The sequence below is a fragment of the Epinephelus fuscoguttatus genome, linkage group LG18 (genome assembly GCF_011397635.1).
Source record: "Epinephelus fuscoguttatus linkage group LG18, E.fuscoguttatus.final_Chr_v1".
Classification (NCBI taxonomy): domain Eukaryota; kingdom Metazoa; phylum Chordata; class Actinopteri; order Perciformes; family Serranidae; genus Epinephelus; species Epinephelus fuscoguttatus.
This window is the reverse complement of record NC_064769.1, coordinates 37,184,520-37,462,797: the sequence shown is the minus strand read 5'-3', so window position 1 is coordinate 37,462,797 and position 278,278 is coordinate 37,184,520. Positions and strand designations below refer to the sequence as shown.

Genomic DNA, 278,278 nt, shown 5'->3' with positions numbered 1-278,278 from the left:
AAAACATATATACAAAACATACACGCATACATATACACATACAATACTATGACAATAAGAATACATAAATATATACATATGAAGAAAGAAAACTCCCCATTAGCCCTACACTTCCGTCACAAATGCCGCGTTCAGGTCACAGAAGTAAGATTATGAGTGAGAGGTGGCCAAACCTTATCCTTAGAGTGTATCTTCTTCTTTCAAGGTGAAGTGTGTCTCTGAGGTCACTCAGCCACATCTTTGCTGTGAGGACTTCTTTCTTTTTCCAGTTCATAAGGGGGAAGTTTCTGTGCAATACTGAGACTATAGGATAGGAAACATTGCTGTGTGTTGCTTAATTTTCTGACATCATCAGACAGTCCTAGAATATTAATGAGTGGCTGTGGTTCCAGCTGAATCTTAAGTATTTTAGATATTGGTTTGAAAATGGTGATCCAGTGGGTCTTAACTTTGGGACAACTGAATAAAACAGTGGCTTGCAAACAATGATGGAGGTGCAATCCCCATTTCTTTCTCCCATTTTGTTGTTGTTACAGTGGGATCAGCTGGGCTGATACATTGTAAGGTGTCCTGTTTTTGGAGAATGTGGTACAACAATACAAGAAGAAAATTAGTACACAGATATATTAACAGGCAGCTGCACAAAGTCAAAGCCTAAGGATTATCTTATTGTGATGGGCAACAAAGACAGAAAAAGATCCTGTATAATAAATACATGTGACTAACAGCATTTGGACTTATAGGAAGGTGGGGGCAGGGGCGTAAATACAGACAGTGCAGGCAGTGTGGTTGCACTGGGGCCCTTGAATTGGGGGGCCCATAGAGAGAGTGAGCCCTCCAACGATGTGCTGGGTGGAGAATGGGCCCTTATGAGCAAGTGCCACCTGGAAAATATGCCTGTGTTTAAAGCAAAAACTCCTTATTAATTAAAAACAGTGTCCTTGAAAAAGACAAACCCATCTCAGTCATGTTTGGGGTTTTTTTTTCATTTTTGTAAAATAGACAATATCATCTACATTATGTGCTTATTCTATAACTATAAATCAATTATTCTACAAATTAACTATTATATAACTTTAAACCAACAATTAAAATTATTAAATTAAATCAATAATTTCTTCTTTTCTTAGGTATTTTTTGCTATATACAGATATGCAGTGATGATTGCTGTGTAATATGTATGTTAATGTTATCCACTGTCAAGTCTCTGATCATGTGACGAGACAGTATGTGCATGATTGTGTTCACTGGGGCCCATTGTAACTGCCTCATGCCACTGGGTGGAGGGTTAAAATGGGAACAACACCTTGACTAAGAACTCCAAAATGTTAGTTCCATCACCTAAGACATTTATTTCCCAGCTCTTTTATTTCCATTTGTTATATTCAAATTACTAAGTCCGACCATCTGGATGGTCGTCTGATCAGATTTCAGCTATCTGATTGGATCAAATCTTGAAAATAAGTTGTTCAAGAGAATAAAAATATCTAAAACTGGATTAGATTATGTAATCCAGTCTTTTTTTATTTAAAGTTTGCCAACTCCTGACATAGATGGATGAGGTCAAATTTCAAATTTGAATTAAAACGTGATTCCTTGAGTTGGAAGAAACACAAACACAAAGTAAAAAGGCACAAACAGTAAAATGTGATTTATCTCAGTTATTGTGTTTAATTTATTTACTGAAAACAAAATGTGAGGAGATACAGAGACAGGAAATGTGTTCAAATGTATGCACACATGACATAAGAGAAGATAAATTGCTTTTACATTATCAGTTTGATTTACCTGCATGCCCACAACCGTTAGACTCAGTTACCTCATTAAACAGTACATGTACAGATTGTGTGTTGACAGTTCAGTGACAGCAGTCGTCTGAACGTCCCTCTGGCTGTTCAGCCCATTTGTACTGTAAATATTATTTTAATGGGAGGCAGAAAATCAGTGTTCACAGTGGATGTGATTGACAGTGTAAACTCTTGTATGAACTACCTTACAGAAGAAAGGTTGATACACACATAACATCACATATTTGATAGATATTGTTGCCTTCACAAACATCTGCAGCTCATATTTGATGAGGTCACCTTGCAACCATGGCGTCTGCAGGCCCTTATAAAGTAAGTTAAATTCGGTCTTGACGCTTTAAAAGTCATTAAATAGTCTTAAATTTGAATTTGCAAGGTCTTTATTGCCACAAGAATTGAATCAATTATTTAATTCACTGATTTTTAAGATTTCTTTTTGTCAAAATGAGTCGAGCTCTTCTGCATGAGGGTCCACATTTCTGATATTACAAATGTTTAAACCTTATACTTTACATTATACTTACACTTCGCAAAATGTTTAACTCACTCTAATAAACATATTCCTACATAAAACCTTCCTCCACACAGGACTACATACATCTAAATTTTACACTCACCTTCAGTGTTTAATAAGAGATAATCTGTCCGTAAATCAGTCTTAAATCTGATTTAAAGTGATCTTGAAAGGGTCTTGAAAGCTGGAGCCTGACCGATATTTCAATTGGCCAAATTTATCAGCCATTGCTGACCTCTTACGGATATGTTGGTATCGGCGTATATGTTGTCCGATATGCACAGATATGAAAAGTTTTCTTTTTATTCAGAACATAATCCAGAAAAACGACGCTTGTTTTTATCATTTTTACATTCCCAATGAAGTTTTAGGGGGCGATCACACAGAAATGAGACGCTAGAGACGCGGACGCTTCAAAGACACTTGAAGTACTGGAAGCGCTTATTCAATGCGTGCTAGCTACTGGCGTCTGACGCTCAAAAAGTTGAAAATATTTTAGCTTTTCAGCATCTATGCGTGTCTAAAAAGACGCCGGAAAAATGCCTGTCTAAAAAGACACTTGAACGCCAGTCGCACTGTATCATAGGAAAACAATGGTTTTACTGGCGTCGTGTTTCTGGCGTTTTATCTCGGTGTGATCACTCCCTAACTCTCTCAGTGTATGCGTCTCTCAGTAATAACATTATGGATGGACGGATAGATATCGGCCGGTGTATCAGCATCAGAAATTTTTAACTCCCTAATATTGGTATCGGCCCTAAAAATCCAGTATTGGTCGGGCTCTATTAAATCAGAGTTCCCACACATTTCCATGGACAAAATTTCAAAACTTTTCCATGAGTTTTCCAGGCCTGGAAAATAATATTGTGAAAGTCCATGACCTTTCCAGGTTCTCTCTGATTGTGGGAACCCTGACATTAGAGCTGCTCATGTCAACAGCCTCATTAAAATGACTAAAACTGAAAAAAAACTGCTGTTACGTTACATAACTAGAAAGTTATCCAAGAAAGATTATCATTACAGACAAGAAAATTCCATGACTTTGTAAAACTTTCAATGGTTTTTATAAATCCTGTGACTTTTCCAGGCCTGGAAAATGTGACTGTGGAATGCCATGACCTTTCCAGGTTCGTCATGACTGTGAGAACCGTGTTGAAAGCATTCCATTTAAGTGTCTGATACCAGTAGACACCCTGCTTGCAACTTGAGATTCTTCATTGTTAACGGCTCATGATTACATTAATTAACCACATTCACAAGGGTTTTGTTACACAAGTACAGAGCACTAAGCTCCTGATTATTATTTTAGGTGGGCCAATTTGTTGTTTAAAATCACAGCAAAACCCCTTCTACATTTTGTTACAGTTATAAACTAGGATAACAGCGATTAAATATGTTGCCTGGCCTTTAACGTGCAGTTTGCATCCATTAGAGTATCCCTTAAGTGTTAGCAGGGGACACAAATATCACCTTCATTCTCTTGTGCCATCCACGGTGGAAATGCCGTTGTCAGCTGACTCCGTCTCATCTTTGTTGTTGCTCCTTCTCAGCAGTTTATTCAGGAGCTTGTTGAAGGTGCCGCTGAAGGCAGGGCTCGAGAAATAATACACGACGGGGTTGAGGACGCTGTTGAAGTAGGTGAAACACACCGACGTGTAGAATGCCAGGTTGGCCTCTTTGAAGTATTTGCACTCGTTGTACCACGCCTTGAGGATCCACACTGCGATGCGCGATATAGTGCTGGGGAAGAAGCAGATGATGAAGATCAACGCCACAGCCATGACGAACTGCACGGCCCGTTTAATCTTCCCGTTCTTGTCCATGGTCCTGACCCTCAGCTGCCATGTGATTCGGATGGTGCAGAAGGCGACGATTGAAGTGGGCAGGAAAAACTGGGTGACGTAGAAAGTGTTGTGCCAGGTGGAGAGGGGACTGAAGCCCATGCAGATGTTGAAGCTCTCACACTGTGTGCGGTTGCTGTTGTAGAAGAAGTGCTCATTAGCGAGGAGGTAGCCGGTGGCGAGGAAAATTAGACCCCAGAGGCCGAGGGAGACCCAGAGAGCGTAGCCCAGGCCCATCCGGTTGATCCGGTGCCTCGGGTGGACGATCTTGAAGTAACGGTCAACAGCCACGGCTGTGAGGAAGAAGATCCCTGCCGCACGGTTGGCTGCCAGCAGAAAGAGCAGGATGCGACACAGGGCGTCGCCGTACAGCCAGTTCTTCCCACGCCTGTAGTAGTCGGCCCTGAAAGGAAGGCAGAACAGCACGATGGAGTCGGCGACGGCCAGGTGAGTCAGGTACACAGCGTTGGGCTTCCAAGTGTCCATGTGAAAGATGAACATCCACAGGGCGACGAAGTTCCCCATCAGTCCAAACATGAACTCCAAGACCAGTATAGGAGGCAAAACCTGGTCCAGGATGGGAGACTCGAAGGCGCAGCACTTGTCTGCAGGAGTGACATTCATCATTTTGCCGCGTCAGTGAAGCACAATACCGACCTGCTGCTCTTCACAGTGTCAACACAGATATGCTGCACCAGGTGACTTCTTTGGGCGAGAATCATATTTGCATTCATGCAAATTCACAAGTGCAGTAAACATCCGTGCGCTATGTGTTATCTTTGGAGAAGTAGTATTGACGCAGAGGAGCAGGGAAACAACTGTAAATGTTATCTGTCTGGGGAGTGTGGCTTCATTATAAAACTATTATGCAGGGCAGGAGGTTTACTCATGGGGACGCAGGAAAAACAAGTAACCTGCGGCCATTAAAGTGACTCATGAAGCAGCAGCCTCACAATCCTTAATGCTTCTGAAAACAGACATGCAACAAACTTCGAAAGGAGAGCGTACAGGCGAAGGAGACTGAAATTTATTAGCCTACAGTTTTGCTTTGAGTGAAGAACATTTGGGAGGGATTCACGTCATACCACACCTTTGGCAAACGAGAGAAAGCAGCTATTAACTAAAAAAAAAAAAAAAAAAAAAGGAAGCCAAGTGAGTGGCCAAGTCCGCAGCTGTTTATGAACAGTAAATAAAATAGGTATAAAATGACTTAATGTGTACATTTGGCCAGGTTGTTGTCGTTGTTACAGGTCACATCCGTTTCAGTAAAAGTGCATATTTGGTCTTCACTTCTTGACTTCACCCAGATCATCGATGCTGTCATCGTCCACCTAAAACGGAGACACACAGAGATCTCAGTATTTGCATTTGATGTATCTTCTTCCTGTGTGCCACAGAGCTCCACTGTTGTCCAAAACCTATTAAAACACCTCAGTGAGCCTCACTGAGTCACATGTTCCTTTATTACGCTGAACACACACTGCAGTTTATTTTAACTCATCCCACATACACCGTCCTGCTGACACAAACACTCACTACAGCACCAAATGTGGATTAATCTGCCACTGAAAACAGTCCCCAACAAAAGCACTATTTCCTCCTGTTTGATAAAAACTACAGAGACCAGCTGATTTAAGAAATGACAAAACCACTTTTATAAATTAAACTTCAGGCTGAGTGGGCTGTTGTCACGCTATTTACCATGCAACAGCAGACATGTGTCCACTGGTAGGAATTTGGCAATACTGTATCTTACGTGCTCTTGTGATGATCTTGCGAATTCTGCTGCCTTGCAAGGCAGCGTGATTTGGGCAGACATGGAAGAGGAGAGTAAAGCTATAAATACAGAAACCTGGAACATTTGAAATTGTTCTCAGGAACGTTAAAGCTTCCACTATAAAAGAATTTTAGAGCTCTGTTTTAAGTCTTTTGGTTTTAACTCCAGGGTTGTCTCATGTGAGGCAGTAGGTTTTTTGGTTTGTATGGAAGTACCAAAAAGAAGAAGAAAATAAAATGTGATGAAAAACAGTATGGTTATTTTAAACAATTTCCTTATTAAATTTATAGAACAATTACTGTATTGACATAAATTCCATATATCATGATAGAAGATTTTGGCCTTTTCAACCACCCCTAAAGGCCCAGACACACCAAACCAACTTCAGAGAACTAGTGGCGACAAACACCGCCGCTACGTCGCCTCACGTTGCCTGCGTCTCGGCCAAAAAGTTGCACGTGATTACAACAAAGACTTCAATCAATGACCAACCAGCACGTACATTCTGTGCCTGCATGCGAGGATATACCCTTCCATACCGGCAGATGGCGGTGGTCTGTAATTTCATTCAAAAATGGAAACTGGAAGACCATCTTTATGCTAGTTAGCACATTAACAACACAATTCAATGTTCCCAGAAAGAACAGAGCATATTTACCGTGCACTACTGAACAATAACACAAACCATCAAAAAAATTTCTGCTACAGAAAAAAAACCTGACCTTTCTTGACTAGTTTTGATTTCACTCCCTTTGATTTTAGCTCTTTGTTTACTTTCCTCACTTCCATTTCTCCTCTTCTGTGCTGAGCTGCCAGTCAGAGTGATTTCATTCTCCAACAGGCTCCGATGTCGCCGATGCCAAATAAATATGCTGCATTGTTGGGGAAAACTAGCACTAATGAGGGCCAACAGTGCGGACACACCGCAGTGATGAGGACAACAGATGTTCACTGATGACCTGACAATGACCAACAGCTGTCATTGTCAGGTCATCGGTGAACGTCTGTTGCCTTAGCTTTTGTAGCATCCAGCAGCATTGGCACTAATCTGCCCTTGTCTGCTTTTTTCCGGCTGATTCAGCACTTTGAATTGATGTCGGAGACAGTGAAGCCTGCCGGTGACAGAAAACACTCAGATTGGCGGCTCAGCTCAGCACATGAGAAACGGATGTGAGGAAAGTAAACAAAGAGCTAAAGTCAAGAGGAAGTGAGACCAAATCAAACTTGTAACGCTAGGTAAGATAATATTTGTGTTATTGTGCTGTTGTTCGCTAGCTCACAGTAAATCTAATTTGTTCTGTCAACATCAGGTTGTGCTGTTAATACGCTAACTGGCTAAATAGCATCTTGTCGGTCTTCTGGTTCCCCTTTTTGCATGATGAATATAGAATTCTGCTCCCTGGTATGGTATGGAGGGGTGTGTCCTCTCACACAGGTACACAACATACTTGCTGGCTGGCTGTTGGCTGTAGCCTTTGCGGTGTGTTTGTGTGCAACATTTTGGCCAAGACACAGGTGAGGCGTGCTCCAGTGTTTTCATGTGGTCGCTCCGAGTGCTTGTGGTTAAAAATCGAGGAACTTTTCAGAAAGGCACTGGTGTCCCCAGTGCCTCTCCTTTTAACGGAACCAATCGTATATTAGATTAGGGAGGGACTTGTCATCCTAGTAACCAAGAAAACTGTGAGGAAGCTTGCTCTGACGGTCTCTATCTCGCCCAGGTTTTATGATATGTATTAGTTGAGGACTCTTCCCTGATTCTTTTTTGTTGTTGTTTTTAAGAGCAGTCACCTATAGTACTGTCATGTGCAAAATATGATGTAAGAAACACAAAATAGAGCTACACCAATGTAAACCACTAATGTTTCATTTTTCTTTCAGCTGATTTGTGTTTATTCTATATACAGCCCATGAAATATATTTGAGCTGCAGGCTGGTATCATCATGTATCATTTAACCATGACATACAGTGTGTCATTTGCACAGACAGTATCTGAAATGAAGTACAGCACCAGTATAGTTGTGCTCTTTTAACTTCTTTCAGCCTGCTCAGTTTGATCTGTCCTGAAATCCATCTTTCTTTCTAAACTTGTTCCAAGTATAAAGTTAAATTTTGAGCCACTTTCTTCTCAGTAATCCAGCCAAATCCCTCCTCTCCTCCTGCCAACCATCTTACATTTTTTAACATCACTGCTCAGCTACAGAGGTTCAAACTCTGTGCAAAATTACTAATTAAAGCCAGCACTGCCTCATGCAGTGAAACTGAAACTGAGAGGCAGAAGACAAACGAGCACATAAATACACAAAGACAAATCACTGAAGACACATTGAGACAGCTCACCTCAGGCCACTTCTCTTGAATGACGTCGATTATGTCATCTGTAAAATCTCCCTGAATGATTATTTCATCCTCCCCTGTAACTGAGGCACCACAAGAGAATTTCTGGGCAAAGAATCGCTGAGCCTCTTTAAGTTCGATGTCTGCAAGAGTCAACACAGAATTGTACGTTAAGAGAATAAAGCTTTAAGAAGAAGAGAATGTAATGTTGAAAACAATAAAAACACACACACACACACACACACACACAAAAATGTCTTACCAAATGTTGCCAGGCCACACACCCGTGTGACGTATTTCTTCTTGGCTCTTGGGATTTTTGCTATCGTGACTTTCTGAGGCACAGTCTTCTTTTTCTGTTTGATCTGGCCTCTTCCACCTTAAGATAAAAAATAAAGCAGATCACAGTCTTTCAGACATCACATTCACATCTGTAATCACTACTAACAGTGTTTGTTTTTGTCACTGACAGGCTCACATTGTTATTCTAAGTGTCTGACAACATTATGAAAGGATCCCTACAGAGATAGAGCTTTGTGTTAAAGGGTCAGATCCTTTTTGTTTAACCAGAAACAGCCCTGAAATCACCATCACCAAACCCACCAGACTCCATTTAAATAAAGGGTCTTTTTTTTTTTTGGCTGGCATAATTTTATTTTCGTGCCTGGTGGAGGCACGAAGGCTCTGGATCCCTCTCACTGATGGCAGGAGGCAGATGAGGTTGTGTGAGGGGTGGCTGGGGTCACACACAATGCTGAGTGCTTTGCTTGTGTCGTGTGTGTTGTCAAATGTCCAGGACTGAGGGGAGTGAGACACCAATGATCTTTCCAGCTGTGTTCACGATGTGCTGCAGGGTCCCGCGGTTGTAGCCAGTGCAGCTCCTGCATCACACTGGTAAGGATGCTCTTAATGGTGCTACAGTAGAGGGAGCACACGATGGGTGGGGGAGCTCTTGCCCTCTTCAGTTTGCAGAGGAAGTGTAGGCACTGCTGAGCCTTCTTCACCAGTGCTGTGGTGTTGGTCGTCCAGGAGAGGTCTTCACAGATGTACACCTGCACCTTCAGATCATTCCTCAACCCTGACCTTTCCTGTCCTTAGGGGTCTTTCTCTGAATTCTACTATACACGTATTAAGTTTCTCAAACGTGCACTATAGAGTACAAGTGAAGACAAATACAAACTCCTTTCTCTAGCTAAGTTGAGTGCCTCCTTCCGAGCCTCGAGCGTGATGTAACCTGCCCCCTTTATCCTAGCAACAGAGAGCTCCACAGATAAAATCTCCATTAGAGTATTCCCACTGCTGAATAAAAGCACTGTGTGGCAGCTTCCACCTAACTGCCAATATCTTTTCAGCAGCAGTGCATGCTGATAACCATAACTGCCTTCGAGTGTGATTAAAGGTCTGCTCTGAATCATCATTGAGCAGCACACATGCTGGAGAGCAGTCAGTCCTAACACTCAGATAGACATTTTGTTATTTGCTCCCAGAATAGGGTTGGGATCCGGATCCGGTTCTTTTTGGAACCGGGTCCAAAGTTCCAGTTCCGGAACCGGTTCCATCACATTTGGAGTAACTGTTCCTGCAAACGGTTCCTAGATTGTAAAAAAACGTCATGTGCATTTCCATTAGAGTGCGGCACGGGCTGCATATTTCTGTCCGAACCCGACCGAGCCCGACATTATCTAATCACTAAAGCACTGAGCCGTTTGTGTCACACAGTTGTCATGGTTACAGGCTATTTAACAGACCAGGCATGCACCGTGGGTGCTCAGCGGAGAGGGAGACCTCCGTGTTTGAGACGGGAGCGGGCGGCGGGAGGTCCGAGGCTTCCAGCGAGGGGAGAGGTAGAAACAAACAGCCAGTGTGTGTGTGTGTGTGTGTGTGTGTGTGTGTGTGTGTTGTGTTCAGGTGTTGTCACGTAAATAACAGTGCCCAAGCATGAATGCATATAAGTATTTTTTATTACATTGCTGTGGTTAATGTGAGGTAATAGTGTTACTGTAGAAATCAGAGAATCACTTTTTGTTGTTATATATTCTCAGGGAGATGATACAAGCTCTAAATCTGACATACACACCACACACAAATGTGTACTTTCATCTAATTGTACTATGCAACAGTTAGAATAAAGTTTTTGTATTTGTATGATTGCATTTGTGTTTATTATATACTTGTTTAAGTATAGCAAGTATAATGAATATAATGTAGGAATCGGTAAGAGGAATCGGACCGTTAAGAAATCGGTAAGGAATTGGAATCCTTAAAATCCTAACGAGTCCCAACCCTATCCCAGAAACTTTAAACTGATGGACACTTCCACATAATATGTATGAAAGTCCTCAGCTTATTCAAATCACATGTGGCACAATTTGGAGCAGTGGATATACGCATCATGTAACGCTATTTTGGTGTTTTAAAAGTTTTAAATATGAAATTCAGGCTTGTTCATTTATAATTTAAGTGTTATGATTTTAGTTTTGGGAAAAACAGGAAACATTCTCCCCAAACTCTGGCCCAGTATATCCATGATTCACTGCATTTCTTATTCCAAATTGCTAAAATACTTGTTGGAGTTTGTGTGTGTTAATAAATAAATTTAAAAAAGGGTCATGTTAGTGTGTATAGAGGCAGAATGTTGTCACATCTAACTGGGTGAATTAAGGGTTAATTTCAACCAAACCAGAGCTGGTGATTGTTGGAACAGCAGAGAGATGAAGCAAGATGGTTTCTGTGAGTTTTATTTTGTTTCTGTCGACTTTGACTGAAGTGTCTTTTTACAATGATGACTGTTTAAATGGAGTCTGGTGGGTTTGGTGATGGTGATTTCAGGGCTGTTTCTGGTTAAACAAAAAGGATCTGACTCCTTAACACAAAGCTCTATCTCTGTAGGGATCCTTTCATAATGTTGTCAGACACTTAGATTAACAATGTGAGCCTGTCAGTGACAAAAACAAACACTGACAGTGGACAAACACTGATGGTGTGAACACGTCCCTGAGGGGTGGTTGGAATATACCAAAGTTACCCTTTAAGGTTTATATCAAGGCATTACATTTTTCTTCCTTTGACTCCCAGAGACAATATCTCAATGAATACCTAACACCATAACATCCTATAATAAGCTTTATAGAGTTGATTGTGGGAAAAAAGTCCCTCCAGCATTTGCCAACATACCTCTCTTCTGTTTCTTCTTCTCCTCCTCCTCGCCTGCAGGGGGAGCTTCTCCAGTGCCGGTTTCCTGCTTGGGAGCATTTGCTGCCGGACCAGTGGTTCAGAAGGACAAAAGGAAAATATCAAAACCAATCCTGCAACAAAGCTTCTTAACTTTTGGATGGCTGCCATCTCTTTGTAGTACCAGGACAGCTTGGCTAGTGACCAGCGTGTGTCCATGACAGTTTATTTTTTTCCTCTTTATGTCTGACGTCGTTGGAGACCTTTAGACCGGAGAAGATTTGACCTCATTATGAGGTCATTTCTCACTCTGGATACCCTGGAGTGAACCTTGTGCTGTCAGTATTGTCGCAGTTTTGAGACTCTGCTGACAGCTGCACACATTCATACATTTGTGTTTTAATTTTTAATAATATACAGTACAGGCCAAAAGTTTGGACACACCTTCTCATTCAATGCCTTTTCTTTATTTTCATGACTATTTACATTGTAGATTCTCACTGAAGGCATCAAAACTATGAATGAACACATGTGGAGTTATGTACTTAACAAAAAAAGGTGAAATAACTGAAAACATGTTTTATATTCTAGTTTCTTCAAAACAGCCACCCTTTGCTCTGATTACTGCTTTGCACACTCTTGGCATTCTCTCCATGAGCTTCAAGAGGTAGTCACCTGAAATGGTTTCCACTTCACAGGTGTGCCTTATCAGGGTTAATTAGTGGAATTTCTTGCTTTATCAATGGGGTTGGGACCATCAGTTGTGTTGTGCAGAAGTCAGGTTAATACACAGCCGACAGCCCTATTGGACAACTGTTAAAATTCATATTATGGCAAGAACCAATCAGCTAACTAAAGAAAAACGAGTGGCCATCATTACTTTAAGAAATGAAGGTCAGTCAGTCGGGAAAATTGCAAAAACTTTAAATGTGTCCCCAAGTGGAGTCGCATAAAAACCATCAAGCGCTACGAAACTGGCACACATGAGGCCCGACCAGGAAAGGAAGACCAAGAGTCACCTCTGCTTCTGAGGATAAGTTCATCCGAGTCACCAGCCTCAGAAATCGCAAGTTAACAGCAGCTCAGATCAGAGACCAGATGAATGCCACACAGAGTTCTAGCAGCAGACCCATCTCTAGAACAACTGTTAAGAGGAGACTGCGCGAATCAGGCCTTCATGGTCAAATAGCTGCTAGGAAACCACTGCTAAGGAGAGGCAACAAGCAGAAGAGATTTGTTTGGGCCAAGAAACACAAGGAATGGACATTAGACCAGTGGAAATCTGTGCTTTGGTCTGATGAGTCCAAATTTGAGATCTTTGGTTCCAACCGCCGTGTCTTTGTGAGGCGCAGAAAAGGTGAGCGGATGAATTCCACATGCCTGGTTCCCACTGTGAAGCATGGAGGAGGAGGTGTGATGGTGTGGGGGTGTTTTGCTGGTGACACTGTTGGGGATTTATTCAAAATTGAAGGCACACTGAACCAGCATGGCTACCACAGCATCCTGCAGCGACATGCCATCCCATCCGGGTTGCGTTTAGTTGGACGCTGATTTATTGTTCAAGAGGACCAGGACCCCAAAGACACCTGCCGGCGGTGTAAGGGCTATTTGACCAAGAAGGAGAGTGATGGAGTGCTGCGGCAGATGACCTGGCCTCCACAGTCACGGACCTGAACCCAATCGAGATGGTTTGGGGTGTGCCGGACCAGTGGTTCAGAAGGACAAAGGAAAATATCAAAACCAATCCTGCAACTCCTTCAAGACTTTTGGATGGCTGCCATTTCAGGTGAGTACCAGACAGCTCATGGAGAGAATGCCAAGCGTGTGTCCATGACAGTAATCAGAGCAAATTTGGCTATTTTGAAGAAACTAGAATATAAAACGGAGAAGATTTGACCTCATTATGAGGTCATTTCTCACTCTGGATACCCTGGAGTGAACCTTGTGCTGTCAGTATTGTCGCAGTTTTGAGACTCTGCTGCCAGCTGCACACATTCATACATTTGTGTTTTAATTTTTAATAATATACATGTTTCTGATTAACGTGTCTCCTTGTTGGAGAGAAACCGTTCACAGTTTCACGGCTTTTCAGTCAGACTCCTCCAAATATTCTATGTATGTATATGAACTTTTTGCAGGGGTCTTTTAAAGTGGCCGTTTTACTCTGTGATTTGTGCTGAAAATAAAATCTGTTTCTCTTTTATTAAAGCTGTTACACTGCGCCTAAAATCACTGTAGGCAAGCAACTAATACAGACTTTGAGTGAGCTGAAAGCGTAGTTCATCAAATATCACAACATCTTCAACCTCTTAACCCCACTGTATTGCATGTGGGTCGGTCATTACAAACTCATGCTGTGCAGCCAAACATACCAAATATGTCTGGCTGAATTTTAGGGTAATGTGTCTATCTAGGAAATTTCTATTTGATGGAATCAAACGTGGACTGCTGGGTTTAATATTTCAGTCTGTGTTAGTATATCTTCAGCATAGAGCTGGAACCAATGATGTTGAGGAGAACAGTATGATTCTGGCAGATAATGTAGAATAATACTTTAAATAAAAGAGATTGTTTTTAGTATCGAACATGAGCCACTGCAAAGGCCTCAGCCTACATGGGGCACACGCTCTCCCAGGTGAGCTAGAGGTCGCCCCCTCAAAAATATGGAACAATACTTACGTAGGAGCCAGAATGTGAATTTAACCATCGTTGTTTATTATTTGTTTAGGCTGCACGTGTTCTTTTGGTCACTTTCACTTCTGGTCATTGTAATTTGCACAGAGGTGGATGTAGTTTCACATTATTTTACCTGTTCATTCACTGGCGTGGCGGCTTTTGGATAAAGAGGGTGAGTTTTTGGCTCTTTTTCTGTTGATCGTCATCACATCACGTGATGTTACCAGATGTAATATTTCACTGAATCTCATTTCCTTTAGTTGTTTAATAAATCATCATAAAGCACATCTATGGACGTGGATTTCTTTGAATGAGTCACAGTTAAACACCTACTCAGCCTCTTGGCAGCTTATTTCATTGATAGCAGTCACTAGAATTTAAGAGGGGGAAGAGAAAAGCTGCATGTTAAGGGGTAAACACATTACACATAACATTATGGGTACCCTTATAATAGGTGATACTGTGACTTTGGGTGGTTTCAGAAGACGTATTCATACAAAAATATACTGTGATAAAGTGAAACATAAGGGATAACATTTCACGTTCATCAGACATTTGTGCCACTTGAATATAGCGCAGCCTTCAAGACCAGGAGGACACAAATAAACTGCACCACATCCAAAACCCCACACTACTTACTCTCATGTAGTCATGCATAATTATATAAATCTACACTGTGCAGCTCTATTTTTAGGTCACACATGTTTGGAGCGCTCTGCATGCAGACTTTGGGGAAACTGAACAAAATGTAATTGGCTACAATCTTAAACGGCACTCACCTACAGTCATCCTGGCAAAGACATCTGGAAAGTTCTTCTCAAGCCATTGCCTACATTTGGCTGGCTCAGGCATATACTCACAGTACTGCAGACACAACAGTGTAGATTCAGTTATACCTTCAAAAACACCTTAAATATACAGTTTAAACTAGTTATATATGTCTGGTATATAGTTTTATGTCAGCTTTATTGCCCATGTTTTTAGCTGTATTTCTGTCTTTCCTGGAAAACGTTATTAAACTGTGTGTAAGTACATTGAAACCAACTTAAAATCAAAACCCACTTCCTTGCATGTAGACATGGTCTTGACCAATAAAGTTGACTGTGAAATCTCAAACGGCATATTTGTGAGTGCTCAGGAGAACAGTGGAATATAATATGTGTTTGATGGTTAAATCTTACCTCAGTAGGCAGGGAGCACACTGCAAACAAACAAACAAACAAACAAAACAAAGATACATTTTTATATTTTGAAAAGGCACCACTGTGGAAACAAACAAGTGAATTTCAAGTTATTTAATCATGCAACTATTACAGACAATGCTCTTTAAATATGTAGAAACGATCATGCATGTCAAAAAATTAGAAATCGGAGACATGTAACAGTGCAGAAGTAAAGATATAGGGATAAAATACAACATATAAAACACAAAATAACATATTTTTGGTGGACAGTAGCTGCAAAATGCATGAACTGAATGTAAACTGGAATGTAGTGGATACATGTGCATAATTAGACGTACTAAATATATATACAGAGATATAAATATACAGTAGTAAAGGGTAAAGTGACGATGTGATATACCGTACCTCCACAGTAAAGTACTTTCAGTGGGTACTTTGAATCAGAGTCGACTGTCCCATGTTCTGATTTGCATTCCAAAGAACCAGATTCCATCTCAGTAGTAGCCATCACTAATTATCTGCATGAAAGACACATAAAAAGACAACAAATTAATGCACAGGGTTCATATAGGTTGGTGTATCCACAGTAAAACCCAAAGAGCAGAGAGAAAATGTCTTCAGATGTGACACAATGTCAGGTGTGAGGGAACCAGCTCCTGCCAGCATGTCATATTATTATACTGTAGGACACCATATTTAATATTCTGTTCAGTTCTGTGTTATTTTGTTGGACTGTACTGTGTATTATGCTGTATTGTACCATATTACCAGGGGTGTAATGATATATCGATGCAGACTGATGCTTTGATTCAAGGATCAACGATCCAATAATACTGATGCAAAGTGAATTCTAAATATTCAAACAGTGCCAGCAGCCGGCTGGGAGACAAAATGGCAAGCGGCCAACATGAACACAATCACCCCTTTTCCACCAACATTTCCAGGAAATTTTATTGCCAGGAATTTATTTACCTGGGGGGAAAGAATTCCTGATAGTGTGGTTTGCGTTTCCACCGCAAAAATGAAAATGAAGTCCGCACACCAGGAACTGCTCCTTCAAATCACTTTAATAGTATAGCACCACATGTAGGAGCAGTTCCTGGTGTGCAGGCTTCATTTTCATTTTTGCACTGATTTACTGGGATGTGCGTGCTATGTTTTACTTGTTTTTGTGTTTCCACCTGAACATTTATTCAAATTAGAGTGATGACACAGATGATTTGGTGTTCAAGTTTAAAAGTATTTTAAGTGTCAAACTAAGTTAGTCTGCACACAGACAGCTGTCATTTGAGGTCATTAGTAACAATTCACTATCAGCTGAGCTAGCGTGCTGTCCTTGTGTAAGACATTATGTGGCATGGCAAGCAGCCAAGAAGAACACAATGAGGATATTTACTGATATCACCTCATATCAGTCGCAGGCACCTGAATTAAAATCATACTGTGGGAGACTTTGTGGTGTCAGTGAATGTCAGATTGTTGCCCAAAGAATCGTGATGAAACATGTGATTTATACCCCTATATATTACACCACTACACCTTATATTATTCCCAACACTATTTCATAATGTACCATATTATACAACTCACCTCACTCAACTCAAATGTATTTATGAAGCGTGCCTGTGGATATTCTCATTCATCCAGGTCATAGTTATCTCAAGGCAACTGAATCCAACGCAACTGGACTTGGTTTTGTCTTAGAAGACGTTTCACCTCTTATCCAAGAGGCTTCATCAGTTCATGCTTGTCTGACTATTCTGGAACTAGTCTGACAAACTGGTGTGGAAGCACCCAGGTATTTAACCTCTGGGGAGGTCTTCACAAGGCCAATGATGTCACTGGTTCGTTAGTGCTCCAATGGTGTGTCAACGACAGTCATTGGAACTCCTGCTGCAACGGTTGTCACTGGAGTCGTTAGAGTCACATGAGGCCATTTGTGAACGACCGTTGTTTTTAGAGGCTAAGCTGTTAAATCTCCTGGGCAAGGATGAAAGGACAGCATTATAGGTGGGGGCTAGGTGGTGTTGCAGACCTTCTCCTCTATTGAGAGATGGCTTTTCCAATTTCACATATATGCTTCTTTTACACCTCTTTCAAACCATCGGTCTTCCCTGTCCAAAATGTGCACATTGCTGTCTTCGAAGGAGTGTGCTTTCTCCCTGAGGTGTAGATAGACAGCTGAGTCTTGCCCTGACGAGTTAACCCTTCTGTGTTGGGCCATGCGTTTGTTTAGTTTCACCAATGTACAAGTCTGGGCATTCCTCACTGCATTGGACAGCGTACACTAGGTTGCTCTTCTGAATGTGTGGTGTACGGTCTTTTGGGTGTACCAGTCTTTGTCTGAGTGTGTTACTGGGTTTGAAATACACAGGGATGCGGTGTTTGCTGAAAATCCTCCTGAGTTTTTCAGATACCCCAGACACATAGGGGATGACAATGTTATTGCGCTTGTTCTTTTCTTCCTCACCCACCTTGTTCTTTCTGGAACAGGCTGCTGATTTCACAAAGGTCCAACTGGGGTAACCACAAGTTTTTAGAGCCTCCCTCAGATGTTCATGCTCTTTCCCTTGGGCCTGAGTGCTGGTAGGTACATTTTCAGCTCTGTGTTGTAGGGTCCTGATAACACCTAGTTTGTGTTCCAGTGGGTGGTGAGAATCGAACAGTAAGTATTGGTCTGTGTGAGTGAGTTTCCTGTATACCCCAATGTGGAGGCCTCTGTCCTCTGTAGTGTGCACGTCACAATCAAAGAAGGGCAAACTATTCTCCTTAACATCTTCTCTTGTGAACTTGATGTTTCCGTCCACTGAATTGATGTGTTCAGTGAAAGCTTGTACCTCTTGAGTTTTGATTTTAACCCATGTGTTATCCACATATCTGAACCAGTGGCTCGGTGCTGTTCCCTCAAAGGAGTTCAATGCTCTGTATTCTACATCCTCCATGTGGAGGATGTAGAATACAGAGCATTGAACTCCTTTGAGGGAAGGAGTACAACACTCCTTCGAAGACAGCAACGTGCATATTTTGGACAGGGAAGACCGATGGTTTGAAAGAGGTGTAAAAGAAGCCATCTATGTGAAATTGGAAAAGCCATCTCTCAGTAGAGGAGAAGGTCTGCGACACCACCTATCCCCCACCTATAATGCTGTCCTTTCATCCTTGCCCAGGAGATTTAACAGCTTAACCTCTAAAAACAATGGTCGTTCACAAATGGCCTCATGTGACTCTAACGACTCCAGTGACAACCGTTGCAGCAGGAGTTCCAACAACTGTCGTTGACACACCATTGGAGCACTAACGAACCAGTGACATCATTGGCCTTGTGAAGACCTCCCCAGAGGTTAAATACCTGGGTGCTTCCACACCAGTTTGTCAAACTAGTTCCAGCCTAGTCAGACAAGCATGAACTGATGAAGCCTCTTGGATAAGAGGTGAAACGCTGTCTAAGACAAAACCAAGTCCAGCTGCGTTCGATTCAATTGCCTTGAGATATTTATGAAGCACATTTAAAAACAACTTACACGGACCAAAGTGCTGTACAAAAGGAATAAGTCACTAAAAACACACACGAGAGGCAACGTGACTGCCAGGTGCACAGCTCATACATTCAGAGACACACATCAGAGAAAGCCACGTCAGGCGGACCTGAATGTTTATGAATAAAAGTAGGTTTTGAGCCTGGATTTAAACGAGTCAGATTGAGGACGGGGAGGCTGTTCCACAGTTTGCAAAGGCACTTTCACCCCTCAGCTTGAACAGCCAGGAGCCCCAGGTCAGCTGACCTGAGGGACATCAGGGTTGAATGAGGTGTTAGGAGGTCTATATTATGTTAATATGCAACACTGACTCTTGCACTATAATAATACAAAGAGAGCATATATATTAACCTGTTTACACAGACTTGATGTCTCTGCTATCAATCACACCGCTGTCACTTAAGCATATCGTTTGTCTCCAAATGTTTCTGCTTCATTCTATTCTTATTTAACTTCATGAAGCCTGTCTCTTATTTATTATATCTGCTACTCTCTATACTCATCTCTGCGTATTTCTCCCCTGCTGCAACAACTATCTTTCCTTGCTATGGGTCAGTAAAGGTGTATCTTATGTTCTCTTATTATCAGGGTGGAGGAAAAATCTACACAGCACAGGTATTGCAATATTTGCCTGGCAATATTGTTTCAATACACAGAGGCCAACTATCTATTTTTCATCATGTGAATTATTCATATTAAAAACACAACTAAAACCTTTGGTGGCCTTCGACAACACTGAAATCAACTGTTTATCAGTTTTTTCGATAAATTTTGCTGCAATATAAACGATTCACAGAAGATGAACAGACAAAAAAACCAGATGCAAACAGATGTCAGTAAAGATTTCCTTTGCAGACATGATTTGTAGTTTTAAAAAAGGTAATTAATCACAATATTTCGCATTAACATTAAAGCAATACTCAGCATATTACACTGTCTATTTATATTTGTCTCATTTGATTATTTTTATTGTTATTATCTTGTTTTTTCATCAGTTTTTTGTATTCTTTATTTTCTTATCTGCTTCAGTGACGGTATTTTATCTTTATTTTATTCTTATTGTTCTTTGTATTTCTTGAAATTGCCTCATTTTATTTGTTTGAATCCTGCATTGTTTTAAATCCAGGATCAACCATGTGAAGCACTTTGTAACTTTGTTTTGAAAAGCACTTTATAAATAAAGGTTATTATCAATATTATTATATTGCAAAATGTTTACAATTGCAATAATATTGTAACATGGCTGAAATATCATGATGATATTGTATCGTAGGGCCTCTGGTGATTCCCACCCCTATCTTATAACAGGTGCATGTTTATTTTTACCTCTCTTTGTTCAGCTCCTTATTTTTAACTGTGTGTCAATTTCTACCTTCCCATAAATTATTCTGTGTCTAAGTACAGTCAGAACAACTTAAAACTAGGGGTGGGAATCACCAGAGGATCCACGATACAGTGTTATCATGATACAATATTATTGTGATTTTAAATATGACACAATATGCTGACCTGTTTCCAACTGTAGATTATGTCCCCAAAAAACTTTGTCAATCTTATAAATTAAGATTTCAGTCTTTCCATCTCACTTCAGTCATTTTTTGCAGCAAGATATGTCTAGCAAAAGCAACTGATTATATCATTCTAGTAGGCTACCTTAAGTTTAATTTGTATTTGTAATATTAATAGTTTACATCATCAAAAATATATATACTTGGCACTGTGTGACGATACAATACGACACTATGCTGTATAGATTTTTCCACCCCTACTTAAAACTGGATTTAAATTACTTGTGTGTGCAGCTGATTCTGATTTTGACATAGTTATATTTAAGTATTTGCAATTTTAACTTCAACTCCAGGACATTTTCCAGGAAAATATTAGACTTTTCACTGCACTAAGTTACATTTATTTAACAGTTATGGTTAGGAGTTTAATTACTGATTCGGATTGTTGATGCAAAATGTGCAAATACAAGAAATTATAGAGACAGATGAGGTGGCTGAGCAGCAGCTAGCTATGTAATATCATGGTACAGAGTTATGTGAACAGAAACAGCTCACATGTCGGTCCCACTGGGGGTTAATTTAATGCACAGCAGCAGCACAGTCATAATTAGTTGGCTAGATAGCACAGGAGAAGTCAGCAGAAGAACTAGCTTTAGCTGGCTAACACATGCGGCTGTTCTGTTAAATAAGACCGCTAGGCTACAATACTTTTGGCAGTGTCTACGATTTAAACACCACGATGGCCGTGGACACTGGTGCCGTGAAGACAAACTGCACCCTGCTGCAAAACATATCCCCGAATTTAGTTAGAGTGGTTTCATTCATCAGGTACCGTCAGCTGTCACCGCCAGCACCAGTTTAGTGGGGCTTTAGCTTAGCATGCTAAGTAAGCTAACGCACCGCTAACTGAACGGGCTCTGCTGAATAAACTGGACAAAGACAGAAGAAACGTCGAGTTACGTACCCCGCGAATTATACTCTTAAAACTGATGTCTGCTCGGTAAATCCGCTGGCATTATTGATGTTAGTTTGACTTCTAGAAAATCATTCTTATTGAATAAGGTTTAGTTGGCGTACTTTGAGCACGCCTAGTAGCGCTTCTTGTTTTAGTTTGTCCGAGTGGCGGATACGCAGCGCTGATGTGCAGCAGCGCCCCCTGGTGCTCGGAGGAAGAACACTGCACTACCCAATGACTGTTGAACAGCCATACAATGACATTTAGGACACATTTAGTGCTGTGGTGCAGAGTGCAGAGGGTGCTGGAGTAAATTACTGCTCTATATAAATGAGGTAGATGGATTTGACAGTATGTACAGCGTAATTATATTGATGGTGATGGTATTATCACAGATTGTATATAAAGATGTAGACTTTGTATGCAGTTTGTGGTATTTACATGTTGAAAAAAACTGTGTATATACAAAAATGTAAAATGTAGAGGTACAGTGAAGTACAGTGGATGTTTGGTGTTGGATCATTACAGAAAAAAATGACATTGTGACAGATGTTAACTGCTCATCAGAGTGATTCAATGAAAATCAGTACAAAAAAAAAAAAACTTTCTCGATAATGTGTCTGCAATGCCTGCAAAAAGTAGGCCTATGCAGAATTTCATTTGACTCTAAGAGCTAAAATAAAATGATATGAGTAAATCATTTCTTTTCAAGTTCATTGAGAAAAGGTTAATATTACAGAGTCAGACATAACTGTATATTATATGAAAGACAAGAGACGGACTGAGATTAGACAAAAAAAAATCTATATAAAATAAAAACCAAAAACCCAATGGCAGCATTTTAAAACCATTCAAGGGACAAATTACCAGCTGGTTAAAATGATACACGGTGGTTACACCTGTCTTATTATTCTGCATTTTGACTGAAATAAATAAATGAAATAAAATTGAAAAAACAACAACTCTTTTACTAAAATTTACTAAGAAGGATGAGAGAGGTTTTTAAGAGGTTTTTCATAAACTGCAATGAATAATCACTGCTTTCAAAATAAACAATAACATTTAGATTGATTTTAACACAGTGACCAGTATTCTGTAAAATATATACATTTCCAAGTCTATCCAAAATTGAACTGAATGCTAAACAGCTAAAATCAAATCTATCAATGTTTCAGGTTTATTTTTGCAAACTACACATATTTCATCCAACTCAGTAAATCTAGACACTTTATAACCAATAACCTTAAATCTGTTTATTTATTTTTTAATAGTGCAAATTTCTGTGTTTCCCTGGCACAAAAGAAGAATAAAAAACAACGAAAAACAAAAGAAACACCAGTATATAAACACCAATACTGGCTATTGATGATTAAGTTAATTTGTACATTTAATTATTATTTTACAATGTCAATGAATTATTATTTTTAATTAATTATTGATGCATTTAATTATTATAAACATGTACATCATGACAAATTAGCATTGGGGGCATTGTGCTTGGACTGTCACTGGTAGAAAGTGTGCAAAATTTCAAAATGAATCTCTCTAATCTTGTTAGAAATACAGAATTTGAAGGGACAAATCCTTCTGCCTTTTAATGTCACATATTTATAAGTCCATAATGATTTCCCTCTTAGAGAGGTTTTCTTTTTAGAAGAAAAATATCGTCTTATATATTTATTTGTACATTTTAAAGTCTTTATTTCTATCCTATTCATGAGTAACAATGGAGAGAAAACACAATGGAGAAAAAAATAGTATGCAACTATTTTGGCAGCGTCGTGTACCCGTAGTGGGTGACGAGCATATTTTAATGCTGACCGGAAGTAAGAAATGAATTACACTTATTAATTAGACGTTCGTGTATCTAGAAAACGATAACTAGTGACTATTCTTCAGTCTATATAAATAAACTTAATTAAGAATTAAATAAAAATATTATTTTAAATACTGCGAGACGTACTTTGGCGTGACGTCACTGCCCGACCCTTGTTTACTTCCGTCGTTCATTCACGTTCAAAAGTTAAACTCTCCGCGAAGCTAACGTCAACTAGCTAGGTATTTTCAGTGTTTTAAATACACTTTAAAGTCAGTCATCAACGTTTAAATGTTTTTAGAGCGCGTTTTAATTTTGAAAAAAGTTGTTTATCTTGTTTTGCTGAGTTTCATTTAACTTTAGAAGTTACTCACAGAGTTGGTCAGTTAATATTAGCGTTAAGTTAGCCTTTCTAACTGAAGGGCTAACGTTAGCATGCGCCCCAAAAGATGTTTAAAACAAGCTCACAACAACAATGACGGTAACATAAGACGGGGAGAAATATCACTAAGGAGTTGGTTGTAATATTAGCACTTTTAGTTATGATGTGATGGACGGAGGAAAAAGACTGTCTCCTCATGGAGGTGCTTCAGCCTGTTTCCCCTGGTCAAACGGTAAACACTCACACCACCAACAATAATGCCATTAAAGTGCTTTGTTTGACATGTATGAGGGAAGTCTCAACCATCCATTGTGACTTTCAGATACTTCAGCTGAGCTCTGGCACAGCACTCCAGTTAAAAAGGTCAGTGAGATTTCATTGAAACCCATTTAAAAAATAAATGTATTCATGTCTGACTGTGATGAGCTGTTGTGGACTGAAACTAACTACACCTACTCAAGTACTGTATTTAAGTGCAAATGTGATGTACTTGTACTTTACTTGACTATTCGCATTGTTTGCATTTTTATATTTCTACTCCATTATATCTCAGAGGCATCCCCATCTCCTCCCACTGCTGTACCAGAGCATTACTCTGCCAATCCTGCTGTGTTGTTCCACCTGCTTTTTAACATGCTGTCAGTTTCTAACAGGGCCAAACTCACCCCTATCACCAATATCGCTGCCAAGATAATTGGTTTCCCCACACCCAACCTCTCAGAGTTAAACATCAGGGCCATTGCACACATTGCGACCCCAATAGCACAGGACATCACACGCCCACTCAATCACCACCTCACCTGACAGCCCTCAGAGCACTGAGGTGCAGAAGGACTCACTTTGGGGAAGACCCTGATCCCTGCAGCCATAGCTGCCTTAAGTAATGGGCCTTGCTGAACAGGCCTGAGTTTGCACTCCTGTCAGTGTTGTTACTGTGTGCTGTGTACTTGCTGTTGCCTGAGAATGTACCATGCTACGGAAGAAGAATCACACCTTGATGACAATGAAATCTGAGCCTTAAGTCTAAATTATTGTACTTTTCCTTCACTACATTCATGGGATAGCTTTAGTTACTTCCTGTCCAGTGAAAACTATGTACCTCCATATGTGGTGATGCTGGATGTTTGTGATACACTGAAGAATATGCTCTCAAAATTCTCCTCCTCCTTAAGCTAAATAAACTCCTTAAAACCGTCTTTAATCAGCTGGAAAATGCATCGTCACAAAGCTGAAAACAGGCTGTTTTTCAGACTTTTTAGAGATATGTGGTTCTCACAGGACAGCCACGCTACAAACATATGATGATCTTATAGAATATGATGCACTGCTGTAGAATAATCTACCCAACAGTATATAAAGGTGTTAAAATGAGCAAAACTGTAAACAGCTACAACAATACCGCAATAACATTCACACTAATGCAGCAGGAATATTAAGCCAAAACATCACATAGAATAGGAAAACACTGACTACATGGAACACTTTATTTTCACAGTGTGGTAGTAGTACTTATAATTAAATAAGAGATTTGAATACTTCTTCCACTACTGTATGTGCACTACTTTTCAGAAAAATGGTGGTGCTTTACTGGACACCAGCCAACCCTCTGTCCTAACCAGCTTCAAGATGGACAGCACAGCAAAACAATGGGCCAAAAATTCCCCTCCCATCCCAGCAGACTCGCTCTGTCCCCCCAGTTCGCAGGATGCTGAGGTGAGATCAAATCTGACCCCGACACAGGACCTCCAAGTTCATTGTTTCCCACACACGGAATTAATTTATGATTACATTATGTCTTACGTCAAATTCAAAATTATTTTTATGTTTAGCATAAAGGACAAAAGAAAACAACAAATTTATATTTTAGAAGCTGGAACCAGTGAATTTTTGGTATTTTTTGCTTGAAAAAACATTTAAATGATTAATCAGTTAATAACTGACAAAAGTTCTATTTCTAACAGGGTAAACAGACTTTGTTATGGTGACATTAGCTTTACACGCCTCTCTCTGTCTGTGCTTTGCCAAAAGTTTCCTGTGAATGACCCGAGTGGCTCCACGATCCAGAGGCAGAGGAGGGAGCTCCAGCTGCTGATGGCTGAGCTGAAGGACAGGGACAGGGAGCTGAACACCATGGCTGCTTCCCATCACAAGCAGCTTCACGCCTGGGAACAAGACCGCCAGAAGGTGCTCAGCTTGGAGCAGAGGTGCGCCCGTTTGGATGGTGAGGACACAGGCAGGATATTTTTAAACAGATCCGGTCCTCCTTTTACTATTTTTTGGCTTTTATCATCAAAAATGCAAATTATGATGAATAATAAATTGTGAATAGATGTTTATTGTTTTTCTGTGTTGTAGAGCTGCAACTAACTATTGTTTTCAGTTGTTTATTAATTTGCTAACATTTTAATCTAAAACCTTTTAGAACATAAAGGAAATTTACCTTTATCACATCCCTGTTGTTAAGCTGGCACCCTCAAATTCCTGTATTCCTTTTGAGAAGCAGCAAACCTTGGGAAAGCAGGGACCAGATAATGTTTGGTATGTACTTGAAAAATGTCTCAAACAATCAGTTGCTATGTTGTTTGTGCAGATGAGTTGCAGAAGCGCAACGAGGTGATCAGAGTCCTGACTAAACGTGTGTGGGTGGTGGAAACCAGGGAGGCGGAGGTCCAGAAGGAGCTCAGCGTGGCCCAGCAGCAGCTCTGTGAGCTGGAACAGAAACATCAGAACATGAGCCAAACATGTCAAGACTTTGAGGTACAATTATAATGTGAATACACTTTTATATTCTCCTTAAAAATAAATCTGCTCACATCATGTCAAAATAAGGCAGAGCAATAGCAGCAGGACTGCTCGCTCAAAGTGGAAATATTGCAGCCTGTTTGCCGCTGTCGTCTGCAGCACTCTCGCTCAATACTGGACCAGTTTCAAAACCTGTTGTTCCCATTAGCTACTTGAACACAAAAACATGGGAAAATAGGATTCAGATTTAAAAATACCAAACTTACCCTTTAAAAGGAACTCATTCTTCTCATTCATACTCAGCTGAAAGCAGTCTTGCTAAGCAGAACTCAGTATGTCTGCTTTAGGTTTAAATGTCTGTGGTGTCTCCCAGGAGAAGAACCAGAGTCTCAACTCCACGGTCATGGCTCTGTCCACTCAAGTCGGCTCTCTGCAGGTCAGGGAGGAAGAACTGAGCTCCATGCTCAAACTCAAGGTACACAGTAGACTGCTTTTCTTTGTAACTTCATTAAATACTTATTAGGATCGTTAAGTTAAGTTGTATCTGTGTATGATTCTTTAAATATTCTGCTAGTTGGTTAATACGATCTGTTTTCCCCATCAGGACAAAGATGTGACCGAGGCCTCTGGTCATGTGGTCGACCTCACAGGGCGCCTTTGGGATCTGGAGACATCACTGGCAGAGAGTTGCTCACGGGAGAGCAAACTCCTGAGAGACTCAGAGGAAAATAAACGCCGCCACAGAGAGGCCAGGCACGAGATCACACATCTTAAAGGTACATGAGTACAACGTCAATCAAACCTCAGTTCCATATGTTTGGGGGTTTTTTGCTTACAAATGCGTAGACACTGTTCTGTTTGATGTGAGCAATGTCTTTGAGTTTGATACAGGGTACACACAATGAAAGCATGACATGAATATAACAATATGGGAACCCTCTTTCCTTTTTTTCTTTTATTTTATTTGTGTATTTTATTACATATAATTTTATTATTTTTTATTAGTGTTTTATTTTTGTCTTTAAAATGTCTGACATGTAAGGGAAGACTTCATTTTGTTTTTGGACAATAATTTATCTCTGTGCTTTTGATATTCCTCTGGATGAGAGCACAGTTGCTTCTCTGTTCTTATGAGGTATTTGAAAATTAATAAAGATATTGTTGGGAAAAAAAATCCTAGACTTTAAATCGATCATCTTAAAACTCTTTTACTGAATCAGGCTACAGTCGCCCTGCTGATTTATTATCCTCATTATCACATGGTATACATCGACCTAAGTGTGCAGACTTAAGGCATCAGATTGCTCCAGAAAAGTGCTGGTCAAGTCTCCCATACCTTTGACGACGTTGCAATTATGAAGCCGCTGCGTCTTTTTGTAACTTTACAAAACACTGAACAACACTGACAAGCACCGCCGCTTTTCAGAGTGACTGGCGCCAGTGATAGAGATGAGAAATAAGACATGGTTTGCTCTGTATTTATTTAATTTTGGGGGATATTTTGAGCCTTTATGGACGTAGAGAGATGACAAGAAAACCTCTCAAGCGACAAGGGTGTCCCTGCTCTTTGCTTACACAGCTACATCCATCATTTTTCATGTCTTTTTCTTTGTCTTGCCTTTTCAGGAGACACTATCAAAAAAATGTGCACCATTATCCCCATTTGAGGAGATTCTGCCTAAAACTCAGCGGGCTTTTTCCCCCGAGTGGCCATTTGGAACAGTTAAAGGCACTGTTTCCTTAGATCTGGCCAAACAAGACTTTGTACCAGTACCTCAGCCTTAAAGTAAAGAAACATAATCAACCATAGGAGATTTACGTCATCTCTAGAGCTGCAACTAATATTATTTTCAATATCAATAAATCTGCCCATTGTTCTCTTGATTAATCATTTTGTCTGATGTCACAGAGGTGCTGTTTAATCTTAATTCCCCATTTTAATTCCAGAGTCTTGTGTTCTCCGACCAGCAGACCAAAAACCAACAACATTTCAGTTTACTTTTATGTATGACAAAAAAAAAAAGCAGCAAATCCTCACACTTGAGAAACTGGAATTAGAGAAATGTTTGGTATTTTTGCTTGAGCACAATTCTCAAAGCAGTTGGCTGTTAATGTTCTGTGTATTAACTAATTCATTAAGCCTCTAATTATTTCAGCCTCACATGTGTTGCTCTCTCCTGTGTCGTATTGTGGTTGTAGAGGAGCTGCAGCAGCAGGTGACACAGAGCAGCACTCAGAGAGAAGAGATCATCCGACTCAAACAGGAGCTCCAGCTGCTGCGCAGAGATCTGGCCCTGTCAGGTACGTTAAACTATCAACTACAAATCCGCTCTGTGGCCAGTCTCTGTTGTGTTTTTAAGAAGCATGTGTGTACAATAAGTGGAATCCAGTTTTATCTCTGCAGTCTTCTTCTCTTGATATTGATCTGTGCAGTAGCTGTTTGCAGACACCAGAATAAAAACAAATGTTCCTGCTGAGATAAGTGCAGCATCTGATGTTTGTCACCAGGGGAGGGAGACAGCTGGAGAGATGAGCTGCTGGATCTGGCTCGCTCCAAACAGGAACGCACCATGTCAGAGCTCCGCTGCCTGCGACAGGTACAGTGTCCAATATGCTGAACCTCACTGAGAGAAAAAAAGGTCATATCCAACAAAAAATCTTTCCCCTAGCCTCACCACATGGCTGAAAAATATAGCAACTAAACAGTTATGAATCAATAGAATATACTGTAATAAAAACACTTCTTCTTCAGTTGAATACGTCTTTCCTCATTCCTGCTACTCACACCGTCGTTGACATCAGAGGTGCCTTTCTGGTTTGGCAGCATACCTCAGACTGCTACTGCAGACTCTTGACTGCGGCTCTGGGTCACTGTCATGTCCAACACTTGTTTAAAGCACACAGTAGGGACAAGATACTGTGTATTATCACTTCTTTAAGTTAATCATGATTTTGGTTTTTAAAAATTAAAATGGAACTTTTATTCATTCACAGAGGAAAAAATCAGTCGTTGCTGCAGAACAAAGACAGAAATAAGTTCAGATAATTTTAAAAAGGAAAGAAAAAATAATAATAGGTATATACAACTAGAATAAAAATAAAAACAAAAATATCTGTTGGTATCTGATATCTTAAAAAAGTACATTAATAAATACACATAATGCTGTTTCTGTGTGTTTTTCCAGGTGTGTGAGAATCAGCGGAACGACCTGCAGCTTCTGCAGCTGAACCTGGAAAGTGCACGGGAATCTCTGCGGGAAAAGACGGGTCAGGCATTACCTGGCAGGTGAATGTGCCAGGAAAACATGGCTAGACCAAAGCAAGAGTTCATGTGGGGCGCCTGGAGCTTCAGAGTTCAAATTATCGGAGCCCCAGCGTTCCCTGATGAGAAACACGGATGAGTTGAGAGCAAGGAGCACACACTCAGGGGGTTTCTATGAATCTGCCTTTTTAATCTAACTTAACTCAGTCCTCTTGAAGTGGTCCAAAAAAGTGGCCCAACAGAAACGGATATGGTTCTGTCTGTCTGTTTATTTTCTCAAGCATTCCACTGCAATGTGATCCAGAGGCCTAAAATACGATGCCTAAGGGCAAATGGAACCTGGAGCCTTTAGTCTTTGTAATGCACAGCTAAAGAGAACCGAGTACTTGAAGCGATCATTTCAGAGTTCTTTTGGAGTGTTCACAGGTGCACTAAAAATGCTGACTCATTGCTCCGAGTCTGCTTGAAGGACTGAAAGTGACTGAGTGTAAAAACACCCTGAGAGTTTTCTCTGAAGCCAGAGATGTTGCCATGCTACTGTCTGAACTGATCTTGAGCTTCACACTTGTTTCCACAGCTCATTTTTACAAAAGTAAAGATACTGACACACAGTTCACAGAGCACGACTCGTAACAGCTGTCTGATCTTAGAAAAGCAAACTCTGGCTCCCTCTGGTCAGGATCAGCTCTCTGAGCAAATTTACCACACCGCCACAAAAGCCACCAAGAAACTGATAAATGAACGTACAGTAAATTTAACAGAGGGAGCTGTGCGATCTCTAAGAACAGGTAATGTAAATGATTTGTTTTGTCCTTGTTTGTATGTCAGTCAGGAGGAGTTACGATGTGTCTGTGCAGACAGCCGGTCACCTTCATCACTCAGAGTGAAGAGCTCAAGACCTCTACATGACTCTGCGTCTCCGCCTGCAGCCAATCTGAAAGCTACAGTCAACGGTGACCTGAGAGGCTTCACGATGACACACTCCATAGATGTAAGAGAGAAGCTGTGCCTCATATCAAGAACAGCTGTGTACATTAAGACATTTTTATTTCTCAATAAGTTGAGATGAAGTACCCAGGATCTGACATTTTATAGTAACATAAAAAAAGTGTAAGGGTCCACATCTTTTTAAGGAATAGTTTGACATTTATTGAGTTTCATGCAGAGTTAGATGCGACTGAGACCACTCTCATGTCTGCAGGTTGAATATGAAGCTACAGTCAGCACCCAGTTAGCTTAGCTTAGCATAGAGACAAGAAACAGGGACACACAGTCAGCCTGGCTCCGTCTAAAAGGTAAAAAAAAAAAAAAGAGAGAGAGAAAGTTTTGAACTCACTTTGTATCTTATTTTTCTTTAGGTTTTTTGTATGAATTAAACAATTGAGATACAATGTGTTAATTACAGGAGGTTGTAGTGTCTTATCCAAGAGAGGTATCAATCTTCTCGTTAAACTCCCGTCAAGAAAGCAAATGAAACTGGGCTCAGGTTATAAAATTCTAACTGATTTTGAAATCTGGTTGCATCACGTAGATGAGGAGAAACTTCTCAGATGTTCTCCTCTGTAACCTCAAACATGCACACACTACAAGATTTGAAAAAATGAGGCATCATACATTATAGGATATTTTTAAGATTACCAGAGGGGGAGCATGAATCACTGCCTCACGTGATCTCATGATCTCTCTTTAGTTTGCTTTTTAAAGAGGACACTGTTAAGTTAAGTAGTTAATGTGGAAGAAAATTCCAGAGTGGACAACAAGTGTCGCACACACTGACTCCAGAAGGCGTTTCTTTTATTTCAGTGACGATGTTTTCGGCCTTTTGGCCTTCTTCAAGATCAACACTCATACCTTATGATTGTTCATTATTAAACCTCATGATTGTTGATCTTGAAGAAGGCCAAAAGGCCGAAGAAAGAAAGAAAACATCATCAAAATAAAAGAAATGCATATGGGACCGGAGTGTGCGACACTTGCTCTCTATAATCAAGTGCCAGTGATCAGCACCTCTGTATTATTCTTGGTGTGCATTACTGTTATATTTTAAAGGGGGAGACACGCTCAACACAGGCTGTCTGTTCTTCAGTGAGCATTAGAGGTGAGATTTTACCTGTCAGTTTTAATATCTGTCAACAGTAGTATGCTTCCTAACGTTAGCTTCAAGGGCTTGAATGTTTACTTTTGCTTGGCAGCTCTGTCTGCTGCTCCGTACTGACGAGATCATAACTGTAATCATCCAGATTTTAAATCCTAAATATCAAACATGTGTGATATTATTAGGGCGGCCCCGATGAGCCTGTGAGCAGTCTGAAAGGGTTAAGGCCGGATCAGTAAACCAGCGGCACAGCGGTGCAGTGATTAGCATTGTTGCCTCACAGCAAGAGGGTGCCTGGTTCGAATCCAGGAGAGTCAGGGAGCCCTTCTGTGCTGAGTTTGCTGGAGCCTATCCCAGCTGACACTGGGTGAGAGGCAGGGTTCACCCTGGACAGGTCGCCAGACTATCACAGGGCTGACACATAGAGACAGACAACCATTCACACTCACATTCACACCTACGGACAATTTAGAGTCACCAATTAACCTGCATGTCTTTGGACTGTGGGAGGAAGCTGGAGCACCTGGAGGAAACCCACACTGACACAGGGAGAACATGCAAACTCCACACAGAAGGGCTCCTCCACCTTGTGCATTGAATCCTTTGTTGAGCAAAAGTGAAGATTTGTTTTAGCTCCACCTTTTAGTACCAGATCTGTGTGCTAGGTACCATAACAGAGGGGGGACCAAACATGGGGACGCTAAGGAACACCGTCACAGTGGATAAGGAAAAAAAAAAGCGTACTGAACTGAACTGCTCAGTGGAAACGGGGCTTTAAAGATTTTTCTCCTTCTCTCTCCAGGGTGATGATCCTCTGTCCAGCTGTTCTCTGCAGCAGCTCTTAGATGAGTCCAGGCAGGTCATCAGTTCAGAGCACAGCAGCTCCAGACCTACTCACAAGTGCCAGACATCCCACCATCATGACCACCACCCATCCACCCCTCCATACAAGGTAGAGGAGTTTCACAATGCTGGGCCTCATCACCCTCTTCTCTCGCTCCGTTTGTATTAACGGGGTGTGGCATCCAGGGTGTAAAACGTTCAGTTAAACTGCTGTTTCTTTTTTAGTTTGGGTGTGTTAAGACATAACAGCTTCATTATTTTCCTCCAACAGGCTGGTGAGACTCCACCCAGAGCCTGCCCTCGACACCAGACAGCCCTGTGGACAGATTGATGCTCACTGAAGCACAGATTTATTTATTTAGTTTTCAAAATCAGTGTTACTACAAAACCTGTGTGCACACAGATAAAGGTTGGACTGCCTCTCAGGAGAATGATGAAGTGTTAAAGTCTCATTCCTGCCATGAATTTGTACCTTTTTATACCTTTAATCTTGTTTTGTTTTTAACTTGGTGCCTCTGAATATTTTTGGAATACAAACCTAAATTCATGTGTATTTTTTATAAGCCTGTGTCAGATGTTTAAAGGCTGTGTTGTGTGGAGTGGGTGAGATGTGAAACCAGTCCTACAGGGCTGTTGAGTGGTGTGTCCTTGTATTGTCTTTCCAGTTTCACTGCCTTCAGATTCACCGGTGACTCAAGAGGAAATGTGGAGAGCTGTTTGTTACTTTGTCATCTGCTTTTGATTAAAAAAAATATTTATAAGTAAACCTATAAATCACTGGTGTTTTATTTCCTGTGATTAAACGCACTGATTTGGCGAGTACGCATTTTTACGCACGAGAGAAACGGCTGTGTTTACCTGTTGGTCACTTTTGTTTTCACAAGACGGCGATGTTTTCACCTAAAGAAGAGAATTAAAGGGGGAATCTTTTTTTGGGGACGTGCGCGCGCCGCGTCTGGCGCACCTTTTATTGTTTTGAAGAGGCACGGGAGCGCAGGTGAGGAGCTGAAACCTGGAGCCGGATCACTGTGTGGATTTATAGTTAGAGGAGCAACATGAGCAAGGCGAAGAATAAAAGTGATAATAAGACGGAAAAAGCTTTGGCTGCGGAGAAGGAGCAGTTTGCTAAACAACAGGTAAGAAATTATGTTTTATTATTTATTAAAATTAAACAGTTTATTGCCTAAATGACGTCATGTATCCCGATTATATGTATGTTTTTATAGCTTGTAAATCAGGCTGAGAGGTTCCTTGTTAGGGAGCATTTGGTGACTTAAAATTAATGTGTTTAAAGTTGAATATTTGAGTGGAAACTTATAATATTTGTTTTAAATTAACTTCAAGACAGTTTTGGCCTCTTGGCTGGGCTAAATCTAACTTAGTGTGTTTTTGTTTTTATCAGGTAATCACATCTATTTCCGCCAGAGGCAGTGTGATGTTGACTTGCAGGACAGTTGAGCTGTTTTAACTCTTTTTAGCTGAGTCTCTCTTATTTTTTGTCTTTCAGCTCCAAAGCATCAGCAAAACTCTCATCTCTGGTGAAACACCACTCAAAGAGAAATATGTCCGCAGTATCCTTTAAAAAGCAACCTATTTAGTGTCAAATTGCTTAAACAGGACAGGTTACAGACATGCTGGCTCCTCTGTGAGGCTGTACTTTGAGCAAAATGCTAATATTAGCATGCTAACTTCAGCTAATTAGCAGTTGGTTGGCATCAGGGTTGGTTAGGACACTCTCCTCTGCCTTGTGTCTCAGTTTATGTTGGAATATTCTATCCAGTAGCAAATTAAAGGTTACAGCTATAAATCAATATGTTTAAATGTCCACAAATGTTTTCTGACATTTGGTATTTTGTGATTAAAGTCATGTTGTGCATTTGTGCCAACCAGCCCCATTAGAGGGTTTGTTAGCATGTTGCTAAAATGCTGTGGTTACAAAAAATGAAGCAACAAACTGAAACAATTTCACATTTAATTCAAACAAGAACCAGAAAAATACAGAAGCATATTGCATTCACTTGACAAATAAAAAAAAATCTGTTTTATTGAGTAATTGTTTCTGTTCTGTTTAAAAAAAAAAAAAAAATCTGTTTTTTGGTGTAATTTTTTTCTGTTTTTCGTGGGTTTTTTTGTTTGTTGAAAAAAAAGTCAAATGCCATCATAATTTGTTTTTGAATTGTTAGAAAATTGTATTTTAATTTTGACTTAAATATTGCTTGCATAAATAATAATAAAAAAAAACAGGTTACATTTTTTATATTGCAGGTAAAATTTCAAATTTGATTTACATTTGAATATTGATAATATTATAAAAATTTAAAAAGTATTAAATGGCAAACAGCTTTTCCATTTTCATTTTTTATATGACCATAGGATGTCAATTCAAAAATGTAAAAATGAAAATGCAAACTGGATAATTGCATTTTAATTTTAATTTTTTTCTCAAATAACTTGGAAAATTACGGAAGCGTATTGCATTCACTTTACAAATTCAAAAAAAAAAATCTGTTTTATTGAGTAATTTTTTTTTCTGTTTTTCTGAGTAATTTCTTTATTTTTCGGTGTAATTTTGTTTCTGTCTTTCGTGGTATTTTTTTTGTTTTGTTTTTTGGGGTAATTTTTTCTGTTTTTCTGAGTATTTTTTTCTGAGTTAAGAGAGCAATAGAACAACAGATGCTTTTGTTCCTTTCTTGAGAGCTTGATATAATTGAAGCAAACATGACCCGCTTGTTTAGTTTAATCCAGTTTTACTTTGTTTTGGGTTTGAGACACTGGGAGACACTCTTGTCTTTAAGTCATATAGATGGTGTTATCATTAGTTTGTCGACTTCACGCAGGCACCGGTCACTTGCAGGTGCCAGGTGGGAGCTTCTCGCGAGATTTTGAAGTATCTCCTCGTTCGGGAAAAAAAATTACCACAAAAAAGAAAAAGAAAAAAATACCCCGAAAAACAGAAAAATAAATAAATTACTTCGAAAAACAGAAAAAATTACTCAGAAAAACAGGGCTTTTTTTATTTGTCAAGTGACTGCAATACACTTCCGTAGAAAACAGTAACTTTTAATACAGTATCTGCACATTTTTAAAATGAAAACACAATTTTAAGCAATTTATCAGTAGGAATGTCTTATAACTCTTGCCACTGACCATTCTAAATAATAATAGTTAATTAATTAAACAACACAATACAGTTACAGCTGTCACTGGTGGTTGGGACTAACTAGTTACATTATATAACTAGTTATGTGTAATTAAATTACAAAATAAATGTAATTATAATCAGTTACAGTCACTGAGAAAAAAATATGGAATTAAATTACAGTTAGCCTACTAGTCAAAATGTTGGTGATCACATATGGGTTACATCCGAATCTCTTTTTTTTGTCTTTTGTAAAAAGTTTATATGTAAATATAACATTCATTCTGTTGTTTTGCATCTTTATGTCATGCAGGAGTGCTCTCCTTTGTCATAGCCTATTTACGGACAGTTTCAGCTGTATTGCTCAGTTTAAAACATTTGTCAGAAAAGTAGTCAAGTTATCAAATTTAATAAGTTATGGTGTTTTCACGCTTGGTCCTTTTCAGCCCCCTAAGCGGACTCAGAGTGGTGACTCAGCATTTTTTGCACATATGCAAACACTTCAAGAGCACTCAGACCTCTCTTAGTTCAGAGGAGTCACTTCAAGTTCGCAGTGCAGTTCACTTCATCTGATTAGTGAAGAGTTTGAATGCAGGCGCCATCCCTGCTGGACAAACAGCCACAGGTCACTAAAAAACAACCGGTTCTGTTGTTTCTTGGTCTTGAACAGTGGTGTGCAGCTTGGCAGGCGCCTCGCCTTGGTGTCACGCCATCCACCATCCCTTCAACCTCCCAATGACACTGTTATGTCACTTTAGAAACATTAATGTGATACATAGGAAACATGCAAATGTAACGTATTTGTGGTTTGCAGAAACGTACAATGGCAACATTTTCTTCTAGCGACTGAGCCGAGGAAAAGTCAGATTAATATCAAATTCATTATCATCTCTTCTCTGGACATCACAGATCTCTGTACAAACTGTCATGACAATCCATCTGATATTTGTAGACATATTTCAGTCTGGGCCAAAGTGATAAACCAACGTTGCCATCATGGCTAAAAATCAGACTCTGTCTTCATCGATCACACTCTAATATGAATATGAACCTGCTAATACATGAGTCTGAAATTGAATTGAGATTATTGCATCAGAGTTTTGGAGTTTCCTTGACAGCACTGAAGATATCATCATGGGATCACATAAGGAGGGTGGAGCCACCACCTTCTGGTCCTACACCCTCAACCTGCCTCTGTCCAGCAACTCCATGATCAGCTGGAAGTTCTGCTACCTGCTGCACAAACTGCTCAGAGACGGACACAGAAACGTGAGCTCACATCTCACTGTCTACTTCACTGTAACCTTTTCCACCCTCCTCTTCAGTCTTGGTGGCGTCTAATCTCTGTCCTCTGTGTTTGACCTGCAGACTGTCAGAGATTCTCACAGACACGTCCGCAACGTTAAAGACATGGGCATTCTCTGGGTGAGTATCAGTGATGGAAGAAGAACTCAGATCTTATAGACAAAGAAAAATACTCTGTTGCAAGTAAAAATCCTGCATTCAAATTCTTAAAAGACGTCATAAACTGTCTCCTGTGGCTGATATCTGATTCTATGTGACATCGTTAGATAGGTAATACCGTCGTTCAAAGTTAGAGCAGCGGGTTACTGTTGTAGCTGCTCCAGGTGGAGACAGTATAAACTACTTAATATAGAGTTACTAGATTAGTCCAGTGGTTCCCAACCCGGGGGTCGGGCTCCTCCAACTGTCACCAGATAAATCTGAGGGGTCGTCACGTGAGTAGTGGGAGAGAGGAGAAGAAGAAGATGCAAAGTTCGGATACACAGATTTATATTAGGTTTGTTTTAGAGTTTGTCGAATAAATGAAAAAGAAATAGGTATCTACACACACACCAATGCTTAAATAACACTGGTACAATTTAAAACACCACACAGATTCCACTACACCAAGGCAAAAACAGACAACATATATCCAGACGTGTCACCGACTTGTGATCCTCCGACGCAACCCTTTTCTCACAGCTTTGTCTTGTGGCCTAAGGTTGCATCTTTCTGGTCGTGCACAGACATTTTTACGGGCAGGTGCTCAAGCAAATAAAAAAGGGCAACCATCTCATAATTATGAATCAAAAGATAAAGTTACGTACAGCAGCAAACCTTTTATTTACTCGCATATAACCAGTATGTCTCATCCTATGTTCCAAGACCGTGGGGTTTATGAAAGCAGCAAAGTGAAGCACCTCTATGAGACAAAGTACAGAGCGTTTTTTTGAGCAAATACACCACATGAACTTATATCTGTTAATGTTTTTTTCCCAGGGAAACTTGCATGATCGCTACGGCCATATTGTTGCCTTATCTGCCAAATTCCTCTGCCTCAAACTGGAATTTCATGCAAAGGTAACACATAAATGTTGCTTTTATGGTTTGCATTACGACATGTGATGAACTCAGAGTGAAAATCACCTCATTACGTTTTAAATTCACAGCACAAAGTGATCCCAGGCAACTTAGAGGCCAGCGATGAGACTTTGGATAGAGAAGCAGGGAATGACATGACCAAGGTGTAAGTGTTTCTACGCCACGACCAAGTGTTCTGTGTTTCTCATTAAATGTGATTCAGTAATGTGGCTTTAATGTGTTGCAGGTTAGACATGACGCAGGAGCTGATGGATTACTTGGAGGCTGGACTGAAGATGGAGGAGACAGGTGAGTTCACAGGAAGCAGACTCTCCACATGTTCAGGTTTGCTTTTTGTTGCATGATACCGAAGCCATCGAAGAAGTGTTTTTGTTTGTAATAAATTAAAGGACGAGGCTGGTGATGTTCTTTGGTATGCCTTTGTGCCGGCGACCACTGTGGCCGGAGGAATTAAGTTTTCGGGTTGTTCATACATACCCGTCTGTCCCATCCTTGTGAACATCACATCTCAAGAACACCTCGAGGAAATCTCCAGAAGGGGAGACATTAGACTCTAATCTTGAAACTGTGCTGACTGTATAGATATTCTGTGTGTGAAGCATCCATGTTTTCACTGACATAGATGGAAACAGACACTGGGCTGATGCACCAGGCATGCAACCACACTAATCCCATGACATGACTAAAACCAAAAATGCTAGACTTAGCACTTAGCAAAAAAGCCCATTGGTTCCTACTGAAGTCATACTCCTTGAAAATGTCTCATGAACATGTCGGTTCATTCTTATAAAGGTTAAATTATTTCCTAAATCAGCTGCTCACGTCATTTTTTAGGAAATGATACTCAAAAAGGAGGAAACAGTGCATTAGTTGGGGAAATAAATCTATATTTGGTGCACTAGTGAGTGTTTGTGGCAGCAGGACGGTGTGAGTGGGATTAAGTCAAAATAAACTACAGTGGGTGTTTTCCAAAATCCAGGAATGATCCTTAAATGGCCAAATTTCAAGGATGCAACATCATCAAATCTCGCTTAAGGTCTGTTTAAACGTCAAGGATTCTTCAGATTCTTCCGAGGACATTTTCCTTCACTCAGAGAATATTCAAGGATGCATGTGTGTATCCTCAGCAGTTATAAAGTACCTCCCCCCCCCTTCCCCCCCCCCCCCCCCGTGCATGATTGGCTGGAAGTGAAGGCGGGGCCTCTTCAATGTAACTTGCGCCAGCGGAGCTCGGCAGGATTTAGATAAATATGTCATTTATTTGGAGTAATATCTCCAGGAGTTTTTATCATACAAGTATAATAAAAATGTCAGCTTTCAAATGTTTCCACTGCCAAGTAATTACTTTTTTAAAATACAGTGATTAAGTTTTTAAATGAATCATTTGCAGGAGTGACGGAGCGCTGAGTGCCACAGAAGTTTCATTTAGCCTACCTGTTTGTTTTTTTAAGTATGATCCTGAAATATATTCTCCCTAAAAGTCACGTGACTCTGAAAATACTGCTGATGTTTGTTCAGACTGTACAACAACATTAGAGACTGTGCTCTGTGGCACAGAGGAAGAAGATACATCAGGCTCTGACACACATGTGTTGCAGGATTTCAAGAAAAAGCTGGATACCATCAGACGTGTCCTTTAATTGCTTTTAATTTTTTTGTCATGTCTAAAGTTCTGCGCCAGCTGGACGCCAACGGGGCCAAATCTACCACTCCAGCTGGGCAGTGCAGGCTGGCTCCTCTGATCCCCCTCATACTGGACTGCAGCTTCCTCTACCACTTCTCTGTCCTGCTGATGTTCAAACTTCACAGCCGTGAGTGACACATACATTTATTTATTTCTTAACTCAGTCAAACCTTCCAGTGTTAGATGAAGCTTTAATGCCCTCTGGTTTACAGGCATTGCTCCAGAGGTTCTTCTCGGACATCGAGAGCGGTTCCGCGTTCTGTTTGACGGGTAGGGTTTAAATATTATGAGGCATGAACACACTTTAGTATCTCTTGATGGGTTTCATCAGTGACAGCTGTGCTTTCTTCTGCAGCCTCACACAGTTCTTCGACAGAGCGAGAGAAATTGAGTTCTTTAAAACTATCATCCAGATCCCAGAGCTCCCCGATGTAAGTAACATTTGATATGAGTGGGTTTATCATCAGTGGTGGAGGAAGTGTTCAGATCCTTCACTGAAGTAAAAGTACAACACCACTCTGTAGAAATACTCTGTCTGACAATGACAATGTTCTCTCACTAAAAGTATGTAAGTCTAATCAGGGAAAATGTACTCAGAGTATAAAAAGTCCCATGTGATTGTTATATATGATCTTATTAGATGATTCTGACTCATGCATTAAGGTAAAAGCAGGATTTTACTGTTGTAGCTGGTTGAGATGGAGCTCATTTTGATCTATTAACTACTGATTGTTGTCATTATGGATTCATCTATTGATTATTTTCTCCATTAATCGATTGATTAATTGGTTTTAAAAATGTTAAAAATGCTGGGAAATGAGCCAGAGCCCAAAGTGACACCTTCACAAGCTTTATTTTGTCCAACCAACAGACCAAACCTCAAAATTATTTGCCTAAAAAGGGACTCAAGGATTATAGTTTAAAAAAAAAATCAAGAGTCCCCACTGTTCATGATGCACATACTACATTTTGTTTTCTCCACAGGCTCCTCCAAACTTCCTCCGTGCCGCTGCCTTGGCTGAATATAAAAAGGCGGTGGTGGTGATTCCTAACGAGGAGCGTCAAGAGGAGGAGGAAGTGGAGCCGCATCCAGAGATTAGAGAAGCACCACAGATGCCACAGGTACGTGCACGTCACAAGATGTTAAATGTTTCCACCTCTATTTCTGGTGTCACAGCTAATATTTTTTGTTTGTTTGTTTTTTCTTCTTGACAGTACTATCTGCTCAACCAGATGGGAGCACCTGATGTTTCAGTTGACCAGAGAGGAGCAGAGAATGAGAGTCTGAAGAGAGAGCTGGAGGTGCTCAAACCAGAGCTACAGCTCATCAAGACTGAGGTAAGATGGACTTTAGTTAAAGTACGTAATAACAAAATGTACTTAAAGGTGAAGTGTGTATGATTTAGTGGGATTTGGTGGAGTCTAGCGGTGAATTACAGATTGTAACAAGCTGAAACTTGCCCGGTTAAAAGTCCATCAGTGTTCCATGTTCAGGAGGTTTTTACCGGGAGCTAAATTACCTGCAGAGGTCTCTTCTTCTCCGAAATACATAGACCAGGTGATTAGAACTGGTAAAAACACTGAATTAATAAACATTACAAATGGGTCCCTATAAAACATCCATGTTTCGGGATTAAAAAGCCACAGGACACACAACAACAGGTCTCTTATAAAAAAAACATGTTTTGGGGCTGAAAAGCCGCTGGAAAAACAGCCTCAGGTCACCTTAAAAAAACACCTTTGGTGCCTAAAAAAACACATGAAACACAGTGATGGGTCCCTAAAAAAATATCCAAGTTTGATGACTAAAAAGCCATAAGAAATACAGACAGGTCCTTAAAAAACACCCATGGTTGGGGGTTAAAAAGCCACAGGAAAAGCAATGATGGGTAACTAAAAAACAACCACATGTTGAGGCTGAAAAGCTAAAAAAAAACCCCACATTTGATCACAAAAAACACCCACGTTTCATGACTAAAAAGCCATAAGAAAACAGAGACAGGTCCCTAAAACACCCATGTTTTTTGCCTGGAAAAACTGCAAGAAACACAGTGATGGGTGCCCAAAGTCCAACCATGTTTTGGGGCTGAAAAGCCGCTGGAAAAACAGCCTCAAGTCGCTAAAAAAAAGAACCACGCTTGGTGCCTAAAAAACCACAAGAAACACAGCAACGGGTCCCTTAAAAACACCCAAGTTTGATGACTAATAAACCATAAAAACACAGAGACAGGTCCCAAAAACCACCTGTGTTTCATGCCTAAAAAACATAAGAAATACAGTGACGGTCACTAAAAACAACCACGTTTGGTACCTAAAAGCCAAAAAAAAAACCACAGCCATGGTTCCCTAAAATTCTCCCAAGTTTGGTACCTAAAAGCCACAAGAAACACAGCCATGGTTCCCTAAAATTCTCCCAAGTTCGGTACCTAAAAGCCACAAGAAACACAGCCATGGTTCCCTAAAATTCTCCCAGGTTTGGTACCTGAAACCCACAAGAAACACAGCCATGGGTCCCTAAAATTCTCCCAGGTTTGGTACCTGAAACCCACAAGAAACACAGCCATGGGTCCCTAAAATTCTCCCAAGTCTGGCACCTAAAAGCCACAAGAAACAAAGCCATGGGTCCCTAAAATTCTCCCAGGTTTGGTGCCTAAAAGCCACAAGAAACACAGCCATGGGTCCCTAAAATTCTCCCAGGTTTGGTACCTGAAACCCACAAGAAACACAACCATGGGTCCCTAAAATTCTCCCAGGTTTGGTACCTGAAACCCACAAGAAACACAGCCATGGGTCCCTAAAATTCTCCCAAGTCTGGCACCTAAAAGCCACAAGAAACACAGCCATGGGTCCCTAAAATTCTCCCAGGTTTGGTACCTGAAACCCACAAGAAACACAGCCATGGGTCCCTAAAATTCTCCCAAGTCTGGCACCTAAAAGCCACAAGAAACAAAGCCATGGGTCCCTAAAATTCTCCCAGGTTTGGTGCCTAAAAGCCACAAGAAACACAGCCATGGGTCCCTAAAATTCTCCCAAGTTTGGTACCTAAAAGCCACAAGAAACACAGCAATGGGTCCCTAAAATTCTCCCAGGTTTGGTACCTGAAACCCACAAGAAACACAACCATGGGTCCCTAAAATTCTCCCAGGTTTGGTACCTGAAACCCACAAGAAACACAGCCATGGGTCCCTAAAATTCTCCCAAGTCTGGCACCTAAAAGCCACAAGAAACACAGCCATGGGTCCCTAAAATTCTCCCAGGTTTGGTACCTGAAACCCACAAGAAACACAACCATGGGTCCCTAAAATTCTCCCAGGTTTGGTACCTGAAACCCACAAGAAACACAGCCATGGGTCCCTAAAATTCTCCCAAGTCTGGCACCTAAAAGCCACAAGAAACACAGCCATGGGTCCCTAAAATTCTCCCAGGTTTGGTGCCTAAAAGCCACAAGAAACACAGCCATGGGTCCCTAAAATTCTCCCAGGTTTGGTACCTGAAACCCACAAGAAACACAGCAATGGGTCCCTAAAATTCTCCCAGGTTTGGTACCTGAAACCCACAAGAAACACAGCCATGGGTCCCTAAAATTCTCCCAGGTTTGGTGCCTAAAAGCCACAAGAAACACAGCCATGGGTCCCTAAAATTCTCCCAGGTTTGGTGCCTAAAAGCCACAAGAAACACAGCCATGGGTCCCTAAAATTCTCCCAAGTTTGGTACCTAAAAGCCACAAGAAACACAGCAATGGGTCCCTAAAATTCTCCCAGGTTTGGTACCTGAAACCCACAAGAAACACAGCCATGGGTCCCTAAAATTCTCCCAGGTTTGGTGCCTAAAAGCCACAAGAAACACAGCAATGGCACCCTAAAAAACACTGGAGTTTGATGACTCAAAAGCCATGAGAAACACAGAGACAAGTCCCTAAAAACACCCAAGTTTGGTGCCTAAAAGCCACAAGAAACACAGCAATGGGTCCCTAAAAACACCCATGTTTCGGGGTCAAAAAAGCAACAGGAAAAGCAACAATGGGAAACTAAAAAACAACCATGTTTTGGCACTGAAAAGCCTCTGGATAAACAGCCTCAGGTCACTAACAAAAAACCCATGTTTGGTGTCTAAAAACACAAGACACAGTGTTAAGTCCCAAAGAAAACCCAGGTTTGATGACTTAAAAGCCAGAAGAAACACAGAGGCAGGTCCCTAAAAAAAAAAAACACCCATGTTTGGTGCCTAAAAAAACACAAGAAACACAGTGATTGGTTCCTATAAACACCCAAGTTTGGTGGCCGAACCTACCTCCTTGTCCCTCCTCTGCTCAGGCTCAGAGGTGTGTAACTGAGTTGAAGGCTCAGGTGAATCGACTGGAGGCCGAGGTCGAGGAGCAGCGCACCCAGAAACAGATGGCCATGGTGGAGAAGGAGCACCTGCAGATGGAAGTGGAAGCTTTACGGTACGCCAACGTTGCCAATGCCGGGGCTCAGATCGGATTCAAGGAGGCAGACCGTGAGTAAACAGACTTGTGTGCAGGTGAAGTACGAGTTGGGCTGAGCCTTACAGTGTCCTCTTTGTCCCATCGTCTCCACACAGACAGAGCTCAGGCAGCAGAGCTTCGCTTCACTCAACTCAAAGAGAGACACGCAGAGCTGATCACCAGTCACGCCGACCTCATGAAGAAGGTAAGCTGCTCCATCGTCATCGATCATCATCGTCAATTGTCATGATGCTTAATTTTTATTTTGAATAAAACCTGGGTGAGAGATATTTTTAGTTAGTCTTTGTTGATTAACTCCGTCAGTTTTTGCCTGTTTTATTTGTTACCTCCACCAATCACGTGTGGACACTCACTAATCAGAGTTGATTTCTCACCTGAGGAGCTGATCTTCAGAGCTGTGACTCACCAGGCAATATATTTTTGTCCATTGTCTTTATAATGACGGGATTGTGAGTGGTTTAGCTCAACCTCAACCACGAGTCTCTCCTGATCCATTGTTTGTCGCACACAAGACACAGCTACAGAGTTCTCTTTGTACATCAGTGGTGAGGAGAGGAGTCGAGCTGCTGTAGGAGCAGAGAAAAGAGCTGCTCTGGGAGCTGGTGTGTACAAGCCGAGAGCAAGTGGAGGAAAATATATTTAATTCCACAGGCGGCAAGGTTGGAAGTATGACAGTGGCATGAAGTGCCGTGGGACAGCGTGACCAGGAGCACTGACACGTGTCTAAGCTGCCTCCAGTATGGGGTCGTACACTGAAAATAATAGGGGTTAGGGATTTGTTGGTTTGTTCGGGCCTTCAGGCAACCATCATCACATCATCCACTGGAAATCTGCAACTTGTAATTTTTATATTTTGTTTTGTAGAGATTAAACAAACAAGATAAAACATGTCAATTAATTAGCTTTACAGGTGCTGGGAGGCTACCGTAGGACAGAGCATGGCTAGCTGTTTCCCTCCATTTCCAGTCTTTATGCTAAGCTAAGCTAACAGCTGCTGGCTGTATCCACACTATACAAACATGAGAGTGATCAGTCTGTTCATCTAACTCTCTGCATTTAAAGTGAGTTTTTGTAGTGACTCTGACATGTTTTCTGTGTGTTTGTGCAGAACGCAGAAACAGTGAAGCTGCTGTCGAGCACAACACAAGGTCAGGACGAATTGCTGAGAAAAACACAGCAGCTGGAAAACGAGCTGGCAAATCTGCGACTGGAGAAAAGAAACACGGTGAGACCTCGTCAGCTTCTGAGCCGTGACCACTGCAGAAAGACACCTCATGATATTATATTTTTAAACTGGAATTACCAGAGTATTGATGAAGTGTCTCCTCTCTCGATCAGATGAATCAGCAGCAGCAGGAGGTCGAGCGCCTGAACAAAGAGCTGCTGGAGCAAAGAGCAGAGCTGGCTCTCCTTCACAATGCGCTGGACAACAAAGAGAAGGTGAGACTGAATGTGAAGTAACAATCAAGCAAACTTTTATTAGTGAACCAAGTATTCCTGTGTCTGTCCTTTCAAATTAAATTACCACATGGTCCAGTCATATAGGCTTGAATTTATTTTGACAAGGTGCAGCTTCTTCTTCAGCTTTTTTTTACTGCGACTGAGCAACCAATAGTTAATTAGATTTTTATTTATTCAAAGTTCCCTCATGGCTTCTTGTGTTTAATCAAATAATTACTTCCATATTTCTGTTGCTTCAGGAGGGATCTCAGGTGAGCAGCAGCCTGGTGGCTCTGCAGGCGGAGCGGGATGTGCTGCTGCGCTCCGCCAGAGAGAGAGACGCAGAGCTCTCCTCGCTGAGACAACAGGCCCAGCAGCAGCAGGGCACCTCGGACCTGGAGAGAGACCGACTCCTCCGAGAGCTGGAGGCTCTGAGAGCTCAGCTACAGCAGCAGGTACGGTCACGTGACAGAGAAATATGCACATGGAGGCACTTTAAAGGCTACATGGGTGTCTTCAACCATCTAATACATAAAGTCAGCAGCGCACAATATGAATTTTGGTCTGCATGTGTGCTTCCTGTCTGTTTTCTGAACAGTCCAAGCCTCTCAGATGGTCTAAAAAAGGTCTGCTTACTTTACCCTGAGTCAAAACTCAACATACAGTTTTTAGGCTCCAAACATGTAAACATATGATGAACAGATCAATAACTCAGGGAGCATTCACAATATCCTGCAGTATAAGAAAAAATAGCAAAAATAGGAAGGTGCTCCAACTCTCAGTCGTTTTGCTGTACTGTAATTTTTATTTACCTGTGTCTGCACTTTAATTAAATTTTGGCCTATTTCTATTTTATTTTATTTTATTTTATTCATTTTATTTTATTTTATTTATTTCATCTATTTTATTTTATTTTATTCATTTTATTTATTTTATTTTATTTTATTTCATGTCATTTCTTTTCTTTTATTTTCTTTTATTTTATTCTATTTAAATTCTATGTATATTTCTTTTATATCTTGTCTGAATACTTTTTTATGTCTTGTGTAAAGCACTTTTAATGCGCTTGTTGCTGATAAAAATAAACTTGCCTTTCCAAAGCTTGCCATCAATGCCGAGCAGAAGTTGGAGATCGACAGGCTGAGACGAGAGCTGGACTCGACACGGGCAGAGTTGAACCGTGCAAACAGCGCCCTGCAGAGCAAAGAAATGGTACGAATATTTCCTCTTTGACGTCGTCTCCAAGTCCCCAGACAAAAAAAAAAAACACTTATAGATGCATGTTTTGCTCCTCAGAGTGGTACCCAGCTGAGCAGCTCACTGGCAGGGCTGCAGGCGGAGAGGGAGGTGTTGCTGCGCACAGTCAGGGACCATGAGGCCGAGCTGAACTCCCTCAGGCAGCAGGCTCAGCTCCACCAGAGCTCCCTGGAGCAGGAGAGGCAGAGGAGCAGCATGGAGCTGGGAAGCCTCCACGCTCAGCTACAGCAACAGGTGCTGCACACACACTTCATGACCTGCACAGTGAGGCTGTTATGCATCTCAGAGTTGTTACTGAAGAGTGTGTGTGTGTGTGTGTGTGTGTGTGTGTGTGTGTTACGTCAGGCCTGTCGTGAAGGAGAGCTGGCCCACAAGCTGCAGGAGGAGCAGTTCTGTCTGCTGCAGTGTGCTGTGGTGGAGGCTGAGGGCATCATACTGGACGCTGTAGCCAAACTGGACGACCCCATACACGTCAGCTGCATCAGCTCACCTGGTAAAACCTCCGTCAGTTCTTCCCATCCAAAAAATCACATTCATCACACTGAATTGACTGAACAGTGGAGCTTTAAAGGTCGACTCCATCTGTGTTCTTTTCTGGATTTTCAAATCGGAACACCCACTTAGCCATCAGCAAAAAGCAGTGACGTAGGTTAGAGCAGCAAGCGTTGATAATAATAACAATACCTGAGAGGGTTAGTTCAGATTTTCTAAAGAAGGGATGTGTGAGGTACTTCTCCGCAGTCAGCGTTATATTTTCACCACTTTACTTTGCAGTCAGACAGCCATTTCCAGCGGGGAACTGAAGCCATTACATCGCTCTCTTCAAAGCCACCAGACTCCTTTGATAAAAACAGTAATGTAACTTCCCAGAACACACAAGTTGCTGGTCTACTGTGTCCACAGCAGTTCATTACTTAGCTTCTGTGCCGGCCAGGGAGTTAGAAGAATAATATGGAACAGGTCACGTGGGACAACGTTTTTAGAAGTGTTTGGGGAAAAAGCATTTTGATGCCAAAACGCATGTACTTCAACCAAAAACTGAATGTTTGGTACGGAAGGGTATTGCATTCACTTGACAAATAAAATAAGCCCTGTTTTTCTGAGTAATTTTTTCTGTTTTTCTGAGTAATATTTTCCCTGTTTTTCGTGGTAATTTTTTTCTGTTTTTGTCAACTGAAATTATGCCCATACACGTTTGTCAGCTAGCGATGGGCCTACGCTAGAAGGATGCAGTGGAAAACATAGCTAGATTATCATACCCTGTGTGTAACTAACTACGTGCCTTACCCTTATTGATCCCGTAGTTGAAAGTGTCTAGGAGCAGGAGCACCGACGCAAAATGCATCCATGAGCAGGAGTCACCATGGATGCAGGGGTCACTTGCAGGTGCCAGGTGGGAGCTTCTCGCCAGATTTTGAAGTATCTCGTCTCCTCGTTCAGGAAAAAAAATTACCACGAAAAACAGAAAATAATTACCACAAAGAAGAGAAACAAATTGCCATGAAAAACAGGGAAAAAATTACCCCCAAAAAACAGAAAAATAAATAAATAACTCCGAAAAAAACAGAAAAAATGACTCAGAAAAACAGGGCTTTTTTTTATTTGTCAAGTGAATGCAATACGCTTCTGTAGTTTGGAATTGAATACATATGGAACACTACTGGGAAGCTACTGAATGGTAAAAAAAATGGGAAAAAATAAATGAATAAATAAATGATTGGACCCACCTAATGGATGCCACCAGTGGTGTCTAGTGGTGAGGTTGCAGCACATAAACTTCTCCTGTGTACCAAGTGCGTAGAAGAACTACAGTGGCTGATGTGAAAACACGAGAGGCCCTGTCTAGAACCAGTGTTTGGTTTGTCTGTTCTGGGCTACTGTAGAACAACATGATGGACTCCATAGATGAGGACCCGCTCATTATGTAAATATAATCGGCTCATTCTAAGGCAGCAAAACCACAACAATTCTTATTGTAAGCTGACTGTAAGCTGCAAGAGGGTTCCTGGTTCAAACCCAGGGTGGAGGAGCCCTTCTGTGTGGAGTCTGCATGTTCTCCCCGTGTCAGCGTGGGTGTCCTCCAGGTGCTCCAGCTTCCTCCCACAGTCCAAAGACATGCAGGTTAATTGGTGACTCTAAATTGTCCGTAGGTGTGAATGTGAGTGTGAATGGTTGTCTGTCTCTATGTGTCAGCCCTGTGATAGTCTGGTGACCTGTCCAGGGTGAACCCTGCCTCTCACCCAGTGTCAGCTGGGATAGGCTCCACCCCCCTGTTTTTCGGAGTCATTTTTTCTGTTTTTCTGAGTAATTTATTTATTTTTCTGTTTTTTTTTGTGTGTAATTTTTTCTGTGGTAATTTTTTTTCCTGTTTTTCTGAGTAATATTTTTCTGTTTTTCGTGGTAATTTTTTTCCTGTTTTTCGGAGTAATATTTTTCTGTTTTTCTGAGTAATATTTTCTGTTTTTCTTGGTAATTTTTTTCCTGTTTTTCTGAGTAATATTTTTCTGTTTTTCTTGGTAATTTTTTTCCTGTTTTTCTGAGTAATATTTTTCTGTTTTTCTTGGTAATTTTTGTTTCTGTTTTTCTGAGTAATATTTTCCTGTTTTTCTGAGTAATATTTTTTGTTTTTCTTGGTAATTTTTTTCCTGTTTTTCTGAGTAATATTTTCTGTTTTTCTTGGTAATTTTTGTTTCTGTTTTTCTGAGTAATATTTTCTGTTTTTCTTGGTAATTTTTGTTTCTGTTTTTCTGAGTAATATTTTTTGTTTTTCTTGGTAATTTTTTTCCTGTTTTTCTGAGTAATATTTTCTGTTTTTCTTGGTAATTTTTGTTTCTGTTTTTCTGAGTAATATTTTCCTGTTTTTCGTGGCAATTTTTTTCCTGTTTTTCTGAGTAATATTTTCTGTTTTTCGTGGTAATTTTTGTTTCTGTTTTTCTGAGTAATATTTTTCTGTTTTTCGTGGTAATTTTTTTCCTGTTTTTCTGAGTAATATTTTTCTGTTTTTCTTGGTAATTTTTGTTTCTGTTTTTCTGAGTAATATTTTTTGTTTTTCTTGGTAATTTTTTTCCTGTTTTTCTGAGTAATATTTTCTGTTTTTCTTGGTAATTTTTGTTTCTGTTTTTCTGAGTAATATTTTCTGTTTTTCTTGGTAATTTTTGTTTCTGTTTTTCTGAGTAATATTTTTTGTTTTTCTTGGTAATTTTTTTCCTGTTTTTCTGAGTAATATTTTCTGTTTTTCTTGGTAATTTTTGTTTCTGTTTTTCTGAGTAATATTTTCCTGTTTTTCGTGGCAATTTTTTTCCTGTTTTTCTGAGTAATATTTTCTGTTTTTCTTGGTAATTTTTGTTTCTGTTTTTCTGAGTAATATTTTTCTGTTTTTCTTGGTAATTTTTTTCCTGTTTTTCTGAGTAATATTTTCTGTTTTTCTTGGTAATTTTTGTTTCTGTTTTTCTGAGTAATATTTTTTGTTTTTCTTGGTAATTTTTTTCCTGTTTTTCTGAGTAATATTTTCTGTTTTTCTTGGTAATTTTTGTTTCTGTTTTTCTGAGTAATATTTTTCTGTTTTTCTTGGTAATTTTTTTCCTGTTTTTCTGAGTAATATTTTCTGTTTTTCTTGGTAATTTTTGTTTCTGTTTTTCTGAGTAATATTTTCTGCTTTTCTTGGTAATTTTTTTCTGTTTTTCTGAGTTATATTTTTTGTTTTTCTTGGTAATTTTTTTCTGTTTTTCTGAGTAATATTTTCTGTTTTTCTTGGTAATTTTTTCTGTTTTTCTGAGTAATATTTTCTGGTTTTCGTGGTAATTTTTTTTCTTTAACAAGGAGACGAGATACTTCAAAATCTCGCGAGAAGCTCCCACCTGGCACCTGCAAGTGACCCCTGCATCCATGGTGACTCCTGCTCATGGATGTATTTTGTAAGGTGCCAGCGTGAAGTCGACAAACTAATGATAACACCATCTGTATGACTTAAAGACAAGAGTGTCTCCCAGTGTCTCAAACCCAAAACAAAGCAAAACTGGATTAAATTAAACAAGCAGGTCATGTTTGCTTCAATTATATCAAGTTCTCAAGAAAGGAATGAAAGCGTCTGTTGTTCTATTGCTCTCTTAACTCAGAAAAACAGAAAATATTACCCCGAAAAAAAAACAAAACACGAAAAACAGAAGAAATTACTCAATAAAACAGATTTTTTTTTTATTTGTCAAGTGAATGCAATACGCTAACGTAATAAACTAATAAAAAACATAGTTGTGAATATTACACACCACTTCAGCCAATAGCTGCCCCCTAAATCCCCCCACCTACAATCTGGACCTTTAAATACTGATTATTCTGTGTGTGTAAAATGTCAGAAAAAGGTACAAAATGCCAGGTGAAGCCTTTTAATGTGTTGTTTTGTCTGAAAGATGAGAGGGAACATCCACAGTAAACACAATACAAGAAAAACTAATTTTACAATGATATGAAATGGAAAAACAGCCAGTCCTCACATTTGAAAAATATCTTTTAACAATTAGCCTTTATGTCCATAATACATAAAACGATAAATACAGTAAGTCTCAAAACCCTTAACTGATAACACTTGACTTAAACCCTCTCAACGGAGCATTTAAAAGCAGCGTTTAATAATATTAAATCACACAGTATAATGTAGCTGCACACAGATGGAAAGACATTCAAAGTGTTTATTTATGGACAGTATTTTCAACAGTTATAAAGTGTTTTACAGTGCTGTCATTCACAATGTGTTCATACAGCAGCCTCCAGTTAAAAATGTCTCACCAGAGGAGTTATTATTGTCACCAAATATGTTGATAAACACTTAAAAATCTCCTTAAATCTGATTACAATGACATTTAAGTGTGTTTTAAACCAGTTTATAACCTGCTTACAAATGCCGTGTGGGAGTCCCTGACACTGAGTCCTACTCAGACCTTGAATAGTAATTTTTCATGCTCTTTCTCTTTGTGTTTCTCAGATTATTTGGTGAATCGAGCTGAAATCACTCTGAGCTCTATCGACAAAATGCAGCAGAGTCACATGGTCTACCTGGGGAACAGGAATGGTGAGTGAGCTGTGTGTTTGTGTGCTCAGGTTCGGAGATAAAGCATGTTTGTGATAAGATAATGAAAGCATGTAACGCTCCTCTACAGCAGTGGAACAAGTATTCAGATGCTTTACTTCAGTTAAAGTACTAATACCACACTGAAAATACTCCTGAACAAGTAAAAGTCCTTATTTAAACCTTACTTCAGTGAAAGTTTGTGAGTATGTATCAGCAAAATGTACTTTAAATACTGTTTCCTGTCAGTGTTTTACGATTATATCTGATGTTTTTGGATTAATATTACTGCTAAAAGAACAATATTCACCTGTGAGATGTAGTGGAGTACAAGTATAAGGTTACATGAAATGAAAATACTCAAGTAAAGCACAAGTACCCTTCAATTTTTGAGTACATTCTTTAGTTACATCCCAGCTCTGCTCCTTATTGTTTCCAGACGCCAGTGGTTTGCTGAGAGCCGTCACACAGTTCTCTCACCTCGCCGCTGACACGATTGTCAACGGAGCTGCGACATCTCACTCTGCCCCCACCGACCAGGCCGACCGTAAGAGACACAAACACACTGTGACTGTCAGAGGGGTGTTTACTACAGTAAATACAGTACACACAAACAGCTAAACACTCCTGTTTCTTCTGTCCGGTGCAGGTTTAACTGACAGCTGTCGGGACTGTGCCAATAACTGTCTCCAGTACCTGAAGGATCTGAAGATCCAGGCCTCTTTACAGAGAGCAGATCCCTCCGCCGTGCGCTACACTGTCCAGCGTATCCTCGCTCTGGGACAGGTGAGACTGATTTGACCTTTATCAGAGTAACAAGAGTCTAGAGCCGTGCCAGCAGCTCTGTGAGGCTGTAATTTCTATGTTTGACTTTGCTGCAAACCAATTTTTGTCTTGTCAGATAAATGCAGTGCAGTATTTGCCTCTCAGATGTGGTGGAGTACAAGTATAAAGTAGTGTAAAATTGAAATACTCAACTAAAGTATAAGCTGGTCAAAACTGTATTTAAGTAAAGTACAGTTACTTCCTATCACTGCCTCTTACAGGCAGTCTTTTGCCGGTTTTGCCTACTTAACCTGTGTGCTTCATGCGCAGGATCTGCGACCGAAAGGCCAGGATGTGCGGAAAGAGGAGCTGGGACACATGGTGGACAAAGAGATGATCGCCACATCGACTGCCATCGAAGAGGCCGTGCTGCGGATGGATGTAAGGACACATCATGACAGATGAACCTCTGAACCACACACACACACACACACACACACACACACACAACTGGTGATACTTAACATCTCTGCTTTAACCTCTGTTTCTCAGGAAATTCTGTCTCAGGCAAAGAGAGAAACATCTGGCATCAAGCTGGAGGTCAACCAGAGGTGAGATGAAAACTGTCTCATCCTTATTTGTTAAAGTTTCAAGCTTCTCTGCTTCATGTTCTCACCTGCAATGTGTTTGTTCCTGTTCCCTCTCAGTATCCTGGGGTCCTGTTCAGACCTGATGAAGGTGAGAAGTCTTTTCCACTTTTGAAATATATTTCTGTTAACCTCTGTGATTCCTCGTCACTCAGTGTTTCTGTTCCTCTCCAGGCTGTTCACATGCTGGTGACAGCTTCTACTGACCTGCAGAAAGACATCGTGGAGGGAGGCAGGGTGAGTTCTGCGTTTATCAGACTTATAATAATTGCACTGAAGGGCCAGTTTGGAGTAAAGAAGTTTCATTTTATTCACTAAAACACGGCTGAACTGTGTGCTCTTATTGTCCAGTTGCCTAAAGTGTTGCATGCAGTGACACATTTGTAATTGTTCTCCTCTTAGGGTGCAGCATCTGTCACAGAGTTTTATGCCAAAAACTCTCGCTGGACAGAAGGACTCATCTCTGCCTCCAAAGCTGTGGGCTGGGGCGCCACGCAGCTGCTGTAAGGATCCAGACACACACTGTATATCATTAGTCACACGTGTTGAATACCAAACTATAAAGTGAACATGTATTTTGCCTCTTTGCCGTCAGGGACTCGGCTGACCGGGTCGTGGGTGAAAGTGGAACATATGAGGAGCTCATCGCTTGTTCACATGAGATCGCTGCGAGCACGGCTCAGCTGGTCGCTGCCTCAAAGGTAAAAAACTCAAGTCAAAACTATTTCCTGTTGGTTTGTGAAGCTCTCTAACTAAGTACATTTACTTTAAGTACTTCAGTATTTTCATTTTATTTGACTTCCATACCTCTAGTATGGAAGTCCAAAGGGGACTTAAATAAAATTATAATTTAAACTTTAATAGAAAAATGCAATTCTGCAATAGCTTTATTATTTCTACGGAAGCTTATTGCATTTTGGTTGTATTTTTTTGTTTGTTTTTCGGAGTAATTTTTTTATTTTTCTGTTTTTTGGTGTAATTTTTTTCTCTTTTTTTGTATTTTTTGTTTTGTTTTTCGGAGTATTTTTTTTATTTTTCTGTTTTTCAGTGTAATTTTTTTCTGTTTTTTTATGGTATTTTTTTGTTTGTTGGAGTAATTTTTTTATTTTTTTGTTTTTTTTGGGATCATTTTTTTTCTTCTATTTTTCGTGGTAATTTTTTTCTGTTTTTTGGGGTAATTTTTTTCTTTTTTTTGTTGTATTTTTTGTTTTGTTTTTCGGAGTATTTTTTTTTTATTTTTCTGTTTTTCAGTGTAATTTTTTTTCTGTTTTTTTGTGGTATTTTTTTGTTTGTTGGAGTAATTTTTTTTATTTTTCTGTTTTTTTGGGGGATCATTTTTTTCTTCTATTTTTCGTGGTAATTTTTTCTGTTTTTCTGGGTATTTTTTCTGAGTTAAGAGAGCAGTAGAACAACATATGCTTTCATTCCTTTCTTGAGAGCTCGATATAATGGAAGCAAACATGACCCACTTGTTTAGTTTATACCAAAAAAGATGACAAGACACTCTTGTCTTTAAGTCATATGGATGGCGTTACCATTAGTTTGTCGACTTTACGCAGGCACCCTAAGACTTTGCGTTTGCTCAGACGAAAAGCCCATTCAGATCTGCTGGACATTGTAGTGTTTTTCCAGAATCAGATGGACACATAACCCAAAGCAAAGTAAAACTGGATTAAACTAAACAAGCGGGTCATGTTTGCTTCTATTACATCGAGCTCTCAAGAAAGGAATGAAAGCGTCTGTTGTTCTATTGCTCTCTTAACTCAGAGAAAAATACTCAGAAAAACCGAAAAAATTACCCCAAAAAACAAAACAAAACAGAAAACACGAAAAACAGAAACAGAATTACACCGAAAAACAGAAAAATAAAAAAATTACTCAGTAAAACAGATTTTTTTTTATTTGTCAAGTGAATGCAATATGCTTCCGTAATTTTCCACGTTATTTGAGTTAAAAAAAAATTAAAATTAAAATGCAATTATCCAGTTTGCATTTTCATATTTTTTTGAACTGGCATCCTATGGTCATATAAAAAATGAAAATGGAAAAGCTGTTTGCCATTTAATTAAAAAAAAACAAAAAAATACTTTTTAAATTTTTATTAATATTATCAATATTCAAATGTCAATCAAATTTGAAATTTTACATGCAATATAAAAATTGTAGCCTGATTTTTTTTTTATTATTTATGCAAGCAATATTTAAGTCAAAATTAAAATACAATTTTCTAACAATTCAAAAATAAATTAAGATGGCATTTGACTTTTTTTTAGACTTAACCTGCTTTACAGTAAAGTAAATCAAATTCAACATTTTAAGTGCAATATAAAAGTTGTAATCTTACTTTTCATGTATGCAAGTAGTATTTAAGTCAAAATGAAAATGCAATTTTCAACAATTTGAAAATGAGGATGGCATTTGACATTTAGTTTTCAAAGACTTAACCTGCTGTACAGTACACAATAAAATAAAATTTTTATTTTAAATTGTCCACTGTACAGTGGGGTACAGCTCTGAAAATTAAATACCAAACAGCTTTTCTATTTAATTTTAATATGGTCATATAACACCCATATGAGTATGTGGAAGATGAAAATTGAAATTGGATCATTGCATTTTATTTTATGGGCTTCCGTACTTCCGTGTTTCAGAGACAAATACTGCTTCTTACTCCTTTGTATTTATTTAATAGCTTTAGTTATATGTTTCTTTTCACATTCAGATTTTACAAATAAACATATGTAATGATAACAGCTTGTGGTCCCTTATAAGAAAGAAGCATCTAGTCGGAGCTTCTTGTCACGTTTCAGACGTCTGAGCAGTTCCACCAAAGATGTTTCCCGTAAACTTCTCGCACTTTTCGTATTAATGACTGTTTGAACTTGAAAGTAGAGCTTAGAAAGAAGCAGAGTTAATCAGCAGGCTAAATTTGAAAAAACAAAACAAAACAAGATAATGAGACGCAGGTGAGGCTGATTGGGGTGAGACAGACAATCAGACACAGGTGATGTCATCAAAAAGAAGAGGAAACACACAGGGACAGGAAGTGAAGTGATCTGAAACAAGAGGAGACGTGAGTTTCAAAGTAAAACAGGAAGCAACATGAATGAATGAAATAAAAAACAACTTAAAAAAACTGTAGCTGTGACAGAATGATTCACCCAAACTACAACATGTATTGTAACACTCACTCACAGTTTGTATTGGGACTATTTCTTCTTTACAAAGTAGTTTAAATGATAACAATCTGTTCCCAGTGAGTGCTGTGGGTCGTCTAGACAAACAGACACATTGTTTGTTAAAGGTCACATTGCTGCTGAATTTTTTAAATACCTTTTAAGTGCTGTGAGCACCACAAACAAAATTCCGTTCACTCTGTTGTGTTGTGCTGGAGACTGAAATCTCTCAGACTAATATCTTAAATATCTGCATAGAGAGCACAAGAGTTAGGTTTTAAAAAAGGTCAGTGTTTTATTTTATTTCATATTGTGTCAGCTGATCCCTTTTATAATATACACAATGTGTTTTGGTGACAAATGCTGAATATAAAACAGACTGTTAATGTGACAGTGACTCCACATGTTCATGTATCTGTGTAATTTCAGGTGAAGGCCGACCGCAACAACAAGAAGCTGCACACACTGAAGCAGGCTTCACGACATGTGAACGACATGGCTGCTGTGGTCGTCACCTCCACCAAACATGGGCAGCAGCAGATCTGTGATCAAGGTGAGTGGTAATGTTAATATAAATCATCCTGAGGGTGATGATGTCTGTTTCATGGCAATACATTTGATAGCTGTTGAGACATTTCCTCATGGATTCATCCTCTGGGGCATGGATGTATCACTCAACAGGCCCAGGGACCGCTTGCACCTTAGGTTTTCTCCTCACGTATGATGACACTTAAGGCTTAATTTCTCCTGAGCTGAGGGACTTAAACAGTTGCACAGAATCCTAAACGTTTTCCTTAATTAAGTAAAACATTAACTCTTCACTGAAAGAGATTTTAGAGCAGTAAGTTTCCATGGAGATTGTTTGCTTGGACTCAAGTTTGTGACGCCTGTTATCGTCTCACAAAGTTGTCTTATAGTTAGATGATGAAGAAAATGTCAGAAGAAAAGAAGACAAGAAAATCAAACTGGTCAGAGGAGGAAAAGATTAAACCTCTGGAGGAATACAATCATAGAAAGAACAAACTACAAAGTAAATTTGATCCCTAAATACCAGAAAACAGAAACGAAAAATGATTTCAGTCAAATCTTAAGCATAAAACCAAAAGCGTGTCCATCAGTTTCTCCTGGTTGCGGAACATTTTTCTCGATATGTGTTAATTTTTTTTCATTTATCACCATAAACTCAGTCATGCTGCAGCTAAGACAGAGTCAAAGGTGCCTTAAGTTTTTTTGCTCCCTTGCTTTGGTTGCTGATGTCTTCTGTGCAATGGTCTAAGGATTCCTAAAGTATGAGACCAAGACAAGGAGAAAACCATACTGAATGAATGAATGAATAAAAATGTTTATTTCGGTCGGGTCATTTGACAAAAATACACAGTTTAACAGAAAATATCAGTATAACTAGAAAATAACCAAACCAAAAAGGCATAGGCTGCAGCTAACGCTTATTTTCGCCTACCCTTCTTACATGATCAGCTTGTTCAGATCAAATCATTCAAAACATTAAACAGAAAATAATACCATATTACACAAAAATCCCAAATATAATTCCAGAATGATATCAGTAACATCAACTACATTTCTCATATTTTTCAAATACCTTACTTTTAAACAAGCGTTTGAATTCATAAATTGACTGGCACATCTTCAATTCGTCGTCAAGAGCATTCCATAAATTTGCACCCCTTACAGAAATACATTGATCTTTTATCTTAGTCCTGGATTTTATTTTCTCAATCATACGTTTCCCTCGGAGCTCATATCTACATTCCCTTTTTTTAAACATACTCAGTATTTTACATGGTAACAGGTTGTTATACGCTTTGTACATTATCAATGCTATTCTGTAGTCCACTAAGTCCATAAATTTGAAAGCCCTTCATTTAATAAATAATCCATTTGATGGTTCTCTGTAATTTGATTTTGTGATAATCCTTACAGCTCTTTTTTGAAGGATAAAAATAGGTTTAGTATGGGTAGAATATGCATTCCCCCATATTTCTAGGCAATACATTATGTAAGGGACAACCACTGAACAATACAGAATATACATAGCACGCTGGTCCAACATATCCTTTACCTTGTATAATATGGCAATTGATTTGGCTAATTTTGATTTAACATAATTAATATGCATTTTCCAATTCAGTTTATGGTCCATAATAACACCTAAAAATTTTGTTTCAAACACTCTTTCCATAGATACTTAAGTGAACATTTTAAGGAAACCGTAAGAAGAAGAATTAAGGGTGTTTTGCGCAATTTTATTTTGAGGAAACCTTCACCATAACTCTAAGGAAAAAGAAAAATTACCTCTGGCCTTCACTTGTAAAATGTCCCTGAAAATGAATAATGACTGACCAGGAAGAGACTCAAAACAAATCAACACAAAACCACAAAAAAGCAGCAAAGCCACCACAGAGTCTGTGTGTCCTGCTCCTGTGTTGGCGAGGTGATGGGGCCTTTTGCATCTCTGTGCCCAGGGACCCTCTGTTTTTTAATCCACCCATGCTCTGGGGAACATGAACATCTTTACGAAATTACATGGAAATTAAATCAGTAGTTGTTGAAATATTTCAGTCTGGACTAAAGTGATGGTGCGACCAACATTTCCATAACTCTGTGATGTCATCACAGGTACGATGGACTTCTCTGGCATGTCTCTGATCAAACTGAAAAAGGAGGAGATGGAAGCTCAGGTGAGTCCATCAATGCATTTATCATCTGGTTTTGTGTAGTAGAGGTAGAGGTGTGCCATATCATCTCATTCAGGATAATATCAGTATAACTTTTGATATGATATTAAACATTCATATAGTGATACTCGCAATATTTCAACTTGTTGACATGTTGACCTCATTCTGTTACACATGGATTTCTCATGTTGTGTTCACACCTGCACGAATTAAATAATTCACTCAAGTGAATTGCAGGTAAAGTCAATGTAAGGACGTGATTAGACGCAAACTCCAGCAGGGCAGCACGATGCACATGACACGAAATATGCAAATTAAACAGCTTGAATGCAGCAAATAGTGTGATTTCACATCATGAGCTTTTTCACGAGAGTTGAAAAATCTGAACTTCAGCGACAGATGCGCACAGCGATAGCCAATCAGCATTGAGATCCTCCGGGGATGTATAATGCCAAGGATTTACCGGCGGAAGTTTACTCAGCGAGTCAGCAATTTCACACGCACATAATGCCAGTCAACACAAATCACCTGTTTATTTATACATATATATATATATATATATCTAATTCATTCTCTCAGGTGAAGGTGCTGCAGCTGGAGACTCAGCTGGACCAGGAGCGAGTCCGTCTGGGGGAGCTGAGGAAGAGGCACTACGATCTGGGCGCCTCTGGGGATCTTCCTGACGCCGAGGATGGAGCCGATAGTTTCCCACCGCCGCCGCCACCCACTCTGCTGGACTCCGCACCAGTACCTCAGTCCTTCTCACAGACACAGCCGTACCTGAACACACTGAGCCTCGCACCAAGCAACCCGTTCGCTCCGGCTCAAACTCAGCCTGCGTCTTACACACCAACAAGCACGTACACACCTTCTCAAACCTACACTCCGTCTCAACCTTCCACCCTTTCTCAAACATACACACCTTCTCAAACATACACCCCATCCACCCTTTCTCAGACATATACACCTCCACAAGTCTACACACCTCCTCAGAGCTACACCCCTCCTCAGAGCTACACACCCTCCTCCCAGCCTTTCATCCCAACCCAGCCGTACACACCATCTCAGCCCTACATACCAACCCCATCCCAAACCTACCTGAACCCTCAGTCTTACTCGCTGTCAGCGCCCACAACACAAAGCTCCTCCCGGCCTCAGTCTCCGTCTCTGTCTCGGGCGACCCCTCAGAACAACACCGAGCCCACCAAACCAGCCTCGAGGAAACCCAATATCTTTACCAAATCTGGAAACCTGCTGAAGAATGCGGTAAGTGCTTGAGACCCGTCTGCTAGAGAAGCATGTTCTCACTCCCAACTCGTCATGTATGGCAGCTTGTTCTTATTTTGCTGTTTCCTGTGAACGTGGAAGCTTATTTTGAAAACACAGTGTTTGCATTTAACAAGCAGACAGCAGGGAAGGTAGAGCGTTGTAGTGGCAGCTGACCAAGCTGACGAGTTGGGAGTGAGAACGTGTCAGCCAGAGCTGGATGATCATCATAAACTGTGTGCCTAATAAGAAGATGATTTCAGAGGATGCTGTATTAATGAGTCTTTTTTTAATTACAGTTCAAACGTGGTGAAACTGGATCAGGAGAGTCCTGAAGCCTGACTGAAGAAGAGTCATTTTACTTAACAATCACTGGAAATATAATGATTTCAATCTAATTTTATCTCTGACTCTGTAAAAACAAAATTAGAGGAGCTTAAACTCAAAATCATTGTCAGTTAAATGTGCAAATTAATATTATCCAGCTTATTTTTGTAATCATACCAAAGCCTATATTATGTTACTGTTTGCTGCTGTATATCAAGTTGATTTATTAAAGGTGATAAAATAATCTGAGGCTGAATGTAGCTGTGTGTTTCCTCTGTGTCCCATAATCCACAGATCATAAGCTCACTGAGTTATGAGTCACGGCGTGAGATAGACTGATGAAGCCACAGTGTGTAAATCTTTAAGTCTCATTCAGGACAAGATGAGTCCACATCACATCAGGGTTAAACTCCTGAAACACTTTGCTGCACAAATGTCTTTTCATTGTATATTCTTCAGCCTTCTTCAGTAGAACAGAGGGACCAAGACGAACAAAGGATGTGGCTCCAGAAGCTTTGTTTCCTTCCTTACTCCCTACTTTCCTTCCTTCTTTACTCTTCACTTCCTTTCTTTCTTTACTCCATCCCCCACTTCTTTACTTCCCTCCTGATATGTATTAAAATATCTTCAGGACAGGTGTTGAATAGCAGGATGATATAAGGCCTACAGGACTTTGCTTTGTCCCTGGCATGGACGGATTATGAGACAGTGGGCACAGATATTCAAAAGTCCCCACCACCTCTCCAACACAGGAGCAAGACACACAGACTTCGTGGTGGTTTTGTATCTCTTTGTGGTCTTCTTTTTGTGGTTTTGTGTCTCCCTGTGGTTGTTTTTTGTCATTTTATAGTCGTTTGTGTCTCTTTGAGGTCATTGTATGTCTCTTTGTAGTCTTTTTGTCTGTCTTCTTGGTTGTTTTGCCCATTTTTAAAGTCTCTTTTTTTGTCTCCTTGAGGTTATTTTGTGTCATCTTATAGTTGTTAGGGTCTTTCTGAGGTAATTGTTTGTTTCTTTGTGTCTCTTTATGGTTGTTTCGCAGTTATTTATCTCTTTGCAATTCTTTTGCATCTCTTTGTGGTCATTTTGAGTCTCTTTCCGGTCAGTACTTGAGTGACATTTTGCAGGCGAAGAGCCCGAAGTCTTCCTGACATTCGGGCTCTTGCGCCTGTGCCCTTTAGGCCTGTTCAGCAGTCCATCCATGGTCAGTGGTGGAGTGTAACTACAAGTACATTTACTCAAGTACTGTATTTCCATTTTATGCAACCTTGTACTGTACAACATCCCAGAGGTGCGTACTGTAATTTCTACTGCACTTCATTTGTCCAACAGCTGTGGTTACCTTGCAGATTACAATGAGTGAAAGCCACGTATCTGCAGATGTGTCGACGTTGGATGTTTGTGATCAGCTGAACTGAAGGATGAAGTGTTTCTTTATGTGTTAAGAAAATTCATGGATCAGCTGGAAAATGCATTATTACAGCTGACAGCAGGACAACAAGACTTCAAGTGAGAACAACTTTAAATGCAGCAGTAACATTAATTCAAAAACATCATATATAAAAGTAAAACACTGACAGGGAACATTTTACTGCACAGTCAATACCTTTAATTGAATGCTTCGAGTCCATTTTGCTTATAAAAACGTAACCAATGTTTTAATTGCAGGGCTTTTACTAGCAGCGGAGTACTCTCACAGTGAGGCACATTAACTGAAGTAAAGGATCTGAATATTAACCAGTGAACGTCTCTTCGTGCTGTATTATATTCTCACAGCGACCTCATCTGTCTGTTATTTCTGTCATGCGCAATACAAACTGCAATCTCACCACCATGGAAGTGGCCACTGTAGACTCCCGGAGGGACCAGAGTGCAGCTGCGTCAAGTTACAACAAGATGAAATGGAAATATACCGGAATTAGATATCATCACCTTCAAAATAAAAGCACTATTCCGCACTGCTCCCTTAAAGTATACCTTTTGAAATCGTGTATTTACCCTCTAAATCCATATTATTTTTATTCACAGTTAATGTTTAAGTTCCATATTTTGAAAGTAAAAATGACAAAGTGCCATAAATACAAATAAATAAATAAAATAAACCACCAGTTACACAGAATAAGTTAAATAAACTGGCTACTTAAAAAACTAATCGATTAAATGTTATTGTAACTTTCCTCAGAATCAGAATCAGAAATACTTTACTGATCCCCGAGGGGAAATTATTTAATAAAAAAATGTAATTATTTACTCGTGGAATTTTACTGTAATGTACACATTTAAGTGCTCTCAGTATAATGTACATTACCTTACTGCGACAATGAAACACACACAAATGTTTGCATTTTAGGAAACTGTACAGATCAGACAATAAAAATAAGTGAACATGAACATTTATAGCCATTTGATTATTAGCCCAGAGATCCAGAAACCAACAAGTGCTCATATGCCGGAAGAACCAACCTGGCCTCATCTGTGTTTAAGAATATACACTATGGTATGTGCACAATCTAAACTGAAGTCATGCGTTTAAGGCTAGATATTGATCCAACATAAGGTCATAATGTAGGACCCACCTAGGGGCTTACCACTGAGGTTATTGAGGTCTCTTTTGTTTTGTTTTGTTTTTTTTGTTCAGGAAATATGGATTAGGTTTCAGCTACTTGCTATATGAGATGAGTCCAGTACTTTTTGGACTACTTATCTATATGCATATTTTGTGTCAATAATCCAAATCTGTAGAGGTCAGAAACCAAGAAGCTTGGGAACCACTGGTTTAATCTAATGCAAAGAGTTGCATTTAAATATAGAATAGAGAAAAATTGTAAAAGATATCTAAGAAAATACAAGTCTATACAAATATGTACAATATATGAAAAAAAAAGAAAGAAACTGTGCAGTTTTTAGAAGTTGTAGTTAAGTACCGAAATGTGCACATCTTGGAACAATGTAAGAAAAACAGTATAAAAATGTGTTAAATTAAAGCTACATAAAGTAGCAATCTAGGCTTGAATAGCATTAAATGGAAATACCATAAATGAAGTACATGTACCTTAAAATTATGCTTCAGTACAGTAAATGTACATGGTAGGTTTATAGCACTGGCGACAAATAATTCCATTAAATCTTGAAAATTTGAATAATACAGAAATTGTTGAACTGATTCATCAAGCTATTTTTATTTTATTTTTATTAATTTATATTTCAACAACTTAGTCATATTCGTTTGCTTCCAGTTTTTTTATATTTTATTTCTGTATCCACAAGGTTAATAGATAATTAAATATCTAAATATCCAATATTATATTTATTGTTATCATTATTAATATTAACATTAATATTATAATACAAAAAATAATATAAAAAAAATACTTGAAGAACAGCGGTAATCTGGTTTTATTTTGAAAGGCCTACCCGGACGTTGTCTATTCCAAAATGGCGGACTTGACGCTGTGGTCAGTCAGGAGCTACAGCGATGGGCCACAGTCGATATTTATCCCAAACAAATCAAACTAACGCCCGGGCTGAGCCGTTAGTGATGGATAAACCATAGTTCCGGTGGTTTATCCGGGTTTACGGTGTATTTGTCGGTAGTTTATGAAGCGAACGCGGTAGAGTTTAGCTAACTTAGCTGAATTGTTCTTCCAGAGGGAGGAAGTTTGTGGTGGCGGAGGAAACATTAGAGGAAACCGGGGAGGGCCGAACTATCCCGTCATGGAGGACTCCGGGTCGGCGGCCCTGGAGAAGAATGTCGCTGACCTCACGGTGATGGACGTGTACGACATCGCCGCGGTGGTGGGGCAGGAGTTTGAGCGGATCATAGACCAGTACGGCTGCGAGGCTCTGTCCAGGCTCATGCCCAAAGTGGTCCGGGTCCTGGAGATCCTGGAGGTGATGGTGAGCCGCAACAGCATCGGGCCGGAGACCGAGGAGCTGCGGCTGGAGCTGGACAAGCTGCGGCTGGAGCGGATAGACCGGCTGGAGAAGGAGAAGAAGCACAGAAAGGTGTCACAGTGCGCAATGACAGGCCCTGTCACTCAGTGGTACACTCATTAAAGCTGTGCATCTAGATTATATCTGCAAATTATATCTAAATCTGATCTGTTAATAAACAAATAAACAAACCAAATGTTACAGGGCCCCTAATAACCTGAGGTAGATAAAGTAACTGTGTTCACATTCTTTACTCAAATTAACAAAATACTCCAAAAATATGACAGTCTTTCATAGGCAATAGCACCAACACCATTATAACGATATTGTATGACAGACCCTCAACAGAGGTAACAGTGCCACGGTAAAGATACTGCATTACAAGTAGAATTCCTTAATTGAAAGTGTTACTTTAGTAAAAGTACCTTCACCATTGTAGAACTACTCCATTACAGGTCCTCTATTCACAATGTTGTTTAGTTAAAGGAAGCAAAACCACTGTAAAACAAGCAAATGTCCTGAACTGAAAATGTAACTTAAGTAAAAGTACCAGTACTGCTGTTAAAATCCTTTATTACAAGTAAAAGAAACTAAAAATACTCCATTACAAGTCCTCAGTTGACAGTCTTACACAGGTAAAAGTACCAGTGCCACTGTTACAATAGTCTATTACAGATAGTATTCCTGAATTGAAAATGTAACTTAAGTAAAAGTATCTGCACCACTGCAAAAGTACTCCATTACAAATCCTCGATTGACAACAATGCCGAGGTGAAAGCACCAGAACCACTGAGAAAAACTCCATCACAGGTTCTCATTTAACACTGTTACAAAGGTAATAGTACCAGTATCACTGTAAAAATACTCTATTACAGGTCCTCAATAGACAGTGTCACAGTACTCGTGTCACTGAAAAATACTGCATTACAAGTAGAAGTCCTCAATTGAAAATGTTACTGAAGTAAAAGTACATGCACCATTGTAAAAATACTTCATTACAGGTCCTCAATTGACAACATTGCTTCGTTAAAAGCACCAGTACCCACTGTTAAAATCCTCCATTACAAGTAAAAGTAACTATAAAATGCCCCATTACAAGTCCTCAGTTGACAAAGTTACATAGGTAAAATATTGTATTACAGGTCCTCAATAGACAGTGCTACAGGTAAAAGTGCCAATGCCACTGAAAAAAGTACTGTATTACAAGTAGAGTTCTTTAATTGAAAACATTACTCAAGTAAAACTACCAGTACCACCTTTAAAATACTCGATTACGAGTCCTCAGTTGACAATGTTACACGGGGAGAAAGTCAGTACCTCTTTAAAAATACTGTCTTTCAAGTAAATGTCCGTCATTGAAAATTTTACTTTAGTAAAAGTACAAATACCACTGAAAAAATATGCCATTATAGGTCCTTAACTGACAGTGTTACTTGTAAAAGTACCAGTACTACTGTAAAAATACTCCATTACAAATAAAATTCAGAAACTGAAAATGTTACTAAAGTAAAACTACCAGTGTCAACTTTGACAATTTTACACAGGCATACTATCAGTACCATTGTAAAAATACTGTATTACAAGTAAAAGTACAAAATTAGAAAAGGTTACTTAAGTAAAAGTACCAGCACCATCTTTAAAATACTCCATTATGAGTCCTCAGTTAACAGTGTTACACAGGTAGAAGTCAGTTCCTCTGTAAAAATACTCCATTACAAGCACAAGAGTAGATTCTAGTTCCTGTTTGTTTGGCTGCAGCTGATGACGGCTGATGGGAGCTGTGTCCCTGACTCAACAGGAAACTCTTCACTCTGCAGTTATATCGGTCAAATGTGTGATTGTTTCCAATTAGTCATCAAAGTCTCTTCAGTAGAAATAAAGATCTCACAGAGATCTGAAACATGAGCTGCAACAATTAATCGATTAATAAATTAGTTGATTGACAGGAAATTAATTGGCAAGTCATCAAGAATTTGTTTATTTAATTTATTTTTTATTTTTATTATTATTATTATTATTGTTATTGTTATATTTTTTAAAAAGCCAAACATTTATTTGTCATATATAATATAAATTAAACAGCTTTGGATTTTTGTACTGCTGGTCAGATGAAATATGCCATAATGAGCAGGTTAATCAGATTGCAGCCTTTGTATTTTGTAAACTGATCGACTATTATTTAAATGTAAAATCTTAATCTGAAAATAAACTTACAGTAAGATGCAGTTGAGTATAAGTATGAAGTGTTATACAATGAAAATATTTAGGTGAAGTATAAGTACATCAGACTTGTAGATCACTGTAAACTCAGTGTTGAGTATCACAGACACACTGTGGGAATACTGAGGTATACAACACACAGTCACAGCTCAGAGTCACTCGCTCCACGCTATAAAAAGTTGATATGTAAGTTTCTCGTGACGGTGAGTGAGCCGCGCTGTTCACTGATTAACTGTGTCTCATGAGTGTGATAAAGTGGATGTCTCTGGAGGTGACGGCTGATTCCACCGTGACTGAGACGGCACAGTCAGCTTATATGATTTCCACATAGACAATGTCACACCTACAGCACAAATACACACCAATAAACACACTCCTACACAGTGTGCAGGATTCAACATTGAAAGGTTTCATTTCTCACATGCTTAAAAGGATGCATGCACACACTGACTAAGCAGGCAGCGTCCAATAAAGAATAATAATTAGATCAAGAGTAGACATTAGAATTGGAAAAATAAATAAAAATTCATAGATGTAAATTTACAGATGTACTAGAGGTGCAACTAATGATGATTTTTATTTACACTGTAGCTGCTCACAGCCCAAGATGACATCATCCGATTTCTTTTCTTGGCAAAGCATCAGTCCAAAACCCAGTGATAGTCAATTTATTATCATTTATTGCAAAATCATCAAATCTCAGATTTGAGAGGCTGTAAACATACAAATTTTAAATTATCATGTCAACTTGAGATTAATTTTCTGTCATGAATTATGTAACGTGAGTATTAAAATACTAAAGTAGCTGTATCGTGTACATTTTCTTATCTGCGATATTGGACGGGGAATCTCTCTTTTATTTTAGTTATTTTCAAAGGCAAAACTTTTGACACAAACTTTCATTAACAAAATGGTTTCAAGTTTCAATTATAGTAATAAAACGTTTGTTCAACCAAAAATAACCCGTCCGTTTTCAGTCCTTTAAGGCAGTGATTCCCAACTTCTGGATCGCGGTCCAAAAATGGGTCACGGGTGTATTCTGAGTGAACCCCAAGTGACTCGTGAACATGTCAAGTTTGTAAAAAAATCATACTTTATTTTGAAGTACAGTAATTTTCCAGCACAGAGGTTTTACTTTGACGTGCTGTAGAGCGAGTGACTAGCGGACAGCTACTTGACAGTGACAGCAAACTAGCTTGACAACATGGCCGAATGCAAGTACGACACTGAATGTGTTAAACTGTGTGGACCTTGAACTGATGACGAAGGAGGAATCTGGACTTGTGGCTGCACCAGTTGGGAACTACTGCTTTAAGGGTCATCCTGACTGTTCATAATATAAATTCTTTAATGCCATGATATATTATGCCGAGACGGTTATCGCACATTGAAAATCTCATACCGTAGCAACCCCAATATGAAAATGTAAGTTGTGCAGATGTCACAGTTGTAATCAGGACAGCAACGTTAAAGCAATCTGGATATCGCTTCAGTGATCAATGATCCAGTATCATCGATGCAAAGGGAGAACATCTATACATATTTTCATCTTCAAGATACACCTTTATTTTGACATTCCCATTGCACACCTGTGTCCCTATTGTTTTGCAAGCACACCTCCTTCACAAACATTTAAACAGAGCCAGCAGCCTAGCGCCTAGCGCCACGCAGACAATGAAGAGCAGCCAAGAAAAAGACAATAAAGATATTTACTGATGGCATTGCATATCGATCGCAGGCCCCTGTGGCAGGCTTCATGGCATCAGCAAATATCATATTGTTTTCCAAAGAATCAATATAATGTTGTATCGTTATGAAAGTTTGTGATATCAAGTCGTGATTCACACCACTCGTAATGTAAACTGCACAATAACATTTTGTAGGGTGGTGCCAAGGATTCATTTTCACAAATTATGTACATAATTTATATTATAGCTAACAGTTTGAAAGTACTGCACAGTATGTAGAGCTAATACACGTTGTTGAGTGACAGAAAATGAACGATTGTCATTCGTGAAGCTTAAATGTTGGTCTTTTTTTATAAAACCAAAAAAGAAAGGGATTTACTTTGGAACTAGGAAATACTTATGTGTTTCCGTTACTTTAAAGAAGTTGTAGATTTTTTGTGCTTGAGATTGTGTAGCATACACAAACAAAAAACAAACATTGTGACCCACATCTAAATAAAGACGACATAAAATATAATACAATACAAAACAAAATGAATTAAACGACAATGAAGGAAAGGTTAGTTGTGGATCAGAAAACCTATTTCGTATGATTCCTTTATTTACTTTCTCTCATCTCTAAAATGAGTGACCAACAATAACTTATTATTATTATTGTTGTTAGTATTATTACATGTGTCCAGTGTTTAGCCTGAGACCATGCTGTGGACTTCTCTCTGTCCCTGCTCTCGCCCGGTCTAGTGTACACTTGGCGTTTTATCAGATCTCTGCATGGTGCTCTAAATGTCTCCACACGTTAGCAGGCATGTAATGTCGTCATGTGTGAGACCGAATCCAATGTTAGAGCACAGTCGAGCTTTTCTCTGCACACAGACGGTGACAAATTAAAGGAAAACTTGAATTAGAACCAGAAGAGAAACATAACGAATGTTGAAGTTTACACACAGGACAGAGAGGTCGCTGGACGGGTTGATGGGAAGTATGTCCAAGAAGTATTTAGATTCTTTCCTCGAGTAAAAGTACTGATACCACACTGTGAAAATACTCAACTAGTTAAAGTCCTGCTTTCGAAACCATACTGAAGTAAAAGTGAGTATCAGCAAAATGTACTTTTAAGTACTAAAAGTGAAAGTATTAAGAGTGCAGTAAAATGTCCTCTGTCAGTGCTTCACTACTATACATTATGTTTTTGGAGTAATATTACAGCTGCATTTACATGTATGTTGCATTTTATTGGTGTAGTGCAGTAAAGGGTACCAGCACCTCATATTTGTACTTGAGAAAAAAACTCTTAGTTACATTCCACCACTGTGAATGAGGTCACTTCAGTATGATCGTATGTAATAGACGTGGTTAATAATGTTTAATGTACTAAAATACTTGTGTTTTCTTGTCTGAGTGCAGGAGCTAGAGCTGGTGGAGGACGTGTGGAGAGGAGAAGCTCAGGACCTCCTCACCCAGATCGCTCAGCTGCAGGAGGAGAACAAGTCCCTCCTCACCAACATGTCCAACAAAGACCCCCTGAGTGAGGAGGACCTGCAGAGGCACGAGGGTGAGGACAGAGAGCAGGGTTCATTACTTAAGAGTTTGTTCCAACAACGTTTAACAGCCCTTGAAATGGGTGCTTTTTGAGGAAACCATGCTTCAAAATGTTCTATAATACAGACAGAATGGTGTCTGCAGGAATAGTTTGATATGTTGGGAAATATGCTTCAGGGCTGCTTAAAATATGTTTTAATCAATTAATCATTTAAGTCATTTTTAAGCCAAAAAAACACAATCACAGCCGACAGATATCTTTCCCTTCAACCGTAAATATCAGTGTGTGGTAAACATGGAGAAGAAGTTGATCATGTTAGTGCAGGGCTACCCAGAGCTTTACATCTGTCCCACACACTTATAAACAGCTGCTGGAAGAAGATCAGCTCTGCACTCAGGATTTTAGGCAAGTAGTCTATGATATGATGCTTGTTAGGTTTATTTAGCAACCTCAGACATGACCTGCTGCTGCGCTCTTGAAAACTCTCACAGAAAAGGCACAAGAGTAACACCCAGCGCCCGACCTCGTGTTTTCCAGGTGGTTAAAGATGTGGCATGTGTATGGTCCCTAATGTAGCATAGAATAGAAATGCTCAAGTGAAGTTCAGGTACCTCAAAATTGTACTCAAGCACGGTACTTGACTAAAGGTATGTAGGTACATTGCACCACTGGATGTAGCCCTTACATACATTTTTGTTTTTTAGATGAGAAAATTGATCCCACCCTCATGTCAGTGCCTTAAATATGAAGCTACAGCCAGCAGCTGGTTAGCTTAGCTTAGCATAAAGACTGGGAACAAGGTCTGTCTCTGTCTCAAGGTAGGAAAATCAGCCTGCCAGCATCTCTGAAGTTCACTTATTAGCACGATTAGTGTCTCACGTACAGACACGAGGGTGGTATCAACCTTCTCGTCTGACTCTCTGAAGGAGAGCGAATCATTTCCCAAAATATTGAACTACTCCTTTAAGTTATAACCTGAAGCTAGAAAGACTTATATTATTTGCTACCTGTTGTTTGTGTTCTGGTTTTGCAGAAAACTTTCACAAACACTCACTGTGTCTCACTCTTTCCACTCTTTCCCTCTGATACACACACACACACACACACACACACACACACAAAGGAGTCCTTCTCTTGTGTCTGACGGCGAGCCAGTCTTGTCTCTGCATCAGAGGCTCTTTCGTGGTTTCACACAGAGGACACAGTCACCCTGACACACTGTGGACAGACCAGTCTCAGTGTACAAGCACACCTGCTAGACTACACACACACACACACACACACACACACACATATGCATGCATGCATGCACACAAATCCGGGTTTCCTCTGTACAGCTGACTTTCTCTCACCATAAAAACAACTTGTCAAGAATATATCTGATAAATATGTGTTTCCTCCTTTCTTGTTTTTGTTTGCTCGTACTCTCCCCCCCTCACTGTCTCGTCTCTGTGGTCTCCAGGTATGACAGAGAGAGAGAGGCAGGTGATGAAGAGGCTTAAAGAAGTGGTGGACAAGCAGAGAGACGAGATTCGAGCCAAGGACCGAGAGCTCACGCTGAAAAACGAGGACATAGAAGCAGTAAGGCGACAAACAGCTGCAGGCTGTGATGTTTTCTGTTAAAGCTGCAAAAACACATCTTTTTTTTTTCAATTCTGATAGGGTCAGTACTCAGAGCCTAGATGATTGGTTGGTTAACGGATTAGTCGATTGACAGAACATTGATCTTTTGGTTCCAATGATTTTAAATTGTTTGGTCATTTTTTTTAAAGCAACAAACATTCTCTGGTCCTGACTTCTCAAATAGGAGTATCTGAATACATAAATCTGTTTCTGATACAGATATTTGTGCGAGTTTAATCAGATACATGTGTGCCATTGATCCTTAAAGGACACAGTGTAGGGATAATCAAAGAACATGGTCTTCCTTGACACCATCAGGTGAAGCTGAGCAAAGGAATTGTCTGTATAACTTTCTCATACACTTTTGTTTTTATATAGATCAACTTTCACAGGATAAAAAAAGTAGAATTTCTCCTCTGCAGAGGGACAATACCAACGCACACCTGCTGTGTTGATTCTGCCTTTGACTCAGGAAAGTTTTTTTTGTTTTAGTTTTTACTCTTTAGTCTTAATTTGTCCCCTCAGTGGAGAATATTTCCCAGGAGTGGCCATGCCTTTGCCTGGGAACCAGACAAATCTGTGAGCTCATGACTTATTTGCTCTGGCAGATTCATCTAGTCCTACTCTGCTTTGGACAGATTTCCAGCTGAGCTAATCACAACTGTTTGTCTAATATGGAGCGTGTTTTAAATGAAGACTGTAAAGAGAAGTGTGGTTGAGGCATTTTTGGAAACAACAGATGGCTGCTGCTGATGTGGAACTTTTTATTGATGGCACTGTTGTGTCAGTATTGAAGCAATGGGATGGGATATTTTTGCTTAAAAAAAGAACAATCAGCTGCACGGTTTTTAAAGGTTTTCTTGAGCAGAAAGATGTTTGCTGCACTTTTGACAGGATTAGGCATTAGTTTAATAAACCAACTTATAATATACCGGCTCATCTCTGCAGGCGGTGGCACAGTGGTGCAGTGGTTAGCGTTGTCGCCTCACAGCAAGAGGGTTCCCAGGGTGGTTTAGCCCTTCTGTGTGGAGTTTATGTTCTCCCTGTGTCAGCGTGGGTTTCCTCCAGGTGCTCCAGCTTCCTCCCACAGTCCAAAGACATGCAGGTTAACTGGTGACTCTAAATTGTCCGTAGGTGTGAATGTGAGTGTGAATGGTTGTCTGTCTCTATGTGTCAGCCCTGTGATAGTCTGGTGACCTGTCCAGGGTGAACCCTGCCTCTCACCCAGTGTCAGCTGGGATAGGTGCCAAGTCCGGCCCTAATGCTCTGTGAATAGCTGGTATTACTGTGCTGTGTTTAACCATCTACACTGGGCGGGCCTGGTCACTGCTCTGTCACAGCCCGCTGATAACCAAAAATCAAAAATAAACCAATTTGCATTTGTGATTGCTCTGGCAGTGTCATGACAGACATATGTGACACTGGAATAAACATTTGGGGCGCAACACCTGGTGTTTATGTATGAAGAAAAATTCCCAAAGCAGCTTTAAAATGTTTGATGAGTTCTATTTAATGGACTTTTTCTGCTGTTTTCACTTCCTCATGTTCAGTGCATATATCCCTATTTACCCACACTGCCCTGTTTCTATCCGTCTGTGTGTTTCTGCAGCTCCAGCAGCAGCAGTCTCGCCTCATGAAAATCAATCATGACCTGCGCCACAAAATCTCCGTGGTGGAGGCTCAAGGGAAAGCACTGATCGAACAGAAGGTGGAACTGGAGGCCGGGGCTCAGGCGCGGGGGCAGGAAGTCAGTGCCCTCCGGCAGGAAGTCGCGCGCTTAAAGGAACGACTTCAAGGAGACCTACCCGCCCAGAACCCTGAGGAACCCCCACCTCAGCCCCCATCACCTGCAGAGGTAACACAGCACAGGAAGCCATTGAAAGAGTTACATATGAGGTCAGAGACAGAATTTAATACTGACATCAGTTTTTTAGGATGTGCCAGAAAACCCCCAGAAGAATGTGTTCTAATAGATTCTAATATTCTGTGAACTTGTTGACTTTAATGAGATCTGTTGGCTGAATATGAGTTCAGTGCATTGAGGGTTAACATAACATGCTCTTTCTCTCTTAGTCTTTATTTATTTTCTTATCTGAAAATGGTCAAACTACCAAAAAATAGTCTTAAAAAGGACAGTTTAGACATCTTGTTTGTTTGCTTTCTTGCCGAGAGCCAGGCTAGCAGTTTCCCCCTCTTTCCAGTCTTTATGCTAAGCTAAGCTAACCTTCTCCTGACTCTAACGTTATATTTACTGTACAAATACAAGCATATCCAGTCCCTGTATCACCAAAGTTAGAGCTGCGTGCGCATACCCAGTGTAAAGTCAAACACTTTCTCGGTCAGTGTTGGCCTCCACCAGGGTGGCCCCTTGTCACCGATCCTGTTTGAGATATTAATGGACAGGATCTTGAGGCGCAGTTTGGAGATCTCAGAATTGCATCTCTGCTTTTTGCAGATGATGTGCTTCTGTTGACTTCATTACATTGTGACCTTCAGCATGACCTGGGGCGGTATGCAGCAGAGTGTGAAGCTGTTGGGATGAGAGTCGGCACCTCCAAATCTGAGGCCAGTGGATTGGCCCCTCTGAGTTGGAAAAGAGTTACTGTAGTCAAGCATGTTGGGGTCGTGTTCACGAGTGAGGGTAGAATGGAGTGTGAGATGGATCAGCGGTTTGGTGCAGCTTCTGTGGTGATGCATGCACTTGCGCCAGTCTGTCGTGGTGAAGAGGGAGCTGAGCTGGAAGGCGAAGCTTTCGATTAACTGGTCCATCTACGTCCCAACCCTCACCTATGGTCATGAGCTCTGGGTAGTGACCGAGACGAATGAGATCACAGATATAAGCGGCTGAAATGAGTTTCCTCTGTAGGGTGTCTGGGCTCAGCCTTAGAGATAGGGGGAGGAGCTCGGACATCAGGAGGGAACTCGAAGTAGAGCCGCTGCTCCTTCACGTCAAAGGGGTCAGTTGAGGTGGTTCAACATCTGATCAGGATCCTCCTGGGCGCCTCCTGTTAGAGGTAGACCCAGAACACACTGGATGGATTACATATCTCATCTGGTCTGGAAATGCCTCAGGGTCCCCCAGGAGGAGCTGGAAAGCGTCGCTAACTCTCAGCAAGAAAGCAAATAAGAGTATTTCCAAAAACATCAAACTGTTTCTTGAAGTTCTAAGTCCTCATACCAATAGGATAACCAATAAACTACAGGTGCATACATCACTAAAAACATCTGACAAGAAGAGGTAATAACTAGGATGCTTTGTAAACAGATATTAAAGTGTCTTTTACTCCACCAGCGTGGTAAAGCTGCTACAGTGGTGTTGGGGGCTGAGGGCTGGTCAGACACACCTGATCCCTCTGAGCTGATGTTGGGTGGGTTTGACCCTCCCCCGCCACACCCCCTGCCCAGTTCCCTCAGCCCAGAGGGACACGAGGACGGGGATGAGGAGGACGAGGCGGTGTTGCTTTGGGTAATACAGAAGTGCTCGTTAGCGAACCAGAGTGTTGTGATTGTCCCGACTCTAACTCCAAACCTGCACTCCCCCTCCCAGAAGATCAACCCTATCAGTAGAAACACAGAATCAGTTGGTAGACTAACATTCGTCTGACCCATGAGGAGTGCTGAACGGCCTTGGCATGGGTGTTAAAGAACTAACAGAGTGTCAGAAGGATTTGTCGTGTCTTGGCCAACTGGGTGAGACGTCCTGGACGACTGCACCGATGACCTTTCTGAATATAGATGACCTCGACAGCTCGGCCTGTAACAGCACTTGAAGTTGTCCCTTAGTGCACCATGATCCTGAGACACTGACAGTAGAAATGCTAGTTTAAAGTCCAACTGAAATTGATTTGTTTTTTCACACTACAGCATAAATATCTGCTCTGTAAATCATCTGTTCTGCTGTGAGAAAAATCACAAACCAAAAGGGAGAAATTCATATTTTATATTTTTTGGTTTCATGATGGCTCCTCCTGTTTTTGCATAATTCATCAGAATGCCGTTAGTTCTGTTTCTACATATATGGAGAACATAGTCCAATCACATAGCTTCATTTTAAACCATGTTACCATAAAGCAGTAATGTCATACTTAATTGTCAAGTTTCCACTCAAAAGGAGCTCAAATTTCAACCACATTTCAAGGCAATTATCAAAAAAGAAATGAATGCTTGTTTCTGTCCACTGCAGTTATGTCATATATTTATTTATGTCATATAGACGGTGGTATTTAACCATTGCAGCAAAAGCACAACTAGGGATGCACAACACTAGATTTTTTGCCAATACCCGATATGCTGATATATAACAACTTATTTGGTCGATACGATATTGGTATATCCACTTTTTCCTCACCTAATTTTAATCTCTTCTGTAGTGGAATTTAACATGCTACTATACATGCATACTCTTACCTTGACGGCCCACCAGCAGATGGAGACATGAAATACAGTACTTTTCAGTGTATATAGTATTGATTCATGGTGCAAAAAAATAAATAAATAAAGTTGGCCGATGCTGATAGTTCATCTTAAAGCCAATATTGACTGAAAACTGATGACGTGCCCATATTATCATGCATCCCTAGTCACATTGAACAGGAAATTTGAGAAATATTTACACATTCAAACCTCTCTATTTTCAGTTGTCTGTAAGAGCTTCTGTAAAGCCTGCTTCTTCTCTTTATAAAGATTCTCAGTAATTCAGTAACATTAATTAACCGTATTGGGTCCTTCAGTTTGAGGGAATTGAGCCCGGAAATTATTGAAAAAGTCCTTGAATTTGATGTTTAAGAAGGTGAGGGAACCCTGGACGTCATCAAAGGAGCTCCAGTCGAAGCTCAAATGGTGGAAAACATGATGGGAATATGACATTTTTGATTGTTTCGTGTAGTAGTGTGAGGAAGGTTACAGTCTCCTCATCACTCCACACAGATCTGATGATTTCAGCTCTTCACTGACCTTAGTTTATGGAGCTCCCCAACAAAAAACCCAAGATCAGAAACTAATTCACATTTGCAAATTGGCTCTTGTGTGCTATGTGTGAACCGTTCAAAGATAAAAACAAAGACGCTTGCCAAGGCATTGCAAACGCATCCCAGATGTTTAGCAGGCTAAATATTTGGACCTGTCAGGGACCTGTGATGACCTACAGCCAATGACAGGGCAAGACAAAAGCTGAGGGTAAACCTGGGGTCACCAGTCATGATAGGAACTTTACTGAATGTGTTGCATTTGCAGCATGGATAACAGTTGTTGCAACTAGAGGAAACAGACTATTTTGTGAACACACGTGCCAGCGACAACAAAAAATCCAGTCCAGTGCAAATCCAGTGCACAGTATTACTCCATTTCCCTTGTCACTTCTCGCAAGTGTTTTTGTGACAAAATAGTAGTTTGGAGGACAGACATACTCATCTGGGATTCCTCCTGATAAAAGAGCTTGTAGTGTGTGATCCCCTGTCGACGGTAAATCGTGTAGTGTAAAAAACGACGACTTCAAGACTCCTACATAAAAGACAGCAAGTCGTGCAGTGTGAGCATTACGGCGATCTGATGACTTTGAAAGTCGTATTGTGCGAATGAGACATTAGTTAAATGCTACGTATGCATTGTCATTTATTCACCAGATCTGTTTCCATTGCATTTTGTCACATTTTGTCAACTTTTCCACCTCAGCCAAGCATAGAAACGTTTTTGGAGTATCTTGATTTTTTTCCCTGCATTTCCAAATGAAAACAGGCTGATGGAAATGCACTTATTAACAGTCAGACAGCAGCAGCCTGCTACACAACACACGAGCCACAGCTCTGAACAACCTGCGTAATGAAGCTTAAGTTGTTGAAAAAGTGACAAATTAACAAATATTTACTGTGGAAAAGGGCTCAGTTTAGAGACCAGACCAGCACATCAAATATACCTGCAAATGTCACTTGAGTCTGCGTCTGTTACGATGCTGGTGTGATCCTTATTCCCTTGCACCTCCAACAGCGTGCTGGTGACCCGTGATGTGTAGCCTATAAGTTTGTTTACTCTGTCTCTCGTTCCCCTGCAGGAGCTCAGCCTGTCAGCTCCTGGTGACACTTTTATTCAATATTTAAAATGTTGACAAGAAATTCAATATAAATGACATTATCTTTGACTGCATAAAGGGAAATCTAAATGTGATTTCAGTTGGACTTGTTTATAGAATACATATTAATAAGTATTATGGTTTGTTTTTTTGCTCAGTGCATGAGTGACCTCTGTGAGCTGCATGTGTTGTTGAAGTGTTTCAGGCGTTTTCTAACAGTGACGGTGAATGTCTCGAGTGTGCTGAGTTTAAAAAAACAAAACAGAGTTGTAGCTTAAAGGGAGGAGGGAAGGGCGAACAAATGTATTGGAACAAGGCCCGATGTCTGACTTAGAGTTCACCGTTTGCCACCAGGAGGCGATGTGCGATGAGGACATGCCTGCTGTGTTCCAATATTTTACAAAGGTATCCTCACTTCCTTCCCGCCTCCGTTCCTTCCTTCCTTCCCTTTCTCTGGTTTTGTTTCCTCCTCGTGATGCATTTGTCTGTCTGCAGGAGGCGCTGTGTGAGGAGGAGGCGGGAAGCCTGGATCCAAAGGACCCCAACCGGCCCCGGTTCACCCTGCAGGAGCTGAGGGACGTCCTCCACGAGAGGAACGAGCTCAAGGCCAAAGTCTTCCTGCTGCAGGAGGAGCTGGCCTACTACAAAAGGTACTCACAGGCACATTAAGTCAATCTGAGGAGATGAAATATCATAATCACATAATTATGTTGTTGATAATTCATCTGTTTTTGCAGTGATGAGATAGAAGATGAGATCGTTAGTCCTTCTCCGTCTCCGTCACCTGAGCTGAGGACTCGCTCCCGTTCTTCTGCCCAGCCAGAGTCAGGAATCAAGCGCCTGTATGTTGTGCGCACACATCACACTCACTCACACATCTGCTTGTGCAAACACTCGCACTGACTACTGTCCTTTACTGTGAGATTAGAAACACTCAGACTGCTTTGCATGTGCTGAGTAAAGGCTTATTAAACAGGTCTCTGCATGCTCAAATAGTTTCAAGGAAATGCAAATGAAATCTTGGCTCAAGCTCAAGAGAGGTAACGTCTCTTCATCAGCTGCACCAAACAGCTGGGACTATTTCAGGCTTTTAACACAAGGTGTATGATAACATTTTAGTACCCTCAATTTTTCTTTCGAACTCATGTTTTATTTCAACTTAAGCATTCACATAGTGCATAGTACCTTTATCCTTGTACAGATTTTTGACGAGTAGAAAAATAGGAAGACAGAAGACATAAAGGAGAAAGTCAAGAGAAGAAGAAAAAAATGTTAATAAAGAAATAGAGTAAACTTAAAAATATAAAGAGGGATATGGATATTGGAGCTCCTTTACTGCATTAACAAACTCATTACAGGGCTCCACCTCTTTATGAAATTTGGTCTTTGCAACCTCTCATACAGTTCCTACAGTTTTTTAATCCAGATGTTGTACGTTGGAGGTTCAGGATTTGTAACAGACACATTTTCACTCTCCCCTCAAACTCTTCAGGGATTTCTCAGAGGAGAGTCACCCTTGGATCTTTGGGGATATTTGATGAATCACTGCTCTCAGGACATTGAACACATCCCTCCAAAAGTTGCTTAACTTGGGGCAGGACTAAAGAATATATATATTGTTTCCAGTTTGTGGGCGACATTTTCTCCAGCACTTGTCTGTTCTTTGTGGGGTCTGGAAATGTCTTGTTATCACTTTCCATTTAAACTCTCACCAGATTTTGGAAGTAGTGACATGTCTGAGTTCATTTCAATCTCCCATTTCTCCTTTATTTGTAAGCTATTGTTTGGGGTATTTGAGAGGAGTACTGAGTGCACTGAAACGACTTTTCTAGCTCCATTCCCAGTTTGTATTTCTGTAAGAAGTACCCTCGATTTCAGGAAAATTTGCTTCAGTGGATATGAAACAAGGTGACTTCCTACTGAGTCATTATTAAAACGTCACCACCCATAAAAGAAACGTATTAGCACCAACTCAAGATAATACCACAGGAATATTTGTGTTTCAGCTGTATCCACTATAAATATCAGAGATTATAACTGGAAACAGCTCATACTGTGCAAACACTCCACTTCCTGTGTTTGTTTGGCATCTAAAACAGCAGCTCAGGAAAATGTGTTGAACTCTGTTGCTGCTCTGATTTATGCCAGAGATCAGAGGTAAAATTTCCAAAAGGAAATAAGTTAGCGAAGAGGAAGAAGACTTTTATTTTAATTGACATTCTGCTGTGATAAGTAATTGCAAAGCTAACATACGATGTGATTAATCAGTCACCTGCTGAGCTGCATCAAGCAGATCTTGTCTCATTGTAGTTTCTAGATTACTGCGGAGTCTTTGGGATGTAATGTTACTGCTTGTTTTCTCTGGAGTTAATAACACCTCATATTACACTTCATAGAACTATAGTAATTTCCTTAGACGTCAGCAGAGGAGCTTTTATTTGAGGTGAGGTGAGGCACCTTCACTACGAGCTACGAGCAATAGGCCCTATAAATGAGTGATCTTAGTTTGAGCAGGTCACGTTTGTAATGGTGGTTGTGGAACTTAATTTGTACGGAGCGTCTGCACATGCTCAGCAAGTCTGCATCGGTGCAGGCTGGCTGTCAGGGGGTTTTATAACTCACTTCCTCTCCTCACTAGTTGGTTTAGGATGGCACTTAGTGGTGGGTCTTCCATTTGGAAGCGGAAACGGAGTGAAACTGATATGGCGAACGTGTAGATGGCGGTTTGGGAAAGGCCCTGTGTGACAGAACAATGAAAGGATCAGTCAGGTGATTGTCAGGGGGTGATTTTAGACAGTTCCTCTAATAACTCTGCAGAAAGTCGTGCCTAACAATCAGTGTGTGTGCTGTTTCTTCTGTTTTTAATTTTCATCAGCATGTGCACAAAAGATGCTTGACTTTTCCTTCCAGCTCTCTCAGACACGCTCAGCACTCTGTGCGCATGCTTGATGGTTTGCATGATGTGGTCACGGGTCAGGTGTAGCACATGACACACACACACACACACACACACACACACTCATTTTATTTTCCCATCGACACTAAACTGAACTACAGCATGACTTTTACTGTACCATGAGGTTTGGGTCAGAGGTCAAAGGCTGATGTGGTCCCTGTCTCCTCCCCCCTCCCCTCCTTCTCCACATATCTCTTCCTGTTTGTGCCTGTGTGTCTTTACCTCTGTGTAACAGGATCTTCACAGCCATTATGCCGATGGTGGCGGCTGGTTTGATCCCAGATGACCCCACTTTACAGCCAATCAGACGTCTCGTATCGCTTGTATGACTCTATATTTGGTTGGCTTCAGAGTCTCCTCAGCTAACAGCCTCCCTGTCCATGCATGTGCCGGCTTTTTGACCCTATTCTTCCACCCTTGTAGTATTCTGATTGGCTGATTGTGGGGCTGTCTTGTTGTAATTGTCCAGTGGGACGATTGTGGATCAAAAAAATCAGCCAGTCAGAATTTACGTGTAGTCTGTCGTCTTGTCTTTTTCCTCACTGACCACAGTAACAACATGTCTGCGCCTCTAAACTCATAAAATAATTCTGTCCATATTTACAAACTAAAGCGCTTTTAGCTTTTTTACAATAGTTACTGATTAAACAACTTGTAACAGAACTCATCATGTTTTATTCTTCCATGCTGCACTGATTCGTTCACACAGAATGAGTTAATTCCAGTTATAATCTTTAAAACTTCTTGTGTTAAGCACATTAACAACAATACAATCAATGTATTAAAACATAATTTAACTTATGTTAATGTAAATGTGCTCTGTGTAACATTTAGCATTTAATTTGATAATTTGAGAATTTTGAAATGACCATTTGTATATCAATTAGATATTAATTATCTCTTTATGTCAACACAATAGCATGCACAAGGGCCTGTCATAATAGCGTGCACAGGGGCCCATTGTAACTTCATTACCCCACTGATACACTTCTAGTGGGGCGCATCACTGACCAGTTATTCATTTGGTGATGAAAGCATCAAATTTAGTACATATATATGTTTACTTTAATATACAGTACGTAGAAGACATCTGGATATCGGGGCATAGCAGATTCACATTCTGATGACCATGGCGGCAAAATCCAATATGGCTGCCATCCGAAAACTGTTTTGGCTCTAACTTTTGAACCTACACATACTGCTTGGTGTCTATTAAATGGTTTGGAAGGCTTATTTTTATGATTGGATGCATCAGGACCCCTAGTTTGCATATTTCCAAGATGGTGGCAACCCACCTCCACCTTTTTTTAAGCTGTATCTGACTTATCAATGTCATTTTTGTTTGTCATTGATGCTGCTCTGTTCTGTTCCCGGGGGGTCTTTGCAGCTGCTCTCCCCGCCTAAAGGTTCATTCTCACTGCAGCGATTTGTGGAATATTCGCGCAGGGCTTTTCTGCGTTCAAATCATATACACAGGCGCGGTACGGACGCGGTGCGGAATTTCGCGTTGCTGTGTTCTAATTCCACGCAGTGTTAATGGGTGTGGGTGAACATGGACGAGAGTAGTAGCAGCAGCAGCGAGCTAGCAAGCTAACGTTTAACAAATGTCAACATCAACTTTCTTTAGCACTTACCACTCTCACCGCAGCCACCAAGCTGGACAATGGACTGCCAGACGTTGTCCTTTAATTCACTGTTCATAGAATCATCCTGTCTTTTATCAAAAAGGACGGGGTGCTGTGAAACAAGGTTTATCAACCTTTCTCCCATACTGTCCTGACTGGCTGGATTTCGGACTCTCCCGGGTCTGCGCGACTATAAACAAACAGTTTCATTGGCCCAGCTGTGTAGTTCTGCTGGCGAATTCCGCGGGAGGTCAAAGTCTGGGCGGAAACTTTTTTCACTGCACGAAAGTTCCGCCCAGGTGTGCAAACTTCCATAAGACCCATGAAATCAACGTTTATATTTTTCTGCGAGAATAATCCGTGCGGATATTCGCCCTCAGTGAGAATGGACTTTTAGGCTCCCATGTAGGCGCATGGAAGGGCAGAGAGGTGTGCTCTCTCTGCCTTTGACTTTCCATATAGACATGTGGAAGGGCAGAGAGGTGTGCTCTCTCTGCCTTTGGCTTTCCATGTAGGCACGTGGAAGGGCAGAGTGGGCTGTGTCTGAAATCATTCACTACTCCCTACTCCCTGCTCACTATATAGGGAATTCCCTATATAGAGGACTATATAGTGAGCTCATTAAAACACTTTCGGACACCAATCCGTCGCGTAGTTAAGTACGTCATTACTGTCATTAAATCCACCCCCGACTGCCGTTTTATCACCTTCATAAATGTCTCGCGCTCACCATAAAAACCAAACTGCCAAAGAAACTGCCAAAACCGATATACTTACTTTCTTTCCTGTCCTTTTCGGTCCTTTTACAAACAACAAAACGTTGCGGAAATGCCAGCAAATGGCACCATAGTTTTGTTCCTTCTTACAAGTATCAAAATAATTTTGATAAGAAGAAAACATTACCAGAGAGAGAAGGCTGAGACGTGCTGCTCTTGCTAGACTAGCAAGACGTCATAGAATTGTAAGTGAAAAGATTATGCTAGGCCTGTACATTTATATTTGAAATAGATACACAAACCATCATTTCTGAATTGTCAATGTAAACTTTCAGTGTCAGACCAGTAGTCAAATGACACCCCCTCCTGAGGAAAGTTAAACATGACAATTTTGTTTTTCACATCACATACAGCAGTGGTGTCTGCCATCTGCTACTGGCGTACACATCATGGTACATATTGCTTGGTTAGTGACCATCGATTGTACGCTACTTTTCACGCTGCATTGTGGGATACTATGAGTCCACTATATAGGGTGCATGAATTTACACTAAACATTCGGACAGCACTACAAAATGGCGAACACACTATTTAGTGCACTATTTAGTGAGTAGGGAGTGATTTCGGACACAGCCATGGTGTGCTCTCTCTGCCTCAGGCTTTCCATGTAGGCACGTGGAAGGGCAGAGAGGTCCCAGGACAGAGCCATACAGCCAAACAGCAAATTACAAATGGAAATAAAGTCTTCTTGCTTTGTCTTTCTTTGACTACAGTAGTCCTGACTGAAATCACGATTTATTTATTTTTTTAAACTCTTTTGGGAAACTTGGTGCATATTAATATTTTTAAGAGTTAGAAACACATTGGAAAACCCGGATTTATGATTCATTTTAAAGTCATATTTTATTTATGATCTCTAATTTGCATATTACCAATATGGCTGCTGTACTACTAATAAATGTGTCTCGTAGATCTCAAGAGCTCACACTTGACACTGCATTTCTTGGGTCCTCAGCGATAGACTCGCAAAGTGTGAAGTCGACTGGCTGAACGGTTGTCGAGAAAACTAAAGGACAGACAGACATAGAGAGACTCCTTTTACTTGAGTTCAATATCACAGTTCATTTGCTAGAAATAATATTTTAACATTTTGAAATGCTATAACCGCTAACACTGCTTTACAAATGACTGATATTCACTGTACACGCTACACACATCATACATCCTCCATCCATCACTAGACATCACATTAAAGCTCCTCTCTGTCTCCTCTCCTCTCTCAGGTTTAGTTTCTTCTCCCGAGACAAGCAGCGGAGCTCACAGCGGGGCGGGCACTTTAACACTGGCCTTGGCACGTGGACGGGGAAGGACGACGTGTACACAGAACAAGCCCAGGAGGCGTTACAGCACATGTAGAGTCACCAGTCACTGGACAAAACTCTTAACACTCCCATGTCCATCACCCCGAGGCCGGCTTGTGAAGCGTCCAATTGCACACCAAAACCACCACTAGTGACTCACACTGCGACTCATAAGCTCGAGGTGAGACAGGAAGAAGAAACTCACCTTGAATGAGGCTCCAGCTTAGATAGAAGTTTATTTAAACCCCTGAGCATCATACTGTATTATCTCCGTGAGTTATGGCACATACAGACTTTAAAGATGTTAGAGAATGTGTTGGAGGAGAGGGTAAACTCAAGTCGTAGGATGGAGAGTGGAAAGTTGGTTAACGATATGTTCAGTGGGTGAAAGTGACGCCACAGATGAAGGCTCGGGACACAGAAGTTTGCTGCAAATCTCCTTTCTAAAACTCCGATTATGAAGTGTTTGCTTTTCCATAAAGACTGAGGGAATTACAGTATATAACAACCCCCATATTTAAAAAAGGCAAACTTGAAAACACACAATCACTGCAGTATTCTTAAAATGAGAGCAACACTTTTGTGTCCCGTTAATTTCTTTAAACTTCCTCTCCTTTGTTGACATGAGCAACTCGTCGGTCCATCACCAGCACTTACAGCAAATTCAAACTTTGTAGCTCCTCATACGTAAAGAGTACGGGGCTGTGCGTATAACATGCTGCATAGAATCACAATATAAAAGATGTGTACAGAAAAATATATTAACAACACTTACAAATTCTTTTTTATTTAAAATATATACGTCATCCCACATGCAGTGAGTACGGAAGATCATTTCAGCTGAGAAAAGAAAAATACATGACGAGTTATTTTGATAAAATAAAAATATTTTATGTAAGTCAAAATTGAGATACTGTGTCAAAACTTTGATTTTATATTAAGAAATAGTGACTCACAATTTTGACTTAGTATCTAAACATTTTAACTTCGTTTTGACTTCATTTCTAAAAAATTTGACCTAACTCATTTTGATCGAATAACTTATATTTTTTTGATTTAGCATCTCAAAGTTTTTGATTTAGCATCTCAAAATTTTGACTTAGTGTCTAAAGATTTGACTTGATAACTCATCATTTTGAAGTAAGTCATAAATTTGACTTGGTCTTCAAACATTTTGACTTAACTGATCATTTTGACTCAGTATCCAAACATTTTGACTTAATAACTCATAGTTTTGACTTTGTATCTAAAGATTTTGATTTAGCAACTCAAAATTTACTTTGACTTAGTACCTAAAAACAATGACTCAATAACTCATAATTTTGATTCAGTATCTAAAAATTTTGACTTAATAACTCATAGTTTTGACTCAGTATCTAAATATTTGGACTTACTCATAATTTTGAGTTAGTATCTAAAAATTTTGACTTAATACTTCAGAATTTTACTTAGTATCTAAACATTTTGACTTAAGAACTAATAATTGGGAATTACTATCTAAAAAATTGGACTTAATAAGTCTTAATTTGACTTAGTATCTACACATTTTTACTTAAAAACTCATAATTTTGAAGTTAGTCATAATTTTGACTGAGAATCTAAAATTTTTTTACTTAATACCTCATAATTTTGACTTCGCATCAGGACATTGATGTAATAATTCATAGTTTTGATTTCAGAATTCATCATTTTTACCAATCTTATCATTGACCTAATAACTCATACTTTGGATTTCACAACTACAAACTTAGATTTAATAACTTTTGACTAAGTATCAAAACATTGACTTAGTAACTCATAATTTTTACTAAATATCTCATAATTTGTACCTACCAAAGTCTGTGTCAAACTATGATGACTTACTGAGATTTTTAATATTAATAATAATAGTAAGTCATCATAATTTTGACCATTGATTTGTTTCATCATACATTTTTTTTTTTTTAATCGTTCCGTCTTGTTTTGGTAGAAATGGTCTTCCATAGAAAATATGTGCTTTTCTTTAACTCATAGGTAATTGTTCGCTCCATGTTAACAGCAATAGATTCAGTTTGTGTGAATTAATCCTACCTATCATTCAGAGCCACAAAGTCTGTTTTTAATCCAACAGTGCCAAAGTATTTATTGTTATAATGCATTAATTCAAACCTACAGTTTTATAATAATAATTCTCTAAGTGCTTTGACAATATTGTTATTATAACTTTCATGTCAATAAAGCAAATTTGAATTGAATTGAATTAATAACAGCAATCCCAGAATCACCAGCTGAACCAAAGCAGGTCATGACACATAAACAGATGTAGTATATTGAAAAACAAAAAAATATATTACTCAGCAGCTTTTAATCTTTAATGTGCTCAGATACCTCGTAACATTTAAACACTCCGAAAACAAAAACAGCAGCGTCAGTATTAAACTCCAGAAACAAGCTGCCTGTGTGAGACGTTACCTCCTGACTTATTTTCTTTTCGTGAGATTTGTGAAAAATAAGTAAAATATAGAGTAAAAACAGCCTTACAACAACATATCTAACTTTTAGTGCACGTCACGTAATAAACTAAATTTAGGTTTGTTAAAAAGCTACTAGAAATCAGTGTACACGCTGACTTGTGCTTTTATGCATCATTTATACAAGGCCTCAAATATAAACAGGTTTCAAAGCTATAACGTTGAATTGCACAGCAGACGTGTAAATTCATAAAGTTAAATATTCCTCAGATTGTGTTCATGAGACGTCTCAGAAGTAAGAAACAACAGAAAGTTGATAAAGCTGAAGTTTGGTTTACATTTTTTATTTTTAAAAAATGCTAATCATTGGTTGCTGCTTCTGCTTTTATGGCTCGGCTTCACGTTTAACGCTGACTGACGTTTTCACCCTCTGAGAGCAGAGTGAATATCTGTGGTGTGATTCGGGAGTGTTTTAATATTAGTGGCACTTCTTTATCTTTATTTATGTTCACCCGGCGAGGTGGAATAAATGAATGTAAACTGACAGGAACGCTCTGATTTATGAGCGTCAGAGCAGCTTCCCCTGTTTGACGTATTACACATGTGACGAAATTATCATGTTATAGATTATACCTTAAAGTCAAAGGGATCTGCACAATTTAGGCATGAAAAATATGGAAGCCCAGAGGAGACTTTATTAAAATGATAATGTAAACTTGAAAATTAAAATGCAATCCCACAATTTTCCACATTTGTCTGCGTTATTTTAGTAAAAATTAAAATCAAAATGCAATAATTCAATTTGCATTTTCATTTTCACATCTGCGTATGGGCATTCTGTGAGTGCATTAAAATGAAAATGAAAAAAAAAGTTTGACATTTAAGTTTTAAAGATTTCACTGCTGTACAGTCAACAATATATAAATGTTAAATTCAATTTTAAAAATTTAAAATGCACTATAAACAATATAACCGGATTTTCTATTTATACGATTCTATTTGTAAATAATTTTTATAACAATTTGAAAATAGTATTGATTATAAAACTAACTGTAAGCATAATTTATTAAGTAATACAGAAAGTAAATGGGTGAAAAACAAACCACAACAATAAAGATAAAAAACAACAATAAAACGGTTCAGAGATGTTGACAGTTATCTGCCCTCAAGACTGCACTAAGGCAAATTAAATTATAAATTAAGAATAAAAGAATAAAATAATCTAATGACAATATAATATAAGAACATTAATAATTAAACATGATGAAAATAAAACAGTGTGCTAAAATTAATACAATAGATAAAAAATGAAAATGGCATTTGACATTTAATTTTCATAAAGTTAACATGCTGTACAGTCAGATACACCTCTGAAAATTACATGTCAAATAGCTTGTTCGTTTTCATTTTAATATGGTCATAGAACACCCAAACAAGAATGTTGCTAATTTAAGATACATATGTAGAGAACTTTAATGCTACTGTAGAGTCACGTTTTTTAATTTTCAAGTTTGACATTATCATTTAAACAACGTCCTTCATGGGCCTCCATACAAACTGAAGCATTAAAAGGGAAATCTGGTCCGAACAAGACGACGTGTCCGAAACACTCTGCAACTCCTCAGCTCATTATTTAAGTCAGTGTTGATCCCCATCTCTCGTGTGTTCCCTGATCCAAATGGGTATTTAAAAGATATAATGAAGGAATCAGTGCTTTATTAAATGAGCTGGCTTTTATTCAAACATGTGTCGTCAATAATAAAACTTCTGTCATGTTTGAGATGTTTGTCTGTTATTTTAAACCCACTTTCTTTTTAGGTGAGTAATTAGATTATGTTTGTTGTTGTTTTTGTTTTATTTTCCATCATAATTGCATTAAACCTCATCTGGAGACCTTTAAGCACTGAACAGGGATCAGTATTAGTTTATCCTAATCCTGTTTGCCTCATGGGACGAGGTACAGTGGAGCTGACATGAGCTCAGCGCCTAATGAGGATAACGACATTTAGTTAGAGCAGAGGGAACAAGGGATACACGGGGAGTAATGTCAGAGACAAAACATATCGACAGCCACAATCAGCAATCTCTTATATTCATTTATATCATATTTACATCTTGTCTGCGTGATCGTGCAGTGCTTTAGTCTTATCATTAAGTGCACTGTGGTCATTATCATGTCTATGAATTATATCACACACTGTGGTTTATAGGAAATGTTAGGCTATAGTGTGTTTTCGGGTTGGAGGCCTGATCCTGGAGGTTATTGTGCTCGATTTTTTAAATTACTTTTAAGAAAACAATCCAAATCAGACATGTAAAATACACACAGAAAGACGTCTGAAGAGAGTGAATATGAACGCACCATCAAAACACATCTAGATTATTCTGTGAGGCACATAATTATAATTATAGATGTGTTTAACAGTCCGTCTGAGGTGGTGACGGTTTAAAAAACTGCTGAAAAGGGAAACCTGTTGTTTTCTAACTTGGTTTAACTCTCTCAAACAAGTTTGTATTGTAAAATCAAAGTGGGGAAACACAGATAGCTGTTTATTTCCAGACATAAACAGTCACATGTAGAAATATTGAGACTGAAAATTCTGTTATCATCCACGAAAACACTCACTGTTTTTTCATCTTTAAAAAATGAGTTCAGGTTTGATTTTTAAAAGGTTTTTTTCTTATTTTTGTTCACTTGTAAACATAAAACATTTGCAGACATGTTGATGTGGAACGTGTTAAACAGTTGTGCATCCAGCAGACGTGGAACAACATCATCATTCAGTTTGTTGTTTCTGACCATCTGATGAGAGTAACTCCAACAATTACTCTCTGTTTATCACTGTGTTTGGACTCTATGACACGTCCAACAGGTCGGAGGCCAGTTGGAGCACATTTGAATATTTATATTATAAATGATAATTACTGCCTCAGCTGCAAGAGAGTGCAAGAATATTTGATTTCTGATACAACTGTGTGTGATTTTTCCCAACCATCATAATTTTGGCAGTTAGACAAGTTTATATATTAAGCCCTGAAATATGTGTTAATGAAGGAACATAAACCTTTTTCTCTCTGAGTTAAATCAGCTAAAATACATTTGATTCATCCGACATTAATATGAACAACACTGTGAAGAGTTGTTAATCCTCCACAGGAATACAGCGATACAGAAAGTGAAGTATACTTTAAGGATTTTATTGTTGTATTAATCCTTGTAGTTAAAGCGGGAAACCGAGCACCCGGAGAAAACGCTGCCACACGTAAGATCATATTCAGTCCTGACAGACAGAAACAAAAGGCGTGTGTCTGTCAGGACTGAATACAAACCTACGTGCTGTCCTGCGGCGTGTCGTGGCCTGAGAACGTGATGTTTCATTCTCTGTTGGCCCTCTCCTTGTACTGGCGGAGGTGTTTCGGTGTCACAAACTTCTTGAACCTCCGCCACAGAGAAACTTCCTGCTGTTGTTCAGGCACATCCTGGGGAGCGTTGTCCTCTCTGCTGTCCCCTGCTGGCTGGAGGTGGTTGGAGAGCGGCTCATAGGTGATCTGAGACATCATCTCTTGCTGCAGAGCATGGTTTTTTCTCTGCTGTGCCCTCGTGGCCTCCCTCTGTGCAGTCAGTTCACAGGTCAGCTCGAGGTTGGAGCTGATCTGTTTCTGCAGCTGCTCCTTCAGCTCCTCAAGCTGAGCTGCAAACACCTCCTCCTTCTCTCTTTGCAGGCAGGTCACCTCCTTCATCTGCTGTTCTAGGGCTTGCTTATCTTCTCTAAGCCTTTCAACCAGCATCAGGTCCTGGGTGAGGGTGTCCTTCAGCTGACCCCTGACCTCCTGCAGTTTTGTCTGCAAGACGTCAGCCTGCTGCTTTTCTGCCTGAAGCTGGTCCGTCAGCTTGGTTATTTCAGCTGACTGGTCCAGCTCAGAGGGAGGTGCAGTGGAGGGCACACTTTTCAGTCTCTCTATCTCCTCCTCACACTTCAACCTCAAGCTGCGCTCCTCTTGCAGCTTCCTCGTTGCCTCCAGCCACTTCTGCCTCTCCAAGTGTCTCGCTCGCTCAGCCATGAATCTCATGTGTCTCTCCTGGTTGAGCGCGTAGTGTGCATGCTGCAGGCGCTGGTGAAGTGGCACAAACACAGGTGGTCCTCTGAACGGCACTGGACCATGAGGTGGAAATGGGGGTCTCCTTTGTGGAGCTCTCCTGACATTGTAAGGGAGCTCCAGAGGGTCACCTGCCTCATTATGTTCCTCCTCTGACTCTGGCTTAGTGTTGAGCTCCAGAGAGTCACCTGCCTCATTATGCTCCTTCACAGTCTCTGACTCTGGCTCAGAGACAGAGACAGACATCTGCATCTCCACCTGTTGGCTTGGTGGTGCCTCAGCCTCTGGCTCAGTGGCGAGCTCCTTGCCTACCTCCTGCTGGTTGGTGGTCTCAAGGCAGCTCCCACTGAGCCTGGCCAACAGCTTCTGTCTCTCCATCCTGAGGGCTCTGACCTCTGTGTCTACCCTCAGGGCCCACGCCTCTGGACTTGAGACCTCGTCCGTTGGGATGTGATCTCTGTTTGCGTCCATCTCTGAGCTGAAAGGTAATTTCAGTAGTCTCTCTGAAGATGTCTGCTGTTACCCAACCGTATGGCTCCAATGATATCCTTGAAGTGTGTGTGTGGATAACAGCTGAATTTGCGGTCCGCCAGGTCTATTTACCAACTTTGATTTTTTGGTGCGTGATGTCACGCTGACATCACAGTACATTTTTGCCATTCATTTCTATGCATGGCCTAAATGTGGGCGGCGTCAAACGTTTGACTCCGCCCACATTGAGGTCTAAGTTCGAAAAAAAACACTTAACTGTTGTAATGCGCATGCGCATGTTCACCGCTCCAGCTTGGATTAGTTGAACAGTACAGACGTCCCGCGGCTCACCGGGACCTGCAGACCAAGGGGAAGGAGTTGACTGAAGAAACGCGAGTCGTCACGCTGCCTACAGACTGTGTGAGTACCTGTAGTGCCGTATTTTAACAAAGCAAACCGGAAATTAGCTCTATTAGTTTGGTTTGATGCCGCTCGCTCCGCCGTTGTGTCAAGCTAGCACGGTGTTAGCATGCTAGCTTGTAGCACCAACAGTAAACATAAACATGCTGCCAGACTGTTTAACTTACACCACGTGTGTGTATTAATGGCTCGCTCATGTGACTGGCTTCATTGTCTGTTGCTGTAGCCTGTAAAATAATTTGTTAGGCAATTTAGCCTCAGAAATAAGCTCAATAAAGGGAGGGGAGGCTACATACAGGGCTTAATAATGTCAAAGTGATGTGGAAACAAGACGTTTGACAAACAGCAACAAACAATACAGAGAATGGTGCTGTGTCATATATGTTTATCCTTAGTCATGTATTTCATACTGCAATCACAGAAATTACAGTTGTGCTCAAAGATATACACTCACCGGCCACTTTATTAGGTACACCTTGCTGGTACCAGGTTGGACCTCCTTTTTAATTCTTGGTGTCACAGATTCAACAAGGTGCTGGAAACATTCCTCAGAGATGTTGGTCCATGTTGACATGATGACATCACACAGTTGATCCATGATGAGAATCTCCCGTTCCAGCACATCCCAAAGGTGCTCTATTGGACTGAGATCTGGTGACTGTGGAGGCCATTGGAGTACAGTGAACTCATTGTCATGTTTGAGATGATGTGAGCTTTGTGACATGGTGCGTTATCCTGCTGGAAGTAGCCATCAGAAGATGGGTACACTGTGGTCATAAAGGGATGGACACGCTCAGCAACAATACTCAGGTAGGCTGTGGTGTTTAAACCATGCTCAGTTGGTACTAAGAAAATCTCCCCCACACCATTACACCACCACCAGCAGCAGCCTGAAGCGTTGATACAAGGCAGGATGGATCCATGCTTCCATCTGAATGTGGTTTTTCCAATCTTCTATTGTCCAGTTTTAGGTGAGCCCGTGGCCGGTGAGTGTCTATCAAAGTCTTGATGGACATTCACCTTCCCTCAGTGAAATCATATTTCCATTACTACCTGTTTTATTTACAGGTTTCCATCACATCAGACTTCTTCCTGCAACCAGAGGGACCCTGCAACACTTATGTATTTTTCTGTTTCATTGTAACTGTGTTTGAAGAGCATTTTTCATGTTTTCTTAAATTGTTGCTTAATAAATACAAATGGACTGTAGCATGTGTCACATGTCTTTTTAGTGGAGGCTGTAAATGTGTTCGTATGATGAAGGATGTAACTTGTATGTGGTTTGGTCCTCCTGGGGGACCCTGAGGTGTTCCCAGACCAGATGAGATATGTAATCCCTCCAGTGTGTTCTGGGTCTGCCCCGGGGCCTCCTACCAGTGGGACGTGCCCAGAACACTTCTAACAGGAGGCGCCAGGAGGATCCTGATCAGATGGTTGAAGCACCTCAGCTGAGCCCTTTGGATGCGAAGAAGTTTAACATGTTTGATCAAATTCTTAATGAGCGATTGATCAATCAGAGAAATTATCATACAGACCAAAAACAGCGAAACAGAGAGTTATTATTCAGTTATACTCATCAGATTATCAGAAACAAGAGTCAAACTGAATGATAATGTTTTTCCACGTCTGCTGGATGCACAACTGTTTAACATGTTGGTGTTGGGATGGACACGCTCAGCAACAATACTCAGGTAGGCTGTGGTGTTTAAACCATGCTCAGTTGGTACTAAGAAAATCTCCCCCACACCATTACACCAGCAGCAGCAGCAGCAGCCTGAAGCGTTGATACAAGGCAGGATGGATCCATGCTTCCATCTGAATGTGGTTTTTCCAATCTTCTATTGTCCAGTTTTGGTGAGAAAACCCGTGTGAATTGTAGCCTCAGTTTCCTGTTGTTAGCTGACAGGAGTGGCACCTGGTGTGGTCTTCTGCTGCTGTAGCCCATCTGCTTCAAGGTTGGACAAGGTGTTGTTGCTTCAGAGATGCTCTTCTGCACACCTTGGTTGGAACCAGTGCTTATTTGACTTCCTGTTGCCTTTCTATCATCTTGAACCAGTCTGGCCATTCTCCTCTGACCTCTGGCATCAACAAGGCATTTTCACACAATTTGTCCCTCCAGCCATTCTCAACTGCCCGTTATGTTAGTGTTACCATAACCCCACACTGTAGGATATTTCGCATGATAAGACAAATAACATTAATGCCACAATGTCTGGCGCCCTTGTGTTTAGGCACAGATGTGGGAAAGGTTCAGTGAAGGTTCCCAAGAGCACAGCTGCCTCCATGATCCTTTAATAGAGGAAGTTGAAACGACCTGGACTCACCCGAAAGCTGGCTGCCCTGCCAAACTGAGATCAGGGAACCAAGGGCCATCATGGTAAGAGAGGTGACCGTGACCCGGATGGTCCCTCTGCATGAGCTCTGGGGTTCCTGTGTGGAGATGGGAGAAACTTCCAGAAGGACAACTATTAGCTTCATGGCAGAGTGGCCAGATGGATGTGGAAGACACATGAAAGCAGATTGAGCAGTGCTTCCTGCCCTGTGTCCTCCAACACAGCTGAGTTAAATGATCAGCTCATTATCAAATAGCTTCAGGCGTTCGAGTCGATCGTTTGAACCAGCTGTGATGGAGCAGTGAGGGATCTAAACTGTGCAGGATAAAAGCTACTCAGGAGGAGAGGTTAGGAAAAGGCTGATCGGAAGGAAACTAGCACAAGAAACAAGATTTTCTGGTCTGGTTTAACAGTTTTGCCTCAGTTTTAAACAACGTGTCAACGCTCACCAAACGTGACAACAATATTCAGGGGAAAGCATGGCGCAAGTTATTTATCATAATCTGGTTTTACTTGACCTATCGACACAATTTAAAACTGGTATATAGTTTGAAGTTTGCACTTTCGACACAAGTTGAAACGGAGACTCAGTGAGGCTGTCTTGCTGCCATGTCATCTTAAATCGGTCATGTGATTTGGACGCACCGGGGTGTCTGTGAACTCTAAGGTCTGAGACCCTGGCAAAAGTTGTCTGAGAGCTAAAATGTCTTGGGGTGCCCAGTCTTTTGCATGGTGCTCCTTTCATTTTTTTCCACTCTAAAATTGTACAAAACAAAAATAAGACACTGATCTTGCTCAAAATGTTGAAGAGTATATTTCATCTTTAACTTCATGCCTTTTGGGGATCAGTTCATGTTCTACTTACTTAACTATTTACAGTAAAATAAATTTTGACCAGGTGTGCCCAATACTTTGCATGCCACTGTATGAATGCACTGTACTGTACACGTTTCTCTCCTGAATAATAATTTACCATATTTTAGCTGGTTAACTTTGTACAAATTACAAAGTGAATGATGCTGTTGTTTTTTTGTGGAAACTGTTTTCCAGTGTAATTAAACATAAAGATCCTGTGAGACATTATAATCTGAAACTCTGTCAAAATAACAAGAAACAATATCTCATTATTTCGAGAAAGTTTCCAATTAAAATGACTTGCAGGATCCTGTTTTGTGCATCTCACTGGTGGAAAAGGGCTTCTACAGTTTGTGGAACAGTTTCGTGCAACTGTGATAACCATTTCTTTCAACACAAGAAAAAAAAAAAAACAGACGGTGACTCCTGTTAATTGCATATTACATCTTTATTCATTGATGCCTTAACCCCAGCATTAAGATTTATTCAACGCTACAACAGCAAAGATCTATTATGTCCTAAAAATGGCCGACAGGTCAGTTTTGCCCCTCTGGTATTATTCCTTTAGTTCTACATCTTAAAAAATGCAATAGTCTGAACTGTAACATGTTTAAGAAAAGGCTCACATGAAAACATCTCACACATAATGCTACTGTTAGAGAGGAGGCAGAGGAGGAGCTGAGAGGGAAGGTCAAAGTGCGCGTTCTCTGAAATGTACTTTACCCATACAGACGTGACTGGGCCCTTTGTATTAACACTGATGATACTGTTTTTAATGGTATTTAAATTAAATATTTGAGAATCCTGGAGTTGAATAGTACACTGAATATTCTGGAAACATTAAGAAGTCCTTTGATGATTTTTGAACACTTAAATGGAAAATCTGTAAAACCTAAATGACTGCAGAGATTTATGGGGAGATGGTTTCTGACATTTTGGTACAGTAGCTTCAGTTTTAGCATAATTTTGAAACAATAAGTTAAGAACTTAATTCAAAGGGCTCAAAGACAGAAACTGACATTTTGGGAAATAAAATTATTTGTTCTCTTGTTGAGAGTTAGATGAGAAGATCGACACCACTCACAAATCTGCCAGATAAATTTAAAGCTACAGTCGGGAGGTAATTAGCTTAACTTAGCATAAAAACTGGAAACAGGAGGAAACAGCTAGCTTAGCGTGATTACTGAAAACTGGAGAAACAACTAGTTTAGCTTAGCATAATGTCTGTTTTAAGCTATTTTAGCTTGGGTTAGCTTAAATACTGGACAAGGCAGAAGCTATCTTAGCTTAGCATAATGGCTGGAAACAGGGCAAAACAGCTATCTTAGCATAAAGACAGAAAACGGGAAACAGCTATCTTAGGTTTGCATTAAGACTGAAAACAGGGGAAACGGCTAGTTTAGCTCAGCACAGCAACTGGAAACAGTTAGCTTAGTTTAGCTAAGCATAAATACTGGAAACAGAAGGAAATAGCTATCTTAGCTTAGCATAATGACTGGTAACGGGGGGAACAGCTATCTAAGCTTAGCATAATTACTGGAAACAGGGAATGTGCGAGCTTGGCTTAGTATTATGACAGGAAATGGGGAAACAACTAGCTTAGCATAATGACTGCAAACAGGGGAACAGCTATCTACGCTTAGCATAATTACTAGAAACAGAGGGAAGCAGCAACCTAAGCTTAGCATAATGACTGGAGACGGATGGGAACAGGTAGCTTAGCTTAGCTTAGCATTGTGATTGGAAATAGGCGGAAACAGCTAGCTTAGCTTGATGTAAATACTGGAAACAGGGAAACAGCTGTCTTAGCCTGGCATAATGACTGGGAACGGGGAAAAAAGCTATCTTAGCTTAGCATAACGACTGGAAACAGGGAGACAGCTAGCCTACTGTAGCATTATGACAGGAAATAGAGGGAACCATCTTTCTTAGCTTAGCATAATTACTGGAAATGGAAACAGCGAGCTTAGCTAAGCATTATGATAGGAAATAGTTGGGCGGGACTAAAATCAGGAGGAAGCTGCTATTTTAGCATACAGACTGAAAAATGGTAAATAGCTAGCTTAGCATAAAGTCCAAAAAAAGGTGAAACAGCTGACTTGTCTTAGCAAAAAGACTAAAAATGGGGAAACCGCTATCTTGCGTTAGCATAAAGACTGGAAACAGGGAAACAGCTGGCCTGGTTGATCATTAAACATCACTAAAGACAAATTATTTGCTCAGTAATTAACACAAGATTAAAGTAAATAAGTGAGCTCAAGACATCATGATTTTTGTTCTTGTTGGTCAGAGCCAGGCTAGCTGTTTCCCCCTTTTTTAGTCTTTATGCTAAGCTAAGCTAACTAACATGTAGCTGTAGCATCATATCTAACAAAAAGATATGAGTGGTCTCGATCTTCTCATGTAATTTTTGTCAAGCAGACACATTTCCCAAAATGTCCCTTTAAGATGGAGCTGTTAACTTCATAATTAAAAAAAAAGTCTATAATAATTTAAGATAATACCAGCAATAAAACAAACAGCACCTGTAAGAGGAGAAATGTGCTGTACAATAAAATAAATAAAAATGTGTTTTAATGAAAACAAAAGAAAAAGTGATGATGCATGTCATATGTACGCTGGTAAGATTTTAATATTGCTACTTCATTCATAGAAGATCAACTGTATTAAAGCCTGTTACTGTATTTTAATTTAAAAAGTTAAAGGATAGTCCTCTGTATTTTTTTTACTATCAATAAATCCAATTTTTTAATACAAGGTATTTCTAAAGATTTTACTCTTGAAAGACGCCTCGTTGGTTTTGGTCTTTTCATAGGATTTGTCGACGGTAACAAAAATATAGACTAAAACAGGCTTATGCTTTAAACAGTCGCATTATTCTGTTTTAATCACTTCCAGGTGAAGAAACAGAAGAGGATTTAACTGTAACCTGCACTGCATGTGGCCATTTATCTATGATATATGAATTTATAATTAGTAATTTGACCAAAGTGGTGTCATTACTCAACCTAAAATACTCTAAATTACACTGAGTGCCACTGTGATTTATGCCATTCCTATTTAAAAAAAACAAAACAAAACAAAACAAAAAAAGCTAATGCAAAGAATTGGAATTTCATAAAATTAAAAAAAAACACGTATACATATTAACGATTCGCTAAAAGAAAAATAACAATACTCATCTGTGGTTTTCTAGATGAGATGAAATCAAACACAAATCAAGATAAATAAGTGGAGTATATTTGACCTTCTGGCTACAATTCATGAAAACACATTTGAAAAAAGCTCCTCAAAATATAAAGTAAAAAAAAAAAAAGCTGTTAAATACTTTGACATGGAACAATAAAGAACAATATTTTGTGAGTGAGAAAAAAGGACGTGTAGAAAACCTGCAAAGATCTACAATATACAGTTGGAGTGTAACAGTTCACCAAACACATGGTCACACCAGGAGGCTGCTGTTGTGTTAGCATTAAACATAAAATGTGTGTGACGTGTGCAGCAGATGCCTTTGTTCGTCTGTTAAAGGGATAGTTAGACATTTTGGGAAATATTTGCTTTCTTGCAGAGAGTTCGACAAGATAGATACCACTCTCATGTCTGTCTGTTACATAGCCAGCAGGCTATTAGCTTAGCTTAGTTTAGCTTAGCATAAAGACTGGAAACAGGGGAACAGTTAGCCTGGCTCTGTCCAAAGATAACAAAATCCACCTGTATTGTCAGACTGGATGGTTCTGCACCAAACTGAGCTACTTTTTATTTTTTTGAGAACAGTTTTGTGATGATTTGAGACTTTTGGTCCTCGTTTCTACAATAAAAAGCTAATGTTGCGTTCACGTGGTGTCAGAATAATCAGAAAAATTAGTTCCTGACTGGGAAAATTCACATTAACGCCCCTTTAAGTCAGAAAAACAACTCAGAGTTGGTCAAAATGTTGGTACATGAGTTGCAGAGTTGACAAAACTTGCAGAAACATGGCGGACAAAAGTAAATACTCAGTTGATGGAAATAAACTTCACATTAATTCACATACTGCATGTCAAATTTTTGCTCACATGCAATATATAATATGGTATTAGGTTGTAATTGTTAGTTGCTGTCTGCGTAGTGTGACCTAGATCTTCAGGGAGGTAAAGCAATATTTTAGTAGTTTTAGGGGACATACTGGTGCAGCAACAAGTCCATGACAAAATCTTTTTGTGACATGAAGCTTCCAACCATTGCCATGTTGTTTAAATGTCTGGAATGGTAAAATACAACATAGCCTCTTTGTAGCATTCATGTTGTTCGCACATTACCACTCATGAACACGCCAAAGTCGAAAATCGCACGTGAATGCAAACTAAGCTCTACACCAATAACTTTGCCTTCCATCTCCTCCAATGACACGACTGAAACTGACACGATGCTGAGATCGACATGAGTGACAACAAGACTGGAACTTGTTTAATAATTAAAATTATTGTTTGGTCATAGCTTTGTGATAAAAGCCTCGTCAAAGTTTACGTCTGTTCAGAGAAGTGAGGACTCTGTGGTTTGGCTAAAACAGAGGCTTAATTTGACCTCTTTCCCTCGTGATTCAGACACAGAAATTTACATAATTCAATTTTGAATAAATGTCATTCACTGGGCCGACTGCCGGCAACTTTTAAGGTGGAACGTTAACTTGTAATGTTACTCAATGCATGAGTTGATGACGTGAATCCATCAGCACACCTTAAATTTCACTGTGACAACTTTGACCATCACTTTAGTTTTTATATGACACACACTTTTAGTAATGACTTTAAAAATATAGATTCATTTGGAGCGGATTATGTGAAGGTCATATATTCTAATCCTCACTTCCTGTGGGCTACAGCAACACTAAACCCCTGAGCTTGCCTGAGAAGGACTAAATGCACAAAGCTGCTATTTCTAAATATCCCATGGAGAGAGACTCTCACTGCAGCCTGTTCTATTTTGTTGTGAAAATGTGGGCGTGCAGCCTCGTTCTGTGGACGATAAACCAGGTGCAGACTTCCATCTGTGTCACCGCTGATGAGGAAATACAGCGAGTGCTGGACGGAGCAGTGAGTGACAACAACCCCGCCCACATTTAAGAGGACTGTCTGAACACACCGAGGGTCTAGGTACCATGTCTGAAGGCTTACTGCTGGTTCCTGAGGTGCTGGACTCAAAGAGTTAATGGGCTCAGCGCTTTCCCAATATAAGTATGTCACAGTGAAATTAAAGTGAAGTGAAAAAAAGCCAAATGGAAGTTTAAATTTCAGCTTCTTTAAGGCAATTTGCCGGTTCACAGCTCTCATAGCTTTGATGTCAATCTTCTTGTCTTGTGAGAAAGTGAAAAAGTTTCCCAAAATGTCGAACTATTCCTTTAAACCACCCTTTGATTTGAAACAGCGAGCCAATAAATATATTTACACAGTGCAGTGATACAGACAGTGAAGAATCTATACTTAAGTGAAAATAAAAGAGAAACTAGATAATCATGTGAGCCAGTCGAGGTTATGGAGAAACTGAAACTCCTTTAATTCTTGAGTCTATTTATATTACTATTTATGTTATAAACTTTAATATACATTGTGTATTTTAACAGCCAGAACAGGATATACTGTGGGCAGAAAAACTTCTACATGATAATCCAAATGTATTAAATATTAAAAAACACATTAAGGTTTTAAAAAAGCATGAAAACAGAGGGAAATTATTAATGTGACTAATTTCTGTATTCTTATGTTATCTTTAAGTCTCTATGTTCAACACTAATACTTTGATCCAGTGTTAAGTCATGTTCTCTTGTAATTAAGACCCAAAAACGCCAACAGAACCATGAGTTTGGTAAACGATTACACCTCCACTAAATGACAGCAGACTGTGTGAGTGCTAATGGCTGAAATCAAATTCTACTTGAACAGAATATAATCTGTAATTTGCATCAAATAGCTCTCGCTGATTCAAAAAAAGGGCTCCGGGGCCTCGTAAGTAGAAGTATTGCTAAGTATCTAAGGACTAATTAAGAAAAACGCAGTATAAAAATGCAGAGCATTAACTACCACCTGCATGCTGTTGAAGCATTGGTCTATAGGTAATACAAAATGTACAAAAGAAATGTGCTGCAAAACAACCAGAATGTTTCATATACACATAAATAAAAGTACAGGTGTCTTCTGACAAGGCAGATAGACGGTAATCGAAATGTGATAAGTACCCCGTAAACCCCGCCCACCCCTGAACACGTAACCCCCTCCCACTTCCTCAGTATCGGAACAAAAGGGTACACATTCTGTTTCTAAGGCAATTTGTACACTAGCTAATGAGAAACACAAGTGTTACTGTACGTTTCCCTTTTCTTTTTTGTTTCTCCACCCCGAGGATCAATATTTGAGCCACGGGTGAGCTGCGATGGAGGCTTTGCTGCGGTCCCCGTAGTCGTAGAGCAACTCCTCGCCCTCGTCGATGTCTCGAGAGGCGACGAGGATGAGGTGAGGGACCCCGTTGATGTCGTGGAGTTTGGTTTGGCAGTTTCCGTTTTTACTGTGATTTATCAACCTACCCATTCGACCAGTCTCTTTTGTGGCGTCCACGCTGTCGGAACAAAAGCAAACACAGTCAGAAAATGCTCAACACACCAGAACAGCTTCTATTCATTAATTCAACAGGACATACAACTGTTTTCCTTCATGAGCTGGATCTAAAAAAGTTACAATTCTTAAAGAGGAATTAGACAACCTTTCCAAGTGGTATTATTGTTGGCGCCACAGTTGCAAATACAACCAGATCGCCTTCCATTTTCCTCCAGTTTCCACAGTTACTCTTGCTGTTCCACTGTCCACCATTTCCACTCTGAGGGCAGTAACTCCAAAGAACTTACACTGATGCTCTTTGGTAACTGGGAACAGCTACTCATAGCTACTGGAGAAAACTGAAGTGCTATCCTCTTCCTGTTGTGGTTGCACAGTGCTTGACGCACTTTCTTTGTGCACTTCCTTTAATTTCCCAGGAGATTGTAATAGTGAAAGTGAGGCCTAGCGCTGATTGTGTCATTATTTCAGGCTATTACACCGTGCAGTCAACATTTGCTTCATAATGATCAGCTGACCCTGTCAAATCTGGAGTGACATCGCTTTTTTGTGCTGCTTTCAGACGCCTTTGGCAAGCATTTGAACTTAAAGGATAACTTTGGTATTTTTCAACCTGGGCCCTATTTCCCCATGTGTATGTGTGCGTATGATTCATAGGTACAACTCGTTCTAAAGTTGGTTCAGTATTGAGGGAGGTGGATGCAGCCGAGAGCCGCGAAACGAGCTAAAACGGTAACGGGGGCAAATGCGTCCCGTATAAGTTTGCACATTCAAAATGTTTTTTTCACCACTGACCGGTTCAGATCACCAGTGCTATCTCTGTAAACAGCATACTAAGCGTTTCCCTTACCTCTGGGCTGTGATGTCATCCCGCGAGAGCTTTGCTTGTTGCTGGAAGAAAACAGAGGAGCCATGCTGAGCGCCGCTCAGAGTGGCGCTGGTTGTCCCGGAGTACAGCTGAGAGTTTTACCGCATCGATTGAAAACAATGGTTCGTGTTTGTGCTTATCCGAATTGCAAGAACAGGATGTTGCGCAACACCCTGTACAGCTTTCACAGGCTGCCTTTGTCGGACGGCGAGATGCTGAAGTCGTGGCTAGTTGTGCTACAAATGGATGCTAACACTCCTCTCCAGACACTGCGCCTTGCAGACCATCGGGTCTGCAGTGCTCACTTCTCCCAAGATCCGAAGAAGAAGAGAAGACATCCAATCCCAAAACTCCTCTTCCTCAAGAAAACGGCTGTCCCACGAGTAGAGAGAGCTACAGACACAGTGGAGGTAATGTTATATAAACAATGTTCGAAACGCTTAGTATGCTATTTACAGAGATAGCACTGGCGATCTGAACCGGTCAGTGGCAAAAAAAAGCACTTTAATGCGCAAACTTATACGGGACACATTTGCCCCTTTACCGTTTCAGCTTGTTTCGCGGCTGCCGGCTGCATCCGCCTCCCTCAATACTGAACCAATTTTAGAATGAGTTGTACCTATGAATCATACGCACACATACACATGGGGAAATAGGGCCCAGGTTGAAAAATACCAAAGTTATCCTTTAACCTTGAAGTTATTATTATTCCATTTTAAAATTATGTTACAGAATCATTATAGTTTTAAATAACAATTTAATCTTTTTTTTTTTTTCATTTTCATCTTTTACTACAGTCATTTCCTCTTCTTACCATGTTTTTAAAAGAAATCAGGCCAATGTGCTTGTGCTGGTGTTTCAAAGGGTTAAAGCAAAAACAAAAAAATTTTAAAACTTGTCTATTTCAACGTCAAGATTTTCATCAAATCAAACCCCATTTTTGACGCCATTCACTATCAGCATTTTTCTGCAACAGCCGTTCAAAGTATTTCCTTTTGGTGGTTTTCATTGTGGCGGAGTCCGCCATTCCTGCATTGGTTTTAAACTGCCATCACAGAAAATCCTGCATGCACGAAACAATCCACCATCATTTTATCTTATTGATAAAACTAGTTCTGACCAGTATTATTTTTAACATTTGGTGAGAATGAACCGAACTGATAAAGGTCTCTGGTGTAAAATCAGTTTGTATTTGTGAGATTTTGTAACCGTCAGACTGAATTCTTTGATATGAACTGTCAATATTTACCAGTTTTTTGTCTGTCTTTTAAATTTCTGGTAAATACTGAACAGCTACAGCATGTTGTCCAGCGATACATTTAACTGTTGTGTTAAATCATAATAAGTGCATCAGTTCCTCATACCAGTAAGTTTTGCAGAGGAACTGGAAGTAGTACATGTAGCAGCCAGTGGCAGGGTTTTGAGCGTATTCAGCCTCCCTCTTCTTGGCGTCGGTGATCTGCAGCAGGTCTCCGTGGTACTCCACCACGTACTCGCCTTTCTGGAAACACCGAGTGGCGAACACCGCTCTCCCCTTTCCTTCTATGTGCTGCACCTACAAAAAACAATTTGAGGAGGTTTTCAATCATGACATAAAACTTTACGTTAACTAAAGCAATTCAGAACAGAGTTGTTTCAGCCTATCTGCATTTATTCTGAACATCTGATGAGATGTTGAACCACTTTTTCTACTTTACATTTATCTACTGAAGATAAAAAAAATAGTAACCAATAGTAAGGACCAATAGATAAATGTATTAAAAAAATAGGAATAAATAGATGAATATAGAAATAAACAAATTTAGAAAAAATAAGAAATAAATAAATAAAATGTACAAATAAATATGTGAATAAATGAATAAATAATGAAACATATAAAAGAATAAATAAATGCCTCAATAAATACAAAAATACATGAGCGCATTTATAAATACTGAAAGTAATAAATAAATAAAAGAAAGTTTATCAAAACAGGACATAAATAAATAAATGTATTAATAAATATGTGAATGAATAAACAAATGTAGTAATACAGAAATAACCAAATAAATAAGGATTAAATAAATGTGAATAAATAAATGTTCTAATAAAGACAGAAATGAATAGCTGCATAAATAAATAAATGTTGAAATAAATATGGAAATAAATACATAAATAAAAACTTAATAAAAATTAAACAGAACATGAATTAAAAAAATTTTTTTTTTTTTCTACATTTTTATTCCTACATTTTTGCACTACTACATTTATTTATTTCTGTATTTCTGTCTCTGCATTTTGATGAGGAAGGAGGTCCTAACCTCTGTATTGATTTCGTTATTTATGTTTTTTATTTTATATTATTTTATTTATGCTTTTAGAATAGAATAGAATAGAATAGAATAGAATAGAATAGAATAGAATAGAATAGAAAGAACTATATTCATCCCCGAAGGGAAATTCTAAAAAACAACGACCACACTTCCCCTCATCATCATCAACAACACAGTGGGTATTAAAAGAGACATAAAATGAAATAAGTTACAATAAGTGCATACATAGAAATAAAAAATCAAATTAAAATTAAATTAAAATTGCAAAAAATATATCAGTGATATATCAATTTCCATATTTATTTCAGCATTAATTTAGTCCTTTATTTCTGTATCTATTTTCTTATTCATTTATTTATTCTTGTACGTATCTGAATTTTTTTTTTATTTTTTATTTTTCTTGTCTATAGCTTGCATTAATTTCAATACTTCTCTCAAAACCAAAACACACAGCAGCAGAACTTCTTTCCTGCTCCACATTTGATTTCTTTTTGTCTCCATTTGGGCCAATATCATGTTCTCTAATCCACATTTATTAATCCCTTTTACACAGAATAAACACATTAGCTTGTTGTTACTTACACTTGTTAACTTCTTCTTGATAAGTCTAGAAAAACGCACAAACATGCGTACCTCCATTCCTTCTTCTATTCCATTTGTGATGAGATCATCGATGAGCTTCTTTTCTTCACACTGGGAACAAAATGAAACATGAGATGATGTTAATGACGAAGTGCAAATCAGATTTCCCTCTCTGACACACACACATATCCAAAACATCCACAACGGACAAACAATGTAAATTAATTGACCTGAATATAAAAGATGAAAAACTACCTATTCCTGCACCCACTCAACAAAAAAACTTTCAGGAAAAAAATATTCTTATATATTCATGCAAATGCAGTGATATCTGCTCAAACTATTGTATGACAAAGATAAATTCATCTTACCTTCAGCTCTGTTTTACTTTTTCTCGAGCTCCGTCTTATCGGATAGTAGTCAGTAACTTTCCGGTTCTGAGAGTTTTTCCCGCCTGCACTGTGGTGTGAAAACAAAACCAACAACTGTGTAAATAACTAACACACACACACACACACACACACACACACACACACACACACACACACACACATCATGTTGTATGATAAGATCTCTGTCTTTAAACACGTGTCAATAATCAGGACGTGCGTACATTCTTCGCGTGGACTTCTTTCCTTTGACCTTGAGGCGCACTCCTCTCCTCTGGATGCTGTGGAGAGCGCCACCGTTGTTGCTGGCGTGGAGGGGAGCGTGTGCCAAGCTGTTACCCAGCGGCAGGGGGAGCTCGGTGGAGGAACGAAGGCAGGTCTGAGTGCAGTGGAGCTGCGGAGGCGACGGCTGTTCATCTGACCAGCAGGGTGAACACTGGCTGTAGCTGCTCTCCATCTCTGGGAAACCAGTCTTTGAGTCTTTTGGTGTCGTGCTGATGGTGTTTGTTCTCCTGCCTGCCAGGAAACAGCGAATCATAAAGCATGTTATTACTGTGTCTGCCTCTTCTCACTGCTCGCTGTGACATAATCTGGTGAGATATGAAAATAAAAAGTGGTGCTTGCTCTCCTGCGGGGTGTTTACACTCTGAAACTGCTCTCCTCAGCTGGAGATCACGCTGTAGAGCTGCAAAGAACACACTCACCCTCTCCCTGCCTCTGAGCATCATTCTGCTGGAAGCATATTGGCGAGCACCGTCCCTCCTGTGTCAGCTTGATTTCATCGTGAACTGGTGATATCGACTTGGTGCAGCTTAAGACAGTGACTGGATGGCTATTGCATACAATCTCCTGTGGACGCACAGAGAAAATGGATTTAGGCCGTAGTTTGTGCTGTGTGCATTTTTTACTGACGCTCTGTCCAACGTTGTATGCTGTAATTTTTTATAGCTGTTCCCCTTTCTATACTGAGTCTGATACCTGAACTTGTGTATTGACAGATAACAAGGAAAAAATCAGATTGATGAAGCAGCAAAATACCACGTTTTCGGCGATCAACGTGAATTTTGTTTGTTATCTTTGCCACATTTGGGCTGTCGTTGTGGAATTGTTTGTGTCATAGGAATGTAGGCTGCGTCCTGTATCACATACTTTATATATATATATCAGTTACCTTGGCGATAAAACAAAATGCCATTCGCTGAGGTCACAAGACACGGAGATCTACCTCTCAAAACTATGGCCTTGCAGACTGTACACATCGCCTTTTTACTGGCGGGACCTTCCTGTGTGTGATACTGCCAAATTGTTGACGGTTATATTATTTACCGCAAATCAATTCTTCTTCACCTATTCTATTAACTCTATTAAGTCCAACTGAACACAGAACCCACAAGAAAACATAACAGTAAAGAGTGTACAAGCTGACAAAACAAACATATAATAAAGAAACATACATAAAATAGTTAAATTCACAAAAGAAAAATAAAGTAAAAAATCAGCACAGAACCAAGAAGCCACTCTACGCTGATCCTCTAGGAGCTGTTACTACAAAAAAATTAGTTAACACTAGAAATAGTACAAACTTCTTCCAAAAAACAGCAGATAAACCAACTAAAACCAAACAATATTCAGTTTACTGTCATGACGGATGAAGAAAAGCAGCAAAGCTTCACATGTGACAAGCTGGAAACTGAATTTTCTGCACTTCTGCTTTAAATATGACTGAACATGATCAAATCATTGCCTGTTGCATTTCTGTCAATCAATTAATCAGGTGTTTGAGCTCTCCTCACACATAAAAACACAAATCCATTAGAGGTTTATCCCGTTTTAAACTGTTTTTAAAAGGCTTTACCAAGAGAGGAAAGGCATTCAGCACATTTATTAAACCTCAAGGTTACACACAAGATGTTTTCTAAAGAGACGCTGTATTTATTAATTAGGAAACTCCAAAGGGAATCCTCTAATGTGTTTTTAGACAGCAGTCTTTAATCAGAAGGCCGATCACCACTGAGGCAGAGCAGTACTTGACTTAACTCAGACAAAACCTTGAATAGTCTTTAAATAAAGCAAATAAAAACAGACAATTATCTTAAATCCGTGCTGCTATTGTGAATAACTGGATAATTACATTTATTTATTTCTCGAGCAGTGATTCAAATAAAACCATCTGGTGGAAAATGTTTCTTTGATGGAAATAATAACAACTCAGAGACCTCCGAAACACGACAAGACACCAGGCACAAACTAAAGGCTGGAAACCACTGGTTTAATCTTTAATAATGTACTTTATAAACTTGTCTCCATTAGGCCTTAGCCTGGAGGGGATCATAAGTCTGGTCCTGTGTGTGAGTGTCAGTATGTGTCTGTCTGCAGTTAATCTCGCAAACTACTGGACCAATCAGCCTAATATTTTGTGTACACGTTTATGGCTGTATGCTCAGGGACCTCTTGTGGTTGTGGTGATTCACAATAGTTCAACAACTCTGTGCGATGTGCTGTGGCGCTGTCAAAAACAGACAAGACGCCTATTGTTGTTAGCTTCTGGGACACTTTTGAAATTTTTTAATAGAATTTTTAAGCACTGCGGAGAGACTATTTTGAATAAGGGGATGGGCACCAAACTTTAAATAGTCGTATTTTGTATTCATTTTACCCGAACAAAGGAATACTTTGCACATCTATTTCCAAAGAGGTGCTCAGGGGAGGGATGAGCAGGACACAACTTGTAGAACAAACTCTGTCTGCACACTGTCTGACTTGCAAAAATAATGATTTCATTGCTGCAACGTTTCAGTGGCTTGACCTTCATCAAACAAACCCTGTATTTTATCACCAATAAGGCATGTTTTCTTTAAAAATAGCAAAACATTATCCATTTATCACAGCCAGAGACTGTAAAGGAAGAAGTAATTGTTGGATTTTGAAATTTCGAATGGTCCTTGGACACATCTTGAGCAGCAAACACTTTTGTCAGATAAAAAAAACATAATCAAACCTGAGCTTAAAATAGTGATATTTCATCAAAATCACTTTAATCTAAATCTAAATCAAAATTTGGCCAGAAATAAACCATTTGCACTACTTAACCAGCATGCAAGACAAGAGTGAAAAACCAAGGCTTTTATCAACTCCAGTATTTCGTCTTTAACTTTTAACTTTCAAGCATCAAAGGGTAGCCTAAGTTTTAAAAATCTACTAACTAAAAACACGCACAGGGGCAGGCATTTATGTTTTCTGGGAGCAGAAAACTAAAACATTTTTGAGGGAAAGAGGTGCATAACCTGACTGTTAAGGTCATGGTACGTAGACCCCATGTCTGCAAAGAGGATCGGCATAATATCATACATAGCAAAGAAGTGTGTTGTGCTCAACTGGAACCAGCAAAGACCCCCAACGTTCAATTTGTTCACACAAATATTGAACGGCACGGTGGTGCAGTGGTTAGCATTGTCACCTCACAACAAGAGGGTGCCTGGTTCAAGCCCCAGGGTGGGGGAGCCCTTCTGTGTGGAGTTTATGTTCTCCCTGTGTCAGCGTGGGTTTCCTCCAGGTGCTCCGGCTTCCTCCCACAGTCCAAAGACATGCAGGTTAACTGGTGACTCTAAATTGTCCGTAGGTGTGAATGTGAGTGTGAATGGTTGTCTGTCTCTATGTGTCAGCCCTGCGATAGTCTGGTGACCTGTCCAGGGTGTACCCTGCCTCTCACCCAGTGTCAGCTGGGACAGGCTCCAGCAGCCTCTAACAGGATGAGCATTTACGGAAAATGAATGTATGAATACTGAACTGGAACAATGCACTCACATGTCACAAAATAAGGGGGAAGTCCTCCTGAGAACATGGGAACCTCTTATGGATCTCTGAAACAAACCATTTCCACTGACCATTATTCTTTTGAATTTATTGATCTTATTTCTTTTTTTGGTTTTGTTTTTATTATTTTCTCCCCATTAGTCATGACTATTATAATTTTATCTAGTCTTGACTGTCTGTGTACTTGTTCAGGGGTGTTTGTAAAATGTTAAAAACAAATAAATAAATTATAGCTGCTGCGCAGCGATGGGTCGGGTCCGGGCATTTTTAGGCAATTCTGAGCAACAAGCAGAAGAACTGGAAGACATTTAGGAATTTAGCAACACAATCTGCATTTTGCATCAGCTGAGGCTTGAACTCACAACCTCAGAGACTAAGAATCAATTTCTGTCTCACTGAGCTAATTAGTCAGTGACAGTAGCTTCACAGACTGACTAAGCCAGACGTGCAGGTTTAGCAGCCGTCCATGCATGGAAAAGCAGATTTCAAACCACTGTAAAAAAATTCAGTTATTAAGACAAAAATCTGAAAATACACATATTGCATCTAGACAGCATGGAGATGTTGGTAATTTGTTTGTAACAGTGATTGATTTGCTCCATAAGTGAAAAACTGATGTTTAACTAGTTGAGCTATGTGCAAAGTGAGAAGCCTCAGATGGTTTCACACTGAAGTATTGACACTGGATCTTTGTGCAAAGTTTGGTTTATTTTCAAGCATGAGAAGGCAGATTTTCTAGCACAACAAAGACTTGAATGCTGCACAGTGATCAGTCACGCTCAGGCAATTTTAAGCAATAAACTGGAGCACATGAAGATGATTACATTACAATGTGGATTCTGCACCAGTTGAGGCTAGAACTCGCAACCTCTGGAACCTAAGACGGTCATCTACCGCTCTGAACTAATTGGCAAGTAGCAACTCAACAGTGGCTTCACAAATTGAGTAAGCCATTCACTGTTGTGTAGGAAAGCAGCCATCCGTGCATGGAAAAGCAGATTTGAAACCGCTATAAAAAATTCAGTTATTAAGACAAAAATCTGAAAATACTCATATTGCATCTGGACAGCACGGAGATGTTGGTAATTTGTTTGTAACAATGATTGATTTGTTCCATAAGTGAAAAACTGATGTTTAAAATTGCCATTTTTACATTGACTCCAATTGTTCACATTAGAGCAAAATTCAAAATGCTGTCAAAAATTCAGTTTGAGATAAAATTCTGAAATTTGCCACACATCATCTACCATGACTCTGGAATTTTGTCTTTTTTTCATGAACATTGAAGATTTATTTAGCAAGAATTTGCATGTATATGTTTACAGTACCGTTTACAGTCAAACATTTTGATGCACTGTAGGCTCAAGTTTTGATAAATCAAAAATCTGTATGGATCATTTTTGTAGGACAGTTTGAAGATGCTCTGTAGCAAGTTTGGTGTCAATTCAGCAAAAATTGTGGGAGGAGATAGGTTTAAGAAGTTTTACAGTTTTTGAAAAAAAAAACCCAAAGTGATGAACTTCATAATTTTTAATAGGTTTAAATGTACAAAAGTTTCTTCAGTATTGGGGCTACAGTTTGGTGAAAGTTGTGAAGTTGTAGCACGTATGGTTGATTTGTTATGAAAGTTTTGAACTTTAGACGCTTGCTGTAGCGCCACCATCAGGACTACTGGCTTGAGTTTACAGCTGAGGATATCTGGCATGAGACTGGACCTTTGTGCAAAGTTTGGTGAGTTTTCACCCATGGGAAGTATGATTTCCTCGGAAGAAGAAGAAGAAGAAGAATACCTAGGATTACAATAGTGTCCTGGCAGGACACTAACAATTGAACAGGTAAAAAATCTAGTAACTAATCTGAGGCAGTGGGAGGGTGATGCATTTTCTGCCAGTCACTCAGGAAGGCTCGAGAAAAACTATTTGTAGCTTCAGGGAGGGTCAAAATGAATAAATAAATAAAAAAAACAAGTCACACCGCAGCCACCTCCCTCCTCTGATAAGTAACGAACAGTCCCTAACTCTGTCAGACAAATGTAGTGCTGTCAAAAGTACCATCTTTGTCTCTGAGATGAGGTGGAGTACAAATATAAAGTCGCACAAAATGGAAATACTCAAGTACTTAGGTGGAGTACTTGAGTAAGTGTCCTGTCCATCAGTGGTGTGGGTGGGGCCCTGAGGAGGGGACCATGCTGGCTCCACACCCACAGCAACTCTCACATCAGTCCATTTAAACCCACAGGCCTCTCAGCTCGTTATCTACCGACCAAATCCATTTCAATTAAACACACTTCAGCTGCTGCTTTCAAACTGTAACACCACCTAAAAATCAGATTAATATAAGTGTATTTCAGCGCCATTAAATGTCTTAGATAGTGTTTAGGTCCTGAGCTAGCACGCACATGTAACCTGAAGCTAATGTTAGCAAAGAACTCTCCAACAAAAAGGCTCGTTTGTAGCGACTGTAACCAACTCACTGGAAGAAACACCAGCTCGTTTTAATATTCATTTTAATGCTACTGAATTAGCCTCGTTTATAACGACAGCACCGTTAATAATCCGGTAATGTCGCCCTCCTGTCGGACACAGTGACACGGTGTTGATGCCTCCCAACAAGCAAACTTACCCCGTTCATGTCCGACTTGTTTTCGTGGCTCCCCGCTCGGCTCTCTCGGTTTCGAGGACAGAAAATAAATGAGTTTCTCCGCCGGTTCAGAGACTAACCTCGCCCTGCTCATGCGGCAGTGTCCCCGCTACACTGCGGCCCCCTTCCACAGTGACCGTGTGCCCGTCTGTTGTTGTTTAAACTGCCAGCAGCTCAACCGATGCAGCCTCCACAGCTCCGCGCCGCCATGTTTCTTCTCCGTGTAGATGAAGGAGACGGAGACGAGGCTGTGTCGCCCCCTGCAGGCCGACGGCGGCACTGCGTCTATAGCCGCTCACTCCCTCTGTCAGCTCAAACACACAAAATATACAGACATTATATATTTTTTTAATTTTAATTTTTCGTTGTATGTTTTATTTCCTCATAGCAATAATTACAAAAATCTTTTTTTAATATAGGGTTGAGAAGTCACTTCATGGTAAGTGCAAAACAGAAAGAAAAAAATCAAAATGATATACTATGTACTGTTATAATACTTGAAATATGTGTGTATACCAACATGTCCTCCTGAGACCCTGTGTCCTCATATGAGGACATCACATTTTTGGGTTTACTCTCATTCTTCTTAACTTAGACCTGTTGTTGTTTTTGAATGATTTGAGCTTTTTGCACGTTATGTACTGCTGTGATTATAATTTATGTTATTATTATTATTATTACTACTATTATTTTAATTACTTATTCATTTATTCTATTCTGCCTATTCTATCAGATTCAAAATACCAACATTGCATTTATACATACTGCACTGAACTATATGTTGATGATTGCAAGACCTTTGCAGGTTTTTCATTCATGATATGTTCACAAATGTGACATTATTATGGAAAAATGTGGTGTTGGGTTTCTTCAAAACCCCAAGAAAAGAAGACAGATATTTTTTAAAATAAATTAGATAAATTATGTTGGCAAAATTATTTTTCGTTTGTGTAAATTTATTAATTTATAAAAACTTTTGTTGTTTTTCTGTAGGATATTGACCATTATGTGAGACCATTTTCTGAACTACAACAACAAAAAGCCTTTAAAGATACTTAATACTTGACTGCTTAAGAATATCTTCGTCTAGTGTGACATATTCCTGCTTCTTTTGTTGTGGTTCTTTTAGTGTGCTGTCTCCTGTATACTGAATCTGTTAACAAGCATTTAACTTGGTCGTACTGGTCATATTTTGTTTTTACTTTTAAAACCTATTTACTTACTTTTAAAAATCTCAAAAATAGCATCATGTATCATAGCAAGGAACTGTGAAATATGGCTATTTATGGTGAGGCTAGGGTCATGCATTTTTCCCCAGTTACTCAGGAAGACTCAAGTAAAATATTTGTAATCCTTGGGAGGGTCATGATTTTAAAGAAGGAAAGAAAGAAAGAAAGAAAGAAAGAAAGAAAGAAAGAAAGAAAGAAAGAAAGAAAGAAAAAGAAAGAAAGGAACAACGTCACACTCTACCTGCCAAATTTTGAACACTTTATTTACTGCTGGGTAGCTTGTGATATCCCACCAGGGGATCAATAAAGTCTTATCTTAACCTATATAAATACATAATGATAAGGCTGAGAGGATGTCCTGCAGAATTACTCATAAACAACACTCTGCCAATCACTACATGCAACATTTAAAACCGATATATAGACAAACTGCATTTTTCTGTGATAAGTATTCAGAGACAATTTTACACCTGCTGTATTTTGGCATTGATAATTTCTTTAAAGACTTTATTATGTGGGAAAATGTGGTGTTTGATTCCTGCAGAAACCTAGCTGCAGCTTCCTAGCTTTTTATTCATAAATTCATGAGTGTAAATTTAGTAATACTGAAAAAATGTTGTTTTTCTGAAGGATAATGAGGAATATATGACACTACTTTCTAAACTGATCAACTTAAAGGCTAAATGTTATTATTACTTTTATTATTTATAATTTGCACTTAATATTTGTAGGTTCCGTGTGACTACATTTCCTATTGTGCACCTTCGACATGAATTAATCTGCACAAAGATGTAAAATTGGACTTGTGGAGTGGGCTACGTGATGAATTGAAACAAAGCACAAATATAAATCAATTCAAAGAACTATACAAAATATATTTTAGCAGATGTATAGATGAGGAGAGGTTGTGCTAGGGGAGTGCATATTTATTTTGTCACACTGGGTGGTACCTGGACTGTAAATAAACTGGGTTTATTAACTGGGTGGTAAATAGATAGTTTATTAGTTAAAAGAAGAAATTTCAGAAAGGGGTAGGGGCATATATGTTTTTTTTTTTGTTCAAAATAACTTTTATATCCACTGATGCATTTAAAGGCATTATTAAGGATGTTGTGATGGAGCCATGTGGTTGTTCTTCTTGAGAGGCCACGTTGTTAAATAGCTTTTCTTTTTTATTGTGAATTTTTGTTTATCATGTTATGTGTTTCAGTATGTTGTGATTTTGCTGCCACCTTGGTCATGTCTGTCTTGTAAAAGAGATATTTGATCTCAGTGGGACTTCCTGGTTAAAAAAAAAAGGTATTATAAATTTAAAAAAAAGTTTATAATTTTTTTGTGTAGTGTAATATACCACTGGCTATTTTTTTATTGTTTTGTTTGTATATTATGCTCTGTATGTGTATGATGTTGTTTTGTTTAATTACATAAAAAAGAAGGAAAAAGGAAGAGAACAACGAAGAAGAAACATTTCTCATCGTCACTTCCTCCCAAGATCTGGCTGGGTCACGTGATGTTGCATTAGCTCGCTGACTCTGCTATGTTTGTCGTTTGTGCTAACGTTTTAGAAATGCCAACTTTTTCGCTTTTGTGGGTTGATTACGGCGGAGGGACGCCCCGCGGCTGCTCGGAGACCCGTTTTCACCGACACCGTCCGAGGAGTTTGACTGCGAAAACGGGCCTTCGCGTCACGTGACCAGCATGCGGCTGAGCGTTTGATAAAAAAAGATGGCGTGAGCTCGGCAGAGCGAAGAGGACAACAAACTGCTGCCGACCAGGAGCCGAGAGTGGTCGCTGAACTGTCAAGTAAGTTGAAATCAGCGTGGGGAGCTGCTTTATTTAACACTAACGTCCCGCTTATTACAAACACTAACTTGTCATGGCGCGGTGACAAATCACGGCGGTATTATGAACGTTATTTCGATTTGAGGCAGTGACAGCTTCGTCTTCGTTTACTCCGCGTTGCTAATGTTAGCTTAGCAACAGCAATGACACAGAGCGCCGTCAACAACATCACAACAATGCGAGGGGGCTGTTAGCTGAACCCCGCCGCCGAGCCCCGCTGCTGCAGGTGGGGAAGGTTTGAGGAAGGACACCTGAGACTTTAGTTCACGGAGGTGTTTTTTACACCCGACATTAGTGAGCTGGCTAACGGCTTTTTATCAGCAGCTCCTCACCAACGTAACGTTAACAAGCTAGCTAAAACAAGCTAGCTTCGGATTGCACCTTATCATCAACCTGTTAATTCTTAATTCTGTCTTTATTTAATTAAACAAAACAACATAACACAGACTTAGCACACTGGGAATAGTTTAGAAATATAACAAAAACAAAAAAAGCAGATGTAGCGTTATATCACAGTACACAAAGATAAATCATACAGATATTAGTGTTTTGTAGCCTGTTTGTTAGTGGAATTGAAAAGTATGGATAGTTTCATTGCTCTATCCTTTAGAGAAACTTAACAAAAAGTTTTTATTGCTTAATTTATAATCATGAATTTAGAAAAGACAACTTTATTATTACATTTGTTTAAAAAATACTTGTTTTCTTTTCTTTCGGGTTTTTAAAGCAGCCAAACACCACATTTTTCCATTATAAATAGATATCTCGATAGATAGAAAAATATCTATCAATAGAACAATAAACCTTACCATACCATGTAAGAATTAGATATATCTATAGATTATACATAGAACATACGAAGGAGAAAAATAGAGTAAATTAGTACACTATAAGTAAGCTAAAATACAAATATTAAATAGTAAATGCACCCATGGGAAACATACTACCAGTACGCACTTAAAACAAGTGTGCTAATATATACAAGTTGTCTGAATTCAGTGAGGAGGAATATATAATGATACAAAGTCTTTTAAGATATGCTCAGTGACAAATCTGCAAAAGTACCTTACTGTTAACAAGTTATATATATGGCTCTCGCAGTTAAACTGTTGAACCCAATGTGAGCTAAAAGTTAAAATAAAATGAGCAAATATTGGGTAATAAATGTGAAATGTTAGTGTGAGGTTACAGCGGATATAACGGTTAAAGCTAACTGATATTTGGGAGCATGTCTCTGTGGTGACTGTTAATATCTTACAACAGCTGTGAGAGTTTGGTCTTAAATTAGCAGTTTTTTCTACAGGGTTTGGCTTTAATGAGGTGCATGTTTGCACTGTCGTGTCACAGAATGAATGTGAAAGTGTCTTTGAGCTCAGTGTGTGTGTGTGTGTGTGTGTGTGTGTGTGTTAGCTTTCTGTTAGCACAGTTAAGCCGTGTCACCCTGGTTCAGCCAGGCCAATTTAGCTCCTGTGTCAGTGCGCCAGGCAGGGTTAGCTTGTGCCAAATTAGCAGCGTTAAACACTTAAATATGTCGGTGCTGTAAATGTCTCGTCATATTGTACATTATAGGTGATTGTTTGAATGAATAATTATTAACCGGAGGAGCTAACGAGGAGGGGGAAGCTCCGGTTGAGTCAGAGGGACCAGGAAGTTGATCGCACCGTTGCAGGGCATTGCAAACACGTGTCTTGTTTTGGGTCACTTTGGAACAAGTCGCGGACCTGACCTGCGCGCAGACGTCGCTGTGAGAAATGGCTAACTCTCCTTCTTCTGGTGTCAATCTCAATTTGTAGTCAATATAAATACATCGAGCTAGTGTTATATTTCAGTGTGTATTTCTTGCTGTTTTTCGGCGTGTTTTCCCGGAGGATTTACGGCGAGGTGAACATTTTAAAGAGGTTTGATCGTTTGCTTACATTGGATTTAAATGACTTGTGCGCTAAACTTAAAAGTCAGAACATCAGTGTTTCTATGCCGACTGTAAAATTGTATTTCTAGTTTCTTTATCGTTTGAAAACTAAGCTTTAAATTTGATTTTGTATCCAGTGTCTGAGCCCATGCCTGTGCTCTCTACATGTGGGTCCCAACATCCCTTATGTGATTCTTGGTTCATGCATTATTTTGGTCACATAACTGTGTTTCCTTGTAAGCTTGCAGTGTTGCATCATTTCTCTCATGGCTGCTACAAGTAGAATTTAAACTATTTTTTACATTATTATTGATGTGCTGATGGCTGTTAGCCAGGTGTGGTTCATCCACTCGGTCAAGGAGAGGTTAGTCTTTTTGGCAATGTTTGATAACATGCTGTGGACAAAAAGTAACTCGATGTGGGGATCTCAGCGTTAAAGCTTAAACTACTCGGGTGATAAATTATGTTTTGAAAAGTTGTGAGTTTGGTGAAGATAGCATCAGATTTTAAACCTCTCTGTTGTAAATGTGCATTTAAATTTGCAACTGAGAGTTATGTCTGGGTGAAGTCATTGTTACATTACATTTTCCAGCCAGACATTTCTTTTTCTTGCTTTGTTGGTGCCAATGTATTTTGTATTGATCACCTAGTCAATTTACCGGACTCTTTCACCTCTAAACATTTTTGTTATGTTATTATTGTTTTTAGTAGTGAACAAATGTCGTCAGCACTGTATGTGAAAGACTTTAACATAAGGACAAATATATTTGTGTTGCAGATGGATCCTGGACAGGATTTACTCCTCGCCGCCCTGAGTGAGAGTGGCATTTGCCCAAATGATATTGGCCTATTTGATGTTGATTCTCAGGATGTTGCACAGCCCTCTACAACCCAGCAAGTAAGATGATCTCTGTTCTTATGAAGGAGGAGTGATTTGTTTATTAATGTTTTCATAACTGAATATTAATGTCCTTATTCCTGCTCCTCCTCCAGTCTATCTCCATCAGTGCCCTGGATGTCGGTGTGGGGACAGAGTCAGTGGAAGTCGTTCGACCTGAGCCTCCAGCTCCAGTCCCTATTGTTACTATCAGGGTGAGATTACAGAACATTAAGATCCCTTAATTAATTATTGAAGATACAATGTTGTTTTGCAGCTGATGTTGTTTTGTTGCACCTTATTAAAAATCCTCTCTTCCCTCCGACAGCACAAACCTCAGCCATCAACCACCACGTTTGTCTTAAATCAGCTGAATCAGTTGCCGTCACTTGGAGCTGCTGTGACCAAACAATCAGTAACAAACCCGATCAAACACACCATAACTGTCACCAAAGTGGTCCATGTTGCTAATTCAGCCCTGCGAGGATCTTCGACACCCTCCTCCACAAGTATTCCTCCTTCAGTGTCCACAGTAGTGCCTTCTAACAGAGATCAGGTATGTTCACGGAAACCATGGATACCGTTGCAGTTCCACCAAGGTCGTAACAACACAGAGAAAAGCATTTCTTTTGTGTCATGAGGCTGACTATATATTTTTTTTCTTCTTTTTTTTTTTTTCAGCAGATTCAGTTGAAAGACCTCCTTCGGACCAGCAATGTGAAGACCACTGGTTTGAAGGGCAACAGTCTGATGGAGCTCATGAAGCTAAAGCCACCACCTAACATCGCACCACCAGTAGCAACAGCAACAGCCACAGGTCATTTAAATGTGCAGTTATATTTTTGTTTTTTACCCGTGAAGGCTGAAAATACAGTGAACTAAACAGTCATGACTTATGGTTTTAATCATCTTCTATTTTTAGAGGCTTTTAAGATGTTTAAAAAGGTTGTAACAGGGTTTGTACGGACATGAAAAACCTGGGAAAGCCATGAAACTTCAAAATCGCAATTTCCAGGTTTGGAGAAGTTTTGGAAAATAATTAAACCCAGGAAGTTTTGTATAAGTCGTGAAAATTTGCTTCTCAAATGCCTGTATATGAGAGCATATTTAATGTTCTGGAAGATCAGTAAATTCAGTCACGCCACTTGGAAGTCATGTTCTCTGTGTGGGTAACATCAGACTCCGACCTGAGTTGCAGCTTGCACTTTGACGAGATGTTAATTTGCACGCTGCCAGAGAAATGCCAAATGAATAATGTGTGGCTTTACTTGGACAAGTGTAAGGCACAGCTTGAGAAAGACCAGGACCCGAGACGTGCAAATGTGGACTGTAGAGAAAAACGTTCAACATTTTTAACATGGGTCAGCTGTGCTAAAGGAGTGACGACCGCTTTTTATATCCATGTATTATTTGGTTTTAAATGTATCTTAACATATTAAAGAAGTCCAAGATGATGTCTTACACTGTTTGTTTTGTCCAATCAAGAGTCAGTAACCTAAAGATACTGACTAAACCATCAGCATTAATCAAAATCTCACTTTTAAGTGTCTGTTGATCAACTTATTGATTAACAGACCAATCATTGAAGCTTTAAATTGTGCTGTCATTAGCAAAAGGATAAGTTGATGGAATCACCAACCTGAGATCAGACACCTCCTAATACTTTGACGTTAACACTTGTCAGTATTTGAATTGTCACAGTAACACCTGCTGTCTCTGTTTGTGTTTCAGGTGAAATAAACAATGGGATCAAGAAGGAAGTTTTGGGCAAAGATGCCGCCAGGAACTGGATTAATGACGACATTAAAGTGCAAACCTTCTCACATTCTCTGGTAAGCATTTTCATATTGATTTTAGAAAGCTGTTGAATGCTGCCAAATGTGTTGGTGTATTTAAGGCCCTATTGGAAAGTTAATATTTATGGTTGTGTCGATTTCTGTGTACAGAAAATCCCCGGGATGAAGGAGGAGGATGAGCCTGAGGAGGAAGAGGAGGAGGAGTTGGGTCATGCAGAGACTTATGCAGAGTACATGCCAATGAAATGTAAGTATAGATGTTGTGTTGGTTTCAAATGTCAGTGCTATATTGCAGAATATTTTTTAAAAACACACGTCTGTGAAAACGGTTAGTCAAGATAATTCAAAGAATACCTAACATTGATGTGTAGCCATTCTTGTCTCGGAGGCCTTCATTTATTGTGCAGTGCACCGTGTCGTCTGTGATCAAACAAAAGACATCCTGCTATTGTTAATCGCTCGATCCACTGACGGGTGGGTTTGTCAATGCAGTAAAGATTGGCCTGCGGCATCCTGATCCTGTGGTGGAGACCAGTTCCCTGTCCAGTGTCAACCCTCCTGATGTGTGGTACAGACTGTCCATCCCAGAAGAAGTCATTGATAATGGCTGCCTGTCTGCTCTGCAGCTGGAGGCCATAACATACGCAGCTCAGGTGAGCAATGATCATTTTAGCAACTAACAAAAATATCCCTCAACAGCCTTTTTTTTTTTTTTTTTTTTTTTAAATCCTAACACAAAATAAAAAGTCACCTTTGGAAATAAAGGTGTCTGCAAACAAATGAATATGTGAACGACAGACAAATAGAAAAGCAAACAACCGTTTTAGAAACACATCTTTATCTTAAGGCCTTTGCACACTGAGTCCTTGCTTTTTCGGATGAGTTTTTTTTAATCTGTCACCCGCAAGAAATCATACACAGAAATCTTGCACACTGATTCAGATGCATTTTATTGTTCTATTCGTTGTGAAAATTCGCAACATGTGACAAAATTAAAGACAAACTTCTTCCTTCAGGGACCTCTTCTGGTTGTGGTGATTCACAACTGTTGCAAAGCTGTTTTTATTGACTGTTTATACCGTTATTAATTGCTGACTCCTCACCCCTCTTCACCGGCTGGTAGGGGCTGCAAGTGATCAACAAAGTGACGTAGCAAAAGCACAGAGCAAAAGGCATTTCTGGAACTCGTCTTGGCTACAAACAACAAGCCCTACTGTCTGTTGCAGGCCACATCTTGACCTCCATCATGGGTCAAAAACTGACTCATTTTGAATCAGAGCATCTGCAGATAAATGACATTTTCAATATGTTATGATCCACTAACGTTAAGCACGCTATGAGATGGAAAAAAAACCCTTTATCTTATGTTATCTTTGCCGCCATTTTAACTGTAAGGAAGCCAGAAGGGACAATTCTACCAGTTGCAGGTGTGATGCGTGGCTGCAATCATCTCTGACGGCTGCCTGTCTGACGGAGATCTACCCTCTACTGAATGCAGTTCTCTGGTTTAAAAACTGTCATTTATTACATTTATCACATATATTCTGCGACTCTACTTATTTAGGTTCTTCTGTAGTGATTTAATTTGGCATGTAACAACAAACTTTCTGTACTTTGAGTAGCCTGAAAAATGTGCCCTATGAATAAAATAATTTTTTTTCTAAATTGTCTTGAAACTAGACTAAATAAGCAATAATCAGTTCACTAAAAAACAACTTAAAGCTGACTTAAAATAAAAATATTTCTATAGAAAGAATGAGTCCAATCAAAATCAGATGCCAAAGTTTAGACCTGCCTTCTCTTTTCTTAAAATACGGTTTTGTGTGTCCATTTTGTTTAGAAAATTAAGGTTGTGCCATTTTAATTGTGCATTTCTTGTGTTTCTGCTCCACAGCAACATGAGACATTCCTCCCCAGCGGTGATCGAGCTGCCTATTTGATTGGAGATGGAGCTGGTGTGGGGAAAGGCCGGACCATCGCGGGGATCATCTATGAGAATTATCTTTTAGGCAGGAAGAGATCACTTTGGTAAATACATCCTGAAATCTTTTACAGTATATATTTTTACACAGGGAATTACAAATTATGATCTTTCCAAGAAATGTTTTGCCAACAGAATGACCTCTTCATATATCTTTTCTTCTGTTGTTCAGGTTTAGTGTCTCAAACGACTTGAAGTATGATGCTGAGAGGGATCTACGGGACATAGGAGCTAAAAACATCCAGGTTCACTCACTGAATAAGGTAAGATACTTCTATGGTGCATACATGAAACTGATGACAAGTGTTTAGTGGCTTCATAATGTCAGATTGTGACTCAATAACACTTTTGCATTTTCAGTTCAAATATGGGAAAATCTCCTCAAAACACAATGGGAGTGTGAAGAAAGGTGTGATATTTGCCACCTACTCGTCCTTGATAGGAGAGAGCCAATCAGGAGGGAAGTACAAGACCAGATTTCAGCAGCTTCTCCACTGGTGTGGGGAGGACTTCGATGGCGTTGTATCCTTCTCAAGTGGACACCAGTTAGTGGAGTAGATGTTAGTTTCATGTGTGAAAAACTGAACTTGAGTGTATCAGAGTAATTTAAACAAGATAATGTGATGGCTTTCCTTAACCAAATGTCCTCAGATTGTGTATGACGAGTGTCACAAAGCCAAAAATGTTTGTCCGATTGGATCGTCCAAACCTACAAAAACTGGGCTTGCAGTGTTGGAGCTGCAGAACAAACTCCCCAATGCTCGGGTTGTGTATGCAAGTGCTACAGGTCAGTAGACATAATCAAATTAAGTTCGCTTTTTTTTTTAAATGGATTGGCAGTGTAAACTTGGGTGGAGGTGATGAATCTGCAGCCTAAGCTGATGTTTTATTTGCTCTGGCAGACACATCAGGTCCTCCTCTGTTTAGACAGTTTTCTAATCAAAATTGTTTATGGGGTGTGTTTCAGGCGATGAATGACAATTTGCGCTGTGTTTGCGCTGTACGAAAAATTAGCGATGACGTCTTTTTTGGCCCATGCACCGTAAGGCTGAGGAGACGACAGCAAACATAAACCTAGCTTGGCAAAGAGGAGGCTGTTGAGATATTTTTGAAAACAAACAAGATGGTTGCAGCTGATATGGGACTTTCTGTTGAAGCAAAACCATCAAAGCTTATCTCTGCACGCAGAGATACATACATACATACATTTGTCTGTCGCTCAGCGTTAGGTCACCTGTTTAGATGCTTTTATTGGTTGTAGGAATATTCACTTGCGTCCAGGAGCGTTGATCTAGAGCAGTTGACGGCATTTTAAGGAACTTCCGTATTCTAGTATTCGCATGAAATTATTACAGAGTGCTCACAAAAAAAACAAACGAAAGAACAGGAATGTAAATTGGCCAACAACAGAAAACAAGTGCAATTTTATTTTTTAAGATTATTTATGTGGGCCTTTTTTTTTTCCTTTTAATGACAGAACAGAGAGTGAAATGGGGAGACGGAGAGAGAGAGTGGGGACTGACACGCAGCAAAGGGCTGCAAGCCATATTCAAACCCATGGCTGCTGCAGCGAGGCAATGCCTCTGTTCATGGGGCGTTGGCACTATCCACTACTCTACCGACGCCCCAAAATTAGTGCAATTTTAAATCAATTTACTGAACAATCAATCAATTTTTTTTTTTTAAATATATTTTTATGGGCATTTTTTGCCTTTTAATTGATAGGATAGTGAAGTGTGAAAGGGCGAGAGAGAGAGAGGGAGTGACATGCAGCAAAGGGCCACAGGCTGGAGTTGAACCCGGGCCGCTGTGGCAACAGCCTTGTACATGGGGCCCCTGCTCTACCACTAAGCCACCGACGCCTCACTAGGCATAAATTCTGAAACTATAAATTCAAAGTTAACATGAGAAAAATAAGCAAACTGTCTCTGCCGTTACATAAGTGAGACACAGTGCTTAAGGACTGTCTCTGAAGTCTCTCTGCCTGGTCAGTTCAACATCTGCTCAGCTTGTAAGAGCTAGCATCCAACTCTGAGCCCTTTAAAAACTCACACCAAAACCAAAATTGCTCGACTCTGATGTGAAACCCGTTAGGGAACATTAGCCGTGTGATGCTATCAGTTAGTGTTCAGGCGGATGTTCACCAAGTGTTCCCACGTGTGGATCTCACACTCCTGCAGCAGTAGTCTCTTGAACAGAGAGAGAGAGACACTGAGTGAAGCAATACACTGAACGCAGCTCTACAATAGAGTGAGATTTCACCCATTTTAAATAGTTAAAAAAATATATAAATAAAAGTGGGAGGTGGGACAGCAGTTACTCTGTACACTGGAACGAATACCGGCATCTCAATTGAGTATTTAAGTACTTATGCCCGTCCTTGGGTGATGTCTGACAGTGTCCTTTTTCCTATTAGGTGCCTCTGAACCACGAAATATGGCCTATATGAATCGTCTGGGCATCTGGGGGCATAAAACACCCTTCAGAGAATTTGGCAACTTTATCCAAGCTGTTGAGCGCAGGTAAGTTTCTCTTTTTGCTAACTGTCTGGAGGCTTGACTGGTGGTGTGCGAAAAAATGTGCTAACATGTTTGTTTTTATAAATGTTTTTGAAACTCATTTTCAGAGGTGTTGGCGCCATGGAGATCGTAGCTATGGACATGAAGCTGAGAGGGATGTACATTGCGAGGCAGTTGAGTTTTACAGGTGTAACTTTTAAGATTGAGGAGGTTCCCCTGACTCAGCAATACATCAACATGTACAACAAATCTGTGAGGCTGGTAAGAACATAAAAGAATCACATTATTGTGTTTTATGTTTTTTGTGCTTGCAGTTAACTTGATTTCATTACGCTTCTCCGCAGTGGGTGGAGGCACGTGAGAAGTTCCAGCAGGCAGCGAACCTGATGGATGCTGAGCAGCGCATGAAGAAGTCCATGTGGGGACAGTTCTGGTCTGCTCACCAGAGGTTCTTCAAATACCTCTGCATCGCCTCCAAAGTCCGCAGAGTGGTGCAGCTGGCCAGAGAGGAGGTGCAAAACGGAAAGGTGAGACTAGTCTTAAAATATAACAGTACTTAAATGAATTAAATTAAGATTTTGGTGAAAACTTAATTGGGAGACCCCAGTACCTGACCACTTCAGGGACTGTGTTAGCTAAAAGATCCTCTGGTCAGCACTGCAACACCAGAGATGCATGCTTTTAATAGGCAACAACTACTTAATGCCCTCTTGAAACAGTCCATGTTGTGCTGCCTGCTCTAACCTTGCACACTTTTCCTCTGCAGTGCGTGGTGATCGGTCTTCAGTCCACTGGAGAAGCCAGAACACTCGAGGCCTTGGAGGAAGGAGGAGGAGAGCTCAACGACTTTGTGTCAACTGCAAAGTACGGGAAGATTTAATATGATCCTCACACAGTTTTATACAGAATAATGTTTGTAAGTGACTGTAATATAAAATGATGTTGTTGTTGTTGTTGTTGTTGTAGAGGTGTGCTGCAATCCCTGATCGAGAAGCACTTTCCAGCTCCTGACAGACAGAAACTTTACAGCCTGTTGGGTATTGACCTCTCAGCTAAGAAGACCCCCTCTCCCAGTGAAACCACAGCAAAACCAGAACCCAAGGGCAAGAAAAGAAAAGGTGATAAAGACTGAAAGCTAATACTGATTTACTGACTCCTGTGGAGGACGAAAAATGACTTAAGTATCAGTAGATAAGTAAACGTAAAAATAAATATAGAAATAAGTAAATGAATGCGTAAATATATAAATAAATAACTGTAGTTGTACAAAAAAAGTAGGAATAAATCTAAGACATTTATTAATGTCTACTTAATTATTAACTTTTATTTATTGATTTATTTATGTATACATTTATTGAATGTATTTATTTATTCCTGTGTGTTTAATACATTATTTATTCTTTTGTTATTTATCCATTTATTTATTTCATTTTCTACTTATGTATTCCTCATATATTTATACATTTATTCATTGCTTTATATATTTATTAATTTATTTATTTTTGTATTTATTTATGTTTATGTATTTGTTAATTTTATATCTATTTTTCCTGTAAATAATTATTCATTTATTAACTTCTGTATTTTTCAAACATTTATTTATTTATTCATTTCTGTATTTATTTATTCTTGTGTTTTGCATTTATTTATTTATATATATATTAATTTCTGTATTTATTCCTGCATATATTTATTCATTTAATTATTTATTTATTTTTCTCTTTATTTATTTATGTATTCATTTCTATATGTATTTATTTATTCTTGTATATATTTAGTCATTTATGTTTTTCCTGTATTTATGCATTTATTTATTTATGTATTCATTTATTTATTTATTTAAACCTTTTTTAATTATTTATTGATGCTTAAGCCTTTTTTCATCCTCCATACGTACCTGCTCAAAAGACTCCCTGAAACAACGAAGATATGGCTTTGTCTTAAATATACCTTGTGTCTCAATTCTTGTGAGCAAAATTATGTGCTGTTCAAACATTTTTAATTCTGAATTTATTTTTCCATCATTATCTGATCGTCCGTCCAGGGTCAGAGGTCAAAAAGCAGCCGAAAAAGAAGCCTCGCCAGCACGGTGGTCTGTCTGGTACCAGCTCGGAGGAGAGTGATTCGGAGGAGTCGGACAAAGAGTCCGGTAAAGAAAGTGACGACAGCTTCAAATCTGTCAGCTCAGGGGACGAAGACGACGATTTCAACCCATTCAGAGACGAGTCTGATGACGACGACGAAGATGGTGAGACTTCTGAGGCAAGTCTTGAAGGTTACATTTTTATGTCCAATCCCGTGCTTACAGTTATTCTTTATCCTGTTTTAGATCCATGGCTCATCAGAAAGGAACCAAAGAAAGGGAAAGAGAAGAAGAAGAAAAAAAAGAGGAGGAAGAGCATCGATCCAGACTCCATTCAAAGTGCCTTGTTAGCCTCTGGGCTGGGCTCCACCAGGCCCGCTTTCACTGCCCCTGTCATCCCCCCCAGCACACCTGCCATAGGTAAGCACATTGCCACACGGCAAAGTTAGTGTTACAGCTTATTCAGCCTTTCCAGGCTTAATGATTGTCTCATTTTTACCTGTTAAGTCAAGGCAGAGAGTCAGGATAGCTGCCTCACAAGTCAGGATGCAGTGGAACACGCCCAGCATATGAAGAAAGGATTGCTGGAAAGACTGGAAGATCTAGCCGAGGATCTACCTCCCAACACTCTGGACGAGCTCATAGATGAACTGGGAGGACCTGAAAACGTAGCTGAGGTATAAACATCTGTGTGACGTCTCTGCAGCCTTTAATAGTGTTGTTGTAGTGTTTTTGTTTAATTGTTCAGTGTTTGGTTCTTATATGAACTCCTCTCACTGTTCCTTCAACTGTGCTTCAGATGACGGGACGCAAAGGTCGTGTGGTCAGTAACGACGACGGCAGCATCACGTATGAATCTCGCTCTGAGCTGGACGTCCCCGTGGAAATCCTCAATCTCACAGAGAAGCAGAGGTTCATGGACGGAGAGAAGGTAAAGTTATTGTAGAGATTTTTTTTTTTAAGTAATGAGAGGTTTTGGTGGTATAACTGAAGCTGCTTTCACACCTATAGTTAAGTTCATTTGGTCCAGATCAAGGGTAAAACAAAAAAAAAACATAACACATGTCTTTTAGTTTTGGCCTGCACTGATTTATTAGGAACACACCAAGGATGTAAACATAAAGTTATACAGACCTCGGACGTGTCATGCTGCACTTTACTGGACCTTATGTGTTTATTTATGTTCTCTGGTGTCACCAAGAAATTATGAGCTTTATTGCTTGAGGCTACAGTTTAATCTCATGTTATAAATAATGACAAACAGGATGAAAAAGAGGTTTCTTATACCGTAATATTATGGGGAGTGGGGTGGTTACTGCATGGTCACTGGGTTCATTCACTTTTTAATGTAAAATTGTCAAAACACATGGAGTAGGACACAAGTAAAACACATCTGTTTTTGCTCCCGTGGGAAAATCCTCACACTCACTTGATGACTCGCATACCTGTAACAATGTCAGGCCGTAGGTTGGGTGTCTGTCGCCCTAGTTTTTGCAAACCGTTGGCACTAGTTGGCCCTCGTCAGCAGCTTTTCATCTTATTCAGCATGTCAAAGTGGTGTTGGAGACTCTGATTGGCAGTTTAGCTCAGTGCATGAGAACAAAATGGAAGCGAGGAAAGTAAACAAAGAGCTAACGTCAAGATGGAGTGAGATAAACTGAACTTGTTCGATAAAGTAAGATTCATTTGTAGCTATTGAGCTCTGCAGCAGAAATGTTTTGTAATTATTTTTGTTATGGTCACCGCTGCACAGTAAATATGCTCTGTGCGTATAACGTCAGGTTGTGTTAATATGCTAACTACCGTCTTGACTCCATCCTGACGGTCTTCCAGTTTCCTTTTTTTTTTTTTTTTAATGTTGAATACAGACTGTTGCCGCCTGCTGGTGTGGAGTTATTTCTTCTCACACAGGTGCTAGTTGGCTGTTGGCTGTAGTCTTTGCGGAGTGTTGTAGTACGACTTTTTGGCTGAGACACAGGTGACGTGAGGCAAGGCAACAGTGAACCCCCGACGCCGTTAGTTCTTTGATGTTGGTTTGATATGTTTGAGCCTTAACCTTTTTAATTCATGCCTGCGACACATACCTACTGTCCAAAAGTCCCGTGGTTGGTCTGCTTTGCTTCCACGTAACAAACTTAAAGCACCAGAGTTCGCTTGCAGCAGTTTCTCAGCTGGTCTCAGTCTGGTTGTTTAGTCCTCACCTGACCAGAGTGTGATTGTGAAAACTGTCAGACTCACCAGCGTTTCAGTGCAAAATCACCTTTAGTTTTCACAGACCTATTTGCTTCACTCAGTCATGCAGCTCGTAATGTCTGTGACTTGGTGCACTGCATGGTATAAACTTGCCTCAGAAATTGGAACCAGAAACAAAGCATTTCATTTTTGTATGTGAAATAAATATTGATTTTCTTTTCTTTTCTACCAGAACATCGCCATCATTTCTGAAGCTGCCAGCTCAGGTATATCCCTGCAGGCCGATCGTCGAGTGAAGAACAAGCGGCGGAGAGTCCACATGACACTAGAGTTACCGTGGAGTGCAGACAGAGCGATACAGCAGTTCGGTCAGTAGATATTAACCTCATGATAAAGCCACAATCAAGCCTAGTGACATCTTTTCAAAACTGCTCTGCCTGTGCCTGATAAATGTGAAATATAAATGTAGTTCAAACTTTGTTTGTTGTCTGTCTGGTCACAGGGAGAACTCACAGGTCAAACCAGGTCACAGCTCCAGAATATGTTTTCCTCATATCAGAGCTTGCAGGAGAGCAGAGATTCGCATCCATCGTTGCCAAAAGACTAGAGAGCCTGGTAAGGACTAAGTCAATGAAAAATCAACAGCGTCGCTCCTCAAAGGAAGTTTAACATTTATGCTAAATACCAACTGCATGTGTTAAATGTTCATGACAGGGTGCTCTCACTCACGGAGACAGAAGAGCGACAGAAACCAGAGATCTCAGCAGGTTTAACTTCGACAACAAAGTAAGCACATCAAGCATCCGTCCCATTGAAGTTCTAATTGTTGTCTGTATTTGCCAGTGACTCACTCATGTTTGTCTTGGCTACAGTACGGCAGAAACGCTCTGGAAATTGTGATGAAGTCGATCGTAAAGCTGGATGCTCCATTAGTGTCTCCACCCTCCAACTTTAAAGGAGATTTCTTCAAAGGTACTTTGACTTCACTGCTGTTTCAAACGATCTGTTGTGTTTGTTGTACAACTGGTTGATGTCTGTATTGATTTCTTTTTCATTTTTTTATATTGATGGTTCTCCTCTGTGGCTGTGAGTAACAACAGTGTTTTCTTTGTGTAGAAATTCAGAGTGGATTGATAGGCGTGGGCCTCATAAATGTGGAGGACAGATCTGGCGCAATGTCACTGGACAAAGGTGATTTTAAATTGAATGACATTGCAGCTATTGTCTCTTTAATTTGGGCATCCCATGCATGTACAGTTTTTACATAAATCTAATGCATTTACTTTGTTACTGCTGCAGATTACAACAACATGGGGAAGTTCCTGAACCGTATTTTGGGCATGGAGGTCCAGCAGCAGAACGCCTTGTTCCAGTACTTCTCCGACACTCTGGCAGCAGTTATTCAGGAAGCCAAGAAGAACGGCAGATATGACATGGGCATTCTCGGTAGGACGGTCATCATTCTTCGTTTTTCTGATTCAGTCGCCGTCACAAATACAGAAGCAAAAGTGGGGCAGGAGGCGTTTTACTCTGTTAAATTATTCAAAGAGCCTTTCCTCTATGTGAAAATCAGTTGAGTCACAATCATGCGTCGGCCCTGGAGGCTGGATTTCAGCGCCTCGTTGGATCTGAAAGGTATCAGTCTCATTCTCCTCATGTCTTCTGTTAGATCTGGGCTCTGGTGACGAGAAGGTGAAGAAGGTGGACTGCAGGAAATTCTTAACACCGGGCTACACCACGTCAGGACATGTGGAACTCTTCACTGTATGTATATATATATATATATTTATCTGCCCTCTCCTCGTATGGATGTGCTTAGATCGCAGTAACATTACCTGACTTTGGATCTGTGTGTCTCTTCACAGGTGAGTGTGGAGCGAGGGATGTCGTGGGAGGAAGCAACGCATGCTTGGGCAGATCAGAATGGACCAGATGATGGTTTTTACGTTCAGGTATGAAAAGACTGAAGCCTTTACAGATTTTATTTTTCATACGATTAATTTACTCATCAATATTAAATTTTTTTAAACTGTTTTTGTCTTGAGTCTGTTAACACAGAAAGCGAATATTATGTAATGTAATTATTTTTGCAAAATGAGGACGATTTTTTTTCTGAGCTTTCCCATTCCACATAAAGGCATCAACCAGTCATGTTACACCTATACTCGGCCTATACTTAAGAGCATTATAAAACCACACAGATGCTCCATAGTCCGAACCAAGACAGCAAACTTTATTACTCCTTTCAATCTTGGCACACCAGATCCACTCCTTCCCTTTTTACCTTTCACAATAAAAGCCCTAGACATACACAGTGCATAACTGTTGACCAGAAGGAACTCAAAGTCACTAACCATGTTGTTAAAAGGAAACTAAATTGAAAAAATGGCTAACAGTAGGATAGGCTGTACAGCAACTTGCCTCACACTGGAATTCTACTGGATGCGTGTCCGTTGTGGAACGGCAGCGCTGGTTATCTGCTGCGTGCTCCGCCGTCCGTCAACACCCACCGTCTGTGTTTGCTGTGCGCAGCGGTGCAGCTCCGCCGGACAGCGGGAGTCACGAGGACCCATGAGATCTCGCGAATTCACACATAATCGCGCGATATAACAAGATGTAGTTTCCACAAAACCAGAGGAGTAGTAGGAAGACATCTGGGCGCACCTCCATGATTAACATCTCCTCGTCCATGGTGTCAACGGGGTGAAACGACGTCTGAAAACCTCTGACCTGTTGACTTCAGGCCTGCCTCCGCCCATTATGACGTTTTCAAGGTGTAGTGCAGGGAAGTATGATCCGCCGTGAACACTGTGTATTTTATTGTGAAAATTAACCAGATTTTTTGTTGTTGTTGTTTCTGTGCGCGACTTCCTGCCCCACACGATCTGCTCTGTGCTGAATTGCTGCGTCGTGCTCCGGCGTCCGGAAAAATAGAAGTCTTGCGTATCTGTTGCGGAGGGCTCCGGAGCGCCGCAGCTGTGATGGAGCCGGAACGCAGCACAGCCGCAGCCAGTGGAAACACAGACATTGACGCAACCAACACACATCTGGTGGACTTTGGGGGTCAGACAGACGGCCTGACACTGCTCTTGGTCAATAGGAGCACGGTAGATGCCACAAAGTGCTGCAACTGTCACAAATAGTCATCACTGCTAGTGTAAATGGTTTTGATTTGTTTAGCAGCTGATGTGACATTTGGACTTACTGGATTTAAGAATAAGATAAAGATTTAAGTAAATCTGCATCATGATGATCAGTGTTGGTAGTTCACAAATGCATCAAGATCACCCTGCTGTGTAAAGGAAGCCTTGTGTACTGCACACCAAGATGGAACAGGACTCTTTGTCCAGCAACAATAACAGAACGACATCTGCTCGCATTGAATGATGTAATAACTTGGCAGAGAATGAGCTCTGCAATAATGCAAATTAATGGGAAGAGCAGTGGAAGCCAGTCATCCATATTTATCATTTAGAAAAGATTCTTTTCTTGGAGAAACAAAACTAAACTGATTTATTTTCATGTTCTTAGATGTGTGACATGAGTGCAGCAGTAGTACTCTACACAACATCTTATTTGATCCAGGTCATGGGAAATTGAGTTTTGTTCTTCAATAAAGTTGAGGGACTTGTGAGAGACAGATTTATAAAAAGTGGTTTAAAAAAAAAAAATTAGCGGAGCAGGGGCAGAGATTTCCTGACGAGTGTGGGTCAAACTCCAAAAACACTGGACCACTACGTTGCCCATAATGCAAGTCAGTGGCATCTTTCATCAGACCCCCCCTGACTGGTAAATGCCCGTGTCTTTTAAACTTGGCGTCCCCTGTTTGCAAAGTAGGAATTCTGTTATTAATTGCACCTTCAGCTTGGAGACAACATTTTATATTTCTCAGACTTGACACATCTCCTCCATGTGCAGCAGAAGACATTATCCAACTGTTCTCACAAGCTGAGTGATAATCCCCAGAACAAGTCAACAGATCTGCATTTATAAAATCAATGGAGGACCCTCTTGTGAGCATAATGTGTATTTTGCTTTCAGATGAGGAACAACAAGAAAACAGCCATCCTGGTGAAAGAGGTGAACACCAAGAAGAGGCTGTTCCTGGTTTACAGGCCGAACACTGGCCGACAGCTCAAACTGGAGACGTACGCAGACATCAAGAAGAAGTTTAAGAAGGTGACACAACAGTTTCTTTTATTAAAGTTACTCACAGAAGAACGCTCGACTCTTTATTTGACAAATCATGATTTGTTTTGTTGTTGTTTTTGCCTTGTTAGGTTTTGTCAGAAGACGCCAAGCAGCACTGGACCGACCAGCACAAGCTGTCAGCAAAGATCTGCTCTCATGCATATTGGTATGTGCTTTAGGTTCAGAGGTTGAAGGTGAACTTCTTACTTCAAAGCCTGATAAATCTTCTTGCCAGTACTGAAGTTTTTATCTTCATTGGTAACATTGATCTGCCAACTGACAATATGTTTGCTTACCTCCACAGGAGAGGGAACTGTAAGAAAGCAGCGGTGGGTCTTCAGTGTGAAATTGGTCTCCGGTGTCGGACGTACTACGTCCTGTGTGGCTCGGTGCTCAGCGTGTGGAACGAGCTAGAGGAAGTGCTCACCCCAGTCAGTGGAACCAATGTCAAGGTGCAGATTGTCCGCCTCAGAACAGAAGATGGACAGAGGATAGTTGGTGAGTTGAAGGACTGTGACTTTTGGGAAATATACTCCCGTGCTTTCTTGGTGAGAGTTAGATGAGAAGATTGATGTTACCTCTAAATTGATATTGTCCTCTTTTGGACATGAGGCCACATTTAACGCCTTCCATCATTCCCTATTCAAGACAACATGTTCGGTTTCCTTGGTGGTCCTAAAAAGTCTGCACTCAATTCAGTTTCCTTAAAAAAGACTTTAGAAGGTATTAAAAAAGTCTTTAATACACTTCAGTCTTAGGTATTTGACACATCTATAAACTAAAAGTGGGATTGCTTTGACAGTAGATTGTCAGCGCAGGAGCCTGCTCCTTCATCTCTTTGGTGGTGTTTCAGTCAGCACCATCAGATCTGGACTTGCAGATGCTGTGGAGTTGAGGAAACTGCATTCTGGATTTTTCCCCAGCCATGCCTTGATGCCCTTTAGGGTTTTTCCACTGGTACTTTTTGCCGTGTTGAGTCAAACCATGGCGCGTTGATGTGTTTCCATTGCCAGTTAAACACATCACATTTAGTCAGATAGGCTACATCATCACTCAGAGACAATTTAGCACCAATATTCAGTGGAGATTAGAGACATCTGTAAATTGCCTCTGCTGCTGTTGTCACACATAGCAGACACTTCATCCATTTCAACTTCCAAACAAAATCTTACAAACAGCCTGAAAATTCATGATGATAAATAGCGAGCTACCAACAACAATAGTAAACAGCACTAGGGTGAAATTTATACTTGTGTGTTGAATTGATGCCGTAGGCTCGTGTAGGCTCTGCATCGGCGTAGTACCTATGCCGTAGCCTGACGTGCACCTCCCCAGAAATGTGACGCAGACCTCCTGTCTGTCTCTGTAAGCTGAAACCATTTCCCTCAGTGGAAACGACGGTGTAACTGCAGAGTGACGCAGACACACCACCACACAAGTGGAAATGTTCACAGCAGCGTAGGCCACGTGCGTAGGGTCTGCCACACAAGTATAAATCCCGCTTAAAGAGGGGGCTGCCTTTAAAGGTCACCAACTCAAGACATGCGTGTCATCATCAGTTAAAGACACACTTTCAAGCAGGTAGACCTGTTGTGGTCCTGCCGTGCTGGGCTGCCGAGTCAAGTCAAGCCGACGTGTATGAAAAAAGGCATTTTGTCCTCCTGTCATTGCCGATTAAGGTTGCTTGAGTATATGAAATTTTCCACAGATTTAAGTGGTGCTTATTCAGATTGAATATGGACACCACTCTCCTATCTGTCTGTTAAATAGCACAGAGACACGTTAACAGCTAGCCTGAAATCCACCTAAAGATCACTAATTAAAATGTTATGTCTTGCTCATTGCTGAGCTTGAGGCGTTTTTGTATCTGGACAAAAAATCGAAGTGAAAAAATGACCTGGTGTGGTTAAATGGTTTTATGGAGGGGTATGTGCGGGACCTGTTCGCAGCTTGTCCTGTCATCACCAAGACATCCTCAGCTTCATATTCACCGTACAGACATGAGTGTGGTATCAATCTTCTTACTGAACTCTCTCAAGAAAGTGAATAAGCGTATATCCCAAAATGTCAAACCCTTCCCTTTTAATTTGTGCTATAAATGTCACCATCATTATTCTTGCAGGCTCATAGTTCATTCTGTCTTTGTTTCCTTCACAGGACTGATCATTCCAGCAAACTGTGTGTCTCCATTATGTAACAAGCTCTCCACGTCGGACCAGTGCCAGCAGCTCGCTGTGCAGGAGCTGCAGAAACGGCAGCAGCTCCACCCCCAAAGTCTCAGTCATGCGCCCAACACATAGTTCGGGGCGGCCCACGTTAAAGCCCATCTCCACCCCTCGAGTTCACATCCCAGTTCTAAAGGGATCTGACCGGTCAGTCCCTGTCTCTGCACGGCAGGCTCCAGGACCGCTGTCCCTTGTCCTGCGCCCTCACGCCCCCCACCCCCATTGTCTCTGAGGGTCGGAGCTGTGATGATTCTCAGATGTAAAGCAGTGGTTGTACAGAGAAAAGATTTCAGGGTTTTTCTTTTTCTTTTTTTTTTTTAATCTCCAGAGACTTGTTTTCACCTAGAGAGATTTTTGACGGGTGATGTTTTGTCCTCTGACATTCAGAGTGAAAAGATTTGTGATATATTGATCGAGGCAGAGTAGAAACCTAGAGGGCACGTTCACCTGTGGCTGTCGACTTATCCACTCCTCACACATGCTTTAAGCTGTTCAGTCCAGACTACCTGGTGTGAGGTGAAGACTTTATCTTGGTTCAGACCAAAGGTGGATGAGACAAAGAGCACCACGTCTTTGAAAAAGGCACTTAATGCTAAACTACAATCCCATATTAGTTATCATCACTCCTCAGACAATATTCAGCACGGTGACAGAGCAGGAATTAGTTGTTTCAAGTATGAAAAGTGATGCAGAACATTATTTATGTGCTGATTTTCTGATGATCACAGGCCAGAGTCCAGTTGTGACGTAATCACAGACAAGTTTGTTCTGTCTTTGTTTTGCACATTCGTCTCAAATTGATCAATCTATCTTTGTTCCTCTTTGTCCGCATCGTAAGTAAAATGATAGGTTCACAGTTTTTTCAAGTCTTAAAACTGAGAACAGCCGTGCATGAAATTATTGTTTTCAGTGCTGTTGTCTCAACATCACAAGTTATTTTGTTCTTGGTGAGAAAGCTCGTTAAGCTTGAAAGCTTGATAATTTATCACAAAAAAACAACTTGCCCTCTTGATCACAGGATAATTGAACAGCAGGCAAGTGAGCCTTTGTTTGCGTTTAATAATCCTGTGATCTTGAACACCAAAGTAGTTTTCTCGTGATGATTTATCTCACTATCTGGAGATAATTGTTGGCAAAAAATGAACCTGTTATCACGAGATAATGAAATAATTACCATGTGATCTTAACACAACGGTGTTAAAACAGTACTTGCAAGCATTAATGTTTTCGGCTTTCCGTCACATTAACATTGGAACAAGATCCTAGCTTTAATCATTCCTCCATTTTATACCGGATGGTAAGAGATTGTTCCTAATGTGCTGTCAGAGTAGGTGATGAGGACAAAATCTGCAGCCCTCTTTGGTGCAAAATATTTTCAAAGTTTATCTGAAATGAATACGAGACTTCTTGGCACAAATTTCCCTCTTTATGTTTAGCTGCAGCGGACAGATGGTAACAGAAAGAGGGGCTTTGGACAGGAAGATGCCCACTATATTTGTCAAACCACGACTCCTGAAGCTTCATATTAACTTCAGATAAACTTTTGAATATGTTTTTGTCAAAAAGAGATCTGTGGAAGCAGTTCCACGGCCTCCAGAGCTGCATAGAGCAGGAGTAGAAGCTCACCGTAGTCCGACAGGGGCAGGTGACCCAGATCAAAATGTTAGAGATTGTCGTCAACATTGCGCAAGTCAGATATGGTGGCCTCCTCCCTGCTAACAGCGTCCAGATTCAGGCAAACAATCAAGATTGACGAGAGCTCATGTAAAGAAGAGCGTTGACAAAGACGTCACATCGAAGTCAGGTAGTCACGTCATAGGTAGGTGTGACTCTGTGACTGAAATCATCTCCATGCTGTAAAGAAGCAGAAGTCTTCAGGAGATCTTTTGACAGCTGGTTAGAACAGGAGGAATGATTAAAGCAGCCAGTGCACCTGACTATTGTTTTAAAACTGACTCGTAAAGTAGTGAACCTGTAACAGCCGACATTATTCAAATGTGCCTTTGCTTCCACAGTCAGGCACCTTTACAAAGCACCAACAGGAGTTACTGGTGAAAGATTTTAGTGTCAGCTGGTCTGGTGATTTCTATTTATAGTGCATGAAAGTGAGAAAATATTTCCCAAAGATAACATAGAAACAGTAGTTTTATTCAGGAGTGAGTCGAGGTTGTGTCATCAGGAAACAGGATTTATTCTCAGACTGGAGTCGACACAGTGTACTTGGCGTTTATAACCAGTGTTCAGACTATTATTAAATGGTTTATAACACACTGTAATGTAGTTAGGAACAGATACAAGGATATTTTCAACTATTATAACCTCCTGTGAAGACATGTTTTATATTATTACTCCCTGTTGTGTAGTTAAAACGGCAGCCTCCAGTTTTGGGTGCCCACAGGAGGAGTTACAGCTGTTGATGCACGGCTACGTTTATAGTGCGTTATAACCATTTATTAAATGTTTATACTTCTGAATGCTCCTTATAAATGCTAAATATGGGTTGCAGGAAGTGTTACTGCTGTTTCAGTTGAGCAGTCGTGTTCACGTTTGAAGAACTCTGCTACTCTACTTTATCTTCTGTAGTTTGTATCGCAGGTTGTATATACGGAAGCCTAGAACGACCGTGCTTGCTTTTATTTATTTTTTTTTAGTGCTGTTATCTGGAGATTACGGGTTAAATGTATGTTAATGCTTGAGGAAACAGAAGGCTGATTTCTCAGAATACTGAATCACAAGAAAACGACTTGCTTCCTTTGATATTGGGCGATAATAATACGGATGACGGCTCCCATCAACACACTCTCACTCTGTCACATATCAACTTTTGGTCATGTACCCTGCGTGAGTTGGTTGTCTGCCTGCCCCAGTCGGACTTTCACCGCCTTAACTTTGGTCTTTGTCCCGCTGCATTTTACCCCATGATGCCGCCGGGCGCTGTTAAAATATAACAGCAACTGGCCGCGTATCATGCCAACGTTAAAGGACGCCTTTTTTTTGTTGGTTTCTGACGCTGCAAGTCACTGCCCAGGCGCCAGATTAACTACTTCAGAGTGAGATACAACTTGCTGTATAATTAATTTACGATCTTGAGGAAACAAGTCATTTTCTTGTGATTTAATTATCTTGAGAAATCAGCTTTTGTTTTCTCAAGAATCAGCATGAATTAACCTGAGAACGCAAGCTTGGTTATCTTCAATCAAACTAAATGATCAACTCGTTATTTTGAAGTAACTGCATTAAAAAACAGATGCAAGCACGGCCTGTCTCAGCCTCCATATGCACCACCTTTGGTCTTTACCTCGTCTTTGTCTCTAGCGTGATGTCAGCGGTACCTGTCTGGACTAACTCTCATTCAAAGGACAATAAATACATTAACAGCAACAATAATACAAGCAGCCAAGGACGTGTGAGAAATGTGAAATCCTTGACAAAGACCATCACGTTTTGATTTTTCCGACAGTCTCCAGCACTGTGCTCTGCTCATGTCTTTTTATTTTGTTGCCTTTTTTTAAATGGACTTCTGCTCAGGGGTTAAACTCATACAAAGACCCTCTTTGAAAAAAAAAACAAAAAACAAAGAAAATGTTCAGAGTTTTACAAAGTATCTGAAATGCATGACCATAACTCAAAATGCTCCTTGGACACCTCTACTTCAGTCATGTTCCTCTGTGGCTCTGTGGTTAGCTGTGTTCACAGCTCGTATCTTCACAGTTCATGTTTAAAAACACGTCTCTCTGATTCCTCTGCTGTCTTGAGCCGAGTCGTGATTAAAATGGACGACTGCTTTCTGTTGAATAGTGTACCTCCTCTGTTGTCCTATATTGCATTATATTAGATCTGCACTGGAAGGGACAGACCAAAGTCTGGATACACAAGCTGTCCTCATAGCTGAAGATAATTATAAAGATAGGATGTGTTTTCTATCGCAGTTTGCTCAGACACATCGCTAACCTGTGGATTAGTTAATGTTATTGACTGTGTATTCTCTTCTGTTCTTGATTGATGCATTTAAAAGCGAGCGAGATCGGGAGGAAGGAGTCTTTGTATCATACCAATGTGCATTTTGTACACTTTGTAAAAGGGTTAAATTCAGTTGGACAGAGGTGGGAGAGGCGTCACTGCAAAGCTCCGCTCTCTGATTGGAGGTCCAACTTGAATGTCCACCATATATAAGCCAACAACTCCTGTTTTTATTTCGTCTTTTCAGATGTATTATATACACGGGACGCTGACTCGGTAACATTCTTTTCGAATGCTGTCACGGCAGATCGGCTCCTCTGAAGTTCAAACACTTGAAGGACTCTCGTTTTGTTTTTCCTTTCATCCTTGCACGAGTTGCACTACTGACAGAGTTGTACAAAAATTCAACATGACCTGTACATGAATGAGTGTGATGCTCAATAAAGCTTGGTATACTTCTACCTCCTGGTGCTGTTTGTTGTTTTATACAGCTGCATCCTGTCGACAGACGTGTGCTGTGATCCCAGTGGAAAATACTGTTGAGAAGGTCGGGATTATTATTATTTAAAAGTAGTTTAATTGGGACAAATCATCTTTTTATCACTGCTGCTTATATGTATCTGTGACGCCTCTTCATTTGGGCTTGTTCTGTGAAACTGGTACCATCTCTAGTTTATTTTTAAAGTTTGTCAGGCTCTTCGGTGACTTCATGTCTAAAACCAGAGGTCAGATTCCTGTTTCACACATAAAAAGTCACTTTGTAATTTGTTATTTTGAATTTCTATGGTTCTCTTGCAGTGGATGAGCAGGAAAAAGAAGCAATAAAAACACTGAAAAAATACACTGAAAGTCCTACAATTAAAAGGTTAGTATAAATAAAAGTATCTACAGTTAAGTGTTATCAGAATGTATTTGTGTTTAATTATCATTTTATTGTTAAAGCTGGCTGAGATTGAGTTAATTTTAACAATTTATGTACAAGTGTTTAGATTATTTTATTCAAATGCATCATATTTTATCATCTTTTCATATGTTATATATGTAAAATCTTAATTTCTAATGTAGCTATAGTTAAAAGTAGTGGAATAACAAGTACATTACATTCAACAAAACAATAACTTCCAGTTGGTCAAGGTCACTAAAAAAAGTACAAATAAAAAACTACAGAATAAAGGAAAAACATTATATACATATACAATATATGTAATGTATAATAATATATCACCTGTAAAGATCAGTTTTTGCAGAACTACTGGTTTAACTTTACCTGGATATATGTATTCATCTGTAAATTTCAAGTTTATTGTTGAAGCAGGTCAAAATTAGAGTTAATTTTAAACATTTTAACTGTTTATACACTAGTGGTTATATTATTCTACAAGAATAGATCATATTTTTTACTTCATTTTATGTATAAAATCCTAATTTCCAATGTTACTGGCTGACAGTTTGGAGTAGTGGAGTAACAAGTATACGCCATATATCTTATTAAATCACCTGCAGAGGCCGAGTAAATACTTCTCCCACTACTGATATCTTAGTAACTCACAGTTGGACAAGACCAGTTAAAAAAAAAAGTACAATTAGTACAAATTAAAGTATATATATATCACCTATGTTTTTGTACTATTGGAACTTTTTTGTGTTGTATCTGTGCTTGTACTTCAGTAGATGATCCTCTTCCACTACTGATATTTTAGCCAATAATAATATTAAATTTAATTTAAAAGGCAATTTCAAAACACCCAAGGTCACCTTACAGAGTAAAAAGCAATGTGGATGCGAGTTGGGCACACACACACACACACACACACACACACTGTGAAATACTACATATTGTGTGTGTATATCACAGTTATCCTGTGCAACTTTTTTTGTTTTTGTAATATTTTTATATTTTTGTATATTTTTATTTTCTATATTTGTAATATTTCATCCTTTTTAACACTCAATCTTTTTTTATTCTGCTTCTGACTCTAAAGCTGCAGTAATGTTTAAATTTCCTTATCTTTTCTCAAATACATGTATTTTCACATCAAAAATCTTGAAACCAAGACAGTTTATTTCCCAAACATGTCCTTAACTCAGAGCCTGTTCACCCACTATCATCTCCTCCTGAGTGGGGGCCATCCCACGGCCCCACTGGGGGTCACAGGTCATGACACTGGGCCAGGATTGGGCCAAACCTGGTGCTTGTGTCCAACCATGTGGTCAAGAGATGGGACACTGAGCTTAAATCACTCCTCATCTGAAGGGAGGAAGAAGACACAGCTACATGCCTCCAGGATAACTGTGGACTCATTTTAATTCTACTTTTCTTTTTGCTTCATGAACAAACAGCCTCTCACACACATATATATTTATATATAGGCTGTAGAGAGAGAGAGGAAACAATGGATGCGCCCCCACAGACAAAGACAGGTATCTGCAAACCGGCTCTCTTTTTCTCTTTTGACTGGAAAAGTGTTTAAATATAACTGAAACAAAACATTTAACTCTCCTAACACAGCTGGATTAGTGTAACCTATAAATAAATACATGTGCACAAAGTTGGCGGTGTTACTTTTTAAACATTGTGTTTGAACGCGCTGTAAAAACGTAAAAGACTTTAAAATGTGGAGTAAAAAGTCTAAAGACACTTCACACGTTCACTTTTTAAACCTCCTCTTTTTAAACAAAGTGCCGTCAAAGTGTTGTTTAAAGTGCACTTTCGGGTTAATGCCGGGTTAAACGTGTGTTAAACCGGGTGAAACCGCGTCTGAAATCCGTCCTTTTCTCGTCGAAATCCCGTTTTAACCGTGTTTTTTTTTCTTGATAACCCGCAATGGATAGTAGCAGTGTTAGAAAGCATAGTGGGTGTCAATATAAAGTGACGGCCATATTTGCCGGTGCCGCTGTTGTAAACAAAAAGTGAGAGACAGACGCTTCACTGAATTTCGGGTCATTTTTATTTCTTTAATTTACAATGTCTTTGGGAATGTCTTATAAACCCAATGTCCATCAGCACATTCCGGGAACTTCTGGGAACCAGGGTAAGGAGAAAAAATGGCGGAAAATCAAAGTATCCGTCCGTTAAATCGAGTGTTAAATTCGGGGTCTCGGAGAATACCTGGAGAAAGACCGTGTCTGTAGTTTTTGTCCAGTTATATATATAGGGTCAGATCCTGGGAGCTAGGCTAATTCATATCCGCCATTATTACTAATGTAAAAGAGCGCCATCCGTGATAACAGTCGGCGGAGAAACGCGGTCGGGATGTGAAACGACACGGCGACGGTTCGTTAAATGTGATTGTCCGTCGTCCCGGGTCGCGGTCCCGCCGGGTGGGTGCCGTTACACGGTGACAAAAATGTATCAGTAGTGTCTTGTTGAGCCAGGCTGCCTTGTTCCGTTTCCTCCATGATGCTCCTCGGTCGGAGCTGCTGATTGATCTGCCTCGCGATGTTTCTGCGACGCTTCGAGGACACCTGGCGGCCGAAGCGGCGAACTGCAGCCGAACAAAGCGGCAGGGGAGCGGCCAGGGTGGAGGACAGACACCCGGCTGGAGCCAGGGCTGGAGAGCGGGAGGATTCATGTGTTTAAATAGAAAGTAGTTTAATTTAAAAGTAACACCACAGTTTATAAATGCAGGAGTTTAGCTTTTAACGAAGCATCAAAAATAATTCTTCAAGAAAATGTAAGTACTCTATATCAGTGATGGAGTTGTGGGATATTTATTTATGTAAAATATTCTTTTGCGGGTAAAACTGGAATTAAGTATTGATGTTTTTACTTTAAAGTTAAAGTAGGGAAACCGGTATTTAATAATACTTTGTTTAAAGTTAAACTCCTGCATTCAAAATCGTACTGTATACGCACTCTCTATCAGGTGGAAGGAACTATTAACGTCTGCAATTTAAAGTTAAAGTAGTAATTGCCACCATTTAAAAATACTCTGTTAAATGTGTAACTCCTGTATTCAAAAGCCAAATTCAACAAAATGTAGAAGTACTCTCTGTCAGTGGTGCAATTAAGTATTAGATAATTTTATTTATGTAGCAGTAGTAATACCTGTTACAAGTAACATACATGCATTCAAAAGCTAACTTTAAAAATACTTTGTTACAAGTAACTAAAACTCCTGTATTCAAACTCTTACTTTAAGAAAATGTAAAAGTATTAAGATATTGTATTTTTAGAAAGGTAGTAATACCTCAATTTAAAAAATACTTTAACTCCTGTATTCAAACTCTTACTTTAAGAAAATGTAAAAGTATTAAGATATTTTATTTACCGAAAGGTAGTAATACCTCAATTTAAAAAATACTTTGTTATAAGTAACTAAAACTCCTGTATTCAAACTCTTACTTTAAGAAAATGCAAAAGTATTAAGATATTTTATTTACAGAAAGGTAGTAATACCTCAGTTTAAAAAATACTTTAACTCCTGTATTCAAACTCTTACTTTAAGAAAATATAAAAGTACTCTGTATCACTGCTGTACTAACATATTTTATTTAAAGTAAAAGGAGTAATACCTCAGTAAAAGTAAAACTCCTGCATTCAGAGTCTTACTTTAAGAAAAGTAACAGTACTCTATCAGTGATGGAAGAAAGTAGTAACGTTTTTAATTTAAAGTAAAAGTAGTAACACTGCAATCTGATAATACTACTAATATGAACATGTATAAGTACTCGCTATCAATGGTAGAGTTAAGTATTGCAATATTTTATTTATGTAAAAGTAGTAATATAACAACAAAAAATAAACTCCATTAAAGGTCAAGCTCCTGCATTCAAAATCTAACCTCAAGAAAAATGTAAAAGTACTTTCTATGAGTGGTGGAACTAGGAAATAGTAACATCTTTTATTCAAAGTAAAAGTAGTAATACCACAATTTAAAAATACTCTCTTAAAAGTAAAACGCGTGCATTCAAAACCTTAAAATAGTAAAACCTCAATTTACACGTAAAGTAAAACTACTGCATTAATAATCTTACTCAAGTAAAAGTACATTAGTACTATCAAGGAAATGTAAAAGTACTCTGTATCAGTGATGGAGTAAAGTAATAGGATATTTTAGTTATGTAAGTTATGTAGTAATACGTCATTTAAAAATACTCTGTTACAAGAAAAAGTATTTTCTATCAGTGGTGGAATGTAACTGAGTACTCTACATTCACTCAAGTACTGTACTTTTCAACAACTTTGAGGTACTTCTACTTTACTCGAGTTTTTACAGTGTAAAAACTCAGAGGGAGATATTTACAGAGGGAAATATTTTACGTTTGACTTCAATACATTTATCTGACACATTAATGTGTCAGTAATTGTAATCCAGTATTATCATACATATTATTCTAAAATGGGCCGTTCTACATGATGAGTACTTTTACTTTTTTGAACCTAGTTTTGATGCAAATACTTTTGTAGGCTACTTTTACTTGAGTACAATTTTGAGTGTGGGGGTTTTACTTTGAAGAAAGTATTTTAACAATGTTATCTTTCTACTTTTACTTTACTGAATACTTCCTGCAGCCCTGCTCACTGTGCAGCCAAACTCTGCTCTGTCGTTATTAGATATAATACTGTCAGATAAAATAAATGCAGTAACATGTAAGGTGCATAGTAGAACTAATGTTCTATAAATCTGGGGGGTTTAATTTACTCTTAAACTATGCATTTTATTTTAATTGCTTGTTGCAGGTTTGTAAAATCGTCATCTGTGAATTAACTGCAGGCACCAACTGAATATAGCTGAGTGTAAAGTACATTGAAGTTTAATGGTGTAGAAACAGACAGCAGAATACAATTTAGTAAAAATTCAGGTAAGGTATGAGTACTTCAGAATTGTACTTAAGTTCAGGACTTGAGTAAATGTACCAAGTTACTAACCACCGCTGACTAGACCCAGTATTTGTATTTTTGGAATTTAGGGGGGAATTTATTCTACAGTTAAGATGTTTTTATTTAAGATGATTCCAGCAATTTAAGACCGAATCTGCCCATTTTTAGGCCAGCAACAGAAATAAATAAACTACAGCTGCAATGATTAATCGACTAGTTGACTGAAAGAAAATTAATCAGCAGCTATTGTTTAATTATCAGTTACTTTTCAAGCGAATTGTAGGAATTCTGCGGTTGCAGTTTCTCAAATGTGATGATTTGCTGTTTTTACTCCTTTATATATAACTGAAATTTGAATATCCTTGAATCTGGGAACGTTTGGTCTCACAAAACAAGCAATTTGAATTCGTTAACTTGGGTTCTGCAGAACTGTGAAGCTTTTTTCCCTCTATTTTCTAAAATTCTGCAACAGAAGAACCTGTGACATACAACAGATATGGCTGTTTTTACTCTTTTATATGTAGTTATAAATTGAGTGTCTTTGGGTTTTGGAACTGTTGATCTCACAAAACAAGCAATTTGAAGGTGTTACCTTGATTTCTGGGGAATTTTAAAGTTTTTTTTCCCAATATCTCCTAAAATTCTGCACCAGATATGGCTGTTTTTATTCTGTCTATCTTTACTGACGCCATCTTGTTGTGTCTGAACAGTTGGAAGCCTCCAGTCTCCCTCAGCGGCTAACCTGGCCACGTTGCAGTCCTACAGGCCCCTTCTGAGCGACTATGGACCTCCATCTCTGGGATTCTCACAGGTAACTGCAGTTAAACAGCTGATCTGACTGTCACAGACATTTTATCTCAGCTGTTTCCTGTTGAAATGATCGTATTGTACCTCCATAAAGTAGGAAGGACTTGCAAGAGACAGATTAAAAAAGTACTTGTCTCAGTTGAAGCAGCAGAGGCTGAGATAAGGACACTAAAGCCTTCAGTTTGCAGCTGTTTATTTGTGTTTTCTTGGTGAACAATTGCAGATTACTCTTGTTTTCCTCACTGTGCTGTTCTCTGGCTGAAAAGGGGAAAAGTGGAAATGTGTTAAACCCAGCTTATCTTGCTGTGTTTGCTCTAACGTCAGGGCTCCAGTGGCAGCCAAGTGCCTCAGAACAAATATGCAGAGCTGCTGGCCATCATCGAAGAGCTTGGAAAGGAGATCAGGCCCACATATGCTGGTAGTAAGAGCGCAATGGAGAGACTGAAAAGAGGTAACTGCAAACCTTGATATGTGCAACTAAATACATTCACTCAAGTACAAATGTGAGGTACTTGTTTACTTGAATATTTCCATTTCATGCAACTTTTACTCCACTACAGCTTTAGTTACTTTTCAGATTGCAGTTTTTATTCAGTCAGAACCATGTATATGTTAAATGTTTGTGATTAACTGAAGCATGAAGTGTTCTGTTATGTGTTGGGAACGTTCTCCCCCTTCTTAAGCTGAATTAACTCTTTAAAAACCCTCTTGGATCAGCTGGAAAATTCATCGTCACAGAGCTGAAAACAGGCTGTTTTTATGACTTCCTAGAAATACATGATCCTCGCAGGACGGCCACGCTACAGACACACGATGATCTCATAGAATATGATGCATTGCTGTAGATTAAACTACCCATCAGGATATAAAGGCGTTAAAATGAGACAACCTTAAACATCTACAGCAGGAAAATGACACATTAATGCAGCAGAAACATTACAAATTGCATAACATAATTCTTTACTTTAAAGAATTAAGGAGGATATATTAGCTAAAATAGAACATAATTTAATAAGTATGTTTTCTTTAGTGTTTAGTCAGCGGAAAATAAGAATTGTTGTTTTTGTCACCTTAGAATGAGCCGTTTATATCTACATAGGGAGCAGGTCCTCGTCTACAGGGATCGCCGCGTTGCATCGCCTTATTTCTACAGAAGCCCAGAGCAGACAAAAACAAATACTGACTCTTGATAGCGCCATTTGTGTTTTCACATAAGCCACCATAGTTAACAGCCCCTCTGTGATGTGGGTGTCAGAAAAACACACATTTTTTTTAACGTGAAACTGCTTTATTCAGTGTTTTTACCGGTTTAAATCACCTGGAGTCTCATTTATAAAACAGTGTGTAGGATCTATACTAAAAATGTACGTACTGACAAAAGGCAAAAATGGTGTGCACCAAAAAATATTCAACAATTTCTACAACCAGTCTTCCACCTCACCATCTGGGTCGTCAGTGTCTCGTCTTCAAAATGTTCGTAAGCAGTTTATTTGTCTCCCAGTGAAAACCTCCTGAAAGTCTGGATCTTAAGTTATTGGAGAAAAAAGATGAGCACACGTTAGCAGGTGCCAAACTGCATCGAAGAAACACTTATTTTTAACGTGAAACAGCTTTATTAAGCATTTTCACCAGCTTTAATCAACAGGGATCTCATTTATAAAACAATGTGAAGGATTCATACTAAAATTGCACGTACTGACAAAAGCCAAAAATGTCGTGCCCCAAAAAATATTTGACAATTTCCACAATCAGGCTTCCACCTCACCTCGTCTGGATCTTAAGTTATCAGAGAAAAATGATGAGCACTCATTAGCAGGTGCTGGGCTAGTGGTCTGTCTCTGACATGCCAAACTACACAGAAGAAACCATGATTTTTAACGTGAAACTGTTTTATTCAGTGTTTTTACTGGTTTAAATCACCTGGTGTGTTTGTTTTGGAAAGGAAGAGACCTCTGTGGATAATTCAGCTCCAGATAAAAACTTCTTGAACAATGAACACTGTAGAAATTCCAACCAGTAGAAGTTTTGCCTGGTCGCAATCTTTAATCCTCACCACTAGATGCCACCAAATCCCCTAAATCTGACACACGTAAGATTTTGTGGAGTGTTCTCACAGTAGCAAAGGATCTGACTTCCACCACTGGATTGTGCAGAATAATGCAAGTGCAAAACATACAGCACAGTAAAGTGTGTTAATCTAAACTGTATTTGTCTTTCTTCAAAGGAATAATTCACGCCAGAGGGCTGGTTCGTGAGTGCTTGGCTGAGACGGAGAGAAACGCGAGGTCCTAGCTACGAACACACATTCCTCCCTGCAAGAAGAACTAACAGTCTGCGTCTCATGAAAAAAAAAACTTGCATGGCATTTCCTTCGAGAAGAGGAAGTAAATGAACAAAGGATGGGAAAAGCAAGCTCCTAGAGAGAAAAAAAAATACAATTCATGACTCCTGAGGATTCTGGAGGATCATTTAAATCATGTGTGGGTTACTGGAATTCATATGAAGGGATATCATGTGTTTTTAACACCCCACTTTTGGGATCTTAATTTTGACTTCATATTTAAAACATTGATTTATGCATGCGAACGGGCCCGGGGGTTAACTGTAGACAGTGCATGGCTTGTACAGGGGTAGATGGAACAGACTTGTTTTTGATAGTATTTTGGTCTGATTTTCAGACCCTAATAACACATGACTGAGTGAATGAGTGAGGGGCAGAGATGTGCCAAACGCATCGGTTCATTCGTGTTGAGGTTGGTTTTGGTATAAAAAAAAAGGAAAATGCTGTTACTTGCATCTTTGTATGTATTTATTACTCAGTGTAATAAATTGTATTTTCAATATAGTTGTCATTATGTGATTCAGTGCATTTCAGAACCATCACTCTCTCTTTAAGTGGTAAAGATATAAAGTAAGGACAGATGTAGGTCACCGTGGTGCATGTGACCTGCTCCTCTATGGATGAAGGTGTTACATAAATGCAGTTAATTTTACAGGGAAAAGGTTGGTGTTTACAAAGAGTAGGGCCTGCTGAGGAAGAAGTACTCAGACCCTAAGGAAGCAGAAATACTGCGGTATCAAACTTAAAAGTACTCATGTAGAATTCCTACTTATAAACAGACCAAGCTGTCAGTCTGAGCAGGAAGGCCCGCCCAAAGCCAGTTGATTGACAGCCTGGTCCTCCAAGGAAAAGCAAAAGCAGTAGGGAAAATAATATTTTAAAAAAGCGATAGAAAAATAGATACATTATATTACATAAATTATAGAAAAAATAAGATAAATTATAAATAAATAAAATGTGTAAATACATACAAAAAGTTAGAGAAATTCAATAAATAAACTATATTACATACAATTATTAAAAATACATTAAATAAATAAATTATATTACATACAATTATTAAAAATAAAATAAATTATAAATAAATAAAATGTATGAATATACAGCCCTAAAAGTTAGAGAAATTAAATAAATAAATATCATAAATATTACATAAAAATTATAGAAATAAAATAAATTACAAATAAATTAATCAAAAAACAAAATAAATATACACACACAAAGCTAGAGTAATCCACATGCAAATAAAAATATCTTTTAAAAATATATAATCAATACATAAAAGAAATAAAAAATAATAAAAAAAATATAAGAAATGTAAATACATATATTCAGAATCAGATGAACAAATAAATGTGAAAATAAATTAAAATGCTTATAAGTATGATTTTGTCATTTGTGGTAATTTTTTTTGCATTTTTTATGCACTTATTTTATTTATTCTTTGTTACTGGAGGGTCGCCTGTCCAAGTCTCCATCCGGAACAAAATACGGAGCTTGGACTGGTAGCTGGAGAGGTGCCAGTTCACCTCCTGGGCACTGCCAAGGTGCCCTTAAGCAAGGCACCGAACCCCCCAGCCGCTCGGAGCGCCTGTCATGGACAGCCCCACTGTGACATCTCTCCACTTAGTGCATGTATAGGTCCAGTTTGTGCGTGTGTGTTCGGACCTGTGTGTAATTGACAACAGAATTAAAAATTTCCATATGTTTTTATATTCAACCTGGAATCTGCTGGAGCCACTCTCCCAGTTTGTGTGTCACAGCCCCCAGTACTCCGATCACCACCGGTACCACTGTTGCCTTCACTGCTCCACTGAATTATCAGGTTTCTGCTGCCTGAGGTATTCACTCAGCAGCTCATCTTTGGGGGCCATCTTCCTGATGTCGTCCTGGATCTTGGTTGTTTCGGCCCGGACACAGGCTCTGATGCTCACCAGTCCTCGGCCTCCCTCGTTCTGCTTAGTGTACGGTCTCAGGATGCTGGACTAAGTGTACAGTCTCAGGGTGCTGGACTAAGTGTACGGTCTCAGGGTGCTGGACTAAGTGTACGGTCTCAGGGTGCTGGACTAAGTGTACGGTCTCAGGGTGCTGGACTAAGAGTACGGTCTCAGGGTGCTGGACTAAGTGTACGGTCTCAGGGTGCTGGACTAAGAGTACGGTCTCAGGGTGCTGGACTAAGTGTACGGTCTCAGGATGCTGGACTAAGCGTACGGTCTCAGGGTGCTGGACTAAGCGTACAGTCTCAGGGTGCTGGACTAAGTGTACAGTCTCAGAATGCTGGACTAAGTGTACAGTCTCAGGGTGCTGGACTAAGCGTACAGTCTCAGGGTGCTGGACTAACTGTACAGTCTCAGGGTGCTGGACTAAGTGTACAGTCTCAGGGTGCTGGACTAAGCGTACAGTCTCAGGGTGCTGGACTAAGCGTACAGTCTCAGGGTGCTGGACTAAGTGTACAGTCTCAGGATGCTGGACTAAGTGTACAGTCTCAGGGTGCTGGACTAAGCGTACAGTCTCAGGGTGCTGGACTAAGCGTACAGTCTCAGGGTGCTGGACTAAGCGTACAGTCTCAGGGTGCTGGACTAAGCGTACGGTCTCAGGGTGCTGGACTAAGCGTACGGTCTCAGGGTGCTGGACTAAGTGTACGGTCTCAGGGTGCTGGACTAAGCGTACGGTCTCAGGGTGCTGGACTTGGAATGAAACCCTCCATGCATTGTGAGAAGCTTCCTTGTCTTGATATCAGCGGCCTCTATCTCCTCCTTTGGCAGCTTATTAAACCAGCAGAGTATCTGATGACTGGCAGGGCGTACATGTTGATGGCTCCGACCTTGTTCTTTCCGTTCAGCTGACTTTTCAGGACCTGCCTTACTCTGTGTAGGTATTTGTAACTGTGCTGAACATCTGCAAAGCTGCCTTCTGGTTCTTGAGTTGGCCTCCAGAGTTCTTGGTTAAGGCTCTTAGTGTCCTGTTGATGTTGTGATTTTCCAAGAATTCCAGTATCCATGTGTAGCATTGAGTCGTAGGCTTTCTTGTAGTCAATCCAAGTGGTGAACAGGTTGGTCTGCCTGGTCTTGGGTGACCGCTCTATCAGCCAGTAGCTGGTGCTTGTCTCCCCTGGTGTTATTATTACTGTTGTGCCTATTCATCTTAGCCGCTATGATGTCTGACAGGAGCTTCCATGTTGTACAGTGGCAAGTTATTAGCCAGTGGTTGGATGGGACTGTGCTCCTCTGGGGATCCTTCATGATCACGACTGTCCGTCCTTGGGTCAACCAAGCTGTATGGGTCCCATCTAGCAATGGTTGGTTCATTTGTGCTGCCAGGCCTTTATGGAGTGCAGTTAGTTGTAGTTCGTTATGCTCATGGTGTTCATCTTGTAGTCAAGCATTTTTAGGATCACTGTTGCTGTGGTGTATATCAGCCGTCTCAGGTAGGGTCCCAGTGGGGATAGTTCTTCAGAGGGTACTTTGTCACTTAGCCGTCATATTTCCATGTACTGTCTATTTTTTCTTTCAGATTTGTCATTTTTTTATGGCACTTCTGTGACTCCGTATAAAAACCTATAGACTGGAAAGTCTCTCAAACAAGGCATGATTATAGCATCATATTTTACTTTCAGTTCTCTATAAATCCAAACCTGCTCATTAAATGCACCTAAATGCCTTCCACCACTGTGATGGTAATTTGAGTGTATGAAGTGCAAAAGACAAACAGCTGGAGTTGGAAAATAAACAGCAGATGATTATAAATGAGTAAAATAAATGTAATGAATACATTATAAAGACCCAAATTACAACAACAGAAAAGAGCAACATGCATCTGGATGTGTGAGTGAGACAGAACAACAAACTGTCTGTGTGTCTGTTGATTTCCTCTCTGTCTGTCAGCTTTTGTCCCAACAGATGTGGACACCTCTTCCCCCCGAACAGCCAATAGAAACACAGAGTGAAAGCGACAGCCAATCACAGCGCAGTATTTTTGATTGGAGTTCGACCAATGGCGGCGCAGTGCTGCGAACGTTACAGCAGCCGGAGATCACTGCAGTGCAGCAGCCAACCAGCAAGCAGCTAGCCGAGGTGTCTACTCTCACAGAAATATGGACGAAACGATGATACAAGTCAACGGGTACGTTAACTATTATTTACCGTATCTGCGCCACGATGTCTTCTCCAAAACTGTGTGTATCTAATGGTGTACGTGCGGTGTCATTTCCCGCGCGCTGTCAGGCTTGCCTACGTTGTGCTTACAAACCTGTAATAAACCAACTTAGCTAAACTTAGCTAGCTAGCTAACCAGCTGCTTACCAGTGTTAGGTAGTTGTAACAGTTAGCTTTCATGTTAGCTCGTTAACTGACCCAGGCTCCCGCGGAGTTGACAGGCAACTTTATCGGGCTGCAGCGTCGGTGGTTGCCTGCTGGCTGACACCGTAGCTAAAGATGCTAACGTAGCTGGTGTTGTTTAATTGTTCAAACCGCTGCACGGCTAATTATAGCTGTGTGTTGATTGTGTTAGAGGTGGTTAATTAGCTGTTGAGTCAAACACGGCCAGTCCAGACAAGCTGTCACACACACACACACACACACACACAGGTCAGGACAGACAGAGGAGGATCACTGATGCTAATGCACATCAATTACACATCATCTTCAATATGGGTGTTTATGTTTGTTTATGTTTTGATAACTCTGGGATATTGATAGCAGGTGTAAGGCTGGAAATGTGACATGTATTGAGAGCTTATTCTCAGCTATGACAGCTGTGTAATAACCAGCTGCGTTTTATCCATTGCTGTGAACGTTATAGACAAGGCAAATTTATTTATATAGCACATATCATACCTAAACTGCTTGACAGATTAGTCAAGTTAAATTCCATTGTTCCCCAATCATAAAGCATGCATCAAAGGACTATGAAGATTAATTACAATTCAGTCTCAATTTCAGTCCAATATCACAGCGACATCCCTCTGTCCTTGCTCCTTGGACCATCAGTGGATGAGGAATAACTCCCCACAAAAAATTAGGGATGCAAAATAATATGCGTGTATATAACATATGTGTGCATGTTGTCAGTATCCACAGATATTGGCTTTAAAACAAAATGAATGAACTATCAGAATCAGCCAGCATGCTTTTTCTTAATTTGCACAGTGAATAAATAATACATACATTAAGTTATGCATGTATAATATGATGTTAATTCCACTACAGAAGAGACTTAATGATCACTAACATTAGGTGGGGAAAAAGTGGATATATCAATATATCAGTATCGGATATTATCAGTCAAATGAGTTGTTATGTACCAGCATATCGGGGCGTCGGTGGCTTAGAGGTTAGATGTACAAAGGCTCCGTCCTTACTAGGGGTGTAAATCACCAGCTTCATCATGATACGATATTATATCGATTTGTTTAGATGACGATACGATGTTTGCCGATATCACAAAGTCTGTCACGATACGATTTTGATTCGATTCGATTCAAGAGCATGCGCCTGATATGACGCGATATCATATGCCCATCTAACACAATCATTTACATCAGCTCACAAAAACAACTAGAATATGATTTGACCATTTTATTTCTGAGCTCTGTTTGTTGTTTGAGTGGAGGCGTGCTTGCCCAGAAATGATGACACAGACGTGTTATGTGAATTTCAAAATAAATGTGTATCTTTAAGATGACGAAATGGATCGATGTTTTCATTTTGCATCGATATAAGCGGATTGTTAATCAATGAATCGATGTATCGATGTGGATCGATGTATCCTAACACCCCTAGTCCTTACTGCAGCAGCCCAGGTTCGATTCCAGTCCCTTAAAAAAACTTTGAATGGAGGGGAAAAAATAAAATAAATGATCATATTATATTTGATTATTAAATTAGTAGTTAGATTAAGATTAGATTCGATTAAATTTCAGTGGTACAATGTAACAAGGTAATAATACTTCATTACAGTACTTAAATATCTTTTGAGAGCATCTTCATCTTACTTGAGTTTGTATATTTCTGTCAACTTTCACTTTTACTCCACTACATTTCCCTAAATAAGATGTATACTTTTACTCTTATACATTTCCCCTAAGCGTCTTAATCACTTACTACAAAATAGGGAAGTAAGGGAGGATGGAAGGGAGGAAGGGAGGAAGGGGTGGGCAGACGAATAAAGGAAAGGGAGTTTTGTTCTGTAATCCTATAACTTGTTAAAAAGACTGTTTTTCTTCAAGTATAATGTACGCTCCATTTTTAAGGTGGTGTTCAGGTTGCAGCAATATACCGGTTTTAAGGTATACTGTGATAAAAGTTGACGGTCATCATACCGCGTACATTTGCTTATCTGTGATATTGAAAGGAATGCAACTTGACGGGGAATCTCCCTTTTGTTTTAGTTGTTTCCTAAGGGGAGACTTTTTACACATACTTACATTAACAAAATGGTTTCACGTTTCAGTTAAAGTAATAAAATGTTTTTTTCAACTGGCAATACCTGTTTGTTTTCATTCCTTTAAGGGTCAGTCTGACGTAGTGTTGTCACGATACCAAAATCTTTGTTTCGGTACTAATACCAATATGAATTTTGATACTTTTCGATACTCTTCGGTACTTTTCCTAAGGAAAAGTCCTTTTGTATACAAACCTTTAGAACAATAAATAGTAGGGGTGTAACGGTACCAAAAAAATCATGGTTCGGTAAGTACTTCGGTATGGACATCACGGTTTGGTAACTCAAATGTTCCACCAAGTTTGTGTTGTCTCGTGTTGGCTCCCTTTGCGAGGAAGACTTTCTCTTGTCTTTTTTCACGTGCACCAGCTGCGGATGTTGATACAGGTGTTGTCATACACACCACTTGTGCAATCTGTGCTCCAATAAGAACAAGAAAGGCGTTTGTGTGCATAAATGAGTAAAATAAATTAACTAAATTAATGAATTGGATCAATTTCAAAGTACCGGTATTTTCCAAATGCAGTATAGTACCGTTTAGAATACTCTAGTACCGCGGTACTATTTTAGTACCGGTATACCGTGCAACACTAGTCTGACAGATAATAAAAATAATTCTGTTATACCGTGAAGCAGTGATATTTTCGGTTATACAGTTATACTGTGAAAAAATCATATCGTTGCAACCCTAGGTGGTGTACATTCAAAGAAGAAATAAATGTCATAACTCTCAAAATTCTGACCTCTTGCTGTTTTATTAACAGCATTTACTTGTACTTTTACTTTCAATACTTAATTACAGTTAACGTGATAAAATTACTTTTGATATGTCAGTACAGTAAATATATCAGATACTTTAAGACTTTTACTCAAATAACAATCTAGTAGGTGACTTTAACTGCTGCCAAAGTCATTTTCTGATAAGATATCTGTACTTTTACTTAAGTATGGCTTTCAGGTACTTCATCCACCGCTGTTTAATTTTATTGACATTGCACAGGGTACAGGTACTGAGACTGCAGTTTGGCATTTAAGCAGAAGTGCAAAAAGCAGTGAAGTGCAGAATAATGTACAAAATAATATACAAAGTAAAATGCAGGATAAATAGAAAACAGTAAGGGGTGTGAATGCACAAGATTTGCACAGTATGAACAATATTAAAAGTGTGTTTAAATATGATAAGACATATACAGTATGATCAGAACGAACAAGCACTGGGTGATGTTTAGATAATATATTGATATGATACTAGATATTGTCCCAGACTTTTCATAACTGTTGTCTTTTTTTCTGGTTTTTAGAGGCTGTATTACAGTAAAGATGCAATTGTATGTATTATATTGAGGTATCTGGTAAAAAAATATCATGATATTTTACTTTCTTCATACCCCCCAGCCGTAGTTTGAACACAGTGCAGTGCAGGTATATTTTAGAATATAGCCTATTGTGCAGAGTATAGTTTTAAGTAATGCTAATAGTAGATGTATACAGAATAAACAGCTGGAGGTATGATATGAGTACACAAGTATAGATCTGTAAATGTGTTGGTATCGAGAGTGTGTGTGCAGTAGTTGAGCGGTGCTGGCCAATACCTCACTGTAACCTTGAACACCATATTACCACATGTCTGACTCTCGCCTCTTGTTCCCCTCCTCCTGGTTTCCAGCTGTCAGATTGACCCCCGCTGCATGGGCCCATAAACATGTCCACAGATGACAGTATCTCTGAGGATGTGTCCAGCTCGGGGGCTTTGAGCCATTGCCATGTCAGTGCTGACGGGGATGTGGGTAAGGAGAGCGAGACCTCTTTGGTGTCCTCTGAGGGGACGTCAGCCTCGGGGCTGGCTGTCTCCGAGGAGAGACACACGACCTCCCAGACAACAGGAGGCACTGTGGAGAGCAGGCCCATGGACATCACACCAGCATGCAACAAGATCAGGTGCGGTATCTGCAACACACTGCTTTTTACGGAATGTAAAAAGAGTTTAGGGAGTAGAGATAAAATGTGAAACAGTGACTAGTTGATCCGTCTTTTTTTATAAGGGTTTTTAAATATTTATGTAGTATTCTGAATGTCCAAGAACTTCACAGAAAATAGATTCAAATTATCATTTTGTGTCGTCCAGAATTTTGTGCAGCCATGTTGTAGTCTAATATTTTATCCTGTGTGAATGTATATCATCTATATGTTGTACATATATTACAGTTCTTTGGCGCAGTATGTGACTTAACATGCTATGATTTATTGCAGGAGTCTGTGTCTGAGCACAGATGAAGCGTTCGAACAAGGGAAGAGCCTCCCATTCATCAACCCAAGCTCCCTCGAGACCCTTAGGGCCTTGGTGCAGGAGATCCAGAGCAGCGGAGAGACCGACCCGGAGATCTGGAAGGACTGTGAGGTGGGGAAATACCACACAGCCTGAGAGGCCGTAGTTATTGCAGAATGAGGAAGTGAGAGTGTAGATGCACGCTGATGATGTTGAAAGTGAAGTTGGGGTGAGCTGCTGTGGCAAATGTTCCTGTGCACTGCATTTGGCAGCTGGCAGCCTCATTTCTGAGCTGTCACTTTTATTTTTTGTGCGGATCACACCTGACAGTAAGACAGACACACACATACACAAAGACCCCAACGCCCCCCACACACACACACACACACACACACACACACACACACACACACACAGCACCACGCTGCAGCTGATCTTTTCAGACACAGTGTGATTTGCAGGGAACAGACAGCTGTGATGTGCTACGACACAAAGACACAACACTGCACAGTTCATCAGGCTCGAGGCCTTTGAGTGTACATACCTGATCATTTAATTATCTTTGATTAATTATTTATGGCCAAATCATTAGAGAGTTGTTGTTCCTCCGTTTATCACTTCTCTGTCTGATGGGAGTCTGTATCACACTCACAGTGGTACACAGCTGCTTCCCCTCACACATACACACACATGTATAAGAGCTGACTAATTCACTCACTCAGTGTGTTTACCAGGGTGTAAATCACGATACAATATAATATAGATTCTTTGGACAACGATACGATATTTTCTGATATTACAAAGTCTGCCATGATAAGATTTCGATTCATTGCCATTTCGGGGGCTGCCCATTTAACACAGTCTGTCACAGAAGAAGCTGCTGCACCTTTCTTTTTCATTTTCAGCCCTAAAAGATAAAAACGACACATAAATAATAAGTACAGTAAAGTTGACTTTAAACTGACTCCACTAACAGACAGAAAACAGCACATAGGATAACCTTTGGGGCTTTCTGTCTGAGAGACCTTTCTGGGACAAATCTTTTCATTCAAAGAAAACCATCATCATTCATAAAACTTCAGGGTTATGTGACTGTCAAGGTGCATTGACAAAAAAAAAAAGTTTTCCCCTCATCTCTCATGATCAGCTTTAGCATATTTACATTGCATAAATTAGCAAACTTTTTCCCCTCTTCTCATAGCTTAACAAATTACATGTAACGTTATAATTATTCTTAGTCAACGTTGGTTTAAGTCACTGCATCTCCTGACAGAACAACACGGCTGAATTTCTGTCTGCATACATGTTTTTAATACAAATACAAAACAATACAAAAACAGGTCTGCACACCAGAAACTGCTCCTTTCGGAAATTTTAATCGTGTCACCACAAAGGACGTTTCGGACACCAGCCCTTCATCAGACATGAACAAGATGAGGAGACTCACCTCTATATATACAACCAATGGTGGTCGCCCAACAGATCGTGTGATAACACATGAAGCTATACAGAAACTGAGTACAACTGGAGTGTTTCTCATTGGCAATAAAAACACACCATTTTCTCCACCATTTTTCTCCCAATTCTTTTTTGAAGTTGTATGGAAAAGGTCATCTGTTCCAGAAAGTGCAAGTGTTTAACGATATTAATAAAGAGGCAGCGGGTCAGAGTTTCTGGAGCCAGTATTTTGTAATGGCCTTTTTACTCGCCTCCAGCAGGATCTTTATTAGATCGATATCATCTTGACTTAGTCCATCAGGGATGTGTCCAAGAAAAAGGGATGTGGATGTTGTAGTGATACTAAAACTCAGAAAGTTTTTCTAATGATTGTTGCTACTTCCTTCCAGAAAAACTGAATAGAAGACCAAAACCAGAAAAAACAGGCATGGTCGACCATAATTTCTTCACATTGCCTCCAGCAGCAGAGCTGGGTGTCAGTTTGTTTAGACTTCTGTTTGGGTGTGATGAAAAAGCAAATCAGGTTTTTCCAGCAGAAGTCTCTCCAGGTCTGGGAGTTAGTGGAGGTCGACTGTGTTTTACAGGCATTCAACCACAAATTGTTCTCAGTTTTTTGAGTGTTAGTGTCGACAAGTCTAAGTTTAAACTTCCATTTGAACATCATGGAAGTGAGTCATCAGGAACATCCCTAACGTATACAGTATGTGTGGTGGGGAGGATGTAGGCCGTGCACATGCATCTGCTCTGTTAGTACCGTGTTGCATGTCTGCACACACAGACATGTTCACACATGTTAGGCTGCACACACACGGTCACACGGACCCTCATGGATGTGGGCGCAGATGATGAACCTCACATCATGTGGACCCCTGTGGCCTCGGGGATGCAGAAAGTACAAATTGGTTTCATGTGAGCATGTGCAACACAAAGGCTTCAGACAGTGAAAGAACTGCAGTGACAGCAGAGAAGCAGCATCATTACACATGATGATGCAGCCTTGTGTTCTCAATAACTCCATACAGAGTCTCAATAAAACTGACATGAAGTAACTTCTTGAAATCTAAGGTTCTCTACACCGCTGAACATTTGGCCGTCTGTAAAACTCAGACACATTCACATTGTTAAGCTGGAAGTTCACCTCCAGACATAGTCTAAGACACAGAAATGCTCTGCTAGGAATACTAATTTGTGTCTGTTAAAAAAAAAAAAAAGTTGATTTACCTTGCCAAAAATGACAAATACTCTTTCTCTCCCATTGAAAAATCCAGAATCTACAAATACACAAATACTGTTCACTTGAAAAGTTCACTAAAAAGTCTATTTTCAGTCTGTGTGCACTGAAGGTTTCAAGTGTCGATATCACTCTTGTGTAAGTTGCATACTGAACTGTGATTGGCTCGAAACTAGTTGTAATGTCACATCAGGCTTTTAGGTACATGTGTTAATGTCCGATTTAAGGTGGAGCTACAGGAATTAATTGATTTATTGTTAACTATTAAAGGTATGCTATGCAGGATATGTCAGTTACTGTTTGTAAACATGCTCACCAGTGAAAGTGAAAGCCAACCAGATGAACTCTTGTTTGGCATGTTGCTTCACTTTAGTTGCAGTATTTTATTTGCAGATGACCATAAACTTCAGGACACAGGAAAAAATGCATGAAGTGGCAGAGTCTCTGCAGAAAATACAGTGCCACACACTGAAAGTGGGTCTTAAATGATGATTGAGAGGGATTACTTCTGTACGAGTCTTTTGTTTTTAGGAAAATCCTGCAGAGAATATCTTAAAATGAATCGCCAACTGTTTTGATAATTTATTAATTAGTTTTTTTCTCGCTTAAATATTTATTAAAACAATTTTGTGACATTAACATGTCAGTTACAACAGCAAAATAAAATAATAGCCAGTGGTCCTTCGTTGGGGGTGTTTCTTCACCCCGGTGTTTGGTGGGAGCTTTCTTGCTTGCTACTAGCAATATTTTGATCAAATATTGATCACTAGCAATAACATTTTATTTAGAAAATGTACATAGATAAAGACCAAACATCTGTTAGGAACCTCATATCCTAGTATGTGCTCAAGCTCTTTACATACCATTTCCCAAAAGACAGATATTTTCTGACATTTCCAAAAACATGAGTGGTCTACATCAAGGTTTTAGTATTCTTTAAAGACAAAAAGTCAAAATTCTCTGGTTCCAGCTTATTTAATATAAATATTTCCTGGTTTATTTACACCAGTGTGACAATAAACTGAATATCTTTCTGTTTTTGTATCTGAACATTTGTCACCGTTTTACTAAGAACTAACTGATTATTTGAGAAAACTATCCACGGATTAATCGACAAGGTGAATAAGTGTTAGTTTCAGCCCTAATTTAAGTTGAGCTCAGAGAAACTTTCAGCATATTAATGTCAAAACAACCTTCTAGCGTCAAACTCTGCACATACATCATTCTGCACAGTGAAGGTCAAACATCACAGTGAAGTTACTGTATGCAAAACACACTTAGGTGGCGGGGGACTTTGTCATTCTAAAATAAGGATGAGGGCTGGTGATGTGCTGCATGTTAGTCTGGATTTACAGTAACGTCCTGCTGTGAGTAATAATGCTGCATTATTGTTTCTTCTGCAACAGGGCCGATGGTTGCATCTGTTTCAGCTGGTTGAGAAGCAATACCAAGAGCAAATACTCGCTCAGCAAGAACAATACCAGTGCCAAATACAGGTGAGCCTGCATTTAGACATGTCTTATCTTATTTAAAAATATTTGTTCAAGCAGTGAAGTAATTATGTGTCTTTTTCCAGTTGATTCAGGATGAAATTAAGGCTCTGGTTCAGCTCCAGAACCGCCAGGCCAGCGTCCAGTTCTCTCCAGCGTCAGTGACAAAAACTCCCCCACACACAAAGGACTATATATTCCCCCTCATCTCCAGTGACTGCACAGTCCCCAAAAATGTGGCCAGTGACAATGACAGCCTGGCAGCCCCTGCCCACACCCCGTTTAGCTCCCCATCACCGCCGCTCCAGAGATCAGAGACCGCCAACCAGGGGGAGGAGCGGGCGACCACGGTACTCAGCAGCGGGTATGGGACTCTGTCTGCTTGGGAAACAGGTCTGGAACCTGCTGGGTCTCTGGGGGACGATGAGGAAGGTGGTCAAGAGAGGGAGAAGGATCACTGGGCCCCGAACTTCCAGGAGGACACAGAGATGACTGTGATTGGGTGCCAGCAGGATTCTTCTCACGAGAGGACTCTCGGAGTGCATGGACCCAACCCGTTAATCTACCAGCAGAGAAACTCTGGGTATGTCTGAGTTGATCCTAAGACTTCCTTATGATGGGGTATCTGCAGGTCTTGAAAAGTCTTATGTTGTGTTCACACTGGGAGCAAATAAAACAATTCACACGAGTAAATTACATTTAAAGTCAATGCAAAGATGTGATTAGATGCGAATATCTGCAAGGCAAAGCAAATTAAGCAGCACAAATGAAGCAAGTAGCGCAATTTCATGTCATACACTTATTCATGAGAGTTGAAAAATCTGAACTTTAGCAACCAATTTGCCAATTTAAGGGGTTTTTATATCATTCTTTAGCTTCCAATTCAAATTTTGGTCAAAGTACAAATGTTTTAGTATCAAAATATTATTTTCCCAAACACCTCTGAAAATGTTTTCCCACGTGAAGTGATGTAGGTTTTACATGATGACGTTGCTACATATAAACCCCCTTGTGTTTTATTCATCTTCCACATTAGCTATGTTCCTCTAACCGGCACAGAAGCTTAGCAACGTACTACTGTAAATGCCACATTAGCTTGGATTCAAAATCATACATTTACCCAAAGAAACGAACAGATCAAGGCAGCAGTAAACCAATAACTCCCGTGTTCGGTGAGGTAAAATTACTGTTTTTGTTAAAGGAGTCTGGTGGCTTGGAAGAGAGCGATATAAGAGCTTCAGTTGCCTGTTAGAAAGGGCAGCCTAGTAGCAAGATAAGGTGGTGAAAATAATACACTGAAAATGAAAAGTACCTCACACAAGAGGTCGACTAATAGTGGAATTTTCAAGGCTTATATAATAACAATAGTTTGGAACAGGAAAAAGCTGATAGCTGATTAATCACCTGTTATCTGCCTCTTTTGACAGTGTTGGAAATTAATTAAATATCAAACTCAAAGTAATTAATGAATCAAAAACCCAAACTAATTCTCTTATTTGTTATTATCAGAGCTGTCAGGCAATTAAAACATTAATTAATTACATGCTTTGTAATTAATTCATCTTAATTAATCGCAGGCATCAGTTTTTACTGTGAAAGTATTTAAAAAAATTCAGTTTAAATGAATGTTGTCAGATGTGTCGTAGTGAAGCTGCTGGAATTTGGACACAGTTGTCCCCCTGTCCTTGACCACTGAAACTGGTCTGCAGTCCATTCTGTAGAGGAGGTTGTTAGTCAATCACAGGTAGACTGACTCAGTCTGAACACAGGTGGTCGAGTGTGGCTTGACGAGGCTGGCTGCTAGCGTTAGCTTCAGAGGCTGTGCCAGCTCGAGCCTCCGGGTTTGCTGCTAAATGCTTTGTGTTGAGGTGATATTTCAGGCTTGAAATTCTCTGATGGTACGAAATTTCCTTCCTGCAGAACCTGCAGAGCGGTGCTCCAATTAACAGTTCTGTTGGGGCATGGTTTAAATGTAAATGTTCCATTCACGAGGTCGAGCAATGTCGTCTCGCCTGCCTCCATCATGTGACAAAGACACTGTAGCCTTTAATAACACACCACCGAATACACTTAATCAGCGTTAATGGTTTTATGCTTTTTTTCCCTGTGATTAATTATTTGAAATTGATGCTTTGTTTTGGCAGGCCTAATTATTATTATTATTATTATTATTATTTTTATTTTACTATCAGCGCTCTTACCTACATCACTGCTTTTTTGCTAAAGGCTGAGGGTGTCTCCACATTTTCAAAATCCGCATAACAGCCCGTTTAAAAGCATTTATTTCAGTTTCCCGTTTCCAGTTTTTCATGTTGTCATTCATTTGGACTCGTCTGTGTCCGCCACATGAACATCAGTCCAGTATTCACTCTCTTTCACTGCTCTGTTTTTGGTCTCCACCAACTCCTGAGGGAAATATCTGTCTCTTCAGCTGCTAAATGCTCCACGATGTTCATTAGCTACTAGTCTCTTATTGTGTCTGTGCTGCAGCTGTTTACAGCGTTTTCTCTCAAAGCAATGCAGTGAGAGAACCAGGACAGCAAAGTTGTGGACTGAGCAGATAGACATTGAGCTGAAACTCACTTTAAACCTCCATAAAGCTGCTGATAGCTTTGATTCTTTGGCAGTATAACTGCATTCTACTTTATATTAAAAATGTCTTAAAACGTCCTAACTTAAACTCGGTAAACTCAGGAGAAACTGTGTTATGATTGAGTGAACATTTCATCAGGTGAATGATATTTCTACTCACCCTGACCTGTTCTGTTTGCAGCACCAGCCAGCTTTTGACCTCGTGGGCACAGATGCAGAAACTCAGGCCCAAGAAGAGCAAAGCAGGACAAGCTTCATCCCAAACCCCCGAGCACCAAGAGCAGCCGCGCAACCTCAGAGAACCCCACAAACAAATCCCCCCCGAGAGCTCAGACCTCCAGGACCAGGTACAACTCACCAAGTGTTTATCACTGCGCTGCATCTGCAGTGTTTTTGTTTTGGATGTATGTGTGAGTTGTGGTTGTACTGATTACGTTCCCTCTGCTGAATCTAATCCACTCATCTCTATTGGGTTTCAGGAGCGAGCGGCCGGGCCGTCGTCCAGCTCTTTCCCCCTGAGGAGGAGTGACAGCCTGATGTCTGAGGCATCAGGTAACAACTCACTGACTCAGACGAAACACAGCACAGCAAGGCGAGGCTAGTGTAAAGACATCACTGACATAGTGACTGTGATAGAATATAAACAATACAGGATATTATATGTTTTTATGGAAGATGAAGACCTGTTGCAGTTACCTCAAGTGACAGTGAGAGAGCACTGTTGTACCACGAGGGCTTCATCATGAGGAATAAGAGCAGCTCCCTTTTTTATCCTCCTGAAACATTCCAGTCTGAGTCAACAGTGTGTCCTGTCCCATAGTTTATTACCACCACATCACCTCCTGACCCTAACCTTCCTTTGTAACCAATCTACCATTTATCTTATTTTTGTATTTTATGTATCCCAGTCATAGTTGCTGCCATGTTGAGGCAGAGGGTGCTGTCTGCAGCTCTGGTTGAGGGTGAGAGGCTGTCAGCAGATAAACAGAGATCTGTGTGGGTACATGAGACCCTAAAAAAGAGGCTGGATCATGGGGAGTACCACCAGTTGGTCCAGGAGCTTCTCCTCCATCATGGACGTTTACAGGCATATGTTAGGATGACTCAGGGGCAGTTTGACAACCTGCTGTCTATCGCAAAAAAATGAATACTAACTACAGGGAGTCCACTGGTCCTGCCCAGCGACAGCACCACCAGTTTTGGTCTTTTCATTGGGTTTATTGACAATAAGTAAAACACATCACTAGACGTCATCCTTTAAAATGGATTCATCAGGGTGACCATTGCTGCCAGAAATAAACACGATATGTTACATACAAACTAAATATTAAATAAATAAAAGATTAAACAATACTACTCCTTTCTCCGACTTAGGCCTCACTTATTGGCGTCTGAATGAGAGTGAACTGTATCACCCCCTGCCTGACAGCTTCGACAGTGGCGCCTACCTCCTTCTGCAAGAGGCGTCCATGAGTCTGGTGAGTAACTCCTGTAGTTCACTGTTGAAACTATTAAGAAAAATCACATAAATTGAATGAACTCTAAGACATAGACTATAAAGACAGAAACTGAAGCAGCAAAAATATAGGAATTTAAATATATTATAAAATATAAAGTAAAATTTAACACTACACTAGCAGACTGTGACAGGCAGTAAAATAAATATATATACTATGATGTGTGCAGGTTGTAACCAGTAAGAAACCAAAAGTTTAAAAAGTGACACCCATTTACCCGTTGGCTTTACCTCTCCTCCTAAATGTCTGATCTCTGTCTCATGTAGACTCCAAAAAATGACTTAGTGTAAGTATCAGTTAGTCTAAGTATCAATAAATAGGTAAATAATTGTATAAATAAATACAAGAATAAATAAATAAATGCGGAAATAATTTAATAAATGTGTAAATAAATACAGGAGAAAAAAATAAATACATTAATAAATACAAAAAAGAATCAATAAATCCATAAATAAGTACAGGAACAAATAAATAAAAACGGTAAATAAATGAATAAATGTATAAATGAATACAGGGGAAAATAAATAGATAAATAAATGAATAAATACAAATGTGAATCAATAAAGTCATAAATGAGTACAGTAAGAAAAAAAGAAATTGTATAAATAAATACATTAATAAATACAAAAGTGAAACAATACATCCATAAATGAGTATAGGAATAAAAAAAAAAGAACGGTAATTAATAAATAAATACATTAATAAATAAATACAGGGGAAAATAAATAAATAAGTAAATACATTAATAAATATAAAAGTGAATCAATAAATCCATAAATAAGTACAGGAATAAAAAAATATGGAAATAAAATAATTGCAAAAAATAAATATGAATATAGACAATTAAACAGGACATAAATAAGTAAATATTTTAAATTTATTGTTACATTTTTATACAACTATATTTCTGGGTTTTTTGTTTGTTTTAAGATTATTTTTGGACCCCATACAATTATATTTCTGATTATTTTAGCATTTATTTATGCATTGATCTATGTCTGTATTTATTTCTCTTTTACACATTTGTTTATTTTTTCCATATTTATGTATTTTTATTCCTGTATTTATTCCTGTATTTATTTATTAACAGATTGTTTATTCCTGTATTTATTTATGAACAGATTGTTTGTTCCTGTATTTATTTATACATTTATTTATTTTTTTTAGTGATACCTAAGTAATTTTTGGTCCTTTATGTTCAGGAGCCTCGGCTGTCCCTCAAAGAGATCTACCAGAACAAGCAGAGAACAGACTGTAAGCGTTCAGACTGGGAAAGCTCTGTCACATCCAGTCCTTCGTCACCACAGGTACGTCACACGACTCGTTGGTGATCAGTTTAGTCCTCAGCCGAGTCTCTAACCTGTACTTTGTCACTTTAGATGCTGACCTTGGACCCAGCAGCGAACCAGCGTCAGTCTGATCGTACCTCTGGCTTCACTTCGCCCTCTCACTTCAGCAGTCCTTCATTCGCCGCACCTCAGCCCCACCTGTACCCCAGAGTAGGGACCCCTGTGACCCCCGACAGTATGGTGGAGTGCAGTCCCAACCCTGGAGACACTGACTGCATCTCTGATACCTCCAGTGTCTCAGCTGCCGGGCCTTCCCCGTCTAAGGTGCAGAGCTCGTGGGGAAACCAGGCAGCAGCAGCGTTTACCTCCCAGGATAAGACTCAGCCCTGCTCCCACACATCCAGCCAGCAACGCAGAGCCAGTGCCCCCTTAGCCAGTGAGGAGGAGGGCAGTCACACCCACACCAGCACCCTGAAGCCTTGCTCAGCCTCTGGTGCTTCGCTGCGGCCTGCAGTCAGTCCAAACATGGAGAGAGCTTCATCACTAGAGGACCCTGTCGTTCTTTCTCTGTGAGTGTAACACACACAGGTGGCAGTATTTGTTCACACTGGGGTGCTCCTGCTTTATGAAATATATCTTTATTTAGTCAACACTGTTCAAACACACATTTATATTGTTTGAGGTTCCTTAGCTGCTGGAGGATTTCAAGCATCTATCAGGCTCATACTGAATTAGCGGATTACATAGAAGCAGCAGCCTGACAACGCAAAGCTTTAGAAATATTGTTTTTCATTAAAAGAAGTGGTCAGCACCTTAATTACTCCGTTTTGTTGAGTCCCTCAGATGTCATCCACTCTCCACAGTGTCATTCATCTTCCTCTTTCCCTGTGTTTTTTCTGCTCAGACTGCGGCAGAACCTGAGAGAGAAGCACTCTCGACATGTGGCTGATCTGAAAGCGTATTACGAGTCTGAGATCCAAATCCTGAGAGACAAACTGAAACTCAGAGATTTGCCTCAGGATTTAGAAAAGAGCAACCAGGTCCTCACAGAGAGGTGTGTATTATTCTTTATTTACTCTTTATCCTTTAGTTTTATCTTTGTAAACAGTATAAAGAATATATATAGTGTTACTTACTAACTTTTTGGTCAGAGTTTGGTCACAGTTCACCAGCAAATCAAAACTACGTATTTTTCCTCTTATCTGTAGTGCTATTTATCAGTCTAAATTGTTTTGGTGTGAGTTACTGAGTGTTGAAGATATCGGCCGTAGAGATGTTTGCCTTCTCTCCAATAAATGAAACTATATGGCACTCAGCTTATGCCATGAAAATATATTTGAAAAACTTAACATCAGTGTCAGAACAATCATGAAACTCTCTCAGGACTTACGCCTTGTCAGAATAAATCCAAACCTATATGACTGGACCATGTGTGACTTTACTTTGAAAGGACAGACACAGGAAGTGTCCTCGTCAGGTTAATCTCCAGGGCTGGTACCTGCGGTTATTCCACAGGCTAGTTAATAACATGTCGGGCAGGAAATCCAAAGTGTGGGATCATTTTGAGAAGGTGAAGGACGAACCCAAGGTGATGTGTAAACTCATCTTCATTGGTCGACTACAAACATGACGTATCATGTGAAACATGGAAGTAGCTACATGCCCATTAGCCCACAGCGTCATTAACAGGCGGCTCGCTCAGTGTGTGACGTGCACTTGGAGATAAAATATAGGCCTATATTAATGAAGGTTCATTAGTACGGTTTGTATTTCTCTGTAATGTAGCACAGTGTTAACAATGTTACTGATACTATTCTTTCTCACACCTTCAACTCAAACCACCAAAATATATCATTTCATCATTACATGTAGACATTAATGGCGTCCTCCTTAACTGAGCTGTAATGTTAGCTAGCTCAGTGGTGCTAGGTGAGCTAGCAGCAGATGCACGCTTCCTTCTGCGCAGTGATACAGTTGGCAGGTGTAGTTCAGTAGAAAGAAAATAGTTCCTACATGAAACTGCTCACAACAAGGTCTGTGGATTATCTTGAGTAACCAGGTCATGATTTCTGGAAAGAGACATTGATGTTGAGTTTTTCAAATGAATTTTTTGGCACTTTGAGCACCACAAGCTGAGTGACATCTAGTTCCATTATACTGGAGAGAAGGCAGACTTACAGATGGAGTCCTTTAGGACATTTTCCCAGCATGACATTGTTCTTCAGTTTTGGTTCATGTAATTTAGTTTTTTAACACTGTACTGTTGTGATTATTGTTTATCCACAGGTGTAAGCACCTGGAGAAAGCTCTGGCTGAGGCCACCAGTCGCATTCAAGAACTAGAGGCAACAAATGGCTTACTGGAGAAAAAACTGGTAACTTATCTAGATTTGTTTTTACATTATTTATTTATTCATTCTTAAAGTAATCAGGTTTGTTCCGTTGACATAAAAGATCTCTTTTGCAAGGGAGACCTGGCCTAGAATAGCAGCAACAGAGTTTCAAAAACAAATAAAATTTACACATAGATTTGAGTGACATAGAATGATTAGATAAAACAGTTGCACACTGACAGCCTGGACTCTGTAGATGTCACCAAGGTTTTAAACTCATTCAAGGGCACCATGTGTTGAAGCTTGAGATCATTTTACAGATTGTTCCAGGCTGTAGGTGCAGAGAAACTAAAAGCTTTTTTAACCCAATTCAGTTCCGACTTTGGGCACAACAAGATTCACAAGTTTATATTCAAAATGGAAGATAAGTATGTAGGAATATTACCAACTATAGGTTTGTAAGTAAAAACATACCAGTACCTGAGGCAGCGTGCACATAAAGCAGGCCAATTCACTTTTGAGTATAAAACACAATAGTGAGTAAAAGATCCACCGTATGTGATGAATCTCAGAGCCCCATGTAGGGTTGCAACGGTATGAGATTTTCATGGTACAGTAACCAGGTCAGAAAATATCGGGGTCTCACAGTATCATGGTATTACAGAATTTATTATCAGTCAGATCAGTTATTTTTGGTTGAACAAACATTTTATTACAGAAACTTGAAACATGTTTGTTAATGGAAGTTTGTGTAAAAAGTCTCCCCTTAGAAAAGAACTAAAATAAAGTTGAGATTATCCGCCCAGTTACATTTCTTTTTTAACATTGTAGATAAGCAAATGTACACGGTATGATTACCTTCAACTTTTATATCACGATATAGCTCAAAACTGGTATATTGCTGTAACTCTAGCCCAATGATGTCCTAATGTAACACACATCATCTGTTACGCTTGTGTGTATCTCTCCGTAGGGATGAAAGCAATTTGTTCTTTTAAATTTATAGTTTTTGCAGGGAAATCTTGTTATTTACAAAAATATTAGGCTGCTGTCAGCCCTAGAGTGGTCTCCTTTGGTCTGAATCAGGGACTCATGTTGTTCCAAAGTTGTATAACTGCCTAGAGTTGGTTCGTGTTCTCACGGCAGCATTTACAAGAGGACCAGATCAAATGCCTTGTGTGAGAAAGCTGCTCTTGATTGGTCAGAATTTCCATGTGGGAAAAATCCAGGAAGTAAAGCAAACATTGAAGAAGAGTACACTTGCAAGATAAATGTGACACTTTCTAATGTCACAATGGAGGGACAACTACGCAGGTTGATTTTAGCGCTGCTCATCGTGGACTATATTGCTGTCATTGTTCATTTTAGTCAAAGCATACAGTTTGAAAACGAGGCAAACGCGGCTCCAACTAGAAAACAATGTTTTGATGCATTGGATGTGCTGAATGTGCATATTAAGGCAGTACAGGAGGAGGTGCACATTAATAATCCTCCAGGACTGTAACATGCTCATGTTTAACCCAAACAATGTGTCGTGTGACTGCAGTTGCTTCACATCCAGGTCGGAACAGTGGCCTTTAAATCATTAAACTCAACTCTCCGATATTTGCCTGTAATTAACCCAGTGGGAAAAGCCTGCTGATGACAGATTAATATTTTATAACTCTGACGTTACATTAAAAAAAAAAAGAAAAAAAAAAAAAGATTTTGTCTCCTTTTGCTTTTTAATCTGACACATCAAGGACGTTTTCCTCGAGTCACTTTTAATCTATCAAACATATGCATAACATTAATATTACCCTGACTTTCTGTTGGTAGGCAGAATGGCCGGAGCGGTATGCCGTAGCAGGTGCTACTGTGAAATCCTTGCAGCAGCGCCTAGAAGAAAGCAAACGCTCGGGCAAAGAGAAGGACGCCTCGGCAGCACGTTTGAAGTCCCACATACGGCAGCTGGAGGAGTCGGTGCAGAAAGCCTGCCGGGAGGCCGACGAGAGTGAGGCGAAGAGGGAGAGGGAGTACAAGATGCTGCAAGATGTGAGTCTGACTGAGATGTGTGACAGAATATAATCAGGATATTATATAACATCTGAAGTTCACCTTTTCACTGCAACCTTGCTACTTGAGAACAAACTTTAAGCAACCAGAGTAAAAAATCACCACAGAGCAGTTTAGCTCAGCTGGTTGGTTTTGGTTTGTGAGGTAAACAAAGAAACAGAGAGCTTGTTAATCACAGCAGCACAGTGCTCTTTGTCAAGAAGTGACATGCTACAGTTACAACCTTGTGTTAACAATCTCAAAGCATCAACATACAGAGAGGAACTGCAGATGTTAAAGTGGGAAAATATAGAGCACTGGTGTCAGATCAGTGCTCTGTGTTGGTAAATATCCCACACTGAGGCATCATGTCAGGATGGAGAAACAGATGACCGGTTCATCCTTATTCCATTTGACATAACTCTGTGTCAACACTAATGTTGTTGTTGATGATTGAGGTGTCTGTTGTTTTGTTTCCTCAGCTGCTCGGAGAATATGACTCTCTGCTGAAGGAGCACGAGGGCCTGAAGGTAATGGATCTGATGTATTACGTTCTGTTTGATTATTTGATTATCATTGAAACATGTCAGACCGTTTCAGCAGTGACAAACAGAATCAGTTTTCTTCTTGACATGCCTTCGTCTCTCTGTGTATCTACAGAACAACGTGGTGTCAACAGAGAACAAGCTTGTCGATGCAAATGATCAGATATTGGACCTGAAGAGGTGAGTGGATTGATTGCCGAGTGTAACACGACACTAACTGCCAATTAGGTTTGGGTAATTTTATAAATTCAAATTTCTGTCCAGTGTTTTATTTCAGTTTGTTTCCAACTCTCATTTACAGTTGTTGTTATCCCCTAAATATTATATGTCGTAGTGTCTCTGGTATCTGATGACGCACATCTACCAAAAAAGTGTCTCAATCAAAGGTCACAAAGTGCAACTGTTCGCCTGTTAGCTCTTTGTGACCCTCAGTAAAATCACATTTTTAATGCCCACTCTTGTCTGACGGTCACAGACTTTAAAATAGTTAAACATTTCAGGATATACACTAGGCCTAGGACGATCAGCGATCAGATCGTATATTGGCGATTGGAGGGTTGCCAGGCGATTTGCTAGATATCAAGGCGATTTTGGAAAAAAACAAACAACAACAAAAAAACAGCACTCTACCATGCATTAAGAGATGTTTTTTGGGGAAATGCATGACTGTCAGAGAAACCCCGTTTACAAACAGACCTACAATCCACCTCCTCTCCCTCTTCTCAGCGGAGGTTGCCCTGTCAGCCCTGCGCTGACAGTGACAGGGCGCGTCTCTTTGATCCGAAGTGACACAGCCTGTTTGCTCACGCTTCGGGGTCGTTCAGTAGAGTAATTGCAAATAAATATTGTTTTAATGTGTAACTACTGAAACGTTCACAAGGGCTTTCATAAATTCCTACAGTGTTGTGGCACTGCCGCCTTTGCATGTTAAAACTTAATGACAGCGACTTGAAGTGAGGAGGAGCAACACGTCTCCAGCTTGTCGACACCGCTGTGCTGACAAGCTGGAGACGCTCACTTTAGCATGTGATGCAAAATATTAAAATAACGTGGTAGTGATCGACTTAAGACACGTGCCAAGGCCGTAACCCCCATGTGCCAAGGAAATCTTGGATCTCAGGCTCTCCTCAATAATACATATTAAATGTTTAAAAGAAAAACAAGAAAAACAAAAGAAAATCAAGAGAAAATAAGAAAAAGAAAAGATATCAAAAAATAAAGTAAAATCAGAAAAAGAAAAGATAATCAAGAAAAGAAAACCCAGAAAATTTAATCAAAATAGAAAGGAAAATAAAGAAAAAGAAAAGATCAGAAAAACAAAAAAAATAGAAAAGGAAAATCAGCAAAAATAAATTCAAGAAACAGCAAAAAATCAGAAAAAAGAAAATCGAAAAAGAAAAGATAATCAGAAAGAGAAAAGAAAATCAAGAAAAAACAAAATAAAATAGAAAGAAAGGAAATTTTAAAAAAATCAAGAAAAGAAAGTCAAAAACAAAAGCAATCTAGAAAAAACAACAAAATTGAGGAAAAACAAAATTAAATTAAAAAAAGAAAGAAAAATTTAAAAAATCAAGAAAAAAAAGAGTCAAAAAACAAAAGCATCTACATCTAGAAAAAAATCGAGAAAAAGAAAATCAGCAAAAGAAAACAAGAAACAGAAAAGAAAATCAAAAAAAGAAGATAATCAGAAAAAGACAAGAAACTCAGACAAAGAAAAGAAAATCAAGAAAATGAGAAATTAAAGAAATGTAATCAAAAATAGAAAGGAAAATCAAGAAAATAAAATCTGGAGCTTGAGACACAGCGGCCGTCCTCTGCAACATCTTCCTAACTATGATGATAATTTTCCAAAATGGAGCAGGTGTTGAAGTTTCTTTAATGATATTGAACACAAACTACTCTAGAAGAGCTCATAGCAGAGATGTGACATCACAGCTGTAGTGAGGTTATTATTATCGTCATCGTCTGGCTCCGGCAATTTAGTAAAAGAGTTGCAGTGAAGGTTTGTAGACGGCCAGGCGATCAAGATAGAGAGGATTAATCAATAGAGCCTAATGACGGTCTTTGTGCTGTTGAACGTAGATAACACCATCAGCTGACACTATGCAGCAACTTTCCATTGCAGTCTCAGCTCTGCCTGCAAATTGGCACCAGCAGAGACAGCGCCATGGACTCTGCTCTGATGAAGTGTGTCCAGTCGATTCAGCGGATTCACGGACAGATAGCAAGCCGCAGCTCGCACAACATCAATATGTGTGTCATAGGAGGGCTTTAGTACGGAAACAAATTAGCTGCAGTGAGAGCCAAGAATAAAGAGTAGATGGAGAGGTCCAGGAGCCTGTAGGTGGCCTTTTATAAAGAGGGAAACCAGGAGAGGCTGCAGCATTAAAGCAAACCTGAATATGCATCCATTTCAATAAGAATGTATTACATTTAGCCGACTTTAAAGCTCAGACACAATCCAGGAAGGATGCACAAATTAGGACGTGACATGAGGATCCTTCCAGGCTCTCTATCAGTCAGAGAGTCAAACACAGAGTCGATGTTACACCATCAAAATGTAAACCACAGTAAGATATGTGACACCTTTTCCAGCTTCAGGGTCTGATGTGTAAGGACTGTCACTAAGGCCTGTCACATTAAAACAGGAGACACAAATTAGAGGCAGATCATGACAGCAGAGGGAAGGTATAATAATCCACAGGAGACAGAGTTTGGGGTCATTTTTCTCCTCTGTAGAGAGAGGAAGGTTTTCAGGCTAATGAGGCTAATTGACTTATGAGTGAGAACACCTCAGGATGATTTGAGCACACAGATCTGTGCTGTATTTTTATACCTGTATATTGTATTTTTACAGCACAAACTTTAATGTCAGACTAAACTGAACCTAAAAAAGAAAGACAAAGAAGAAAAAATGACACATAAATCGTGAGAATAATAGATGAGGTCATGCAAAGACAGATACTTCTCACACATGCAGTCAGTTGCTACTTTATTAGCAACCAAGCCAAAATTTATTCATGTAGCACGTTTAATTTCAGTTGGAAGCACAATGCGTGAGCTACCACAAAAGTTGCAGCCAAAAACACCATGTGGATATTGGAAAGCTACATTAGGTACATCCCTGCTGTGTCACTTTTCATTTCTTTGTTTGTGTCTAATTTTTACATTATGTTGAATTAGTTCATCTTTTTGACTACCACGTATATAAAGAAGCCAACATTAGGTCACCTGTCTCTCTGTAGCTGTAAATCATGTGACCATGTGTCATCTCTGTCTGTCCCCCTCAGAATAATCTCCAAACTGGAGTCTCAGGTGAAGCAGCTGGAGCACGAGAACCAGGCCAGGGCGCGTTATTCTTCCCACAGTAACACACAACCTTCCGGGGCTGGGTAAGCATCTCATATCTACACTAGGTGTTATAGGCTGATTATATTTGTGGCTTATGCATGTTAGATACATACAGTGTCGAATCTGTACATCACATATCCTGTGTTCTCCTTTGAGTAAAAAAGAAAAAAAGAAATCAGGTACAAGAATGAAGAAACTAATATTTAATATTTTGTAGTTTAATGATTGCTCCCACTGTTTCTTATTATTCCGTTGGAAACCTGTTTAAAGTCACTGTTTTATCACAGGCAGATGCTTAAAACTGACTAACAGCCAGGCAGCAGCAGCCATCAGCTACACAACACAAGATCCACAGACTTTGAACAACAAAGCACACGAGCTTCCCTGCTACAGTTTCCTTCTTATCTGACGAACAAACATGAACACTCTGCTGAAGCCGTTTTGCTAGATAGCTTGGCTAGATAGCTAATTAGCTGTTCAGCTACAGCACATTAAACTATGGAGAATGGAGGCTGCCAAAATCAAAAATAAATACATCTATAGAAGACTTGACAAATAAATTAATATGCTATTTAATGCATAAATTATTTTAAAAAAATAAATGAAGACATTTATTTTGATGAAATGAAATATGAGATAAGTTAATATTTCTGTTATAATTTTCTCCTTTATTTATTTATGTAGCGTTATATTGATTCCCCTAGTTATTTACTATTGTATAAAATTTTCTGTTTATTTTTATTAATTTTTAAATTTATTTATTTATTTATTTATTACATTTATTTTTACATTTTTCTTACATTTGTATTTAAATTTATTTATTTCTATATTATGTATTATTTCTCCCTTCTGTTTGTCCTCTTATTAATTTTCCCGAACTTACTTATTCATGTATTATTTACTTATTTTTCTCTATTATTATTATTATTATTATATATTAATAGGGGAATTAATACAAAGATAAATAAATTAAGAAGCAAAGTAAAACTGAAATATGAATTTATGTCACATTTTATCAGTTAATCAATGCCTACATTTATTTTTTAATTTTATTCTTATTTTTTGGTATGGCTTGTTGAGACATTTATATGTTTTTGATTCTTCTTACATATGTCACTGTGTCTGTTAATTCTGGTGTGGTCTTTATTCTTAAATACTACTAACAACACGCTGTCTGCATGACACGAAGGCTACAAGTTCGTTCTCCAGCCACTGATCATAAAATAATAAAAAAAACTATTGACAATAAACTTATTTATTTTGACTGCAGAAAGAGGTGCTCAAATGTAAATCTGCTCTTAACACGTCCACAGTCTTTTCCACCATCCCGACCTGCTGCTGTCGCCCAGTAAAGGCAAAGTAGAGCCTGACGTCACCCGCAGGAAGTCCCCTTGTCCTCCATCTGACCAGCTGAGCAGCGGCAGAAAATCCCCGTTCCCTCAAACCAACCAGTCGAGTCTCCACAAGAAGTCCCAGTATCCATCAAATGATAAGTCATCAGGAACTGGGAGCTCTGTGGACACGTCTTCAGCTGGTGGGAGCTGGAGGTACGTCTTTATTGTTGTTGTTGATGTTTACTTAACCAAACTTAGTGAAGATTTCAGGTGACTTAACTGAGATCCTGTTCTGCTCTGCAGGTGTGCGTCTCCACCAGAGTGTGAACAGTCTCTGCCTCAGCACAGGCACCAGGAGCAGAGCCAGCGGGAGGCCGCTCGTAGAGACGGGTCCTGTTCCCTGACGCCCATGATGAGGGCCCTGATAGAGCTGGAGGAGACCAGAGCCACAGAGAGCCGGGCCCCCTGTAAGAACAGCCCCACCACCCACAGTATGACTCACACTCACTCACTGGTTAATACTTAAAACTCATGTCTCATCTTCTTTCCTCCAACTTTTTACTTGAACATGTACGAATGAGGTAACAAAACACTTGAAATAATACGCCAACATTCTGTTAAAGAAATCCCAGTTTGAACAAACAACTTTCCCAAAGTCTGCACACCGTGACTTATGCAGGAAATATGAATTAACTCACTGATGCTTTGGACCGAGCCCCTCCTTTTCATCAGACGTTAATACATAAGACTAATTAATAAAACAACCAGTGAGTTCAGGAGAAGCTGTTCAAACGTTTACAATAGCAGCACAAGAAAATTCACAATCAATAAAAAAGTTTGCCCCAGAAACTTCACCAAAAACACATGAAGGAAAAACCCTCATTTAAACCACCAGAATATAAAAAAAGAAAAAGAAAATCAATCCACAGTCTGCCTCCACGTTTGGACATATTGACCACCTCTGTGCCCAAGTATTGATTTTTAAGTTCTTTATTTCAGCCAACTTTTGGTTAGAACCCAAAGTTTAAGTTTGCAGTTTTTTGCAAACATTTTGAGACAAGAATTTAGATGAAAATTAAAGGTGAACGCTGGACTCTATATTCCCATGTTTTTGTGTCTGAGTGACGAATGGGAGCAACATTTTTTTTAAGTTAGTCCAGTGTTGAGAGAGAGCGCTGCAGCTGACAGCAGCAAAACAGGCTGCAGTGTGACCACCTGGAGCAGGTACACCCCGTCAATTCGGCACTGAGAGGCTCAGATTGATTTTATGTGTGGAAAAGACACCACAGAGAAATCAAAGGTTATTCCATACCTTTTGTTTGTTGCCTTCTGTTTTGTGTCCATTTAGATTAGACTAATATACGCCTACCCTGGTAAGACCATCTGCCGCACACCAATTTGCGTTTCTATTACCAGTTTAGATGTGCCGAGCTGCACCAGAGATGGACCTTCTCCTGAGCAGGTCCAAAAGCCGGGCCACCTGTCCTCAAGCAGGTAGCGGTGGCATTTCGCCGACCGCAGCCAACCCCCAACAACCCCGCTTCTTCCTAAAAAAAAAAAAAAGTCGTGAGACTCTCCTCTCCTCTGTCTGCAGGAGACCAGAGAGAAAGGTGTCTTTAAAAGTCTCTGTGTGTTCAGCTCTCAGTACGTCTAGCTTCTAACTGAATCTCTGTGGTTTGGAGTTTAGTTTCTCTCCTGTGTCCTATTTTTGCTTTGTTTTACCAGTCAGGGACTGCGTTGTAGTTGCTGATGTAAAGTGCAGGCTGCAGCTTGCAGAGCAGAAATGGCGGCTCCTGAAGCAACAAGTGCTAACTCTAATGTTAGCTGAATAAACACAGCAATAAGGGAAGTTATTGTAGAAATAGAGCCAATAACAACAATTTAACAAGAACAAGAGTATACACCCAGGGGCGTGGGTGGCTTAGTGGTTAGAGCAGGTGCCCCATTTACAGCGGCTGTGTCCTCGCTGCAGCGGCCCAAGTTCGATTGTGGCTTGCAGCCCTTTGCTGCATGTCATTCCCCCCCCCTCTCTCTACCCCCTTCACACTTAACTGTCCTGTCGGTTAAAGGCAAAAAGCCGGAAAAAATTATCTTAAATCTGCACCCGTGGAGTTTCTCTGAGGAAAAGACGGTTTCCTTGTTCTTTCCACTGGATTTGGCAAAAGCTTGATTTTATCAACTGGCTCCGTTGGTGAAGAAGTAGATGCTCCCTGGTGTTAGTTACACTAATTGGCTGAAGGAGTTTGTCTGTCAAGACGAGTACTCTCGCCCACTGAAAGTGTTTGGCGTGGTCCCGAGTCCAGACTGATGGAGAGAGCAAAACAGAGTGTTGAGCTCACGTCATCAGGGTGGTCTTACCAGGTTAGGATATGCCTTTTGTACTCTAACACCACAGACTATTTCTGGCACTCCTGTCTCCAACTCTCACTAACGTGTCCACTGTTTTCTTCCTGCAACAAGTCACCTCTCATGAGTTTTCAGAACGAGACTTGTCGTTAGCGAGACTTTGATACATAACAGACCAAAAACAGTTAGAGGTTAAAAAAAATAATTTCTCTGTAGTGTCCTCAAAATAACAATCTGAGCCTGTCAGTGGCAACAACAAACACTTTTATTGGACGTAAATTGACGGGGTGAACCTACTCCACGTGGGTACATCGCAGCCTGTTTCTCTGCTGCTGGCTGCAGCTCTCTCTCAATACTGGACCAATTTTTAAAAACTGTTCGCATTAGTCACTTAGCACCAAAAACATGGGAAATAGGGTTCAGGTTGAAAAACGCTGAATTTACCCTTTGAACAAAAGTATTTGCCACTGAGGCCACTAAAATGAAACAGCCTGGGTGTCATGGAGGTCGTTCAAAGAGGGGGGAAGTGACCGACTGTTCCCTGCAGCACCAGCAGGAGAAGAAGGGAAAAATGGCTGCAATCAGTTTCACAGTGTGTGACTTTTGTGAAGTTCCAATCAGGACTTATTCTACATTTGTCAATCACAGCAAAGTCTGACATGTTTCTTGGTCTAACTGAGGGAACAGTTATGTTTAAAAAGAGACAGAGCGACAGTAACGTCCGACTAACAGTCAAAACGTAAAAGAAATTAAAATTATTATCGCATAAGACAAAGAAAAATAGCGAAGTCCTCACAACTGAGAGGCTCTGATTGGTCTAATTCTATTTTTCTTTTCTTTATTGTTTGTATTGTTTGGATGAATTGGGATTATATAATAAAGCATCAAAGGATCAACAGAAAATCAGTTATTGTCTGATTGTAATTATAGGCTGATCAAACACCCTGATTACTAAAATCTTTGTGATTTTTTTTTATACAGCACACACAAGGACTCGATCCTGATTCTGTACATGTGCTGCACGTTTCTGAGCTGGACCTCATCACGTCTGTGTGCTTTCTTTCTGCAGGGGTCGGCAATCAGAGGACCACGGTCGGGTTTGTGGAGCGGAAACACAAAGAGGTGATTCAGGAGCGAGCAGGGCTGCAGGCGGACAGGGAGGCGGTTAAACATGGAGGAGTCGTCATGGCACGAGCTGAGCGAGGAGGAGGAGGAAGTGGAGGTGGAGGAGGAGGAGGAGGAGGAGGGGTGAAAAAAGCTGCAGCTCTGCTGAGAGCTCAGAGGAGTCTGTCTCCAGAGGGCCACAGATCCTCCTCACTGCCTCCTCCAGAACATCGAAACAGACCCACTACGACACCCAGTATGTCCTCACTGGCTACACACACTCACCTGTCAACCAGGTCTTTAGTGTACATGGTGTTTGGCTCAGTCATGGTTTCAATGTGAACTGTAGACACTTCAGAAGTAAAATGGCAGCATGTCATCGCTGGCAGCTGTGACGGAGCCAGATGCTGCGTACATGAACCATAACTCTACTTCTCTGTAAATTAATTAAAGGCCTTTTTTACTGGATGAACAAAGCTGATTGAAACCAACTGCAGATGTGCTGTCAGATCTGTGACATGTTTCTTCTTTACATTTTGGACAGACGAAACACAAGAATTGAAAATTAATGACGAACCATAAACACAGACGGCGCCACAGATTTTTTTACGTACTGAACTTGGTCTTTCATATAATGATATAAGTAAACTCTTAGCCAACTAACTCCACGGCATCAAGTTGTGATTCATACTTAACAAAAAATCCACTATATATATTTATATAGAGAGACTTAGATTGTAAATAATTTAACCCAACCCAATAACTTCTTAACCTTTTAATAAAAGCAAGATGATTATATATTTCTACATCACTGTAACTCTCTGGAGAATGTAGTTTTTAATTAATGTTGCCTCAGTGTATTAAAGTTTTAATTAATGATGTTCTATTCTCTTCCATCCAGCAAAGAGAGGAACTTTAATCATGCCCATGTCTGCAAAGTCCAGTCCGAAACGCTGCCCCACTGAGAACTACTCCACCGCTTTTGGTCACATGATGCCCAGAGAGGAACACCTGCACAAAAGGTGAGCCACACACAAGAGAAATAATTCCACACCAAGGGACTTAATCGCTTTGTTTATGAGAGTTAGACGTGAAGATGGATACCACTCTCATGTCTGTGCAGTGAGCATGGAGTTAGAGTCAGGAGACAATTAGCTTAGCTTAGCATAAAGACTGGAAGCAGGGGGAACAGTTAGCCTGGCTCTGTCTGAAGTATAACTATCCCTCCAGCTGCTTTGGCTGCAACCAGGATCTTAGAAAAAGTAAGTAGCTTCTCTTCTCCTAGCTCGTTAAAATTCAGTCTAAGCATGAACTGAACTATAAACAGCACAGCGAGGCAGAACTGCAGCTTTATCTACATTACATTGGAGAAAATGGTTTACAAAATCACATTTTGTCTGTCTACAGGATCGATGGACAAGTTGACCAGAGGCGTCATTCATTCCACAGCAGCAGTCCCAGGAAGAAACTCCACTTTACGTCCGCAGACAGAGAAGATGGTAAGATATTCAAGCTCTAACAAATATGTAAGGGTTAATGCCCGACGAGGTGTCCATTATCAGGAATTAATGGATGACGCAGGAGGCGTGCGTCGGACGGTTGCTTCCGCGAAGTCCATTAATTCCTGATAATGGACACCTCGAAGGGCATTAACCCGCTTACACCATGGTCACTCACCAAATAAATGAATATTAAATCAATTATTTATGCTTTAATGTGTTTTACAGTTAATATCAAGAGTTTTTCACAAGCCACAGCTGAGCGGACTATTTAATCTCTGTAGTTCACAGGCGTTGCCATGGAAACCCGCTGTGGCTGCAGCGTAGAGAGCATAGCGACTCTGATCAGTGAAGGGAAGTGAGATGATGGCTAAACGTTGCGTGGTATTATTCAGAAGATGATTATTTCAGAAAGCCAGTGCACTTCTTACCGCTCGTGTGTTACACACTCTGGTGGTCAGAGGATGACGTGCAAAAAAAAAACCGTGAGATATTACTTTCATGATTCATTGGTGTTCATTTATAGGTCCAAGAAAATTTGTTTCAAATAATCATCATCCAAATAGTAGGCTAGTCAAAATCGTTTTTAATTGCAATAAATAATTCATGAGCATATAGTCGAGATTAAATCATATAAACACATTAACAAATTAACGATTGTTTCCTATTTAAAATTAAGTGCTACATTACCATTAATAGTGACATTTGAAAGTAATATGGGTATGTCCATCATAGTGGCATTTGAAGGACGGAGATTGACAGATTGAGCACTGCTTGTTGGGACATTTGGAGACAACAAGATGTTGCTCCAGTCTCGTCTCTCCTGCGCTGACGGAGCCCAGTAAGCCTGCAGGCTGCTCTCACACCGATGTCCCGTGACGGTCATGATCTGACGAGTTTCCAGGTGTCTCATCTTCTAAATTATTTAATTCTTCCGGTGTCACCTCCTTGTGCCGTTTCTCCCTTTTCTTTTCATTCTCTATCCTCTCTTCTTCTGCATCCCAGTCATCAAATTTATCAAATTCACCAAATAAATTAAATGAAACAATGAAATCACTCATGATGCCCGTTGTAATCCGTTGCCTCTGCTCTGAGTCTCCGTTGCTATGGTTACAAACTAGCAGTTGAGCCAGCACAATAATTTAGAACTTGTCATCAGGCAATTTGACCGGGACGTCTTTTTAGCTGTCCTATAACACCTTTTAATGGACACCCTGCAGCCAATCAGAATTGAGTATTCACCCAGACCATGGTATAAATATCAGTTATTCACCTTGTGTTACCTTGAATTCATGAAGAAAACTCTTATTCTTGCACGACTCCATGGTGAACAAACTGCTTTATACAAAGGTGTTTCTAATATTTTGCCCCCTTTCATCTACATATATGGGGTGGAAGAGAAGGTGCATCTAACAAAGCGGCCACTGAGTGTAAAGGTGGATTCATACTTGTGCGTCAGCTCTATGCAGAGCCTACGCTGTTGTGAGCATTTATACTTGTGCGGTGATGTGTCTGTGTCACTCTGCAGTTACACCTCCAAAACACTAGTTGGCGGTGGAGTTTCTGTGAAGTGCTGTAAAGTTTAGTTGATTCAAAACACACATTAAACACACATTAAACATGGAGATAGAGACAAATCAAACACAAATCAGCTTCACTATAGCTCGCAGCATTCACAGACAAACACTTGTCTTTATCTGGACACATTTTCCCCACAAATACAACATGCTAACGTTATTAGCACAAGCCTATGGCATTTTACATTGTATAAATTAGCCTAGCAGCTAGCAGAGATTTCCTCTGCTCATATGAAGCCAGGATAAATCACACACAAGACTTAAAATGCTATTTTAGTGGAGGCTTTATTGTCTTCACAACTTATTGTTTCTTATCTGTGAAATTAAAGTAAATCAAAGCTTTGTTTCCACTGAGGGAAATGGTTTCAGCTTACAGAGACAGACAGGAGGTCTGTGTCACCGTGGCGTGTAGTTACATTTCTGGGGAGGTGCACATCAGGCTACAGCGTAATGTACGGTGTCGATTTGACACAGAAGCATAAATCCAGCTTAAGTGTCCTACATGAGACTCTTGCGTCTTCCTCTCCCTCAGACCTCCAGCAGCCAGAGTCCACGGGCAGTGTGAACCCTCTGGAGGGAAACTCCCAGCTGGGCTGGGAGGAGCAGGGAGCCTGCAGTGGAGGTGAGCTGCAGGACTCGTGTGAGGACTCGGCTCCACTTCTCCTGGACAGACTCCACTCGCTGGCTGAAGCCGAGAAACTGTTTGACGAGCTGACGCAGGAGAAACTGCAGGTGAGTGTGTGTGAGAGAAGCTGATTCGTCACATCACACACTGCGTCGTTTCCACCTGTCAACCAGAACATTTCTTATTCACTCAGCAGAGGACATTTAGTGTTTAAGGAGCCGCGTACCTCCGACACTCGGGCCACAGCAGTACGACTGTAATCCCCACCTGACCTCTTATGTAACTCAGACTTCATTGTTTTTATGCTGCCTCTAAATGACTTCTATTTTTAGGAAGTCCATGTCCACATCCCCTTTAACCCCTCCCTCTGCCCTGGTCATACAGGGACGTCTGCCTCCCCATTTACACACACACACACACACACACACACACACACACACACACAAATCTGATGAGTCCAGTCAAAGTGCTTCAACCAGTCATGTGCTGGACGTTGCATTAATGTAATTTTTGTTAATAAATGATTAACCTTTATTTGTGTGTGTGTGTGTGTGTGTGTGTGTGTGTGTGTGTGTCAGATTGAGGCAGCTTTGAGCCGGATGCCTGGAGCAGGCGGCAGAGTGACTCTACAGACCAGGTTAGATGAGGTAAGACATCAGATATTGATCATGTTCATATCATTTTTTTCCATGTTCGTTCGTCGCTACAGCTGAAATATTAGTAGATTATTTGTAATATTTTAAGCAAAAACACCCAAATTTCACTTGTTCCAGTTTCTCTAATGTGAAGATTTGCTGCTCCCACTCAGGCAGCAAGGATTACTTTCATTTGTGATTAATGTGGTCAGGGGAACTACAAAGTCAGTAGGATTCATCCTCTGGGGATCATGAATATCTGATCCAAATATTACTTCAATCCACTTAATAAGTGTTGAAATATGTTCAGTCTAGCCCAAAGTGAGGGTCTGACCAACTCATGCAATTATTTAGTTATGCAATTATTTAGCCAAATGAAAACAACACAGAAATAAAATAGAAGAAATAAAAAATACTACAAATTATACATAAAAAATTTAAATACATTGTGCAAAACTATAAATGACAACAATAAGACAATAAAATGTTAAAATTCAATTAACCTTGCACCGATTTATTGGCAGTGCTTGGAATCGGGCCGGTTTTCACGTGATCAGCCATGACCTGCGACCAGCCGGTCAGTCTAAAATATGGCGATTGAAAACGGCGGTCAAATTTCTGCCGCGCCACATGATTGACATCGTTTAACATCAGCAGCGCACACACACGCACATGTGCAACTCACGGCTTGGGCGATGTGAGGAAGTGAAACATGGGCGGCTTCTCACCTTAAACATTCATGCACACACATCAAAAGAGAGGAGAAGAAAGTTGTTAATTGTCCGTGTTAAACTGAACTGTGGAGCTCTCACTGCTGCACTGTGCAACTGACGAGGCGCGTCCTGAAGACCTGTGTGAATTTTCCACAGGAGATATTTTTACTTTTTTGTCTGTTAAAGAAATTACCCACAAATGCTCTACAGCAAGAATTATTATCTCATTTATCTGTATTTATTCATGTATGCCTTTTTACTGATTTATTTTAATACTGTACCTGAAGTTATATTTGAGCAAAGAGGAAAATGTTTCTTAACCTGTGTCACTGTTTTTGGTTTGTTTGTTTGTTTGTTTGAGATGATGATTGAAAAGCTGGTTGTATCTTGGTTAAAAATGTTCTTATAAAGAAAAGATATAAAATATTGCAATATCTTGTGTGCTGTAAAGTGGTTTGAAAAAAATGAAATCGGAATCGGCCATCCAAACACTCGGAAATCGGGATCGGCCCAAAAAATTGTAATCGGTGCAAGTCTAAATTCAATAAATAAAAGTCAGTACATTTAAATATACATTAGGGATGAAATATAGTTTAAAAAAATAATGATTAAACTCAAAAAACTAACGCTGAAGTGCAGCCTGCAACGAGCTGCCGTGTAGTGACTGGAAAGGTGCAGCGGCTGCGACCGTTAGATCCTGCTGCAAAGTGCAGCCAAACTAAACGTGGGACAGTTCAACTTGCAGCCAGAGAATACTCACAGCCAGTCAGTGAACAGAGTTCTGTGACACATGTGACATGTTGACCCATGTTACAAAAACTTTCGTCCCACCTGAAACATATTAACACGTCTCCTGGCTGCAGAAAAATTTAGCATAGCATTAGTTCAGGCAGGACACGATGTCAGCAGCCCAGTCAACTGATGGATCAGCTGATTGATGGAAGGGAGTCAGCTGATAGATCACATGATTTCTTTCTATGCAACCAACTGGCGAAACTCATTCAGGGCGCCCTATTTAAACTGCTGTGGCCTGCCTACTGTTGCTGCTTCCTCTGCAGGCCGCTATGCAACCTGCCTCCACCCCAGCTCCTCCTTTTCATGCTGTGTCTGACTTAATGTCATTTCTGTTTGTCTCTGATGCTGCTCTGTTCTGTTCCTGGGTGGTCTTTGCTGCTGCTCTCCCTGCCTTGAGGCTTTCCATGTAGGCGTATGGAAGGGCAGAGAGGTTTGTTCTCTGCCTTGAGGCTTTCCATGTAGGCGCGTGGAAGAAACTTTCTGCGGAGGCCCAAGGAAAGGCAGAGGCCCCAGAACAGAGCCATGCTACCAAATATAATACTGCAAATGGAAATAAAGTTTTCTTTGACTAAAGTGTTCCTGACTGAAATGTAATTATCGTGGTGAGCCGCATTTTGCTTCTGCTTGGTGTTTTTCTTGCATTAAGTCTGTAACATTACTCCAAAAAAAAAAAAAAAAAAACCAACCATATTTAAAAGATAGGTCTTTACTTTCCCTTTAAAAACTGGAAAGATTGCTCATGTTGCTAAAAAGCAGCAAATCTTCACATGTTACAGTAGTTTCCAGTTAATGTCCTGCCCTTCTGTCCTGCTCAGGTGGCCTTAGAGAATCGTCTGGAGAGACTGAATCGTGAGCTGGGATCCATCCGCATGACTCTGAAGAGATTCCACGTCCTCCGCTCCTCTGCCAACATATAGCAATGTCTGTCTTTTTACATCACAGTGTAGATGCTACAACTTTAGTGTCTTGGTTTTATACACTGCACTGATTGTCTCTCTGTGTCATGAGTCCATCTGTACAGTAACTCATCTTTTTATACGTATTACTCTGGGATATTTTTTATATGTCTGAAAGATATTGCAATTTTATGAGTCTATTTTTAGAAATACACAGATTTGTAAAGTCATTTACTTTTTTAGTCACAGAAATATTAATATGATATGTTTTACTCGCCATATTCAGGTGTAGATTTTTAAAATCTGCTATGTGAATGATCAAAAAGATTTTCCAGCAGAGACATTCATCCACTTGGGAAATATCACTGCCATTTTTGTTCATGTGTTGATGGATATTTTTTTAACATGACTTCAAATGTATTTATTTTATGTTTTTATATGTATTTTACACTTTTATTTCTTTCACAAATTTTTTTTTTTTTTGGGCCAAATTTATCGAACTTGAAGGAAATGTTTGTTTACTTGAATCAAATCGCCTTTTTTCCTTCGTTTACTTTCCATTACTGCTCGTCACTTTCTTTGCTTTACGTTCCATATTCGCTAACAGGACTGGACGCTCCGGATCAGAGCCACTTGTAAAATCCAAACCAGCACACTTTTTCAGCAAACACACACATTTTCAAACAGCCGGTTGTTTCTCCTTCAGCGATGCTTGTGCATGGAATTTCTTGCACTGCTTCCTTTTGCCATGCAGTTTTACTACCAGACATGATCTTCACTGGAACTATAATGTTGTTGTTGCACAATAAATGAAGCTTTTTTTTTTTGATAACTAGAAGTGTTGCTCCTCTTATTATGAATGACTGGTTGATTATTCCCACAGTAAAACAGTGCAGGGATTCTGACGAAACATGTCACACATTAATAGGTGAATCCTTTTGGTCAAAAATTAAGATATAACTATAAAAGGAATTACATTGTAAAATACTGTAATTGTTTTATAGGATTAAATGTGTATACTGATCCTATAAAACACCTTGTCCTGAACCAAGTTTGATAACTTAAAAGTTGATTAAAAATCGTATTGTTAATGTAGACATTTTTATATGAATACACTCTCTGGCCACTTTATTAGGTACATATATAGAACATATTCCACCTTTACAAAGGTTAAAGTGGCCACTTTTGTTGACACTGTCATAGTTATGTTAATTCAACAATTTATTTCTTTCTGAGGTGTTTCTGATATTCTGGCTTCATGTTTGCAAATGAGTCAGGTGAAACATCAGGAACACTCCTTATTATAAGACAGTCCAGTTCAACCCCACTGCAAACTATAACCCTAAGAAAAATGATTAAATTAATGCCTCCTATTGTCTTGACTTAGGCAGAATTACTGACTAAACTATTGTAGTGGATGTATTGGATTTTTTTCAGGTGTACCTAATAAAGTGGCCAATGTGTAGTAGAAAATTACTTAAAAGTAACTGTGTCTGGGTTGTCGCTGCCATCTGATAATATCAGAAGACCATGAGGTTGGCAGGAAAAAAAAAATAAAAATAAAATCCCCTCAGTTTATTGCATGTAAAAGTTAAAAGGGACGTGACTGGCACAACAACTGATAAAAGCAAATAAGTAAAATAATTTAATAACTAAAAATTGTGGAAAAACGTTATAAAGCTGATCCCAAATAGCTAGGAGAAATTAGGAGGATGTAAAGTAATTAAAATAAACCTCACCTTTACCAACTGCAACATTAAAGTGATGAACACATTAATGCATCAATAAGCCAATGACGTTATACATTATTCTGAAATGGGCCATTTTACATAATGAGTACTTTTACTTCTGGTACTGTTTTGATGCTTTTGTACTTTCACTTATGTTAAACTTTGGATGCAGGACTTTAACCGGTGACAGTGAATATTTTTACACTTTAGTGTTGCTACTTTTTTTGAGATTACTGAGATGAGATTCATGACAATACAGAATTAAGGGCATGACAGATATACATCCTCTTTTCCAACTTATTCCCGAACTGATACAGAACAGAAGACATTCTCCGCGCTCAAAAAAAGAGAATAAATAAAATAAGATAAAAATAAATATATATATGAAAAAAAGAAAAAAGACAAACAAATATTAAAACAGACACAGCTAAACAAACAAACAACAACAAAAAATGAGTAAAGGTTCACAGCATCACAGTTCTCAGGGGTAATCAGGTATGTTGAAGGAGATGGAGATGATACAGTCCCCTCCTGAGGGCCCCGGGCCCCATCATTTCCAATCTAGTCCAGAAAAGTATTGCTACCTTTACTTAACCCTTTCACTTTGATGCATACTGGGGACAGTTAGTTAAAGCCATTTCCTGTATATGCATGGGTTTTGATGCTCTAGAGTGGATCCCTGTTTGTAGAATGAACCTCCATTTTTTTGTTTTTTATGTCTAAAGAGGAATATAAACACTTAGGGGAAAAAAGCAGTCATAATCCATGCATGGAAGGGTTAAATAAAAGCTCTGAATATTTCCTCCACCACTGGTAACAGTAATTTTCTGCAGGAATCTCAATGCTTAACGCCTGTATGCGGCTGTTCACCGCTGGGGGGCGCCTTTCTCCCTTGGTGTCCGACAGCAGGATGTCCTGTCTTCTGATGTAACCGCTAACCTGGATATATCATCAGCTACCGGCAGCACACCGACGCTGAGACACCGGACAGGACGTGTTGTTGGATGATGGAGGAGCAGCGGTGAGATCCGTCCACAGCAGCGGGGCTCACGAGGCGGACACACCGAGGACTGAACGCTCCGTGCGGGGGACAACAGCACACAGCCACCGCTGACCCTCCACTGCTGAACATAAACACCATCACCGACGCTACAGCGGGCTGCTCTCCACCGCACTCCGGGAAAATACACCTTTAACTGACAGCAGTGATGCGTTCAGGCTCCGTGTGGACATCCAGCTGAAGAACCGGGGCTGCAGATAAACTCCGGGCTGCAGGTGAGTCGCTGATGATGGATGTGTTGTGTACCTGATATAACACAGCGTCACCACTAATTAACGCTCAGGTCTGTCATTAATCAGGCACATTGACACCATGCAAATGTTAATTAATTCCCTGCGTTATTTTGGCAGAATGAGCTGCAGTGGTCAGGTGGTCTCCATCAGTGTAGCTTTGCTTTGATCAACATGATCCATACATCTGATTCTAATGGCTGAGAATATTATGGTGTGTTTGTGGGCTAAGTTTCATGTATTACCTCCAAGCAGGAAAATTACAGGCTGCATAAACCTCACAGAACACCATGTACAGTTGGTAAAACACATGCAGATCTATCTGTGCATATACCCAGTTTGCATGGGTTTTAAATGGCTGTACTTTTAGTGTGCGTGTCTGTGAGTGACTCCCCTACTAACATACCTCTGTGCACTGTGTATGTACCCTCAAGTTTCCATTGAATATAGTGCACATGTCAAATTATTTTTATTGATTATTTATAAAGCCCAATATCACAAATCACAATTTGCCTCAGAGGCTTTACAGCATACGACACCCCCTCTGTCCTTGGACCCTCACAGTGGCTAAGGGAAAGACTCTCCCAAAAAATCCCTTCAATGGGCCTCAGTTCGTCAACATCTCATTAAATGCACCTTATTTAGGAATATGCACGATTGTGAGCTCAATAAAATCAGAAAACATTCACAACCACAACCTGGATTACTCTACACAACAGGGTCACAACATGGAGGACACACAGTGGTTGATTTTGCTCTTAATTGATGCAAATTTCCTTGTAATCAAAACACCAACAACACCATTAGTCGACAGCCGTGTTAGCACTTCTGTGAAGGCGGCCTGTGCTGTAAGATAAATGCTAATGTTTGCATGAAACTAGACCAAACACTGGACGTGCTTGTAATTTGCAAAAGTGCTCAGGGCTGCAACGAACGATTAATCTGTTGTATTTTTTTGTTTTTGATTAATTGTTTAGTCTGGAAAATGTTACAACTAATGAAAAATGCTTGTCACAATCGTCCAAAACTTGAGATGACGCCTTCAAATTGCTTGTTTCGCCTGGCCGGTAGTCCAAAAACATAAATAAATTCAATTTAGAGTCACAGAAGACAAAGAAAAGTGTTCCTATTTAAGGAGCTTGAAGCAAGAAGGACAAATGTTTTTTAGGTATTTTTTAATAATAAAAGCAGACCTAATCTAAATAATTTCCTGGTGATTGAGCAAAGGTGTATTTTTTTCATATTATATTTAATTTTCATCTAAAACAATTACATTTACAAACAAACATGCTCGACCCACATACAAAAAACAAAACCAAAAAAAAAACAAGGGGAGCCAGACTTGACCAAAATAAATACAACGCTGAGTCTGTTTTATGAACAGAAAGGAAAAATGGCCAAAGGTTTTGTTTTAACTTTTTGGGGAGTGCTCATTCGAAATGGGATTCGAGGGTTCAGCTAGAAAATGTTAACCATCAAAAACTTAATTTTCTGCATTCTGGTAAATTTTTCTGCACCATTTTGTGCCTTTTTTGCATCAATTTAATTGTGTTAGAATTAAAATCCTCTGTTACTTTGATGGTTTTAGTGGGGCAACAAATGCATATGCTCGAAATATTTAGGGGAACATGTCCCAAAATCGACACCTGTGTGAGTGACTACAGAAGTAATTGTCTAATTGCTTCTGCTCGAAACGAGTCCGTCTTTTTCAGGTTATATTTCCCTGAAATGACGCCTTTGTCCCGGTCATCTTGCCTTTGTTTTTCACCTTTCTCTCCTCCCCCTCCTGTAAAGAACAACACAAGCACATCTCACTTGCTCACTCAGTTGATATACTGTACAGAACCTGACATGTCCTTGCTACAAATGTCCTGTACATCCTGCTAACAATGCAGGCATCTCCAGAGCCGCAGCTATTCTTAGACAGCGAAGGTGAAAACACTAAAGAGGCGCTGTTGTGCGTGTGATCCACACCGAGCCTGTAACTTATTTAGACGGATGCAGCAGGGGAGCCAAAACTTTCTAGGAAGAACACTTTAAACCTGGAAAGAGTTTCTCTGCCTGCCTGTCGCCACAGGGCTTTAAATAAGCTCTGCCAGCACATGTTTGCTGAGCAGTACAGTAAAAAATAGATGAATCTTACTGTAGATATCCAAGTGTGTGTGTGCAGGTATGATAACTCACTTTATTTGGTAATTTCTTTTAACAGCAAATATGCATTTTAATGAGAGTATATGCAGGAATGAACACAAGACTAAAGCGTGGTTCATGCTCAACCTAAATGTCCCCAGTACACCAGAAAATGATGCAGGCCTGCTTTTTGCGTGGGGTGCAAATGCTCTGAAAGCTGTTGCGGTGCTTGGTCATGCACCTCTGAATTTTTGTAACTAGGTGCCCACTGTGCATGCTGCACTCTTCAGTTCAACTGGGAAGACTGGCCAAGCAGGTTCACCTGTACAGACATCTCTATGGGTCGTCAATGAGGGACCACAGGGAAAGTCAAATGGCCTTGAATTCTTGGAGATAAATAGCCACCACACTGAGGAACGAAGAGGCTTTTTGCTGCAGGATGTGGAAGAACATGAGATTGCTGTAAAAGAAAGAGTGTCGACCCGGGGGGACAAAGCAGCTTAAAATAATTTAAATGAGGACAGACTCGTTGTGAGAGAAAATAATATTTATTTACTTGTGAAAAGTCTTTGACGATTAGACCCCATCGTGATGGCATCTATTCCAGGAGGTGGTAAAGCTGTCTAGACCCATACAGGGTCTAAATGCTGGTGTAGATGATGAGATGAGGTGAAGAGGGAGCTGAGGATCTGGATGTGAAGAGGAGTGGGCTTTTGGTGAGCTTGTCCTGGGCTCTGGATAAGGTGACTGGAGGTGAATGGGGTGGAGGAGGGCACAACGATTCCATCTAAGATGACAGCTGTTGGGAGCAGAGAGTAGAACAGATTTAAAGCGTGGCAGCAGCAACATGAATGGCTGAAGGAGATCGTGGCAAAGTTTGATTGGATAACCAGGAGAGGGAACGTGCATAATCAGCTGATTTAGTTGAAGTGGTGGGAGTGAGACAAAGAGAGAGAACTGTGAATGAATATAGCATAAAGGAAGTCTTCCTGATTGAACTTTCGCTGAACTTCATTTCAACTTGAAGGCAATGTGCTCTCCCAGGCGAGGCTTTTCCAGCTCCTTCTAGGGGATCCCGAGGTGTCTCCAGGCCAGATGGGATATTTAGTCCCTCCAGCATGTTCTGGGTCTGTCGCAGGGCCTCCTACCAGTCGGAAGTGCTTGAAAAACCTCTAATGGGAGGCGCCCAGGAGGATCCTGATCAGATGCCTAACCCACCTTAACTGGCTCCTTTTGACGCGGCTCAACTTCAAGCTCCCTCCCGATGTTCGAGCTCCTCCCCCTATCTCTAAGGCTGAGCCCAGACACCCTACAGAGGAAACTCATTTCGGCCACTTGCATCTGCGATCTCATTCTTTTGGTCACTACCCAGAGCTCATGACCATAAGTGAGGGTTGGGACGTAGATGGACCAGCAAATCAAAAGCTTTGCCTTCTGGCTCAGCTCCCTCTTCACCACGACAGCATCACACACCAAACAGCCTGTCCATCTCATGCTTCATTTTACTCTCACTTGAGATGCTTGAAGTCCTTCACTTGGGGCGATGAATCTCTCCCAAGCCAGAGGAGGCAATCCACCGTTTTCCTGCAGAGAACCATGGCCACAGATTTGGACGTGCTGACTCTCATCCTGGCTGCTTCACACTCAAACCGCCCCAGTGCATGCTGGAGGTCACAGATTGATGAAGCCAACAAAACCACATCATCTGCAAAGAGCAGAGATGCAGTTCTGAGGCCCCAATTAATGGGATATTTACATTTAAATAAACTAAAAATAGCATGTTTGTGCACTGAGTCCTTGCAGAGCAGCAGTGTTGTAGACTGCAGTATTTCTAGCTCCACCTTTTAGTATCATATCAGTGTGCTGGGGGTGACGAAAAAACAGGACAGAATGGAGAGGTTCTATCGGTACCATCCACAACTTTTGACGATGGAAACACAAAAATAACTGCTCTGATGTGTGACGAACTGAACCGGACTGCTTGGTGGAAGCGAGGTTTAAGATATTGAGATATTAGAGCCCGGTCTCACGCCAAAGTCGTCGAAATCCGGCGCTTGGGCAGTGACTTGCGGTGTCAGAAATCACGCAAAGGTGTCCCTTCATGTTGGCATGATATGTGGCCACTTGCCGTTATAGTTCAACAGCGCCCAATGGTGTCAGGGGGAAACGTGGTGGGACAAGGACGACAGTTAAGGTGCCGAAAGTCTGAGCGGGGCAGGCGGGAGGGGTGGTGGATGGGTCCAACAAACAGCGACTTTCACACGAGAGAGTGGTGTTTGTGTCTCGTAAGATTCTAAAGCCAAGCCCTGTTCTTTTTTCCTAAACCCAACCATCGTGTTTGGGTTTAGGAAAAAACGTCAATTAGCGGTGTTGTACCAAGGTAGTGCTTTTATTTTGAAAGAGACTGTATGTAAACGTTAAATATCCTGTGAAAACAGAAGACAATGCATGCAACAGGCAGAACTTGACATGGCTGCCCAGAACATTAACAACCAACACACCCAGGGTACCTTGCACATCGTATGTGGACGTCGAAAGTCCATGACCAAATGTCGATATGTGACGGAGTGAGAATGTGTTGGATATTTCACAGGATAAGAGAAAAGTTTGAGCTGCGATGGTGCTAAAGAAAAAGTCAGTAGATCATTAAAGTAATTCGGATTCATCCTCTGGGGAACATCAATGTTTGTACAAAATTTAACAGCGGTCCATTTAATAGTTGTTGAGATTTTTCAGTCTAGATCAAAGTGGTGGATGATCAACAGTGCGCCCTTCGTGACTGAAAGTCTGTTGGTTATCTACAGAGTTCACCTGCTGATTGAAGCCGTGTCGCTGCAGCTTCACTATCACCCCAACCATCAGATCCACTGCCTAATGTACTGGTCCTGTTTCCTCCCATTTCAGGTTGAGCGTGCATGATTTTAATGTGCGTGGTGGTTTGGGAGTGAAAGAAGATGGAGCCTCACAGGATCTGATTATCGGGCCAAAATGATTAGGTTTGCTTTTAATGAATGCTGTTAGGAAGTGGCCACCGCAGAAAGAATGACTCATGGTATTGATTGCCGCCCCCTCCTTCACTTGCTCCTTCTCCCCTGCCTCCTCCCCACCCTTCCCTCCATCTCTGTCTTGTCCATCCATCCCTCTCTTTTTTCCTTGAAATTCATCTTGCCATCTCCTCTGTGCCAGAGTTTTTTCTCCAAAGACACGTCAGACAGGATTTTGAGGAGAGGTGGCACACAGCCGGGCTGAGCGTTGCATACCAATAACTGCATGACTAGCTCGGCGGTACAGTCTGGGTGAGAGAGGAGGAGCAGGGTGGCAGTGGTGGGGAGCTGAGGAGGAAAGGAGGAGGAGGAGGGGGGTCTTGTCACGAGATGCCACGTCATCGCAGTGTGTGGAATCTATTTTTAGCAGGGTAAACAGAGGGATTCCAGCCCACTGATCGTGGCTTCACAGTCGGGACTGTGTGGTGGGAGGCTGCAGACGCTCTGCAGTGTGGCGCTCGGATGTGAATGAGCAACTACTTTCTGTTTAGTCCTGGCTGTCTGCGTCCGCCGTCACGCCGGTCCCCTCCCACCGCCTCAGTCTGTCAGGGAGAAACACTGCGCCACAAATAGACCGACGAGCTCCCTGTCTGACGCTTTCTCCTCCTCACTCTGCTCAGGAACATATGCACTGTGTCTCTCATGCGAGGAACTGTAGCATGTCTACCAGTGGTGGGAAGGAACTGTTTGTTGGTGCTCTAGGGCTGCGACTAATGATCATTTCTTTATTGACCAATCTGCCACTTATTTTCCTGATTAAATAATTTATCGTTTTTACAATAAAGTGTCAGAAAATAGTGAAACATGCAACCAACAATCCAAAAATCCAACACTATTCAGGCTAGCACGTGTGGCAAAGACAAGCATCAAATTCTCACATTTAAGAAACCAGCAAATGCTTGGCTTTTTCATTTTACTTAATTCCACTGCAGCTATCGTTTTTTTAAACACTTTATTTTTATTGTTTTTACAAAATGTCATAAAAAGGAAGAGATTAAAACAGAATACAAACAAACATCTCCCTGTCTCTCAAGAACGATTCATCCCTGTAACAAAGCCAGTTACTACTCTAAGTCTCTCATCTTGTCATTGACATGCAAACTCTATCCATTTCTCTCGACATCGCTCCTCTTGAGTCCTCGTCCTGTGGGTTAACAGTTCCATATCGTATATATTGTTCACCTTGTGTCGGTGGCTCTGCCTTGTACCATCTCTTCAAGACGGCCTTTTTACAGGTTGCCAACAAGATTTTCAGTCGGTATCTGTCTTCTCTTAACACAGTTTCTCCTGCCGAGGTACAATACCATGCATGATCCAGAATACTTGAGTATAGTCCACATTTATTGCCCCACATCTTCTCCAACATGGTTGTGCTATCCACCTTCTTCCTGAGGGCACAACTGTAGAAACTTCCTGTGAGATAGAGGAAGTAGCAGTGAGCTAGTTAGTCCCAGTGGCTACTCTTGGTGGCTAACCGCCAACGCTGGTTCTTTTCCAAAGTAATTTGCCTTCAGTTCATCAAATACTGATTTATTTCTTAACAAATATTGAACTAATGTTAACTTAGCGTTTTCTAAAATGTCTCTGCGGAGCTCTGGCACCTGTTGCACTGTCCGTGTCTGTAACGACTAACAACCAGTCTGAGCTACATCTTTGTCTTCAGCAACTGTGTGTTGAACATGTGACCAGAACAAAAAGGGATTGTTCCTGTTGCCATGGTTACCGTTGATATGAGAAATAGAACCACGAGAGTTTAAATCAGAGTTAGCAGAAGAGAATGACACGTAGACTGACAGGTGCGTCACTCAGCGTCAGTACATGATATCTCTGTCTGACTTCAGTCTCAACCTACCTTAGAAAATAAACTGTGAAATATGTATTTAGTCATCAGGGCTGGGAATGTGTCACTGATTTACTGCACTTAACTATATATCATATAAGACAATAAGTCTGCTGCTAAATTCAGCTTCATGTTTCACTCAGAACAGTTTTTAATAAATCAGAAGTTATAAAAATGTGTAAACTGCGTGGTTAACGCAGACGAGCGGAGGGTTAGCTGGGAAACATCACATTTATTCACTTTACATGGAGCTACAGTTAATCAGTTCATCAGAAATCATAAATCATCTTTAGAAGGAGCAGATTTTACCTTAAGCTGCTCGGGACATATATAACAGTATTTTAATGGAGCAAGATTAGCTAATTGTTAGCGTGCTGTTAGCATGCTAATTGCTGGCGTGCTCGGTTGCTTTGAGATGGCTGTCAGAGATGGCAGAGGAATGATCATATGATCCAGTTTGAGCTATAACAGGTGGTGTGTTCCACGTTTTATTTCCCAGTAGCTCTTGGAGAGAAGAACAGAGGACTGTAAACAAACTGTTGCCATTGGAAATCAAAGGTTTCGGGTCAATGCCGGAAGTTGCGCCCATAATTTACGCAAGGTATCATGGGGGCTAGGAAACACTGATAAAGTGTAGATATTTGTAAATGCCAATTATGGCTCTAGTTTTTCCATTTTCATCCAAATTTACAGTACGTTTTATGTCTCTGTCGAAAACTCATCACATTCCCATCCTTTACTATTGTGCAGGGCGCTGTTAAGACATTTGGAATCCATTTTTTGAACCTTTAGTCAAGTGTACTCAGGATGAAATGTTTGTAATAGACTATCCAGGTTTCTAGGACTCAATTACAATTTATACAATATCTATAAGAAAACACTATCAAAGAAAGCGTCTTATAGTTTTGGTTCTTTGCTGAAAATACTCCTGTTCTTTTACAAAAACAGACTTTTACTTGTAATTTTATATATTTCTATTGTTAAGGCTTTGACTTCTTCTTCCACCACTGATGCAAACAGAACAAGCTGTTTATAGACTCACTGCTGTCAGTCAGGTGGTGCCCTTGCAAGAACGCTTTAAATATAGACCCATACCTACATGACATCACCTTTGCTCCTGGGGTGGGGTGGTGGTGGTGAGGGGGTCATGTGAGACCGAGGTGAGGGAGTGGGATTATTCTGAGAGTCTAAAGCTGTCACGTTCGGCCACGTTTGCGGTGCTCGCACAGTGTGTTTGAGCACTCACTCTAATTAACAATCCTGGGGCTTTGTTCAGGTCCAGCGAGGCGTTGTGTCCTCATCAAATATTCAGACACACACACATGTTCAGTGGTATGGATGAGGTACAGCGGCCTGCTTACCTGATACTTAGAGCGTCACTCTGTTAGTTAAAAGTAATCTCTGTGCATCTGTTTCCTCACGGATCGGATTGATTGATTGACACTCTGCGAGGCAACAGTGGAGCTTTGAGCTGAATGCTAACATGCTTTCAAAGACAATGCTAACACGCTGATAGGAAAAGGGCCCTATAGTGCATGGTCTAAAGCAGTGGTTCCTAGCTGGTGGGTCATTTAGTGCCTTAATTCAACATTTAAGTAGCAAAACTAAAAACCTTATCTGTAAGCTTGACAGAGGAAACAGACCTAAACGTTTAGCCTCTGAAATAATCCGTAAAGTGACGCTGCTCCTCGTGCGTAAATGTGCACAGAGCCTCTTTTAATGTGGTGACAGACAGCAACTCTGCTCTGATCTCTGCTATGTTCATATTTAAGAGAATGTCATTAATATTTCGTCATTAATAATCTATTATTTCATCCACCTGCAACTGATCCATGATGTCACTGTGTGTTACAAGCATGCTGTAACCCTGCCTATGTACAGTGACAATGGTTTGAGTTGAAGGTGTGAGAAAGAATAGTATCAGTAACATTGTTAACACTGTGCTACATTACAGAGAAATACAAACCGTACTAATGAACCTTCATTAATATAGGCCTATATTTTATCTCCAAGTGCACGTCACACACTGAGCGAGCCGCCTGTTAATGACGCTGTGGGCTAATGGGCATGTAGCTACTTCCATGTTTCACATGATACGTCATGTTTGTAGTCGACCAATGAAGATGAGTTTACATATCACCTTGGGTTCGTCCTTCACCTTCTCAAAATGATCCCACACTTTGGATTTCCTGCCCGACATGTTATTAACTAGCCTGTGGAATAACCGCAGGTACCAGCCCTGGAGATTAACCTGACGAGGACACTTCCTGTGGCTGTCCTTTCAAATTAAAGTCACACATGGTCCAGTCATATAGGTTTGGATTTATTCTGACAAGGTGCAGCTCCTGAAAGAGTTTCACGTTTGTTTGTTTTTTCTGCGACTGAGCGACCGATGAAATCTTGCTGACTAATGACCTTTCTGGTCGACTATTAGGGGACAGCCCTCGAAATAATAGTAGGGTGTTACATAAGTAGTCCTACATAAATGAAAATGCATATGAAAATAAAGATAAACCTGGGTATGAACATACAGAAAAACAAGGTATATTTAGTCAGAGGATTTGAGGAATAAAGTTGCAGAATTTTCCATAATTTATGGATGTATCGTTATCGGCCAAATAAGTTGTTCTATATCAGCATATCAGATATCGGCAAAATCATGGATCCCTATTTAATCTCTCTAAAAGCCACAGACATCAACCTGCTGGTGGCACCAGTGGAAAAGTTGGAGGATCATTAAAGTCATGAGCAATCATCCTCTGGGGAACATGAATAGTTGTTGAGATATTTCCGTCTGGATCAAAGTGTTGGACTGACACAACACTGCCGTCAGCGTGGCTAAAAACGGTCCAGTAACATCTGCGTAATGATTTTGTGAGTGAGTGATACATCTTCCCTCCGCAGAAACTCTTCTACAGTCAGACATTATGAATGTGAGTAATCAAGGGATGGATCTGTAGTCCTAATAGATGCTTAATCTCCGTGACAAATGAAAGTGTGTGAAAGGACCGGGTGTCCTGAGAGCGTGTCACTCGCACTACTCCGGCTGTATATTAGCCAGCCTCGGAGGCCTGGAGCCCGGCCAAACAGTAATGGTATTGGCCCGAGGAGGAGTGGAACTTCCCCTCCTTTTATCTCGGTGCCTTCAAATCTTCTCGGCTAAATTAACAACTTCCTCTGCTGTCCTGCTGTTTCCTTGTCTGGATCTCATTAACAGCAGCCTCCCCTCTCTACCTCCACTTCCACCTGCCGACCCTCAGTATGTGCACGCTCAGGTGTCACGTCTCAAATTTAAAAACCCAAGCCGTCATTTTCCAGCCTTCTCATTTTCTCTACCTCCACTTCTCTGCAGTTCCTCCTGACAGCGAAGGTGAAGGTATAAACGCAGGAGGAAAGATGTGTTGACGGAGTTAATTGTGAGCTGTTGGAAGCAGCAGCAGCAGCAGTCAGTAGGTGCTGATGCTGCTCCTCTGATCTCTACAGTCGGCTGCTTTTCTCTCCTGGACCATGTCACAGTGATTATTTGAAAGAATAGTTCGACATCTCGGGCTTGTTTTCTGTCTCGCTGGGAGTTAGATGAGAGGATCAATAGCACTCTGGTACAGTATCTGTTAATGACCGTAAGCTTTTTGTGGCTGTGATCGTCGCTCACCACCTGCTTTCAAAACCAAAGGATGGGCGACTGTACATCTCTGTTCTCCCAAATCCCAAAAGCTTGTCAGGAAATGATTTCATCTTCAGGGGTCATGACCTTATGTTCAGTAAAAAAGAAATTTCAACAGTCAGATGAACAAACTATGATCCAATCAGCTGGTGGTTAAACTATGTATTTCCTGACATGCAAGGTTTGGTTTAAAAAGCATTTGTGATCTCCAACAGGGCAAAGATAAAACTGAGGTTACAGAGCTTTGATATCTATCGTCTGTTGGTTTGTGGTTATTTGGAGCGAGCAAAAAAACATCATAAAACCTGCTGTAAATTAAAGATTAATGTGTGAAAGTATTTTAAATGACTTTAAATGAGTCAAAGCTTTAAAACAAGAGTTAGGTCTTTTATGAAAATCTGAACCAAGCAGACTTAAATTAGAAAAATAAATCAGTGTATTCTTTTTTTCCTCATTCCTCAATTTTGTTCAATTTCTGATTTTTTTTTTTTTTGATTTTTTTAAGTACAACTTTGACAGTTGACTGTATGAACACATGCTGGACTATTAGACATCTCGCTCTACCCCCACTCATGATAACATCAGAGGGAATCCAACTCAAACCGTGTCATGATGATAAAGGAAAAAATAGAAATAAAAACAAATAATGTAAAATAACTGTATTTAAAGAAAAAAAATTAACATACATGTATGAATAACATGAAGTAACCATAGTTAAAGAACAAATAAATAAACCTAAATGGTAAATAAGGTAAAAATAACCATAGTTAAAGAACAAATAAATAAATAAATTAGATAAATAAATAAACAAATATTGTGAGGTACTCATTGTTGAATAAATAAACATAAATATACGAATCATGTAATAATAATCATGGTCAGAGAAAAATACATAAATAAATTAACGTAAATATACAAAAAATGTAATTTAATCATAGTTAAAGGAAAAAAGTAAACACAAATATACAACTAATGTAAATTAATCATAGTTTAAGGAAAAATAAAAAAAGTATTGTAAGAAATTAAATTAAAATAACAGATACACACATATTGTAAAATGAAAATAATAAATAAACAAATATTGTGAGCTACTTAAATAAGTCAAATAGATAAACATGAATATCATATATCATGTAAAAATGGTTAGAGAAAAAAATACATGCACAAATGAACATAATAATACAAAAAATGTAAATTAATCATCGTTAAAGGAAAATAAATACAAATATACAATTAATGTTAAATAATCATAGTTATAGAAAAAATAAAGATATAAAATAACCATAGCTAAAAAATGTATTAATTAAAATAAATATACAAGAAATAAATTAAAATAAATTAGAATAAATGCATTTAAAAATAAATGAACATAAATACACAAATACTGTAAAATAACCATAGTTTAAAAATATAAACATAAATATACAAATAATTTAAAATAATCATTGTTTAAGAAAAAACATACAAATAGGGTAAAATAAGGATAGTTAAAAAATAAATTGCATAACATAAATAAACAAATAATATAAAATAATCATACTAAAAGAAACACAGAAAAACAAACAGTTAATGATAAGGTTTTGGGGGTGTAGAGCAGTGCAGCTTATTATTGAACACTGACATGCAATGAAAACAAGCAGAAACACTTTAACACTAAGACGTATCAGGAATCATTACCAGTGCTTCATTTCCAGCGCTCCCAGTAACAAACATACCAAAGACTGTGCTGAGCCATAAAGTCATCAGAGCCTAAAGAATCAACATGGTTAAGGAAGGGTTGCCATATTAATGTGAACTTGTCCTCCTGATAGTACGCCTTTATCTTCTCCGACTTAATTAACATATCAAATGTTTGTTTATAGATGCACAAGGAGACCGAGGGCCCAGATGTTGGGTGTGAGCGGTGATTAGCTGAGCTCTCCCCTCCGTCCTCAGACACTGATGCATCGCTGTCAGTTACCACAACGCAGGAAAGCATCACAACTAACCCCTGCTAGCAGCAACACCACCATCACACTGCTCCCTGCACCCACCCACCCAACCTCCCCCTCCACCTCCCCCTCCACCTCCACCACCGCCACCCTGAGCTAAAAATAGCTCGTCCTCTCTCTCATCACCCAGCCATCACGTCAGGGCCGCGTTCTCTCTCATTTGCTGCCCACGCCTCTTTTATGTTGTGGTGTCAGCTGATCACATGAGCTGTAGGTCAACACGTTTGGCATCCATCCAGGATTTTACACACAGAAATCAGTTCTTAATAAGGTGAAGTTCATATTGTGCTTTATTTTGATTCTACTCTGTGTCGGCACTGTTGCGTTTCTCAGCCTGGATTGAGGAAGGAAATTGTTTCGAAACATGACTCGTGGTATTTATGGAACATGAGTGTGAAATCTCTTCAGCACACTCTTTCATAGAGCTGCCCATTAGTTCTTAAGCTCTTAATCCGTGTTACTGTGCACGCCTTGTTAAATTAACATTAGCAGGACTCTTATCTCGGCTGTTTCTCATCCACAGGAAGAAGGAGTGGGAACCATCACTGGGGATGGACTGCAGGTCAGTGACAGCGTCTCATATCTGTAGTTTGGATGCAACAAACATTTTCTGTCAGCTGAGCAGTGGTGGAAGAAGAATCAGGTCCTTTACTTAAACTAAAGTGTCAATACAACAATGTAGAACAATGACTGATGCATCAACAGCTCTACCTACACAGAGATCACACTATAGCGCCGCAGTGAAGTCCCTTCTTTATGCTGCCTTTGCATTTTAACACAAAATCAAACTGTGTGAGATTTTAATTGTACATCTCAGAACGGTTTCACAGCATAAGATATTACGCTATTCTTCTTCTTCTTATCTGTTATGATGACCCTTAAAGGACTGAAAACAGAAGTGTTCTGGTTTGGGGGCCAGAACCGGCTCTCCAAAGGGTCAAACTCAGCCCACTAGATGACTTTGCACACCTGATGTTGATGCACATATGAAGGCTGAGAGGTTTCAGAATAGCCTAGATACTTGTCTGTCTCAGTGGCTTTTCCACCCTGAGCAGAACACAGCTCTCTGAAATAACAGAGAATACTTTCTGTGGTCGTGTTTAAACCTACCGAACATTGCGCAACATATTGTCAACCAGCAGCTCCAGAACAAAAGTATCAGACTTCTATCTTAAGATGATATTAGTGGAACCTTGCTGCTGCTGAGACACTGACAAATCTTCAGATTGTAGATGGTTTGAAAGGCAGCGGACAACTTAACCTGCTTCTTCAACAGCTTCTGCTTTAGTGGAAAATCATACAAAAACATGCAGATGTCATGACAGTGAGAAGTAGACTAACTGAATGTGGGGAAAAATGGGACATACTGCTGAATTTGCTCATAATTCTACTGAGGATATCACAGGCTGTTCGTCATTTGTTCTGTAAATGGATGAACATTTTCAGAATGAACGTCTTCAGACTAAAAAAAAGGGAAAAATTTGAAGGGGTTGTTGTTTATAGGTTAATTATGCAGTGGTTTACTCGACACCCGTGTTTCAGGTAGTATGCAGGCATGATGGAATCAACAGAGGCGTGATGGGTGTGACATGTAACACAACAGCATCAGCCTCTAGTGTGATATATGACATACATGTGTCAATACTGTGTCAATAAAAATCCATTACTGTCCCTGTTATATGGCAGCTAGTCTCGCTCACCAGACCTTTCTCAAGAAAAGAAAGGTCTGGCTGGGCCGACTCTCACTTTAAGATTGGAGAAAAAAAACGCCCCGGCTTTTTTTTATTTCTTTCAACCAATCACAATCGTTCTGGGTGGTGCCACAGCAACGGTGCGCTTGCAAAAATATTGGCGGGGGGAAACAGGTTTTGGTGTAACACACCCACAAAAATATCGCCTACAGGACGCGAACCATGGCAGAAAAATGGCTACATCCCCGCAAGATCAAACACCGCAAAAGTTAGTAAAGGACGTGTTGAAAACGGTTGAAAACTGCTACACAACCGGAGGTGGTAGGGCGGGACTTCAGCGGGTGGCTCGTTCCGCCCAATGAGAGGCTGATCTATGCAGCGAACTTCCACCCACTCAGACTATATGGCAGCTGATCTCGTCCTCTGCTCGGAGGGTAAGGAGCTCCTGGACCTCATTGTTTTCCTAATTTGTAGTCATTTTCGTCTTGTAGTTAGCTGCTAACTGCTAACAGCTGGTTTTATATCTCCCGCAGTGGGTCGCACACATAACACTACAGACATTGTTTCTACCTCTGATGCCGCCTTTAAAGCGACAACTTTGTCCCCCCCATTCTAGGATTGTACCACTTATACAGAGAAACGAGGCAGCATACATACATGACATCCCGCCTTGAAGAGGCAGTGTGAAGGGGCTAATGTTAGAGCAGCATGTTACTGTTGAAGCTGCTCCAGGTGGAGCTAGTTTGAACTATTTTATGAACAGTTAGCTAGTTTGGTCCAGTGGTTCCCAACCCAGGGGTTAAGCCCCTCCAAAGGGTCACAAGTTAGACAAATTGGTCCACTCAGATGGTGTTTTAAATTTTAAAAGATTTAAAGATGTTGGAAAGAAGAAAGATCATTCTGCTCTAAAAAATTGTGTTCGTTATTTGTATTTTTCTCTAATATTTGTATTTTTTTTTTGTTAAAAGAGCTGTATGCAATATTTAGAGATTTAATGTGACAACTCTTGTTTCCTCATCGTCTCAGAAGTGAAACGCTGCAGTGTTTCCAACAGAATGAGAGTGTATGTGGCGATAGCTGATGATGGGTGGGGTCAACAGCAAACTTTAAGCCCAGGTGTCCCTTTGTATCAGTCTGTGACCCCTCTCGAAATTCAGAGGTGTTGGAGGTCCGGGAACAAAGCACAGGTGGCGCTCTCCATTAGGTCTTTTTCTCCTCAACTGCAGTTTGTGACTCACAGGGTGGATTGATTTGTCGAGCCATTCAGAGCTGGTCAGAACAGAGAGGAGCAGCTGCTGCAAGTGCTGCTGTCTCTGCCTTGAGGTCACTCTACGCCCTGACAGTATACTGCCATAAATAACCAAACACATGTTTATTCTAAATGCACTCCTAATGAACGGTCTAGCTCCAAAATTAGACAATCTATTTCTGGGGGCAGATGCTTAAATTGTGGCACAAATAAATGAATGTGTGGAAAACCCCTGCCCTGTTGCTGCTGCCATTGTTTGTATTTCTGCTACGTCACTTGGCTGAAGCTGCACCTGCGCAGGTAGTCAGTAACAGGGATGAGGTGTATACATGCAACAGTATCCTGGTTTCTTTCAAGGTGCTCCAGGTAGCATATTGGGGTTTGTCATAAACGGTTTGTCATGAAGTCTTATCTTTGTTTCTGAAAAGGGGATTACATGTTTACATGATCAAACACATGAACGTGGTAGTTCAAAAAAACATCATAAAGGGATTTTTCATGTTCATGTAAATGCACTCATCCATGACTCTTTACTTCTTCTGCTACTGTATATACACTATATTTTAGTACAAGTATTGTATATAATAATAATAAAAAAAAATTGAACTCAGCAAAATTAAAGTTACAAAGTGCTTCATTCACCACAGGGTTAAAAGATTTTTAGACTGTAATGAGGCAAATAAAATCAGACAATTGAAATAATACTAAAATAAAGTAACCAACAATAACATAAGATAAAACAATACAAATAAAAACACAACAGAAGATATGTTGCTTTTATATGCATGCTTTTAAATGTACCACCACTGGAGCTGAAATCATTTCTGAACTCTGTAACCTCACCACCTGGTGTGATAATGAAATTAAAACTCATCTGTAGTGAAAAACAAACATAGAAATCCACTGGGAAATAAGCAAACACATGCTGCAGCAGGCAGCGTGAAGTCCTGACGAAATACCGTCAGTAGCATCACAGGAGCCGACGCAGAGTAACCTGCAGCCCAGGCCTCTGTTTGATACGTGCAGGATGAGTAACAGCAGCAGCGTCTGGTGAGGAAAGATGCGTTTGACAAGATCACAAATTAACAGCCGTTAATAGTAGCAGATGCTCGCGTTGTGGAGCGGGACTGTGGTGTTCATAGGTTGATTCTGTTAGTGTGTGTTCTGCTGATGCTCAGATAACGTGTGTGTGTGTGTGTGTGTGTGTGTGTGTGTGTTGGGCGGAGTACCCATCAACAAGTCATTTTATTCTGAGGATGTACATCCCTGCAGCTCGCAGATAAAACCAGAGGCTGAGAGCGAAGGAGCTGCTGCACAAATCACAAACCTCATTCTCATTCTCAGCCTCGCTCCCCGTTCGTTGTGTATGACAGTAAATTTAATCTCGGTGTAAGTTCGCCTTTTGTGATCCGTTGTAGCGGATGTCATCAGGTTCATCCTCAGAGCTGAAAGGGCCTCACAAACTCTCCATTCTTGTGCTGGATATTGTGTCTGAAATGTCCTTAAAGATGAGGCAGCAGCGACACAGCCCCCATAGAACAAGTCTGGCTGCAGGTGGGATATTTTTAACCTCAAACCCACCGAGACGCGTCGGCTGGATGTAATTAAAGAGACATTTATACAGTGTAGACATGTGAGTCACAGTTTATCCTACGCTCGCAGCGCTCACTCAGTGCACGTCAGGTCTCACTCGAAGAAATAGCTCCAGTTTGAGTTTTAACATTAACGCTCACAGTTACAGAGCCAAGCATCTGATTTTTCACTTATCACTGTTCTGGAGGTTTTTGCAGAATCCTTAAAGGAATAGTTTGATGTTTTGGGAAATCCATTTATTCACTGTGTTGACAAGACTTAGGTGAGAAGATTGATACCACTCTCATATCTGTCTGTTAAATGTGAAGCTTCAGCCAGCTCAGCTTAGCAGAAGATAAGATAAACCTTTTTCTGTCTCAAGGGAAATTGTTTTGCAGCAGTTGCAGCACAAAGTGGGAAATAGTACAAATATAGAGAGTGGGAATAAAACAAAATATGAACTACAGACCACATTGTGATGCTATCACACCAGCTGTGACGCAGTGGTCCACGACTTCGGCCTTGTGCATTTGAAAACGTTTTAGCCTTTAACCTTCTTTAGGCCCAGATCACACAGGAAGTGTTTTAGCAGCTAAGGGCAAATTTTTGTAATTGTTTTTAATGAGAGTGAAGCTTTTTGCTCGCTGTGTTTGCTATGCACCTCGTGTGTATGTGCTCTAGGCACCTGCCGTTTTTGCCACAGTGCTCTGAACTCCTTGAGGTTGACAGCACTCAGAGCAGAAAACACCAACCGTCATCCCATTGTCCAATCGGATGATTTGAGAGGCGGGGCCTTCTGTGGTGGTCACGACAACAAGTTTACAGTTGGTGAGGCACCCAGTGGCTCAGTGGGAAGATCATGCACCCCATGCACAAAGGCAGCGTCCTTGCTGTAGCAGCCATCGCCTCGATTCTGGCCTGTCACTCTTTGCTGCGTGTCCCTCCGCCCTTCTCCCTTGTCACGCTTCAAACTGTCCTGTCATTAATGATGAAAAAGCCCCAAAAAATAACCTCAAACTAGTCCATACCCATTGGTAGCTTTGTCACCTTCTACCTATGCCAGTCCTCACTGCCTATGTGCAGTTTCACATAGATTGACCACGTCAGTGAGTAGAAAAACGTGGGACAGACAGAATGACTGACTGACAGAATGACACACTGACAGTTTCCGTGATTATGTACAGCATACCATACCATGACTTAGTCATACCAAACATTAGAAACAACACCAACATTGGTCCACAGGGGGAGCCACAGCGATCGGTCGCATTTTAGCCATTTTGAAGCATTTTTCTGTTGTTATAGCGCCACCCAGTTGCCAATTAGAGTTAAATTTCTCCAGTCACCTTGAGGCATCCTGTTCTACATATCTACCAAGTTTAGTAAAAATCCATATGGCGGTTAGGCCTAGATAAGAAATGAGCTCTCTAGCGCCCCCATTTTGTTTGATGGGCTCAATAATGGAGGGGTCCCCTCAGATTATGTGTGTCATATGCCTACAAAGTTGCGTGGTGATGGGTGAAACCCTTGAGATGTTCTACACCTTTATGTGATGAGCCACGCCCTCCGCAATATTCATTGCCTTATAGAAGCTCAGTTTTAGTAAGTTTTCCAACTTTTGCCAAGAGGGAACTTTAGATATTGCTCCCTAGATTATGTTCACCCAGTTTCATGCAGATCGCTCAAACTTCCTAGGAAGAGATCCATTTGAAGTGTTTTTCAAAAAATTCAAAATGGTGGAAAATCTATATAAGCGGAAGTTATGGGTTCTTGAGGCAAATGTGTTCCTCATGAGGAGAGGCATCTCTGTGCAAAGTTTCATGTCTCTACCACATACGGGGCATGAGATATGCCCATTCAAAGTTTGACATTTCAATGGGTTGCTATAGCGCCCCCCTTTGGCCAGTTGATGTAATATTGCTTCATTGGCATCCTCCCATGACCCTCTACCACTGTGCCAAATTTCACATGGATTGACCAAGTCAGTGAGGAGAAAAACATGGAACAGACACACACACAGAGTTTTTGTCAATATATAGTAAGAGAAGAAGAAAAACAAGTTTTACAGTTGGTAAAGGCTGGAGAAGAAACTGGTGGTAGTGGTTGCTGGATACCCAGATCTATATGACTATAAAGGGTTAATGAGCTTTAATTGTGCTGGTACAAAGATTTTGTTATCTTTGGACAGAGCCAGGCTTGCTGTTCCTCCCACCTTAGTCTGTATGCTAAGCTACAGTAAGTTAGCCTTGTGCTGGCTGTAGCTTAATATTCAGTGTACAGGCATGAGAGTGGTATCAATCTCCTCATCTGACTCTGAAGAAGAACATTAAATAAGCATATTTCCAAATATGTTGAACTGTACCTTAAAACTGAAAGCTTGAATGCAAAAGTTATGCTAATACACAAAGTAAAATCCATCTAGGTTCTATGTTAATCTGAGCAGATATCACGATTGAGATGTTACACATGTAGTTTAAGTCATGCAGGTGTAGAAAATCTGCTGCAGTGTCCACATGTAAATGTAGATCGTAGCCTCTGAGGTCCTCGAGTGGCGTCACAGCTACAGTCTGGAATAAAAGCACACAGGTTTGCTCATTCACTGATTTGTTAGTCAAAAGAAAAGACCTGTGTTTGCACCACTCAGCTGGCTCATTCAAATTCTGCGGGCAGCGCAGGTGAGAGAAATACACAGCAGGAGAGGCGGGATGGTCACGACACCCTGCAAATAGATGCATAATCATCAGAGCAGGTCATCTGCTGCTGGGAGCACAGAGAGGAGTGATTCATGCACATGTTCTTTACTACACCGCACTTCAAACGTCTCTAGTATCACATTTAAAAATTATAATCACGTCTGAGTTAAGGAGCTGTGTGGATGTGTCAGCAGAGCCTGCTGCTTTATGGTTTGTGGTTTTTCACTGAGATTAATTAAGTATTTATAAGTTTCTTAATCAATGCTTCTTCTAGAAAAATGAGACGATAAAAACATGCCCAAATTTCTCAGGCTCCAGCTTCACAAATACAAGGCTTTTCCACTTTTCTCAGTTTTATATCATTTTTAAATTCATATTTTTGGGTTTTAAGACATTTGAGACCAGCACTTAAGACATTTTTGTGGCCTTTTGTAGATGAATCGATCAATAGAGAGAATAAAGGGCTGATTGATTGATACTGACAATAATCAAAGTCATTTAATGCAAAAAATGCCAAATTTTCTCTGGTTCCATTTTCACAGATGCCAGTACTTTCTGTTTTTCTTTGTTGTTTCTCATTAACATCACTGTAGAATTATTATCTTTGTGTTTTAGACTGTCAGACAAAATGAACTTTCAACTTGTTTATCTGGCATTTTATAGAGCTGTATGCTTATTTGTTGCAGACCTAAATTAATTTTTGATTAATTTCTCTCGATGTTTGGTAAAAAGATGGGACATGTATGAATAGAAAGAAATAGTATATCAAATAAATAATAAGGAAAAAAGAAAACTCAACAAACAATCCTTCATAATACAGTAATATATAGACACTTTGTGTAGTCGTGAAGAGTCTATATGTTAGTTATATTTGATCAAAAAGAGATTTACACTGTGGTTCAAAAGTTTGGAATCAGCTGTCACACTGATGTTTCTCTAATTTCCTTTAATAAAGTCTATTTTAACATTTAAAAACTGCACAATTCAGACATTTTATTTGAAATAGTTTTGGCCCCAAAAGAAGAGAAATGAAACGATTCAAACTTTATTTAGTCGGGGCGTTGGTAGAGTAGTGGATAGTGCCGGCGCCCCATGTAAAGAGGCGATGCCTCGCTGCAGTGGCTGCAAGCTCGACTCCGACATGCAACCCTTTGCTGCATGTCGTCCCCCCACTCTCTCTCTCTCTCTCTCTCCCCTATTTCTCACACTGTCTTGTCCATTAAAGGCAAAACGCCCCAAAAAAATAATCTTTAAAAAAACTTTATTTAGTCGACGTCTCCACATTGCTGCATGAGAGGAGACAAAACTATGTGAACTTTGATTCTGAATTTGTTTTCCAGTTCAGAAAGTGTCAGTGACCCTCGATCATTATTAAACCACAACAGAGAAACTCTAAATATAGAGTTAGTGCATTTTTCTTTTGGCCCTCAGTCCGCTCAGTTTGTAGATTAAAGAGGTTTGAACTGGTTTATCAGCCCATAGTGTGTCCAGCTGATACTCCAACAGTGTTGACTCTCCACTGACCTTCTGCTTCTATAGTGAAGTATAAAGAATATTTTCGTTAAAGCAACATGTTGCCTGTTAATTCCAGACATTATTGTGCACTTGACAGTAAAACAGGAACCTGGTCCTCTTTATATCTGCACCCATTTTGATGCTTAGCTCCCAGCGTTTTTGTTTTTATCAATGACGTGAATCTCCAGTTCTTATGCAGCTGTTGATCACAAAGATCTTCTTTGCCTCTTTCAGTTGTCAGTCCGCTTGAACCATTGTACAGCGTTTTGTCCTCCATGTACAAAACTAACAGTTCATGTGATATGCTACAAATTAGTGCTGCATGAATGACATTTCGTGCTTAATGTAGTTACGTAAAGTTACAGAGGTTAAGTTTAGGCAAGTAAAGTTTCTGTGGTTAGGTTAAAGAAAAGAAACATGGTTCGGATGCACGTTAAAATGACCCAAAGTTCACATGGTTCTGAACACTGGTCTCGTGGGTAAAGTCCTGGGTTTGTGACCCAACTGCCTCCTTATCCTGCCTCCTAACTGGACGGCTTTGGCAAGGGCGTAGGTTTCATCCAACACTGGTCCGGTTGGTCCTGGGTCGTCCCCCAGGAAATTTTGAGCTTCAAACATTTCATTTCCTGCATGCTGGTGAAATTTTATGCAACAATTTTTGGTGGAGATTTAGTTATGTAAAGACAAACACAAAATTGAGGCGATAGATGAGGATTCAGAATATAAAAACAGTCTATAATAGAACAAATGCAGTGAGGCTCTCTGGCATTCTGTATTCAAATATTTATTCTTATTATTCTTATTTATTCTTTCTTATTTAATTGTAACCTTGCTGAGTCAGCACATACATGTGAGTATGATTTACTCTTCAGGCCTTCTTTGTGTCTTCTTTAAATGTGCATGTGACACCTATTCATGGCAATTATAAATAAATTGTTTAATTTCAATTAATCCCAAACCCCTGGACTTTTAATAGCTCATGTTTCTGTTCATGTTCAAAACTTTCTGCAGAAGCAAAACAAAGAAGTCGGGAAATAAGTTGTAATATTTGGAAAAAACATTGTAATTTAATGAAAATAAAGTCAAATAATTTCAAGAAAAAAAATCTAAATCTTTATAATTTGCTGTGCATGACATTAATGCTCTGCTGATATGGTAGTTTCTTCAGACCGTCTAACAGACACAGAAATTGTTTGGGACTCTGTCTGGATGGAGGTAGAGTATCAAAACTAACTGAAAACACTTTTGATTGGACATAATACAGGATCATCCTATAAAAAAAGATAAAATGCACTGTCTCTTACTGAACTGAGTCAATACAAGACGCAGTTTGTCCTTTATTTTTTGCCAAATTCTGACCCTACCATCTGAATGTGGCAGCAGAAACCCAGACTCATCAGACCAGGCAATGTTTTTCCAATCTTCCATTGTCCAGCTTTGGTGAGAAAACCCGTGTGAACTGTAGCCTCAGTTTCCTGTTGTTAGCTGACAGGAGTGGCACCTGGTGTGGTCTTCTGCTGCTGTAGCCCATCTGCTTCAAGGTTGGACAAGGTGTTGTTGCTTCAGAGATGCTCTTCTGCACACCTTGGTTGGAACCAGTGCTTATTTGACTTCCTGTTGCCTTTCTATCATCTTGAACCAGTCTGGCCATTCTCCTCTGACCTCTGGCATCAACAAGGCATTTTGGCTCACTGGATATTTTCTCTTTTTGGGACCATCCTCTGTAAACCCTAGAGATGGTTGTGCTGAAAATCCCAGTAAATACTCAGACCAGCCCGTCTGGCACCAACAACCATGCCATGTTCAAAGTCACTTCAATCACCTTTCTTCATCATTCTGATGCTCCGTTTGATCTTCAGCAGCTCGTCTTCACCATGTCTGCATGACTAAATGTTAATGAGCTGCTGCCACGTGATTGGCTGATTAGCTACTTTCGTTGAACAGGTGTGTCTTCGCTGGGGAGGTTATGTGGGTTTTATGGACAAATTACTTGGTCATCAGTTCATGGGTTATATATGAATTTTTGTGCATTACTTTTCAAAGGAAAACGTACTAACAGACATAAGAACATCCTGACAAATTAAACCTTTCACACAAAATACATTTATTTGTAAGGAGGACTTTATAAAACCTTAAAGCATCAAAGACCTTTTAAACATAGAGAGTGGTTCTCTGGACCCAGTCAAGCTTTAACAGCAGAAGATTATGAACTCTATAATTGTGGTTTATATTAGTGGGAGATTAGTGGAAAATTTTGCTGTGTGTGTATATTGAATTTACCCATTAAGAGTACACAGAGACTTAATGTTGCTGTTATTCTCTTCTCTCTTACTGAAACAGATCTGTCCAGACTTAATTAATGAGGCCGAATCATTAAGCGAGCGGAGGACAGATTCTGGCTTCAGACTGAAAAGGCAATCAATCTGGTGGGCTGCACCACCGACTTGCTGCATCACAACAAACCCCACCAATCGAGCTCCAGCCTCATGCGTCTCCATGGTAACAGAGCTTCCTCAGTCCCGAGGAGGTGGAGACAGTGAGGGTAGAGGGTGGGGAGGGGGGTGGCAAAGGGAAAACAGAGCTGAGGTGGATGGGGGAAGAAGAAGAAGAAGAAGAAGAAGAGGAGGAGGAAGAGAGAGAATCGATACCTTCTCTTATTTCACAGTGAGGATTTAAAAAGCGAAGCTCCTTCACGACTGGGGGGGCGAGGTGGCGGAGGATTGGCTGACAGCAGACGGCAGAGGAAGGAGCGGAGTGCAGGGATGGGGTGGAGGGATGCCTGGGCTGCTGGTCTCTGTGGGATCAGGATCTGCAATGGCCCCTGAAACCTGGATCAGTTGGGTAGCTGTGCTTAGGTGTTTCCTTCTGCGAGGTAAAGAGCTTTCTTTCACCTGTACGTTTAATACACTGCCTTCAGTTGCATCTGCAGGTGAATGATGATGGCAACATGGATGCCTTCCTGATGGACCGTGGCTCACACTGGTCCAGACTAGATGGGAAACAAGAGGAGGTTGAGGATCTGCAGGTGGCTGCAGTTTGAGGTGGGGACTATAGGCGGCTGCAAGGAAAAATATGAATGAGACAAGCGATGGATTCATGTTTGGTGTTTTGGTTCAGAGTGAGGAAACATGTTGCTGCAGCGAAGCTTCCTGTCCTGTGTGCAACACGTTAAATGGTCATGTTGGGTGGTTGTTATGTGCTGCACGTTCAGTGAGTTCCTCATCTCTGTGTAGTGTATGCTGTGCAGATCAATCAGCGCAGGAGGCACTAAGAAGATGTGAAGATCATGTTTTGCAGATTTTTACTGTAAATATTTTGTAGCTGTTAAGTGCAGTTTGGCCACAGCTGCTGATGATCATTGTAGCATGTTAGCCAGATAATTTGAATGAGATTTGAAGTACGCAACAAGAGCGCACGGTACAGTAGTTGACTCTTGGGATTTCATGAAACCTGGAGGAATTATACTCAGTGTGTTTGTAATTCTCGGCTTGCCTGTGTGCGTGGCAGACGTCATCTAATTCATTCGACAAGCCGGCGTGTTTCTTCAAATGTGAAAAATGCTTTGGTGCTCCCTGTGTATGTGTGTGTGTGTGTGTGTGTGTGTGTTATCTTATGTTATTATCAAAAGCAGAGATGAATCTCGTCGGGGGATCTTGTTAGCGCAGCACGACTCATGTAGCTCTTCTAACTGCTGAAGAATCGAATCAGATGCATCCTGGTGCATCACACTGTGATGTGTAACGAAGACATGATGCATCGGATTCTTGCTCTTAGATTTAATTGTGTTTGTCACCTTCCAGTGTGGCAGACACACATTGTTCCCATATCCTACCGTTATATGTAGTTTTTCATGTGTGTTAGTGATCATGATAATTCATTGGATGTGCATGTTAATAGGAATTTAAAGTAGCTTTGATTTTCATAAATTAAACTTCACCGACAGACACTAAACAAGGACTTACAAAACCTCGTATACATAGATGGGCTTCCATGTGACGTCATCGTAAGATGCTCATACATCTAACAAGGAGAGTCGCCAAAACAATGTGTGGAAAAATCCTGTATAGTTCAGAGAGCAGAATTATCCATTAGCATGAGGTTGATATATTTAGTTTGTGCACCAACATAGGACATCGAGTGTCTGCTATGGTAAACAGCAGGGTGTTGATACATGCTAACAAAACTACTTTCCAGAATATGAGGGCCTCTGTGCACTCAACATTAATATTAATTAAACACAACTAACATTAGCTTTTTCATGCTAAGGTTACTTTTTGTTCGTATTAACATGACTTTTTAAACATTTTTCACATTACTTTAATGTTACATTTTCACGCTTACCTTAATTTGCATGGTATCATTACTTTTCTGCATGCTAACATGACTTTTTAAAATGCTAACATTTCCCTTTACATGCTAGCTTTAATTATTTTCATATTAACATTACTTTTCTGCATGCTAACATTACTTTTTATGCTAATGTCACTTTTTACATACTAATGTTACTTTTTTCACGCTAACTTTAATAATTTTCATGGTCGCATTACTTTTCTGCGTGCTAACATTACTTTTTATGGTAATGTTACTTTTTTCAGGCCAACGTTACTTTTTTCGTGCTAATGTGATTTTTTTGTTTCTGCTAACATGACTTAAAGGCTAATGTTATTTTGTTCATGCTAGCTTTAATTGTTTTCATAGTAGCATTACTTTTCTGCATGCTAACATGACTTATTTCATGCTAACGTTACGTTTTTCCTGCCAACTTAAACTATTATCATAGCAGCTTTACTTTTCTGAATACTAACATAATGTTACTTTTTTCAGGCTAACTTTAATAATTTTCACGGTTGCATTACTTTTCTGCATGCTAACATGACTTTTTTATGCTATTGTTATTTTTTTCATGCTAGCTTTAATCGTTGTCATAGTAGCATTACTTTTCTGTATGCTTACATGAGTTTTTTCATGCTAACGTTACGTTTTTCATGCCAACTTAAACTATTATCATACCAGCTTTGCTTTTCTGAATACTAACATTGCTTATTATGCTAATGTTACTTTTTTCATACTAACTTTAATAATTTTCATGGTCGCATTACTTTTTGCTAACTTGACTTTTTTATGCTAATGTTATTTTTTTCATGCAAACTTTAATTATTTTTGTATTAGCATTACTTTTCTTTATGCTAACGATACTTTTTTCATGCCAACATAAATTATTTTCATAACAGCATTATGTTTTTGCCTGCTAACATTTGTACATGCTAATGATGATTTTTTTTCATGCCAACTTCAATTATTATCATAGCAGCATTACTTTTCTGCATGCTAACATTACTTTTTTAAGCTAATGTTCCTTTTTTGCGCTAACTTTAATTATTTTCTAATTCTCTAATAAATAATTTTCTAATTTTCTAATAAATTTACTATTTGCACAGCAGCAAAAAGTAGTCAGACAGAGTTAGATATCAGCTGGTGAACATAGTGGAGCATTTAGCAGCTAAAGAGGCAGATTTTTTTCCTTTAGGAGTTGGTGGAGACCAAAAACAGAGCTAAAAGAGAGTGAATAGTGGACTTCTGTTACAAAACAACAACAACAAACAGTACAACAACAAAAGAAGAACAAGTTATGTAGGTGAGATTAAAAAACCCTGGCGATCTTCTAAGGAAACTCACCTCTAAAGACTCACCACCTAAAAGAATAATAAAGCAGTGTCATAAAGCAAAGGGTCAACAGGCAAACATAAAAAGAGCAAAGTAAATCGAGCAAAAACATACAGTAAATATAATAATAAAGTGGGAGTGTAAGTGTGTGTGTGTACATTCATCAGGTGGACACAAACACCAAATGAGTGATAATGTTGTTTGTATGTGTTCTGTAAGAAAGCAACTGTTCGCTAACAAGCTCACCATATCAACTTGAAAGGTGAGATTAAGTCAGTGTTTTGTTTACAGCTTGTTTCTGCTGCCCCCGAGTGGCCAGAAATTCAGTCCTGGCAGGTTTAAGACAGGGTGTGACCTGCCTCCTCAAATAGTGTAAGTATTTCTGTGCACCATCACATGTGGTTATAACAGAATAATAAGTTTTGCATCTCTGCAGAATAAAGATCTTTTTAGAGCAGTCGTAGCTTCAGAAAAGGCCACAAAGGGCAGAGAGGTGTGTAAGTACTCAGCTCCGGAGATGAACGGTCTGAGCTGTGGACATTGAGTCTGACAGATCCACAGTCTGTCTCTACAGCCAGACACAGGGTTTGAGTTTAATGTGGACGGGTGGACTGTAGGCTGGGGTGTGTTTCTCAGAAAGTCGGCCTCAGGGAAAAAGCTGCTGGCAGGCGGTGCTGTGTTTAATGGACCAGAGCTGTTTTCCTCTGAGCCGGTTGCCTCGGTGGCAGATTTGGTGCAATTTAGCTGTAGGCTTTCTCAGTCTGCCATCACACAGGACTATGATCGAGGGCAGCTGGCAGCCAGTCGCCCTCTTAGTGGTGTAGATGAGACATTTACTTTCTCTGCGGAGGCGACGCTGACTGTGATTTTCAACTGTGAGCTCAATTAGGAGGCTTTCGAATTTAACAGGGAGACTACAGGATTGTTTGAAATTTCCCAGCGGCTGCACAGAGACCAATCTCTGTTGGATTTTGTTGAAAATGTTTTGACACCATCGCGGCAATTTGAGCCACCCAGCAGTGCCCACAGTTTTTTGTAGAGACCAATCTTCCTGTATGATTGGCTCCATGTTTTATTCCTTATGCTGTAACACAAGGTGCAATCTTCATTAGTTAAATGGATCAGAGTGGATAGATGGAGGTACACAGGGACGGCAGAAAGCTAATTTCCTACGTGCTGCGGTTCGGTCGCTTGGTGGGAAATTGGCCGTAAGCCCAAGGGAACTTTGTTTGGGTTTGAACTCAGAGGTGGTCATTCCCAAAGTAATTTGAGGGAATGGAGCCATATTCAGAAAGAGATGTTAAAAGAGATGAGAAGCATTACATCACATGTTGATAAAGTACTTCCTGTTATTCTGCAAAACGTAATTGAAGTATGTGGTCGTCTGCCAAGTCAGAGCCCAGTATTTTAATGTTCTGCTTTCAGGGTTAAGTGCTCAGTTTATTATAGTAAGGACTGAAGTGAAGCTTATGTGGCTTATGCTGCTACTGGGCATCCAATATAATATCCACTGGCACACACACACACACACACACACACACACACACACAGGTATCTTACAGACGCACTGGATGACATTAAAAACTTGTTTTGAAGCTCGATACCAAGTGGAGATATTATCAACATGCTCAGTAAGTTTACTAACTACTGTACTAAAATCAATTTTCCTTATGTGTCTGTCTCTGGTTGCCTGTTAATGTTGTTTCAAGCCCAGTTCAGGACAAAGATTCGTGGCGAACTGTTGTAGAACGTTGCAGGAAAAAGTTGCAGCGGTTTGGTATGGCATCTGCAGTGATGCAGGCGCTGCGCCGGACGTTCGTGGTGAAGAGGGAGCTGAGCTGAAGGGCGAAGCTTTCGATTTACTGGTCCATCTACATCCCAACCCTCACCTATGGTCATGAGCTCTGGGAAGTGACCGAAAGAATGAGATCGCGGATACAAGCGGCCGAGATAAGTTTCCTCCATGGGGTGTCTGGGCTCAGTCTTAGAGATAGGGGGAGGAGATCTGACATCTGGAGGGAGCTCGGCTGCTCCTTTGCATCAAAAGGGGTCTGTTGAGGTGGTTCGGACATCTGATCAGGATCCTCCTGGGTGCCTCCAGTTAGAGTTGTTAGAAGCCCCAGGGCAGACCCAGAACTCACTGGAGGGATTACATATCTCGACACCTCGGGGTCTCCCAGGAGGAGGTGGAAAGTCTCACTGAGGAGACGGACGTCTGGGGTGCTTTGCCTGGCCTGATGCTTCCATGGACCATTGATTACCAGAACCATCTGGAAACATGGACAATTATAAAGTAGCAGCCAACGATGTTAGAAGACGTAAAGAAGGACTAGATTACAGTGAACAAGTTGAAGGAACTGGAGTTGTACCTTGTATAATTGCATGTGACAAATAAACGATTGATTGACTGGCACATTGAAATACGTGCGACTTGTCCAAGGTGACGTTTTCAGATGTCTTGTTTTGTCCAAGTAACAGCCCATAATCAAAAGATATTCAGGATATAAAACAGATAGTGTTTTCTATTCACATTCTTCTAGTAATGATCTCAACATCCTCATAACACAACATCATAACACCCTCGCAGTAAAGCAGCCGTCCTCTTTGGTTTATTCTCAGTTTATGTTGATCTTCTTAGTGAATACCGTCTGCTGTATTTGATGTGTTGACTCACAGCTCACTGAGCTGGTGGAGGCAAATAAAAGACAAAAGGCTCGGCCTCCATGCATGTGTCAATCTGTCTGTCTGTCAATGTGTCAGTTTTCATCTGTCTCTGTCTCACATTTTGCTTTATGGGGATTTCTGCGTCTCTATATATAGCAGTTCTTCTGTCGGTCAAGGACTTATTCCTCACAGGATTCAGTGAGAAACACCACTCCATTTCCTCGCTGTAATTGTATCAGAGCACAAACCGCCTCGGCACAGTAAATAAGGTCGTACGTTACAGCCTCTGGAGAGCAGCTCAGATTTGAATCTTCAGTCGTGGTTGAGACGGAGCGCTGCTTTTTTAATACCTGTAGCTGCTGTTTATTATGTGCATCCAGGGAATTAAAGAGCCTCTCTGTGATTTGGAGCCTAAACTTGTTGATCCTTGACGTTGGATTGTGGTTTGAACACAGGGCTGAATCAACTTTAAATGATACTACTGAGAGATTTTACACATGGAAACTCTACATTTCATCCCCTGGACAGTGGAGAGCAGCTGCGAATCATTCCCAGAAAAACAGCTGTTGTATAAAATGTGACTGAATTTATATTTCGGTACGAGGAGGATTGTCAAACTCTCTCTTTGCTTTAGTTTAGTTTTTCAGCAGTTAACTATAAGTTATATATAAGTTAATGAAGCGCTGTGTTGTTGGCCTGAGGAGCCTCCAGGCTACTTTCACTGTCATACTGTGCTTCCTGACCTCTACGGTTCATCTGCTGCAGCAGCTTGACCAAACATGCATAACCTAATCATGCACAGATGGACAGACTACGGGACACACAACACACACACACACACACACACACACACACACACACACACGCTTTACATTTGACATTTCAGCTCCTCCTCTCTCTCTCATGTTAGCAGCGTCACATTTACAGTCCGTCTAATCCATCTGAGATTAAGTAGCCTGTGTCATGTGACTCACCTGAAGTCATCCCTGTCTGCTCGTTAGTATGTGACTGATCACACACTGTCACGACTGTTTGGAGAGATGGGTGTTGATGTCAGAGGAGGGAATGGCAGTATTGATCTTTTAGGGAGTGGATGAGCAATTCCCTTTTAATGCTGTTGTCTTAATGGACGTACAGATCACAGGATCAATGATGGAAGAAATATTCAGATCCTTTACTGAAGTAAAAATAGTAACTTAACTGTAAAAACACTCTGGTAGTCATGCATTCAAAGTCTGACTTAAAAGTACACAAGTATTATCAGCAAAGTGCTTTAAGTAGCAAAACTAAAACTACTCATAATAAGGAAAAGAGCGACGTTATTTATATAAAGAATGTTATTAATATAAAGAACATGAACAAATCTGTCGCTGCAGTAAAGATATTTTATGTTATTGTTAATTTACATCAACTCTTGATTAATTAATTAAATATATAAATAAGTGTCTGTATCTGGAAACAAGAGGAATAAAGAAGATTGCTGCACCAGAATTATTTTCAGAAACACTTGAAACTAATCAGTTTTCATTTTTAATTTAATTTTATATACTTTATTAATCCCCCTGAGGGGAAATTCAATTTTTTCACTCTTGCTGTCAGTTACACACATGTCCGAAAGACACACACATGCACAACAGGCGCTCCGAGCAGTTGGGGGGTTTGGTGCCTTGCTCAAGGGCACCTCAGCAGTGCCCAGGAGGTGAACTGGCACCTCTCCAGCTACCAGTCCACGCTCCATATTTGGCCGGACGGGGACTCGAACAGGCGACCTTCTGGTTCTCAACCCAAGTCCCTATGGACTGAGCTACTCGCATTTTTAAAAGAGTTTGGAATATTTTTCACAGCACCAGCAGATTTATATTTTTCCTTTTTGAAAAGAAAATAGTATCTGAAGTGACTGATGTTTGTGTTTTACTGATAAACAGTATTAATTCTTAGAACTCTCCAATAGATAGTCAGCCAGTGCATATGTTGGTATTTTTGCTTATTGTGATGTCATTTCCTTGAGTATTTTCAAATGCTTCATATTCCTAAAATCTGTACAACCTGAACTAAAAGTCAATAATTGTTAATCATTAATAAAGCATTGAAATCACGTCATAAATTTTGAAAATACAAAAATTAGACATGTTTTTTTGTGAAATTTGAAAAAATAAACACACAAAACCTACTTTTCCAAAAGATTTCTAAATGTAGAAACGTGATCAAAATATTTCTTGACACTTCATTAGTTATTTAAACTATGTACATATTTTAGTTTTTGAGATCTGCTCATTTTTGTGAGCAGAACATGTGCAGTAGAAATATTTCCCCATAACCTACACTGATATTTTTTGGTATTTCATGTCCCTAAAATGTTTACAGCCTAAAAGCTTAAAGGTTATGTGAGTCAATCAACTGTTATAATTCATAAAAGTATTGAGATTGTGTCATAAGACGCTCCTATTGACGCATGTTTTCAGCATTATGTGGACCTCTTTTAACGTAACGTAATGACGTCATCGCGAGCAAACAACATGATGGTGCAAAAGACAAAGGTCCTGGCTTTCTGTTGCAAAAAAACACGCTCTAGCTGCCATCATTTTTATTTAAGATCGATTTTTTATTTTAAACGGGATCATGTGTTTTAGCTGAGAAATCATTCTCTGTTTCCTGCCCAGTGTCTACAGATGGAAATGAGCTTATAGCTAACTGTGGTGCAGCTAAGATGCTGTGCACTGTCTCTGTTAAATAAATAAATAAACAACTATCACCTTTCTTCTTTTACTGTCCCGTGTCTGTGCAAATATCAATATGGACTGAAATGATCTGATAAAAGGATTTAGTGCACTCAGTGAGCAATGCATCATGTTTTATAAACTGATCCCATGTTTTGTATGTAAAGTCTTAATCTTTAAAATGTCTTTAACGTTAGTCGATAGTAAATGTAGTGGAGTAGAAGTATGAATTAACAGGAATATTAAGTACTATAAAGTGCCTGGATTTAAAGGCAACATTAACCACACCAAGGCTGAATCTTCAGTGTGTAGCCTGAGTCAGGATTTAGGTTGCTGGGGGATTTCAGGGATGTTGCTAGGTCAGTGGATTACCTTGTAATAGATCTGTAGGAGGGCAGCAGGACACACACACACACACACACACACACACACACACACACACAGGAAGTGTTGGCTTGTGCACGGGGGGTTTAATCCTTGAGACAAACATGCTAACTCCTCCTCTGGTTTGTAAGTAACGCTGGAAGCTAAAAATCTACATATTCTTAAACCCTTTCTTATCCCACTGAGAGTCTGTTTTCTTGTCTCCTCTCTCAGGCGTGAATAACGATGACTCCCATCCTCGCTGTTTGAACATGCTGCTCGGGTAGCGGAGCCGACCGAGAGGAGCATCTACCCTCTTCACACTCCTTCCCCTCTGGACATAAACACACACACACGCGCGGCTCAACTCAAGCACAACCATGCTGATCAAGGAGTATCGCATCCCCATGCCGATGAGCGTGGAGGAGTATCGCATCGCTCAGCTCTACATGATCCAGGTGAGTGGTTTCTCTCCTCAGACATCTGTACCTGTTTAATCTTAAATGATTTGCTAAGGGCAGTCTGGTTCGTTAACGAAGGAAGCTGTAAATCTGGAGTATTTCCTCTGGTGTTAAGGTTTGTGTCTGAAGCCTGTAGAGGTGGAGGTGGAGGTCAGGAGGTCAGGAGTTTAAAGTGTCATCGTGTCGTACCGTACCAGAACAAGAGCGGTGGATAACATGGTCAAAGGGTCACGGGGCAGTGTTGCTCTGCAGACCAGATGGTGCTCCATATGCCCGTGGATTGTGTTTCATTTATTAGTTTTTGTGCAAATATGCACATTCAAAAACTCCACTGGAAATTACATGAGGAAGAAGTGCAAAAAAGGTTTTAGTCATTCATAATTCATAATTCACTTATCAGCCATAAATAAAGAAAGCATTAGAGTTTAGTGTGTGTGTTATTGAAAGAGCACATTAATAACCGAGATAGCTTTGTTATGATGTGCATATTATATTACATGAGACTGAGGGTCAAGTCATTACGATAATTCTGTTTGTTGTCAGTGGAAATTATTTATTTTGATGTTTGCTGTCATGTTTTTGTCAGAGACGTCATTACTGAGCATGTGCAGATAGTAAGATAACTCACAGTGCTGTTAGAACAAAAGACACAACTTATGCTGCGTTCGCTTGTAGTCAGGCAGACGGACAACACCGTCTGGACGACACGGGGAAAACAAACAAACAAACAGTCTGACAAAACAGGCACGACAATATGAGACACAGGAGGCACTCCAGAAATACAGACAACAAGGAAGGAAGTGTTAAAAAGTTATTCATCAAATCAAAATATGTTTTTTATTGTGTTGTTGTTTGGTTGTAACTTTTCTGTGCAGCTGTCTCAGCCAGGTCTCCCTTGTAAAAGAGATTATTGATCTCAGTGGGACTGACCTGGTTAAATATGGGTTAAATAAAATGAATTAAAAAATGAATGTGCTTGTGGAGCTTAGAAGAGGAGTTTTCAGGTGCAACTTTGCATCTACAGTAGAGCTGCTCTTCACGTGCGCCCTCTCCTACACTCAATCCCTCCATTTAGAGCAGACTAGATGTAACAAAGGTGTAAATTGCAAATGTAGGGGGCACCTGGTGGGTTAGTGGGTAGATCAGACGTCCCATTTACGAAAGCAATATCCTTGCTGCAGTGGCCGCAGATTAAATTCCAGCCTGCAACCCCCTGCTGCATGTCATCCCCTGTCTCCCGCCCTCATGCCCAGAGTGCCCCATCCAATTAAGACAAACCCTCCCAACCCCCAAAAAAGGCAAATTTAGGGACATAAAAAGTAGATTTCAGTCTGAAAAATATACTTGAGTGAAGAGTAGCAGTACAGTTTTTAAAAAAGGGAAAATGAAAAGGACATTTTTACTTGTGTGTCACTTGTAATTCGTCGCTACCCTCCCCGGTAGTCGTCCAGATTAGTGTTTTCTGTTTGTGTTAGGGACAGGGTGTAAAATTAACACCCGCCAAGCGCCAGTGGCTGGTGAAAAATATGTTTGGCTGGTAAACTTTTGGAGGTCACTAGCCAATGGCAGATGAGGTAAAAAGTTAATTTTACGCCCTGGTTAGGGAGCTACGTAACAACCAGCTGTAAATTCTGTCATGGAGGACAGCAAATAGGTTAAAATATTTTCACTCTAAACAGCATTGCAATCTACTGTTACCATTCTTTGGCGGCTTCACCTAATTTCACTGTCCTGCTCTTGTCCACTAAAATGATATCCAGTTTGCCATCTACCATCTCCCTGAATCCATGTGAATGCAGCTTCAGTAGCGAAGAAGACAGCACATTAAAAAAACTGTACAACAGACAGTTTGTGACACATTAAAATATTGAAGAACAAGAAAGGACAGGTTGAATATTTCCAAATACTCGTACTCATACTTGTACTCGTCATCCTCCGCTTATCTGGGTCCGGGTCGCGGGGGCAGCAGCCTCAGCAAAGAAGCCCAGACAGTCCTCTCCCCAGCCACTTCCGTCAGCTCTTCCGAGGGAATCCCGAGGCGTTCCCAGGCCAGCCGGGCGATGTAATCCCTCCAGCATGTCCTGGGGCGGCCCCGAGGTCTCCTCCCGGTTGGACATGCCCGAAACACCTCCCAAGGGAGGCGTCTGGAAGGCATCCTTACCAGATGCCCAAACCACCTCAACTGGCTCCTCTTGATGTGGAGGAGCAGCGGCTCTACTCCGAGTCCCTCCCGGATGTCTGAGCTCCTCACCCTATCTCTAAGGCTGAGCCCAGCCACCCTGCGGAGGAAACTCATTTCAGCCGCTTGTACTCGCGATCTCATTCTTTCGGTCACTACCCAGAGCTTGTGACCATAGGTGAGGGTTGGAACGTAGATCGACCGGTAAATTGAGAGCTTCGCTTTCTGGCTAAGCTCCCTCTTCACCACAACGGACCGGTTAAGCGCCTGCATCACTGCTGACGCCGCCCCAATCCGCCTGTCAATCTCCCGCTCCATCCTACCCTCACTCGTGAACAAGATCCCGAGATACTTAAACTCCTCCACCTGAGGCAGGACTTCCCCGCCGACCTGGAGTGGGCAATCCACCCTTTTCCGGCTGAGGACCATGGCCTCAAACTTGAAGGTGCTGATTCTCAACCCAGCTGCTTCACACTCGGCTGCGAACCGCCCCAGCGAGAGCTGGAGGTCACTGTTCGATGGAGCTAGGAGGACCACGTCATCCGCAAAAAGCAGGGACGAGATCCTCCCGTCACCGAACCTGACACCCTCCACCACTCGGCTGCGCCTAGAAATTCTGTCCATGAAAGTTATGAACAGAAAAAGGGCAGCCCTGGCGGAGTCCAACCCTCACCGGGAACAGGTCTGACTTACTGCCGGCCACGCGAACCAGACTCGTGCTCCTTCGGTACAGGGACTGGATGGCCCTTAGCAAGGGGCCACCAGAAGCTCTCAGTGCTGGATTGACTGAAGTGGGATTTACCTCGTGGATGGAAATTGATGATCTCGATTAATTCAACATTTTACCTTGATTACAATTAATGAATGATTATTTTGTTTTTTGTACTGTAGGTTTGTAGTGTAAATATGAAATATTTTAATGAAAGAGTGCATATCTTATCTTTGATGAACTCATTTCTTGAATCTTTTTCATATTGTGTAGCCTTTGTAAATCCTTGTGTCATCGAGAGCTTTCTGGAGGCACTTGTTGTTGAGCACTTGTCAGTCTCTTTCTGTTTTTTGAGCCGTGCACTGTTCATATTCGGTGACGTGATTGTGCTCTGAGTGCTGAAACAGATTGGTGGTGTTACCTTTGGTCGCTGAAACAGTTTTTCCGCAGTGTTTACATTTGATTTCGTCATGTTAGGTGTCATCTTCACAAAAGCCAGAATGTGTCGGGGTGAAGTCACGTGAGGGGACAGAACAGGAAGACACATAATTACCGACATGGGCAAGATTACGATTCGATTCGAGGTTCTGAATGTCGGTTTCGATTAATGTTCAATTACTTGCCAAGCTGTAAGTTGAGTCGACGTAAAGACATTAAAATCTCTCTCCACTCAAACTGTCTAGATGTTTGATGACTTTGGAAACAATAGTTTGATTCTTTGACAATGATATAAAAGACATAGCAGATGCACACATCCAAAAACCATTTAAGGCAGGTGCTGGACAAAAAGAAAAGCCATGAGCAACATGAATACATCCACACACTTTAGCTCCCTTAGGTGCATTTAACTGGCACATCCATAAGTGACGTTTCAGGCTAGATGCTTGTCTTCAGACTTGTAGCTGTGCCAATAAATTGTGCTTAAGGGAGCTACAGTGTGCAGACGTTTTTCATGTTGTTTGAAACATTTTTTTTTATCAAATTATAACACATTTCTTTGTATATTAGAAATCACATATTTGCCTCCAAGGCTGTAATCTGTACAACATATGACACCATCTATCCCCAGAAAAACTCCCATAATAACCCCTTAAAGGCTTAAAAAAAAAAAATGTCAAGGACCTCACCCCTTTCCCAGAACAGACAGACGTGCAGTCGATGTCATTTGTATAAAATAAACCAATAAAGTAAAGTCATAGTTTAGACTATCAGGATAACAACACTATAAATAGATTGTAAACACACATGAAGAATGTATGAAACCAAATCTATGCCTGTGACCAAAAATACGCAGACGTGGACAAATGGACAGGAAGAATTAAAAAAAAAAATCTTCAGTAAACCTCTTGAATATCAGCTTTACATGTACACACACACACACACACACACACACACACTGCTGGACCCCTCCTCCTCCCGCTCAGCGTCACAGCTGAGTGCCGGTTGCCATGGTAACTGGTGACATCAGCTGCAGCATGGCAGCCGCTGCCATCATTTGTTTGTGATATGGGCGGAAAGAAGGAGAGGGAGATGGAGAGAGAGAGAGAGAGGGAGAGACGGTGGAGGGCGGACAGACGTGATGGTGCAGCGGACGTTACCATGACAACATTGTGTCCAGCTCTAAATTACTGGAAGTTAAATGCATCGCTCATGTTATGGGGGCGGTGGACACAATAACATGGACGTCCTTACGTTGTGTTTGACTTTTAGCTCTGATGAATACCAGGTTTGGAAACACTGACACGGACTCATCTGTGAGACACGCTGACTGCGTGCACATGAACTCTGATATTCTGAATATGATGAGTCATGTTACACCATATCCTGTTTGGATATTCCAAATTTGGCCTTTCTCTGAATGAAGCATTTCTGATTAAGACACGTGGGATGTGCTGATATTATTCTGGTTCTAGGAACGTTCTTTGGACATGTACAGCACGTTCAGAGTACGTGACTCAGTTGGGGTTTATACCGCAGTTTGCGACACACATCTTCCTGTCTGTTTACGGTCAGCTCTGTGTGTTGTCATGGGTGTGTTGTACATAAACCAACAAGCCAACAATTTGCAGAGCTCTGGGTTAGAGCTGCACGTCCAAAAGAAAAGCATTTGTGGTCAGAAAGAGAAACACACCTACCTCAAAACTTTATGAAAGACTTGGATATTAACATTTACATGCCCAAATATCGCAGCGCCGACCTTTTCAAGAGGGTGGTTGAGTTGTGTTCGCTCGGTCAGACAAGTCAGTCACTGTTGGAAAACTCTGAAAAAATCCTATTTGTTGTAAAGACGCAAAATGACACAAGCAGCAGCTGTCTGACTTTTCCAGATTGTGATGTAATAAGCAACATGTTAGGGCACATTAATCGGAGTTTGCTGAAACGAATACTTCGATGACTTCTGAAATCACTTCAGTCAGGAACACTTTAGTGGAAGAAAACTTTATTTCCATTTGCAGTATTAAATTTGGCGGCATGGCTCTGTTCTGGGGCCTCTCTGCTTTTCCTAGGCCTACGCAGAAAGCCTCTCTCACACGCCTACGGGGAAAGCCATAAAGCGGAAAGAGTGTGCTCTCTCCGCTTTATGGCTTTCCACGTAGGCTTTCCATGCACTGCCACACTGCCTCAGGCAATAGACGCTCACCTACACTGTAAACCCCAGTTTGCTCTCTCAGCTTTAAATTTTTGGAAACAGCATGCACTCAAAACAGTTTATACAACATCTGGACAAAAAGTTAACTCAGATTTTTTGTAACTTTTTTTTCTCTTCTCTTGCTTTTCTCTTTTTTCTTCTCTGTGTACTCGTCTTAAACCTGGATAGTTGTTACGGCAGCTTAAACCTCTGTACAATGACATTAACCAATGACCAGTGTTCAGCTTGGTGTGTCAGAGCGCTTAAAAAAACAAATGATTGCTCGGTTTTTCGATGGAATCTGATGTTTGCCGTTAAGTGAAATATTTTCGCTTAATCTTATTTTCTTGCACTTACAGCTTTTTTATAATTTGTCCACTTGTTGTCACAGTGTGTGAGCTCGCGTTGCATTTTTCTTCTATGTAACCACTGAACTGACAGTTTGATGCACGACTCTTGTCTGTCGCTGGTTCCAAAATGAAAGCAGGCACAGAGTTTGAAAAATGGCAGCACGGCCAGTGTAGGGGGGCGTATGAAGCGTCTGAGCAGCCAGTGATAACGTTTGATGCATGAGGTTCTACTGTTGCTCCATTAGGACCGTACGTACGCCGGAGGAGGGCAGCTGTGTACCCCCGGTTTATGCTAACCTTGCTGTGTCACATAAATTATTCAGGGACGGCTCAGCCCGGCAGACGCGAGACCCTCAGCAGAGTCAGACCCATTATAATTCCACAGAGTGTCTGCACAGAGCGAGTCGCTCCGCTCACAGTGAACATGGGCTCTGTTTTCTCTCACTTCTCCTCAGTCTTTCTTTTCCTGTCAGCTATTCAAACCGTCTTCTCTCTTTCTGCAAATTGGCTGAAGCCATTTTTCTCTGCACTTTATTCGGGTTTCTTTCTTAGAACAGCTTGTGTTTGTGTTTCAAACTGGAGAAGTGCCTCTCCGTGCTTTTCTGACTCATCTTTCCTCCTGTAGTTCAGATCGCTGGTCACATCGCTGCTCTTTAGTAAATTCAAGGACTCATTTTCCTAAAAAATTCCCACTGATTCCCTCGTAAGATTCCTGAAAGGAACTAATGTTGTATGGTACTAATTAACGTATTAAACTCCAATAAATATTGAATCATTATTGATTTCTTATTGATAACTTCATTCTTTGTGTATGTTGAATTAATGCAGACTGCACGCTCAGCTGACCTGCTGTGCACCGACTTAAAGATTTTCTCAGGTACGCTATCAATTAGAGTTGATCAATTCTCATTAAACACTTTCTTTTTTCCCGATAATTAATACCAAATTAAATTGTCTTTTCTAGTAAACGTTTCAGGAGATGTTGGAGGGAAATTATTTGGAAAACAGGCCTGTGAAGTAAAGTGTAACTTTATATTCACTCTTTCCTCAGCTGCACGTTTTCCATGAAGCTGGAAGAGGAGAAAACACAAACATGCTTTTACTGTTGTGATACAAAAACTGTTTAATTTTATTAAGGTCAGAAAAGTTTGGTAAGACAGTAGACATCTCAACTTGCTTTGCCCAGAGGGCCACTTCTGCAAAATAACACAAGGCCAGGGGCCAGTCGCAGCAGCCACGCACAGGTCAGGTGTGTGGTTCTAAGATTTAAGGACATTTGGGGCTGAGCCCAGACCTCAGTTGGGGGTTCTTTATTTTTTACAAAGAAGTACTATTTTGATGCTCTTCCTGCACACCGGGACTTTACTTACACTAAAAGTAACAAAACAATTCCCAGTGTGAATTCATTTATTGTCATTGTGAATTAGAAAAGGGTTGCAGAGCCACCTCACACTGGATTGCAGGCCAGATTGAGTTGAGTGTCACTGCTGTAGAATTTTATTGTAACTAGTCACTAGAGCCGCTGATCCTTCATGTTGAGGTGGTTCAACATCTGATCAGGATCCTCCTGGGCGCCTCCTGTTGGAGGTGTTCTGGGCACGTCCCACTGGTAGGAGGCCCCGGGGCAGACCCAGAACACACTGGAGGGATTATATATCTCATCTGGCCTGGGAACACCTCGGGGTCCCCCAGGAGGAGCTGGAAAGTGTCGCTGGGGAGAGGGACGTCTGGGGTGCTTTGCTTGGCCTGCTGCCCCCGCGACCCGGCCCACACTTGTACTCCTCTCAGCACTGCATGAATGTACACTGGAGGCCCATCTCCTCCAGCTTGCTTACAGTAGCTCAGAAACATTGGTGTTGTGCAGATGAGTGCACTGGAACAATGCTCCGAGAGAAAGAGAAAGTTTCTCTCCTGCATCCTGTTTTTACTTTAGATATCAGCTTTATTTTACTGTTTCATGTTCGCTATCAGCCGTATTAGAAGTTGTGTGAAGTTGCTGCTCGAAAACGCCACATTTCCTTATTTTGCTGCTTCACAATAAAAGTTTCTACATAACAGAATAACTGGGGACTTTTATTTTTAAGAATCTACAGGAAATGAGATGTGTTTATCACTGAATTAGCTGAGCTTTATTAGCGGATTTTCTTCAATTAAGACAAGTGTAATATTACAGAAGAATCAGCCACAGTGAGATGTTGATGAAGAGCTGCAGACAACAGGCTCTTACTGCACCTCTGCAAACAGCTCACCTCCAACAGGTGAACTTCTTTTACCTGCCCTGCTGTGGAAAAACACATGCAGCACAAATAACAGGAGACTTAAGCCTGCTGCTTTTACATGTCATCACTCAAGACAAACCATCATCAGTTAAAGACACACCTTCAAGAAGGTAGCCCTGTTGTAATGGAAATGCAAATCCCTGCTGCCAGAGCTGACGGTCCAAACCAAACCACACCAAGCCATGACTGTTGAAAAGGGGTTATGCACACGCTGTGAGGGGAGGAGAAGATCTGTCAAATCACAACAGACAGATAGAGGAGCATCAATACAAGATGACCCAGGGTCATAACAACCAGCAGGTCAAAGTTTACGCTCTCTGCATCTGCTGGATGGACTGACTTCTTCTGTAGCTCCACAACAAGGCTGACATTTATGTTTCTGAGTGAAATGCATCAACAACTATCAGATGGATTGCCGTGAAATTTCATGCAGACATTTGTGTCCTTTGGTTCTTTGATTCATTCGTCATTGTGACTGTGTTTGCACGCTGATGTTGGCTTTTTTTTCACAGCTTTGTCTAAGTCCACTGTAGACTCTTAGTCTTGTCGGCGTCGTTCATGCCTCAACAATCGTGTATGGGTGTGTGTGATTTTGATGACAGCCAAACACCAGAAAACACACACCTCAGCAGCAGACGCAGCAGCCCTCGGTTTAGTAAAGCTCCCACTGTGTTTGCACATGACAGTTGTTTTCCAGTAAAGCAGCAGAGAGGGAATAGAAGGTCATATTACCATGAGGAGGATGTTTTAAAACTGCTGACTGCATTTTTAGCTTTGGTTGTCTCTGACTGTTGTTGGTCTACTGTGCAGAAGAATGTCTTCAACTTCCTACACAGTTATAGGATCTGTTGTTTTCATAAAGCTTCATAAACCTTTGAATCACTGGAGAGACGCCACACAGTCGACTCTGTAGCTCTAAGACGCGTGTCATTAATACAGATCCTCTCTCCTGAGCTGCAGCAGACACGAGGAGGGTAATTTAAGGCCCTCAGCTCCTCACCTAAATTACATTACCTGCTAGATTACAGCAATTTTCCAGCTGTTCGCCTCCTCTGACCTTCATTACTGATATCACCTCCCTAAAGTCTCCAGGAGAGAGAGCTGCGTGTTCAATCTGAGCTCTCACTGTTGACCCCGAGCACCCCACTCCTGCTGTTAATAATGATTGCGATGATTTGTATTCACGTAGCGCCGTTCCTCAACCCGCAGCACATTACAATGGAGAGAATAAAAAAGCTTTTCAATCATCAGCTTGACGCCAGGATGCAGTTTCTACTGTACGGCCATCCGACTGACTCAGCAGTGAGATTAAAGCTGAGTAAACTCTGCAAACAAAGATTTAAGATTTAATTAACTGATTGAAATTACAGTGCGTTCTGTACTTTATATTTTGAGCAACAGTTTGCAGCTGAAGTGTTAATCATAGTTTTGATGTTTGGCTGAAACAAACAGTAGACGCACATTTTGACTGATTATTTGCACCTGAAAGCACCTGCTCCTACAGTCCCAGCTGGACGAGGACATCTAACTGGCCTACTGTCCTTGTCCCAGTATACAAGCACGGGAGGGGAATCCATTTATTGAGCCAAGTATGTGCGACTCCTCTACGATAGGTGGAGATATGCCCCCTTTCAGCTTGTTAGTATTGGACCTTTTTCCTGTTGACCTATTACGTCACAGACCAAACAATGGACAAACAAGTTAGCTACGGTTAGCTAGCAGCTAACTGGTACCATGGTGGACAACTTTACAGCTCTGTACATTTGGTCCGTCCAAAAAGTCACGGCTCTGGATGGAGATTTCTCCATGTTGTTACCGGCTTCTTCTTCTCTTACACATTTAATGCTATTGGACTTCTGGGTCAAAGCCTGGGGCGGAAACTGTGGAGCATGCTCAGAGCGCCTCGGCCAGTTTGGGTCTGCTTGACTGTATACATGCAGGAGTCACATGATCTGGGTGTGTTAGTCCAACTTTGAGAAATTTGATTTCAGTCGGACTAACATGTTTACATGTGTTTTTAAAAGTTTGGTTTTAGTCGAATTAACACAATAAATCGATTTTCTCGAATCTCATGTAAATGTCCTGAGTGTGTGTTTGTATCAAGGCTACTTTAAGTGGACCCCAGACTAGGGTTGGGTCGGTATGAGAAAAAAAAAAACGGTCCTGTTTTTGTGAAAAACCGCATCAAGTCGGTAATACCGGATTTTCGCCACTTGGGGCATAATTGACTCATTTAAAATAAAAAACGACCTTAGGACAACAGAGTGACACTAACACGTTGTTTCTTTTATTCCTTACAAATAAATTTTGCAGCTTACTCAGTCAGTGCAAACAAGGGTTGCCTCCTTCCTCTGGCTCAAAGCCAAAGTGTTGCCATATTGGCGCATTCTTTGATTTCTTCGAGATTAAATTGTCCGCCATTATCGCCTCCCCGTCACTGTTAAACAAACTCCAGGCTACAGTAGAAGCCTCGATGCATGCGCATTACACCCCCTAGCTCAGTCCCTGCCCCACCCCACCCCCTCTCTCTCTTCGGAGTACTGAACCGAATTGGTATTACCAAGAACCAACCCAACCCTACCCCAGACCCTACGAGGCCTCAAAGAGCCCCAGGTTCACTCTGTTGTAATAGATCTGGATATACAGATCTGGAGTCTAAGTTTTGCAAACCCTGCACTCACAAAGCTCAGTACCAGAACCAACCTGTTACCCGTAATTACCTCCAAGTCAAGTTAATATAAGTCCCATGACCTGACCCGTGATTAAACACCCTGTTTTGCGTAATATACCCATTCTCACATGCAAAGCACTCGCTCAGTCACCTTCCACTTATTGTTGATGTAGTGGACTTGAACTTGCTTTTATGTAGCGCCTTTCAAATCTTTCCAAGGCTACAGTTTTGGGTTCAGTGGTGACTGAACCGCCAACCTTCTGATTAGACGATCTGCTCTGCCACCACTTCCCATTAAGTAATGATGTAATGCATGAAGATAGCCAGTTTTGCATAAGTTATCTGTCCACATATGCAAAGTAGCTGCCCTGCTGCTATCAGTCAGCTTTGGAAAGTAGTTTTTCGAACGTCCTCTGCATTGGAGGAACTGGGGTCTCGCTAAGAGTTAAGAGCCAAGAGAACGGATTTGAACAAACACTGGTCAAATCCATTGATTATAGTTGAAGTGTAGGTGTTGTTTTACACATGAATAAGATGGATGACTGAAAAATACGGCTGCTGAGGTGTTTTTATTTTTTATTTATTAATAAATTGACCATAAAATGGCTGTAATACGTCAAGGAAATTGGTAAAAATAGCCATCAAAATTTCCTGGAGCCCAAGGTGATGTCCTCAGATAGTTTTGTCCAAACCACAGTATTATCAATGTTGAATCCACAGTGATATAAAACCTAAGAAAAGCAGCACATTTTGCACCTTTATAAGACGGACACAGAGTGCATTTGACATTTTCCTCAAAAAAATGAATAACTTGTTTCATCACCGTTTAATCGGCTCTCCTGAAACTCAAAGGTAGATGATTTGGCTCCCGTATCCTGGAGGAGTTTAACATGTTTTACCAGCCATATAAGCACTGGACAACCCTGACGGTCTAAATGGAGAGCCTCTTAAAGGGAAATTTCGGTTTATTTCAACCTGTCTCCTATCATCCTAAATTTGTTTCAAGTGACTAGTGACATAAAAATAATAGTTAGCATGTTAGCCGTTAGCCTAGATACAGCCAGGGCGCATAGTAGCGTCAGACCTGTTAAAATGTAAATGAACGGGCAACCTTCAAGTGCAAAGTTAGTCCACTAAACAAGCTTTTTTTCCACAAAGACCGCCTCATATCGTTAGGATAAATGTCAGAGAACATATAGAAAACCACATGTAAACGTGTTGTCTTACCTTACCGGTGTGCTGCCATGTTTGTTTACCATCTAGTTCTGCTTTCCAAAGCGCGGCCGAAATATCGCGAGAACAAGCAGCAACAGCTGGAAGGCAGAACCGGACAGTAGCCTGAAAAGTTCATTCATTTATTTTATGAAAGATTTATAGAATAATGGCTGACTTTTTGCCAGACTTCGACTTTGTGGAGGAGGAATTTGATTTTGCAGAGTTTGATGGCCGCCCTTATTTATTTGAGCCAGAATACACTGATGAAGAGCTTCGTGAAATTGAAGAACGGAGGAGGAGAGAGAGAGGCGCAACAGGTAGAGGACGAGAGAGGAGGAATGGCTGCTGCAAGGCTGCGTAGCTCTGGAGATTGGTGGTGTACCTGTGAATGCTGTGCCCCAGTGCCCACAGAAGAGGAATGCCTCTGTTGCAAGGAATGGGACCGGTTGCAGCCTTATTTTCAAGGTCTGGATGTGACCGAGGACGAGACACCTCCACCTGGAGTAGTATCCAGCTGGGCTTTATCTAGAGCTCCCGAGATATATTTCGGTCGTGCTTTGGAAAGCAGAGCTAGATGGTAAACAAACATGGCAGCACACCGGTAAGGTAAGACAACACGTTTACATGTCGTTTTCTGTATGTTCTCTGACATTTATCCTAACGATATGAGGCGGTCTTTGTGGAAAAAAAGCTTGTTTAGTGGACTAACTTTGCACTTGAAGGTTGCCCGTTCACTTACGTTTTAACAGGTCTGATGCTACTATGCGCCCCGGCTGTATCTAGGCTAACGGCTAACATGCTAACTATTATTTTTATGTCACTAGCCACTTGAAACAAATTTAGGACGATAGGAGACAGGTTGAAATAAACCAAAATTTCCCTTTAAGATTATGTTTTTAAACTGTAATCCACGACTTCCTCTTAATGCACAGTCCAGTCTTACAGGATCTGTGGGGTTGAATCATCGGCTGATGTGGCCAAAGAAACCTCTGATTTCACCTCCTCTATGCAGTGAGTCTGAACTCCTCAGTAAAAATTAAACACTTAATAGAGTTTGGATTATTTAGCACAGAAGGAGAGGAGAGAAGAAGAAGAGGCAAAGTGAGCTGGAAGATGTGACTCAAATAATTTATTTAAGGATTCAAAGAAAAGTAGATTCTTCTTTATTTCTCCATATGGCAGCTTTTTTCTCTCCAGCTCATCACTTTGCCTCCGCTGCATCATCCATCCAGCGCTGTGAGGTCGGACAGCACCCCGAATGAGAGACAGGAGCGCTGTGTAAGGGTCTCAGGGGTTTAATTTGAAGTTAAAGGAAAGGAGGGAGGATGTGTGTCAGGCCAGCAGGGCAGGAGGAGGTTGGACTCGCTGCTGAATCATCGCCCAACCCCACGTTTAACAAGAGAGCAGGGACGGGGGGGTTCAGTTTGACTTACTTACTAAAATGTTGCTACATTTATCTACAGTAGACCGTCTGATACACCTGTCAGTGTCAAGATTTTATATATGCAGTTTATAGCAGCCAACTTAGCATTAAAATTCTATTAGAGACAGATGACAGATGAAGCTCCAGCGAAAGTTCAGTCAGGAAGACAATACTTTTCATGCTAAGGCTGTAGTTTTTCTGCGTCACCCTAGCTGTCATTGTCTTTCACTAAGCCCCGCCCCTTTGCTGACATTGAACCAGCTGTGTGGCATCACAGTGTGTGCAGATGAACTGTGTTTGGCTTGGTTTGGGACGTCAAACAACTTTCATCTGCACACACTGCGATGCCACACAGCTGGTTGAATATCAGCAAAGTTTCCCTGCTTCCCTTCACTGGTTCCTGTACAGCAGGGTCGGTCTTTAGCCCCTTTCACACTGCCAGATTTTCTGCGAATGTTGGGCCGTTTTGCCGGCCAGCTGCGAGCGTTTAGACACACAGAGCCGGATTGGCGATTTGATCCGAGGTGCCCAATTTTGCGCCTCATAGGGTAGACATATTGGCGGAACCCTTTTAGTTTAAACAGACCGAGGCGGCCTTCCGCAACGGGAGGAGCTGTTGATGACTTGTGGGAGGAACTGTTGATGACGCTGCACGTGTGAGCCACTGGTGGTGGATAAACAGGAAACAGCTGACAGCAGGAATGAGCGAGCAGCTAGTAGCAAGAGGGAAACACAAACCTGACAGACACTGTAAAGATGAGCAACTGGGGAGACAAGGAATTGCGCGCCCTCCTTGTCCTCGCAAACGAAGAGGCCATTAACCGTCAGATGACAGGGACGGTGAAGGACGGGCCGACTTATGAGAGAATCGCCAAAGGACTGACCAGCTGCGACTTCCCTCCCACGTCACTGTTTACGTCACACGCTGAGCTACACGTTTTGTTACTTGCTCACGCCCCCCATTGCCCCGAAAAAGGCGCACTCTGTATAAACAAAAGTAGGTAGGCAGCATTTTGCTGCACTCCCCGATTTTGTTTTTATACTGCCAATGCTGAAAAAACACTGATTGGGCTTTCCTGCTAATTTCCATAATTCATTGTTGTAATCATTAAAAAGCAGCCTACTTACTTATTTTGGATAGAAACACAAATGTTAATTTAAAAAAAAGGATCAAATCAACAAAATCTTCAATACTGTGGTGATTTATTCATCTCGCATTGTGCCTGATTTTTAGTGGATCGTAACATACCAAGTATGGAACTCATCCGCAGATGCTCCTGTTCAAAATGAGACCAAACTTTTCTGTGGATGTCTTTTTTTAGCCAAAGCAAAGGCCAAAACGTGGAATGCAACGGATGGTAAGGTTTGCTGTTTGCACCCTGTACCAACCAGTTAAGAAGAGTGACGCATTGGCAGTCGGTGACGGTATGCAACAGTCAGTCAGTAAAACAGGTTTTTTTTTTTTAAACAAGTGCGAATAACCACAAACAGAAGGACTTCTGTACTTATGTCACAAATAGCCCAGTGTTACCTGCGTGTGACTTAACTCTCTGCTGACGGTGAATTTTTGTATTTTGAATGTTTCCACATTTATCGTTTACATCCCACGCCACTGACAATTTACGGTCTAGCAGTCGCAGACACTTTCAGTACCCTATCATTTCATATCATATGAATCAGCCGATTTCATTCGTGGTTCTGATGATGTCACTCATAATAAACGCCCCGCCCTTTTTCACATGAGCTGGCTGAACTAGTCTGGTTATCCAGGCAGTGTTAGGGTTTGTCAAGCCAGATAACAAAAAGATATCCTGGGCAAGTTGAACTGGAAGAGGCCTCTGCTGAGCTGAGCTGCTGTCGCTAAGCAATGATTGTTTTTGTTTACAGTTCGTATTTTCCTAAAAATAGAATAGAATTAACCATAAATCAAAGATAGGGCAGAACAGCTGAGTGCTCCTTGTAGAAAGGATAGAAGTAGAACATTGTTTAAACGGAAAGGAAGAAAAATTGTCTTTGCTTGATGAATAAAAAGTAAAAATGTTTTGTAAATGTCACCTCAGTGTTTGGAGTTCATTATTGTTTACATCATTAGTTATCATAAAGTTCATGTCTCTGTCGAGGAAATCAAATTACAGTAGAGAGCATTTGTATTACTTTATTTCTCTTGGAAAACACAATAATTATTTAGATGTATATGATGGAGGTTTACTCATCCTAACTGAACCTCCACCCGTGAAATAAGGTGACAAAATGCAAAACAACAAAATGCTTTTTTAAATGTTTGATGAATTTCAGCTACGTCTCCCCTCCTCACTCTGTCCTGTCGTCTCCCCTCCTCACTCTGTCCTGTCGTCTGTCCTGTCGTCTCCCCTCCTCACTCTGTCCTGTCGTCTCTCTGCCGCCCTGCAGAAAAAGAGCAGAGAAGAGAGCTGTGGCGAGGGCAGCGGCGTGGAGATCCTGGAGAACAAGCCTTACGAGGACGGCCCCGGCGGCTCGGGTCAGTACACGCACAAAGTCTACCACATCGGCAAACACATCCCGTCCTGGTTCTGTGCCATCCTGCCTCAAGCTGCCCTGCGCGTGGAGGAGGAGTCCTGGAACGCCTACCCCTACACACGCACCCGGTGAGACCTCCACACGGAGCGAGGGAAATGACTCATCGCACGTGTAGTAAAAATGATGGATGGTCGTTTGGACATGAAGATATTAAAACAGTGCTTATCATCCCCGTGCTGAAACATTTGTTAAACCTATATCACACAAAGTGATTTTAGGCAGGTGGAATTATTTAAAGTCCAAAGCTTGAACTCTCAGTGATAAAACAATTTTAATGGTTTTTATTTTATGGCTTCTAGATTCATAAGAATATAAACTGATGAAATAACACTCAGTCGATTTTGCTGATGGAGCCGTTTTTTTTATTTGGAACAATTTCAGCTGAATAATCAACTTTTTGTATTTCCTCTGCACGACTTAATTTGTGGATTAATAGAGCAGATTGTCACAGCTGGGTGGATTCCTTCAGGGATTTCACTTTTGTTACCAGGAACTGCCAAAGTGATGGAGGAAGGTGCTTTGGGCTCATAAATCCAGACTTCTCTTTTTTCATCCAGTACGATTTTATTGAATTTTTTACAGAATTGCATTAACAGTCGAATCCACATCTTCCTTTTCCTCCCTTCCTCCACCCATCAACCTCCACCTACCCACACTGAAAGTAAACTAAACTTACAGGACATACATAATATTTAATAGCCATTGTTAACAATGTTTACTCTTTATGTAATACATACAGCGATAGATAAGAGATCAGGAAAATAAAGCAATAAATCAAGGCACATACACAGGCAAAAGATAAGTAAACAAATAAATTAAGTAAAATATAATAAAAATAATTATAATTAAAAAATGATAAATAAAATAAAATAAAATAAAATAGAAATAATAATGATGATCAAAAGTAAATGAATTAGGAAATAAAAATATACAGAAACAAAATTGAATAAGACGAATAAGACAAATAATAATAATAAAATAAATAACAATAATAATAAAAATTAAATTAAATGAAATAAAAAAGAAAAAAATAATAATTGAATGGCCAAAATAAAATAGAAATTATAATGATTATAATAATGTAATAAAATAAATAGAAGTGACAATAATAGTCAATAAGTAGATACATAAATAAATGAAATAATATATAAATGATAAAACAATAATGATAATAATAATCATAAATAAATTGAAAAAACAGAAATAATTAAATAAGATAAAATAATAAAAAGAAAATTATAAAAAATAAATTAAATACAATATCAATAATGATAATAATAATAATAATAATAAAAATAAAAATAATTATAATTAAATAAATGCAATGAAGTGAAAAAGAAATAATAATAACAATAAATTCATTAAAGAAATAATAATACAAATAAATAAAATAATAATAATAATAATGATAAATGAAAAAGAAATAATGATAATAATAGTAAATAAAAAAAATGCTAAAAATGAAATTGAAATTCCAATAAGATAAATAATGTAATAAATGTAATAAAATAAAATAACAATAAAAAAAGAAATAAAATAATATGGAAAGAGTAATATAAAATAAATCAATAAATGAAATCAAATAAATTCGAAATGATGATAACAAAAAATGAATAAATAAAATAGAAATAATAGAAATAATTGTGTTTGGAAAACACGTGAATAACTCCTTGTCTTGTTCGTCAGGTACACCTGTCCCTTCGTCGAGAAGTTCTCTATAGACATCGAAACGTATTATAAACCAGATACTGGAAATCAAGTGGACGTCTTCAATATGTCCTCTGCTGACAAGAGACAGAGGACTGTAGGTAAGTCCTTCATCGTGCACACAAGAACACACACACACACACTCTCTGCCACCCAGAGTGGACTCCTGTTTAATGGTGAGCAGGATCAGGACTCAAATCTACACTGTTGGCAGTGAGACACAGACAGTGTGACGGGGTGGGATACAGACTGAGGGAGTGTAAGAGCTCATGTTGAGCCTCTGAATATTAAAATTCACCGGGGTGCAGAGAAAAATGTGCAGACACATTCCCTGCAGGGAGCTGTTACATAAAACTCTCTCTCTCTCACACACACACACACACACACACACACACACACACACACCTTTAGAGACAGGTGTTCAGTCAGTACGTGGTGACATCTGTCCTGCTCACACCTGCTGCTCACATCTGCTTCAGTTTTGCTTTGATTCATATGATTCATAATGACTTTTCTCCCCTTCAGACCCCATAGACATCGTAAAGGACTACATCCCTCCTCACGAGTACCTGGTGGAAGAAGACCCCAAACTTTACCAGTCAGTCAAAACCAAACGGGGTCCGCTGTCCGACGACTGGATCGAGGAGATCAACCAGAATCCCGGTGAAAGCCCCGTCATGTGTGCCTACAAGCTCTGCAAAGTGGAGTTCAGATACTGGGGCATGCAGTCCAAGATCGAGCGCTTCATACACGACGTGGGTAGGTATGGCAGATGGTGTGTGTGTGTGTGTCCTTGAGAGTGTGTGCAGTCTTTACAAGTCACCTTTCAGGCAGTTTCTTCCCTTTTCTCTTTCTTTTTATCTGGGAATCGACATCGAGCTGAGGTATTTTTACTAAGTCAGACGCTCCACTTCGAAAATCTCCTCTTGCAGAATAAAACCAAGCACATTTGTCGGTTGCACCACAACCTGAATACCCCCTATGTTGCCGGTTGGCCACTCTAAAGCTGGTTGCTTGGCTAACAGCAGAATCAAGGCCTGGGGCAGCCTGTATCCACTAAGGAGTGTATTGTCATCGTCAAGGTCTGCCATGCGACTCTTAAAGTCCGTTCTCACTGAGGGAAGCTCGGCATGGTATGGCATGTCTAAACTGATAAGGAAATGCAAATTAGTGTGACATGGATTGACTCTAATAATAGTAATAATAATAATAATAGTACATTTTATTTAAAGGCGCCTTTCAAGGCACTCAAGGTCACCTTACAGAAAGTGACAGACAGTTAAATTTAAATGGAGTAAAGGACACACCAACATCAACAGTAAAAATGTGAAATCTGCAGCAGAGCAATGGTAATTAAGTGGAATAGGCCTGTTTAACAAGGTGGGTTTTCAGCGGGGATTTCAAAGTGGATAGTGAGTCAGTGTTCTTGATATCGGGAGGGAGGGAGTTCCAGAGGCGAGGGGTAGAGCGGCTGAAGCCTCTGGACCCCATGGTGGACAGATGGGCAGAGGGCACAATGAGGCTGATGGAAGAGGCCGACCTGAGTGACCGGGAGGGAGCGTTGATGTGGAGGAGGTCAGAGAGGTACGGGGGAGCGAGGTTCTGGATGGCCTTGAAAGTGTGGAGCAGAATTTTAAAGTCCATGTGGTATTTGACTGGAACCCAGTGAAGCTGTTCTAGGATGGGTGTGACGTGATTGATGGATGGAGTTCTGGTGATGATACGGGCGGCCGGGTTCTGGACCAGTTGGAGCTTATGGATGGCTTTGTGGGGGGAGGCCAAAGAGAAGGGAGTTGCAGTAATCCAGGTGGGATGTAACTAGGGATGGGAATTAATAGGATTTTATTGATATCAATGCTATTATCGATTCTGCTTATCAATCCGATTCTTTATCAATTCCCTTATCGATTCCTCCTGTGAATTTTCAGTGTAGAAAAAGTAGACCTTACAGGTTTTTGGTGTCAACAACATAAATTTTATTGAGTTTCTATTCTAAACAAGAGATAAGTGCTAAGTAAGTAAACAAAATGTGAAATTGGTCCACTGCTATCATCTAAAATGGAACAAATGAAAGAATATTTGTACAGCATTTGTTTTCAGCTACGTCAGATAACGTTACAGAATCTGTTAGGGTTGTCACGGTACCAAAATTGGGACCCACGATATGATATCAGTTGAAGTATCATGGTTCTGAGTAGTATCACGATACCACAGCAAAAAAGAGCCTTTTGTCATTTATAAAAAGATAAATCACTTTTCTATAATACATCAATGATATTTCAATGGAATAAATTACTTACTGACTTATTCATACTTCAAAACAGCATCAATAAGTGATGAACATAGGGGGGATCAAAATAAAATAAATAAATAAAATAAAAATCAACCAGCCACCCTCCTCCCCTGACAAGTAAAGAACGGTCCCTTAAGTGCGGTGAGGAAATGAGATGAAATGAACGGCTCGTTTCTCCTCTGATACGTCACATACCTGTGTGCCGCCACGGCTCGGCTGTTCAGGTACTTCTGGGCAGTCATGACACCAACTTATTCACCTGGAGCCGGACTTCTCAGTCGCCGGTAAGCCTTTATCTTGCGCTGCAGAGCACTATGGCCGCCATATTTGACAGGAATACATATTCCTGTCTGTATCTGTGTCTGTGACCCCCGTTCGTTGCTGGTTGAAATCTGTACTCGCACAGCGTGCTCCTGAATGATTTCTTTTGCTCGCACAAAACTATTTTTAGTCACAAATGCGAGTAACGTTAAAATGCTCGCACAGTAGAGCCCTGTAGTGGAAAACAAATCACTGTAGCATTGGTGGTGTTTCCGCCCTTGCATGTAATTACGGTGCTGCATAAATTGCACGTCATGCCGTTGTGATGAGTGAATGTCATGAGTCTTTTTTGGTGAAGTGAAGCCAAGCTTTCTGTCTCTCCACCATTATTCTTCTTTGTTGTTGAACGTACTGCTGACCGATGAGCGTGACGTGCGTCATTGACATAAAGATTTGGTGTAATGAAAAGAATCGATAAGGGAATCGTTAAGCATAATGGCTAATGATGTCGATGAATTGAACCAGTTGGAACAGTTGGAACCAGTTGGTTCTCGATTCCCATCCCTAGATGCAACCAGAGTGTGGACCAGGATGGCAGCGCTGTTGAGGGTGAGGGACAGACGGAGACGATTAATATTACGTAGATGGAAATAGGCTGACCAGGTAATGTTATTGATGTGGGTTTGGAATGATAGAGTGCTGTCAAAGACGACACCCAGACTCTTAACCTGAGTGGAGGGGGATACAGAGGAGTTGTCAATGGTGATGGAGAAACTGGGAGTATTAGTGAGGGTGGATTTAGAGCCAACGAGGAGAACCTCGGTTTTGTCACTGTCGAGTTTAAGGAGATTTGAAAAAAAACAGGATTTGATTTCCTGTAAACAGTCACAGAGGGAGGAGGGCGGGAAGGTGGAGGTGGGTTTGGTGGAAAGGTAGAGCTGAGTGTCGTCCACGTAACAGTGGAAATGGATATTGTATTTACGGAATATATGACCAAGAGGGAGGAGATAGATGATAAACAGGATGGGACCGAGCACAGAGCCTTGGGGAACACCTGAAGAGAGGGGAGATGGTTGGGATGTGAAGGTTTTTAACTGAATGAACTGAGTGTGGCCAGAGAGATATGATTTGAACCAGTCCATGGGAGTGTCAGATATACCAATAGATGCTAGCCTCTGTGCTTCCAAAAGTGACCCATATTATTTTTCAGCTTCTGTTCTGCCACCTCCCTGTTGAGACCCATGTGCAACTTACACACTCTGGATTTTACATAAAGCTTCTTTATGATTTTTGGAAGTTAGGGTGCTTGTGTGATACACTTTTTCTATCTTAAGTTAGCATAGGAGCATTGACGAAGGACCTGTTCATCTGTAATGACTTTTTTCCTAAATAGGTCCTTACCAAACAGTTCAGATAGGATCTGGAAGTGAAGAGGTTTCTGATCTCTTTAATGATTAACCACTGATTAATGAAAACTATGTGATAAAGAGCGGAGCGAGAGACGAGGGGTAGATACTGAAGAAGAAAAGAAGAAGGTGAGTGTGAGGAATAGTGAGAAGACAGGTAAAACAAATAAATAAAATACTAAAGATACCTTAAAGAGCGTGTTGGAGAGGCACAGAGAAGAAGTCTGGCTCCCTGAGATAACAGAACAGACTGGATTAATTTCCTGCCAGTGTTTCTGTTCCTCTGCTGTGATTTAAGACTGTTTATACACAGAGTCTCTCAGCTCGCTCCCTCACAGCGTTTACTTCCAGGCTAATGAAGCAGCAGCTGCTCTATCTTCATGGCATTCTCACTCCGCTCTAATCAACAGATCTGCAGCCATGAATGTGTTTTCTTTTGGTCCCTGTTGCATCCACTGCTTCTTCAAAACACATGCTTTATAGAAGTTTTCCTTTGGTTTTATCTCATATCACCTGCAGCTGTTTACTGGGAGTCTACTCTAACATATTCACCACATCTCATCATCAACATTAAACCTGATTAAACCAGTTCTAACATAGTGTCTTTATTATAAATGGTGCTGGGAGGGTCTCTGGGTCGTATAACACAGAACCTCTCAAGCTTTATTAATGCGTCTGTGGTTATTTCCACTGGATATTAATTTAATAGCTTCTCTGTTTGCTAATTTTGGCGTTTATTACCAGGCTGGATGTTTTAATCATGATCTGCTCAGAGGGTTCAGCGTTTATAACCAGCTGCTGCTTGTTTAGTTCATCAAGAGAAAGACCGATAAAAATTAAATCTCCTCTGATGGATCACCGTTCAGTCTCGTTTAGAGGATCCAGGGGTTTCTACAGTCTGTTGTTTGTATCTGGGATGTATTTTCAGATATAAATAAGGCTTGTTTGATGTCATTAAGATTAAGATTTGTTTTGCACGGGAGACCTGAGTGCAGCAGAAGAATTATGTGTCAAGAGAACACCAAATATATTTGTCAAATCTGTTTGTCAGAGCGAATGATTATCACATGTCCCCTCTAAAGCATTGACTCCCAACTGGTCCAGATTTCTCCTTAGTCATTAGTTTAAAGGGGAACTAATGTTTTTTTCAACCTGGGCCCTATGTTCTGATCTACTTTTGTCTAAATGAGTGATAGGATGTTCAATATGTGACATGTCTCCAGTATGAAGCTAGGGCTGACCTGCCTGCAGCCCGTGAGCGCACGCTATATTAAATAATAGGGCACTCAGACAGCGTCAAACAACGTCATAATACGTCCACTAAAAGTGCATTTTTTTCACACAGATAGGCTCGGATTGTTAGTATAATTATCTGACAACATAACGGAAAGGAGAAATGAACGTCTGTGTTTACCTTTAGCTGGATTCAGACATGTTCCTCTGCCTGTTGCTGCTCCCTCTCTCTCCTCGTCTGTTCTTCAGTTTCAATGAGCTCTGCGTCCGTGTACTCCGTGTTCAAATAAATACGGGCGCTCATCAAATTCAAATGGCTCATCCAGATCCAGTTGGTCAAAATCGGGTACAAATTCGGACATGTTTGTTGTGGCAAGTCAAAACACTCAGAGAGTGAAAGTCTGGCTCTGAAATCTCACATATCGCGAGATTTGAGTTGTTGCAGGAAGTTACCGCTGGAGTGACCTCACAAACGTGAGGAGTTACTCTGTTTGGAGTAGTCATGGCTGAATCTTGACCCGATTTTGACCAACTGGATCTGGATGAGCCATTTGAATGTGATGAGATTTGAACAGATTTAAGATTTAATACATTCAGCATCATACTTGTGTTTGGCCACGTCAATCGAGCTAGTTTGCTGTCTCTGTCAAGTAGCTGTCTGATAGTCACTCACTCTACAGCAGGAAATGGCACTTCAAAATAAAAACTCTGTGCTGGAAATTCACTGTACTTCAAAATAAAGTGTGTTTTTTACAAAGTTGATACGTTCCCAAGTCACTTGTGGCCCATTCAGAATGGACCCACGACCCACTTTTGGGCCGCGACCCACCAGTTGGGAGCCACTGCTTTAAAATTATACTCAGGAGTATTTAAATTAAAAATAGCACAACAGAGGAAATGGCTTATAATGATCACAGTTTTTATCACCATATGTGGATCAAAAAATTGGGGACATGAAAAATACATTTAGAAAAATGCAAATGTACTTGCAGAAAAATGGTAAATTATGAATAAACAAACATGATAATAATACTCTGATTTAAACAATAGTGATAATGACAAATGTAACATATTACGAATAATTTATTTCCCGTGTGAAATTAATAGGGTATATGTTCTTCTTCTAACCAATAATAATAAGTGAATGAATGAATGAAACTTTGTCATTATACAAAACATGTACAATGAAATTGTGTTGGCTTCTCTCTATATAAATAAATAAATAAAAACATTTAAGAAAAGGCACACATTGAAAACAATACAAGACATCCCTGAGAAGTTAAGAGCAGCAGTGTTAAAGTGTCAGTGCAACAAGTACCAATTAAAGTGCAATGTGTAATAAATAATGAGTAAGAGAATGAATTATAAAAAAACAAGAAATAAATTAAATAATTATAAAATATATAAATAAAATCAATAAATAAAAGAAAAAGAAAAGTGCTTCTTGGTGGTAGAAAATGTTAAAAATTGAAGTGGTTAAGATTACCTATTCATAAGTCTTTGTGGCTTGAAATAAAAGATGAAGCAGGTGGCTGCACTAAAATTATAAAAAATTTAATTTGATTTTAGAAAATATTTGAAACAAGTCAAAAAATCAGGTTGGAATATTCTTACATATTTTATTGACACTTAACAAAGAAGAAACAAGTTAGAAACCTAATTTATTTTTAACAATAAAATAAACATTTCAGTCTGTTAGTTTTTATATATTTCTATTTTTATTTTATATAATTCTACTGCAGAATTATCTCTCAATTTTCTACCAATGAATTCAGTGTTAGCGCAATAAAAACAGACATTTAGGTCACATTTCTAATTAATTATTCATCATTATAATGTGTAATTTGCTTTAAACAGATTTCCCTTTCTTTTGGTCCGGTTGACGAACAGCAGACTTCCCTGCTCACGTCTGAAATCAAATCTACACCTTTGCTCAGGACCTTGAACTGATGGTCTTAACTGTGAATCTCTGACAAAACATCCCGTGTTTGTCAACCATAATAATCCACAATCCATTAAGTCACAGAAATATGATTTGTTCTTCTCTTAAACACCCATAAATCCTTGTTGCTGTCCCTCCAGGTCTGCGCAAAGTGATGGTTCGAGCCCACCGGCAGGCGTGGTGCTGGCAGGACGAGTGGTACGGCCTGACCATCGAGGACATCAGGCAGCTGGAGCTGGAGACCCAGCTGGCTTTAGCTAAGAAGATGGCCCAGTACAGCCTGAATGAAGAGGGGGGAACAGAGACCAACGGCTCCTCCGTCAGCCAGGACCAGGAGCAGGAAGCTGAGGCTGTGGGATCGGCTGCAGAGGCCGAAGGAGGAGGAGGCGGGAAGCTGGGAGATTCACTGGAGACACGAGGGGAGCTCACTAAGCAGTGGTCAACATCCTCGAGATCCTCCAACAGGTCGTCAAAGAGAGGCGGTGAGGACGAGCCTCAGCTTTTCATCATGCATTTATATATTAAGTATAAATACAGGGTAATTTCTATAAGATTAAAGGGACAATTCAGATGTTTTGAAGTGCCGTTGTAAGAGGTACTTATCCACAGTCAATGTATTGCCTCCAGCAGTTGGTGTTCAGCAAACCCCCAGTTTGGCAGGAGGCAGGAGTACCATCACTGAAGCAAAGCAATGTACTGTACGTGTTTTAGGCCCCTAAACAAATCAGTATCAGTTAAAGTGTAACGCTATATTTACACTATTTTCACCACTTTACCTTGCTGTCAGACAGCCCAAGAGCTACTCTTCAGTTGGTTGGTTGTGTGTGTTATTGTGTGACTTTGGTGAATCCAAACTAACCCACTTAAACACCAAAGCTGCACAATAACACACACAAACTAACCAATTCAAGCAGTGGTAGACCAACAGCTCCTGCGCTCAGCGAGGTAAAATTACTGTTTTTGTCATTGGAGTCTGGCTTTGAAGAGAGAGTGATATAACTGCTTCAGTTCCCTGCCAGAAAGGGCTGTCTGACTGCAAGGTAAAGCAGTTAAAATATCCTAAATACAGCGTACACTTAAAGGCCCAGTGTGTAGGATTTAGGGCGATACATTGGCAGAAGTAGATTAGACTTAAATAAGTATGTTTTTTAGTGTTTAATCACCCTAGAATTAGCTGTATATCTACATAGGGAGCAGGTTCTCGTCCACAAAGTCCACCATGTTGCACCGCCATGTTTCTACAGTAGCCCAGAACGGACAAACCAAACACTGACTCTAGATAGGACCATTTGCTTTTCTGCCTCCATAGCGGCCCCTCTACAATCAGCCAAACAGCGTTGGAAAAACACTGATTTTTAACTTGGGACTGCTTTTTTAGTGTTTTTACTGTTTTAAATCACTTTGTTGGTTTGTTTTGGAGAAGAAGAGACGTCTGCGGATAATTCGGCTCCCAGTAAAAACACTGAACATAGAAAACTGAAATTCCGGTGGGGAGTTCAAGCTTGGCACATGGCATAAGTTTCAGTTGGTCGCAATCTGCAGTCCTCATCGCTAGATGCCACTAAATTCTACACACTGCTCCTTTAAACTGATACTGATATTTTTAAGTCAGCTATAATTAGTTTTACTGTTGCCCCCGTCCACAGCAGTACATTGCTTAGCCTTTGTGGCGATACTCCTGTCTGCTTCTCCAAACTGGGACATGCTGACTGCCATCTTCTGTAGGTAATACACTGACTATGGATAAGTACCTCTTACAACCCTGCTTCAAAAAACTTAAACGATCCCTTTAACATCACAACTTCCTGTTGTGTTGTTTATGTTTACAGGAAGTCCGTCTCACCAGAGCATTTCAGAGTGGAGGATGCAGAGCATTGCCCGAGACTCAGAGGACAGTACAGACGACGAGTTCTTTGATGCACATGGTAAAATCATCACTTTATGCACGATACATTAAATTGTTAGAACTAGGGTTATAAAGGGTTTAAATTTCCAGATTTCACAAGGGAAGTTAAGCTCAGGATTTTTTCACACTTTCAATATAAAAACGAAATTATACATTATTATCTGCGGGGAAAACATGTACCTAAAAAAGCATTACTTCGCCTCACTGCATTTTTATGTTCAAAGTATACCTAAGGTTGCAAGAGCCTGTTGGTTTTCAGAAATTTGCCAATGGAAATTACACTCAGAAATTTTGGAAAACAACGTAAAATCTGACATGGAGAGGATGTGGAGGCCTGAATGTTATTATTTCAAGAGAAGTTTGTTATTTTGGAGCGAGGTCATCAGGATTTTTAGTTATCATTGCTCAATGAAAGTTCAATAAAATGTTGAAAGGGTAGTTTAATTAGTTTTTGACTCAAACATACTGCAGATTTTTTCTTACCTCTGGTGGAAGGGTTTACAGTTATGTCTGCTTATGATGGTTAGAGTTTGTCTTTACCTGCACACAGAATGACACTGTAAATACAGTCTGAGGAAATAACCCCAATATTCCCATTTTATTCCCTCTAATTCCCCTGAAAACTTTCCACCTTGAATATTCTGGGAGTTTACAACCCTCCTTACACTAAATTATAAACAGCTTGTGTTCCAGAGCCATAAATGATATCTCAGCGGTGCCTCCTGCTACGTTCTGGCTTCACAGCACACAAACATGATCTTGATTGAGTAATTCACTCGTATCATTTCCTCAGCGTGGCTCCGTGTCTTTGGGCTGATGAATATTAGTTTCATCCTTGGTCCTGTTGTGTTTGCTTTATGTTTTCATTTAGCCTCTTAGCTCAAGTGCATTTCTGTTAAATTAATGCTGAGAAACATTTAATAGTAAATGTATCAGACCTGCAAATTTATAGAGAATAAATTGTATGTAGTTATTTTAGATACACTAAATGAATAATAAGTGGTTTGCCCTTCCAAATAGCTGCTAGAAACAGTCAATTCATTTTAAAATTAAGCACATTTAAAAACAACATATGCCAGGGGATAAACAGTCCTGTGAGGCAGTTTAAATTGTTGGGTTTAAATTGATTCTGGTCAGACTGATTTGACCTGATTTAGGCGTCACAGGTTATTTATGTTTGACATCTTCTGTGTGTCTTACAGAGGACTTTTCTGACAACGAGGAGATGTTTGCAAAGGAGATCACCAAGTGGAGCTCCAACGATCTGATGGACAAGATAGAAACAAATGAGGTGGATGAAGCACAAGGTAGGTTGACTCATTCAAACATAGCTAACGTTCACTTTAAAGGACTCATTGCTCATTTTCACCATATCTGATCTTTCTGCCTAGACTGCTCACAGTCATGTCTGACGTGACCCATAGCTGACATCAGTGTGTGCATTTGGAGAAAAGAATTACTGACAATGTGGAGCAGGCTCCATCTTCCAAATGATCACCATAGATGGAAGGGCCGATGAGTCATTCTGCATAATGATTAGCTATGTGTTTCTGTTTGGGAGAATGTGTAGGGTATTTTTGGAGAACTTCGTTTTGGAGCAATCACCGTTTTCGGGATAACAGGCTGTTGTACAAATGGGCTTTCTGTCCGCTTGCTCTATTAGCAGAGGTGTGGGTGTGGCCGGGAGAGGAGTCAGGAATGTTCAGCCCGTGATACTGATGGTTTGGTGGAGGAATAGTTCCTCTAAACCTTAGGATGTCCTGGCACCTCCCCACAATGCTGTCATGGCATGTAGGCAAGTTGTCCCTGTCAGAAAGCATCTGGCATTTGGACTCTATTGGCTGGTGAGTGGGGCAGCCTAAAGGCCCTGACACACCAAACAGACTTCAGAGAACTAGCGGCGATGAAAGCCTCAAGCTGCGTCCCCCGACATCCCATGTGTCTCAGCCAAAAAGTTGCACAAGAACACGATGACCAATCAGCACGTAGGTTCTGCGCTTGCGTAACTCAAAAATAACTCACCACCACACCAGCAGGCGGCAGGGTGGTGCAGTGGTTAGCATGGTCACCTAACAGCAAGAGGGTTCCTGGTCCGAACCCAATTTGCATGTTTGCCCCATGTCAGTATGGGTTTTCTCCAGGTACTCCGCCTTCCTCCCACAGTCCAAAAACATGTAGTATAAGCGGTTATAGACGATGAATGAACCAGCAGATGGCGGTAGTCTGTAATCATCATTCAAAAAGGGAAGCCGGAAGACCGTCTTGATGCTAGTTAGCTAGTTAGCACATTAGCAACACAATCTACTGTTGAAATGACAGAGTATATTTACTTTGCGGCAGTGGACAATTACACAAACCATCAGGAAACGTTTCTACTAAAGAGCTCAGTGGCTAAAGAACAATGATCTTAACTTATGTAACAAGTTTGTTTTGGTCTCACTCTCTTTTGACTTTAGCTCTTTGTTTACTTTCCTCACTTCCATTTCTCTTCTTGTGCGCTGAGCTGAACTGCCAAGTAGACTGATTTCAATCACCGACGGACTCTGACAGGCTCAGACACCGATTCAACATGTTGAGTCATTCGAAAAAAAGCCAGCTAGCACCAACTAGCACTGACAAGGGCTGGCTAACGGTGTGGGACACATCGCAGCAACAGGGGCCATGACTGTCCACCGATGGCCCAACATTGACCTGTGGCTGACTGTCAGCTTGGTGTGTCAGGGTGTTAACGCAGCAGCAGGACAGCTACAGCAGCCTTCTGTAGTTTCAATGGACGATTCCGACACTGTGTGGTGTCTGGGCATTTAAGTATGACGTGGAAAAGCCATGGCTGTATGGGAAAAACACACAGGAATTCTGATATGACCGTCTATATAGCCGTCACATGGTCAGTGATCGGACATGTATCAGATTTAGGATCACATATGAACATGGCCCAGATCTGATTGGAAAAAAACAGATTTCTATGTCCACCCTTCTCTGTAAAAATCAGATCTGTGTCACATGAGGCAAAAAGAAAAATCAGATTTGGGCCACATTTGCTTGTAATGCGATCATAATATGGCACCCATGTGGTCGCATCATATCCTGTACTGAGAAACAGGACCACAGGTCTTACATTTTTAAGTCATATTTGATTTAATTTGACTGAATTCATGTTTCCACAGAAACTTTGTACCAGGAGTCGGGCGGCGAGTACGCATCGATGAGTAATGAGGAGAGGCAGATGGAGGTACAGTTTCTTCCCATTTCTCTCATTTCATTCATGTCTCCCTCTCTCTTTTACTAACACCCTTAATTAAATAGCTTATAGATAACACTCCGCCTCCTAAATTAGCTTTCAGTCACCCTGACAGTGTAGTGAAATTAAGATCCACTCTCTGCTGCAACCATCAGATGAGTTTAATTTCACCAGAGGTAAAAGATTAAGGACCCACATGGACCACTTTACACCTGCCGCTGCACTGACACCATTAAAGTAGGGCTCTAACGACTCTACAGGTTACACCGGGTGAGTTTGTATAAATGCTGTTTGTTCTTGCTCTTGTGTTCAGCACCGTGTCTCAAAAAGGCAGAGACATCAATCCATCAGAAAACTGAATGTAAGTCTGAGTCCTGCAGCCAGTAGAGCGTGAACGGCAGTGTTGTAGAGCAGAGTTCTTCCAGTAGAACAGAGTAGACTTTAGACACTTTAGAAACAGAGTATAGACACATCATAGATAAGAGAACATTAGTATAGATTACATCTTGAACTCACTATTTCTTGGCTCCAAGTACCTGCCACTAACCTGTACGGATCCTTCATACAGTAACCTCTATGAATCTTTCATACAGTAACCTGCACAAATCCTTCCAACCTGTATGAATCCTTCCAACCTGTACGAATCCTTCCAACCTGTATGAATCCTTCCAACCTGCATGAATCCTTCCAACCTGTATGAATCCTTCCAACCTGTATGAATCCTTCCAACCTGAACGAATCCTTCCAACCTGTATGAATCCTTCCAACCTGAACGAATCCTAATACAGTAACCTGTATGAATCTTTCATATAGTAACCTGCACAAATCCTTCCAACCTGTACGAATCCTTCCAACCTGTATGAATCCTCATACAGTAACCTGTATGAATCCTTCCAACCTGAACGAATCCTTCCAACCTGTATGAATCCTTCCAACCTGAACGAATCCTTCCAACCTGTACGAATCCTTCATACAGCAACCTGCACAAATCCTTCCAACCTGTACGAATCCTTCCAACCTGTACGAATCCTTCCAACCTGTATGAATCCTTCCAACCTGTATGAATCCTCATACAGTAACCTGTATGAATCCTTCCAACCTGAACGAATCCTTCCAACCTGTATGAATCCTTCCAACCTGAACGAATCCTTCCAACCTGTATGAATCCTTCCAACCTGAACGAATCCTTCCAACCTGTACGAATCCTTCATACAGCAACCTGCACAAATCCTTCCAACCTGTACGAATCCTTCCAACCTGTATGAATCCTTCCAACCTGTATGAATCCTTCCAACCTGAACGAATCCTTCCAACCTGTATGAATCCTTCCAACCTGAACGAATCCTTCCAACCTGAACGAATCCTTCCAACCTGTATGAATCCTTCCAACCTGAACGAATCCTTCATACAGTAACCTGCACAAATCCTTCCAACCTGAACTAATCCTTCATACAGTAACCTGCACAAATCCTTCCAACCTGTACGAAACCTTCCAACCTGTATGAATCCTTCCAACCTGTATGAATCCTCATACAGCAACCTGTATGAATCCTTCCAACCTGTATGAATCCTTCCAACCTGAACGAATCCTTCCAACCTGTATGAATCCTTCCAACCTGAACGAATCCTTCCAACCTGAACGAATCCTTCCAACCTGTATGAATCCTTCCAACCTGAACGAATCCTTCATACAGTAACCTGCACAAATCCTTCCAACCTGTACGAAATCTTCCAACCTGTATGAATCCTTCCAACCTGTATGAATCCTCATACAGCAACCTGTATGAATCCTTCCAACCTGTATGAATCCTTCCAACCTGAACGAATCCTTCATACAGTAACCTGCACAAATCCTTCCAACCTGTATGAATCCTTCCAACCTGTATGAATCCTTCCAACCTGAACGAATCCTTCATACAGCAACCTGTATGAATCCTTCCAACCTGAACGAATCCTTCATACAGCAACCTGCACAAATCCTTCCAACCTGTACGAATCCTTCCAACCTGTATGAATCCTTCCAACCTGTATGAATCCTTCCAACCTGAACGAATCCTTCCAACCTGTATGAATCCTTCCAACCTGAACGAATCCTTCCAACCTGAACGAATCCTTCCAACCTGTATGAATCCTTCCAACCTGAACGAATCCTTCATACAGTAACCTGCACAAATCCTTCCAACCTGAACGAATCCTTCATACAGTAACCTGCACAAATCCTTCCAACCTGTACGAAACCTTCCAACCTGTATGAATCCTTCCAACCTGTATGAATCCTCATACAGCAATCTGTATGAATCCTTCCAACCTGTATGAATCCTTCCAACCTGAACGAATCCTTCCAACCTGTATGAATCCTTCCAACCTGAACGAATCCTTCCAACCTGAACGAATCCTTCCAACCTGTATGAATCCTTCCAACCTGAACGAATCCTTCATACAGTAACCTGCACAAATCCTTCCAACCTGAACGAATCCTTCATACAGTAACCTGCACAAATCCTTCCAACCTGTACGAAACCTTCCAACCTGTATGAATCCTTCCAACCTGTATGAATCCTCATACAGCAACCTGTATGAATCCTTCCAACCTGTATGAATCCTTCCAACCTGAACGAATCCTTCATACAGTAACCTGCACAAATCCTTCCAACCTGTATGAATCCTTCCAACCTGTATGAATCCTTCCAACCTGAACGAATCCTTCATACAGCAACCTGTATGAATCCTTCCAACCTGAACGAATCCTTCATACAGCAACCTGTATGAATCCTTCCAACCTGTATGAATCCTTCCAACCTGTATGAATCCTTCCAACCTGAACGAATCCTTCATACAGCAACCTGTATGAATCCTTCCAACCTGTACGAATCCTTCATACAATAGCCTGTACAAATCTTCATACAGCAACCTGTGTGAATCCTTCATACAGTAACCTGTGCGAATCCCTCTTCCTTGATTTTTTGCTATTATGAATCCTTCATACGGTAACCTGTGCAAGTACTTGCCCCACTCAAATTGTGACTGTGATTTCTGTACTGTTATATAGTGACAATTCTATAATTCTTCTATAATTCTACAACTCTGTTTTTTCTCCTGTTACCTGCTCGCTCCTTCATCCCTGTTAACCTTGTTTCCTGTTTCCATCCTGTCCGTCTTCTGTCGTCTTTCCTGCAGGACTGTTCGACTCAGCAGTGTCTCCAGCCGTCCAAAACTCACGTCCTCGTTCTGGTCCTGCATGGAGGGAACATTCTGGACACCGGCTCTGGTACAGCTACATCCAAATCCACTAACATTATTACTGTATATGTCCATCCATCCATCCCATTCTCCAGAACACCTTGAGGGAATTTTTTTTTTTTTCAAATTTGGCACCAATGTTCAGTTGGACTCAACGATAAACTGATCAGATTTTGGTGGTCAAAGGTCACTGACATTTCATCCATCTCATTCTTTCAAATGCAGGTGAGCAGAACAACAAGCAGGGAGATGTAAACACGCTTAGCGGAGCTTTTGAGACGGTGATGAGGGTCCATTATCCCGCAGCGCTGGGCCGCATCGCCATCCGGATGGTCCCCTGTCCTGCTGTGTGTGTTGACGCATTCTCACTAGTCTCCAAGTGAGCAGTTACTCTTTAGTATTCAACCCAGTGTTTAAATAACCTGCTGTAATACACGCACAGCCGGCTGTGTAAATGTTAAACACATTCACAGACAGATAACAGCACGCCCTCTCTGCTCTGCAGTCTCAGCCCCTACAGCTATGACGAGAGCTGCCTGTCCAGCAGCCAGGATCACATCCCGCTGGCTGCTCTGCCTCTTTTGGCTACCTCTGCACCACAGTACCAAGACGCCGTGGCAACCGTCATCTTACGAGCCAATCAGGTGTACAGCGACTTCATCAAGTCTCTAGAGGGAGGGTCATTTAGTGGGCAGGTCAGTGTGTAACCTGGAGGTCCGTGTCTTCCCTTTGGTGGTTTGATGACTCATGAACAGATGATTCATGTGTAATCGTGCTCTTGTGCTTTAATGCAGGTGTGTGTTATCGGAGACTGTGTTGGAGGTATATTGGGGTTTGATGCTCTGTGCAGCAGCTCGGTGACGGTGTCAGAAAGCCAGAACAGCAGCAGACGGGGCAGCGCCATCAGTGTACAGGTAACAGTCTCAACTCTCTGACCTTAAACAGCACTGAGAGGCTACAGTCACGCTAGCAGCTCCACGAGGCAGCACAGAGATATTTCAGTTTGGGCCAAAGTAGAGGACTGACCAGCAGTTCCACTCCCACAGCTGCCAGTGTGTCTTAAAACGTAATACTATAAAAAAATTAAAAAACTTTTCACCACCTGTTTCTCGTCCTGTTCTCTCCATCCATCAGGACACAGACCTTCTCTCTCCAGGTATTGTCATCAACAGCGTCTCTCCGTCCTCGCCGTCCCTTGAAGGAAGCCGCCATCTCAGCCGCAGCAATATCGACATCCCTCGCTGCTCGGGGCCAGATGACCCCAAGAAACAACTTCCACGCAAGCGCAGCGACTCCTCCACGTATGAGCTGGACACCATCAAACATCACCAGGCCTTCCTCTCCAGGTGAGACACGGAAACTGACACAAACGTCACAGTCAACCTGTTACCTAACCTCTATAAACAGATTCTGCATATGTATGTAGACAAGACCTTGGTATCAAAAGTGTTCTAGCTTCCACTTGGGGTCCATTTGTAGGTTACTAACGAAGACCACACCACCCGCTGAACCGTTCCATCATTAAATCGGTAGCAGCGTATCTATGTTCTCAGGCTCCGATGTTCCTCAGCTCAATAATCTCTTAACATGACACATTAAGGACACATTTCAGAGGGTTTTATGTTCTCAGCAATTGTGTTTTCCCCAGGTCAAATGTTCTGTGTGTGTATCCCTGGGTCAGCATGTTTAAATCATAGACAATCACCAACCTACAGCCCACTGATGTTAAGTCATCATGTGTTCCTCTTATGCTCTCTGATTTATGGACAAGACAGTTTTCTTGACTTTAGACGTTGATATCTCCACAGAATCTCAACGGATTTTTACCATTCAAGCTGCATTTGAAACGTTCGTCTCCCTTCGTGCTTTTGAAGTTTGAACTGCAGAGCTGGCTTTTACTAATCTCTAACAATGTTAGTTTATATCAAGTTGGGCTGCCCCCGACTCAGAATTTTCCCAGTGGACCAACAGTCATCATCAGGGTCCATCAGTGGACTAGTCTCCTGCATGTTTCTGATATGAATGTAATGATTAAATGATATATTTTGGTGGTTTGAGTTGAAGGTGTGAGAAAGAATAGTATCAGTAACATTGTTAACACTGTGCTACATTACAGAGAAATACAAACCGTACTAATGAACCTTCATTAATATAGGCCTATATTTTATCTCCAAGTGCACGTCACACACTGAGCGAGCCGCCTGTTAATGACGCTGTGGGCTAATGGGCATGTAGCTACTTCCATGTTTCAGATGATACGTCATGTTTGTAGTCGACCAATGAAGATGAGTTAACATATCACCTTGGGTTCGTCCTTCACCTTCTCAAAATGATCCCACACTTTGGATTTCCTGCCCGACATGTTATTAACTAGCCTGTGGAATAACCGCAGGTACCAGCCCTGGAGATTAACCTGACTCCTGCAGAGAGCATCCTTGCATTGAACAAAATGAGCCTCCTGGCCAACAGAGAGCAAAAGGCCAGCATACTTATACAGCACCCAGGGAGTGTGGCATCCACTGGAACCACATCAAATAATGTGATCAGTGGGATGGGTCTGTTGTTTTCCCACAAATTCTAGAGACTGTCTCAAAGATAGATTAGCCAAGAGTTGTACAGCTTAGGACATGACCAACACATGTGTATCAATGTGGCAGGAGCTTCGATCGATCACACGTAGGGTCGACATCTGTCTTAATCTTAGATAATCTGTCTTTGGTCCAATGAAGACGATGCACCATCTCAAACTGAACAACAGTGTGCCTAAGGCAAATTGAAGAGGAGTAAATTCCCTCTATAATTTTTTTGCCAAGCTGTTTCTTAAATTGTTGGCAGGCAGGGTTAGACGCCATGAAACCTCTAATTTGTAAATACCTGTAGAAATATCTTTAATAGGTGTACAAAGGAGGCAATCCTGTTTCTACTGTAGAGATCAGGTAGTGCACCTATTCCACCTTTTGACCAGATATCAAAAGCCTCATCCATCACTGATGAGGCGAACATGTGATTTATTGTTACTGGTGCAGCATAAGAAAGGTCTGTCAGTCCGCACATATTGATGTATTTCTACAAATGTGTTGGCAATGCTGCGGGACGAGCAGCAGACCAAACAATGCAGTGAAAGATTAAGAACTATAAGAAACTAGTCCATACCCACTGAGTGCACAGTTACCCACGTACAGTTTCACATGGTGTGTGTTTGGGATACAGGTCATAGGAAATTGCAGATTAAATAGTCAACTGAACCCATTAAGAAGAGCAATGTATTCAGACAGAGTGTTTGTGAATGTGATAGTACAATTGCTTTATTGAAAGCACAGTAGTACCATTGCCAATAGTGGGATAGTTAGTGGGCTAAAATTGTACATTAGTAGTTGAGGTAGCACATTGAAAGGCAGATAGTTAAAGTGTTTATATGTTGTATTGACTTTAAAGTGGGGCGCACTGGTAGTTCACATGGGAAACATAGATTGACCACATCAGTGAGCAGAAAAACGTGGGACAGACAGAATGACACACTGACAGTTTCCGTGATTATGTACAGCATACCATACCATGACTTAGTCATACCAAACATTAGAAACAACACCAACATTGGTCCACAGGGGGAGCCACAGCGATCGGTCACATTTTAGCCATTTTGAAGCATTTTTCTGTTGTTATAGCGCCACCCAGTTGCCAATTAGAGTTAAATTTCTCCAGTCACCTTGAGGCGTCCTGTTCTACATATCTACCAAGTTTAGTAAAAATCCATATGGCGGTTAGGCCTAGATAAGAAATGAGCTCTCTAGCGCCCCCATTTTGTTTGATGGGGTCAATAATGGAGGGTTCCCCTCAGATTATGTGTGGTCATATGCCTACAAAGTTGCGTGGTGATGGGTGAAACCCTTGAGATGTTATACACCTTTATGTGATGAGCCACGCCCTCCGCAATATTCATTGCCTTATAGAAGCTCAGTTTTAGGAAGTTTTCCAACTTTTGCCAAGAGGGAACTTTAGATATTGGTCCCTAGATTATGTTCACCCAGTTTCATGCAGATCGCTCAAACTTCCTCGGAAGAGATCCATTTGAAGTGTTTTTCAAAAAATTCAAAATGGCAGAAAATCTATATAAGCGGAAGTTATGGGTTCTTGAGGCAAATGTGTTCCTCATGAGGAGAGGCATCTCTGTGCAAAGTTTCATGTCTCTACCACATACGGGGCATGAGATATGCCCATTCAAAGTTTGACATTTCAATGGGTTGCTATAGCGCCCCCCTTTGGCCAATTGATGTAATATTGCTTCATTGGCATCCTCCCATGACCCTCTACCACTGTGCCAAATTTCACATGGATTGACCAAGTCAGTGAGGAGAAAAACGTGGAACAGACACACACACACACACACACAGAGCTTTCATCATTATAGAGTAAGATAAGCCGGATGAATAATATGAAGTGGGCCTCCTGTTGCACAGCAGACGCTCTATAAAGTGTGTCTTATGTGTTATGTTAAAGGAATATTGAGCTGGAGAACAGAGGGATGACCTCAGATAAACTTCTGAGTGAGGGATATTTTGGGGACTGTCTTAATGACCAGGAGCTACAGTGTGTGTGAGGTTCTGCAGATGCATGCAGCTGGTTGAATAAAACTTAAATCAGTCATGAGTTCATTTGTCTGCTTCACATCATTGTTAAGTTTTTATTTGGAGATGAAAAATGTACACATCTTTGTTCCTTTGCTTTCAAGGTTACTCTTTATTTAGTTTTCTTGTTTTACTCCTGAAAACTGGTGGTCAGTGAATATTTGTTGGCAGAGTTTCATTCACACTCGATGAATGTTTCCAGTCTTCACTCCAGCGTGCTCCACGGGGAGCCCGGATCGCGGCGCTCCAGCAGCAGCACGATGCTTGAAGGAGGCTCTTTGGGAAAATTTGACTTCGAGGTGACGGACTTCTTCATGTTCGGCTCTCCTCTGGGGCTGGTGCTCGCTCTGAGGAAGACTGTGGTGCCCTCGTTAGATGGTGAGGAAGGTTTTCTCCTTTTTTTTGTGCACCTTTTGTTTTAGTGTCATTCATTAAGACGTTCCTCGTGCATCTGTTAAGGTGCACATTTAAAAACAAAAAGGTCTCTCCTGATAATGTGACGCCAGATGAAAGCAGGAAGTGGTTATTTGTAGCCTCTGATGTTTTTTCCTGTGTGAGATAGTTGTGTCCAGCAGCTGGAAAGCAGGTGTCAGGGGTCAGAGGTCATGTTTCTGATCTCAGAGGCTGAAAAAGTCTTGGCTATGTATCTGACTGTGTTGTGTGTCCTGTGGGGTTTGAAAGAGAGAGCTTACTGACCTGCAGCTGGTGGGTTAACATCTGGCATCGTAACACTTAATATGATTAAAGTCATGTTTCTCTTTTCATTTCGGAGTTTTCTCAGCCATTTTTCCTTCAGCCTGTTTGGATCCATTTAGGTTTATTTTGGTATATAGATAACTGACAGAGATAACCATGTTGCACCGCCATGTTTCTACAGTAGCCCTGACCGGACAAGCCAAACACTGGCTCTAGAGAGGGACATTTGCCATTTCACTCAGGCCGCTGTAGTTAGTAGCTCATCTCCAACAAGCAGCATCGGGAAAAAACTGATTTGGAATGTGGAACTGTTTTATTCAGTGTTTTTATCGTTTTAAATTTCTGCGCCTATTTGTTTTTAAGAGGAAGCGACCTCTGTGGATAATTTGTTTTCTGGTAAAAACTTCCTGAACATCTGGATCAGAAAAAAGGTTAGCACACAATAGCTTGCGGTGGGCGAGCTGCCCTTCTCCGATATGCCAAACAGCATCAAATACACACTGATTTGTAATGTGAAACTGCTTTATTCAGTGTTTCTATCAGTTTTAATCACCTGGTGTGTTTGTTTTGGAGAGGAAGAGCCCTCTGTGGATAATTCAGCTCACGGTTAAAAACCTCGTGAACAATGAAGGAATTCTAACCAGGAGAAGTTTCAACTGGTTGCAATCTGCAATCCTCACCAATAAACACCACTAAAGTCTCCTAAATCTTACACAGTGATACTTTAAGGTGATTTGGTACTTGACTAACAAAAAAAAAAAAAAAGATGAGACAAGCTGCAAAAATTGCTCGGGGTCTAACTCTCCTTGTGTGTCTTCCCCCTCTCCAGTCTCAGCTCTGCGTCCGGCCTGTCAGCAGGTTTACAACCTGTTCCATCCAGCTGACCCCTCGGCCTCCCGCCTCGAGCCCCTCCTGGACAAACGGTTCTACCTGCTGCCTCCCTTTAGCGTCCCCCGTTACCAGCGCTTTCCTCTGGGTGACGGACACTCTGCTCTCCTGGGTCGGTCAAACATACAGTGCATCATGAATCATTTCACTGCACTGCTGTCCTACATGTAGATGACTCTTTGTTGTATCTCTTTTTCTTCTTCTTCTCTAGTTGACACGGTGCAGAGTAACCCTCAGCTTCTGATGGAGTCAGCTGGTGCAGCTTCCCACCGCTGTCCGGACAGCACCGTCAACGAGACCTCCATCCCTGTACCTGTCCTCAACTGGCAGCTCCACACAGAGAGTGAGCATCAGTTAGCTTTGTCTGTCGATCCTGCTGCTCTCTCCTTCTCTTTTCTCTTGTGTTTGTTTTTCTGATGGTGCCTTAGTTTTAAAGGGAAAGTCTATTGTTTCTGGCCATCATTTATATCGGTTATGATATGATTGCACTTACCAAGTAAAAGAAATACCCTCACCTATGTACTACGACACCTGTAAGGCTTGATAATTAGTGGCAAGACTCCAGGAGGTCGCTGCACACAGTCAAAAATAGTCCCGTCTATAACCAGTCAAACCACGATGTGGTGTTTCTACTTTCATTTCGATTAAAAAAAAAAACAACAGTAACATTTACTTTGTTAGCTTTGGGAAAAGGTTAGCAGTTCCCCCCTGTGTCCAGTCTTATGCTAAGCTAAGCTAACCAGCTGCTGGCTGTAGCTTCATGATTATCGCACAGATATGAGCGTGGTATCAATTAGAGCCCTGCTCAGGACTGTTTTCTTAATCCTGTTCCTGCTCACCCGCGCTGGATTTCTAACCTCCTGCTCCCTCAGAGTGTGTTATATATTCCCACAGGGTGTGTGTCAGCACCTGCCTGCACCCACTAATATTCTGACCATACATGCCTGCACAATTAATTATGAATAGACTGAGTCTTCCGTCCCTCAGGGAAAACACAATATATTACTGTGGAATTAAATATATAAGCATACTTGTTGGTTATAAATAGCAAAATTACCTTCTACTGCATAACATTTATAATTACACTTATTCTAGTGTCTCTGTGGGATTCAGTGTTATCATTATTATCTGTAATATTCCTGAGAAATTCCTCCAAATGTCCGACTTACCGTACTTAATGTCCTTTATCTTATTCTCCATTTCCCTTGTTGACGCCTCCATCGTTCATGTTAATTAATCTCTGGGTCCCACACATTTTTTTGATCACCTGCTCCCGCCCGCAGTAAAAATAAAACTGCCTGTTCCCACAAGATTTGTGTTCGTTCCAAAGGGACAATCCCAATGCAGTCCACTAGTATCAGTCTTCTCACGTAGCTCTTGGCAAAAAAAACCCCACTAGTAAGTGTATTAGAAATAATGTCAAACTTGTTTGACAAAGGCAAAACTCAAACAGGGAGACGATCAGATGTTAAACGAATATATTAATCAAATGTTGCGACATCAAGGCAAATAGTAAAATTATTCTTTTGGCTTTTTGGCCTTTATTTGAGAGGACAGTAATAGCGGGAAGGGGGAAAGAGAGGGGATGACATACAGAAAGGGCTGCAGGTTGGAATCAAACCTGCAAGGACGTATCCTTTGCACATGGGGAGCCTGCTCTACCAGGTGAGCTACTCAGATATTAAAATTATTACCCAAACTTCCAGTTTAACATACTTCTGTGCAAACACAATTTTTCCTGCCCAGTTAGGGATTATTGTGGACAGTCCAGGTGCACGTACTTTCAGTTTTACCTCCAGATAAACTCTTGTTTACAACCTCGCTGACTGCAGGTGTCAGACTGTGTTGTAGCATCTGTCATGTTTGCAGATCTCAGCAATTATTCTGCTGACGCTCAGCTCTGTTAGCAGCTCTCATTAAAAGTTTTACTTTATTACATCAGGACATTGGCTGCTCGTCAGCTTCAAAGGAATCATAGAGACTCAGGTGTGTCTTTATGATCAAGGTAGGGATTCACAGGCAGAAATCACAGTTACAGGCTTTGTGTTCAGCACCTGGCCATGAAAGAGCTCTGGAAATAAATCCCAAATCATATTTTTTTAACTGGAATATTTCTTGTTTATCTCTGCAGTGAAGACTCTAACTCTTCTCGTCTTTCTCTGCAGCGGAATCTTCTCACTCACATATTTTTGTGGACAGCCCGCACCCATCGTCCACGTCTCCAGGGGTCCCTCACCTCCGCTGCACCCGCCGGGCCAGCGAGGTCAGCATAGCCAGCCAGGTGTCAGGCTTAGCTGACTCCTACACCGCCTCCAACATCGCCACCAGTGAGTTGACCTCTGATCTCGAGTGTGTGACACCAAGTTTAGGTGACAGTGTACATGTTGACATTCTCATCTCCTCCCTCCAAACGTCCACTCAGCACACAAACGTGGAGTCAACCACAGTAAAAGGTCCCGCCTGCTGTCCCAGCTGGCTCTGCCCTACAATAAGTTGGCCTCTCGGAGCCCATCACTGCGCTCGGGAAAGACAATCCATCGGGTTTTCCCGAAACCCAACGGCGTGGATTCTGAGCAGAGCTCGGACGTTAGCTCTGACCTCACGGATGTCACGTCTGACATCTCAGACATCAGCTCAGTCCCCCCGTCACCGCGGGTGCTGAAGAACATAGAGCAAGGTACCCTGGGTGCTGTAGTGAGAGGACCTGAGGGAAGGATGCTAGGATCCATCCTCATTGCCTGTGCTCTTTCCTTCCTCCTCCTCAGTAGTCCTGTTTCCAAAAACACTCTTCAGCTCAGTTTCATGAGAACCACTTCTGTGTTGTTTTTTTTGTCAAGACCACAAGAAATAAACTGTGACGAGGTTCTCACAGAGTCTGAGCTGTTGTTTCCTCGGCTGTGTGCTTTTTAAAACCTTTTTGCAACTCCTCGCTGTCCGTTTTATCCGTAGTTTGGAGTCTAGTGCCTCCTAGTGCAACCCTTGAAACTATCTTTAACTTCCTCCAGTTTCTGATAAACCTAAACTTTACATCTCTGCATGAGCAGGATGTAGACACACACACACACACACACACACACCACAAACAAAGACAAGGAATAAAGATAGTAAATGCACTGATACCTGACCTCACTCTGTCTCTCTTTGTTCCGTCCCGGCTGTAGTTGCTTCTCGGTGGTGGGGCAGTAAGAGGATGGACTTCGCCCTGTACTGCCCCGATGCCCTGACAGCGTTTCCCACAGTGGCTTTGCCTCATCTCTTCCACGCCTCCTACTGGGAGTCCACAGACGTCGTGTCCTTCTTACTCAGACAGGTTCGTACAGTCTTTCTATTAATATTAATTTTATTTTATTGTATCTTTAAATTGAAAGTGTATGTTTATGATGAGGATCCTCCACTTTGGTCTGAGACCGCCTTGGTTTGGTGTCAAACAGGGAGAGACTAAAAAGTTTCTGGGCTGTGTATTGAAAGAGTTACTGAACCCCACAGTTTTGGCTGAAGTGCCTCCACCCTGGAAATTTAAAAAAAGTTTTTAGGGGGTTAAAATGAATTATCCTCCCCAGGTGATGAGACATGAGAACTCCAGTATTTTGGAGCTAGATGGTAAAGAAGTGTCTGAATTCACTCCATCCAAACCTCGAGAGAAGTGGCTCCGCAAGAGGACTCATGTTAAAATCAGGGTAAGAGCTCTCTTTGTTTTTTACTGCATTCACTACAGAACATGTTTTGGACCGAAAGGAAATGCAGAACCTTTTAATTTTGAAACACCGGCTTACTCATTGTGGTTTAGTCAGCATCCACAATACTTTCTTTGGTATTACTTCTGTACGAGTCTCTACATTGTTGTTGCTTTGTGATCAATCTGTGTCAGAACACTTGATTGCTCAGAGGAGCAGCTTCTGCAGAAGCAACTGGTTCGACCACGATGGACCACAGTGGTTTCCACAAGAATGGAGCTGGTTTGATCTAAAGAAGTTGGACAAATGAAAAACAACACTGAGGCTGCTGTCAGCCCTAGAGTGGTCTCCTCTGGTCTGAATCAGGGACTCATGTTGTTCCAAAGTTGTATAACTGCCTAGAGTTGGTTCGTGTTCTCACGGCAGCATTTACAAGAGGACCAGATCAAATGCCTTGTGTGAGAAAGCTGCTCTTGATTGGTCAGAATTTCCATGTGGGAAAAATCCAGGAAGTAAAGCAAACGTTGAAGAAGAGTACACTTGCAAGATAAATGTGACACTTTCTAATGTCACAATGGAGGGACAACTACGCAGGTTGATTTTAGCGCTGCTCATCGTGGACTATATTGCTGTCATTGTTCATTTTAGTCAAAGCATACAGTTTGAAAACGAGGCAAACGCGGCTCCAACTAGAAAACAATGTTTTGATGCATTGGATGTGCTGAATGTGCATATTAAGGCAGTACAGGAGGAGGTGCACATTAATAATCCTCCAGGACTGTAACATGCTCATGTTTAACCCAAACAATGTGTCATGTGACTGCAGTTGCTTCACATCCAGGTCGCAACACCTTCTCACCACAAACCAACCGCACCAGAGTTCCTTTGGACCCGGACTGAGACCACCTCTTCAAGAAGGTCTCAGTCTGGTTGTTTTGGTGCACACCTGAGTGTGATTGCTGTGTTCACACCTGCCCAAACCAACCGCACTGAGGGGGCAAACGAACTTGAGTTTGATTGAACTGAACCAAACAGGGCAGGTGTGAAAGCACCCTAAAACCATATGAGTTAATGAATGGTTAAATTTCTCTTTCGCTACATGTGGCACTCTGCTGCAAGAAAGGAAGAGAAAGAAATCCAGCTCCAAAAAAAAAATCTAAATGTGGCAGCAAATGCTGGTAATGTGGCGGCACGCCATATATAAATGAATGTTTAAGTGAAGGATCTCAGTACTTTCTGTGCCATTACAGACGGGGGTAGGGCAGAAAAATCACTAGCTTCTTAATCACTGAGATTAATTAACATTTGGATCGATTGAGAGCTTCTCCCGGATGGATTTTGGCAGCTGCACAGTGAGAAGATTCTGCTTAGAGAGATTTTAGAGAATGAAACTGTAAAAGTGATTGAAAATGACACCTGTTAACTCATCACAGCAAATGTTACATGACAACAACTGAAAAGAAGAGGACTGTTTTCTTATTTTCGTCCTCCTCTGTGTGTCAGAACGTGACAGCAAACCACCGAGTGAACGATGCCGTGTTCACAGAGGACGGAGTTCAGATGGTGATGGGACGTTTCATGTACGGCCCTCTGGACATGGTCACCCTCACTGGAGAGAAGGTATAACGACGACCGTTCAGCTGTGGCGTTATGTAACGATGTCAGCGTCTGTGTCATTGAGGTCGCACATATTGAAAAGATCTCTGTGTTGCTTCCTGCAGATCGACATCCACATCATGACCCAGCCTCCCTCTGGAGAGTGGGTGTACTTTAACACAGAGCTCACCAACAGCAGCGGACGCGTCTCTTATGTAATCCCAGAGAGCAGAAGGCTGGGCATCGGGGTGTATCCTGTCAAGATGGTGGTCAGGTGTGTTGAGTCATTGTTATTTCACTTTAAAAACCTACCTGTAAAGCTCCTCTTTCCACAGTAACCTCAATGTTTCTTCTCTCACAGGGGCGACCACACAGTTGCAGACAGCTATCTGTCTATTGTACCACGAGGAACAGAGTTTGTTGTGTTCAGTATTGACGGGTCGTTTGCTGCCAGTGTGTCTATAATGGGCAGCGATCCAAAGGTTCGAGCTGGAGCTGTGGACGTGGTGAGGTAAGGACTATTTGTTCTGCAGTAATATATATAGAAACACACAAGTTATCTTGGTACGAGTATTATGTACACTGAAGCATTTAATACCTGCATATTACACCCATATTGTACATATTTTTGTGTGTCTGTATACATATAGTATAGATCTAACACAACGATTTCAGGCAGTAAACAAACATGCATAAATAAGAGAGGCAATATAACAGCAAATTCTTGTCGACACCAAAAGGTCTGAGCCTCCTGAGGAAAAATAGGCGGCTCTGTCCCTTCTTGTACACAGCATCCGTATTCACAGACCAGTCCAGTTTGCTGTCCAGGACTAGTATTTATAGGAATGCACAACCTCAGTTGCCTGGCAGGGAAGTCTACCACCATCTCCTTAGTCTTGGTGATGCTCAGGAGGCGGCAGGTCGTATTTCTCCAGTCACTGAAGGCCTCCGCCAGGTCCCTGTACTCCCCCTCCTGTCCAACAGCTGTATCATCTGAATACTTCTGAATGTGGCCGGACTCAGAGTATTTAAAGTCACATGTGTACAGCCTGAACAGGAACGGAGCCAAAACCTGACAAACTGCGTCGTTGCTATTAAGTAGTCCATGATCCAGGAAGTCAAGGAGGGAGCCACCCCCATCCCTCTGAGCTTGCCTCTCAGTATGGGGGGCTGAATGGTGTTAAATGCACTTGAAAAATCGAAAAACATAACCCTCACATAGGAATCAGGCACATCTAGGTAGGCAAACTGAAGAGGTTCTTGTTCCTGTGCCACCTGTGGCCTTATGTGATGGAGAAGCAGTCGCTCCAGGGTTTTCATAATGTGCGGCATCAGAGCCACCGGCTTGTAGTCATTCATCTCTACCGGACACCCTGTTTTGGGCACCGGTATGAGACTTTCTCCGTCTGTAGACTCAGCTTGCAGAGCGTCATGTACATATCTGCATAACTGTATATCTATTCCTTTGTATTTCTTCCTGTGTGCAGCGTGTACACTATGTGCTCATCACCAAACACCAGATAGACACAGTTACGCTGGGTTCACTTTGGACACAGAAGCACCATGAAGCACGGCAATTTTCGGTGGAGCACTGCCCGCTGCCTTTCTGCCCCCTGTGAGTCAGCTGGTCTGGTCACACAGGACATGCTGCGGCCTCACGTTTTGCAGCCAGCTCGCAATCTGCAGCGACAGTTTCAGTGTCTTGCCTTTTTTCCGCGAGCAAATCTGGCACACTGAGAATCTATTTTGAGCAATTCCAAGGCTATATTAGACAGAATATAAATGATCTGATTGTGATACATCATAAATATGCATCCAGTGCTTCCACATGCTGTTTAAGAAATTTACAAGCTGATGATTTAAGTGCTGAAGAAGACTTTGATGGGTCACACACAATATTTAATGAAGACTCGATCGAGGAGAGTCACAGCTCAACATACAGAGTGTAACACAGATTCTGAGGGTGTCCTCGCCCAGTTCTTGCATTTAACCAAACAGTACTCCCTTGCGAGTCACTCCATGTTCCCAAATAAGGTTATTCTGTCCTGATCTATGGCTGTGTGAAGTTTCTATTGCTTACTACCTTTAAACAACAAGCACGCTCACCTGGCTCGCTCTAAATCACCTCGACTGTTTGTTACAAAATGCACATATCTAAAAAGAGACTCTCGTCTGTAGCCTGGGGCACAGGACAGTCTCCTTTCCCCTTGACCATGGGAGCTATGGCAACAGAGCCGGCTAGGCACCCTTATCTGGGCAACTGTACTCCGTCTGCCACAACTAGGAGACCAAAGATAGACTGCGGTCATAACTGAGGTCAAGTAGGCTGACCTCAAGGCCTCTTTTAGGCCTCCTGCTGACCTGACTGTTACCTTGACCATAACTATCATCCATTTCCTTTACTGACCGAGGCCAAAGGCTGTAACACAACAAAATTTCTTCACATTTGTTAGTCGTGTCTAAATACAGACACACACACACCCACACAAAGTTAAGACTAAAACAGCTAATGAGAGTGAATATCAGGCTTTGATTCATCTGCCTGAATTAACGCTGTGCTCCGTTGTATTGTTTTTTTGCAGATACTGGCAGGACCTGGGCTACCTGATAGTATACGTAACGGGTCGCCCTGACATGCAGAAGCAGCGTGTGGTGGCCTGGCTCTCTCAGCATAACTTCCCCCACGGCGTCGTCTCGTTCTGCGACGGGCTGGTTCACGACCCTCTCCGGCACAAGGCCAACTTCCTCAAATGCCTCATCAACGAGGTGAGGAAGGCCGCTGTGAGTTTGAGGCAGCGTTATCATAAAATCCTTGAAGTCTCTAACAGCCGTCTTCTGTCTCTGATCAGGCCCACATGAGGATCTTTGCAGCCTACGGTTCCACCAAGGACATCTCTGTGTACACGTCGATCGGCCTGCCTCCGTCACATATCTACATAGTGGGAAGACCCACGAAGAAGATGCAGAACCAGTGTCAGGTACGGAATAAATCCTGAGAGCAAAGGCATTAATCTACTGAATTACACCCAGAGACTGTGTTGTGTTAAGTATCTGTGAGCTGTAAATTCACCTCCTCTGAGCAGAGGGGAGAAGGTAATGTTATCTTGGAGCCTCAAGGTGCAAAGTTTCTCACTCAGCAGCAAATTGTGGGGACCAAAACATACCCAGAAGTGTACTGCACAGCACAATGACTAGCGATCTCAGTCGACTGAGGGGTCTCCAACTCATGATTACGATCTCCGACTTTCAAGGAGCAGCTCTAAAAGTTTCCCACGATGATTAATATCCTCTGCTTTTCTGTTTCATCCACACACACACACACACACACACACACACACATACACACACAGAGCTGAGCAGGCTCGGTAGTGAACAATGTGCTAAAGGAGTCTGTGTTCTTGTGTGTTAAGCTGAGGTAGACCAGAGCTTTGCTGGAAGTGACGTTATGCAGCCCTGGTGTGTTTATGTGCAGCGGACACTGTTCAAAAATGGCTTTTCAAATGTTACAGTGCTCGTCTGCAGCCGCTCACACGGTAATTTAGGAGGCAGTTTGGCCTTGTGTGCTGCGATTAATTTGGCATGCAGTTAAAACACCGGTCATAATTTTGCTTTAATGAAAACTCAACCCCTGGCATTTGCTCCTGGTGTTCTTCATCGCTGTTTTTGGAGGAAATAACCAGAGTAAGAGGCGAACCAGCTTTTAAATTTCCTTTTATTTTGAAAAGTAACTGCTAAATATTCAAAGAAACTTTATAGCGTGACATTGTAGAGCAGATTTTGATGCAGTGGCATGTGGTAGAAATTTGCCTGTCTGTCTCTTCCAGTTCATTCCAGACGGCTACGCTTCCCACCTCTCCCAGCTGGAGTACAACCAGAGGTCTCGTCCCGCCAAGTCCGCCAGCACCCGCATGGTCCTCCGCAAGGGCAGCTTCGGGCTGGGTGCAGCCGGCGGAGACTTCCTTCGCAAGCGCAATCACATCTTTCGCACCATCTCGTCCAAGCAGCCCGGCGGGGCGGGGTCGGCCTCTCCCAACCAGCCGGGGCGGACCGAGCGAACCCTGAGCCAGTGCGAGGTGGAGCGGGATCGAGGGGTCGTGCCGGCCACCCAGAGGAGCATGAGTATAGCTGCAGGGTGCTGGGGTCGCACCGGCAGCACCAAGGAGGGCAGCAGTGGGTTACTGGGCCCTAAATAAGGTTCAGTGAGGAGCTGTGGTGTGAAAGGACCCGGCCTGAGCCACCATGATCTCTGGAGCAGACACAGAGAGAAGAAGATGGAGCGGATGGAGGGTTTGTATTTTAGAAATTAAAGAGATAAGTGAGGGTGACAGCTTGATAGAGATAGAGAAGGATCTGTCCAGGAGGAGTGGACTAATCAGGCCCAGTGGGATCCAGCGAACAAAAGACAATTCTGTAGCATGACTCTTTTACAGTAATACTTTTATAGGATACATCACTTACTATTCAAAAAAAAAAGACAAGGAAGGATTAAATGAAATATTGTAAGCCTTAAACTAATCTCGTATAACGGGACCCCTCCTCCCCTTTTACCGCACACACACTCGTAAAGACTGTCCAAGCATTCACACTCTCATGAGCTCAGGACAAACTGCAGAGCCAGATTCATCTTCAAACACGGGTCTGAGCCATGGCGAGGAGCCCATGACTTTCACTTCTGTTTCTGTCCCACTGTCAGCTGAGCTACAACATGTTCAAACACTCTGCCCAGAAGTGACTGGCAATAAGAACAGAGTGCAGAATACACAGTCACTTCATCCAATTTACACATCAGACATATTTACTCACCTTCCTCCTGTGGTGTCTAATCATGCTGATAGTTTTGGGTGTATGTGTGCAGGATTTGATTTGTCACAGATTACAGCGTCCACCTTAATACAAGTAATAATGACACTGATGACTCTTGCTGACTTTAGTGACTGACTTCCTTTGGCACCACCACAAGATTGACATTTGTGGTTTTGAGTGAAAGTAAAAAACTGCCATGAAGAATTGTCAAAATTTAAATTTGTTCAATACTTTTATGACCAAATAGCAAAAGTAAAGACATTCCCATTATTCTCAACTCAACATTGTGTCTTCAGTAGTGTTAGCATACTTAGTGTTAATTTTGGCAGTTATTTTAGATTTAGTCTTTAGACAGAAGGGCTTTTAAGTCTAGTTTTAGTCGATAAAAAGTCAACACACTGAACTAATTCACCAAGGCAAATACAGGTATCAGAAATTTGAATCAAGTTGACAGGTCATATCAAGTGTTGAAATTCGTGAAAGCAGCATTTCACACGTTTATTTATTTATTTATTTATTATCAAAGTTCTATTTCTTGTCTTTGTTGTGGAAAGAGGCTGCTGACAAACATTTTTTGTCATCGATTTTGTTAAGGCGATAAATACTGCATGCTAATACGCTAATCTAAGATGTTGGACATGGTAAACATTACACCTACGAAACATCAGCGTGTTTGCACTGTCACTAGTCAGGTTTCCATTCAACTGTAAAGCAAATTTTTATGCAAACTTTTGAATTGTCGCCAAAAAGAAATACGAATTATGCATGTTTCATTTGGAGCGAATCAACTTGGTGACACAAAAAGAAAGAAAAAACAATCGAAGTCAAAACAAGTCGCCTCTGTGATCTAAACCATGTACGAAAGAAAAACGGCGACAGGTCTTAGGGAATATGTTTCACTTGGGCAAGTTTAATTGATCTGTCATATTAGCTAGTATTAGCCATTTTTCATGCTGTCCAGAAATAAAGACAAATTATGTCGTTTGTGAAATATCCAGGAAACAACAACAGTGGAAACAGCTAATTCTAATCAGATGTTTGCTACATCACAACTTAATTAGCATAGGCCTTTCCAGGTCCCATTTAGCACATAAAATCTTTTTCGACAAAGACAGAAACCATGAGTGTAAAAAATACTCATGCAGCTTTTCTAGTGTGCTATATTAAGCTGCCTCAAGCAGAGCTTCACAGAGCAGTTAGTATGGCCACAGAATCACGGACAGATCTTAAAAAACTGGGCAAAGCTATCTGCAGATACCACCAGAGGAAAGTCAGAAATATGTACTTTTTTGTAATTTGGGTGAACTGATCCTTTAAACATCTGAGAGCTGGTTTTAAAATCATCACTTCTCATGTTCCTCACCATGTGTTTAAAAGCATAATGGCTAGTTTTCATCCTGCGGTCGGTGTGTGTGAGACTCTGTAGTATTATTATCCCTTTCAGTGTGGCCTCTGGGCCATCCAAGGCCTTAATATTCAACAACACACTTTCTCCACAGATGGAACAGACAGCAGACAAACAGGGCATGCAGAATTAAAGCAACAACTGAAACTCTGTACAGTCCACAGCAACAATCCCTTTATATATTCATCTGCTTGCAATACCTCTGATCCACCTGCTGGTGGTGTTCTGTTCCCCACATGTGCTGCTGCTGCTGCTGCCGCTGGGAGACACTTGTGAGGTGTTCCCCGGATTCTTGCTCTTTTTGCGCGTAGGATGCCGAACATGAAGGACCTGCAGAGGAGCTGAACTCTGGGAGGGAAGGAGGCAGTATTTCAACATAGCTTTCACTCACAGAGACCTGTTAATCTTTCAGTATTTTTACTAATCGGACTGAAGAGTGAGCCGGAAGTGATTCAGCGTGAATGTTGAACAGACTGGATCGATCCTTTCGGTGGTGAATGTGGAAAAAAAATCATGAGAGCAAACATCATGTCATCGCTTCTGTCTGTTGAACTGTATATTTTCATACAAAGGGGACGTAGTAGAAGAGGAAGGAGCTGCCTCACATCTCCAGTCCAAAAACACAAGTGATGTGCACAAAATAGTTTCCAATGCTGATGCCACCCGCGCTCATCAGGACAGGTTCACAGGTCTTAAAACAACAGACAGGTGCCCGTATTAACAGTGGACCATTATTTGCATGCTGTAATCATCCAACTGTTCGTACTGGAGATCAAAAGATTTCTAATGTGCTTCCACTGTAAGTGATGAAGAACAAAATCCACCTTGTTCTGTGCAAAAATGTATCAAATCTTTAGCTGACAATGAAGCTATATAAAGTGTCAGCAGTCAGAGTTAGTCAAATCAAGTGGATTTATTCCAGAGTTAAAGATATTTAGTATGAAATTAGATGAAAATAACGTTTTGTACTGAGTCTGCTCTCCTAACGGAAGATGTGCTGCTGTCTTTAAACTCTAGAAACCATGCCAATTTATTGTTTTGATACTCTCAGACTCCAATAAGATAGTTTGTAAATGTGTGGTGGTTCCTTGTGTGGGTGGTAGTTCATTTATTCATTTATTTGGATCCCCATTATTCACTACCAAGATAGCAACTTCTCTTCCTGGGGTCCTCAAATGTGTAATGTTGTTTCTTTGTCTTTTTGTTTAGATTTTTACTGTTGTTTACTTTTGTGTTTGTTTTGTCCTGTTTGTTCTCTTTTTTACTTTTCCTCTTCCACATGCTTTTGTTCAGCGAATAACACTGGAAGATGGTTGTTACGTATAATCCCATAGGGGGATTGGCCAGACTCTAAATAAAATATTCATAATAAATAAATTCATAAAAATGAATGAATGATGTAGTAAGCAGTCAGGGGAACACCTTAAATGGTTTAAATTGCATCTACAATATAAATCAGCATCAGTTATGATTGCTAATTTTCATATTTTTCTATTGCTGACCCCTGTGGCGTACCCCAAGGTTCCATCCTAGGTCCTGTTTTATTTAATCACATATGTGTCTAATGAGCTTTGTGTTTTGAAAATACAACATCCCTTATCACTGCTATGACAATGACATGCAACTTTACTTCCCCTTTGAAATCAAGCAAAAAAACATGACCTAAAGGCCCTTTAAAAGCTACATTTTTTAAAGTAAATTAGAAGGGTGTAGACTCAAAACGAGTTTCTCTTGGGCCTCTGTCTTCTGTCTTTTGGTACATATGTCCGAAATCTGGATGCAATTTTTGACACAGTGTCAAAATCTGACAAACAATAAAGTTCTGTCAGTATCAGGGCTTCCCACTCACTAATTTATTTGTGGTAGCCCACCACAATAAGCACATCTCCTGCCATGTATTGATTTTGTATTTTTTGAGCTGGACTGTTCACTGGGAGTGCCACTGGAATCTATATTGTTCATTCATTGCACCACACTCTTGCAGTGCAGATCGTACTATGGACTCAGAGTGAGCAGCAGAATGGCAGGTGCAGTGAAAGTCAAACTTAACCGTAAATTGCGCTGGGTCTAAAAGTTTGCCTTCATTCACCTCTGCAGCAGCTGCTCCATTCATCAATCTGATCTGATCAGCTCTGATTGGAATGACTGATCAGTTATCCTACCCATGACTCAAGCTCCACAAACCTGAAGTGTTCTGTCTGAGCTATTCACACACATGCATAAACCTCCAAATTTAAAGAGGAGAGAGAATGATACAAAGGCAAACATACCTGTTGTTGTCAGCTGCTATAATGACAAACTCTGGAGAATAGTCACTTAGTTTTTATTTCTGTCACAGCCTTAGATTTGCTTCAGATAAGCTTTATTTTTGCAGAGAATGAGGAATGTGGATTTTATTCCCCATCATTTCAAGTGAAAGCACATTAAGAAAGGATATTTTAATGATTAGTATGAAAGGAGGGATCATTGCAGCAATCAAAACCTGTTTCAATGTTCATATGGGCACCTGACTGTTGTTTTAAGGCAGATTTGAAAAATTGTGAACCTCTCCTTTTAAACCCATGAAAGCTTTTGGATGTGTAGAAGGGTTGTACCTCATGTTCAGTTCATTTTATCTATGCTGTTGTTTTACGCCCAGCTTCCACTCAACACAAGAGTGTCTGTTTCCACTCTCTGTGTGATCAGCAATGTCTTCAACCCAACACAAGAAGCCAAAATCATTCTCTAAATACTGTAGTTAATCAACTGTATGACCTCATTGTTGTTTTTTTGCACTAGTTTACGGTGGAATTAGACTCTAGTTACCATCTCATGTCACTACATTTGGACACCTCTGTAGTGCATGACACTTTTTGTTCATTTCAGGGTATACTGTATGTGCTGATACGCACATAGATTCGTCTGTACATTTTGCCAGGATGTGAAGATAATGGAAGTAAATGTGCCAAACAGTAGACAGTTCTTGAGGAGATGTATTTAAACCAGGGGTTTTCAAAGTCTTGGTGGGTCCCCAACACCTCCCGCCCTCCTATTCTATTATTATTCTTTGTCTTAATTCTATTTTTATCATGTTTTGGATCTACAGTTCCCATAATGCTGTGAGAGATGTAAACAAGGAAGTATGGATTCAGTGAGTTATGCAAGCCCCCTGGAACAGCGCTGGGACTCTAAATCAGTGAATAGAAATTTCTTAACGTCAAAACCCCAGTGAAATGACGCGTTTGACTATCGGGATTTGGTCTAATAATGATTGGAAAGTCTAGTCGAGCCGCACAGTTAAATAATTTTATCACCATTCAAGTTAGCAGATGGCTAAATTAGAAGTTAGCTGTTTGGTTGGCAAATGTCTTGTGAAATTGTGATCATTCTCACAGATGATAAAATACTTCTTGCAATGTTTAGGCTCCAGAAATCCTGCCATTTTAATTTGTGATACCAGTGGAGCATCTCAGACATGTAGTAAGAATAAGAGTAGATTTAAACTGTATCTATAACGTAGTAGTGTCAGTTACAGTTGATAATTTTCCATCCTGTTCTGCTGTTGTCTCCTGTGGTGTACCCCAAGGCTCCATCCTGGGCCCTATTATGTTTTATGATATATGCTTCCACTGGGCTTTGTGTTTTGAAAATTCAACATCCCTTATCATGCAGCTAGCCTGTACTTCCCCCTTGAAACCATTCAATTGCAAGACACGTGTTTTTTGTATGATTTATAAGCAAATTTTAGGATGTTTATTTGCAGGGATAATGTGATAGGGATATCAGGGGGAAGTGTAAGCACACTGAATCCATAATTATCAATCAATCAATCAATCAATCAATCAATTTTATGTATAAAGCCCAATATCACAAATCACAATTTGCCTCACAGGGCTTTACAGCATACAACATCCCTCTGTCCTTTGGACCCTCACAGCAGATAAGGAAAAACTACCCTTTAACGGGGGAAAAAAAACAGTAGAAACCTCAGGAAGAGCAACTGAGGAGGGATCCCTCTTCCAGGATGGACAGATGTGCAATAGATGTGTATCATGTTATGAGTCATGAGCTATGACTCCGAGTATGAGTCATGGTCAAGGTTCCCACATTTTTTACCAATGAATTTTCAAATTTTACTTGCCTGTTGGACTTTCTTTCCGCCAACTAGCTGCGTACACCAATCATGTGATACCAGAGACATTTCAATTGTCATGCAGTGCAGCACTAGATTTTAAAATTAGTCATACAAGGAATGGATTTAATGTAACATTAGATATGTTTCAGGATTTATATGAACATATTTTAAACCAGCGGTTCCCAACTGGTCCAGCCACAGGGTCCATATTTCTCCTCAGTCATTAGCTCAAGGTCCTCACAGTTTAATACATTCAGGGTCATACTCATGTTTGGCCATGTCGTTGAGCTAGTTTGCCATATCTGTCAAGTTGCTGTCTGTTTGTCACTCACTGTACAGCAGGAAATGGCACTTCAGAGTAAAAGCTTTGTGCTGGAAATTCACTGTACTTAAAAATTAAGCTTGTTTTTGTAAAAACTTTTTTTTTTTTTTTTAAGATATTTTCATGGGCATTTTTTGCCTTTAATTGATAGGATAGTGAAGTGTGAAAGGGGGAGAGAGAGATATACAGCAAAAGGGCCACAGGCTAGAGTTGAACCCAGGTCGCTGTGGCAACAGCCTTGTACATAGGGCCCCTGCTCTACCACTAAGCCACCAACACCCCTTGGTTTTGTAAAAACTTGACACGTTTACGAGTCACTTGCAGTCCATTCTGAAAGGACCCTCAACCTACTTTTGGATTGTGACCCACCAGTTGGGAATCACTGTTTTAAACGGTAGCCAAAACAATGTATACTCAAAACTTTTCCAAAACATTTGATTAATTCCAACCATTTCCAGGCTTAAAAAACAGTTTCTT

At 40.6% G+C, this 278,278-nt stretch overlaps 10 protein-coding genes across 22 annotated transcripts; 7 read left to right on the top strand and 3 right to left on the bottom strand.

The window, feature by feature from the left end:
• Nucleotides 1-1,656: 1,656 nt before the first annotated feature.
• On the bottom strand, nucleotides 1,657-5,027 carry LOC125906075 (hydroxycarboxylic acid receptor 3-like). The gene has a single exon (XM_049604486.1). The coding sequence runs from the start codon at nucleotides 4,788-4,790 to the stop codon at nucleotides 3,795-3,797; it is 996 nt and encodes a 331-aa protein (XP_049460443.1). The 5' UTR covers nucleotides 4,791-5,027; the 3' UTR covers nucleotides 1,657-3,794.
• Nucleotides 5,028-5,168: 141 nt separating this feature from the next.
• Nucleotides 5,169-21,472, bottom strand: denr (density-regulated protein). Its single transcript, XM_049604501.1, has 8 exons — nucleotides 21,315-21,472; nucleotides 15,712-15,824; nucleotides 15,304-15,323; nucleotides 14,902-14,986; nucleotides 11,450-11,530; nucleotides 8,538-8,654; nucleotides 8,279-8,418; nucleotides 5,169-5,494 (listed from the first exon to the last, which is right to left on the bottom strand). The coding sequence occupies exons 2-8, from the start codon at nucleotides 15,812-15,814 to the stop codon at nucleotides 5,450-5,452; spliced, it is 591 nt and encodes a 196-aa protein (XP_049460458.1). The 5' UTR covers nucleotides 15,815-15,824; nucleotides 21,315-21,472; the 3' UTR covers nucleotides 5,169-5,449.
• Nucleotides 21,473-23,312: 1,840 nt separating this feature from the next.
• Nucleotides 23,313-32,855, top strand: ccdc62 (coiled-coil domain containing 62). Its single transcript, XM_049604471.1, has 13 exons — nucleotides 23,313-23,735; nucleotides 23,826-23,866; nucleotides 25,073-25,216; nucleotides 25,532-25,724; nucleotides 26,094-26,260; nucleotides 26,619-26,720; nucleotides 26,850-27,021; nucleotides 28,445-28,546; nucleotides 28,754-28,842; nucleotides 29,431-29,531; nucleotides 30,336-30,498; nucleotides 32,405-32,554; nucleotides 32,717-32,855. Exons 1-13 carry the CDS (start codon nucleotides 23,672-23,674, stop codon nucleotides 32,774-32,776), a joined length of 1,548 nt encoding a protein of 515 aa, XP_049460428.1. The 5' UTR covers nucleotides 23,313-23,671; the 3' UTR covers nucleotides 32,777-32,855.
• A 589-nt stretch (nucleotides 32,856-33,444) lies between these two features.
• On the top strand, nucleotides 33,445-61,031 carry LOC125906046 (huntingtin-interacting protein 1-related protein-like). Its single transcript, XM_049604425.1, has 33 exons — nucleotides 33,445-33,581; nucleotides 33,953-34,016; nucleotides 36,711-36,853; nucleotides 36,953-37,009; nucleotides 37,868-37,948; nucleotides 38,038-38,114; nucleotides 38,196-38,257; nucleotides 39,640-39,780; nucleotides 39,866-39,923; nucleotides 40,009-40,084; nucleotides 40,638-40,775; nucleotides 40,869-40,991; nucleotides 43,967-44,150; nucleotides 44,235-44,323; nucleotides 45,248-45,364; nucleotides 45,478-45,579; nucleotides 45,840-46,034; nucleotides 46,681-46,791; nucleotides 46,876-47,070; nucleotides 47,182-47,329; nucleotides 51,815-51,901; nucleotides 52,338-52,445; nucleotides 52,548-52,684; nucleotides 52,994-53,104; nucleotides 53,216-53,274; nucleotides 53,371-53,401; nucleotides 53,485-53,547; nucleotides 53,713-53,813; nucleotides 53,906-54,011; nucleotides 56,916-57,039; nucleotides 59,124-59,185; nucleotides 59,762-60,448; nucleotides 60,748-61,031. The coding sequence occupies exons 1-33, from the start codon at nucleotides 33,501-33,503 to the stop codon at nucleotides 60,781-60,783; spliced, it is 3,954 nt and encodes a 1,317-aa protein (XP_049460382.1). The 5' UTR covers nucleotides 33,445-33,500; the 3' UTR covers nucleotides 60,784-61,031.
• Nucleotides 61,032-64,215: 3,184 nt separating this feature from the next.
• On the top strand, nucleotides 64,216-88,728 carry rilpl1 (Rab interacting lysosomal protein-like 1). 4 transcript variants are annotated; one of them, XM_049604473.1, is made up of 10 exons: nucleotides 64,216-64,777; nucleotides 70,018-70,165; nucleotides 71,616-71,734; nucleotides 73,386-73,631; nucleotides 75,069-75,242; nucleotides 78,195-78,245; nucleotides 78,336-78,490; nucleotides 78,578-78,682; nucleotides 81,032-81,119; nucleotides 84,421-84,562. In XM_049604473.1, the coding sequence occupies exons 1-10, from the start codon at nucleotides 64,487-64,489 to the stop codon at nucleotides 84,424-84,426; spliced, it is 1,383 nt and encodes a 460-aa protein (XP_049460430.1). In that variant the 5' UTR covers nucleotides 64,216-64,486; the 3' UTR covers nucleotides 84,427-84,562. The 4 variants fall into 4 exon arrangements, with proteins under 4 accessions (XP_049460430.1, XP_049460429.1, XP_049460431.1 ...); XM_049604472.1 differs by lacking the exon at nucleotides 81,032-81,119 and having other exon boundaries at nucleotides 84,421-88,728; XM_049604474.1 differs by lacking the exon at nucleotides 84,421-84,562 and having other exon boundaries at nucleotides 81,032-81,125.
• Nucleotides 88,729-95,566: 6,838 nt separating this feature from the next.
• kmt5aa (lysine methyltransferase 5Aa) lies at nucleotides 95,567-112,531 on the bottom strand. The gene is given in 8 exon segments (XM_049604498.1): nucleotides 95,567-101,713; nucleotides 103,942-104,132; nucleotides 105,523-105,582; nucleotides 105,843-105,930; nucleotides 106,085-106,376; nucleotides 106,565-106,709; nucleotides 112,296-112,343; nucleotides 112,345-112,531. Coding segments are annotated over 8 exon segments (1,098 nt in total). The 5' UTR covers nucleotides 112,408-112,531; the 3' UTR covers nucleotides 95,567-101,502.
• A 2,507-nt stretch (nucleotides 112,532-115,038) lies between these two features.
• Nucleotides 115,039-139,579, top strand: sbno1 (strawberry notch homolog 1 (Drosophila)). 4 transcript variants are annotated; one of them, XM_049559839.1, is made up of 33 exons: nucleotides 115,039-115,345; nucleotides 118,072-118,191; nucleotides 118,287-118,385; nucleotides 118,499-118,726; nucleotides 118,855-118,987; nucleotides 119,902-120,002; nucleotides 120,117-120,213; nucleotides 120,459-120,619; nucleotides 121,861-121,994; nucleotides 122,120-122,210; nucleotides 122,308-122,469; nucleotides 122,599-122,734; nucleotides 124,364-124,469; nucleotides 124,574-124,727; nucleotides 124,811-124,993; nucleotides 125,233-125,330; nucleotides 125,433-125,584; nucleotides 126,511-126,714; nucleotides 126,796-126,969; nucleotides 127,057-127,226; nucleotides 127,349-127,480; nucleotides 128,975-129,110; nucleotides 129,245-129,357; nucleotides 129,457-129,528; nucleotides 129,615-129,714; nucleotides 129,859-129,933; nucleotides 130,042-130,188; nucleotides 130,412-130,506; nucleotides 130,608-130,694; nucleotides 132,784-132,921; nucleotides 133,023-133,099; nucleotides 133,238-133,431; nucleotides 135,091-139,579. In XM_049559839.1, exons 2-33 carry the CDS (start codon nucleotides 118,072-118,074, stop codon nucleotides 135,231-135,233), a joined length of 4,212 nt encoding a protein of 1,403 aa, XP_049415796.1. In that variant the 5' UTR covers nucleotides 115,039-115,345; the 3' UTR covers nucleotides 135,234-139,579. The 4 variants fall into 4 exon arrangements, with proteins under 4 accessions (XP_049415796.1, XP_049415792.1, XP_049415794.1 ...); XM_049559835.1 differs by having other exon boundaries at nucleotides 118,852-118,987; XM_049559837.1 differs by lacking the exon at nucleotides 115,039-115,345 and adding an exon at nucleotides 115,583-115,610 and having other exon boundaries at nucleotides 118,852-118,987.
• Nucleotides 139,580-141,372: 1,793 nt separating this feature from the next.
• Nucleotides 141,373-148,590, top strand: LOC125878566 (cyclin-dependent kinase 2-associated protein 1). 2 transcript variants are annotated; one of them, XM_049559849.1, is made up of 4 exons: nucleotides 141,373-141,539; nucleotides 145,653-145,753; nucleotides 146,074-146,200; nucleotides 147,974-148,590. In XM_049559849.1, the coding sequence occupies exons 1-4, from the start codon at nucleotides 141,512-141,514 to the stop codon at nucleotides 148,039-148,041; spliced, it is 324 nt and encodes a 107-aa protein (XP_049415806.1). In that variant the 5' UTR covers nucleotides 141,373-141,511; the 3' UTR covers nucleotides 148,042-148,590. The 2 variants fall into 2 exon arrangements, with proteins under 2 accessions (XP_049415806.1, XP_049415804.1); XM_049559847.1 differs by lacking the exon at nucleotides 141,373-141,539 and adding an exon at nucleotides 141,908-142,150.
• A 3,484-nt stretch (nucleotides 148,591-152,074) lies between these two features.
• On the top strand, nucleotides 152,075-186,990 carry LOC125878565 (M-phase phosphoprotein 9). 2 transcript variants are annotated; one of them, XM_049559846.1, is made up of 24 exons: nucleotides 152,075-152,212; nucleotides 156,198-156,469; nucleotides 156,782-156,929; nucleotides 160,893-160,982; nucleotides 161,063-161,559; nucleotides 163,750-163,915; nucleotides 164,051-164,120; nucleotides 164,943-165,046; nucleotides 166,288-166,392; nucleotides 166,465-166,943; nucleotides 167,279-167,428; nucleotides 168,661-168,748; nucleotides 170,525-170,740; nucleotides 171,223-171,270; nucleotides 171,401-171,465; nucleotides 174,576-174,677; nucleotides 175,950-176,183; nucleotides 176,274-176,461; nucleotides 179,386-179,676; nucleotides 180,322-180,442; nucleotides 180,828-180,919; nucleotides 183,029-183,228; nucleotides 183,700-183,768; nucleotides 186,080-186,990. In XM_049559846.1, the coding sequence occupies exons 2-24, from the start codon at nucleotides 156,234-156,236 to the stop codon at nucleotides 186,179-186,181; spliced, it is 3,861 nt and encodes a 1,286-aa protein (XP_049415803.1). In that variant the 5' UTR covers nucleotides 152,075-152,212; nucleotides 156,198-156,233; the 3' UTR covers nucleotides 186,182-186,990. The 2 variants fall into 2 exon arrangements, with proteins under 2 accessions (XP_049415803.1, XP_049415802.1); XM_049559845.1 differs by having other exon boundaries at nucleotides 164,048-164,120.
• Nucleotides 186,991-188,799: 1,809 nt separating this feature from the next.
• Nucleotides 188,800-277,979, top strand: LOC125878564 (membrane-associated phosphatidylinositol transfer protein 2-like). 5 transcript variants are annotated; one of them, XM_049559844.1, is made up of 28 exons: nucleotides 188,800-189,165; nucleotides 202,373-202,411; nucleotides 222,212-222,435; nucleotides 238,303-238,517; nucleotides 240,136-240,257; nucleotides 240,682-240,915; nucleotides 247,432-247,773; nucleotides 249,121-249,216; nucleotides 250,400-250,504; nucleotides 252,365-252,429; nucleotides 255,616-255,706; nucleotides 255,904-256,057; nucleotides 256,184-256,373; nucleotides 256,473-256,592; nucleotides 256,813-257,024; nucleotides 260,506-260,681; nucleotides 261,829-261,999; nucleotides 262,099-262,230; nucleotides 264,053-264,214; nucleotides 264,310-264,564; nucleotides 265,049-265,197; nucleotides 265,448-265,564; nucleotides 267,065-267,181; nucleotides 267,283-267,431; nucleotides 267,519-267,668; nucleotides 269,740-269,923; nucleotides 270,007-270,135; nucleotides 270,982-277,979. In XM_049559844.1, exons 3-28 carry the CDS (start codon nucleotides 222,358-222,360, stop codon nucleotides 271,348-271,350), a joined length of 4,284 nt encoding a protein of 1,427 aa, XP_049415801.1. In that variant the 5' UTR covers nucleotides 188,800-189,165; nucleotides 202,373-202,411; nucleotides 222,212-222,357; the 3' UTR covers nucleotides 271,351-277,979. The 5 variants fall into 5 exon arrangements, with proteins under 5 accessions (XP_049415801.1, XP_049415798.1, XP_049415800.1 ...); XM_049559841.1 differs by lacking the exon at nucleotides 264,310-264,564; XM_049559843.1 differs by lacking the exons at nucleotides 202,373-202,411; nucleotides 264,310-264,564.
• The last annotated feature ends 299 nt before the right edge of the window (nucleotides 277,980-278,278 follow it).

What these genes read in the sequence shown, in the direction of transcription:
- rilpl1 (XM_049604472.1), top strand. Translation starts at nt 64,487, where the DNA reads ATGGAGGACTCCGGGTCGGCGGCCCTGGAGAAGAATGTCGCTGACCTC. An exon ending in AGCCCCCATCACCTGCAGAG is followed by an intron (nt 73,632 to 75,068) that starts GTAACACAGCAC and finishes TTACTCCACCAG; the next exon opens with CGTGGTAAAGCTGCTACAGT. An exon ending in GAGTCAGGAATCAAGCGCCT is followed by an intron (nt 78,683 to 84,420) that starts GTATGTTGTGCG and finishes CTCCTCTCTCAG; the next exon opens with GTTTAGTTTCTTCTCCCGAG.
- LOC125878566 (XM_049559847.1), top strand. Translation starts at nt 142,084, where the DNA reads ATGTCTTTGGGAATGTCTTATAAACCCAATGTCCATCAGCACATTCCG. An exon ending in GGGAACTTCTGGGAACCAGG is followed by an intron (nt 142,151 to 145,652) that starts GTAAGGAGAAAA and finishes GTGTCTGAACAG; the next exon opens with TTGGAAGCCTCCAGTCTCCC. An exon ending in CATCTCTGGGATTCTCACAG is followed by an intron (nt 145,754 to 146,073) that starts GTAACTGCAGTT and finishes CTCTAACGTCAG; the next exon opens with GGCTCCAGTGGCAGCCAAGT.
- denr (XM_049604501.1), bottom strand. Translation starts at nt 15,814, where the DNA reads ATGGCTACTACTGAGATGGAATCTGGTTCTTTGGAATGCAAATCAGAA. An exon ending in CTTTGCCAGGATGACTGTAG is followed by an intron (nt 11,531 to 14,901) that starts GTGAGTGCCGTT and finishes CTGGTCCGGCAG; the next exon opens with CAAATGCTCCCAAGCAGGAA. An exon ending in GAAGAAGAAACAGAAGAGAG is followed by an intron (nt 8,655 to 11,449) that starts GTATGTTGGCAA and finishes TTTTATCTTAAG; the next exon opens with GTGGAAGAGGCCAGATCAAA.
- LOC125878565 (XM_049559845.1), top strand. Translation starts at nt 156,234, where the DNA reads ATGTCCACAGATGACAGTATCTCTGAGGATGTGTCCAGCTCGGGGGCT. An exon ending in GCTTACTGGAGAAAAAACTG is followed by an intron (nt 168,749 to 170,524) that starts GTAACTTATCTA and finishes TTCTGTTGGTAG; the next exon opens with GCAGAATGGCCGGAGCGGTA. An exon ending in GTCCGCAGACAGAGAAGATG is followed by an intron (nt 180,920 to 183,028) that starts GTAAGATATTCA and finishes CCTCTCCCTCAG; the next exon opens with ACCTCCAGCAGCCAGAGTCC.
- ccdc62 (XM_049604471.1), top strand. Translation starts at nt 23,672, where the DNA reads ATGGACGGAGGAAAAAGACTGTCTCCTCATGGAGGTGCTTCAGCCTGT. An exon ending in CGATGACACACTCCATAGAT is followed by an intron (nt 30,499 to 32,404) that starts GTAAGAGAGAAG and finishes TTCTCTCTCCAG; the next exon opens with GGTGATGATCCTCTGTCCAG. An exon ending in CATCCACCCCTCCATACAAG is followed by an intron (nt 32,555 to 32,716) that starts GTAGAGGAGTTT and finishes TTCCTCCAACAG; the next exon opens with GCTGGTGAGACTCCACCCAG.
- LOC125906075 (XM_049604486.1), bottom strand. Translation starts at nt 4,790, where the DNA reads ATGATGAATGTCACTCCTGCAGACAAGTGCTGCGCCTTCGAGTCTCCC.
- LOC125906046 (XM_049604425.1), top strand. Translation starts at nt 33,501, where the DNA reads ATGAGCAAGGCGAAGAATAAAAGTGATAATAAGACGGAAAAAGCTTTG. An exon ending in AAGCACCACAGATGCCACAG is followed by an intron (nt 40,776 to 40,868) that starts GTACGTGCACGT and finishes TCTTCTTGACAG; the next exon opens with TACTATCTGCTCAACCAGAT. An exon ending in AGCTGGTCGCTGCCTCAAAG is followed by an intron (nt 54,012 to 56,915) that starts GTAAAAAACTCA and finishes GTGTAATTTCAG; the next exon opens with GTGAAGGCCGACCGCAACAA.
- LOC125878564 (XM_049559844.1), top strand. Translation starts at nt 222,358, where the DNA reads ATGCTGATCAAGGAGTATCGCATCCCCATGCCGATGAGCGTGGAGGAG. An exon ending in TGTGGTGCCCTCGTTAGATG is followed by an intron (nt 260,682 to 261,828) that starts GTGAGGAAGGTT and finishes CCCCCTCTCCAG; the next exon opens with TCTCAGCTCTGCGTCCGGCC. An exon ending in GGACTCATGTTAAAATCAGG is followed by an intron (nt 265,565 to 267,064) that starts GTAAGAGCTCTC and finishes TCTGTGTGTCAG; the next exon opens with AACGTGACAGCAAACCACCG.
- sbno1 (XM_049559835.1), top strand. Translation starts at nt 118,072, where the DNA reads ATGGATCCTGGACAGGATTTACTCCTCGCCGCCCTGAGTGAGAGTGGC. An exon ending in ATCCAAGCTGTTGAGCGCAG is followed by an intron (nt 124,470 to 124,573) that starts GTAAGTTTCTCT and finishes ACTCATTTTCAG; the next exon opens with AGGTGTTGGCGCCATGGAGA. An exon ending in CGCAATGTCACTGGACAAAG is followed by an intron (nt 129,934 to 130,041) that starts GTGATTTTAAAT and finishes TTACTGCTGCAG; the next exon opens with ATTACAACAACATGGGGAAG.